The sequence below is a fragment of the Ovis aries genome, chromosome 1 (assembly GCF_016772045.2).
Source record: "Ovis aries strain OAR_USU_Benz2616 breed Rambouillet chromosome 1, ARS-UI_Ramb_v3.0, whole genome shotgun sequence".
NCBI classification, from domain to species: domain Eukaryota; kingdom Metazoa; phylum Chordata; class Mammalia; order Artiodactyla; family Bovidae; genus Ovis; species Ovis aries.
In genome coordinates, this window is record NC_056054.1 from 69,452,822 (window position 1) to 69,668,643 (window position 215,822).

At 37.9% G+C, this 215,822-nt stretch overlaps 3 protein-coding genes and 1 non-coding gene across 21 annotated transcripts; 2 read left to right on the forward strand and 2 right to left on the reverse strand.

Annotated features, from left to right (window-relative positions):
• Positions 1 to 9,500: 9,500 nt before the first annotated feature.
• On the reverse strand, positions 9,501 to 9,608 carry LOC114111182 (U6 spliceosomal RNA). Its single transcript, XR_003587277.1, has one exon. It is a non-coding gene; the product is annotated as a U6 spliceosomal RNA (small nuclear RNA).
• Positions 9,609 to 23,788: 14,180 nt separating this feature from the next.
• C1H1orf146 (chromosome 1 C1orf146 homolog) lies at positions 23,789 to 53,150 on the forward strand. The gene is made up of 6 exons (XM_027972095.3): positions 23,789 to 37,415; positions 42,083 to 42,188; positions 49,538 to 49,631; positions 51,349 to 51,517; positions 51,928 to 52,006; positions 52,953 to 53,150. The coding sequence occupies exons 2-6, from the start codon at positions 42,120 to 42,122 to the stop codon at positions 53,085 to 53,087; spliced, it is 546 nt and encodes a 181-aa protein (XP_027827896.1). The 5' UTR covers positions 23,789 to 37,415; positions 42,083 to 42,119; the 3' UTR covers positions 53,088 to 53,150.
• On the reverse strand, positions 53,148 to 98,780 carry GLMN (glomulin, FKBP associated protein). 2 transcript variants are annotated; one of them, XM_004002193.6, is made up of 19 exons: positions 98,743 to 98,780; positions 97,828 to 97,890; positions 97,290 to 97,415; positions 92,500 to 92,619; positions 87,999 to 88,107; positions 86,686 to 86,926; positions 85,064 to 85,166; positions 77,129 to 77,316; positions 76,672 to 76,725; positions 75,245 to 75,275; positions 75,050 to 75,139; positions 72,721 to 72,762; positions 72,548 to 72,621; positions 71,260 to 71,344; positions 68,012 to 68,118; positions 67,071 to 67,134; positions 55,219 to 55,330; positions 54,116 to 54,198; positions 53,148 to 54,009 (listed from the first exon to the last, which is right to left on the reverse strand). In XM_004002193.6, the coding sequence occupies exons 2-19, from the start codon at positions 97,864 to 97,866 to the stop codon at positions 53,899 to 53,901; spliced, it is 1,779 nt and encodes a 592-aa protein (XP_004002242.1). In that variant the 5' UTR covers positions 97,867 to 97,890; positions 98,743 to 98,780; the 3' UTR covers positions 53,148 to 53,898. The 2 variants fall into 2 exon arrangements, with proteins under 2 accessions (XP_004002242.1, XP_012031602.1); XM_012176212.5 differs by having other exon boundaries at positions 98,694 to 98,780.
• A 119-nt stretch (positions 98,781 to 98,899) lies between these two features.
• Positions 98,900 to 213,907, forward strand: RPAP2 (RNA polymerase II associated protein 2). Of its 17 annotated transcripts, XR_001039614.4 has the most exons (15): positions 98,900 to 98,985; positions 99,704 to 99,749; positions 104,721 to 104,835; positions 110,234 to 110,332; positions 110,536 to 110,601; positions 112,597 to 112,685; positions 126,906 to 126,941; positions 128,798 to 129,722; positions 135,605 to 135,687; positions 138,380 to 138,460; positions 149,776 to 149,844; positions 182,133 to 182,282; positions 205,352 to 205,455; positions 209,239 to 209,292; positions 210,828 to 213,907. XR_001039614.4 is itself a non-coding variant. In XM_012176171.3 (13 exons), the coding sequence occupies exons 1-12, from the start codon at positions 98,913 to 98,915 to the stop codon at positions 182,272 to 182,274; spliced, it is 1,824 nt and encodes a 607-aa protein (XP_012031561.1). In that variant the 5' UTR covers positions 98,900 to 98,912; the 3' UTR covers positions 182,275 to 182,282; positions 209,239 to 213,907. The 17 variants fall into 17 exon arrangements, 9 of the variants coding, with proteins under 9 accessions (XP_012031561.1, XP_012031551.1, XP_012031541.1 ...); XR_006060064.1 differs by having other exon boundaries at positions 209,239 to 213,907; XR_001039615.4 differs by lacking the exon at positions 205,352 to 205,455.
• The last annotated feature ends 1,915 nt before the right edge of the window (positions 213,908 to 215,822 follow it).

The following is a 215,822-nucleotide window of genomic DNA, read 5'->3' on the forward strand; positions in this document are numbered from 1 at the left end:
ATTTGAGACAAAATTTGTCTACAAAATGTTTATCAGAGAGATCCATAAGTGAAAACTGAAAACCAGCTAAACGTCAACAGTAGGAGAAAGGCTAAATTATGATACAACTATATAACACGTTATGCAATGATTACAATTGCTTTCAAAAAATTATGCTTAATGTCAAGAGAAAAGTACAAGAAAAAACCCAAAGTATTTATTTATAAATAAAATATCCAATTTTGTATACTAACAAGTACATAGAAGGGACTAAGTGTTAACAATGATTGTGATTAAGTGGTGATTAACTATTTTTATGTTTTAACTCATATTTTCCATGTTTTCTACAAGGCACAGAGGAATAGGTAGGGTTTTTGTTTGTGTTTAGGTAAGTTGTAGTGGCTAATAGTGCCAAATGCTGTTTGAAATATCAAGGTGCACACTGAGACTGCTGCTGCTGCTGCTAAGTCGCTTCAGTCGTGTCCGACTCTGCGACCCCATAGACAGCAGCCCACCAGGCTCCCCCGTCCCTGGGATTCTCCAGGCAAGAACACGAGTGGGTTGCCATTTCTTTCTCCAATGCATGAAAGTGAAAAGTGAAAGTGAAATTGCTCAGTCATGTCAGACTTAGCGACCCCATAGACTGCAGCCTACTAGGCTCCTCCATCCATGGGATTTTCCAGGCAAGAGTACTGGAGTGGGGTGCCATTGTCCATTGGATTTGGACATGAGGACTTTATTGATAGTTTTTGTCAATTTTCTTTAGAGTAGTAGCAAGTATAGAAACGACTACAGTGGGTTGAAGGGTGAACAGGAAGTAAAGTAGAACTTATCTTTTCAAGGAGCCTAACTGAAAAAGAGACAGTGGTAGCTTGAAGTTACTGTTGTTTTTAAAAGTAATTTTAGCACTTTGAAAATAAGAGGTTGAGAATAATCAATGAATCGGGGGCAATCAAGGAAGAGGCAGGAGGAGGTGGGATCAAACACAAAGAATACTAACTGATACAGGGCATTTCAAGGAACTTGAGGTGTTTAAATAAATAAAGCACTGGATGCATGCGGGACAGCAGTGGAAGACGAAGCTGGGGAAGTACAGGCAGGCCAAGACATGGAGCACCTGAAAGCCATGCCAAGGTCTGTGGGAAAGCCATTTAGGCAAAGACATTAAATATTTAAATATTGTCAAAGGCCGACATAGAACTATTTTCTAAAGATTACTCTAGCTACATGTGTGTGCGCTAAATTGCTTCAGTCGTGTCTGACTCTTTGTGACCCTGTCAGGGGTCTGTCCAGGGGCTTTTCCAGGCAAGAATACTGGAGTAGGTTTCCATGCCTTCCTCTAGGGCAACTTCCCCACCCAGGGAATGAACCATTTTCTCCAGATTCTCCTGTTCTGGAGTACAGGTTTTTTACCACTAGTGCCACCTGCTTTGGAAAAATAGAGAGGAGACCGCAGGAAGGAAGAGTCATGCTCTGCTGTGCTTAGTCACTCAGTTGTGTCTGATTCTTTGCAACCCAGTGAACGGTAGCCCACCTGGCTCCTCTGTCTATGAGGATTCTCCAGGCAAGAATACTGGAGTGGGTTACCATGCCCTCCTCCAGGGGAACCTCTCAACCCAGGAATTGAACCGGGGTTTCCTGCAGTGCAGGTGGATTCTTTACCAGATGAGCTACTAGGGAAGCTCATTGGAATAATTAAGGAGAAAAAGAGGCCCAAACTAAGGAAAAAATGGCCAAGTTGGAAATAAGAGGATGGCTTAAGAGATAATCAGGAGGAATTTTGATAGAATGAACAAGTTCAGTTGAGTTCAGTTTGGTTCGGTCACTCGGTCGTGTTCAACTCTGTGAGCCCATGGACCGCAGCACAGCAGGCCTCCCTGTCCACTATCAACTCCTGGAATTTACAAACTCATGTCCGTAGAATGAACAAGAAGTGGTTACAAATTGAGTGTGAAGACCTGCAAGAAGGGATGAAGGGGACCCCTTTTCATATCCCAGATTTCAAATAGGTAAAAAACGGAAGGCTGATGGTTTGTAGTTGGAAAAAAGATAATTTCAACTTGAATACATCTTATTTGAGATGCAATTGAGATAACCAAGGTATTCAATATGTCTTTCAAAATTCAGAAACCTAACAAACTAGTGGTTACCAGGGAGGGAGAGGAGAGTGGGGAGGGGCAAGATAGGAGTAGAACATTAAGAAGTACAAGCTATTATGTATAAAATAAGCTACAAGGGCTCTTGGAGGAAAACACGGTCACTGCTGCCACAGCGTCCCAAGGCCACCGGCTCCTGCTCCTGACTCACCGCTGTTTGGGCAGCCATGGCTGTTACAGATACTTGCAAGACTCCTGTGGACCCAGAGGTGGCCGTTCACCAGATTAGGATCTGCCTCACCAGCTGCAACTGTGAAGCCTCTGGAGAAGGTATGTCCTGCCCTGATCAGAGGCCTGAAGAAAAGAATCTCAAAAGCGAAGGGATGTGTTCAGATGCCTACCAAGACCCTGAGAATAGCTGCAAGGAAAATTCCTTGTGGTGATGGTTCTAAGACCTCGGGATCATTTCCAGATGAGGATCCACAAGTGACTCATTGACCTGCACAGTCCTTCAAAGGTTGTCAAACAGATCACTTCCATCAGTATTGGATCAGAAATGAGACTGAAGTCACCACTGCAAATGCTTAAATCAATATTTTTAATAAATGAGTAATCAGTTGTTATCCATAATAAGCTACAAGGATACACTATACAGCATGGGAATATAGCCAATATTCTATAATGACTATAAATGGAGTATAATCTTTAAAAATTGTTAATCACTGTATTGTACACCTGTAACTTATATAATATTGTACATCAACTATGAAAAGTGAAAGCGAAAGTTATTCAGTCATGTCTGATTCTTTGCAACCCCATGGCCTATACAGTCCATGGGATTCTCTAGGCCAGAATACTGGAGTGGGTAGCCTTTCCCTTCTCCAGAGGATCTTCCCAACCCAGGGATCAAACTCAGGTCTCCCGCATTGCAGGTGGATTCTTTACCAGCTGAGCCACAAGGGAAGCCTATACATCAACTATACTTCAATAAAAAGAAGAAAAATAAAACATAAAACATATGATACTTTAATATAATCTTGTGATAAAAAAAAGCACATGAGATCCAGAAAAACACATAGAACTCCAAAACAGAAAACATAAAATATGGGGACTTAGGTGGTCCAGTGGCTAAGACTGAGTTTCCAGTGCAGAGAGTCTGGGTTCAAAGCCTGGTCAGGGAGCTAGATCCTACATGCCAAGACTAAAGATCCCGCATACAGATCTCTCATGCTCCCAGCACAGCCAAATAAATAAGATATAAGATTGTTCGTTTGGTTATTTAAACTGTAGAACTAATATATGTCCCAGATATCACAAACAGAATGAAGGGGAAAAAGATAAAATGAGGGGTAATTTTTTCCTTTCAACAAAAGTTACAGGGCAAATGGTTGGTAAATGATCAAAAGATGTTTAACAAGACTCAAGCATCAGAAAAAGAACCATAAAAGTTTTTGAAAATAACTAGATTAATAAGTAATAAATTTGATAATTGAGACTATTATTACTGACTACCCACTAAACATTTTGATTACTTAGGAACTATGAATGAAAACTAATTAGACACTTTGACAACATAAAAAATTATTGGAGTTAATTAGATTTAACTAAGCAATTGAAATAGAGTAGAAAAACAATTCCAAGTATTATACTATACAAGTTTACATTATTGGTCAAATCAGATACCTTGCTTGCAATTCAATCTCACTTCTAATTTTGAAAATCAAGCTAAAATTCTGGGCAGATTACATTAAAATCAATCCAAGAACAGTATGTGGGGTGTATTTTTCATTGTCAATGAGACAAGAAGATCTACTAAGGAGGAAGTGAAAGCATTTTGTTTGGGCTGTTGTGTGTGGCACAAATACTTGAGTCAGTTTGTATTACCACACAGATCTACTTACAGCATACCAGTTTCAAACAGCTATTACTGCCATCATGGATTTAACACCCTTATTTGCTGCTTTTAAATATTTTTTAGAAACAAATAAATTATAAGATCCTTGTTCAACTCCTTTTGCTATAATTTTTTTCTTAAAAATTACTGTTCATTTTAAACTTTATTTGGACATAATGTTGACTTAACAACTTAGAAACAATAATTCAGTCAGTAGACCCTAAAGTTAGTAATACTACTGCTAACTGAAGAAAAATATTACATAGGTAAGAATTCTTAGGGGAAAAAAAATGAGTTTTCTCAAATGCTTCTTTTGGAAAGCTATGACTAGATACCTGACTCATCTGTGGGAGGGATGCTTCATTTGTGTATGAAAATATAAATCATCTCATTTCATCTCATTATCATGTTTCAGTCCCCTTTATGTTAGTCACCAGTAATATGACTGTGTCTTTATCAATTTTTATTGACTATTTACCCTAAGTGAAAAGTTGAAGTATATATAGTTTCTTTCTTTAAGTAATTTGTATCCTAAAAACTTCATAAAGAAAAAAAGTAGGAAAGCAAATTAGGAATATTTACAAGAGATATGACAAAGATTTATCTTCTTAATATATATATCTCATTTATCAATCAGAAGAATGCTAGCAGCCCAATAGAAACCTAGGTTGAAACTAAAAAATAATAATAATAACAAAAGAAGAAATAGATGGTCAATAAAAATACAGGGGTGATATAATGTATTCATTTCCATTCAGTTCAGTCACTCAGTCATGTCCGACTCTTTGTGACCCCATCAATTGCAGCACGCCAGGCCTCCCTGCCCATCACCAACTCCTGGAGTTCACGCAAACTCATGAGCATCGAGTCAGTGATGCCATCCAGCCATCTCATCTTCTGTCATCCCCTTCTCCTCCTGCCCCCAATCCCTCCTAGCATCAGTTGACCAATGAGTCAACTCTTCGCATGAGGTGGCCAAAGTATTGGAGTTTCAGCCTCACCATCAGTCCTTCCAATGAATATTCAGGACTGCTTTCCTTTAGGATGGACTGGTTAGATCTCCTTGCAGTCCAAGGGACTCTCAAGAATCTTCTCCAACAAAACAGTTCAAAACCATCAATTCTTTGGTGCTTAGTTTTCGCTTCCCTGTTGGCTCAGAGGTTAAAGTGTCTGCCTTTAATGCAGGAGACCTGGGTTTGATCCCTGAGTCGGGAAGATCCCCTGGAGAAGGAAATGGCAACCCACTCCAGTATTCTTGCCTGGAGAATCCCATGGACAGAGGAGCCTGGTGAGCTCAGTCCACAGGTCACAAAGTCGCACACAATTGAGCGACTTCACTTTTCTTTATAGTCCAACTCTCACATGCATACATGAGTGCTGGAAAAACCATAGCTTTGACTAAACAGACCTTTGCTGGCAAAGTAATGTCTCTGCTTTTAATATGCTGTCTAGGTTGGTCATAACTTTTCTTCCAAGGAGTAAGCATCTTTTAATTTCATGGCTGCAATCACCATCCGCAGCGATTTTGGAGCCCAAAATATAAAGTCTGTCACTATTTCCACTGTTTCCCCATCTATTTGCATGATGTGATGGGACCAGAAGCCATGATCTTAGTTTCCTGAATGTTGAGTTTTAAGCCAACTTTTTCATTCCCCTCTTTCATTTTCATCAAGAGCCTCTGTAGTTCTTCACTTTCTGCCATAAGGGTGGTGTCATCTGCATATCTGAGGTTATTGATATTTCTCCTGGCAATCTTGATTCCAGTTTGTGCTTCATCCAGCCCAGCATTTCTCATGATGTACTCTGCATATAAGTTAAATAAGCACAGTGACAATATACAGCCTTTACCAATTTGGAACCAGTCTGTTGTTCCATGTCCAGTTCTAACTGTTGCTTCCTGACCTGCATACAGATTTCTCAAGAGGCAAGTGAGGTGGTCTGGTATTCCATCTCTTTCAGAATTTTCCACAGTTTGTTGTGATCCACATAGTCAAAGGCTTTGGCATAGTCAATAAAGCAAAAGTAGATGTTTTTCTGGAATTCTCTTGCTTTTTCAATGATCCAGTGGATGTTGGCAATTTGATCGCTGGTTCCTCTGTCTTCTCTAAATCCATCTTGAACATTTGGAAATTCACCTTTCACATACTGTTGAAGCCTGACTTGGAGAATTTTGAACATTACTTTGCAAGCGTGTGAGATGAGTGCAATTGTGCAGTAGTTTGAGCATTCTTTGGCATTGCCCTTCTTTGGGATTGAAATGAAAACTGACCTTTTCCAGTGTGTGACCACTGCTGTTTCCCAAATTTCCTGGCATATTGAGTGCAGCCTTTTCACAGCATCTTTTAAGATTTGAAATGGCTCAACTGGAATTCCATCACCTCTACTAGCTTTGTTCGTAGTGATGGTTCCTAAGGCCCACTTGACTTTGTGTTCCAGGATGTCTGGCTCTAGGTGAATGATCACACCATCATGATTATCTGGGTCATGAAGATCTTTTTTGTATAGTTCTTCTGTGTATTCTTGCCACCTCTCCTTAATATCTTCTGCTTCTGTTAGGTCCATACATTTCTGTCCTTTATTGTGCCCATCGTTGCATGAAATAATACTAGTTATTATAGAGATATAAAAAATATATTCATCTATTTAATTGTAAAGATGAAATTATGAAACCTAATGTCTAGAGTACAGTGAGATTGGCACTGCATTCGTACATGTTTGTGTAAGTATAACTTGGTGCAAACTTTCTGGAAAGCATTTTGACAACTGGAATAGTGTCTTAAAAAACTTCGTAATTGTTAAATCAGTATCTCACTTTGAGAAATGTAATGAATAATCAGAAATGGTTAAAAATAAGTACATACATGTATATAATATTTTAAAGTCCTAAAACATAGTAATGGATAAGTTATTTTGATATGTTTGGATACTAAGCTACTTTATTAAGTGTCATGTTCAATAAGAATATTTGATGATTTGGGGAATGCTCCCAATAAATGAAGAGGTTAGATATTAATATGTATGTGATCACTAATCTAGAGCCAGACATCTTGGAAAGTGAAGTCAAGTGGGCCTTAGAAAGCATCACTATGAACAAAGCTAGTGGAGGTGATGGCATTCCAGTTGAGCTGTTTCAAATCCTGAAAGATGATGCTATGAAAGTGCTGCCCTCAATATGCCAGCACATTTGGAAAACTCAGCAGTGGCCACAGGACTAGAAAAGGTCAGTTTTCATTCCAATCCCAAAAAAAGGCAATGCCAAAGAATGTTCAAACTACTGCACAATTGCACTCATCTCACATGCTAGTAAAGTAATGCTCAAAATTCTCCAAGCCAGGCTTCAGCAATACGTGAACCGTGAACTCCCTGATGTTCAAGCTGGTTTTAGAAAAGGCAGAGGAACCAGAGATCAAATTGCCAACATCCGCTGGATCACGGAAAAAGCAAGAGCGTTCCAGAAAAACATATATTTCTGCTTTACTGATTATGCCAAAGCCTTTGACTGTGTGGATCACAATAAACTGTGGAAAATTCTTCAAGAGATGGGAATACCAGACCACCTAACCTGCCTCTTGAGAAATCTGTATGCGGGTCAGGAAGCAACAGTTCGAACTGGCCATGGAATAACAGACTGGTTCCAAATAGGAAAAGGAGTACGTCAAGGCTGTATATTGTCACCCTGCTCATTTAACTTAAATGCAGAGTACATCATGAGAAACGCTGGACTGGAAGAAACACAAGCTGGAATCAAGATTGCTGGGAGAAATATCAATAACCTCACATATGCAGATGACACCACCCTTATGGCAGAAAGTGAAGAGGAGCTAAAAGCCTCTTGATGAAAGTGAAAGAGGAGAGTGAAAAGTTGGCTTAAAGCTCAACATTCAGAAAACGAAGATCATGGCATCCGGTCCCATCACTTCATGGGAAATAGATGGGGAAACAGTGTCAGACTTTATTTGTGGGGGCTCCAAAATCACTGCAGATGGTGATTGCAGCCATGAAATTAAAAGACGCTTACTCCTTAGAAGAAAAGTTATGACCAACCTAGATAGTATATTCAAAAGCAGAGACATTACTTTGCCAACAAAGGTCCATCTAGTCAAGGCTATGGTTTTTCCTGTGGTCATGTATGGATGTGAGAGTTGGACTGTGAAGAAGGCTGAGTGCCGAAGAATTGATGCTTTTGAACTGTGGTGTTGGAGAACTCTTGAGAGTCCCTTGGACTGCAAGGAGATCCAACCAATCCATTCTAAAGGAGATCAGCCCTGGGATTTTTTTTGGAAGGAATGATGCTGAAGCTGAAACTCGAGTACTTTGGCCACCTCATGAGAAGAGTTGACTCATTGGAAAAGACTCTGATACTGGGAGGGATTGGGGGCAGGAGGAGAAGGGGACAACCAAGGATGAGATGGCTGGATGGCATCACGGACTCGATGGACGTGAGTCTGAGTGAACTCCGGGAGCTGGTGATGGACAGGGAGGCCTGGCGTGCTGCGATTCATGGGGTCACAAAGAGTTGGACACGACTGAGCGACTGAACTGAACTGAACTGGTATGTAGTATAAAATATTTATGAAAAACACTGCTGTGATAGTCTTATGTATCAATTTGGTTGGGATCTGGTACCCAGTTATTTAATCAAACACTAATCTAGGTGTTGCTGTGAAGGTATTTTATAGGTGTATATAATCTACAACCACTTGGCATTAAGTAGATATTATCTTCAATAATGTGAGTAGACATCACCATTCAATTTAAGGCCTTAAGAACACAAACTCAGATTTCCTGAAGAAGAAGTTTTGTGTTAATATTGAAACATCAACTTCTACCTGAATTTCCATCAGGCCCTACAAATTTTAGACTTGCCAGCCCCCATAATCCTGTGCACCAATTCCTTAAAATAAATCTCTTTGATATATGTGTCCTGTTGGTTCTGTTTCTCTGCACAGTCCTGACCGGTTTAACTGAAAATATCCTATCCTACATGCTAGTTTTCTTTTCCTTCCCGACGGAATCTTGAATTTTGTAGCTGGGCACTTGGCTACTCAGAATGAAGATTAGATTTCCCTGAACCATGTGACAAGGTTCTTACTAATGAGGTATAAATAAAAGTGTTGAGTGATACTTCCTGAAAATCTCTCTAAAGTGGATGGGCTGCTGCTGGTGCTGCTAAGTCACTTTAATCATGTCCGACTCTGTGACCCCATAGACGGCAACCCACCAGGCTCCCCCATCCCTGGGATTCTCCAGGCAAGAACACTGGAGTGGGTTGCCATTTCCTTCTCCAATGCATGAAAGTGAAAAGTCAAAGTGAAGTCACTCAGTCGTTTTTGACTCCTAGCGACCCCATGGACTGCAGCCTATCAGGCTCCTCTGTCCATGGGATTTTCCAGGCAAGAGTACTGGAGTGGGGTGCCATTGCCTTCTCCAAAGTGGATGGGCAGTCCTCTTCTTTCCCTGAAAATTTCTCTAAAGTAGATAGGGATTCTTCTCTTCCTTTCCAGAGTACAAACATATTCTTTTTCTTTTCTAAAAATATGGAACGCTTCATGAATTTGCATGTTATTCTTGTGCAGGATCCATGCTAACCTTCTCTGTTTCATTCCAACTTAGTTCATGTGCAGCCCAAGCAGGGCTCCCAGATGATGCTAGTGGTAAAGAACCCTCCTGCCAAAGCAGAAGTCATTAAGAGATGCAAGTTCGATCCCTGGGTTGAGAGGATTCCCTGGAGGAGGGCATGGCAACCCATCCCAGTATTCTTGCCTAGATAATCCAACGGAGAGAAAAGCCTGGCAGGCTACAATCTATAGGGTCACGAAGAGTCAGACACAACTGAAGCAACTTGGCATGCAAGGGCACAGCCCAAGCAAACATGCACAAATATGTTCTATCAGCCCTTTTTTGTACTAGGAGGATGAGGGCCACACCCTAGAGATGGCAGAGTTGTAACCCAGGTATATGAATACCTCGTGAAACCACTATAGTAAGCCTGGACTACCTAGCTCAAGATTGCTATTACATAAGGGAAGAGAACTTTGTATGTCGAACAGTATTTCTAACTACTGTTCATTTGAATTTTCTCTTACATGCAGGCAAACACAAACCTAATTGATGTACTACATTTGAATACACAACTAAAAAGAAATATGTTAACACATTGTTTGTAGTTAAACACATTGTTTGTAGGATTTGGGGATTTGTTGCTGATTTATATATTTACTCTTCTTTCTGTTTTTTACATTAAATATATATTAATTACTCACATAATAAATTTTCACTAAAAATACTGAAAAAAATAGGAATTATTTTTCCTAACAATTTTTGTAATGATTGTAGATATTGTGAGTGAAACATAAAAAATGGATCTCATTGTGTCTTTAAAAGATAGATGATAGCCTTTAATATTATCATTAAAATTATATACACTGAAAACAAGTCAAATGAGTTGAAAATTAGGAAAAGAACCCATTCATTTCAGTTATTTTCATCAAAGTTATGTACACATTTGAAGAGTGAAATGGTTCTGCAAATTTTAGTAAAAAACAATCAGTCCCCTGCTCTCCTCCTTCCCAAATCCCACTTCCTATAGCAACCACTTTCAATCGTGTGTGTCTTAGTCACTCAGTCCTGTCCCGATTCTTTGCACCCCCATGGACTGTAGCCTGCCAGGTCCCTCTGTCCATGGGATTCTCCAGCAAGAATACTGGAGTGGGTTGCTATTTCCTTCTCCAGGGGACTTTTCTGACCCAGGGGTCAAACCTGGGTCTCCTGCATTGCAGCCAAATTCCTTACCATCTGAGCCACCAGGGAAGGTACACTATTACTTGTTTGCTTCTATTTCCCCAAATAACATGAACCACCCCCACTCCACCCCACCCCAGCTATGACAGAATTGTTATGTTACAAATTGACTTTAAAATTTCAGATATTATTTATTGTCTCACTCCAGAAAAATGAGAATTTGGTTCTCATTTGCCCACACGTATTACCCAACATAGTTGTATAGTAATTTTAGTTGTATCAGAATTTATAATTTACATTATTATAATTATGAAAAAAACCACTTACTGCTAAGTAAGTTAGTAATATTATTACTTTTCCTTCCATTTGGCTTTTTTTTTTCCCCTCTGGAGTTATAGGTTTTTTTCCCTTTGTTGCTCTTGTTGAGAAGTCTGATGCTATTGTAGTTCTTGATTCTTTATAAGTAGTCTGGAGAAGTTTAGGATTCTCTCTTTGTTCTCAGTATTGTAGAATAGTATGTTCCTGTTCTCGATGTGGGTATATTTTAATCTATATATTAATATTGTCCTAAGCATTTGGTGAGCCTTTTCACTTTGGAAACTCACATCCTTCAGTTCTAGAAAAAGTTTCTAAATTAGTTGACACTTTCTTCCTCCTCTGTTTTTTCTGTTCTGTGTTTTTAGAACTTTTAGACATGAGAACATTAAATACATTTTTCTTCATATTAATCTCTCTGTGTTTGTGCTTTACTTCTTGAGGTATTTCCTTGTTTATCTCCCAGTCCTTCCATTCAACTTTTCATTTTTCATTATTGCTATAATACTATATTTTTTATTTTGTTCTTTGAAATTCCTCTTCCTAATAGTATTTTGTTCTGAATCTTTGGATGTAACATTTTCCCTACCTATCTGAAGATATAAATTATCTTTTTACTGGAATATAATTGCTTTACAATGTTGTGCTAGTTTCTGCTATAAATGAAGTGAATCAGCTATGTGTATACATATATCCCTTCCCTCTTGACATGCCCCGCCCCCCCGATTCCACCCATCTAGGTCATCACAGAGCCCCAAGCTGAGTTTCCTGTGCTTATCAGCATGTCCCCACCAGCTATCTGTTTTACACAAGGAAATGTATATCTGTCAATGCTAGTCTCTAAATTCGTTCCACCCTCCTGTTCCCCCACTGTGTCGCTATGTCCATTCTCTACGTCTGCATCTCTGTTATTCTCTGCACAATGAGTTTCTCCAAATTTTCTTTTTTCTATATATCTGTTTCAGTCTCTATTTTTCACATTAGAGAGGTTCCTGGGCTGTTTGCTCATACTGTAGGGACTCAGAAGCTTTTCTGAAAACTATGTGTGAGTGAGTGGGGTTGCTGATGACAGCAAGCCTCTCTGTGGGGTCAGCGATGGGGCTTAATTGTTGTGAAACACCAATGTCAGCATCTTGAGGTCTTTTCACCCAACCTGGTTCAACTCCTCATAGAGCAATTTTCCTATCTCCTGCCTGGAGGAAATGACTTTTGATATGAATATTCTAAGATGTGACTGTAGAAGGGCTGGGGTCTCACTTTCCAGGTGTAAATTTTCTCTTATCCTATTTTCGGCAAACTCCACTTCCAACCTCACCTGTAGTGTCCTGGTCAGAGACCTTCACGTTACCCTGTCCAGAGAAAGAACCTCTGGCTCTGCTGAAGTGAGAGATGTGAGGAGGGCATCTTAGGTTCTAAGTGCTTCTTAAACAGACTTTTAAAAATTCTTCTGAATTTCTGTCATACCTCTAGTACACCAGAACCTCTGGGACAAATGCCTAAGCCTTGGGGATTTCTGAGTCACTTCTTGACTCTCCCCATTGCTGGCCTAGCTTTTAGCTTTCTTGAATTTATTAGGTTAGTTATCATTCCCTTTGTGTCCAGATTCACAAATGTGGTTATCATCCCCTCTACAATTCTTTTTAGTCTTTGCTAATGTATATTTTTATTCTTATTTAAATATCTTAAACATCATTTATAAGATTTAAATGTATTACTTTTGTCATTTTGTTTTAGATTAGTATGGTTTATGGTTCCTTCTTGTTTTTTTTTTTTTTGTCTTTTTCTCTATACGATCAGTTTTTATTTGTTTTTCTCTAGTTTTTGAAACGTCACCACTCTGTTCGTTTTTAATACATTTAATTATTTATTTTGGTTGCACCAGGTGTTCACTGCAGCATGTAGGATCTTTAGTCGCAACATGCAAACTCTTAGCTGTGGCATGTGGGATCTAGTTCCCCACCCAGTGATCAAACTCAGCCCCCCGCCCCAGCCCCCCCGCACTGGGAGTAGGGAATCTTAGCCACTGGACCACCAGGGAAGTCCCTCAATATTCTATTTTTAATTCTCCAATCAGTTAATGTTATTTTCCCTAAAATACTCTTGGACTTCTATTTCTCCAATTTACAAGAATCAAATGTGTAAGTCCACTTCTTTAGTTTCCCCTATTTAAGATAAGGAATTAGTACACCTCTCTCTCCATCACTCTCCTCTGTTATGTCCTTTTCTTCTTTCTCTGATATAGAGATATTTTGAATGTATAGATCCTGATTATCATTCAGAATTTTTACATATCTTTCCTTTTAAGAGTATTTTGACTTGTTTTAGCTCAGCTCCCCAGAAAATAGAAGCTAAGGCAAAGCTTGGGGAATTAATGTTCTGTTGGAGGGTTCAATCCCAGGTAAGCAATAATGAGGGAAAAAGTAAAACAGAGAAGGAAGCGAACAGAGGGTGGCAAATTGTGCTCAGCTTTATGAGAAACAGCTGGCTTCTCGGTTACACAGGACAACTTTGGAGAGGCTAAGGGAAGTTCTGAAGTTTGGAGCAATCAGGGAAGAAGAGTGAGTAATTTATGCGCTCACTCCTCTCTTTTCTCCCATTGCTCAAAATATGCTCAGTGGGGGTTAACTACCCCTCAGTTCTAGATTGTGACAGGGCCCCTACTGGCAGCTACTGGAGCATCCAATGCCTACGTGGATACCACTGGGCCTTACAGCTCCCACTGCAGCATGTACGACAGAGCCCATGACAAAGTTGGCCTGAGAAGGCTGAGCCAGCTGGTGTTGTCAGGAGACCGAATGCAGTTGGAGCAATCAGGGCTTACTACTGAGGGAATGGTGAGAGCCCTTAACAGAGTTGCTTGGGCTGGGAAGCAGAGCACGTGTTGAGCCTTGGGGGACAAGAAGTGGAAAGGATGTTAAGTCGTGCAGAAGTGAATTGCATTACATTTATGTTTAGCCTTGTGTGGCCAATATTTATAATTCTTTAGATTTATATCTTCATTTAACTTGTCTAGTACCTGTTGTCAGTCCTTCTTATCCCTCAGTTGACAGAAAAATAGCATGTAGTAATTAACTTGGTGCAGCAGCAGAGAAGGGCAAGGCTAAGGTGATTTTTTGTTCTTTCTAGGTATCATCTTTTGTTTCCTTCACAGATGTCTGAACTGCTTATTCTATAGCACTGTAATTTAAAAATCGTTGTCAGGCCATGTCTAGATGTAGGTATCCGTCGTTTATTTTTGCAAAAACATTGCTATTCCCCTCTGCATCAATGGGCTTTTTTTCTCATCAGGAAACCGTTCTTCCCATCAGACATTTGATTTTTCTCCCATTTGTTTGGTTTCTTTTTCGTGAATACCAATTATCTTCTCTCTCTTTTCTTGCCTTTATGTGTATCACCTATCTCTGACCTTTCTTTCTTCATCCTGGAGTATTTCAAATAATCCTCATTGTTTATTAAATATTCCACCAAAATCAAGTCTTTTTAAATTTTTAATGGGAGGATAATCGCTTTACATTGTTGATTTATGCCATACAACAATGAAAATCAGTCATAAGTATACATATGTCCCCCACCTCTGAAGCCTCCCTCCCCTGCCATCCCACCACTCTTAGTCATCACAGAGCACCAGCCCGATATCCCTGTGTTATATAGCAACTTCCCATCAGCTACCTATTTTACACATGGTAAAGTATATGTTTCAATGGTATTTTCTCAGTTCGTCCCACCTTCTTCTTCTCCCCAGAATCAAGTCTTTCTTTATTGCCAAGGCGGTTTTTAATTCTGTGGTTGCATATTTTTTGTAGCAGTCCAATCTTCCCTTATTTTATTCATAACTTTCTATTGACTTTCCATTTCAGCCTGTTGCTTATTTCTTTCTTCTCATACTCTGGTTACATATCTACAGAACTAGTATGGTTTTTTGTACTTTCAGGATGTTGTCTCTTAAAGTTTTCTTTTGGATCATGCTTTTCCTCTGAGTCTTTATGATGCCATTTCCTTTCCCTTATTCTGAAATATTTTGCCATAGGCTCCATGTTGATTTTTTTGTCTACTCATAAGTAAAAATCCTTAGACTTAGTGATTATCAGCAGACAAAATATGTATATTTCTCTTAGTCCTGGTCCCTACCCACTTGTATGTATGCCATTTCTTATTTCAATTTCCATGTCTCCTAGGCATTCACCTACTGCTGTTTTGCTCTAGTGACTTTTCCTACCCCACTGTTTGATCATGTTACTCTGAAATGATGGAGCAAGCACATGAAAAATTGCAGTATTCTCAGCCTGACTTCTCTTAGGTTCATCCTCTCTCTGCCGCTACCTACAATGCTATACTAGGTTGGGACACTACATTTCTCAACATGCAGTTCACTCCCTCTTCCCATTCAGCTTTTTTCTTGGAGCTCATCTCTCTGTGATGTAGAACAACAGAAGAAGATAATGAAGGTAGAAGGAGGGAGAGAGAAAGAGGTGATTAATACAATTCCAGCTTCCTCAAATAATGGGGCCTACCAGGTAAAGTGATAACCACAGTATTTTCTAGTTGGTGCAGACCCCCGATCCGAAGGGCAAAGAGACAGATATTACAATTCTTTCATCCTTTTTCAGACAGTATCTGACTTACATGTTAAAACTTGGCTTTGAAGGGAGGCCTAGATAGGAATTTCTTGTTGTTGTTGTTATTTAGTTGCTAAGTGTCTGACTGCTTTGTGGCCCTATAGACTGCAGCCTGCCAGGCTCCTTTGTCCACGGGATTTCGAGGCAAGAATACTAGAGTGGGTTGCTATTTCCTGCTCCAAGGTATCTGGCCAACCCAGGGATCAAACCCGAGTCTCCTGAATCTCCTGCATTGGCAGGCAGATTCTTTACCCCATGAGACACCTGGGAAACACCAGAAATTTCTTTATCCAGCTCATTATTAAACTTAGGAATTTTTATGTTGTCAGACTCACATGTTTACTGGTGTGTTGAGTTTTCATCTTAGCTTTTTTTATATTATGACTGAAGACTGCTGGCTAAAAATAAGAATCTATCAAAATATCTAAACCTAAGTCGCCACTGAATTACACCTGTGCTCAATAATCACATTAAATCAACAGCACCATATGATAGACAGCTGAGAACCAGGAGAGATCTAAGTCAAAGCAGACTAATAGGACCAGTGAGGTTGGTGAATGAAAAATATTTTTCTTAGTGCCTAAACAGAGAATTGAATGTTTTGCTTTTATTATTTAAGTCATACACATTCATACTCAAACTTATTTGGAAATAGAGAAGCTTTTGAAGCCAAACAACCAGGTATTTTTAAAACATCTGATAGTTTCATTAAATTGAGCCTGTTGTTTCCAAAACAATAAATTGTTTAAATCCAATCATTTAAAAATAACAATTATACAGGGTCTGAGAATATAGTACTATGTCAGTTTTTCATATCAAAGAAAAAACTGGTGAAAGTCAGTTTTCTTTCATCTAACAACCTCTACAATTCCCTTTGTGTGTTGGGATGGGGGATATATATATGTTCCCTTTTCATGGGCAACAACATCAAGATCAGAACATCAGAAAAGAAGCAGATAAGACAAAGAACATGCAGTGGAGCCTCAAAAGAAAATGACTGTTCGATATTTGCAATTGACAAAAAGGGAAAAATACTGAAGGACATTATTATTTTAGATCTATCAGAGCATTCAAGCCACTAAATAGATTCAAAGGCTTTGTTGTTACTTCAGAAATGGAGGCATCTCACAGAGAACATTAAACTCTTCTTGCAGTCTCATAACAGGTTGTCACTGTGCAGCTAATGTGGAAATATGGCATTGCAAGGTTTATGAAATATATATTTCTTATTGATTCTATGCTTTCAAGTTGAATTTTACATTTTCAATCCAGGAATCAATAATTTATGGAATTAATTTTTCATTGTAACTTTCTCACAGCTGCTGAAATAGAAATGTCTGACACTAAGCAGGAATATAAATTGAACATATTTCTGTGTGGCATTCTAGGGAGTAGTGAATCGGGAAGTTGAGCTGTTACAGAATTGCCAAATATATTTGTGTATTCAATTTCAGTACATTTGGGCCTGAATCATGAAGACACCTCTAAAAGCGCAACTTAAACAGCTTTATTTGTTCTATAAATGAATGAATTATGGTAATACATAAGCCTCCTGAATAAAAATTCATTAGCAGGATTAACTGTTAAACTTTTATTTCTAGCAAATATCTCAAAAATTAGTTAGCCCTAACCCAGAAGATTAAAGCTTGAAATAAATTAATTCAAGCCTAAAAGTAATAAGGGTAAGAATTTTAATAAAAATAGAGGCCTCCATTGGTACTATTCAACTTACAGCTGCTAACATTCACTGAAATCTGATACGTTAGTATTGAGACATAAGCCCGGTGGGACTTTCTAAGTAAGAGTAAATACTTCAGTATTTGACTATACTTATTCTATACTTTTTAGGGCTTTCCCGGTGGCTCAGATGGTAAAGAATCTGCCTGCAGTGCAGGAGACCTGGGTTTGATTCTTGTGTCAGGAAGTTCCCCTAGAGAAGGGAATGGCAACCCACTCCAGTATTCTTGCCTGGAAAATCTCATAGACAGAGGAGCCTGATGGGGTACAGTCCATGGGGTTGCAAAGAGTTGGACACGACTGAGCAGCTAACACTTTTCATTAGTGCTTAAGAGGTACCAGACATTGTAATAAATGAAAGAGATTCATCAGTGAACAAAAGAGAAAAAAAGTCCTGCTGTTGTGGAGTTTACATTCCAGTGAGAGAACAAATGCTATAAACAATAAACATAGTAAGTACATGCATTACACAGCATGTTATAGGGTGACAAATGCTATTAAAAAAAAAAACAGTCTAAGACAGATCAAGAATGGTTCTAGTTTTAAATGAGCAAATCAGGGTGGGTGGGTTTAACTGGAAAGATGACAGAGCTAAGATTTGAAGGGCAGAGAAAGTGAGTTAAGAATATATGGTTGGCGGTGGGGGTTGGGCGGGGGGCTGACTGAGTGGTAAAGAATCTGCCTGCCAATGCAAGAGACACGGGTTTAATGCCTGGTCTGGAAGATCCCACGTGCTGAGGAGCAACTAAGCCCATGCGCCACAACTATTAAGCCTGTGCTCTAGAGCCCAGAAGCCACAACTGTTGATCCCATGAGCCACAACTACTGAAGCCTGTGTGCCCTAAGGCCTGTGCTCTGCAACAGGAGAAGCACCACCATAAGAAGCCCACACTAGACAGTTAGCCCCGCTCTCTGCAACTAGAGAGAAGTTCACACAGCAATGAAGACCCAGCACTGCCAAAAATTAAATTAAATTATATATATGTAAAAAGAATATGTCTGGGGGGAAAACACTTTAGACAGAAGAGCTGGTGCAAAAGCAGGAGCATGCCTGGTAGGTATGAAGAGCAGGAAGGGAGTCAGTGTGGAACAGAAGAAGCAAGTGAGAGAGAGCGTAGTAGGAACGATAGGGAAACTGGATCACATAGGACCTTGTAGGTCGTCATGAGGACTTTAGCTTTAATTCTGAGAGCTGAGAGCCATTAGAGGGTTTTAAGCAGAGAGAAAACAAAATCCATGTTCTGCTTTAACCGGATTACCCTGGTTGCTATGTTGAAAAATGACTTTAGGGAGCAAGGCATACATAAACATGGAAACCTGTTAGGAGGCTAATGCAATAATCCAGATGAGAGTTGATAGTGGCTCAGACAAGGGAGGTGGTTGGGCTGTGAATATATTAATATTTTGAAAGTACAGGCAAGATTTTCTGATGAGTGAGATGGGGCAAATAAGAGAGAGGCAAGGTATTTAAATCTAACAATAGGGAAAATGTGAGTTATTAACAGAAATGGGGAAGACTAGGGGTAATATAGGTTTGCAGGGGAAATTAGAAGTTGTCTTGATTATGTGAAATTTGAGATGTCTGTTAGTGGAAATCTTAAATAGGCAGTTGTTTATACCAACCTGAAGTTCAGGAGAAAAACTAAAGCTGGAGATAGAAATTTGGGATTCGTTAAGTATGATTACATCTAAAGCCATGAGTTGATGAGATCACTGAGGGAGTGAATAAGTGGACTCTTGAACAATACAAGGGTTAGGGGCACAATCAGAAATCTGTATACAACTTTTGACTCCCCCAAAACTTAACTGCTAAGAGGCCACTGTTAACTAGAAATCTTACCAATAACATGAACAGTTGATTAACATATTATATGTGTGATATGCAATAAAGTAAGCTGGGTCTTCCCTGGTGACTCAGACAATAAAGAACCCGCCTGCATTGCAGGAGACAAGGCCTTGATCCCTGGATTGAGAATATTCCCTGGAGAAGGGAATAGCTACCCAATGCCAGTATTCTTGCCTGAAGAATTCCATGGACAGAGGAGCCTGGCAGGCTACAGTCCATGGGGTGTTAAAGAGTCAGACATGATTGAGCAACTAACACTTTCAAAGTAAGCTAGAGGAAAGAAAATATTAGGAAAAGCATAAGATAAAATACATTTACAGTACTATACAGTATTTATTGGTACCATAAGTTTACACCATTTATTTACAAGATGAATCATGTCAGTACCTATATCAATATTGCCTTTTTTGTTGTTGTCGTTTCAGTGCTTGGGCTCTCTCTCTAGTTGCCCTGAGGCATGTGGGATCTTGCCTCCCCTGTGAAAGAGAGTCATTTCTGACTCTTTGCAACATCATGGACTCCTCTGTCCTTGCCAGGCTCCTCTGTCCATGGTGATTCTCCAGGCAAGAATCCTGGAGTGGGATCCATGCCCTCCTCCAGGGGATCTTCCTAACCCAGGGAACGAACTCAGCTCTCCCTCATTGCAGATGGATTCTTTACTATCCGAGCCACCAGGGAAGCCCATTAGTTCCCCTATCAGGGATCAAACCCACGTTCCCTGCACTGCAAGGTGGATTCTTAAACCACTGGACCACCAGGAAAGTCTTATGTGATACAAAACACTGTAGATGTTATATGTATTACTAACATTAGGCATCAAAATTGAAAAGATAATGTGAAAATAAATTGTTATACAGGTATAACAAGTCATGCATTGATAACAAGGCAGCAATATGATTGCTCTATGGTAGCCTAATGTTTTTGACATGATTACTTCATGGTCGGCCATGGTTCCATGGTGTAATGATGAGCACTCTGGAATCTGAATCCAGCAATCCAAGTTCAAGTCTTGGTGGGACCTTTTTCTTTGGGCCACACCGATAGATTTTGGGGTTTCCCGGGTGGCTCAGTGGTAGAGAATCTGCCTGCCAATGTGGGAGCCACAGGAGATGTGGGTTTGATTCCTGGATAGGGAAAATTCCCTACAGGAGGAAATGGCAACCCACTCTAGTATTCTTGCCTGGGAAATCCCATGGATAGAGGAGCCTAGGGGGCTACAGTCCATGGGGTCACAACAGTTGGACACACTGAGCGACTGAGCATGCACTTCATGGTAGCCTAGCCTATACACTAATGAATGAATCGTTATAAACATTTTATGGCATTCTTATTACAGTCATTATAATACAACACTGGAAACATTGTTACTTAAACACACACACACACACACACACACACACACTTACCTGTGATAATAGGCTGATAATGCAGTTTCTCCAACCACGAGAAAGAGGCATACTATATGGTAATGTAATTCTTTGAAAGCAAAGTTATGGAACAGTAAGAAAACTAACACTATTAATTTTACATTAACTATCACTCTTCTTGGATTTCCTCGGTGGTACAGTGGATGAGAATCCGCCTGCCAGTGCAGGAGACACGGGTTTGATCTTTGGTCTGGGAAGATTCCACATGCCTCGGGCAACTAAAGCCCATGTGGTGTAACTGATGAGCCCATGTATTGCAACTACTGAAGCCCATATGCCTAGAGTCTGTGCTCTGCCACAAGAGAAGCCCCCTCAACGAGAAGCCTGGGCACTGCAACAAAGAGTAACCCTTGCTTTTTGTAAACTAGAGAAAACCTGCGTGTAGCAACAAAAGCCCAGCACAACCAAAAATAAATAAATAAAATATCACTTATGTCTGTGTAAAGATAGACTAGTATTTACATATATTTTATGCGTTCATGACATGCCTAATTTTTTTCTGTATTTCTAGCTTAATGACTTGTGAGTTTCTTCAAATTGTCACAATTCTTCCAAAAATTTTCCAATATTTTTATTGAAAAAAATTTGTGTATAAATGGACCCATGCAGTTCAAGAGTCAACTGGTGAGAGAAGAAACAGATGCAAGGATTGCACCTGGGGTGCTCTCAAGAGTTTGGATATTGAGGAAAAAACAATAAAGGATGTTGCAAAGTGGCCTGTGAGGTTAGAGGAAAACCTTGAAAACTTGGTGTGGGAAAGCCAAGGAAGAACATGTTTCCAAGAGAAGGAAGTGATCAACTGCAACAAATTACACTGATTGACTAAGTAAAATAGTATTGGAAATTGCTGAATTTAGTAAGGATCTTGACAAGGGCAATTTCTGTGGCATGGAGGAAATTTAAAAAGAAGCCTAATCAGTATGCTTGCCTGGAGAGTCCCAGGGGCGGGGGAGCCTGGTGGGCTGATGTCTATGGGGTCGCACTGAGTCGGACACGACTGAAGTGACTTAGCAGCAGCAGCAACCAGTATGTTTAAAAAAGAATGGGAGAAGAGAGGTTAAGGACAGAAATTATAATCCTTTTGAGTTTTACTGTAAGGAGAGCAGAGAAATGGGATGGTTAGTTGGAGCTGGAAATTGGATCAACAGATTTTAAGATGGGCAAAATAACAGCATATTTATTTGCTATCGAGAATGGTCTAGTGTAAAGAAAATTGTTATTGTGCAAGATACAGGATAGAATTGCTGGAACTGTGTTGAGTAAACAAAAGGTGGGGTCTAGTGTCCACCTGGAGAACTGATTTTATATAATAGCATGAATAGTGCATTTAATATAATTGGAGGGAAAGCAAAATTTGTGGGCACAGATGATGAAAGATGAATACATGTGTTTATGTGCTTCCATGGAAGTTCATTTCTGGACAATCTTATTTATCCCATTTAAATAGTAAACAAGATCTACAGCTGAAAGTAAGGATGAAGAAGAGATCTGTAGAGAGGAAAAGGTATGAAACAGTTATCTACAAGAGTGGGAGAATGAATGGACTGGGCAAACAATACAGTTGCCTGATATCATAAGGGAACATTTAAACAATAATGAAAACAGCAGGTAAACCTATTAAGTACTCATGTTTTAAGCACTATTCTAAAAGACTGACATACATCAACCTATGAGCTGGCAGAATTATTATCCTTATGTTAAGATATGAAAACTGAGAAGTCTCATGGCTGAGTAAATGCTGGAGGCATGATATGGAGCCAAGTTGTTTGACTCCACAGACTAGGCTCATTCTTCTATGAAATCACATATTTGTTGATTGATTGAATGAAGGAAAAAAGGATAAAGACAGGAAGAACAATCAATGCCATCTCCATGGTATGTGACTGTCTAAGTCATTTTTGCCACACATGTGACCTAAATGTTGTGTTCCAGATCGTCTAACCGGGTCCATATGTGCAGGAGAGGTAGAGGTAGGGATGTGGTCTATACCTTTGAAAGGGTTAAGCTTGAACCCCAGCTCTTTTATCACTAGCTATAGTTTCAAGGCCAGTAACTACTTCTCTGAGCTCCAGTTTTTTGAAATAACATATCTTTTACAGCCTTTATGGAGAAGATTAATATAATCATTTATGTAAAGCACCTGGTATAGTACCTGGTACAGAGTAGATACTCAATATCATTAGTTTTCTTTTCCCTCCGTATTCTGGTATGTTGCCCAAAAACTTCAGTACCCTCCCCTGCACAGACCCTTCTTTGCATTTGTGAGTTTCCCTATCACAACTGGAGTCCCTACTCTCAACCCAGCTAAGACTCCTTGTAGCATCACAGTTGAAGAGGGAACTGCCATCCTGCACTGCGCCTGCTGAAACCCTCTTCTGTTTAATCTTGGATGTCTCCTCTACTCCTCTGCTATTAGCCTACTCTGAAACGTGAGGACCTTCCAAGTAGAGTGTCCTCCAAACCCTCCTGCCCACACCAGCTGCTGGCTCAACTCCTTGAGTTTGCAAACCCAGGGGGTATGGCTCCAGCCAGGTCTTGACTCCTCTGGTATGTCTTGTCATGTCTTAACTGTCCAAAAGAGGCAGCAAAAGAGTGCATCTAATTTTAATATCATTTATAGAAAACTCCACATTTATTATACAAAATGGCTACCTTATCGTATCACAAGAGTTCCACAGAGGATTTTTTTCCTGGAGCACTTTCTCTCCATTTTTTATAAAGGAAGACACATAAATCATTTCGTACTCTAGCCATTAGGCTCTAGGCAAGTGGTCGTTTTCCTTTTTCTTTGTTTTTGAATTTTTACAATTGTGAGCACCAGTGCCTAATAATTTGCTGAGCTTTATTTAGGTTTGAAACAAGAGTCCCAAGAGGAAATACCCAGGTCTCTATACTTTACATTTACAGCCATTAATGAAACCGTATTTTTTCATAATTTGAATAAATTGGAAGTCACTTTGATTTTATGTTCACAATAGTACTATAAGAATTGAGCCTAAATTTAAGAAATTGTGAAAAACCAGTTCCAGGCAGCTAAATCTAACGTGAAAAATCCCTTGCACACTTCCTCATAGGAGCGCTCTAAACAGGGAGACACGTGGGGAGTTAGTCTGCGGCTGCGCAGAAGCCCTGAAAGCAGAGCCTGAGGAGGCGGCCCAGCGCAAAGAACGCGCCTGGGTCTCCTGCGCCGCCCAAAGGGCTTCTCCTGGAAAGTTCCTGAATCTTGGGAGCAGCGGAGCTGTCACCGACAACGTGCAGATTAGGTGTGTTTGCAAGCTTGGGAATGAGGCTGCTGATAACCTGGTTCTTCTGCCAATGTGGAAAAACCTTGACGTAAAGATCAGCGAACAGATCTTTACCTCAGGGATTTACCTCAGGGATTTGGTGGGCGAGAAAGGATCCTCCGCAGCCTTTTCTTCGTTTGGGAGCTATGTGGAAAAGGGTTTTCTCGGCTTGTTCATGTAGGCTTGGGGAACTGCTTTCTTTTCCAAAGCTCTGACTTCCACCCCATGATTTATATTCTCCTTCGGGGTAATTTCTAATTTCTTCACACCTCCCACTCGCGGGAGATTGGGGAAGGGGAGGGGACGGGCTGGGGAAGATTCTTCTAGAAAGTAGGAAATCGAAGAGGCCGTGAAGATGTGTAGGCCAGTCTCTGTCACTTGACTAGTGAGGAGACTGAGCTGTAAAGCAAGTTACAGTAAAGAGGTTATTGTGCAATGGTAAATTTATTTAAATTTGAAAACTTAGGAAAGACAAAACCATAATGACAAAAGCCCAGAATATTAGGGCTTTGGTCCTGGCATAAGAGGCCATTTGGTCCAACCTTTGATTTTCAGATGAGGAAACAGGCCACCTGGATCAGAAACAAAGGATTTTTTGAAAATTGGTGGCAAAGCAGTAACCAAAGTTTCAGGTTCTTGTTGGTTCCTCTGGCCCCTAAATCCCAGAGGGATGTGAGAATAACATAAGTAGACCTCAGTGAAGGACATTCAGTTGATTGTGTTAACAGAGATAAACACTGAGTGGAAGAACGCTTGTTAAGTAATAGTGACAAGCCTGCTTGCCTCATTCCTCAGTGTTGCTTATTGCGCATGAAAAATATTCTATACATATCCAGCAAAATCCTGCAAGAACACTAAAGGCCCCTTAAAAATTATCTACCCCATTAATCCCTAATTATTTCCCAAAATGTCTGTTTCAGTTTACATTCTAACTACCTATGTGTAAGACTCCTTGTTGCTTCATATCCTTGTCAATTCTTTAATTTTTGTCACTCTTACTGCAGCTGTTCTCAGCAGTTCTATGAGATAATTAAATCTGTAAAACATAATTTAAGAGATTATTTGCTCATGACTAGTACCATTCTAGATGTATAGAAGAAAAGCAAAATCATGATATATCATGGGTATCTTAGGGAGGGCTAGGCAAACTGTGACCCTTGAGCCAAATCTGGCCCTCCACATTTGGAGCCAAGAATAGTTGTGGTTCAAGTGATTGAGGAAAAAAAAAAAAAGAAAAGTAATAGTGACACATGAACATTATATGAAATTCATATCTTAGTGTACATAGTTTTAAGAAATACAGTCACATTCGTTTCCTTATTATCTGTAGCTTCTTTCACGCTGCAGTGGCAGAGTTGAGTCGTTTCAACTGAAATTATATGGCTTACAAAGCCTGAAATATTTACTCTCCAATCTTATACAAAAAAGTTTCCTCACCTTGGTCTAATGGCATTAGAGTTTCATATCCCAGAACCCTAATTAAGAAGGCTCTCATGGGTACAAAATGATACCTCCTTGTCATCTTAATATGCATGTAATTTAACTTTTTGAGTGTGTTATAAGTGAGCTTTTAAAAAGTAGGTAGAATTTTGGCAGGCAGAGATCAGGGTAGTTGTTTCAGATAGAAGAAAATAGTATGGTATGGTAGCGAGGTGAGAAAGTATAAGGTTTCTTTGTTATAGAGGGCAGGATTGACTATATAATTTACATGCCCAGTGTGAAATGAAAACATAGAACCTCTTGGTTAAAAATTCACATTCTCAAGAAAGCAATAGGAGAATAATAGCGATAAACCAAGTATAGAAGCCTTTTAAGTGTGGGCCCTATGAGACTACACAGATTGCATGTCAGTGAAGCTGCCCCTGTTAGTGGGAAGTAATTCTGGAAAGGAAACATGGGGCCAGACTTTGGGAAGAGAAGTTTGAATGCTAGGCTAACAAATTTGGATTTAATTTCTTAAGCTTTAGGAAACCGTTGAAGTTTTCTGGACAGAAGAGTGATCTAGCTATAATTCAAGTTTTAGGAAAATTATTTGAGAAGAGTTTATAGAATAGATCTGAAAGGAGGGTTAGGAGGTAATTAGAGTAGCTCAGGCATGAGGTAATAAACATGGTACTAACTGAAAAAGGAAAAGAGCTAGATCTAGATTTGGACTCATTCACTTTTTTTTTTCATTTATTGTGGAAAGAATACTTAATATAGATCTACCCTCTTAATAAAACTGTAAGTATATATTATAGTGTTGTGTACTCCTAGGTGGCACAATAGTAAAGAATCTTCCTGCCAATGCAGGAGACACAAGGGATGTCAGTTCAGTCCTTGGGTTGGGAAGATCCTCTGGAGTAGGAAATGGCAACCCACTTCAGTATTCTTGCCTGGAAAATTCCATGGACAGAAAAGCCTGGCAGGCTACGGTCCATGGGGTCGCAAATAGCTGAACACGACTGACCAATTGAGCACATACACAGTGTTGTACCGCAGATCTCTTGAGCTTATTCATCCATGGAAGAAAATTACCTGAGTATAATGAAGGCCGTAAGTGATGAGCTCACAGCTAGTAACATGCTCAAAGGTGAAAAAGTGAACATTTTTCCTGTTAAGACCAGGAAGAAGGCAGATATGCCCACCTTCACCATTTCCATTCTGCATAGTACTAGAAGTCCTGGCCAGATCAGTTAGGCAAGAAAAAACTATTAGAACTAATATATCAATTCAGTAAAGTTGCAGAGTACAAAATCCACATATAAAAATCAGTTGCATTTCTGTATACAAACAACAAACTACATGAAAAGGAAATTAGGAAAATAATCCCATTTATAGAAGCACAAAAAGGGTAAAATACTTAGGAATACACTTTACTAAGGAGGTGAAAGACTTGTATACTGAAAACTACAGAACATCAATGAAAGAAATGGAAGAAACAAGTAAATGGAATGATATCTTGCATCCGTGGACTGGAAGACTTAATAACTGTTAACATGTCCAGTCTACCAAAAGTAAACCCATTCATATTCATTCTGTAGGTATATATGCCCTTTGACACCATCCTCTCAGCCTGAATTTCCTAACATGTAAAATTATATAGTCTTTTCCTTTTCACATTTGTTGTTGAAGAACCAACCAAAACTGAAGTTCAGTGCTCAATTTCTTGTGTTCTCTTTTGAGCATTCCTCACATTATAAAATATATACATTTAAATATGTGTATATACACATTCCATATCTAACTGATCTTTTGTTTTGTGATGGTTATGTCTCTATTCTGAGTAGCCTTTAATTTTATTATCAAGTTTGAATCACTTCAGCTTCCTCTCTCTCCCTTTTTCTCTCCAAACTGCCTGTTCTAGAAGGAAAAGCCTGGTTTGTGGATGCCAATTAAATCAAGTAACAAAATGTTTATAAACTATTTACTGTGGACTAGTATGGAGGAAGAACAAAAATTGAAATATCATTAGAAAAGGCTTCATGGAAATGCTGAGACATAATCTAAACTACAGCATAACTATAAGATTTGAACCTTCTAAGGAGTGGAAATAACAGACATGAAATTCTGTTACTTATAAGACATGGACCAGCTTTCCTTTGAGCACCCAAACTTTCTGTCTAAAAAAACAAAAATTACATGTTTAGAAATAAGTCTAATGTACATTGTGCTTTTTGTTTGCCGGTATTTAGCATTTATTGAAGCTTACTATTTAATTATTAATGCAGTACACATTTTAATAATAATTACTACTTATTATGTGCTCTACTGTTTTACATGATTTATGTATAACACATTGATCTTCTTAATAGCCCTGTGGGGCAGGAAATATTATCCTCATTTTAAGGATAAGCAAACTGCAGCATGAAGAAGTTAAGTGATTTTCTCAAGGTCAGATCATTTACCAGTGGTAGGTAAAAGAGCCAAGGATTCAAGTCAGGCAGCCTGGCTCCAGAGGCCACACTTGTAACCTGTACACTGTCTTGCTACTTTACGGTCTGATTTAATCCTCACAGGAATGTTGTAAAAGAGGGCGTAGTCTCTGCATTTTAAATTGGAGACAGCTGAGGGTTAGAGAAGTTAAGTAACTTGCCCAAGGGCATGTCAACTGGTAAGTGACAGAACCAGGATTTGAACCTAGGGTCTTCCCTGGTGGCTCAGTCTGCCTGCAATGCAGGAGACCCAGGGTCAATCCCTGCATCGGGAAAATCCTCTAGAGAAGGAAATGGCAACCCACCCCAGTATTCTTGCTTGGAGAATTGCATGGACAGAGGAGCCTGGTGGGCTACAGTCCATGGGGTCACAAAGAGTTGGACACAACTCAGTGACTAGCACTTTACCTTCACTCCAGCCCCAGAACTTGTGCTCTTGACCATTATGATATATTGCCCTGATAATGACTAAGGCAGTCTTTAAGTAATTTTAAGAAAATAATTACTAATTTCTGGTTGTGCTGCGTCTTCGTTTCTGCCTGGGCTTTTCTCTAGTTTCAGCGAATGGGAACTACTCTCCGTTGCATTGTGTTGTGAGGCATGGGCTTTTCATTGTGGTAACTTCTCTTGTCGCCTAGGCTCTAGGGCACATGGGCTTCAGCAGGTGCAGCTCCCAGACTGCAGAGCACAGGCTCAGTAATTGTGGTGCATGGGCTTAGTTGCTCCACAGCATGTAGTATCTTCCTGGATCAATGATCACATCTGTGTCTCCTACATTGGCAGGTGGATTCTTTACCTGAGTCACTAGGGAAGCCCTATCATAGTCTTTATAAAAATAATCCTAAAACTGCATATTTTAGCCTTTAAAAAATCTAGATGCTCTTGATCCCATTTACTTTGTGTTTTGATTTTATGTTTGAGAATTCCCAGCATCTGTAGCTCCCAAAGCCATACTGGGTAGATCTGCATGCAAGATAAGTTGTGCTCTCTGAGTTTGTCTCAATTTCCAATCCAGAAAGGTATGCCTATTTGGGGTGTTCTTTCCTCCTTTAAGAACACACCTTAGTCCTATCTTTTCCTTACCTCCATGTACATAGAACTATCCTCATCATGGTAATTTCCGTGTTTTAAGAATATGAAAAAAAGCTGCTTCTAACAGGAATTTAGGAGATTCCTGTTTTGATAATTAGATATCTTCAATTTCATACTATTGTAGAAAATCTTACCACTTGAAAAAAGATCCTGTAGAAGCAAAGATTGTTTCCTAGCCATATAAGCAGTACAGGTTATTTTATCCAGAAGTTCAATGTGTTTTTCCTTTTGGAAAATAATTGGCATGTGGTAACTTTGGGGACCTTTTTCAATGACTGTCAAGGTGCTTCATAACGAAAGGTTATTTTTCACTTTTCATAACGAAAGATTAGCTTTGCTTTCTTTGCTTGATTTCAGCTGTCTGACATTAATTTTGGTTTTCATAGCAGCAAGAGTAAGCAACTGGTAATGAAGTAGATAGAATTACTGTAGATTGCAGAGTCCCACCACTGGAAACATTTTGAATAGCTCCAGTGTTGGAACACCTGTGCTTCATTTTTTGACACACAGAATTTGCTAATTGAAAAATGATACTCATTATTATATGTAGCTACATTGTGGTATAATTGATGTGTAATTAATTGTAGTGTATATGATTTTTTGATACATTTATACACCTTTGAAATCATCACCAATCAATATAATGAACCGTAGCCGTCATTCCCCAAAGTTTCCTCCTACTCTTTCTAATTCTTCCTTCTGTCATTATTCCTCCATCATCACCGTTCTGTTTTCTGTCACTGTGAATGTTTGCATTTTCCAAAGCTTTATACAAAGGGAATCATATAGTAATCCTTTTTTTTTTTTGGCTTCTTTCACTCAGCATAATAATTTTTTAGATCCAGGTTGTTGTGTGAATTGGTAGTTTCTTCCTTTACATTGCTGAGTAATACTAGAGTATAGATATATCACAATATCCATTCTTCTGCTGAGGGATATTTGAGTTGTTTTTAGCTGGGGGTATTATGAATAAAGCCTTTGTGTTTACCTCATTGTATAGACGTAGGCTTTCTTTTGCCTTTGTAAAGATACCTAGGAGTGAAATGACTAGATTATATGGTGGGTATATGATTAACTTTTAAAGAAATTGCCAAGATATTTTCCAATCTGATTGTACCATATATTTTATGAATAGCAGTGTATGAAAGAATTCCAGTTTCTCCATATCCTTATCAACACTTGATATTGTTGTTGTTGTTTAGTCACTTAAGTCATGTCTGACTCTCTTGTGACCCCATGGACTGTAGTTTGCCAGGTTCCTCTATCCATGAGATTTCCTAGGCAAGAATACTGGAGTCCGTTACCATTTCCTTCTTCAGGGCATCTTCCTGATCTAGGGATCAAACCCAAGTCTCCTGCTTGGTGGGTGGATTCTTTTCCACTGAGTCACCTGGAAAGCCCTGCCATTTAAATATACGTGAAAGTGAAGTCGCTCAGTCGTGTCCAACTCTTTGCAACCCCATGGACTGTAGCCTACCAGGCTCCTCTGTCCATGGGATTTTCCAGGCAAGAATATTGGAGTGGGTTGCCATTTCCTTCTCCAGGAGATCTTCCCCAACCCAGGGATCGAACCTGCATTGTAGGCAAACGCTTTACTGTCTGAGCCACCAGGGAAGTCTTTTTTAATATAAGGATTAAATATAGGGATAGGGATAAATTAAATATAGGGATAGGGTAAAGATTTCTCAGATATGCAGGGGGTCAAAGTGTATCTCTGTATCTATTGATAAATGTATGTGTCATGCATTCTTTTTTTCAAAAAACAACTAAAGAATGCTTCTGCAAAATGAAAAAATAAATCAAGGGCAACATAGCTCTAACACAGGAGAGAGGAGAAAGGAATTCCCAGGATGACAGCTAATGAATCAGACTGAGATCTCCAATTTATATTGAAGAGGGAAGGCTAGAGTCTACATGAGTGAGAAGAGAGCTCTAGGGGAGAAAAATGTAACTGAGGGAGTATTTGTGTTGGAGCATTTGAAAAAAGTACTGAAAGTCTTGTAAAAGTGATTTATTATTTTGGCTTGGTTAAAGGAGTTGACAGAAGTATATAATGATGGTAATAATACAATATGTCATATTTATGTTTTCCTATGTATTACGCCATTTGATTTTCTTAACTATTCTGAGATAATAGAAAGTCCCGTGTTATTCTTCTTCTTGTTTGTCATTATAGTCCCATGAAAATATTTTCTAAGACACTGAATGATCAGAGTAATAGATAACAAGACTAGATCCCTGGTCCAACTCCTGGTCTTTCTACTACACCATGGGTCTTCTACCAAAAAGTTTGAATGTGTATCTTATATTATTCTCCTAAACTAATTTAATCCATCTCTACACCTCAGATTTAACACATAAGAAAGGCACATGGCAAAAACCTCCCTCTTCATGGCAGTCAACCAGTAACCCCCTTACTTGTCCCCAGTTTGCTGTGACCTTTATTTTACTTCTGATATCTGGACTTACTGTTTGAACTTGCTAAAAGTGCTGGGCACCGTGCTCAGCATTGGGAATACAAAGATGAATAAAACATGGTACCACTCCTTGAGGAGCTTCCAGTCTTTTCATTGAAAATACAGCTATATAAACAAATATAACTATGTTAATGATTGATATAATAAAGATATATTTGGAGTACTATAGTTCTACAAAAGAGGAAGGTCCTAATTGCCTGTAGAAAATAGGAAAAGTACAAACTGCTTATTATTAAAATTACATAGGAATTGTCAAGGAGAGGAGGGGGGTTTCAGTAAAAATATGTAAAGGGATGAGATCTGAAAAACATTTTGTCCAGGACTACAAGTTCTTCAGAATAGCTAGAGTATTTGTAATATGTTGAGGAATGGCAGGACATGAGGCTAAATAGGAAAGAATCTGTATATCTTCAGTTTAGACTTTGTTCTGTAAGCCATGGTGAAATATTGAAGGATTTTTAATTGGGGAGGAATATGATATTTATGGTTTTGAAAGGTAATTCCGAGTATTGCAAAGTCAGTGGAATTGGAAAAATTTGCGACCAGATCAAATGCCCAGTTTAAATCACCAGTGATAATTGAAGGGTAGCAGAAATGCCACCCTAGAATATGCCTATTTGACATAAGGATTATTTTGAGCTAATTATTAAAAAAAAAAAAAAACAGACACAGAAAAAGCTCTGAAAACAGAGTAAAAGTTACCCTTTTGTGAAGGATATTTACATGTATGAAAGAAATCTTTTGTAGGTGTCTTCGTCTCTGTTTCTGGGAAAGTAGGATGATTCTAAATCACAGGAAACTCCTATCAGTGGAAATGGCACCAGCTTAAATCTGCATAACAAAACTTACCTTTGGTACGATGCCTTTCCTAATTGTTGTTCAGTTGATAACTCGTGTCCGACTCAGTGAGTCCATGGATTGTAGCCCACCAGGCTCCTCTGTCCATGGAATTCTCCAGGCAGGAATACTGGAGTGGGTTGCCATTCCCTTCTGCAGGGGATCTTCCTGACCCAGAGATCAAACCATGGTCTCCTGCACTGCAGGCAAATTCTTTACTGTCTGAGCCACCAAGGAGTGAAGTCACTCTGTAGTGTCTGACTCTGCGACCCTGTGGACTGTAGCCTACCAGGCTTCTCAGTCCATGGGATTCTTCAGGCAAGAATGCTGGAGTGGGTTGCCATTTCCTTCTCCAGGGGATCTTCCTGACCCAGGGTCTCCCACATTGCAGACCAACGCTTTACCCTCTAACCCACCAGGGAAGCCCCTTCCATAATTGGCCTCCCCCATGATGTCTTTCTTTTGTCATTAACTGAAGATGGTATTTAAGGTGGTAGCTTGAGCCATCTCAAGGATTTACTCAATTTTTCTGGGTATCTCCCATGTATACGTGAGGTATACGTGTTAATAAAATTCTGTTTGTGTTTCTCTTATCTGTCTTTTATAATAAGGGAGGGTCTAAGCCAAGAACTCAGAAGGGTAGAGGAGAAATTATTTTTCCTTCCCTATATAATTGTCAAATAAAGTATGCCATATCTATACAAAAGAAAGTTACCCAGCCTTTACATATTTTTAAAAATATGTAAGGAAAATGCTAAAAAAAAAAAAAAGTAAGGAAAATGCTTATGACACAATGTTAAATGAAAACACTTGAGTGTTCATAAGTCCTAAACATGAGGAGATATATTCACAGATGCAAAGTCTCAAGTTCCTAAAAATTTTAGTTTTGGGACTTCTCCACTGGTCCACGCTCCCACTGCAAGGGGCGTGGGTTTGATCCCTCTTCAGGGAACTGAGATCTTGCATGCTATGGGGCATGGCCAAAAAAAATGCTTTTTTCCAAAACTGTTTTATAGATAAATGCATTTCTAATTTTAAAAAGTCCCTTTAGTAGGGCTTTTTGTTTTGGGTTTCTTTTTTCATTTTAAATTTAATTTAATGTTAATTCCATGCTGTGTTTTGAACAATACAGATTCTCTATCTGTGGCTCGTCAGATATCCAGTAGTAAAAATTAGCTTTAAGATACACACACTGAACAAAAGAGGTTGAGGGAGCTAAGGAGGGGAAGTGGGGAGCTAAAGGGAGAAGGAAGAAGAAACAAACAACTGAACACATATGAAATCTTTTCCATACCACCTTCAATGCTAACCTGCTTCAGAGGGAGAGCAGAAGTAGGCCGGAGTGAGCAACCAAGGATTGTTGAACTGTTACAAGCACCATGCTTTTCAGCAACATTTCAGCAGAGCTTGAAACACTTTTCACAGCAAACACATTACAACAAACTCCCCAATTTTTAACCAACAGGATTTTTTAAAATAATTGACCTGATGACTGTAAAATTTATAGGGATGAGAAATGACCAAAGGATAGCTACAGCACAACTGAAAAAGAGTTAAGATGGAGAGACTTCCCATAAAGATATCAAGACTTTAAAAAAATCTATGATAATTAGAAAAGTATGACATTGATTTAGGAATAAGCAAACTGAGTAACTGAATAGAATAGAGAACCTAGAAACAGGTCTGTTAATATAGTTATATCATTGTATGACTAAGGTGGTATTATTAATGACCAGGGGGAGAAAGGAGACTGAATAAACAGTACTGGTACAACTAGATAGCCCTATTTTCAAAAAATGAAATTGGATCTCTACTTAAAAATCCAGATGAATAATTAAAGACTTAAATTTGAAAGGCCAAACTAAAAATTTAGAATACAATGAAGGAGAATATTTGACTTTGGAGTAGAGAAGGAAAAGAAACAAAAAAGCACTAATCATAAATTTGAAAAGATTGATAAATTTGACAATATTGAAAATTGTAACGTGTGTATCTGATATTACTGTTAGGACCAAACTGGAGCCAGGACAGGCTCTAAGGGGCAGGCTAGGCCTGAGGTTTAGTCTCTAGGAAAGCTGAGGCACTGGGAACTCCCGCAGGCAGTGTAGCTAGACCAATCAGAAAAATCCCCGTAGCCCCCCGCCTGCACCAGACCCGAGCCAATCCAGATAGGGATGCGAAGTTTAAAAGTCCTGTGCGGGCAAAGGTTTAACCAGTCAGCTATGCTGTTACAGAAACAAAGAACCGTCTATATAAAAGTAGATGTGATTCAGAGCTCAGGGCTCTTGTCGGATTCCACTGTGCTGGATGAGACCTGGGCCCTAACTCGAGCTAGCAATAAACCCCTTTATGCTTTTGCATTGCTGTGGATGTCTTATTCTCTTAGTTTTGGGGACTCGGACTCTGGGCATAACATTTGGGGGCTCGTCCGGGATCCCTTTAACTGGGAAGTATAACACTCTCCCGGCAGAAGGGGTTTCCTCACTAGGAGGAGAGATCTCTGAACACCGGTGTTAATTCTGGTTAAGTCCAGCGTAAGGCCGAGGCCCAGCATCGTGCTGGGGAGGTGGCTGGCTCTGTTTTCTGGTTAAGACCAGCGTAAGGCTGAGGCCTGGCATTGTGCTGGGGAGGCGGCTGGCTCTGTGGATGTCCTGCCAGGCGCAAAACCTATCGTTATTGGTGAAAAAGCCAAGACTGACATTCCTGACCACTTGGGGTACTCAGGGGCCAGCTTGCCTGCCAATGGACCAGACCCTGCGGCCACAACTGGGACCCTTTTGGTCTCCTCCTGACGCGGACAACTGGCCAGAGTGCCCCGACTGGTAAGAAACGAGACTTTATTGATCTCTCTCTCCTTCTCTCTCTCTTTCCTCTCCTTAACCCATCCTATCCTTCCGTTTTTCTAGTCCCCTGGTCCTGGACGCAGAAATCTGGTCGAAGGGCCCTCAGCCTGAGCTGAGGACTGGAGACTTGATTACCTCCTCTTGGCAGAGAACTCGAATTCTGGTTTTGATTTCTGGTAGGGCCAAGTTCCAGTCCTCCCTTCTCTGGAAGCCCAGGGAAAAGTTCCATAACGCCTGGGTGGCAGGAGACGTCTGTAAGGCCACCCCTTTTGCCCTCTCCCACCTCCTCCTCCTCCTTCTTTCAACCTGGCTTCCTTTCCTCCCTTAAAATCTTTGATGTTACGGAAAGGCTTGGTGGGCTACAGTCCACAGGTCACAAACAGTCTGATACAACTGAGCGACTTCACTTTCACTTTCACTTTGATGAGGACTGCCGGGTTTATATGTGTGTGTTTTAACTCTGTGATCTGTGTTGTGATTTTTGATGGCCATTTTGCTTTGTCTGGCCACCATGTGGTTTAGACCTGCTGCCATTTGTTAGAACTTGATTTTCTTTCCCTGTGCCTTGAGACCAGGGCTCTCAGGAACACTTATCTAGACCATCTCTAACTCCTGACACTGAGAGAAAAAAAAAAAAAAAAGACTTGAAGCTAGATCTTGCACTGTGTCTGTCTAAATATGTCTTGGTATGTCTCTGTCTCTGGGTAATATTTTTGAGGTTAATTTGTATATGAGATCTATTTATTTGGCTTAAAAAAGGTAAGTGCTTACAAATCAAGTAATTCTAAATTAAACAATAAATTCCAGGTTTATGTGAACTGAGAAATATTCAGTGTTAAATACCTGATATTAATGTTTGTTTGTTGACCTATTTAATATAGACATGTCTTAGAGTACTTAACGTTAAGTAAAATATTTTCATTGTACCTAGGTTTAATATGAGTTAAATATTATATCTGTTACAAGTTTGTCAACAAGAAAATTACCTCAAGTAAAAAAAAACTTCTAAAAAATGTAAATGAGATATGAGCTTTTATATAAACTCTATTAAGAATAATTATTCTTTAAAAATATCCGTCTAAAATAGTCTCTCCAGATTGGTGTAACTTAAAATCTGACCAAATGTTCTAAACCCTTTCAATTGATCTCTTTGATAAAACTTCCTAAATATAACTCTTTTGAAGTTCTTTTGATCTCTAGCTAACTTTGGGATGTTTCAGAGGGCCCCTGGAACATCCCAAAGAGAGATATTAAACTGTGCTTATTTGGTTGGTTAAATTACATGGAAAAGATTATCAGATGAGTAATAAATCCACTCAGGTTATAATGTATGGTAAAATTACTAATACAGATATCCTAAAAATTATATGGAGTTTTTAACATTCTGATATGTTCTGGTATTTTAATGGAAAACCTGATGACTTCACAAAAGTTAGCAAAAGGACTGAATGAACCAGTGAATATGCTTATAACTTTTATGGTTTCTATCTGAAAAATTATGGGGTTGAATCTTATGTTTTCAGGGAGTAGGGGAAATCTTCCTCTCAAACTAATTATGACAATACTTTGGTAAAATTAAACGTTATAAACAAAACAATTATATTTTCTATCTGACTCCTCCAAAAATTGGAAGTTCTTAGGTTTCCAGTAAGTTTATCAAATGAGTTAAGAAGGTTATCTCACGGATACAAAAATCTCAAGAAATTTTTGAAACCTTAAAAAGGGAAGAATTCACCTAGATATGTTAGGCAAAATCTGTGATAAGCCTTTGGTGTGAGTTTCCCAGCCCTGTTTTATTTTAAAAGTTCAGTCTGAGACTCTATAAATGTTTCAGCAAAATAAAAAGCCTATAATCAATTATGGCTATAGAAATCATCAGACCAAAATCAGTGAGAACAGACCTATTTTGCAAACAAACTAGCCTTAATTTGGTTATATTTAATAAAAATAAGGGTAACTTTAAGGAGAAAAAGATATTTCAAAATGTTAAATACCAGTTTGTTAATGGAGGTCTGCATCTAGTAAGACTCATCTCTTAGATAGTTCTTTGATGTTATGTGATGTTAATGTAAAATTTAGTTGAATTCTTGAAGAACACCCTAAGTTTGTTTCTGAAGCTTATCTCAGTAATCTATCTTTGGATGAAGATCAGATGCATCATGACCTGCAACCAGGACTGGAAAAACACATAATTTAAGGGAATGTCTCCAACATGAATGGAAGGACTTTTTTTTATCAGGAGAAACTACAGTACACCAGGATGAGAAGACGATGACATCAGAGGGAGACAGCTTCCCCGAGATGCTGGACCTGATTCGTATGATCATTTATGTTTTCTTGACTTCTTAGACCTTTGCATATAAGTCAAATGCTTTTCTATCATAGGCCTGATCCTATGCTAGTTTTAAAAATCAATCCAATTGTTGGGTTTGTGGCCAACTACCTGTGTCTAGTTCTGGGTTACCTTGGTAAATTTCTTTACTACCAGACTCTAACTGGTTGGCCCTGAGAAAATTTACTTAAAAATTATAGTCATATTCAGGTCACTATGGTATTACTAGATAGGATCCCCTCACCGGGCCAATTAATAATGCCTGCTCTGACTCTGGCTATAAATTTGAGCTTTTTTCTACTACCCAAGCTCAATCAGAACAAGAAAAGTTTCCACAAAGAAGAGGAAAATCTCCCACAATTATGGGATGGATTTATATAGATAATACCAGGCTACAATAATTTAGGTTTAAAGTCTCCTCTGTTGGAAAAAATAAATAAGTAAATCATACTAAAGATAATCAGTCTAGTAACACTAAAAAACTGGGCTATGTGCCTTATAGATGGTGCCAATATATAATTTCCCTAAAAGATAAAGATTCTACAGGACAGACTAAGTCAGATGACCTGAAGATATACTGGGCTACATCTAATGAAAGTTCTTAATGTAAGTCTTACTTGTGACTTTACTAATACTGCTGGCTATGTTATTTGTATTTTCCCTGTCTTACAAAATTGCTGTTTCTTACACTGTCCAATATGTGTGTGAGGCCTCTAATAGAACAATATATAGTCCCATATGAGATCGATGATGGTAACAGTGTAACTCTAGATATGACAAGAAACAGCAAGAGGAAATATTTTCCTGGACCAAAAAGCTAGTAAGACAGGTGGTCCAGAGAATTTTAGATACTGTTTTATGGTCTAGTCCAGTAACAGCACATTGAGTGGCCTGTTTACCTGAGAATGGACACTCTCGGCACCATGGGATAAAATGGTCATGAAGTGCCCCCCTCATAATCATGGTCAAGTTTATGAGCAAAAGGGGCTCTGCCAACTGAAGACTGACACTCGCCATCTGCATCTACAAAGATTAAATCACGGCCGCTGCAACTGCTGACTTTCAACGCCTCTGAAAGGAGTTCAGGGTGAAAATCAGGAATGAGGCACTCTGTGCTCTGAGAAAAACTGGCAGAACAGGCCTTCAGATAGATCTTTTCAGGAAAAGATTTTATGAGTCCCAATTCTTGCATCTTCTCATACCTAGAGAAACACTGACACCATTGACAGTGAAATCTGCTTTGGCTATTAAGGAAAAGTTTACAATTAAAAGTCAAAATAGAGTAGCTATGGTTCAGATATCCTGGGAAATAACTAGGTGATGCTATGGGTGTACTTTCAGATTAGACCTTGTATTGCTAAACACTTGAGTTTTCTGAGTCGTGTCAGGCTTGGATGCCACCATTTTCAAAACTGTCTGCTGGAAGCTACTAACCTTACTTTTTATAAAACTAGGCAACTGGCTACATGGCTACAAGTCTCCCTGAAGTGCCAGGTCCAGACTGGGTTTCAGACCTATTCTTCTAAAAAGAAATGAGATTAGGATTTTAATCATACAAGACTCAGATCTAAAACTTGGAACTCAGAAATACTTCCGATTCAGTGTCTATACTCCAAGCTGGGGCAGTCCTATGCCCCATTTTGAAAGAAGTTATCACAGTCACAGTTGCCTAGTTCCCTAAAATTAAACCTGAGCGGGACTCTGTGGGGCTCTGAAGTGCAGATCTGTTCTGTGTTCTCCATTTCTTATCTGTAGGATATAGACTTTGTTCAGCCTCCTTGGCCTTCCCTGAATTCCAAAGCATGGATTCAAACAATTGCTAATCAGGGAAGGGAGGGGATACAAAAACAGAAACAATCAAAGGTTGGTACAGCCTCCAGACAGAGTCCTGGTTCCTACTCAAAGAAATATGCATAACAATGTCTTAGAGCCCCCACCTAGGTGGAAGATGGTAACTTCAGACTGAACACAAGATTCCTGGAGCACAGCTCTGTTGCCTCACCACCAACCCATCAGAAGGGGTCACAAAGCCTGCAACCCTCACCCCAAATGTTGCCTTCTGTTTCCGGGGACCAGAGATGACCATCCTGTTAGGTCTCCTGTTTGGCCCTTGTCTATTTCATCTCTGAGAGGGGCCAACTAAATTGCTGTTACTACAAGGGTAGAAGCTGATTTCAGATGTGGAAAACCCCAACTTAGATCAGGTAGAGAGAGACTTCTGCTCTACTAGGCAGGCTACGCCCATGCACAGCAGGAAGAAGTTACAGAAGAAAGAGACCTCTGCCCCAATTCCCAAAAAGTATCTTGAGTATGAAGTCTCTCACGGGGCTTATGTACTGCGTTAGGGGAAAAACGTTGTTTTTATGTAAATCACTCAGGGGTAGTAAACAATCTATGGCCAAAGTAAGGAAAGGGCTAACCCAACGGAAAAGAGAGCGAGAGGCCCAACAGGGATGATTTGAGTCCTGGTTCCAACAGTCCCCATGGTTAACAATGCTGATTTCCACCCTGGTGGGCCCTCTCATAGTGCTACTACTGATTTTCACTCTTGGCCCCTGTATCCTAAATAGACTTATCACATTTGTTAAGGAGTGCATCAGTATAGTCCAGGTACTAGTACTGAGGCAACAGTATCAAGCCCTGCCCCAAAATAAAGAGGAAGATTCCTCTATGTAGCTGAAGACAGGGGGGAATGTTAGGACCAAACTGGAGCCAGGACAGGCTCTAAGGGGCAGGCTAGGCCTGAGGTTTAGTCTCTAGGAAAGCTGAGGCACTGGGAACTCCCGCAGGCAGTGTAGCTAGACCAGTCAGAAAAATCCCCGTAGCCCCCCCGCCTGCACCAGACCCGAGCCAATCCGGATAGGGATGCGAGGTTTAAAAGTCCCGCGCATGTGTACGGTTTAACCAATCAGTTATGCTGTTACAGAAACAAAGAACCGTCTGTATAAAAGTAGATGTGACTCAGAGCTCGGGGCTCTTGTCGGATTCCACTGTGCTGGATGAGACCTGGGCCCTAACTCGAGCTAGCAATAAACCCCTTTATGCTTTTGCATTGCTGTGGACGTCTTATTCTCTCAGTTTTGGGGACTCAGACTCTGAGTGTAACAATTACCATAAAGAAGGGGGAAAGACAAGTACAAACTGGGAGAAAACATAGCTAATAAAGACTGATATCCAGAATATGTAAAGAAATCCTACAAATGAATGAGAAAAGGAAATCTAATAGAAAAATGGGCAAAACACATAAGCTTGTCACAGAAATGTAAATATAGCTTAAGGGTGTTTAGTCTCAATATCAGAAAAGTGCCAAATTCAGACCATAATTCAGTTTGATGCTACTAGCTTTGCAGTAATTTTCACTTTTATTGCCACCCCCCTACCCCAGACATGTGTATCTTCAACTTTAGTGCACTGAACAGAATAACAGAATTCTGTTATTACAACATTTTCTTTTATTATTGGGCTGCTAGTATACTATGCTTTGTTGTTGTGTTATCACTGCCTAGAATGCTTTTTCCCTTAGTGCAGTAGTTCTTAAAATGTGGTCCCCAGACCAGCATCAACAAGTATCACCAGTGTACTTTTTAGAAATGCCCCACCCCTGAACTGTCTTTTAAAGGATGTTTGTATAGTAAATAATTTTAAGTTAGAGATAGTTATGTTATTTGCCTCTAGAGCAGAGGGCAGGTATGCTTGCAGTTGCTTTAAAAAAGGTTGGGGTTTTCTGAGCTCTAACTTGCTTTCTTGTAGTGTAACCCCCTGTGTGTACAGATGGCTTTTGTCTCATCACCCCGTGGGAACTGCCCTTGGGGAACTGCTAGAAGAAAATGGTGATACTCCTGTTGCTGTGAGAAGAAAACTGTCCTTTGTCTCTAATCCAGGAGTCTTATGTCTTTCCCTGTACCCATGAAACTCTTGCAGGTTAACTTCTTAGTTTGCAACTAGGATAAAATTTCAGATCTTTCATAGTCCTTGACACATCTTTCTTCTTTAATGCTCTGAAATGGGAACCATTGCTTGTAATAATTGTTAATGGGAAGCATAATACTGAGTGAGCTTAACATACAAAGTATAATGAGCTTCCCAGGTACTGCTGGAGGTATAGACCCTGCTTGCTAATGCAGGAGATGTAAGAGACGCAGGTTTGATCCCTGGGTCTGAAAGATCCCCAGAGGGCATGGCAATCTACTCCACTATTCTTGCCTGGAGAATCCCATGGACAGAGGAGCCTGATGGGGGTATAGTCTATGAAGTGAAGTGTCAGTCACTCAGTCGTGCCTGACTTTTTGCGACCCCATGGACTGCAGCCCACCAGGCTCCTCTGTCCATGGGATTTTCCAGGCAAGAATACTGGACTGGGCAGCCATTTCCTTCTCCAGGGGATCTTTCTGACCCAGGGACTGGACTCCGGTCTCCTGCACTGCAGGCAAATTCTTTACTGACTGAGCTATAGGGTCGCAAAGAGTCGGACACAACTGAAGAGACTTTAACAAAAACAATGTATAACAAGACAGATACTCTTTTAGTGTCATATTTTGACTGTCAAATATTCTTTAGAATGTCTCCATTACCCTAATTTTATTTCTTTCTGAAATTTACTCATTCATCAAGCAAACATTTCTATGTGTTATTTTTGCTGTTATTTTTCTCAGATTGTTGGCACCACAGAAGCTGATTTGATCCAAAGAGATGGCTGAAAGTGATGGAAAAGAAAAAATAAAATGGACAACCACCATTATTATTAGCTCATCTCTTAAGGTAAAAGAGGCATTTGGGCCATTGATCTTGAATTAAAAATTAAGCTATAGAACAGTATTTTAAAATACCTTTAGCTTGATTATCCAAAGTTGTGTGAATCAGCAACTATATAATCTAAAATGTATTTTAAAGATAAATTAGGAAGATCACTGCATCCATTTTCCTACTTGTCTAAATATCTGAAAGTTGGACATTTTCTTAAGTTTTTCTTTTTTTTTTCTCGCTAAGCCTATTCTAAGAGATGTTAAATGATTCCAGAAACAACAATTCATATGAACATGTATTACTTAAGGTTTTTTGGAGAAGTAAACAACAGGAACTGACCTGTCTAGACTTAGTAGCATTGAGAGGAAACTGTCCCTACAAAAGAAGGGGGAAGGAATGGGAAGTTGAATGCCTGAGGACAATTGATCAGTGTTTTTAACTCTGCAGCTAGCAGGATTATCTAACCCTTTCCTGGATGTTTATCTTATGGATACCACCTAATGTCTAGAATGAGGGGGCAAGAGATGATTCTTCATGGTAAAGAGAGGTTAGAAGACTTTGAATATGACTTTTTTTTAATCTACCCTGTTCTTTCATTGTTGCCTCAAGCTACCCTCTGCTCTGTTGGCTTTAGCCATCTAGCCCCATACCTGTTTTAAAGACAGCCTTAAGTTTCACTGGAATTTTTCATGGTTCTTTTTGTTAGATTTCTGGAATCAGTATTTTTCTCCCATATTTCTCTTGTTTCTTTAGCTTTGTCAGAGTGATTTTAAGAGAGGAAGACAGCAACCAATACTATTTGCCAAAAACAACTGCTTTTATTGTTTTATTTATCTTATTTTATGCTGTTTGTCTCACCTTTTCTGTTTTTGCTTTTTTTTTTTTTGGTCCCTTTTTGTATTATTAATAGTTTCCTTTGCTTTAACTAGCTTTGGAAGTTATAAGCTCTATTTCTGTTTTTTAAGAGTTAGCCTAGAAAATTTAACATACATACTTAGCCCCACAAAGTCCAAAGTAAATAATAATTTTTTATTGTTGTTTTTGTTGTTCAGTCGCTCAGTTGTGTCTGACTCTTTACAACCTCAATGGACTGCAGCATGCCAGGCTCTTCTGTTCTCTGCTGCTGCTAAGTCACTTCAGTCGTGTTCGACTCTGTGCGACCCCACAGATGGCAGTCCACCAGGCTCCCCCGTCCCTGGGATTCTCCAGGCAAGAACACTGGAGTGGGTTGCCATTTCCTTCTCCAACACGTGAAAGTGAAAAGTGAAAGTGACGTTGCTCAGTCGTGTCCGACTCTTTGTGACTCCATGGACTGCAGCCCACCAGGCTCCTCTGTCCATGGGATTTTCCAGGCAAGAGTTCTGTTCTCTGCTACCTCCCAAAGTTTGCTCAAATTCTTGTCCATAGAGTGGGTGATGCTATCTGACCATCTCATCCTCTGTCGCCCCTTCTCTTTCTGCCCTCAATCTTTCTCACCATCAGAATCTTTTCCAATATGTTGGCTGTCTGCATCAGGTAGCCAAAGTATTGAAGCTTTAGCTTCAGCAACAGTCCTTCCAATGAATATACAGGGTTAATTTCCTTTAGGATTGACTAGTTTGATTTCCTTGCAGTCCAAGGGACTCTCAAGAGCCTTCTCTAGTACCATAATTCAAAAGCATTAATACTTCAGTGCTCATCCTTCTTTATGTCCAACTTACATCCATACATGACTACTGGAGAAACCATAGCTTTGACTAAACAGACCTTTGTTGGCAAAGTGATGTCTTTGCTTTTTTAATACACTGTCTAGGTTTGTCAAAGCTTTCCTCCAAGAAGCAAGTGTCTTTTAATTTCATGGCATAGTCATTGCAGTGATTTTGGAGCTTAAGAAAATAAAATCTGTCTCTGCTTCCACTTTTTTCCCTTCTATTTGCCATGAAGTGATGGGACTGGATGCCATGATCTTGTTTTTTTAATGTTGAGTTTTAGGCCAGCTTTTTCAGTCTCCTCTCTCATCCTCATCAAGAGGGTCCTTAGTTCCTCTCACTTTCTGCCATCAGAGTGGTATCATCTCGATATCTGAGGTTGTTGATATTTCTCCTGGCAATCTCGATTCCATCTTGTGGTTCACCCCGCCTGGCATTTGCATGATGTACTGTGCATGGAGGTTAAATAGGATGACATTATACAGCCTTGTCATACTCCTTTCCCAATTAGGAACCAGTCCGTTGTTCCATGTCTGGTTTTAACTGTTGCTTCTTGACCCGCATACAGGTTTCTCAGGAGACAGATAATGTGGTCTGGTACTCCCATCTCTAGTAATTTTCCACAGTTTGTTGTGATCCACACAGTCAGTCTTTAGCAAAGTTAGTGAAGCAGCAGTAGATGTTTTTCTGGAACTCCCTTGCTTTTGCCATGATCCAGCGAACGTTGACAATTTGATCTCTGGTTCTTCTGCCTCTTTGAAATCCATCTTGAAATCCATCTGAAAGTTCTTGGATCACCTACTCCTGAAGCCTAGCTTGAAAGATTTTGAGCATAACCTTGCTAGCATGTGAAATGAGCACACTTGTACGCTATTCTGAACATTCTTTGGCATTACCCTTCTTTGAGATTGGAATGAAAACTGACCACTTCCAGTCCTGTGGCCACTGATGAGTTTTCTAAATTTACTGACATATTGAGTGCAGCACTTTAACAACATCATCTTTTAGGATTTTAAATAGCTCAGCTGGAATTCCATCACTTCCACTAGCTTTGTTTGTATTAATGCTTTTTAAGGCCCATTTGACTTCACACAACTGGTAAAGAATCTGTCTGCAGTGTGGGAGACCTGGGTTGGAAAGATCCCCTGGAGAAGGGAAAGGCCTACTCTGGTATTCTGCCTTAGAGAATTCTGGGGTAGGAAAGAGTCGGACATGAGTGACTTTCACTTTCACTGACTTCACGCTCTAGGATGCCTGCCTTTAGGTGAGTCACCACACCATCGTGATTATCTGGGTTATTAAGACCTTTTTTGTATAGCTCTGTATGTTCTTGCCACCTCTTTTTAATCTCTTCTGCTTCTGTTAGGTCCTTATCATTTCTGTCCTGTATTGTGCCCATCCTTGCTTGAAATGTTCCCTTGATATCCAATTTTCTTGAAGAGATCTTTAATCTTTCCCAATCTTTTATTTTCCTCTCTTTTTGCATTGTTCATTTAAGAAGGCCTTCTTATCTCTCCATGCTATTCTCTGGAATACCACATTCTTTTGGGTGTATTTTTCCCTTTCTCCCTTGCTTTTCACTTTTTTCTTCAGCTATTTGTAAAGCCTCCTCAGACAATCACTTTGCCTTCTTGCATTTCTTTTTCTTTGGAATGGTTTCAGTCACTGCTTCCTGTACAATGTTATGAACCTCTGTCCATAGTCTTCAGGCACTCTGTCTACCAGATCTAAATCTTTGAACCTGTTCATCACCTCCACTGTATAATCATAGGGATTTGATTCAGGTCATATGTGAATGGCGTCGTGCTTTTCCCTACTTTCTTCAATTTAAGCCTGAATTTTGCAATAAGGAGTTTAAGATCTGAGCCACAGTCAGCTCCAGGTCTTGTTTTTTGCTGACTACATAGAGCTTCTCCATCTTTGGCTACAAAAAACATAATCAGTTTGATTTTGGTGTTGATCATCTGGTGATGTCCATGTATAGACTCATCTCGGGTTGCTGGAAAAGGCTGTTTGCTACTTATCTTCCTCTTACATGACAAATAAATCTTAGAACACTAATTCCAATCACCCTCTTCTGTATTGTATTTGTTGTTATCATATAGTTTAATTCTCTCAATTTTTTAACTCCACAAAGCATTATTATTACTTTCTAAAGTTAGTATTTGTTTAGATTTACTCATGTCTTTGTTACTTTCTTTGCTCTTCTTCTTCTGGCTCAAACCTTCTGTTTTGGATCATTTTCCTTTTTATCTGAATAATACATAATTTAGAAATTACCTCAATGAGGACCATCTCTGTCTTCCTTTCAAAATACAGTTGACCCTTGAACAGAGTGGGGGTTATAGGCACTGATTCCTGCACAGTTGAATATTCACCTTTAACTTTACATTTGGCCCATTGTATCAGCAGCTCTGCATATGAGGATTCTGTGAACCTCAGATTGTGTAATATATGTGTTTATTGAAAAAATTCTACATATAAATGGACCCACACAGTTCAAATCCATGTTGTACAAGAATCAACTATATTTTTGTTTCCCCCTTGATCTTGAAAGATATTTTAAAAATGAATTTAACTGAGGTGGGACTTATATACAATAAAATACACATTTAAAGTATAAGCTTAATGAATTTTGACAGATTTGTGTACCTGTGTAACCATCACCCCAATCAAAATATATAGAACATTTTCATCCAGAAAATTGCTTCATGCCTTTTTATAATCAGTCCTTTTCCAGTTCCCTGCCTCAAGCAACTGTTGATCTCATTTATCTCAGATTTATAGTTAGTTTTGCCTGTTGTAGTTGTTCAGTTGCTCAGTCATGTCCAACTCTTTGCAACCCCATCAACTGCAGCATGCCAGGCTCCCTGCCCTTCACTATTTCCCATAGTTTGCTCAGATTCATGTCCACTGATCGGTGACGGTGTCTAACCATCTCATCCTGTGCTGCCCCCTTCTTCTTTTGCCTTCAGTCTTTCCCAGTGAAAAGTGAAAGTTGCTCAGTCATGTCCAACTCCTCGAGACCCCATGGACTGTACAGTCCAGGGAATTCTCCAAGCCAGAATACTGGAGTGGGTAGCAATTCCCTTCTCCAGGTGATCTTCCCCACCCAGGTCTCCTGCACTGCAGGCGGATTCTTTACCAGCTGAGCCACAAGGGAAGCCCAGTCTTTCCCAGCATCAGGGACTTTTCTAGTGAGTCACCTCTTCGCATCAGGTGGCTAAAGTGTTAGAGCTTGTCTCTCCGTCAGTCCTTCCAGTGAATATTCAGGGTTGATTTCCTTTGGGGTTGACTGGTTTGATCTGTTACATCCTTTTATATAATTTCTAATTCTTTGCCCAGATTCTCAATCTTGCCTTTTATCTCCTTGAATATGGTAAATAGCTATTTAAGGCACATGTAACTTTACTGTATGTATGTTCTGTTACTGTTTCTATTACTTGTTGTTTCTCATAGTTCTCTTTTCATGTAATTTTGTCTCTTTATATGTTTATTTTTGATTGTTTGTTGGAATTTGTATTTGAAAAAAAAATGTTTGTAGAAATTATTTGAGGCCTAGAATAGTGTTATATTCCCCTAGAGAAACCTTAATCTGAGAGAAAATTAAACCTTTAAGTCTCTAAGCAGGGTTTCCAGATAAAATATAGGTCACTTAGTTAAACTAAAAAGATTAGGTAAATAATGAATATAGTTTAAGTTCATCCCAAATATTGCATAGGACATACTTATATTAATACTAAAATATCATGTTTATCTGAAATTCAAATTTAACTGGATGTTCTATATTTTTATTTGCTGAGCTGGCCACCCAGCTTCTATTGTATGTAATAAAGGAGCTTACGTCCTGTTCATTTCTGTGATACTTGTTACATTTGAATTGAGAAAATATTCAGATAATTTTCTTTGTTCTGTAGCTGAAATGAGGAGACCTAATTGAGAAGAGTTGCTCTAGGGAGTGCTTCTGCAAGGTGCTTGGGAACACTAGTAATACAGTATCACTTTAATCCAATTTTAGGGATTGAAATGGTTTGAAGCTAGGCTGCAGCCCCTGTGAGAGCTGTTCCACTTTTGTCAAAAGCTCTCTTCAGCCTCTCATCTGTCTCTTCCTGAATTGACAGATGCCCTCAGGGGAGAAAATGGCCTAAATGCCTATCTCTTATCTTTGAATTTCTGTATAGGTCTTGGTCTTGTAATTTTTCACTATCCTGCTAGCTCTCTGATGCATTCAAGCAGGTTTTTAAAAATTTTCCAGCTTTTCTAGATGCCTTCAGCAGGGGAGTTGGCCTAAATTACTTAATCTGCCATCACTGGAAGCAATATATAATTTGAAAACAGCAGAAAACTCATGGGAAGAGTCCTAATTGAACTCTAGGTCAGGATCTGTTTAAGTAGCATAAAATACTCTATCTTTAGGAAGGAATCAAGTATTTGGTACCTAATTCCAACCTGTGTACTTAAAATATACACAGGCAAATATATGATAATAATGAGGCAAAATATAAAATAAATGTAAGGGATTTCTATCTACTTGGAGACTAACAAACTTAGAGTTCTAACCAGTCAGTAAATACTATGAACCACTTACATTTTAATGCTTTGCTAAGTCGCTTCAGTGGTGTCCGACTCTTTACAACCCAATGGACTGTATCCCGCCAGGCTGCTCTGTCCATGGGATTTTCCCGGCAAGAGTACTGGAGTCGGTTGCCATGCCCCTCATCCAGGGGATCTTCCTCCTGTGTCTTCTGCATTGCAGGCAGATAATGAATGCTAAGCCACTGGGGAAGTGCTTTAGGTAATATCTAATTGTTAATAGCTTCTTTTATAAAGATTTGATCATTGAGACGCTAAATGCGGTCTCTCTATAGAGAAAAAAACTTTTTAAAAAAAAAGTAAAAATATTTAGTTCTCCTGGAATTCACTGTGGGTTTGGAAATGAGTTGTGTTACTACAGCTGTTACTTAAGGAAGAAATTAAGAGCAATATGAAAGAGTTAAACTATAAGAGCAAACACAAACTTCTTTTTAAAAAACAACTTAAAGATGGATTCTGACATGCATTAATGAATAAGTAGAAGGTGACGTGTTTCTTAGATGTGGAGTGCTAGATGACTGACAGAACCATGAAGTGCCATACAGAAAACTACAAAGACACAATCAATTCTTCAGTTCATTTGTTTACAGTTACTGTTAGTAAACTTTTCAAATGTTTTAAGCACTTAGGTGAGTTAGAAAATATGTATGAAGACAATAGGACTTTGGGTTTAAATACTAAGCATCTATTTCTAGGCCGCAAATATTTCTAATTTCCTATTTATCCACATAATTATGGGTATGTGAAGAATCCATCTTCAAGTTGCTTTTTAGAAAGAAGTTTGTGTTTGCTCTTATAGTTTAATTCTTTAATATTGTCTTTAGTTTCTTCTCTAAGTAACATAACTAGTACACAACTCATTTCCAAACCCACAGTGTATTTCAGGAGAACTAAATATTTTTAGGTTTTTTTTTTAAAGTTTTTTTCCTCCATAGAGAGAGCACATTTAGTGTCTCAATGATCAAATCTTTAAGTGTACAGTTATAAAAGAAGCTATTAAACTTCATGTTTTTTCATTAGCTTTAATTAACTATTAAAAAGATGTTTTAAATCTGAAAATTTCTGAAAATTTTTTTTTTTAAGAGTTATGAAGTTGCAGCTGCCCTAGAAAACCAAAGCCACAAGGTTCGGTATTCAGATTCAGTAGAAAATGGATCAATTATATTTTCTCTTTCTGGTACAGTATATTTGCTGACTTCTTTAAGTTTGTTAATAAATACGTGCATGTAAATTCTAATTATTCGGTAGTTTAGTAACGAAGTAATAAGCTTAAGGTGTTACTCTTTGGGAAGGGTGAATGTGTAATAAAACTTTGTTACTCCTGCAAAAGCAGTACATATGGCCAATTACAAAATACATTCCTTTTTAGATTACAATTGTTGAACTAAATTTAAATCACTGGAGTCTAGTAGAGGATGGTACAAACTACTTTCTTTGAAACTAACATGAAAGTACAACAAAGCCACCCTCCCTAACAATCAACATTTAAAATATTACTCATATTAATGAAGAGGCTAGCATCATATTGATGAAAATCCATATACAAAAACAATGCAGGATGTAAAGCAATCATCCTTCAATTTAAAAAATTAGGTGGGAAAAAAACAATATAGGAGAACGTTTTTCATGATTTTGTACAAGAGTTTACTGAACATAATATAAAACAAATACTAACTAAAAGAACCAAATGGGGACAAATGTTCCTGAAATCATAAAACCATACAACTGTGAGTCATAGGCAAAGCAATTAGACTAGGATATGAGAAAACTGGGGACATGGGAAGGGGGCAGCTCTACTTGTGCTTGGAAAATGACAGAAGTGATAAGATGTGGAGGTAAAGGATTTTCTAAGAATGGTTATGAATAGACCTGTACTCTAACAGAGATTTTGGAAGACAAGCACTTTCAAAAGCTCCAAGAAATAGACATCCAAGCTGAAAATGGTCCAGCCTCAAATTCATCCTTTCTGGTTGTAGAGAGCCCTCTAGAGAGAAGTAAAATATTTTTGGTAAATACCTACTCTATTGTATGCTTTGGTCACTTTATATACATTCTCTTATTTAATCCTTTTAACAAACTGATAAAAGAACTATTATTATTATTCTAACCTTACAGATGAGGTAATTTAGATTCAGAAAGGTTATATAAATTTTTAGTGTTAAGTTCATTCAATTAGTATAATGACATAGTTATTTACTTCCTGAGATTGTGTCTTCCACTCATTTTTTAAAGAGCTAATCAGATTAAGCTTCTCTTCTGGCCCATTTTTTTGGGAGGTTGGGGGAAGACTGCTACATGGCATGCAGGATCTTAGTTCCCCGACCAGGGATCGAACCTGTGCCCTCTGCAGTGGAAGCACTGAGTCCTAACCAGTGGACTACCAGGGGAGCCTTCGGGAGCATTCTTATACCCTTGATACTGTTTCAGAGACCCTAGATATCTGCTCCTGAGTGTGTTAATTTATATAATGGTTTATGTTATGATACAAAAGATTCTCCAAGGAATAACTAAAAGTTTGCTTAAAACTACTTTTCTTTAGTTGATTTCCAGCTTTTAAAAATTATAACATGAAAAATTAACATGTAACTAAAATTAGGCTTTACATTCATTGTGGATAGTGCCTTAAAGGAAAAAAACGGTTACTGACCCAGAAAGGGTTCTCCCCTTAAATATTTAGATTGTCATCCTTTTGTTACAGAGCACTTCAAAGAACTACCTAATTATTTTGCTGTGTAAGACTTTTGTTATAGTGATTTCCATCTGCTATAGGTTTAGGGCCTGGACACTTATATATATGTTTAACTTATAGTTATTTTTGTTGATTTTACTAAGTTTATAAAAAAATTTTATTAATATGACCAAGTGACATTTTATATTACATTCACCTTTCTTAGGAGTTGCATTTTTATTGATGGATGCTAGAGAATGCTTTATGTCTGCTGAAGAAACATTTCTAGCCAAAATTGAGAAGTTTATTAACATTCACCAAAACAGTTTTTTGGTTCTGTCTGCTGCCCTGCATGGACCTGAAGAATGGAAACTGATGTTCAGGATTCAGCAGAGGTATGGACAGTAACACTACAGACCTGTTTTCCTTAAGTTACTTTATGTACTTCAGTTCTGAATTGTTTCAGGCAAGTGAATTATGTTTTGCCAAAAGATAAACTTTATAATGTTAACCTTTCATTTTTAATACAACACAGGCCAAAGAGCTATTCTATGAATGAGGGTGACAAGTTTCAGAATGCATGCTGATTTATGGAATTCTTCAGGAAGACTAAATCAGAAGTGAACACTTTTTAGTCAATTAAGTTCTGGTTTTAAAGCCATATTAAACCCTCTGTGGAATAAGGCAGGCATGAATGAATAAAAAAATGACAAACAATAAAGGATTTCTGTCTCTTCTTTCCACTTAGGATAACAAATATAAGTCATATGATCTATTTAACTTAAACGATTTTTTTCTCCCCCAGATTCCTGGGTAGTAACTTACGGATACTTCCAGTACACAACACAGTAAATGCTGTTAATCTTATGTGCACCATAGCTAAGGTAAGTCACCTGAGGAAAATGACATACATACATACATACACACTGATAAACTTTGAGATTCTTTACTTCAAAATGCATTCCCTATTCAATGGAACTGACAAATATTGTTTCCCTTAGAGAAGCTGCTATTTCCAAACACATGCAGTTCTTTCCCAAGCCTGAACTTGGCCTCTCAAGTCTTGTCAATTCCAGTAGCAACTATCAGAATCACTCATTCAGGTTAAAAGATCATTTGGTCATATATACATTGTGTTGGCCCTACTGGTTACTTAAATCTTCTTTCAAATTCTCAAGTATAAATATTGGTAGTCATGAACTGTCAGAGTGCAAACATGCTATTTTATAACTTGACTAGTTTCCACTTTTCTTTTCATGCTTGTTCTCCATAAAGTGTGCTCCCAACTCCCATAGGCATAGTTAGGTGTTCCTTACTCTTTTACTTGGAACAGATCCCTGTTGAAGCAATTCTTAATAGTATTCTACTTTTCTGGTTTGCATGTTTGAAATTCCATAAAGACAAAGATCAGGTATTTTTCTATTACTCTAATAACTCATACATAGCACTGATTATGGAGAAGGCAATGGCACCCCACTCCAGTACTCTTGCCTGGAAAATCCCATGGATGGAGGAGCCTGGTAGGCTGCGGTCCATGGGGTCATGAAGAGTCGGACACGACCGAGTGACTTCCCTTTCACTTTTCACTTTCATGCATTGGAGAAGGAAATGGCAACCCACTCCAGTGTTCTTGCCTGGAGAGTCCCAGGGACGGGGGAGCCTGGTGGGCTGCCGTCTATGGGGTTGCACAGAGTCAGACACGACTGAAGTGACATAGCAGCTTAGCAGTACTGATTAATATCTGTTGAATAAGTTAGGTATTTTAAGATGTGACCCTGTAAAAAATACCTTATTTCTTAAATAATGTTGCATGTTTATATCTTCTTCCAGATCACCTCCAAATCATACATAGATAGCATCTGCTACAGAATGGTAACAACTAAAGCTTACATCATTGAGCAAAGTCCTGTGTGGAAAACACTTCAAAAGATAAAACTGAGTGGTGATACATTTAACCCAAATTAGATTATCAACTATAAATGTTCTTTGGGAAGGATATTAAAATAAAATACATATACTTTAAAATGATTTTACTTTCAGAGTTCTGTTAATTCCTTTAATAATGTTCAAAAAATATTGGTACATGTATATAAAACTTAGATTGAACCTTCTTAATGATACAAATTAAGCTGGAAGAACAAATGTTTAATTGCAGGTAAGTACACAGCATTTTCTAATAAGCCCCCTGGGTTAAAGAAAAAGTCATATATACCTTTTTATAATACAAGCCACTATTTCTAAAATTAATCTTCACAGATACTTTTACACTGTAACTACTGCTGGAAAGCTGGTGATAGAGGACTCTGCCTTCTAAGACTCCTGAGGCAGGGGAAAAAAAGGGAAATTAGGAGTAGTACGCAGACTCAGAATTTTTCCCTAAGCTCTTACAGTGCTATGATAGCCAGTTTAACACTAGGAGTTCTAAAATAGCATCTAACTGGAACATGAAGTGTATCAGAATTTTTATAAACTCAAAACTGTATGAATAAAGGTAGTTCCAGTACATTTTATGAAACCATAATATAAAATTACTGATTCGTAGTATTTAACAGTAGTATTTAAAATACACATGGGCATTATTTACCCATATAGATACCTTTTTAAAAGGAAACAATGCTACTGATCCATAATGTGTCATTGCTGAAACAGAGAAGTAAGAGAAGCTACATTTATTTTCAGTGTGTTTTACAGAAAAACTTCTATAAAGGTATTAAATAAACCATAATGAAAAATATAGTGTACTACTAGTTTTTATTTAGAAGATGGAGCTTTCACTTTACCCCATATTTTCCTCAGAGGTAGACTTTGTTTTTGTTTCAATGAGTTCTTCTACTCGAGCCAGAACACTTTCAATCAAATCAAATGTGAAAAGAGCTGAATGTAGGACCTATAATGCCAAGAAAATTAGTTACTAAGGCTGCGTTTAAAACAAAGCAAAGCAAAAAAGAGAAAAGAGTTCAGTTGGACGTAGCTTAGGAAAATTTCATATCTACCTTAAGTTGCATTTCAGGAGGCATATTTGGGATCTCTTCTCTACCTACATTTAGTGAACAATGATCTTTAGACTTCTGGACTTCTATAAGAGAAGGAAAAAAACGTATCACACTTAACCATTATAAACTCAGATATCAATAATAAATTTATAATTTGTTTACTAACTTAAAAAAAATGCCAGTTATTTGTGTAAATTAAGTCTGATGGTTTTAATAGCTAGTTTTGTTGTTGTTTAGTTGCCAAGTCATGTCAGACTCTTGGACTGTAGCCTGCTTGCTAGGTCCTTTGTGGGATTTCCCAGGCAAGAATACTGGAGTGGGTTGCTATTTCCTTCTCCAGGGGATCTTTCTGACCCGGGATTGAACCCATGTCTCCTGCATTGGCAGGCAGATTCTTTACCACTGATCCACCAGGGAAGATTTAATAGCTCAGGGTATGCTAAAAACTGGCTGTGAACAAATAAAAATATCAAAATTCTGTAACATGTGAATTAATGTTTCTTCAGGTGAACAGCATTATTTTGGCATGTACAAGATGAATGAAACTTTTGTCAACATAAAATCAGAATTATAACCTGTCACACTAAGACAAAATTTTTATTTATAGTGATGTCTACACAAATACCACCATAGTTATATGGAAAAGATTACAAGATTATTAGAATAGAACTGCTGTCTTTAAAAAGTAATTTTGGACCTAAGATTCTTTTTTGTAATTTGTACAAATTTAGTAGAGGTCGAGATTTAATAAAGATGTCATGGGGGATGGACCCTGCAATACTGAAAGAAGTGCAATGATATCGAAACAGAAATATTTGTGATACAATTAGTTTCTAATCAGAACTTGAGGTTTTAAACCAGACTGCTCCAGTTTGGTTTAAATATTTTACCCAATTTCAGTATTAACTGGAGTATATATTCACAAAGAATCATTTAAATTATATATAAAAGGTGACTCAGTTGTCATGGTTCCTTGTTGGCTATAAGTTACACAAGTATAAGATAAAGTTCTTTATTAAAGTTCTTTATTTAGAATATAAATGAGTTTTAAAAATCTGACTAATTTTTAGGCTTAACTGGAAATGAAATTTCACATTACCAACCTTGGCTATTCTTAATTTCTGCTTCATAATGTGCTTTTGACATATTGAGTCCTGTATGGAGGGGCTTTAAGAAATTATTCTCAATCTTTTCAAGTTCTGTCCACAAACCAGTCTGTTTGGAAGAATTAATGAAACAATTAGTTATTTCCTTCAAGATTTAATGCCTACTAGTATTAAACATTAAAAGATGCTTACTTCTTGGAAGGAAAGTTACGACCAACCTAAATAGCATATTAAAAAGCAGACACATTACGTTGCCAACAAAGATTCGTCTAGTCAAGGCTATGGTTTTTCCAGTGGTCATGTATGGATGTGAGAGTTGGACTGTGAAGAAAGCTGAGCGCCAAAGAATTGATGCTTTTGAAGTGTGGTGTGGAGAAGACTCTTGAGAGTCCCTTGGACTGCAAGGAGATCCAACCAGTCCATTCTGGAGGAGATCAGTCCTGGGTGTTCATTGGAAGGACTGATGCTGAAGCTGAAACTCTAATACTTTGGCCACCTCATGTGAAGAGTTGACTCATTGGAAACAACCCTGATGCTGGGAGGGATTGGGGGCAGGAGGAGAAGGGGACAACAGAGGATGAGATGGCTGGATGGCATCACTGATTCAACGGATGTGAGTTTGGGTAAACTCCGGGAGTTGGTGATGGACAGGGAGGCCTGGCGTGCTGTGATTCACGGGGTTGCAAAGAGTCAGACACGACTGAGTGACTGAACTGAACTGAGTATTAAACAAGGGCTGAGTGTTGGAGAAACAGAAATGAGTAAGGCATGATCCTTGCCTTTCAAAGTAGAGGTAACTGTTTATTAATACATTCATTACTACATCTAGTTATTGTATGTAAATACCAATCAAAACAAAAACGTACTCATTTAGCATATTCATTATTGTGCCATTTGGACAGCTTCTGGTTTTGATAACTTACAAGTTTTATCCATGAGAAAATTATCTGCAAATAATCCACATAGTCTGAGACATTTCTCTTTCCTTATAAACCATCCCCACAGTGACTATGTTGTAAGTCCCCTTCAACTCCTTATCTTTCAAATGATATCCTTGTCACAGATCTAGTGCCAGAGGATTCTATTCCTTCTCTATTGATGGAAACTTCTAACACAAAGCTGACTTAAGACTTTCTTGGTGATCAATAAAAATGGAAATTTTACCTGCCTGGGACAGCTTAGGATTATTTTGTCATTCGTATTAAAGATTTTTGTTCTAAAAGCATTTCTTCCTATAGGACTAAAAGGGAATCATAAAGTCTTAAGTCTTAGTTTTTCTTTTTTTTTAGGAAGAAAAAGAAAATTCATTGGTATTGCTCAGTTTCCAGTTACTTATTACAAAGGAAAGTAGCTTATCCTTAACTAGAACTGGATCATATGAAAACCTATTGTAATTGAGCTTATTTTGATCCAAGTACTATATAACATTTAACATATACAGCCCTCAAATCTACACATATCTGTGTTGAATAATTTATAATTTCACTATCACATATATCCCTTTAATTTAAATCTGTCCTTTCTCATTATTCCTATATCATAAGGAAAAGTGGAGTTCTTGAGGAACTATCAAGAATCCACAATCTCAAAAATATGCATACTTTTCCACTCACCATCTATGAACTTAACCTGGGGAAGAATTAAAGATGTAATGATTTCACTGCAGATACATTTATAAAAATGTTTAAATAGTGAAAAATTGGAAATAATGAGTTTTTCACATCAGGAGTGGGGTAACTTCCATATCCACACAATGGAACACTATACTGCTGTTAAAATAGTACTCTTCAGTACATACTGGTGAGTAGCTAAAAAAGTGATAAAAAGGCTGCAGTATGACTCCTATATGATCTTTTTTAAAAAAGTATGTTCAGATTTGCTGGTATAAAGCCTAAAAGGGCATACACTGTAATATCAAAAATAAATGGTGAGATTTTATTATTTTCTTTTTGCTTATTTATCCTGATTTTTAAACAATGAACCGGTTTCAGCTGTATGCTTTAAAAAACATTTTTAAACATCCATTAAAATCGTAAGATTTTGTCCTTACATGAAAAACGTGGGTTATGCATTAGCACAGTAGAAACTTCCGAGTATAGTCACACAGGACATCAAGCATGTTACACTACCTATGCACCCACTGCTTTCATTTCTCTTACGTTCCTCCCTCTCTCTCCAGCCTTTTCTTTCACCCTTCTCTACCCCCACAACCACTTTTTAAAACCTGCTTTTCCTTTCCTCTAAGCTTAAAAGTAGAACCCACTGCTACCACCCAATATCACAGATGGCTTTCAAGGCTGCAGGTACCGATGACCCTCTACAGATTAAAACACATTCAAACATAAAGAGTACAGAGAAAACACCTTTATACTCACACTAAGCTTTGTCAAATGCACACATCTTGCCCTATTTACTTAAAAAGACAAATTAGATATGGTTAAAGCCCTCTTTATTCAAGAGTAAGCCATTAACTATGCAAAATTTTCTAAAACTTGAGGTTTTAGTAGTTAATGTATTTATACATCCCAATTTTGCACGTTTAAAAATATATAAATGATATCAAAGCATCCTACTTTAGCTCCCTTTTGTTCAATCCTATGTTTCTGAGGGTTATTTATGTTATAGCGCTAATCTTTTCACTTTAACTGATATACAGGCATCCCACTATACGATTTATCCTAATACTAGTTTTCTTAAATATTTCAAACAGTGCTCACTGAAACTGCTGCATATCTTTTCCTGTATACATGGGATAAGTTTTTCTAAGGTAGCATTTTTCAAAATATTTTTACCATGGCCCACCATAAGAAATATAATTTATATCACAACTCAACACACATTTATGTAGCTGAAACAAATGTTTCACAAAATGTTCTGTTTATAATATCAAATATAATTCTATCAATATTTAAATATAATACAAAAAAACCCCCAAAATAATTCCAAAATAAACATTAAGAACGATGGTGTGCTTGGAGTCACTGACATCTAGTCTGGTATTGAGCCTGGTCCTTTTCTTTCTACACATTTTTTAAGGTCTGGTGTGTTGGGGAAATATTTACATAAACTCTTTTTAGCTATACAGTTCTGAGTTCTGACAAAGATATACAGCAGGATAACCATCACCACTATAAAGACAGTTTCATGACCCCAGAAGTTCCCTTGTGCCCCTTTGTAGTGTGTTTTCTTCCCCTTCCCCCAAAGAGCACTAGTATTTGGTCTACATCCTGTTCCTGGCAAAGAGCTCCTAAAACTCTTGAATTTCCTAAGTGAAGAGTGGTCAAAGTGATTTTGTTATTCATAAGAAGCTCTTTCAGCCGGGAATATAACTGTTGGAAAGCCCCTAATGATGGGGGCTGGTTGTCAGAGGAACTGTGGGATTAGAGGGTTATAACTGTCAACTCCTTTCACCACAAACTCCTGGTAGGAGAGAGGGGCTGGAGATTAAGCTGTCATCAGTGACCAGTGATTTAATCAACCATGCTTATTTAATAAAGCCTCCAAAAACCCAAAAGAATGGGGTTCAGAGAGCTTCCTGGTTGATGAACAGGTCGGGGTGCTGGGAAAGTAGTTTCAAGGGAGGGCATGAAAACTTAGTGCCCCTTCCCACATACCTTGCCTTATGCATCTCTTTCATCTGGCTGTGCTAAGTTATATTCTTTTACGATAAACCAGTGATCTAGTAAGTAAAATGTTCTGAGTTCTGTGAACAACTTTAGCAAATTAATTGAACCTGAGGAGGAGGTTGTGAGAACCTGTTTTAGCCAGTCTGTCAGAAGTCAGATCAATACCTGGACTTGTGATTGGCATCTGAAGAGGGCAGGGAGCTAATATGGGACTGAGCCCTTAGCCTCTGTAATCTGATGCTATCTCCAGGTAGAGTGTCAGAAGGGGACTCAATTGTAGGACATCTATTTGGTGTCAAAAAATTCCTTAATATGGGAAAATCTCTACACATTTGGTAACCAAAAGTACAAAAAACAAGGTTAAGCATTGAGAGTAGAGCAGAAAAACAGGTAGAAAGACAAAATTATTCTAAAATTCAAATGGAGAAGCAGAGGATCTAGAACAGCCAAAAATTTTTTTTAAAGAACAAAGTTGGCACCCTCTCACGTAAGACTTGCTATAAAGCTACAGTAATCAAGATAGTGTGGCGCTGGTGAAAGAAGAGAGGCAGTTCAACGGAGCAGAACAGAATCCAAAACTATACCCATACTTATATGATCTTTTTGATCTTTGACAAAGGTGACAAGACAATTTGAGTACAGCCTTTTCAACAAATACTGCTGGAGTCAAAACAAAACTACCTTAACCCATACTTCACCGTATAAAAATTTACTTGAAGTCAATCATAAATATAAATATAAAAATCTAAACAATAAAACTTCTACTAGAAAATCTGTGATCTTGGGTTGAAACAAAGATTTGTTAGAATCCAAAGAAACATAAATGATTTAAAAGAACAGAACTGATATGCTGGACTTCCTCAAAATCTAACATTTCTGTTCTTTAAAAAATTCTACTAAGATAATGAAAAAATAAGCCACAAACTGGAAGAAAATATAAAAACCATACCTAATAAAAGACTTATGTCCAGAATATAGGAAACTTTCCTTTAAAAAATGTTGGTCTAAGTTGAACAAATTTTCATTCACTCTTAATTAGTAATATAAGTTATTTGAAATCTTATTATCAAAATGATGATAGTTTCCTTCTATAACAGTAATATCTTCTATAACTGACAGATAAGTTTAACATATGAAAAATATACTCATGTTTTCCTGTGGTTCCAATTTTTATGTCTTAGGCATACCAGAAAATCAGGTACATGTCAATTTTGCCACTCAATATTATCTTTGAAAATAACTGTCAAATAAGATTGCTTTCCAACTAGAAAAACATGTATATTATCCTTGAGTTCTTATGCCCTGCATTGAACTTTCCAAAGGAACCATAAATGAACTCTGATATGATACACTGGTCATGCTTAGATCCAATCACTGCAAAAAGTTTCAAGAGTTTGGCTTATCAGTGAACTGCTAAAATTAACAATTTTCACCACTTTTACAATATAGTTATATTCATAGGGATTTCCTTGAATACCAAAATTTTCCAACTGACTTAAAACAACTTGCTAGTGCTTCTGACAATTTAAGAAGATAGTTCTTAAAGCAGCTCATAGTTCTGTTCTATCACTTATCATTGATGTAAACTTTCTATTTTTAGTGACCCATGGTGTGTTTCCAATTCAGTAAATACAGCTAGTCTTTACATGTATATAAACGTTAAGGTGAAAAAATACAATCTCATATTGTTTTGCAAATACCAGATATCAACTTAAGTGCTACACAATTTATGTTTCATCAAGAAGCATCAGAACCTTTGCATCCATGTTTTGCAATATAGATTTTCTAAAACATCATGTTACCATTAAGACATACTTTTAAATAAATCAATAGACACAATCCAACACTGTATATGCTGGAAAAATAAACTTTGCAGGCCAAACTGAGTGATTTTTCTCATTTGCTAAAAAATATGTAATTATATATGCTGATAATGAGACTAGAAGAATGTTAGTAACTTTTCATCTTTCAAACCATTACAGGGCCTCATTCACAAGTTCAGAATGTTGTTTCTAGATGTCTAATTTGGAAGGTTTTTAGCTTTCATTTGCAAGAAAAATTTTATTTTAGACTATCATTTTCATTGGGTATTTACTTTTGATGAAACCATCTTAAATAATCTTAGCTTTAAAGTTATATTCATTTTCTTTAGAATGTAGCTCAAATTAAGGCTAAGTCTACTAATTGTAGGGTCAGTATTTTTCTGAATATTGGCACTATTTACAGTTTCAGATCAACAGTTGAAAGTGAATGTTTCTATATTTTTCACTTATTTTTCTTATTGTCATGAATTTGGAAAAAAGTTTTCTCCCTCAAAGTTCATTCTGAAAATACACAGATTAAAATAATTTGTGACCTTTCACAATTTTACTGATAGGAGGTACAGTTTGCTTTCCATTTAACCACATACTATGTTACTGTAAAATGTAGCCTTTCTGCTAACTGACCATTGAATATGTCATAAGAGATACTGGAAAGCAACATACATCTTATTCCTAGCCAATCTGTCATATCCCCTCCATTTTCAAACCTTGTTCTGTGCAACCGACCACAAAATTTGCTGCAATATCCGTAACTAAGAATCTGTGCAAACAACCTCAATTATACTCTATCTCATTTTGTAAAACTTGCCAGTCTACATCAGTAAATTGATTTAAGGACTCATTAAGATGCCTTAAGACAGAAGGTGCTGAGTTAAAGAGTATCTACTTTGTTTCATCACTGTTCTGTATCCTAAACTATGCTATCTACCTTTTTAACATTTGCCAGTGATGGCTGTGAAACAGTATCTCGCTGCCGTTTTAAGTTACACTTCCATAAACACTACTGATATTGGGAATATTGTCTTGTGGTTATTGGCCATTTGGGTTTCCTCTTCTGTGAGCTGCCTTACAATACCTGTATCCTTTACTTATTTTTCTGATTTGTGGTCTTGATTCTTGCTTTATAGTTTTCTGATTTTAACTATTGGGTGGAGGAAGTATTTTGGTTTGTTTTCTCTTTCTTTTTGTGGCTTTTTCAGTTTGTATGCATTTTCTTTCCTTGAATAGGTTTTAGTTCCAATGTTATTAGTTTTATCAATCTATTCTTTTGCGGTTAGTGCTTCTTTACTTAAGAAAGCCTTCTCTACCCTTAGGTTACACAGTATTCTAAAAATTTCTAAATTCCTTTTCAACGTTAAGTCTTTAATCTATTTGGAATTTTGTTTTGTATACTATATGTGACATAGGCATCTTAATTCCCTTCTCATATGTATGACAAATTATCCATCATCATCTATTGAAGAGTCCCATTCTTCCCCCCTTTTTTTCCCTCATAAAGTTTTACACATATTTACATGTTTTCCTAAGTATCTCATATTTTTTGTTTAATTATAATATTTTCTGGTGGACTAATATTTTTATCATGATTACATACTGAATGTATTAAATACTTTTTCTCTATAACTACTGATATAATCAAGTACTTCTTCTACTTTAACCTATGAAATTACATTACCTTATATTACCAGAATAAATCCAACCGAGTTTGATGACTTATAACAAATTTATTTTGCTGGATCTGGTTTGGTAATATTAGTATCTATATATCTGCTTTCCTGAGTAGCTAAGCTGGTAAAGAATCTGCCTACAATGCAGGAGACCCCAGTTCAATTCCTGGGTCAGGAAGATCTGCTGGAGAAGGGATAGGCTACCCACTCCAGTATTCTTGGGCTTTCCTGGTGGTTCAGCTTGTTAAGAATCTGCCTGCAATGTGGGAGAGCCTGTAATTTCACTGAAGCACACTATCCTAGACTGTTTGGGTATTAAGGTCATACCCTACTAAACATAACATTTAGATACAACTACACTTTTTCCAGTCTTTGGAATGTTTTGTATAAGACTTGAGTATATGTTTTTTGAAATTATGGTAAAAATTATCTGCTCTGTGATTTCTCTTAGTAGATTGTTACAGTTTTGCTAGATTATATGTTCTAACAAACTCCATTTTATTGAAGTCTCAAAATTTATTGGAATGTTTTCATGTAACTTTCTTTTTGTTCTTCAATCTGTGCTGTATTTATACTTCCTTTTTAATTAACATATTGTGTCTTTACCCATTTTTAATATCAATCTAAACAAGTACATATTAGGAATTTCTAAAAACTGAACTATGTAAGATATCCAGGTAATTTTTATTAGACCCATATGCTGAGAAACAGTGATGTAGAATGATGCTGTCCAATGCCAAGGAGGAACTGAATTTTTAATTTAAAAAATTTAAAAATTAATTTAAAATTTAATAGTCACATGTGGCTACCGTCTATTGGATAGTGTAACTCTGCTGCTGCTAACCCTAGCAGGTCTAATAAAGACCCCCTAAGATACAAGACTTCAATAAAAGACTTTAGTTTCTCTCAATGGCAATAATTTAATACACACTCCACAATCTAAAACTTACAGTAAGGTAATAAAATGTGAAACACTTAGGCTAAAGAAAATTTGTGCACACGCAGTTCTGCAGAATTTCACAAATTTTTCATGTGGTGAATAACAGTAATTTTTTTTAGAAACACGTAGGAGTGAAGAAGCTGTGCAAACAAGAATATTTTCTCTCTTTTACATTACGACGGTGTGCATGTGTACTCAGCCGCTCAGCTGTGTCTGACTCTTTGCGACCCCATGGACTGTAACCCACTGGGCTTCTCTGGCATGGAATTTTCCAGGCAAGACTACTTGAGTGGGTTCCCATGCCCTCCTCCAGGGGATCTTCCTGACTCAGGGACTGAACCTGCATCTCCTGCATTGCAGGAGGATTCTTTAAGATTATTAGATTTATGGAAAAAAAAATACAAAGAAAACCATATTTTACTTCAGTGTCTAGAAAAAAGTAACAAGATTTTAAAAAACAGTTATAAGGATAAAAATTTGAAATGTTCACAAGTGTTTACTTTAAAATTTTATACCCAAACAACACACTGGTAAAGTAGTTCTGAGACCATTTCAGTTTTAGAGCTTAACTATACATTTCAAATTTCACTGCAGCTTGTTGCACAAAATAGAAAGGCAGTTTTATACCATAGTGACATTTATTGTGAGGAAAGGGACCTTGCAAAGGACATAGTCAACCATGATACTGAAGAAATAAAAGGAAGGAAATGAATAAGACCCAGTTTTTCCCTTCTAATTTGGGTATCATGTCTTATTTATGAAATAATACTGTAGAACTTTATCACTTGTAATATTAAGGAATGTTATAACCTTAAGTCATTTGGCTCTGCAAATAACACACAAGGTATATGTTTCAATCTTGGAGAAAGAAACAATTTAAATGAGAACCTAAAATGTGGATTATATAGAACTATATGTACGTGGAGGTATGCCAGGTATTTATTGTTCTATCCTAAATGAAAAGCATATACGTGTACATTACGTAATTCAATTTTTTAAAGTTCCTGATAGACACTTCTGGCCTTTACAGTCTTACAATGTTTCTCTTGATCCTACTTTCTACATATTACAATCACAAATTATTTAGGAAAAAAAATAGGTAAGCAGGGATAGGTAAGGAAATGAGTAGATAGAAGGTGAGGGATAAATTATTATAGGCTGTATATTAGAATAAATTACTGTAATTAAACAATTAACACTTATATAAAGATACCTACCAAATAACAGTGAACACTAGTCTAAAAATTAAGTTGGTTTGACCAGTAGAGAGAGTTGGAGTTTCAAGGTCCAAGAAGTTATGTGAAACTGAAGTGTGGGGAAAGTGCTTTTAAATTATTATGCAAAGAGATGAAGAGACATGAAATAGTAAAGTGAGGAAGGGAATGATTTATGAAGAAAGTCAGGTGACAGTAACCCAAAACAGCAGGAAAAGAAATGGATCATTATTCAATTACGAATCACCTTGTTTTATATTTTAATGATCCTGTTCTTAGTTTTTCTGTACACTTTTTTGATTGCTTTTCAGCTTTTCATCTGACTAGTTACCACCACAGCGTATTTAACTCAAAGACAGGTACTAACAGGAGTCCTTTTGAATAAAACTACTTACAATTCAGCATCATTAGAATATCATTTTGTTTCTCCTTTAATCAAATATTTCTAAAAACTCAGAAGCTATTATTTTCTTGTTAACCACAGCAGACAGATATGCCTCTCATTTATATTCATGACCTACTGTGACTGCACTTGGTAGAAATGCTTCCATGATGAATAAGCTGCCTCAGAGATGTTAGGTTACCACCTTGGATTGATTTTTTGTTTTGTTTTTTTGCCAGTTTCCTTGGTATGATAATTCTTATGGTAACCTGCATGGCAATACTATGAAATAGTTGATTCTTAAGAAGAAATTTTAAAAACTTACATAAGAAGGCAGTCTTATAAGCTGGTTATATTCTTTTCTTTACTATATAATATTCAAGCCAAATAAGTGTGAGGTATTATCTGTGGATATCAGAGTAGACATTGCACAATGCTAAAACTGCTCTGCCTTCCCTCTCTTTGCTGCCCCTGTGGTACACTGTGCTCCATACTTACTAATAATAAATCTATCACTCCTAATCAAGAAGATGCTTTCTCACCCTGTCAGACAAATCAGATCATTTCTAGATATGGCCTCTTCCTGACGAAAGTAAAAACTCATACCATACTTTAAGGACACTTTCCGGAAGCCTCAAGGCTTCCACTGCTCCTGAATTGACTACCAAAAAAAAAAAAAAAAAAAAAAGAGGAAGTTCTAGTCACTGCATTTGGTCACGGCTATTTCTGCTTCTTGCTAATTATATGCCCTTGTGCAAGTTATAGATCCTTCCTGTGCTAACATTATCTATGAAAAATAAAAACGAAAGAGCACTGATAGCATAGTGAAGAATATATGATAGCACTTGGACAGGATAGAGTTGCCAGGGGCTAGGGACTGGTGTGGAATGATGACATCAGAATTAACTGGGAGGGGAAAAGGGAGCTTCTTGTGATGTTAGTAATATCCTATATTTGATAAGGATTTGGATAACAGATCTAAGCATTTGTTAAAACTCAGTTAATGTATAATTAAAATTTGGGCATTAGATTTTATGTGAACTCAAAGAAAAACTATACACAAATATTTAACTCTTTTGAATGAAATATGTGCTGAAGTATTTACGGGAAAGTATGATGATGTTTGTAGTTTACCCTGAACTGCATCAAAAAATAAAGAGAGACTGAAGGATGGGGAGAGGATAGAGAGATGGATAAGTGACAACAGCAGAGCAAAATGTCAACAATACAATCTCTGTAGTGCATAAAACAGTGATCACTGTGAAATTCTTTCAACTTGGCTTTATGTTCGAAAAAACGTTAGAAAAAAAAAAAGCATCCTGTTTAGAGTATCCACTAGTCAGTGGTAGCACATAACTAGTTTTGGCTGAAGAACAATGAATGGGAAGTCAAATCACTGAATCTAATAGATTCAGTCAAAAATCTACTGCTACTTCTTCCATAAATGTTTGATCCCAAATCATGATTTACTTAAAAAAAAAAAAAAAAAAAAGGCTCTGGGATTCTTATATAAAACTCAATTACTTTCATTTCATTTATTACTTTCTAAAAAGCTTAATCATGCAGGTAATTCAGGTAGTTACAGTTAATAGGATGACACATCTAGAGAAAGCAACTATTAGAATAGAGTTAAGTAGAAAGAGAAGATAAAAAGCAAATATAATTTTACTGTATGACAAATCTCGCTCAAATAGTTTTCTGCTTATTGAATAACTCTTATGGTGCACTATTTTTAAAAATTTCAACTTCTTACACATTATTCAAAAGGTGCTCTTAACAGATTTAGTGCTGAAAATGCTTCAAATTGTCAAGTCCGATGAGGGGGATATCAGATTATTTTATTTTGTATAGCTCAGCTATAAATCATGAGCTATATAGGTGAAAGTTAATGAACAAGATAAGCAAACATATGTTGAGTTTCGAAAGGTTAGTTAACTTAGGAGCTGCAACTTACCTACGTAACAGAGCTAAGCGATGCTCACAGCAAGAGCACAGAGGCACAACAGGAAAAGGAAAGGGCAGTTGGATGTGAGGTGGTAAGGACTCCTGGGAATTAACTTCAAGTTTAAAGAATAATTGTTGGCACTTATTGCAACTGGGTAAAATATCACTCACTGGCTTAAGCAGGTATTGATAAGAAAATAAAATATTCCTTATGCGTTTGAATAATAGTTTCTTTTTATAAAAATTCACTTACTTGATTGTCTTTTTCATTATCTTTGATAACCAAATACCTTAATAAATTCAACGAAGCCATTATCCTGTTAATTAAAAAAATATGATTTGTTACTTACAGTACGATTTTACATAATCAGCAAATTCAGTGAATAAAGGTTAAGTTAAAACCTTGGGTATATTTCTACAATTATGTTTGGGCATCCAAAACTTTTCCTTTAAAATATTTTATCACACATCTTCTTTCCTTAACATAATTTATTACTCTTGTTCTCCAAGTTCACAAAATTTAATTGTGAAAATTACTATTCTCTTTTTCCCCAAGGGAGACTGATGCTGTTGCTGCTGCTGTTAAGTCGCTTCAGTCGTGTCCGACTCTGTGTGACCCCATAGACGGCAGCCCACCAGGCTCCCCCGTCCCTGGGATTCTCCAGGTAAGAACACTGGAGTGGGTTGCCATTTCCTTCTCCAATTCTCGAAAGTGAAAAGTGAAAGTGAAGTCGCTCAGTCGCTCTTTGCGACCCCATGGACCATAGCCCACCAGGCTCCTCCATCCATGGGATTTTCCAGGCAAGAGTACTGGAGTGAGGTGTCATTGCCTTCTCCACCAAGGAGACTTGTTATCTTTAATGTTTGAAAATACCATCTTTTGCTTCTTGAATTTTAAGATTCCTTTTATACACAACAATTTCTCAACATTCATTCTAGTAATACTAAAAGTAATATTACATATTGTATATGAAAAAAAAGATGTATGTCTTGGAAAACAAAACAATAAAATCCAAACATATAAGCAACTAAACAACAAAAATTACTTAAACATGTAAATATGTAATTCTATAAAGTAACCATTAACTATAAAATCATAGGAAATTATGTTTTATTTTAGTTTAGGTTCCCAAAACAGGGGTTTCACATTTTATTCTGAATTTACTATGTGAACCTTAGTAATGGTCACCTCACCTATCTGAGTTTTGCAGTAGATCTGTTTCAGCACCCTCTGGGAGAACGAGTACCAAATCCAGAAGGGAAATCAGCTGTGGTCCTGTAAACCATTTGTTATGTGTTTTCTGAGAAGCAAAAGAAAACATGAAAAAGGCTTTAAATAACAGGTTGATAAATACATGTGTTTTCCTAGTACCTTGATACTACAAAAACTAGCCATTACACATTTTAAATACATATTTTTAACTTTGATTTCCATTCACTATTTCCAGGCACTTGGAACAAACTCTGCTAGTTTGAGAGCGCTGGTATGCTCTTTCTCTGTTCTCTACATGGAATTACTGAGTATTTACAAAGAGACTTCACAAGTATGCAGCAAAACAAAAAGAAATCATATTATAAGAATTGATACAATTTAAATCTATAGTTAACAAATTTCAAAATCAGAGTAGAAATGGGGGGAAAATATACAATCATACCTCATTTTACTGCCTTTTTTTACATAGTGAAGGCTTGTGGCAACTTTGTGTCAATTAAGTCTATCAGCACCATGTTTCCAACAGCATTTATTCACTCCACATCTGTGTCACATTTTGATAACTCTCCAAAACTTCAAACTTTCATTATTATATATTTAGCAGGGTGATCTGTGATCAGTGATCTTTGATGTTATTATCATTAACTGTTTTGGGGCACCATGAACCATGCTCACAGAAGACAGTGAACTTGAAAAGTGTGTGTGTTTTGACTGCTCCAATGTCTGACTATTCCTCTGTCTCTCCCTCTCCTTGGTCTTCCCTGTTTCCTGAGACACAACAGTCCTGAAATCAGGCCAATTAATAACCCTACAATGTATTCAAGTAAAAGGAAGAGTCATATAAGTCTCATTTTAAATCAAAAGCTAGTACTGATTAAGCTTAGTGAGGAAGCATGTCAAAGGCCAAGCTAGGCCTCTTGTGCCAAAAACAGTTAGCCAAGTTAGCCTAAATGCAAAGGAAAAGTTCTTGAAGGAAATTTAAGAGCTACTCCACTGAACACACAAACAATAAGAAGGTGCAACAGCCTTATTGCTGATACGGAGACAGTTTTAGTGGTCTGGATAGAAGATCAAACCAACCACAACATTCTCTTAAGCCAAAATATAATCTAGAGCAAGGCCCTAACTCGTCCGTTTTATGAAGGCTATGACGTGAGAAAGGTGCGGAAGGAGTTTGAAGCTAGTAGATGTTGGCTCATAAGGTTGAAGGCAAGCAGCCAATTCCAGACCTAACAGTGCAGGGTGAAGCAGCACGTGCAGATATAGAAGCTGCAGTAAGTGATTCAGAAAATCTAGGAAGGTAATTTTGGGCTTCCCTTGTGGCTCAGATGGTAAAAAATCTACCTGCAATGCAGGAGACCTAGGTTCAATCCTTGGGTTGGGAAGATCCCCTAGAGGAGGGCATGGCAACCCATTCTAGAATTCTTGCCTGGAGAATCCCCATGGACAGAGGAGTCTGGCAGACTACTGTCCATGAGGTTGCAAACAGTTGGACACAACTCAGTGACTACGCACAGCACAGAAAGGTAATTAATGAACATAGCTACACTAACCAAAAGATTTTTAATGTAGATGAAAATAGACTTATACTGCAACAAGATGCCACCTAGGCTTTCACAGCTAGAGGAGAAAATGCCTGGCTTCAAAGCTTCGAAGGACAGACCGACTCTCAAGAGTTAATACTTGGTGGCCTGAGGTTGAAACTAATGCTTACTTTTTACTGTTCCAAAAATCATAGGGCCTGTAAGAATCATACCAAATCTACTCTGCCTATGCTATATAAATGGAACAATAAAACCTTGACAGCATATTTGTTTATAACATGGTTTACTGAACACTTTAACCCTACTCTTGAGATCTACTGCTCAGAAGAAAGATTATTTTCAAAATATTACTACTGTTCACTGATAATGTACTTTGTCACTTAAAAGATCTAATGGAGATGTAAAATGAGATTAATGTCCTCATGCCTGCTAATCAAATATCCATTCTGCAGCCCATGGAAAAAGGAGTAATTTCAACTTTAAAGTCTTACTCTTTTAGAAATATATTTCATAAAGTTATTGCTTCAGAGACAGTGATTCTTCTGATGTAACTGAAAACCTTCTGGAATCATTCATGATTCATGAGAAAAGGTCAAAATATCAACATTCACAGGAATTTGGAAGAAACTGATTCCAGCTCTCACAGAGGACTTGGAAGAGTTCAGAACTTCAGTGGAAGGACTTCCCTGGTGGTCCAGTGGTTAAGAATCCACCTTCCGATGCAGAGGACGTAGGTTCAATCCCTAGTCAGAGAACTAAGATCCCACATGTAACAGGGCAACTAAGCCCACATGCCACAATCAAAGAAAACCCACATGCTACAACGAAGGCCCAGGACAGCCAAAATTTTTTTTAAAAAAGGAAGTAACAATAACTGTGGTGGAAACAGCAAGAGAACTAAAATTACAAGTGGAGCCTGAAGATGTAAATGAACTGCTGCAATTCCAATGATAAAATCTGAACAGATGAGGAGCTGTTTCTCCTAGGTTGGCAAAGAAAATTGTGTTTTAAGATGGAATAGATTTCTGATGAAGATGCTATTCAGACTGCTGAAATGACAACAAAGGATTTAGAATATTACACAAAACTTAGTTGATAAAGCAGTGGCAGAGTTTGAGAGGACTGACTTCAATAATCAAAGAACTTCTATTATGGGTAAAATGCTGTAAGACAGCTTCGCATGCTGCAGAGAAATCATTTGTGAAAGAAACAGCCAATCAATCTGGCAACTTTACTGCTGTCTTACTTTAAGAAATAGCCACAGCACCTTGATCAGTAGCCATCAACATTGACCTTCCACTAGGAAAAGGATGACAACTCCCTGAAGGTTCAGATGATGGTTAGCATTTTTAAGAAATACAGTATTTTAAAATTAAGGTATGTACATTGTTTTTTTTTTAGACATAATGCTACTGCACTTAACAGATTAAAATGTAGTCTAATTAACTTTGATATGCACTGGAAAACCAAAAATTTTGTGCGACTTGCTTTACTGAGATTTCTGCTTTATCATGGTGATCTGGAGCCAGACTCATACTATCTCTGAGGTGTGCCTGTACCCTAATATTAGAGATAGAAAAGGTCCATAGCACAAGATTCCACATTAATGTATTCCACAAATGAATAAATAAGTCCTACAAAATAAAAGAATAAACTGATAATTGACACCTTAGTTATGTTCTTACCTTTAATGAAATGTCGATTTGATTTTTGATATTTTGAATAATAAAGGCCTCCACACCTGAGTGATTACTTGTACTCAGTAAGCACCTTTAAAGCAAAATTACAATACATTTGAAATTATCCTGGACTGCATTATAAATTAAATAATGCTAAAGTTTCACAAATTCAAATGGGCCATGTGTTATTTGCAGAAATAGGAAAAAAACAGTGCAGACAACGACAAAGTCACCTGTTATGGCTACTGCCCTCACTAATTGGTAAATTCTATTTTAACTGGGTTCTTCAAAAAGAAATTTCAATTAAACCAAACTTGAATCTTTTTATGCATATAGTTGCAATGATCTAACACGGCAAGAACAGTCACTAGTATAATAGTTTAAAAACTCCCCAAATTATTCCCTGTTTGACTAGTCTGGTTAGATTAACTGAACTGCAAAGAAAGGAAACTCAATCTGATCAACCTAAGAAGAGGGAGTTTTCTGGGTAGGAATACAGGTAGATCAGAATAGGAAAGCTGGTATAAGACCTAAGCATCAAACGGAGATTTCATAAACCTACTGTGATTCTTATCAAACAGAAATGAAGAAAAAAGGAATCAAGAGTGCTAGTATTGGGCAATCCCAAAGAACACTTCTTACTTAGCATGTTAACACTGCCCCAATTAGGTTTTAACTCACTTTTATTACCCAGGTATCAACAAACTAAGGTCTGTAGGCCAAATCCAGCCTACTGCCTATTTTGTTTTATTAGAATACACTGACCCTTACTACAAACAAAGTTGAGCAGTTGTGACAGAGGCTATGTAGCCCATAAAAACTATATTTACTTCTGGCCCTTTAAGAAAATTTGCTGATCTTCAAATCAGAGCTGCTAGAATCTTTTGCTTCTCAAACAGTACTATTAATAAGCTCCACTATAAGTCCATTAATTTCAACTGTGAATAATGGATATTATTGACATATATAAAGTTCTAGCAGAAGTCTTACCAATCTCAGTTTAATCTTTTCAGTCTACTTTAATTTTAGCATATTTCAATTAATTGAACTGAAGTATATATATATGGTTATTTATTATGTAATATTCACATAATATATATTTATATATGTATACATAATTTTTGATTAATTTATCTCTACCTATCAAAGAGAAAGTGAAAGTGAAGTCACTCAGTCGTGTCCGAGAGTGGAATTACATGCAAAACACACCAAAATACAATAATCTTGAATAATTAATGGCATTAATTTGGTTTTCAATGAACCACACATTTCTCAATTAACCTTTGATACATACCTAAATAATGTATATTTGCCTTGTGGATCCAATTTGTTAATATACAGCTGAAGCACAGCTAAACCTTTTCTCCTCTAAAATGGAACAAATAATATTGTTACATAAACTAAAGATTAAATTATTAAAACTTTTCACTGCAACTCATTATTATTTAGTCCCAGATATTTACATACCAATGTCTCAATGGGGCAGAGGGTCATTATTTTGACTAAACCCTGGAAATAAAAAAACAAATTTATTTCAAATATTAGATTATATTGACTACAAAGAAACAACTGTATTATTAATGTATACTAAAAATTCAGAGAAATGAGGATAAGAGATTTAAAGCTGAAGTAATTTTTGCCTTAACCTTTCATTCTACTCTTATGCCCACAGGAAGCTAAGTACAATCCATTTTGTAACTGATATTGAGTGGGTGTTACCAAGTATATAGTTAGAAGCGCATAGTAATTTTCAATTATGTCTAGGGTGGCAAAAGAAATGAACTCAAACATATAGAAATATAATCCACTAATTTAAAATAATCAGACTTATTATATACTAACAGAAGGCAGAAAAACATTTACTTTTGCTTTATAGACTTTGCCAAAGCCTCTGACTGTGTGGATCACAACAACTGTGGAAAATTCTTAAAGAGATGGGAATATGAGAAAACCTGACCTGCCTCCTGAGAAATCTGTATGGAGATCACGAAGCAACACTTAGAACCGGACATGGAACAGCAGACTGGTTCCAAATTGAGAAAGAAGTACGTCAAGGCTGTATATTGTCACCCTGCTTACTTAACTTAAATGCAGAGTACATCACGCAAAATGCCGGGCTGGATGAAGCCCAAGCTAGAATCAAGACTGCCAGGAAAAATATCAATAAGCTCAGATACACAGATGACACCACCCTTATGGCAGAAAGTGAAGAACTAAAGAGCCTCTTGATGAAAATAAAAGAAGAGAGTGAAAAAGTTGGCTTAAAGCTCAATATTCAGAAAACTAAGATCATGGAATCCGGTCCCATCACTTCATGGCAAGTAGATGGGGAAACAATGGAAACAGTGACAGACTTTATTTTCTTGTGCTCCAAAATCACTGCAGATGGTGACTGCAGCCGTGAAATTAAAAAACGCTTGCTCCCTGGAAGAAAACCTATGACAAACCTAGGCAGCATATTAAAAATTAGAGACGTTACTTTGCCAGCAATGGTCCGTCTAGTCGAAGCTATGGTTTTTCCAGTAGTCATGTATGGATGTGAGAGTTGGACTGTAAAGAAAGCTAAGTGCTAAAGAATTGATGCTTTTGAACTATGGTGTTGGAGAAGACTCTTGAGAGTTCCTTGGCCTGCAAGGAGATCCAACCAGTCCATCCTAAAGGAAATCAGTCCTGAATATTCATTGGAAGGATTGATGCTGAAGCTGAAACTCCCATACTCTGGCCACCTGATGCGAAGAACCGACTCACTGGAAAAGACCCTGATGCTGGGAAAGACTGAAGGCAGGAGGAGGAGACAACAGAGGATGAGATGGTTGGATGGCATCACCGATGCAATGGTCATGAGTTTGAGTAGGTTCTAGGAGTTGGCGATGGACAGGGAAACCTGGTGTGCTGCAGTCCATGGGGTCGCAAAGAGTTGGACACAACTGAGCGACCGAACTGAAACTGATTTTTCTATATAAATAATGGAAAAACCAATTTGCTAAATTGACATCTAAGACCTATTTGGCTATGATAGCAAATAACTAATAAACAGGGGCAAAACAAATCACAGGAGAGAAAACAAAACATTTTTGTAGTAATGAATTATATATGCCTTGATATAGTCCTGAGGACCTGAGTTATGATAAAGTAAAGGAGCTTCATTGTGCAAGGTTCCTACAAAACCAAAGTGTTAAAGAAGAAAGCTGTATTTCCCACTGGATGCTATACTGTCAAATATAGTAGCCACTAGCCACATGTAGCTGCTGCTGTTGCTGCCAAGTCACGTCAGTCGTGTCCGACTCTGTGCGACCCCAGAGATGGCAGCCCACCAAGCTCCCCCGTCCCTGGGATTCTCCAGGCAAGAACACTGGAGTGGGTTGCCATTTCCTTCTCCAATGCATGAAAGTAAAAAGTGAAAGTTAAGTCGCTCAGTCTGTCTGACTCTTAGCGACCCCATGGACTGCAGCCTACCAGGCTCCTTTGTCCATGGGATTTTCCAGGCAAGAGTACTGGAGTGGGGTGCCATTGCCTTCTCCTCTAGTTAAGGTTAAATTAAATAAAATTTAGAATTCAGTTCTTTATGTCACACCAGCCACGTTTCAAGTGTTCTATATGGCTAGTGGCTTTCAAACTGTACAGCACAGAAAACAGGATACTTTTACCATTACAGAAAGTTCTACTGGACAGGAAGGTACCAGAGTTTTTGAAGGATATGGAGAAAAAAAGCAGTTAAAGAGTCTGAGAAGAACTTTACTTAAGTTTAGAATAGAAAAGTGGCATTTTTTAAGATTAGGATACATATTTTACTTACCTGAGGTACAGTAAGAAAACTCTTGATTTCTAAGTACTGGTGAAGCAGACTGTTGTCCTCTATTCTCAATAAACCATTCTCCAATAGATCCTACAGATTAAAATATATGCAGAGATACAAATATGGTAACGTCAACAGCTGTATTTGTTAACATGATTGTGTATTTAAATTATAATGGTTGCAAACAAATCTTACCACTCCTTTGGAGAAAACAGACTCCTCTGTTCTGGAAGAGAGTATTAAAATTTATCAACATGGTTTTCTAAATTGCTTTAGAATTATTCTTCACTTTAGGAAAAATAAAGCAAAAATTGAATTTTAAATACTTCAAAAAAGCATATTAAGGAGAAATTCTGTTGAAGAACTTAGTCAAAATTCTTAATCCACCTTTGATCTATCTTTTGATTTGGCTACTGAAAGCAAAATTTACCATGATCAGTCCACTCAGGGCTTATTTCCTGGTATCAGATCAGTAGAATTTCAACACCAAGTGCTAAGCAATAAATTATGCCTGATATAATGCCATGTATTCTAATCGATTAATTGGTTAGCTCTTTTAAATTCTTTATATATATATATAAAGTAATGCTTTCCATTTATTTTTTAAAGGTTTACAATTATTGTTAATTAAATATTTAAGATCCGTGGCAAAAAGTATGATCTTAGGCTCCAGGTTCTTGTTCTAACCATAAAAGGAATTAAAAGTGTTCCGTTTTTTGCCTCAATGACAGTTTGGAAATTTTAAGACTATAGAACTGAATATTAAAATCAATACACATTCTCATTTTATGTATATAACAGAAACTACGTAAAATCATTAACACATACACAATACAGTAAATTTACAGAGTTAGTAACTACTTGTGCCAGGAGACCCTTGGAAATTCCTGCCTTGTAGGCCGAGGCTTTGGACATTTGCCATGTAACAAATCTTCCTTCACCTGGGAAGAGACGGGATTAATAAACTGTCACTAGTATTTCTACAGGACAGCACTAGAAGGCCCTGACTGATCTCAAGAGAGAATTGCAACATGTTATAGAAAAAGAAAACAAAGCATAGAGTTGTGCGAGATTCTTAAATATCTATCTGGGAAAACTGCATACCTGTTACTTGGTAATTTTTTTAAAAAGAGAAAGTTTTTCTTCTTATTGGTGCCTCAAATGAGAAAAGCTATTGAATGATATCACTGTCAATAATCTAAGCTATAAAAGGTAGAGTCAAGACTTCCTTTCTTTTGATGCAGTTCACAGATTGTATCCATGAAGCAAAACCATGGATGAATTTCTTTCTTGACCACCTCTCCTTAGATTGGAATAGGCTGCAGTGGGATAGAGGTATTTTAATTTACCAACTTCTGAAATAAGCAAAGAAACCCTAGAAGCAGATTACTGGAAATCTCCTTAAAAGACAATATTTTAATATTATATTTAGCTTAAAATAAGAAATTTTGTTGTAAACATCCCTTTGGTTCATTTCTGTCTCTTGTGAATACTTGCTTCACTGTTTTATAAAATTGTTAATTAACTAGGGTCTGGCAAAGACAAAGTAGTTTCCCTTGATCTTGACAAGGGCTATTTTAACACTATTATTTAATTCTGAGATGCCACTTAAATAATCTTACCTTTGTAAAAGGACTTCAATATGCCCCATATTAAATTGCAAAAGATATGATGGGCTAAAATAGAAAAAATGTATATATAAAAACATACACATACACATATACTTTTAGAAGCGCATATCCACTCAGGATTACATTAATAATCCAGTTAAAAGATGATGGCAATTTAAACCACCCTACTGGCAACTGGCCCAACAGCTTCAAAACCAAGCTCAGTTTAACACTTTCTGACTCTTGTCCCAGTCATTCCTTATGTCTGTTTCAACGCCTCCCCCACAACCCTTTTCACTACTGATGATTACTGGCTTCAAAAAGATTATAGGCAGTAATACTTAGAATAAAAATAGGTTTTGTTTAAACTTCACTGAAAATGTACTAATACATTAATAAATATATGTTGGACATTAGATAAATGAGCCTGATGCTATTCCTTTTAGGATACATAAACACTAACTCCTACCTTAAGACCATTGGAAGCTGATCAATACTGATGCCCTGTACAAATACTAGATATGCCAGAGAAGCCATAGAGTCTGATAACTGTTTGTCTTCTTCTTCCTCAAATTCAAGATAATCCCAAGTCTTCTTTTTCCTTCCATGATTAAAAATCATTTTGGGAAAAGGGTATCCAATTGCTGACAAAAATCCCTGTGAAATGGATAAAAAACGAAGCTACAGCAGACACTCGACTGTGCCCTCTCCCACCCCATAGTCACATCCTATATAATCCTTTCCTCTTGAGCGTGGGTAGGACCTGTGAGACTTGCTTCTACCCAGCAGACTATGGTAAGATGCCACCCCATGATCAGACTGTGTTCTACAGCAAAAGTGAAGTGATTTTTGCAGATGTACTCAGAGCCCCAAATCAGCTGATGTGATTTAAGAAGGGAGACTATCCTCTGTGAGCCTGACTTAAGAGGAAGAATGGTTTTAAAGAGGATCCAGGCCCTCTTTAGAGTCAGAAACTCACCTCTGCTGGCTTTAAAGAACTAAACTGCCAAGTTATGAGGGGGCCTATTTAGAGGGCTATCTGGCAGGGAACTACAGGCCACTTCTAGAAACTAAAAGTGGTCCCTAGCCAGCAAGAAAATGGAGTGTGTGTGTGCTCAGTAGCTCAGTCATGTCTGACTCTTTGTGACCCCGTAAACTGTGTGGCCCACCAGGCTCCTCTGTCCTTGGAATTTTCTAGGCAAGAAAACCGGAGTAGGTTGCCAAATGGAGACCTCAATCCTGTAGCTTCAAGAAGATGAATTTCTGCCAACAATCTGAAGGAAGTGTGTAGGAAGATGAAACAGTTCTGGAGATAGATGGTGGTGATGATTATACAACATTCACAATGTTAATGTACTCAATGCCACTGAACTATACAGTTAATGGTTAAAATGGTAAATTTTATGTATGTGTGTATTACTCAGTCATGTCCGACTCTTAGTGACCCCATGGACTGTAGCCGGCCAGGCTCCTCTGTCCATGGAATTCTCCAGGCAAGAACACTGGAGTGGGTAGCCATTCCCTTCACCAGGGGAATCTTCCTGACCCCAGGATTGAACCCTGGTCTCCTGCATTGCAGGCAAATTCTTTACCATCTTACCCATCAGGGAATATTTGATAATGAAAAAAATGCTTCAGAGATACCTGAGAACCTAAACATGTGAGACATACAAGTATCATGAAATGCCAGTAGACTAATCAAATGAAGAATACTCTAGTAACAACGCTCTACTGACCACTGTCTGCTGGATATGGACTGGCTAGTAGGCTCTTGTGTTTTAAGAGAAAGAGAAGCATCCCCACATGTGTTAACTGCACAGTTTCATGTTTGTTTTAAGAGGGGAAGGAAAGAGAAAAAGAGAGACTTAAGAATCACAAGATTGCTCCTGTGCCTTTTATTCTATTTCTAATGTGCCAGAAAGCATCTGATCTTCAGTATCCAATGAAATTAACCTGAGTTTTGGCTCTACCACTTATTAGCTGTGAGATACTGGGTTAGTTCCTAACCTCTCCAAAGCCTTAGTTTCCTTATAAGGAAAATGACATAACACCTATGTCAATATTTATTGAGAAAGTTGCACCAAAAAGTTCAAGAAAGTTAAAGGCCACAAGAAACTACTAAACAGAAGTCAAAAGGGAACAACAAAAACAGCTAAATCAGAACGAACACTGATGTTCCACACAATCACTAATTTATTCAATAAGTACTTGAGTGCCAGACACTGGGCCTGATATTGTAGAGAATTAGAAAGCCAAATAAGACTTTTCCAGTCTTTAGGGAGTTAAAATCTGCCTATCCCAGATGGCTCCATTAGTCATTTCAAAACATAAAAATCAACCATGCAAACTCCTCCTCAGTCACAAGAGACTGCTATTCAGCTACCAGATGCTAAATACATATTGATTTTTGAAGCTATACATTCTTATTATAGCTATAAAACAAAAATTGACTATATTCAGATTCCAAATGTCCTCTTAATAATGAAGTTTCATTTCTTTATCCAGCCAATACTAGATGTTGTTGCTTTTTTCCCCACAGAGTAAGGTTAGCCTTTTAAAAAACTGTTATATGTAACCAGATTCTACAGTGCTGCTGTTGATGTTCGGGGTTCACCCGTGTCCCAGTTAGAGCCTTCACTGTCTATCCACGTGTCACTCAGCTGACTTGCTCAGACCCAACACCTGACTCTCTACAATTTCTCATGGCAGTCTTTGCCCTCTCATGAAATGTTCCTATGCTGCAACCCCTGGGGCCTTCAAGCAGTACTCGACCAAAACAACTTGTGCCAGAGGGATGGCTGCGATGCGCCACATTTACCTATTATCCTTCAGAGCTCCTTCTCACTTCATCTCGTGCCCCAATCTCGTCTCTATTTCCTAACTGCTTTGTGCTTCTTCACTGCTGGCTCTCCTTGTAATGCTCCTTCCACTAAGATCTGAGAACCTCTTCCTATTACCCTCAACCTCTTCATAGGATGTTTGTTGTAGCTCAGTGCTCTAATTAAACCTGACTGGTTTCTGGTGGGAGCTGCTCATACTCTCCCATCTCTTACATCGTACAGCCAGTAAAGCAGCAGCAGGGAGGGGTGGTATGGGTAGAGGCTTAGTATTATCTTAGTTCTTCCTGCACTCTCAGGCAAAAGCACATTTTCCTTTGAAGCAGATGTCATACTGCCCTTTATCTGTCCCCATCTCTGTCATATGCTGACTTTCTGGTCATTTCCCCATGTTCACTGAAGGCTGGTATCTGCTCACATGCCTTTTCTCCATCCAGCTCCTGCTATGATCCTGGAGTTGTGCAGATAACTCCTATAGCAGGTCAGCCTCATGGTGTTTCTGACCACTGAATTCTAATGACCTTAATTTCTAATCCATTTTGGCACCAAATTCCATCTTGGATCTCTATCAACATCTGGAGCTATTCCATATTAGATACCTAAACTCCAGCATCTCATTTTCTGACCACAATTTCTTATCTCTCCTACCAACCTACTTATCTACCTCTGACTTCTCTAGTATTATTATGCCTTCATTTTTAACCTACCCATCTGTCCCTCCTTAATCCGCTTCTTCCCATAACCAACCAATGCACTATTATTTGAATTATCTGCACCCTATATTTCCTTTAGCTACGTGTACCCAATAAAATGCCAGCCTTGGAAAGACAGCTACAATTCACCTTTCTACTTCAACACCCAGACAGCTGATACTACTGGAGAAAAACCACACAAATACTTATTTCTACAGCTGTGGTCGCCAACAACAGACCCCAAGTGCTCAGCACTACTGACTAACGCCTTTCTTGGTCTTCTCCCTCTCTTTTCATTCCACTCAATATTCCAAACCTTCATCAGTCTTCTGAAGCCCCCTGTTCAATCCTCATTTCTACCTCCTCATTCTTAAGAAATATGAGGCAAGTGGGTCTGATTCCCTTGATTATAACACTCCATTTCTGCTACAAATTTTCCTACATGCATATCCATTCTACATGTTCTTCCTCTCCAGGTGTCCTTGATCCTGTACCCAGCTGGCTGCTCTCCTCCTGCCACATTACTTCAGTTATTCCATAACACTTTTCTTTTCCCCTCTGACGGTTTCTGCCCCTTTAGCCTATAAATATGCTCAAGCCTCCCTCTCTCTCCCAATTACCTTCATGTCTTCTCTACTGCCTTCTTCCTTACTCATCCAAACTCTTCTAAAGTATAGCTTGTATCAGTGATCTCCTTTGTCTCATTTTTCATGCACTCCTTTATCTACTCAACTGATTTTGGTCTCCCACACTCCACTCAAATTGCTCTTGCTAAGATTATCAATGCCATATACTTCCTAAATCCAGCGGACGCTTTTCAACTCCAACTCTACAGGCTACCTCTGCTGCATTTAACAGCAGCAATCATTTCTTATTCCGGAACTCTACCACTTCAGTTTCTGTGGTATTTTCATCACCGCTTGGACTCTCCTTTCTTGGTCTCTCTGATGGGCTCATTTATGAGCTGGTACCCTACAGGGTAAAGCTGAAAGCCAAGCGCTGAAGAATTGATGATTTTGAACTGTGGAGTTAGAGAAGACTCTTGAGAGTCCCTTGGACTGCAAGGAGATCAAATCAGTCAATCCTAAAGGAAATCAGTCCTGAATGTTCATTGGAAGGACTCATGCTGAAGCTGAAACTCCAACACCGGTCAGCTGATGTGAAGAACTGACTCAATGGAAAAGACCCTGAGGCTGGGAAAGATTGAAGGCAGGAGAAGGGGATGACAGAGGATGAGATGGTTAGATGGCATCACTGACTCAATGGGGGTTGGTAATGGACAGGGAAGCCTGGCGTGCTATAGTCCATGGGGTTGCAAAATGTCAAACATGACTGAGCGACTGAATTGAACTGAACCCTACAGGGTTCAGCCCTGAACTCCTTTCTCACACCAATCCGCCTCTTCAGGCAATCTCATCACACTTATTCAAAATTTGCCCCTTAAAAACCTGCTCTCTGCGGGTATTAGATATATATACATATATATTTTAGAGATAACTGCTAATCTGGTTAGGTGTCATAATAGCATTGTGGTTATATTTTTTAAAAAGCCCTTACCAATTAGAGAAGCATACATAAAGACTCACAGATGAAATGATATATCTAGGGCTTGCAATAAAATACTACAGCAAAAAGGGGGGAAGGGATAAATTGGGAGACTGAGATTGACATATACACACTACTACATATAATATAGATAACTAATAAGAACCTACTATATAGCATAGGAACTCTACTCAATACTCTGTAATGAGCTACAATGGAAAAAATATCTAAAAAATAGTGCATATGTGAATAAGTGATTCACTTTGCTGTATTGTAGAAACTAACACAACACTGTAAATCAACTATACTCCAATAAAAATGTAACACATTAAAAAAAGAATAAACTAACTTTACATTGCTTATCAACTCCAAAAACAATGGGGGGGGGTAGGCTAAATAAAACAAGATCAGTAAAAACGTTAACTGTTAAAGTGAGGCAAGGGGTACATGAGACTATGTTACATTGGTCCCTCTACTTTTATGAATGTCTTTAAATTTCCACAATGAAAAAAAATTTAAAGCACAGAACCCCCTACTCCTTGCTTGTGCATTCTCTATCTTAATTACTGGAACCTTTACCTGTCCTATTATTAAGCAAAATACCTTGTCCGTAACTTCACTTCTTTACTATTCTTCTAAAATTCAGTCTATGACCAAACTTTGCAATTTTATCTACTTAAAAAGTTCTCAAATCTGCCTTCTCTTCTTTCCATTCTCTTATTATTCTCTCTTAACTCTCATCATTCTCACTTAACTCCCAAAAGATACCTAACTGATCTCCCTACTTCCATTCTTATTTCAGTTAAGTTCATCCTCCATTACAGCGGTGAACTCAAAACTGTGATTACATCACTCCCAGCTTTAAGCTTCCAACTTTCATAGCCATCTTCTTAAAATGGGGTACATATATCACAAATGGTGAAGTCTGTACTATTTCTAGAGGTTTATACTGTGCTCTAGCTTCCAACAATGAAGAGGCCCCAGGTTTTTATATAGTCCTGGGAAAATCCATTCCCCCTCCCTCTTTATCACTCATAACCTCTTCACTACTATTTAACTACGTATCTGTTTATATCAGTTACCAATCATCTCTCATCTTAGAATCTAGCTTCTCTAAAGTTCTGGCATCTCCTCTCCTAATTCCCCCATCTCTCCTCAAATTTCAAATTCTGAATACAGAGGGCAGACTATAAGGTATACACGAATTCTGACTAACTAGAGGTGTGGTGCCCCTACCCCCTGAACATGCTGAAGAGTCAACTATCTGTTAGGATCTTTAAAAAAAAAAAGAAAAATATATATATAAATAAAACTATTAAAGGAGAAAAACATCTGGAAGGTGTTGTGAGATAACAGAAAATATATATGGGTTCCTGCTACTGCTTGTTGGCACCGTGTTCCTCTTGTTGTTCACTTGCTAAGTCGTGTCCTAACTCTTTGCAAGCCCATGGGCTGCAGCATGACAAGCTGCCCTCTCCTTCACTATGTCCCAGAGTTTGCCCAAATTCATGTCCACTGAGTCAGTGATGATTAACCATCACATCCTCTCCCACCCTCTTCTTTTGCCTTCAATCTTCTCCAGCATCAGGGTCTTTTCCAATGAGCTGCCACTTCACATTAGATGTCTAAAGTACTGGAGCTTCAGCATCAGCCCTTCCAATGAATATTCAGGGTTTATTTCTTTTAGGATTGACTAGTTTGATCCCCTTGCTGTGGGAAGGACTCTCAAGAGTCTTCTCCAGCACCACAATTCAAAAGCATCAATTCGGTGCTCAGCCTTCTTTATGGTTCAACTCTCACATCCATACATGATTACTGGAAAAACCACAGCTTTGACTGTATGGACCTTTGTCAGCAAAGTGATGTCTTTGCTTTTTAATATGCTGTCTAGGTTTGTCATAGCTTTCCTTCCAAGGAGCAAGTGTCTTTTAATTTCATGGCTACAGTCATTATCAGCAGTGATTTTGAAGCCCAAGAAAATAAAATCTGTCACTGCTTCTACTTTTCCCCCTTCTATAGTGATGGGACTGGATGCCATGATCTCAGTTTTTTGAATGTTGAGTTTTAAACCAACTTCTTCACTCTCCTCTTTTATTTTCATCAAGAGGCTCTTTAGTTCTTCTTCACTTTCTGCCATTGAAGTAGTATTATCTGCATATCTGGAGTTGTTGATATTTCTCCCAGCAATCTTGATTCCAGCCTGTGATTCAGCCAGCCCAGCATTTTGCATGATAGTTCAGGGTTCCTGAAACCCTTATAATTTTCTAAGTGATAAGAGCACTAGGAACATCTGTTCTAACACTGGTGTTTAACCCTGTCCCTGACAAAGTGCTCTAAAACCTCTGTAAATTTCTGTTGTAAGACACTAGAAGCATCTTTTGTTCTAGTAAAGAGACTCTGAGTGGGCACTAAGATGGCTCCTGGGTAGGGGGTGGTAACTAGAAAGAACAAGCCATGATTAGAAGCTTGGACTTTTGAGTACCATCCCCCAGTTCTATAGAAGGGAAGGGACTGGAAATGGAGTTAATGTTTTATCATGTCTAAATGAGGAAGCCTCAATAAAATCCCCAAAATATGAATTTCAGAGAGCTTCCAGGCTAGAGATCACAGTGTCCTGGGATCGTGATGTATTCCAGCATCATGAGACTAGAAGCTCCTGTGCTTGGGACCCTCCCACACCTCGGCCTATGTATCTCTTCATCTGACTGTTCCTCTGCACCCTTTGTCATATCATTTAATAAACTAGTAAAATAAAGCAAAGGTTTCCTCTTAATTCTGTGAGCTGTTGTAGCAAATAATCGAACCCAAAGAGCAGGAGGTCACGGAATCTCCCATTTGTAGCCAATCCAGACAGAAGTTGCAGGTAAACTGGGAACCTAAGACTAGCAATTGGCATCTGAAACAGGGAGCAGTCTCATGGGACTAAGTCCTTAACCTGTGGAATCTGACACTATCTCCAGGTAGTTAAGTGTCAGAATTGAGTTAAACGGTAGGATGCCCAGTTGGTGCTGCAGAATTGTTTCATATGGAGGAAAAAACCCCACACATTTTGTGACCAGAAATGTCAGAAGTGAAATGTTTTGAGTGAATGTAAAGGAAAAACACACAGGAAAACTGCAGAATTTTCCTGTATAGGTGTTAATATTATTTATATCTGGTTATTGAAATTATTGCTATTTATTTTTCATCTTTTTAACTATGTTCTATAAAAAATACATATTGCTTTATTAATATATGTGTCAATTTACATGTCCATGTGCCACAGATGAGAATATAGCAGGTAATATTTTAATTACAGATTTTATAACAAATTAAATTAGATGTACTTACTATTATTTCAGATGCAAAACACTTTAAAGGATCATCTCCAGCTTCTTCAGACTGCTCAAGGAATTGTGCTGTCAGCAAAGGGCATTTCAAGCTTTTCAAACAACTAAAATTTAAGAAATAGGTAACTATCAATACAGCACTTCCTAAGTATAAAATAACTAGTTTTCACATGAAAAATAACATAAATAACATGAAAAATAATAAAAAATAAAATAACCAATAACTCAATGGCCTGTAAAACTGGCGATATAAGATTTTTCTTACTACTAATGGGGAGAGCATAAGAAGACTTTGCTAGACTCACTGTGCAAAGTCACTTTCATGTCTGGACTATACTGACGCATACTGAATATCTGTCTTAGGACAGTGCTAGTGTATATGTAGTTTTCATAAGTTGAAGGAAAATCAGGACAATGCAGTAATTTTTTTCATAGAGCTGTATTTGTTTTATTTAGAAAATCAAACTTTATTCTGTGATTAAGCCCTACCTATTTCTTTAGTTAAAATATATTTTCTTTCTTGAAATAATAAGTTTTATAAATGGTAAAAAAAAAAAAAAAAAAGGTTTAATATCCTAGCCTGACAAGATAGAAAGCTGACAGCAGTTTTAGTCTCCCAAACTTTAAAACAAAAATTATTGGTACATGTAATTCAATATAATCCAGTCTAGCACTCTAGCACTGTCTAACAGAGTCCTGTATATAATTAAAGCCACATATGTAATTAAAAATTTGTTAGCAGTCACACTGAAAAAGTAGTAGGAGAAAGGGAAATTAATTTTAATAATTTATCTTATTAACCCATGTATTAGAAACATTATTTCAATGTTATCCATATAAAAATTATTAAGATATTTTAGGATTTCTTTTAATAACTGGTTGTTGAAATACAGGGAATATTTTACACTGACAGCACTAAATTTGGATTAACCACATGTCAAGTGCTTGACAACAACACACAGTACTCCTATGCACAGCCTATAGTACCCCTGGGGTGAATCTTACTGGGTTCTCTGCTACTGTTTTTGTTATCAAATTGGAATTTCAACTGTCTGGTGCATCTTCTGCTGCTTTCAAAGGGAGAGTAAAACATAATTCCCCTGGAAAAAAACAGATTCTTTAAGCTACAACTATCTATTCTTCCACTGCTATTGTTCACTTACCATGATGAGTAAAGGCAATCTATAAAAGAATATAAGTAAACTAAAAAAATGGATGTTTAATTTTTTTGAAAAGTGAAAGTCACTCTGTTGTGCCCTGCTCTTTGCAACCCCATAGGCTGTGGCCTGCTAGGCTCCTCTGTCCATAGAATTCTCCAGACCAGAATACTGGAGTGGGTAACTGTTCCCTTTTCCAGGGGATCTTCCAACCCAGGGACTGAACCTAGGACTGCTTCACTGCAGGTGGATTCTTTACCATCTGAGCCACATGTGTATATGATACTTAATTTTTTAAAATATCATTAAATGCCCATGTTACATCAACTGAACTCCATATTCTTCCAAAATTCAAATTTTGAAACTAGATTTACTTTCTATCACAAATAAAACAAAGAAACATTTTAAATAACTGAACTATCAAATACTTAAGTTCATTACAAATTGTTCTTAAAAATATACTTACAATTTCAGTATTTCATCTTTTAATTTCTCATTTTCCATTGAGTTTTCCTTGTTATCAATGACACACTCCACAAAAGGTTTAGTGAACTCTATTAAAGCCTTGCAGCACTGACAAAGGCCATAGTCATCTGCCTGTATTTGTTCTTTTGAGTATGGAACAGGAAGGAGAGAGAGCTGACTCCAAAGTGTAGACAATGCTAACCCAACTGAATATGCCTTGTTGTTACGAAGTTTCTGAATCACTAAAACAGAGACCAAGTTGTTACTTGAGGCTGCCTCATGAAGTATACTAAACAATGAAGAATAAGTCCGATAAATGCCAAATTACCACATACAGTTTCCCCCTCCCCATTCTGACAGCTCTGATATCAGGATGGCAGTATTTTTTTTTTCCTTCTTAGGGGTGCATAAAATAATAGAGCATCTTATGATCATGGTGCTTTACAACAGATGCCAGGAAATTTGTTTAGGTATGTTCTTACCAGGTTACATACTTAAAACTTAAAGAAGTACTTCTTTCTGTATTCTTTGGTTGTTATAAGCATAAAATAAGAACAAGTATCTTGTAAACTATAAAGCACTGTAAAAATGAAATGTAGCAGTATTAGATTTTTCTTTCTAGAAGACTTTAAATATTTCAATTGATACAAATCTGCTGGGCATTCACATTTAAAACAAATTTACTCTAGTTTCTGATCCCAGGTCCTTCTGATAGACTGTGTTACACGTTGGTTATAAAATGGTAGTCTCTTCCCATGCATAAATACTATCTGCCTTGGTTGCCAAAGTCGATTACTTACCAGTACTTTTTTTTACTCAGTCATGAAAACTTTTCTTTCCACTTGTTTCATTCTTCAGTAATACCTTTATTATTCCTAATCCCAACCTCCTAAGGCAGAGGCTGAGCAATGCCCTGCCTGATACCATTCTTAATTAAGATACAAGGCTACCACAACAAAATTAGATTGAGCAGTGCAGAACAGCCGAAACATATCCTTTAAATATGTTTACAGGAAAAATTCTAAATATAAGTTGCAGATAGGAAGGTTAGGCAAAAAGTTATAGGTATAACAAAGCACGTGAAAAGGGACATGACATTCAACAAAATATTTACTGGGTACCCACACTGTGCCAGGTATTGCCATCTTTCTATGGGCAGTAGGATTCAAGTTGGCATTGCTATTACTAGTTTAAGCAGAGTACTCAATAATTAGGCATAAACTATACTTTGGTAGACTGTTGACATTTTGGAGTAATGTCAAGGCACTTACACAAATAAAGCAAGGAACACTTAGGTATCAATATACTCATTACCTGTTTGTAACGGCTGAAGTAAAAGAAGAATAATTTGGGATATCTGTTTTCCGGAGGGCTCTTCAATCAGTTCAAGCAAACCCAACAATAATTCCTTTGGATTACATAACTATAAAAATATTCACAATTGAACCTGTTTAATACAAGTTGTATTTAAAGCCACATTATTATTATTTTTAAAAGGCATATTCTGAGATAATATAATTATTTTTGCTTAACAGTAAAACATCTCATAAAAATGTTTTTAAAAAATACACTGGCAAAACCCAGAGTCTGTGACTCTATGAAAGCAAGCAATCAAGGGTCTCCTAATGGACAGCTACATTTAAGAGACTTAAAGTACTGATTAATGGAAAAGTTAGAGAAATAGGGGAAAGGACAGCCTGATCACCAGAGCTGAGGTTTCTATTGAGCTTTGATGTCTATCCTGAAGGCTGACTTCATTTCCCAGAGCTTCCAGCAGGTGGGACCTTTCTATCTCACACTGCCAGGGTGTTTAGATGAGTGCAGAGTCTCTTTTGTCTTTCCTGAAGAAACAAAACTTTGCATTGCTTTCTGACTGGTCTTATCACCTCACTTGCCTTGTTTTTCTGAAAGCTCTCATAGTTAATAACTAAAACCTAGGGAGTTCCTTCTTTCCAAGTATATATTTGTGTTTATTTGCAATGATCTTTAAGTGACTTCTTATAATGTACTTTTCCCTTAGAATTTCTCTCTCTTAACTATCATTTTTGGTTTATAACTCTATTAACCTTTTACTCAGAGCCTCTTTCTAAAGTCATCAGTTACACTTAGTCTATTTCCTACTTCTACATCCACTGTGATCACTAGCATTCTAGGTTTTATTTTTTTGATTTCTTTGTGGTATATTCTTTTGGGGAACATACCACAGAAAAAAGAGGACTGGGATCTGATTTTACTTTCAACATTGCTAAAAGATCAGTGTGGTCATGAACTACCTCTGTAAATTATCTAAAGCATGAATTGTACATCTATATAATAAGCTACGTTAAAAAAAAATACATCTTTTTAGGTTTTTCTTTGAAGATTCTGAATCAGTGGCTCTAAGATAAGGTCAATCTGATCACACAGACCACAGCTTGTCTAACTCAATGAAACTAAGCTATGCCGTGTGGGGCCACCCAAAACGGACGGGTCATGGTGGAGAGGTCTGACAGGATGTGGTCCACCGGAGAAGGGAATGGCAAACCACTTCAGTATTCTTGCCTTCAGAACCCCATGAACAGTATGAAAAGGAAAAAAGATAGGATACTGAAATATGAACTCCCCAGGTCAGTAGATGCCCAATATGCTACAGGAGATCAGTGGAGAAATAACTCCAGAAAGAATGAAGGGATGGAGCCAAAGCAAAAACAACACCCAGCTGTGGATGTGACTGGTGATAGAAGCAAGGTCCAATGCTGTAAAGAGCAATATTGCATAGGAACCTGGAATGTCAGGTCCATGAATCAACGCTAATTGGAAGTGGTCAAACAGGAGATGGCAAGAGTGAATGTTAACATTCTAGGAATCAGCGAACTAAGATGGACTGGAATGGGTGAATTTAACTCAGATGACCATTATATCTACTACTTCAGGCAGGAATCCCTTAGAAGAAATGGAGTAGCCATCATAGTCAACAAAAGAGTCTGAAATGCAGTACTTGGATGCAATCTTGAAAACGACAGAATGATCTCTGTTCGTTTCCAAGGCAAAGCATTCAATATCACAGTAAACCAAGTCTATGGCCTGGCCAGTAACACTGAAGAAGCTGAAGTTGAACGGTTCTATGAAAATCTACAAGACCTTCTAGAACTAACACCCACAAAAGATGTCCTTTTCATTATAGGGGACTGGAATGCAAAAGTAGGAAGTCAAGAAACACCTGGAGTAACAGGCAAATTTGGCCTTGGAGTACAAAAATGAAACAGGGCAAAAGCTAATAGTTTTGTCAAGAGAACGCACTGGTCATAGCAAACACCCTCTTCAAACAACACAAGAGAAGGCTCTACACATGGACATCACCAGATGGTCAACACCAAAATCAGACTGATAATATTCTTTGCAGCCAAAGATGGAGAAGCTCTATACAGTCAGCAAAAACAGAACAGGAGCTGACTGTGGCTCAGATCATGAACTCCTTATTGAAAATTCAGACTTAAACTGAAGAAAGTGGGGAAAACCACTAGACCATTCAGGTATGACCTAAATCAAATCCTTATGATTATACAGTGGAAGTGAGAAATAGATTTAAGGGACTAGATCAGAAAGACAGAGTGCCTGATGAACTATGGACAGAGGTTCGTGACAATGTATAGAAGATCGGGATCAAGACTTTCCCCAAGAAAAATAAATGCAAAAAAGCAAAATGGCTGTCTGAGAAGGCCTTACAAATAGCTGTGGAAAGAAGAGAAGCGAAAAGCAAAGGAGAAAAGGAAAGATACACCCATTTGAATGCAGAGTTCCAAAAGAATAGCAAGGAGAGATAAGAAAGCCTTCCTCACCGATCAGTTCAAAGAAATAGAGGAAAACAACAGAATGGGAAAGACTAGAGATCTCTTTAAGAAAATCAGAGACACCAAGGGAACATTTCATGCAAAGATGGGCTCGATAAAGGACAGAAATGGTACGGACCTAACAGAAGCAGAAGATATTAAGAAGAGGTGGCAAGAATACACAGAAGAACTATACAAAAAAGATCTTCATGACCCAGATAATCACGATGGTGTGATCACTCATCTAGAGCCAGACATTCTGGAATATGAAGTCAAGTGGGCTTTAGGAAGCATCACTATGAACAAAGCTAGTGGAGGTGATGGAATTCCAGGGGAGCTATTTCAAATCCTAAAAGATGATGCTGTGAAAGGGCTGCACTCAATATGCCAGCACATTTGGTTAACTCAGCAGTGGCCACAGGACGGGAAAAGGTCAGTTTTCATTCCAATCCCCAAAAAAGGCAATGCCAAAGAATGCTCTGACTACCGCACAATTGTACTCATCTCACACGCTAGTAAAGTAATACTCAAAATTCTCCAAGCAAGGCTTCAGCAATACATGAACCGTGAACTTCCAGATGTTCAAGATGGTTTTAGAAAAGGCAGAGGAACCAGAGATCAAATTGCCAACATTTGCTGGATCATTGAAAAAGCAAGTGAGTTCCACAAAAACATCTATTTCTGCTTTACTGACTATGCCAAAGCCTTTGACTGTGTGGACCACAATAAACTGGAAAATTCTGAAACAGATAGGAATACCAAACTACCTGACCTGCCTCTTGAGAAGTCTGTATGCAGGTCAGGAAGCAACAGTTAGAACTGGACATGGAACAACAGACTGGTTCCAAATAGGAAAAGGAGTACGTCATAGCTGTATATGGTTATCCTGCTTATTTAACTTATATAGAGTACATCATGAGAAATGCTGGGCTGGATGAAGCACAAGCTGGAATCAAGATTGCCAGGAGAAATATCAATAACCTCAGATATGCTGATGACACCACTCTTATGGCAGAAAGCAAAGAAGAACTAAACAGCCTCTCGATGAAAGTGAAAGAGGAGAGTGAAATAGTCGGCTTAAAGCTCAACATTCAGAAAACTAAGATCATGGCATCCGGTCCCATCACTTCATGGCAAATAGATCAGGAAACAGTGGAAACAGTGTCTGACTATTTTTTGGGGATTCAAAATCACTGCAGATGGTGAATGCAGCCATGAAATTAAAAGACGCTTACTCCTTGGAAGGAAAGTTATGACCAACCTAGACAACATATTAAAAAGCAGAGATATTACTTTGTCAACAAAGGTCCATCTAGTCAAGGCTATGGTTTTCCCAGTGGTCATGTATGGATGTGAGAGTTGGAGTATAAAGAGGAAGAATTGATGCTTTTGAACTGTGGTGTTGGAGAAGATTCTTGAGAGTCCCTTGGACTGCAAGGAGATCCAACCAGTCCATCCAAGGGAAATTGGTCCTGGGTGTTCACTGGAAGGACTGATGTTAAAGCTGAAACTCCAGTATTTTGGCCACCTGATGCAAAGAGCTGAATCATTCCAAAAGACCCTGATGGGCTCAATAAAGGACAGAAATGGTACGGACCTAACAGAAGCAGAAGATTGAAGGAAAGATTGAAGGCAGGAGGAGAAGGGGACAACAGAGGATGAGATGGTTGGATGGCATCACTGACTCAATGGACGTGAGTTTGGGTAAACTCCAGGAGTTGGTGATGGACAGGGAGGCCTGGCGTGCTGCCATTCATGGGCTTGTCGAGTCAGACACAACTGAGCGACTGAACTGAACTGAAAATAAGGTTGGATAATTCTTATATCCGGAAAATTTGTGAAAAATGAAATAGAATTGCCCATCCAATAAATAAGGATGGGCCTCTTCTCCAAAGAGTTCCTCCTGTATTTTCATGTACTAAAAGCTTTCTCACCAAAAACATTAAAGGAAATTATAAAATAGTGCTGCACATTGCAACAAAGTGAATCTAGTGTTGTTAACTTACCTTTACCAATAAATCAAGCAGAAGGAAATGACACTTTCTTTTATCATCTTCCTTCTCAATCCTTAAAAGTGATCGAACAACAGGACCAACAAGGTTCCAGCCCATATTCTTGACAATGACCTGTAAAAACGTTTTCAGAGTAAAGCAAATACTGCCATCTACAGGACTCTCACAGTGATCTCTCTTAACCTGGTGAAGCTTACAATTTCCTCAAAAACAGAAAAGATGAGGCAAGTGTGTCCATGGACATCTCCCCACTGACTTCCTAGGACTGGCAGCTAAGAGATAACAAGTTCTAAAATGGTTTTTAATACTTACACTGAGGAAAGGCAAATGAGTCTTTACTTTTAATCAGGTAAGTTAGTCTTTCCCAGGATTTAAATAGTTCCTCTATTTCCAACAAGAGAGCTAATTTGCTTTATATGAGCAGTACTTAAAATTTTCATGGAGAATTTTGCTCCCAATTCATAAAGAAATCCAGCCAACACTCATGAACCTTTTAAAGTTCACTGGAGAATCTCTAAGTATATTATAATCATGTAACTTCTGTAAATATAAAGGGGATACCACTTCATCAACCTTCTCGTCTACAAACAGCTTCTATTTTCAAAGATATTTCAGAATGCTTATACAACTAAAAGTTTAATTTATAATTAGTTATTCACATTCATTATCAAAACCACTGATTCTCTTTTTTTTCTAAAGCAATTATTTAATTAAAATGTATTATAGGCTGCCAACTGTTTGGAGCAAAGGGAAAGGATTCACCCCAGTTTCTCAACATCTGGCCTCTGGATGACTTAAAAAATAAAAGGAGATATAAGGTTTTATGACTGAGGAACAATTTCTAGAAATTTTCCACTAAGTAGAAAAACTTTTTCAGTCATTTGCTTCTCATCATTAGAACTTGGTGACATGTTTTACTGTAACTGTTCAGCTTATTGAAATCCAATGTAAAATTGAAAATGTTGAGATGTAAAATAAAATGTTGGTGTCGTTTTCTGTCTTAAGGCAGTAAAGTCAGTTTTCTAGCCAATCTCTAGTTTCCCTTCAAGTGTATTGGTTTTCCACTTTCTCCTGGACTATTTTTTAAAGTTTTCTTTCTTAATCTGGCTTTTTCAGAATCAACTTTAATAAAAAGAAATTTCCTACTACCCATTCTAAACTTAGAAATCTAAAAGAACTTTTCAAAGAAAAAAATACAAGCCACCCTAGAGCAAAACCACTGATTTTCAAAACTATTAGCAATATACTGCACTTCTCTGACCTGCATTCTACTTCAACTCATTACTATTTATCAAACATATTTGAAAGGACCCTAGAATACTCTAGGTGCAGGAAGTAAAGAAAAAAACACATCAGATAAGCAATCTATCCTCAGAGGATTCATATTCTAGGTTCACTCAAAAGAAAATACATCTAGAAAGAATACAGATCAGTACACTACTCCCTGCATGAACTCAGTCTTATAAAATAATAAAGGTAGAGGATAAAGTAGAGCAGAATAGTCACTTCCAACCAGGGAAAGTGAGAGAGGCTTCCCAGAACAGAGGATGGTTATGCTAAGGCTTGTTAAAGAAACAGAAGTTTATCAGGCATGAAAGTGAATGTGTTAGTTGCTCAGTAATGTCCAGCTCTTTCTGACCCTGTGGACTGTAGCTCGCCAGGCTCCTCTGTTCATGGGATTCTCTAGGCAAGAATACTAGAGTGGGGTAGCATTTCTTCTCCAGGGGATCTTCCCAACCCAGGGATTGAACCTGGGTCTCCTGCAAGGCAGGCAAATTCTTTTACCATCTGAGCCACCAGGGAAGCCCATCTCTGAGTATAATTAAGAGAAATTCCAGATTTGAATAAAATTTTACATATCTGAGTTGAAATAAGGATTGTGACAACATATCATACAATCATAATCTCAGCTGCAAGTTCCCCAGTAATTATGTAAATAATGAATCATTATGAGGAAGAAGAATACTAACTATCCAGAAGTTACATCTTGTTTAGTTTAATATAAACAACTGTACCAGGTAATAATAATTATTCCCAACCGACAGATGAGAATGCCAAAGTTTAGAGATTACTGAGATGCCTAACGTCTGCTAAAATGTGGCAGAGTTAGGATTTGCATATAAGGCTGTCCCACTCCAAAGCCCACAGTTTTCCCACTGTATTAGTGGCTTCAATGGGGGTGCTTTTGTTCCCAATCAGGGGACATTTGGTAATGCCTGGAGACATTTTGGTTGTCATTACTGGGGTGACAACTGCTACAAAATATCAATAGTACTAATGTTGGAAATCCCTGCACTATAGCATCTTAGGACAAACTACCATTCCTATGACTTTATTTACTTTTTTTTTTCATTCCTATGACTTTAAAAAACACTTTTTTTTTTTGCACAAAGTGGATTAATAGTCTTGATCAATCTTGACTGTCACCTTTCTTAGAAAAGAAATCTAAGGTGTACTTTTAAACTCTGTCTTATCGATATCTGAACCTTTGAATTGAGAAAACCACACATGGGACTTCCCTGGCGGTCCAGGGGCTAAGGCTCTGCACTCCCAATGCAGGCTGGAGGGAGCCCAGGTTTGATCTCTGGTCAGGGAACTAGATCCCACATGCCACACTAAAAAAAAAAAAAAAAAGATTCTACATGCTGTAACCAAGACCCGGCTCAGCCAAAAAATAAACAACCACACTTTACCAAGGTGATTCTCAAGCTATTAAGGTTAAGCCTCACTATGCTCGAGTCTATCACAATCACCTAATCTCTAACAGTCAGACACAAATCTACATCTTAATCTCCTATTTCTCTACTGAGCTCTAAACATTACTTTTCAATTACCTGTTGCATCTTAAACTCAACATTGGTGAACAATGCCAACTTCCTTGTCCTCCATCAAAGGAACTTTCTCCCCTTCTTAAATTGCCTATTTCTGTTCAGTATATATTATCTCCTCAGAGGCTAGAAACCCCATCATCATGTCACCTGTCTCAATCTCACAATCAGTCCTCTCTATTCTACTCTAAAACTTCCTGCAAGTGCTACACAGTGCTATGGAGGTTGACGAAAATAGTTAAGAGCTCTGACACCAGGCTGTACAGATCTAAATGTCAAATGTCACGTAAAAGCTAAGTAACTTGGGGCAAGTCACTAATTTTTCAGTGACACTTTCCTTATCTAGAAAATCCTATCAGAGGATTCAGGAGAGACTCAGTTCAGTTCAGTTGCTCAGTCATGTCTGACTCTTTGCGACCCCATAAATCGCAGCACGCCAGGCCTCCCTGTCCATCACCAACTCCCGGAGCTCTTCACTCAGACTCATGTCCATCGAGTCAGTGATGCCATCCAGCCATCTCATCCTCTGTTGGCCCCTTCTTCTCCTGCCCCCAGTTCCTCCCAGCATCACCGTCTTTTCCAGTGAGTCAACTGTTCACAGGAGGTGGCCAAAGTACTGGAGTTTCAGCTTCAGCATCATTCCCTCCAAAGAAATCCCAGGGCTGATCTCCTTCAGAATGGACTTTTTGGATTTCCTTGCAGTCCAAGGGACTCTCAAGAGTCTTCTCCAACACCATAGTTCAAAAGCATCAATTCTTTGGCACTCAGCCTTCTTCACAGTCCAACTCTCACATCCATACATGACCACTGGAAAACGATAGCCTTGACTAGATGGCCCTTTGTTGGCAGAGTAATGTCTCTGCTTTTCAATATGCTATCTAGGTTGGTGAGTTAAAAGATGTAAAGCACCTAAGAACATCTGGCACATAGTAGATACACAATAAATATTATTAACTTTTATTGATTTTATTATGATTAGCTAAAAGTAAGATACTCTCAAAGGTTCTCCTCTGAGAATGCAATTGGGAAAAACCAAGGAGTTAAAGAAAGCATTATTTTATCTGGGGCTACAGTGGTATTACGAATACATATCAAAAACAAATGTACTAAATAAAACATTCTAATATTTACTAAAAAAATTATAAATAAAAAGAGATAAGCCCTTTGAATTAGTAATAGATTCTATAACAATGTGTGATTAAAAGATTTTAGTAATCTAAATACAATCAAAGTGCCCTGTATGTAATCCTAGGCCAGAATGACTAGAATGTTATAACAAAGAAAAAAATTTTTTTTGGTAGAGCCACATGGCATGCCAGATTTTTGTTCCCTGACCAGGGATGGAACCTGTGCCCCCTGCAGAGGAAGCACCCAGTCTTAACCACTGGACTGCCAGGAAGTCCCTACAAAAACTGTATAAATAAATAGGACTAGAAAGTATGTTCCTTGAAACAAGATGATGTCTTATATAGGAAGTGTGGGACTGGGATGAGTCCAAAGACAAAATTAGGTGGTGTTAATAAACTCCTGTTCCTGATCCCAAGAAGATCCTTTCCCATTGTGCAGAATGATTTCTGAGACAATTATAGCCGGATGATGGATTATATTGGCCAATAAGGTCATCAAGCTCTCCCAAAATATTATTTACATTTTACTTATATTTCAACTGTAACACTTATTCTGGAGAAGCTAAATGATTTAATAGATACACACCATCTGTTTATTCTGCCTCTTTATTGCTAGTTCTTTACATGTTTATATCTTCCACTAGACTGTAAGCACCTTAAAGTATATAACTGATCTTATTTCCTTTTTATTTTCCACAGTTTTCTATAGTGGATATTTAAGTTGATTCTTAAATGTTTGCTGAAAAAACTGAATGGATGAATGATAGTATCATGTGCCTATTCTCTTACTAGTAAAGACTGAAAAAGTACTCAGAAAGATTGTACTTACCTTATTCTTTTCATTCTGAATAATTTCTAATAGCTGATCTATGTGCCCTTCATCTATACATCTTTGGCCTGCCAACTGAAACAGGCCAAAATCTTCCTCTTTAAAGTCTTGCTCTTCTAGGATTTGCTGGCAGAAACAAACAAAAAAACAAGTATGTTTAGGCAAATGGAAATTCAATAACTATTTGATTTTTCTCTAAAAAAAGAAATCTGTTTAAATTCTAGATAAGCTGCACATAATCGTATGTATGAAAATTAGGATTAGGTAAAAAAATACTTCAATAAATCGCCTTGAAATCCACTGTGCCAAAGAAATCTATGATAAGGATCCGTATTAAAAGTGTAAAGATTATTTCCCTAAGTGACATATCCAATCTGTCTTCCTGCCTTCATGCTATTTATTCATAGGTCAAAAAAAGCAAGGATTAAAGAAGATTAACAATTTGAGTGACTGCAGGTAACTAAAAATAATCTGTGCTCTTCCCATATTCTGAAAGGTCATTAAATGTCATTAAAAATAAAAACAAAAAATTACTTACACATCTCTTTATGATGGACTGTAGTTCCTCCACAGCCATTCCTTATTTTTTCCAGTTTTGATGCTGAAATTTATCATATAAATACCCTGTTAACTATCAATAGTAAGTTACTTCATCATGTTACTTCAGTATAAGTTACTTCATTCTTATGAATTATTAATAAATACAATAAAGAAAATGGAAAGTTTTTAAAGCTGAAACTTTTTTTTACTGAAACGTTAGCCTAAGAAATTAAAACAAAAAACAGAAGAACAAAAACCTCTTTTTCGTCCTTTAAGTTTTTTTGGAGCATAATTTTGAAAGATAAATTGAAGGGGAAAGAAAGTCTTTAGTTCATTCCCAAGAGGTAGCACAAATTTACCCTAAGATCTTTTAAAAGACAGTCTTCACCCTCCTCCTCCACCCCTGCGCCCCAAAGGTGGGCCTGAAATCAATTCTAATTATCAGGGAGCCTTTTTCTTTTCTTTTTTTTTTTTAATGTCCCATTTGACAGAAATTGGAATGTAACACTGGAGGGGATGAAAGTTGGGATGCCTTCCACCCCAAGAGTAACAAGCATTACAGACCCGGGCATCTGTCTGTAACAGATGTACTGCGCCCCGCCCCATATAATCAATTGTGATAGTGAAATCACTGTATCGCGCGAAGACAGGCAACAGGCCGCCCTCAGGGCAACACCGCCCGGTTCGCAGGCCCAGTAGTAGAGACGGGGTTCCGCCGGATCCTCACAGCAGCGAATAAAACCCCAGCGCGCGTGCAGGCTGCATCCAAGGGAAGCCATTTCTCCCGGTTCCTGCCTGCGTCGGCCATTGGGCCCCAGACCTCACGGAGGCCTCGACCCCGAAGCCGGGTCCTCCACGGCTCACCTCCCACCGCGGGCCCCGGCCGCCAGGGACCCCGCGTGTATCCACCTACCGCCAGGCCTCTCGCCCGTCTCGCGGCTCTCCTCCGCCGCCGCCACCGCCGCCGCGCTGCTTTCCGGGCCCCTCCCCTCCCAGCCGGCCCCGCCCCGCGCTGCGCGACGGGAGGCGGAGTCTTGGGGGGGAAAGACGCCAAGGTCGGTTCCGACACTGACGACGCATGCCATGGCCGACTGGGTCGGACCGTGCTCTGCGGGCCGCAAAGCCCGGCGTCCCCGCGCCTCCCGAGATGTCCCAGGTAGGAGGAAGGGCCTCTTCCCAAGTTTGGAACTGAGAATTCGGCCCCGACAGAATTCCAGACGGAGGCATGCGGGCGCTCCCGAAAGGCTGCCCCAGGGAAGGAGATCCTCGGGGGCAAGAAGGCCAAGAGCTTTCTACCGCCGAACTCTCGCCTTCTGGGAAAGACCTTCGTCCGAATCCCCAACTCTTGACGCTAGTCTTCCAAGATTTCCCCCCAAATGGGCTGGCTGTGCTCCAGGCTCTAAGGGAAAGGGCAGCAGAGGTCCTGGAGAGCCTACAATCGGGGTCGTCTGAGTGGGCAGGTGACCAGGAGGGCGTTGGAAGGCCGAGTGCTGCTGGCCTTCACCCTAGCACTGGCCGTCCTTGCAGGTGGACTGCCCCTGTGGTGCCCTGGATCTCTTGAGGACCGGAGAGCTAACATTGAGGGGGACGGAGAGAGGTTGCCCCTAGATCGCAGGCTTTCGGGAGTGCTTAATTATGCGACTAGGATAATGAGAAAATTCAGTCTGAAAGAGGTACATTTTAAACAACAAAAATAATTAGCTTGCAAAACCAAATTGGATTCCCTTCTCATTTCATTTGATTTTCACACAGAGTTGGAAGTGAAATGTGTGGAGAAGAAAAGATGGTCTACAGTTTACTGGGGCAAGAATCTGTCCTGTAACCTGGTGTTTGTGTACACTTGACCTACTGTTTTTTGTTTCTTTTAATGGTAGGTACTAAGCAGACAAGTGCCTTGAACCAAGAAGATACTTCTCAAAGGTATGAGAACTACATAGAGAGCTGCTTTCACTTATCTGTTAATCTCATACTAATTGAACCATTTGTAAAAAGTGTAATAGGTGCTACCTCAGGTAAAATTATTTAGAGAGAAGGGGAAGATTTGAGAAGTACTGTAAACCCAAATAGACTGTTATTTCCCCTACTCTTCCATACCTTAAGAAAACCAAGTTGACACTTTTAGATTGCTGGTGAATGTATGACTATCTGTAGAAAAATGTCCTGAATTAGCTAGGAACCTTTTTTTCATCTCTTCAGATACTTTCCTTTTTTGTTCTATATACCAGACTCCAAGAAACTTTTTGTTGTTTTTCTTTGTTTACATCATGTCCATATTTTCAGCAAAAAGTTGTTCTATACTATTCAATGGGCATCTTCTAAAAAGGCAACGTTTATCTCCTAGCACAAAAGGTTCTTAGAATAGATGTCATCCTTGAGGATGATGTAACTGCATATATCTATAAGTTATGATTTTATGAAGTATTGGTTTTAATTTACTCATTCAAGAATTATTTACTGAATGTTAAATATGCTAGATCTGTGTTAGTCCCTGTGGATAAGATTTTTTTTTTATTTTAATTGAACTCTAGTTGATTTATATTAGTTTCAGATGTACAATATAGAGATTAAATATTTTTATAGATTATATTCTAAGTTATTACAAAATAATAACTAAATTTCCCTGTGTTATACAATACTTCCTTATTGCTTATTTATTGTATACATAGTTTGTATCTCTTAATCCCATACCCCACTCTTGCCCCTCCCCCTGCTGTTTCCCCACTGGTAACCACTGGTTTGTCCTCTATATAAGTGATGTCAGAATAATTGTCTTTCTCTGAGTTACTTCACAAAGCATAATATCCTCTAGGGACATCCATGTTGTCGCAGATTGCAGAATTTCATTCTTTTTTATGGCTGAGTAGTATTCCATGGCATGTGTAAACCACATCATCTTTATCCATTTGTCTGTTGATGGACACTTATATTGCTTCTGTATCTTGGCAATTATAAATTATGCTCCTATGAACATTGAGATGCATGTGTCTTTTCAAACTAGTGTTGTAATTTTCTTCACATATATACCCAGGAGTGAAATTGCTGGATCATATGGTAGTTTTTAGTGTTTTAGGGAACCTCTATACTGTTTTCCGTAGTGGGTGCACCAATTTACATCCCCACAAACAGGAGGATTCCCTTTTCTCCACATCCTCCTCAACATTTGTTATTTGTAGACTTAAATGATAGCCTTTTTGACAGATGTGAGGTGATATCTCATTTTGTAGCTTTGATTTGCATTTCTCTGCTGATTCGCGATGTTGAGCATTTTCTCATGTGCCTGTTGGCCATCTCTACATCCTTGGGAAAGTGTCCTGTTTCTTCTGCCCAGTTTTTAATTGGATTGTTTTTTTTTTGATATTGAGTTGTGTGAACTGTTTATATATTTTGGATATTAACCTCTAATTATTCATATCATTTGCAAATATTTTCTCCCCATCAGTAGATTGTCTTTTCATTTTGTTGATGGTTTCCTTTTGTTTGCAAAAGTTTTTAAGTATAATTAGGTCCTTCCTGTTTGTTTATATTTGCTCTTTCCCTTCATCTTGGAAGACATTTTAAAAAATTGCTAAGATTTATGTCAAAGGCTGTTCTGCCTGTGTTCTCTTTTGGGAGTTTTTCAGTTTCAGAGGCCCTGAGGATATGATTTTGAACAGTATAGACACAGTTCCTGTCTAGTAGAACAGAGAAATATCAATTAAATTATCACAAATAAATACATAATTGCAAATGAAAAGGCTGTGATGGAACTAAAAACAAAAGAGGTTGGCAGGAAGGGTGGTATGTGTTCAGGGAAAAGCTTCTCTGAGAAAGTAATAATTAGACTGACTGGAAGGCTAGGTAGGCACTTACCAGACAGAGTAGTGAGGAGAGACTTCCAGCTAGAAGCACCAATATATGTGACAAGAAAAAAAGAAAGAGATATCCAAGGTCATGTGAAGCATTCTGAGCAAAGGAAGAAAGGAGTGTAGGAATAAGTTAGAGGCAGGGTTGCATTCAAACAGTACCAGTAGGCTAGGGTGAGAAATTCAGATTTTCTAAGTGCAAATAAAACTTGAATTTAAAGTAACAGAATTTAAGTTTCAAAAGTGTTAAGGTGTTAGGGATAAAGATCATTTGGGAGTGGAGAAATCAGATGAATTTGAGATCTGTTTTCCTGTGGAGCAGAATGACTATACTTGGCTTTAGAAAATAATACAACAGTAAAGTTTAGTTAATAATGATAATAGTAATTTGCAGGTCTCTTCAACATGGATCTAATTACACGCCTGAGGAGATTATCTTTTATTCTAAGTACTACAATGTGAAGAATATAGATAAGCTGAAACGTATTTCAGGCAGATCACCCAGGATGATCCTTGAGGGTAACCAACTAGGTGTTGAGAGAAGTGATCCTTCATGAATTTATTCCTACTGAAAAATACTTCTACGTTCAATCCAGCTGAATAGTATTAAGCCAGAAATTATAATGAGCTTTGTGAAAATATAAAACAATTCCGTAATTCACACTGAAGTTTTCATTTAAAAATATGTTAACGTGTAATGTATATATTACTATTAAATGAGTTCATGAGTGCTTGAAATTTTTCTCACCTTTAATCCCAGTATGGTAACTATCAACAGATACAATCTGCATAAGCAAAAACTAAGATTATTAAGGACCACTGATGCCCAGAAGTTTGAGTACCACTGCTGTAGACCACACCATGTGTCATGTGGGATAGAAGGGTGCTCTGAGACAGGGCTGTCCATGGGAAACAGCTGTAGATATTCATCAGTTCTGAGGAGTTTGCTGTTCCTGCAGGTTGAGGTAATTAACTCCTTAAATCAGGAACTCCTAATGCACATTCTATTCTGATCTTAGTAAATGACATAGCTTTAATTGGTAAGCAGTGAAATGAGAAAAATAAGGCTTTTCATAAAGCTAAATATTTTCAGTACAAAGAAGTTTGGTACTGCAGAGAAAACTTTTTTTCAGTACAAAGAATATTTAATCTGTGTCCATGTCCTTTTTACATTTTTGATGTAAGATTGGTCTTGATGAAATGGTGGGAGAACAGGTGTTAATTACAAGTTTCTTCTTTGTAGGGAAAGAGCAGATTAACCAAAGTGGTGGTGGTCAGGCTCTCTTGCCCCAGGACATCTCGCTCTGACCCCAGGTTTTGTAAATACATGGTCATGTAACAGCTGAGATAACTTAGAGCACCGCGCACACGCGTCACGATGTACCCACTTGGCCATGGGCCACTTTTGTTCTGTAAACATATATTGGCTCCACCTGAAGAGCTTTTTGGCTGCGTTAGGGCTGTGTCCACTGGGTTAGTCGTGAGAGGAGAGAATACAGTGTATCTGCTGCTACAGCTGTTGTTGCAGTCGGGAGAGAATAAATGGGTCTTCACTTACTATGACTCCTTGAGTTTTCTTCCAGCTTCCCTGCTAACGCCTTGCCTACCCTGGGTTTAGCGAATTCTTGTTTTAATGTCCTTATTTGTCCCTAGCTGGCAGTCTTGTGTCAGTTCTCCAAATTGTTTTTTTGTAAAACATATTGCTCCAGGCAAGAAATTAGATGCTAAAGTCTTCGCAGTCAATAAAGGTAGGGAGAAAAGGTGAGTACATTCTCAGTTCAGTTCAGTCACTGAATCATGTCCGACTCTTTTAGACCCCATGGACTGCAGCACGCTAGGCTTCCCTGTTCATCACCAACTCCCAGAGCTTGCTCAAACCCATGTCCATTGAGTCGGTGATGCCATCCAACCATCTCATCCTCTGATCCCCTTCTCTTCCTGCCTTCAATCTTTCCTAGCATCAAGGTCTTTTCCAATGAGTCCATTCTTCGCATCATGTGGCCGAAGTATTGGAGCTTTATCATCAATCCTTGGAATGAATATTCAGGACTGAGTACATTCTAGGTCCACATATGAGAGCAGTCAAGGTCCATGATGGCAGCAGGGTTGTTCTGGTGGGGGAGTAGAAACTAGTATAGCTAACAAGTCACCAAGATACTTGGTATCTTTGTTCCATGGTACTGGTTCTCAACTCTGTTACACACTAGGTTTATCTGGAGCACTTTTAAGAAAACGCCATTAATTAGAGCCCATCCTCAAAGATTCTTATTTAGTTAGCCTGCAGTGGGACCTGAGCATGGTATCTTTTTTAAAAAAGGTCTCATCAGATGATCTACACTGAGGCGGGAATTGAGGACCACTGTCCTAGGACCATTTTTTGATCAGATAGCCTCTGCTTTTATATGATGCAGGGGGCCTGCAAAGGCTGACAGATTTTCACTGGTGCTTCCTAGATTGTTGTTTTCCAGAAAGAACCATATAGTCATAGCGGTATAGTTATTTAGTAAGACTTTACAACAAAGTAAGTAAATACTTCTTTGCAAGTATGACTCTGTCCTGTTAAACCAGGCTGGCCATTTAGTTAACATTTGAGAATTAGCACAAAGAAATTTGTATTTAAGAGAACAACCAAAATAATATTTTTCCTCTCCATTCCTTTCTGATTTCTAATGATTTCAAGGGAAAAGCCTCCATTTTTAGGTAAAAGCTCAGAGAAATGATAGAGAATGATAAATTATCATTTCAATAATGATAGTTTTATCTGGCAAAAAAGATTTCCTCCTATTTTCTTTTTTGTAGGATACTCTAAATTCTTCCTTGTTCTCTGAGCCCTGGAAATCAAATAATCCTGTTATGACAGACGTCAATAAAAAGTAGTTTGTTTCCCTTTTGAAAAATACTGTATCAAAAGAAACAGCATTTAAAAATATACATTTAACATTAATAGCAAAATAGCACATTGTTAGTGTTTAATTTTAAAATGTAGAAAATGGCTATGCTAAAACTTAAGTAGAATAACTTAAATACCATTTTTTTTTTAAAATTTTAGGAAAGCAGAACTAGAAGCAGCTGTCAGAAAGAAGATTGAGTTTGAGAGAAAAGCTCTACATATTGTGGAACAGCTTTTAGAGGAGAATATTTCAGAAGAATTCCTAAGGGAGTGTGTATGTATTGATAAATTATTACTTCTATAGTATGTTGTTGTTTTGTACAGTGGCTAAGTCAGTCATGTTGGAGGCTTTGCGACCCCATGTACTACAGTACTGCAGGCTTCCCTATCCTTCACTATTTCCTGGAGTTTGCTCAAACTCATGTCCATTGAGTCGATGATACTGTCTAACCAACTCATCCTCTGCCCTCCTCTTTTCGCTTTGCTTCCATCTTTCATAGTGTCAGGGTCTCTCATAATGAATCGGCCCTTCACTTCAGGTGGACAAAGTATTAGAGCTTTAGCATCAGTCCTTCCAGTGAATACTCAGGGTTGATTTCCTTTAGGATTGACTGGTTCATCTCCTTGCAGTCCAGGGGACTCTAGGAGTCTTCTCCAGCACCAGAATTTGGACACATCAATTCTATGACACTCGGCTTTCTTTGTGGTCCAACTCTCACACCCATACATGACTACTGGAAAAACCATAGCTTTGACTATGTATGGACCTTTGTTGGCAGTGTGGTGTCTCTGCTTTTTAATAATACTGTCTAGGTTTGTCATAGCTTTTCTTCCAAGGAGCAAGCATCTGAATTTCATAGCTACAGTCGCCATCTTCAGTGATTTTAGAACCCAAGAAAATAAAATCTGCCACTGTTGCCATTTTTTCTCCTATCTGTCTGCCATGAAGTGATGGGACCGGATGCCATTATCTTAGTTTTTTTAATGTTGAGTTTTAAACCAGCTTTTTCACTCTCCTCCCTCACCCTCATCAAGTGGCTCTTTAGTTCCTCTTTGCTTTCTGCCATTAGGGTGGTATCATCTGCATATCTGAGATTATTGACATTTCTCCCAGCAATCTTGATTCCAACTTGTGATTCATCCAGCCCGGCATTTTGCATGATGTGCTCTGCATATGTTAATTAAGCAGAGTGACAGTACACAGCCTGAACATACTCCTTTCCCAGTTTTGAGCCAGTCCATTGGTTCCATGTTTGGTTCCAACTATTGCTTCTTGACCTGCATACACATGTTTCTCAGGAGGCAGGTGAGGTGGTCTGGTATTCCCATCTCTCAAAGAATTTTCTACAGTTTGTTGTGATCCACACAGTCAAAGGATTTATTGTAGTCAATGCAGCAGAAGTAGATGTTTTTCTGGAATTCTCTTGCCTTTTCTATGATCCAGTGAATGTTGGCAATTTGATCTGTTTCTCTGCCTTTTCTAAACCCAACTTTTACATCTGGAAATTATCAGTTCACGTACTGTTGAAGCCTAGCTTTAAGGATTTTGAGCATTACCTTGCAAGGATGTGAAATAAGCACAATTGTATGTTAGTTTGAATATTCTTTGGCATTGCCCTTGTATAAGATTGGAATTAAAATTGACCTTTTCCAGTCCTGTGGCCACTGCCTAATTTTCCAAATTTGCTGACATATTGAGTGCAGCACTTTAACAGCATCATCTTTTAGGATTTGAAATAGCTGTAATTCTATCACTTCCACTTGCTTTGTTTGTAGTAATGCTTCCTAAGGCCCACTTGACTTCACACTCTAGGATGTCAGGCTCTAGGTAAGTGACCACACCGTCATGATTATCTGGATCGTTAAGACCTTTTTTTATATAGTTCTGTGTATTCTTGCCACCTCTTTTTAACCTTTTCCATTTCTGTTAGGTCTTTGCTGTGTCTCTCCTTTTTTGTGCTCATCTTTGCATGAAATGTTCCCTTGGTATCTCCAATTTTCCTGAAGAGATCTCTAATCTTTCCCATTCTATTGTTTTCCTCTATTTCTTTGCATTGTTCATTTAAGAAAGCTTTCTTATTTGGTATTCTCTGGAACTCTGCATTCAGTTGGGTGTGTCTTTCCCTCTCTCCTTTGCCTTTTGCTTCTCTTCTTTTCTCAACTGTTTGTAAGGCCTCCTCAGACAACCACTTTGCTTTCTTGGCATTTCTTTCTCTTTGGGAGGGTTTTGGTCACTGTCTCCTGTACAGTGTTACAAACCTCAGTCCATAGTTCTTCAGACACCGTTATCAGATCTAATCCGTTGAATCTATTTGTCACTTCCACTGTAGAATCATAAGGGATTTGATTTAGGTCATACCTGAATGGCCGAGTGGTTTTCCCTGCTTTCTTCAATTTAAGTCTGAATTTTGCAATAAGGAGTTCATGATCTGAGCCACAGTCAGCTCCCGGTCTTGTTTTTGCTGACTCTATAGAGCTTATCCACCTTTGGCTGCAAAGAATATCATCCATCTGGTTTCAGTACTGACTATATGGTGATATCCATGTGTAGAGCTGTCTCTTGCGTTTTGGAAGAGGATATTTGCTATAACCAGTGTGTTTTCTTGGCAAAACTCTGTGGGCTTTTGCCTTGCTTCATTTTGTACTACAGGGCCAAACATGCTAGATATTTCAGATATCTCTTGACTTCCTGCTTTTGCATTCCAATCCCCTGTGATGAAAAAGACATAGTTTTCTGGTGTTTTAGAATATCTTGAATGGCACCCCACTCCAGTGCTCTTGCCTGGAAAATCCCATGGATGGAGGAGTCTGGTAGGCTGCAGTCCATGGGGTCGCTAAGAGTCGGACATGACTGAGCGACTTCACTTTCACTTTTCACTTTCATGCATTGGAGAAGGAAATGGCAACCCACTCCAGTGTTCTTGCCTGGAGAATCCCAGGGACGGGGGAGCCTAGTGGGCTGCCGTCTGTGGGGTCACACAGAGTCGGACATGACTGAAGTGACTTAGCATTAGTAGTAGGTCTTCATAGTACATTCAACTTCAGCATCAGTGGTTGGGGCATAGACTTGGGTTACTGTGTTGTTGAATGATTTGTCTTGGAAACAAACCGAGATGATTCTCTCATTTTTGAGATTGCACCCAAGTACTGCATTTCAGACTCTTGTTGACTATGATGGCTACTCCATTTCTTCTAAGGGATTCTTGCCCACCATAGTAAACATAATGGTCATCTGAATTAAATTCACCCATTCCTGTCCATCATCACCTGTCCATGATTCCTAAGATGTCCGTGTTCACTCTTGCCATCTCCTGGTTGACCACATCTAACTTGCCTTGATTCATGTACCTAACATTCCAGGTTCCTTGCAGTTTTGTTCTGTACAGCATTAGACTGTATACCACCAGACACATCCACAGCTATGAGACGTTTCTACCTCGGTCCAGCCTCTTCATTCTTTCTGGAACTGTTTCTCCAGTGATATATTGGACATCTACTGACCTTGGAGGCTCATCTTTCAGTGTCATGCCTTTTTGCCTTTTCATACTGTTCATGGGGTTCTCAAGGCAAGAATGCTGAAGTGGTTTGCCACCAGATTCCCTGGTGGCTTCGACAGTGAAGAAACCGTCTACAATGCAGGAGACCTCAGTTTGATCCCTGGGTAGGGAAGATCCCCTGAAGAAGGAAATGACTACCCACTCCAGTATATTTTCCTGGAGAATCCCATGGACAGAAGAGCCTAGTGGGCTACAGTCCATGGGGTCGCAAAGAATCAGACATGACTGAGAGACTAACACTTTTATAGTATAAAGTCTTTAAATCTGTGTAATGTGAAACTTCCATGCATTATTGAAATCTTTGAATTTGTTGTCAGTCACACGCTATATAATTTGTGCATTTAAAGATAACCAGCTTTTACTATTATGCATTCTTTGCTTTATAATGACTTTAAAATGTACTTGAGAGAGGTAACATGCATATTTTATCCCTTAATAGTAGTTCTTTTAACCAGTCTGCTAATCTCACTTGATTTTCATTGCTTTGCACTGCTGATCACCATGTCATTTTTCATAGGCTGTATGTTTTCCTGTTTTAGTAATAGAAAACCATTATTTCTGCTAATGTAATTTCATTCATTTTGATATTTTAAAAACATGAGTTATAGACCCCCTATGGTTTAATCAACACATAACGAGAATTATCATTTGCATTAAAATTTTTTTTGTTTTCATTAATGGCTTTATTGCATTAAAAACTTGAAATGTATGTTACATCCTCATAATCCTTATGAGAAAAAAGAAATGGAAAATTAAAGCTAGAGCTTTTATTGTAGAAATAATTCTTGGTGTGGCTCAGAGATTTTCCTAAACAAGAGGAATATAAATATAACAATATTTACATTGATATGGATAACTGCATCAGAATCTCCATGTTTGATGACTCTAAAGACAAACCAGAAATGCTGGTTTGTCTCAAGAACTGAGGTTTGCTTGTTTTTTGTTTTTTGTTGAAGTTCCACTAGTTTACAGTGTAATGTTGGTTTCTGGTATACAGCACAGTGTTCAGTTACACGTGTGTGTGTGTGCACATGCATGCCTAGTCACTCAGTCAGGTCTGACTCTGCTATAGTTCCCTGTGCTATACAGTGGGGCCTTGTTGTTTATTTTTTATATAATATATATATCATTTACATCTGTAATTAGCACCCTTTCTAACCACCCACTGGCACTCTTCCCATCATTACTGCTTTCCCCAATTCCATACTCCTTTCCTCTAAGCTGTTGCCTAACCCATGGAGAACACAGCAGACACCTGGATTTTTTCCTCTGCTTCACTCCCTTACTCATCCTGTCATTTAGCTTACTTAGCCTCACTTTTACTCCTCATCAGAAGAGGGGACATTCTTCTTTGCCTTGACCCATCCTTCCACCTATTTGCCAACTTCATCATCATCCTCCTCTTCTGAGACCTTTCTTCATCACTCTCTCTTGTGCCTTTAAACATTCCCCTCTAGCCTACTGACATTGCCAACCCATCATTCTGGGTGGTAGATCTGAGATTATTTGAACAAGAAAATGTCAAAGAAAAATATTTGGTGTTAGCTTATAACTGTCACCTCACTGTTGTGTTTTTTCAGAAGATGAAAGATTTTGCACAAAAATTTGTTCAGGAGTCACAATGACACCTTTAATGTACTTTGTTTATAAGACTGTGCTTTCAGAAATAGGTAAAATTGTATATAATTCTATTTTATTTTTGAGTAACACTTTTAAAAATTAAAAATATACTATTAATATTTTCCTCTGGTATAGCAGTCAGAATAACATCACCTCTTCCTCTTGCCTCAGAATTATTTCATGACTTGTGTAATCTACAAAGATGCATAGTTTACTGTGGCAGAAATTTTGGGGGTTTTATGGGTTTGTGTTTTTTTAAATAATAACTTACATTTTCTAAGTACTTAGAATGTGTCTAGAAGCACTTTTCTAAGTGCTTTTCCTTTATTTTCTGCTCTGATTCTATCAAATCTATGAGATCAGTACATCAAACCTATGAGATAAGTACTTTTATGACCCCTGTGTTTTCATATGAGATCAGTGAGGCCTAAAGAGCTGATAAATAAACTTTTTGAATAATGTGGTGGAGTAAGTGCCCCTCTCATTTCGTTGTAGGGGAAATTCATCACACCTGCTCACTATAGTGATGTTGTGGATGAGCGTTCTATTATCAAACTCTGTGGCTATCCTTTATGTCAGAACAAGCTAGGAATTGTAAGTAACTTTTTTTTCTATAACATGTAGACTTTTAACTTTCATATTTAGCAAAATACCATGTAAAAAGAACAATAAAACTGAGGTCATAAACTAATGATATGGGTTAGCCAGAGATACAATATGTAGATGACTTAATGTTAACCATAAAGTTCATGTTTGTTACTTGAATTCTATCGTACACTGTACTTTCTTTTCTTTAGGTACCAAAACAGAAATATAAAATTTCTACCAAAACTAATAAAGTCTATGATATTACTGAGAGAAAGGTAAGTTTAAAGATTATTAGCAATGTGGGAGTTAATATTTAATATTATACTAAATGGGATTCTAAAAATATCTGTTTAAAATCTTGCCTTCTAGAAAATGACTATGTTAAAAGATTTTCATTTATAAATATTTATAGTGTTAAAAAATTTTTTTGCTTACACTTGAGTTAGTATGTGAACATTTAAAAATTGCATATTGGCATGAATTCAGGTGAGTGAATCATAGAACAGAATAGAGAGCCAGAAACAGACTCATACTACTTATGTGGACACTGAACATAAGACATCAGGAGTGTTTTAGATCAGTGGAGAAAGGATGGGTTTTTTAATAGATTATATAAGCCCAATTATCCATACAGAAAAAATGAAAACTGATAGCTATTAAGAGTGTGTATACAAAGATCAATTTTAGGTAGATTATAACCTAAATGTAAAAAAATATGTTTTTAGAACTTGGGTTGGGGAGAATTTATTAAATAAGATGGAAAATTATAGACCATAGAGGAAAAACTGATAAATTATTCTACATTAAAATAGAAAACATTGTTTATTAGAAGTTTCTAAAACAAGAGTGAAAAGATAAGCTACAAATCAGGAGTTATATTTCTCACATATAACTGACCACAGATTCATACTTCTGGTCAAATAAATATTGATACAACCTTTCTGAGAAACTGTTTGGCAAAATCAAATTTGTTAAAGTCAAATTTACACATTCTTTATGACCATTCTATTCTTTGGTATAAACTCTTTCTTATTTAACCTGTATACACAAGCACATATGTGTATGAATGTTCCTCGTGCTTAGTTGCTCAGACATGTCCGACTCTTTTGCGACCCCATGGACTGTAGTCTGCTGCTTGGCTGCTCAGATGTGTATGACTCTTTTGCGACCCCGTGGACTGTAACCTGCCAGGCTCCTCTGTCCATGGGGTTTTCCAGGCAAGAATACTGGGGTGGGTTGCCATTCATTCTCCAGGGGATCTTCCTGACCCAGGGATGGAACCTGGGGCTCCTGCATTGCAGGCAGATTCTTTACCATCAGAACTACCAGGGAAGCCCATGAATGTTCCTAGTAGGATAAACAAAATACGGTGCATATTCAGTACATAAAATAGAATGTTATTTAGCCTTCCAAAGGAAGGAAATTCTGACACAGCTACAACTGAATGAATTTTGAAAACATTGTTCTAAGTGAGATAAGCCAGTACAAAAGGAAAAATAGTCTATGATTCTACTTATGTAACGTAATTGAGAGTAGTCAAATTTATGGAGACAGAAAGAATGGTTTTTGTCACAGGAGGTAGAAATGGGGAGTTATAGTTTAATCAGTGTGAAGTCTCAGTTTTGTAAGATGAAAAGATTTCTGGAGATGGATGATGGTGATAGTTGCAAAATAGTAAAGAGGTATTTAAAGCCACTGAACTGAACACTTAAAAATGTGTATGATGATGAATTTTGTGTATCATACCACAATTTTTTAAATGTAAAAATTGTAATTAAAAAAGATTCATGTAACATGGTAATGATAACAAAAAGCAACTCATTGTCCTTAAACAGTAACTAAAAGGTAGTAATACTTAGGCAATGGAATGTAATACACAGTGTAAATGCATACGCTATAGCTACATAAATGACTCTGAAAAACATGATGTGGAACAGAATACAAGAATACATAATAATATTCCATTTAGACAAAGTTTAAAGATAGGCAAAACCAAATGTCAGTAGCAAGACTGAAAGAAAGCAAAGGAATGAGTAACAGAGCATTTATGATAGTGGTTATCTCTGGGGAATGTGGAAAGCTATGCGATTGGGGAGGGACACAGAAAAGCCTTCAAAGGTACTAAATCTTATTTCTTAACTTGGGTGGTCGATTCTTGGATTGTGTTTTTCCTGTGAACTGCATATTTATGTTTTATATTCTCTTCTGTACATAAATTGTATTTCACAATAAGAAAAAATAAGTTGCTGGTTTTAAAATGTTCTTTTCAGTGTTTTTGCAGCAATTTTTGTTATAAAGCATCTAAGTTTTTTGAAGCACAAATTCCTAAAAGTCCAGTATGGGTTCGCGAGGAAGAAAGGTAATTTAAATCATTATGTATATATTTGTTCATATATTTCTTTATAGTTTTTGAGATAATGTAAAGAGTAGGTTAGTTTTCTTTGGAATGCATTTGTTATACACATTTTCATTGTGGGGAAATGGTTATATTTCAAACAGAACTTTTAAGGATTTTACGCTTAAAATCAGAAAGTACATACAGATGTCACTTGTTTTCTGTTTCACCTTTAAAAAGAAAATGAACTTTGCTTCCTGCTTTGATGGTTATTTCTGTTAATCCTAATAATAATCCTGGGATGAGAATTTTAAATTTTTTCAGAAGGTGCAGGATTTTAGATCCAACTGAACTTACTTTGTTAGGAAGCTGTATGTGCATGCCATGTGCTAAGTCGCTTCAGTTGTGTCCAACTCTTTGTAACCCCATTGATTGTAGCCTAACAGGCTCCTCCAGCCATGGGATTTTCCAGGCAAGAATTTTGAAGTGGGTTGCCATGCCCTTCTCCAGGGATCTCCCCAACCCAGGGATCAAACCCATGTCTCTGTCCTGCATTGGTAGAAGGTTCTTTACCACTCGTGCCACCTAGAGAACTGTATCTTGCTGTTCTGTTACTAAATCATGTCCGACTTTTTGCAGTGTCATAGACTGCTTCCCTGTCCTTCACTCTCTTCCAGAGTTTGCTCAACGTCCACTGAGTGGGTGATGCTCTCCAACCATCTCATCTTCTGCCACTCTCTTCTTTCGCCTTCAGTCTTTCCCAGCATCAGGGTCTTTTACAACAAATTGGCTCTTCAGATCAGGTGGCCAAAGTATTGGGCTTCAGCATCAGTCTTTCCAATGAATTTTCAGGTTTGATTTCCTTTAGGATTGACCAGTTTAATCTCCTTTGCAGTCCAAGGGACTCTGAGTCTTCTTCAGCACCACAGTTCAAAAGTCCAATTCTGTAGCACTCAGCCTTCTTTATGGTCCAACTCTCACATCTGTACATAACTATGGGAAAAACAATCACTTTGACTAGACAGACCTTTGTTGGCAAAGTGGTGTCTCTGCTTTTTAATATGCTGTCTAGGTTGGACATAGCTTTTCTTCCAAGGAGCGAGTGTCTTTTAATTTCATGGCTGCAGTCACCATCTGCAGTGATTTTGGAGCTCAAGAAAATAAAATCTGCCACTTTTTCCCCATCTCTTTGCCTTGAAGTGATGGGACTGGATGCCATGATCTTTTGTTTTTTGAACGCTGAGTTTTCAGCCAGCTTTTTCACTCTTCACTTTCATCCCCATCAAGAGGCTTTTTAGTTCCTCTACACTTTTTACCATTAGAGTGGTGTCATCTCTATATCTGAAGTTGTTGATATTTCTCCTGTCAGTCTTGATTCCAGCTTGTGATTCATCCATCCTGGCATTTTGCATGATGTACTCTGCATATAAATTAAATAAGCAGAGTGAAAATATACAGCCTAGTCGTACCCCTTTCCCAGTTTGGAACCAGTCAGTTGTCCCCTGTAAGGTTCTAACCATTGCTTCTTGACCCATATACAGGTTTCTCAAGTAAGGTGGTTTGGTATTTCCATCTCGTTAAGAATTTTCCAATTTGTTGTGATCCATACAGTCAAAGGCTTTAGCATAGTCAGTGAATCAGAAGTAGATGTTTTTCTGAAATTGCCTTGCTTTCTCTGTCATCCAAAGGATCTTGGTAATTTGATCTCTGGTTCCTCTGCCTTTCTAAACGTAGCATGTACATCTGAAAGTTCTCAGTTCACCACTGCTGAAGCCTAGCTTGAAGAATTTTGAGCATAACCTTGTTAGCATGCAAAATGAGCACAATTGTATGGTATTTTGAACATTCTTTGGCATTACCCTTTTTTGGGATTGGAGTGAAAACTGACCTTTTCCAGTCGTGTGGCCATTGCTGAGTTTTCCAAATTTGCTGACATACTGAGTGCAACACTTTGACAGCATCATCTTTTAGGATTTAAAATAGCTCAGCTGGAATTCTGTCACCTCCACTAGCCTTGTTTGTAGTAATGCTTTCCAAGACCCACTCAGACTCTAGGTGAGTGACCACTTCATCATGGGTTTTGGGTCATTAAGATCTTTTTTGTGTAGTCATTCTATACATTCTTGCCACCTCTTCTTAATCTCTTCTACTTCTGTTAGGTCCTTACCATTTCTGTCCTTTATCATGCCCATCCTTACGTGAAATGTTCCCTTAGTATCTCTGATTTTCTTGAAGAGATCTCTAGTCTTTCCCATTCTATTTTTTTTTCCCTCTACTTCTTTGCACTGTTCATTTAAGAAGGCTATCTTATCTCTAGAACTCTGCGTTCAGTTGGTTCTTTCTTTCCCTTTCTCCTTTGCTTTTTGCTTCTCTTCTTTTCCTCAGCTATGTGTAATGCCATTCAAATAGCCACTTTGCCTTCTTGTATGTCTTTTTCTTTGGGATGGTTTTGGTCACTGCCTCCTGTACAGTGTTATGAACCTCTGTACATAGTTCTTAACTATGTACTAAGGTTAAAAAGTTCTAATTTATTTAATTAGAACTGATTTATTTAGTTTAACAATTATTTCTAATTTTGTTTTCTAATTTAATTTATTTTATCTTTATTAAAAGTACAATATTTTATAAATTTAAAAAAGCCAATTTAAAGAGTTATTTTTAGCAAAAAAAGTTTATAGACACTCATGGGTTAGTTGCCTTTTGAGAAATGTTTGAACATTTATAACATTTTAGTTGTTGCTGAATTTGAAAGAGAATTCATTACTGAAGGGAAGTTGGCATAATAATGTTAAAGAGGAAACAAAAATTATTGTTATGTATCTATTACAAAGGCTTAAGTTAATGAGATAATGTCTCAAGTAATTCATGTTTGATAGAGAATATTATAGCACAAGGCAGTGTTATTTGAGGTAAAATAAGATATATGCTAAATCTTACTGGATACTCAAGTAGCATCACTACTGTATGTTCAACTAGCATCAGTTGTACTGGTGACAGTAGCTTTGTTTGCAGACACCTTTCCTTGCCGAGCCAATTCTGTGTGGTTTAGAATATGTTGAATATACTACAGTGTGGCCTTTGTTAATTGAATTAAACATTATGGAGACTAAATTGCTCATCATTTCTCTGCCAGCCTGACTTTCTTATTTGGAGATAAAAGATTGTGGCATTGTCCAAAGTTTCTGGAAAGTTATAAGCACCTGTTTAACTATCATTTTTTCTCTCAATATTTCTTCCTAAATTTCTTTCGCGGGAACTGCCATTGCCTCCTCAGTTCTAATGACAGCAACATATTACATTTCCCAGTGTTCAAACTGATGTTTGCTTGAGTTCTTAGCTTTGCTTCCAGAGATCTTTTTTTTGCTTCTTGAAGTTAGTGCTCTCATTTAGTCCATCCGCATATCTACTTCAAAATCGTTTATCAAAGCACCTTTCCTGTTATCTCTGTTTTCTTCAGATATAGTTATTGGTACTTCTTTAACTAATTTTAAAGCGTTCCTTCCTCTAACCTTTTCCCAAAATCTTACCATCCTATCTTCAGAATGCCTACTTCTTTCCCAAAATAAGAAGCTATGTCAATTTATATTTATGGTTCTTGAAATTCTACTTTATATACCCTTTCCCACCTCACTAAAAGATGAAAATGCCCTTGGTTTTTTTAAACTTACCAACTTAATTTACATTTAAAGTGTGTAGGGACTTTCCTGGTTGTCCAGCCGTCTGCGCTTCCATTGCAGGGTGGTGCAGGTTCCATCCCTGGTCTGGGAACTAAGAACCTGCATGCTGCACAGTGTGGCCAAAAAAAAGAAAAAAAGGTAGGTAGGTAGGGTAGTGTACTGCTCAGCAAGATGCACGTGTCTGCTTGTGCACTCACATGTGTGAAAGCCAACCTCTGTGGTTAAGTTAAAATCTCATTGGGATGGCAAAACAAATACACCTGAGTGAAACAAATTTGACTTATTCTAACGGACACCTGTAATGTAAGTCAGTGAGGTTAAAACACTGCATAAGGAAAAGCTTTAAGCAGAGATGAGAAAACAAACTTACAGGAGTAGGTTGGGTATTGGAAGTAGATAGTAAGAACATTAACTCATTTGAAATAAGGGATATATTTGGGAAAAAATAGAAAATAATGATAGATATCAAGGGGCCAAGCTAAGTTTGGTATGTACTCGAGCTGGGGAGCCACTGAACATTTTTGAATAGAATTTAGTCTGGCATTGGTATGCGAGATGAATTAAAGGATCACAATGAAAGAACTGAAAGGATCCTTAGAGATAATTTAATCCAACTTCATTATCACACAAGATCAGAAAGAATAAGTGTATTTCTTAAGCTAGTTATAGATTCTGAACAAAGCTAGGATTCTTTCTTGATTGGAAGTAACCAGTGAGCAATTTATACAATTATCACATTGTACCTAGTGTAACTATAACCCTTATTTATGCATAATAGTTGTCTGAATACCATGTCAGTATTTTTCATAACTGGATGCATCAGTGTTACCTTAATTTCTAAATTCTTAGAGGCAAACATTATGTCAGTTTATTTAATCCACTAGAGGTCACTGTTTTTTCACAAAAAATGTTTGGTATTTTTGTGCGTGCTAATGATCAGAATTCTGGAATTCAGTATTTTCTTAAGCTTGTCTAGATATTATATGTGTAAGCTTTACAGAAATGTATTTTAAAGAAAGTCTGTTCACATAAGTTATGAATGTTACACCCCATAGCATATCTTTTAAAGGCAAAAAATGGCCTTTTTAAAAAAAAGCCAATATTTAGTATTTAATGCAGAGATAGTTTTATTAGTTTTGAATGAGTTGTAATAAATAAGCTATATCACCATAATTGCAAGTTATAATTTTATTAATATTAATTGCTATTTTCATTATAATTTTAAAATAATAAATTTGAAAATCCACTCAAAGAATTAGATATTTTATTGTAATGACTTCCAAAATCTTTTTTTAATTGAAATATAGTTGACATATAGTATTATATATTAGTCTCAGGTGTACTAGTGGTGATTTGATAATTACATACGTTATGGAATGATTACCATGATAAGTCCAGTAACCATCTGTTCCCATACAAAGTTATTACAGTATTACCATATTCCTTATGCTGTACTTTACATCTCCATGGCTTATTTCTTTTAAAATTGGAGGTTTGTACCTCTTAATACCCTTCACCTATTTCATTGATGCACACACCCCTCTCCCTTCTGGCAACCCCTTGTTTGTTCTCTGTATTCATGAACGATTTCCAGAATTTTTTTTTTTACCGTTTCACCTTATCCAACACATACATAGAACTGAACAAAAAGTTTTATGAAATAATTTTTATCCTCACTACATGGAAAGCCTCTGTTACATTTTCTACTGTGTTGCTTTTTTTGAAATGCTGGTAGCACCCTCCTTAACTGGTTGGTCCTGATCTGCAGAGCACTGTTTTGTTGAATCCAGCTTAGGATTTTAGTATTGCTTTACTCTAGGAAAGTCTTATCAGCACTGAATCTCATTTTCCTCATTTGTAAAGTAGAAACTTGCATTTAACTTTAGTTCCCTTTCATTTTAATGCTTTACAGTTCTAAGTCAGTCACTGCTGCTATAGTTGAAAGTTTTCTGGATAAGCAATGTCTCATTTATAAAAATGATGAAAGTTAAAAATACCAGCATAAGCCTAGGGAAATTTGTACTACCTTTTAGGGAAGTCTGTCTCATTTAAGAGTTTAGAATAAAAGTAACTGATTTTTAAATAGTTAGAATTCTTTAGTCCTGTAGAAGGCTGATAAAAGACTGAATTAAAGTTTTTATATTATGAATAAAAACCAAGAATATTTTATAGTATGTCTCAAACAACTTGAAATTTACATATTCAGAGACACCATGATCTTACCATTTGTCAATAAAATGTTAAATTTGACTCAGTTTGGTTTTTCTTACATTGTTGTGAAAACTAATATTAGTCTATCCACCAGATTCTAAAATACTAAAGCCTATATTATCTCCTAAAATTTATCAAATATTATTTTGTACCATAATAAACTCACTTCCTCCTTAATAAAAATGTATTAAGCAGCTTAGGAAGAATTTAGACAAATTCATGAATTCCAGCTCCATATTTCTATTGAGGCTTTGGAATCAGAAAGGGTCTTAGGGTTTGTATTTCCTCGTTTCTGTTATTAAAGTAAAACTATCTGGAGTATGTCTTTAATGTTGTAGAAGCAGCAGTGCTTTACACAGAAAGGCTCCTGATGCCCTGTCAGAGACGAAACATTGACCTAGATGGCCTGGGTCATGACACAGTGTGAGGCTTCTCATGTTGTGAGTTAGAAAATTTTCATACACTTGGTGGCCAGAACCAGACCACATACAGTTTTGTTCCTAAGACAGCATGCTCCTTTAGGTAGTAATACTATATAGTTACATTTATAAATCCTGTGGTTAACTGGAGGCTCTGACAAGTCTTTGAAGGAGGGAAGCTTCTAAAATTGTAATTAAAAAATCAGGAGTTAAAGCTGAGGAGGAAGGACAAATGTTTAGAATTAAAGTTTGATTTAAAGATGAAATTGGGGTAAATGGTTAATGCTGACAGAGCTGAAAGCGCCATCATGTGGCCCAGCGTAGGGGGTTTTCACACATGTTTCTTGGCAATAAACACAGTATAATCTCAGAGGTGCGGAAGCCAAAAACCTCTGCAGAACAACTTCTATAACCTCTTCCTGAACAGTCACCTCTCTTGCTTGGTAGACAGAATAAAAACTTCCTGAAACAGCTTTTAACATATTTGAAAAATTCCCACCACAGGAGGGAATTGCAGTCTGCTCCTTCCGTTGGTTTATTTATAATACACATATTCTAAGTGAAATATACACACACACATCAAGGTCTTTTGGTGTCCTTTTTCTAGTTTTAGACTCACTTTGGTAAAGTTAGTTAATCATCTGATTTATAATTTAGTGAAAATAATATGTTTATGGAGAACCAGCTTGAAAGTATTCTAACATGGTTACTTATTTTTAAAGTTGAAATTATCTCGATTAAATGTCTCAGGACAACATGAAGGGAATGGAAGGTACCTAGATTGAAGAGAAATGATATTTTTAACAAAAAGCTTTTGAATTTCATCTAAAGAGGTAGAAAAGAAAGAGTAATGTGACTTGGTGGCTTGTTTCTAAAACAGCTCATAGCAAAAAAAAAAATAAAGTTTTATATGGAATCTTTTGTTCAATACCTCATTAAACTCAATTTTAGTTTATTTTAGTGTCAGGTACCTCTCTACCTTTCATAGATTGGAAATCTGAGTATTAAGTTTATTCCTTTTAAAGCATCTAGAAACAGTGTTCAACATAGTTTTCTTTACATGAAGTCAGAAAACTGAAACAACAGAAAGGAAAATAATGAAATACATTGAATTCCTATGGGAGGGGTTATGTAAAGATGGTTTCATCACAACTTTGGGGGTTCCTTTTTCTGGCTTTAATTAGAGGCAACATGTTAGAACTTAGACTTTGAAAGACCTAAATTCAAATCTTAGATTTACTGCTTGAGACATGTAGTGATCTTGGGAACCCCCTTAAGGATCGCTTTACCCCTCAGAGCTTCAGTTTCCTCATCTATAAAAATAAAGTTGCGAGTTATGTGAGGATCAAATGGTATAATATATGGAACCACGTAGCAGAAAGTGTGGGAGAATGAAAAAGTCTGGAGATGGATAGTGATAGCTGTGCAATAATGTAAATGTACTTGATACCACTGGACTGTTGCTAAAAACAGTTTAAATGGTCAGTTTTATGTTATATATTTTTTAACCACAATTTTTAAAACATTTACCACATAAAAAGCACTCAGTGTATGCTAATTTCCCCATTCATTAGAGATTGAGTTTTCTTTTAATTCTTAGTGTTTTTCTCAAAAAATATCAAGTCGCAATTCTGGAGATGTCTCATAGGACTACTTAAATTATCTTCATGATTTAGAATAATGTGTACATTTGTATTACCCTTGATTCAGCCATACTTAGACCTTATTCTTATTTGGAACTATTCTGCCTCCAAGATCTTGAAATAAGAGCTTCCCGTCTCTGACCACAACCTCTCTCTCACCTACAGCTGTCACTCCTGAGTGTGCTTTGTGACCTCATTTTGACCTTCTGTCTCTACCTTATCTCTCTTCTTCTAGGGTGGCAGACCCTCATTAAAGTTGTTTTGTCGAGGTCCATGGTCAGCAGTTGTAATATCATCCTCTCAGACAAACCCCAGGTTCTTTCTCCCTTAGCCTTCAGCCATGTCCACCTTCCCAAAATTCAGTCATCTTTTTTTCCTGTTCCTCAAGATTATTGGGTAAAGGTCTTAAATAAGACCATTAGCACTTTAGATAAGCTGTCTCATTTATTTCAGTCCTCAAAACATACTAGGGAAGTGTTGGTACCCATTTTATGGATGGTGAAACTGAGGCTTTAGCGACTCACTCAAGAACGCTTGGCTCATAATATAGATTTGGGACTTAAATCCAGATATCTGGCACCAAAGCCTACACTCCTGGGGCCCTGTTCCAGTTGATTCTGTCTAGTCTCAACAGTGTGCTCACATGTTTATTCTTTCTTAATGACTGTGATACGTTCAGACCTTTTCTCTCCTTAAATGTTGAAGCCCCACATCCCCGACTCCTAGTAGATATAACCTACTACTTAAGTGAAATGATTGAGGACAGCCGCTAGAATCTCCTTCATTATTTTCTTCGTATACTATGTCATTTCTCTGCCTCCTCATTGCTAGTATAGTACCCTGTATGTTACCAATTCTGTTCTCTCACCAAGGCCTTGCTTTATGATTTGTTCCTATTTTCTTCCTCTTTCAAACCCTTCCTTTTATTCTAATTCTTCTTCCTCTACTTTAAAAAGGAAAAAAAAATCTGAAAATTATACTTTAGATTTAGCAGCCCTATGGTAATTTGTGATCTTAGCAAGAGTCATTTTAGTAGAGTAATGCATACAGATGTCAGGAGGTAGAGGGCTGAGCACTGAATAGGAGATAATGGAATTGGAAGTGATAAGTGTAGACTTTCTTTAAAGATGTCTGTCAGTGAAAGGGGAGAGGGTTGTGTGGCTCAAGGACAGAGTTGTTTTCTATGTGTGTGTATATGTGTGTTAGTTTTTCTTTAAGAAATAGGCTAGATTTAACCTTGGTAACTTACCAAAAGAGAAAAAAGAGAGAGGTATGTGGAGATTCAAAAGGGAGGGGATTTATGTATACTGCTGGCTGATTCATGTTGAGGTTTGACAGAAAACAACAAAACTCTGTAAACCAATTATCCTTCAATTAAAAAATAAAAAAATTTTTAAGAAATTAACTGGTCCAGAAATAAAAGGTGGAAAGGAAAAAAAAAAAAAAAAACCTCCCTGTAAAATCCATAGGATTCACCTCAAACGCCTTTATGTATAAACTGTATTGTTCTTTAGAGGCACAGCTGAATCTGAAGCTTGTCATCATTGGCTCAGCAGGAAGTTTTTCTTTCTTCTCTTAATTTCCTGTAGCAACTCATATCTCTCTCATGGTACTTATTATATTTGCTGTTGAATTAGACGATGCAAGAGTGTAGTTCTTGTGAGCCATGCTGGCCGGTTTGATACCTGGGTTTACCACTTACTAGCTGTGTGACTTTCTGCACGCTACTTAGTCTTTCCGTACTCAGTCTTTTTATCTGTAACGTGGGATGATAGTAGTAGCCACATCATTCTCATGAGGATGCTGCTGCTGCGAAGTCGCTTCAGTCGTGTCCAACTCTGTGCGACCCCAAGGACGGCAGCCCACCAGGCTCCCCCGTCCCTGGGATTCTCCAGGCAAGAACGCTAGAGTGGGTTGCCATTTCCTTCTCCAGTGCATGAAAGTGAAAAGTGAAAGTGAAGTCGCTCAGTCGTGTCCGACTCTTAGTGACCCTGTGGACTGCAGCCTACCAGGCTCTTCTGTCCATGGGATTTTCCAGGCAAGAGTACTGGAGTGGGGTGCTATTGCCTTCTCCTCTCATGAGGATGGTTACTTGTAAATCTCTTAGAATGTTTATTTTCCTTCTACTAAATTGTAATGTCCTTAAAAATAGGAACTTATTCTTTGTATTATTTAACATACTCATAAACGTATAATATTTCAGAATTTTATTTTTGGAGGAATTTGTTGAATGATGGAATATACCCTGTATTTACAGGCTAGCCATTTAGTTAGTACAAGAATCTAGTTGAGAATCACTGTGTCTATACACATTTTTTTTCCCTACACTGATACTCAGATCCCGGTGTAGGACCAAATGCCAGACAGCTGCATGGTACTGGACCTTGATAATTTTAGCCTAGAAGACTTGGGCGAGGATGTGGGATAGGAAGAGTGAGAAAACTACAAATGGAAGTGGGAGGAAGTAGTCAACAGGCAATAAAACACTCTGTTGGAGACGTTAGCATATTATTTAGTATGCTAAAAAAGCTCTTAATGGGAGTTATAAATATCCGCTGGAGTAGTCAAGACTTGTCACCATCCAAGCAGTGTCATTTGTTTTCTTTGAGTAACACCAAACCAAGGTAGCTTCTGTGACTAGAGTTTTCATGAGTGGGAAGAAGCAGGGTAAACAGGATAATTTGGATGATTGCAAAAGGACACGCCTTGATTGGCTGAAGGACAAAGGAAAAAATAGATTAAATTTTTATTCTCAGGGAACTCTCTGATTATTGCCTTATTTTGTCTTCTGAATTTTTAATTATTGGTCTTGGGGGAATTTCTGAACTGTAGGGGACTCTCTAGAATAGGAATGTATGCTGATGGGTGGTTCTTAGATGTTTAATGGGAAAGAATGCCTTGATCAGCTAGCAGTGCCTCCCATAACTAAGGAGAGGATTGGCAGTGAATCCATCCTCTGCAGTGCCTTGTATGCTAAACAAAAGATGAATGGATTATCTAGGCAATAGTTACATGATTGATGCTGTGATGTTTAATTATATAGAAAAATACTTGCAAATCTGATGTTTTTGATTGGCAGCCTTTAAATGTCATAACTCAAATGACTTCTGGTTCCATATATCCATTTAGTTTCACTTTTTAAAACAGAAATTCTTTGCACTATTACCTTCATTGCAGCCCTGTTTTTCCTTTTAAATGGAGTTTATGTTAAATGACTTAGTTTCTCTTTAGTGCACATCTGTTTCCTTGTATTTTTTTTTTCTATTAACTGACTGTTTTCTAGAGCAATTTTAGGGTCACAACAAAATGAAGAGGAAGACACAGATTTTCCCATAAAGCCCCTGCCCACACACATGCCTAACTTCCCATACTATCAGTATCCCCCATCAAAGTGAGCATACATAGATGAGCCTACATTGACACATCATTATCACCCACACCCATGGTTTACACTGGGGATCACTCGGTATTGAACAGTTTGGGGTTTGGACAAATGTATAATGACCTGAAGATACCGTTACACTATCATACAGAGTAGTTTTATAGCCCTAAAAATCCTTTGTGTTCTACCTGTTCATCTCCTACTCTCAAACTTCTGTAACCCCTTATCTTTTTACTGTCCCAGTAGTTATACCTTTTCCAGAATGTCATATAGTTGGAGTCCTATATAGTATGTAGCCTTTTCAAACTGGATTCTGTCACTTAACACATTTAATTTTTTCCCTGTTTTTTCATAATTTGATGGCTCTTTCCTTCTTAGCGCTGAATAAAATTTCATTGTCTGAATTTACTATAGAATTTATCCATTTACCTACTGAAGGATATCCTGGTTGCTTCCAAGTTTTGACATATGAATAGAGCTACTGTAAGCATAGCATACAGGTTTTTGTGTAGACATAAGTTTTCAACTCCTTTGGATAAATACCACGGTGTATGATTTCTGGATTGTGTGGTAAACAGTATATTTAGTTTCTGTAAGATGTCTCCAAGATGTCTTCCAAAGTGATTGTACCATTTTGCATTCCCACCAGCAGTGAATGAGAGTTTCTTTTTCTTCACATCCTTACCAGTATTTGATAGTGTTAGTGCTCTGTCTGGATTCTGGCTATACTAATAGCTGTTCAGTAATAGCTCATTATCTTATTTGCACTTCTGGTGTCACATGAGGCAGAGCGTCTTTTCATTAGCTTGTGTGCCATCTGTGTGTCTTCTTTAGGGAGCTCTTTGGTGCATGTCTTAGTCTGTTCAGGCTGGTACAACAAAACGGCATGGACTGGGTAGCTTATAAGCAGGAAGAATTTCTTCTCACAGCTATAGAGATTTTAAATCTGAGATCAGGGTGCCAGTGTGATTGGGTGAGGACCTCTTCTGGGTTGAAGACTTCTGGTTTTGTCCTCATGTGGTAGGATGGGGAGGGATTTCTCTGGCCTCTCTTTTAAAGACACTAATCCCATTGGAGAAAGATTTGCCCCCGTGACCTAATCACTTCCAAAGGGCTCACCTCCTAATACTGTCCCATTGAGTTAGGATTTAACATATGAATTTGGTGATGAGGGGACACAAGCATTCAGACCTTTTGATCTTATTGATGGTCTTGATTTTGGTTATTCTTAAAGATGTATAGTGATGTCTCTTCGTTTTGTTTGTTTTTCCATTATTTTTTAAATTTGCATTTCCCTGATGAACTGTGGTATAGAACATCTTTTCATATACTTATTTATCATCTGTTTATCTTCTTTGGTGAGGTATCTGTTAAGGTCTTGGGCCCGTGTTTTAATTGAGTTTGTTTTCTTGTTGAGTTTTAAGTGTGCTTTGATATTTTAGATAACAGTCTTTTATTAAATTTGTGTTTTGCAAATGTTTTCTCCTAGTCTGTGTCTTCTATTTTTATTATCTTGACAGTATTTTTCACAGAACAGAAACTTTTAATAAAGTCTGACTCATCAATTCTTTTTTCATGGATCATGGCTTTGGTGTGTATCTAGAAAGCCATCTAGGTTTTCTCCTGTGTAATCTTCTAGGAGTTTTACAGTTTTGCATCTTACGTTTAAGTCTGTAATCCATTTTGAGTTAATTTTTGTGAAGAGTATAAGGTCTCTGTCTAGAATAATTTTTTTTGCATGTGGAACATCATTTTTTGAAACTATATTTCTCCATTGTGTTGCCTTTACTCCTTTGTTAAAAATCAATTGACTGTGTCCATGTGGGATGCTTCTGGCCTCTCTGTTTTTTTTCCACTGATCTTTTTGTCTCTTCTTTCACCAGTGCCACACTGCCCTGTCTTGATTACTGTAGCTTTATAGTAAGTCTTGGCGTCAGAAAGTGTCATTCTCCAACTTTGTTCTTCTTCAGTATTGTGTTAACTATTCTGGGTCTTTGCCTCTCCATAAAAACTTCAGGATCAGTTCGTCAATATCCATAAAATAATTTGCTGGGATTTTGATTGGGGTTGCATTGAACTGTAGATCAAGTTAAGAACTGACTCCTTGACAATACTGAATCTGTTGGTAAATATGTAGAATACTGATCCATTTATTTAGTTCTTCTTTGAATATGTAGTTTTTGGAATGTACTTTTTCTGAGTACTTCTGTAGTACTTTACAGAGTTTTCATGTTCCCTTGAACTCATTTGCTATTGTATTTGTTCCTTTTGTACTTGGCTTTGTAAGAACTTTTTCCTCCTGTTTTTGATATCCTTGATGCCTAGCTAAATGTAATTTTGACATTACAAGGCAAAGTTTTTCCTAGAGTTAAACCACCTGACCTGCATACCTCACAACAATGCTGCAGTACAACTGCTTTATCAATTAGGGCAAAAAGTCTGACTGACCATATAAACAAAATACAGGAGAATTATAATAATCTCTGCCCTCAATAAGCTTGTAGTCTAGTTGAGAAACTAGACTTAAAGATATGAAAAGTAAGACATTTAGATAAAATTTCTGTAGTAAGTCATAGAAGAGTACATGATCAATGTGTATTAACTGTAAAGACAATGATGATTAAAATTTAGAGAAGGGAGAGATTTACTTTAACAGGTTAATCAGGGAAACTCATTGGGCTTGTGGAACTTAGTCCAGAAATATGAGAAAATTTTGGATAAAAAAGATTAATCCAGATTTCTTGTGGATGAGTTTTACAATATGTTGTCATTTAATATTTTTTCTTAAACGTTTTTATATGAACTGTTTCCTTTTTGTTATATTTTCTATCCAAAGTGGTTATAATGAACCACTTTCAAGTGTTTGATATATCAGGTGCTTTCAATTTTTTATTCCTGTTTTCTTGTCACAGACATCCTGATTTTCAGCTGCTACAAGAAGGACAAAGGTATGGTTGAATCAGTATCACTTACCTTCTATATATTCATGTTAATAGAAACATTAAGAGTAAACCAGGTGATATGAACTCTTGGACTTCCTGTGGTGGTGCATTATGTAAGTGCCCATTCTAGCCCACACAAAGAAATATTTGCCTTGTACAGCTTTTTTTCTTTTGTGATGGTAAGATGATGTGTTTGATCTGTATGATTTACTGTACAGCTGTTCCTACCAAGGAAGTCTAATTGAACCTGTTGAAATATGACACAAACACAGCTTCCATCTGAAATACTGTGCTTCTTTGTCAAGCAAATTGTGACAATTACATTTGTTGAAAGGTTTTTATAGCCTTATTTTGTAGAATTTCAAAACATTAATGTATCAGTTATTTAATTATTTGAAAGAGTGTTTAAAGCATTAATAGAAATTCCAAGTTGTATTTTTTCCTAAACTTTCCTAGTGACATTGCTTGCCCAGCCATGATCATCTCTCAAAACATACCCTTTTATCTTCCAGAGTAAATTTTCCTGGTTATTAATCACTACGTTAGTTATATGAAATTGAGCACAAGCGAGATACTCTTTAATTATATAAATCTTCAGTTTATGGGTTTGAAATAGTATAGAAAAACATAATTACCTTACAATTCCAAGAGAGAGTGTACATGAAAATTGTTATTCTAAGTTTTTTGAAATTGTACTTTAGTTACAGTAGACAGTTCATGACTGTCTAGGCTAAATTCTAACTTTAAAAATGTTACCTGATACTGAATAAACTTACTATCTTTTTTCTCCATCTCCATCCAGAACCTTGTTTTCAACTCTGCTTGTATTCTTCTTTTATACTTTCCCCAAGCATGCTTTTTTGTTTATTGCTGAATTATTTTATTTCATTTTAAAAACCTTTTTAAAAAATGCAATAGCCAGTTTTGGAGAGCAGTTTACGGAAAAATTGTGTGAAAAGTAGAGAGTTCCTTTATACCCTTTCATGACTCTCCCAGTACTTCTTGACCCAGAATCCTTCCCATCCTGAGCTTTTAAAGTTCTCATTTGTGCATTTGTTTAAGGGTAATTGATCTCCTCCTCCCCTCATCTTTCTCGTTTGTATAGACAACGCTTCTCTTTGCCTTTACTCTTTCATGTTTTTTAATCTTTTGTAAACCTAATCTGAAAATTAAAGTAACATAGTCAAAGGGAAAACTATTGTCTTTAATTATTATCTTTGTATGTTAATTCTGGACTTTCAAGTATCTTTCATTGATTAATGTTGATTTGCCAACTTTTGCTATGACTTTCTTATATTTTTAATTTAATGCAATTTTCTACATAACTATCAGCCAGGATTGGAAAATGCTTAAACATCTTTTTTTAAATATTCAAAATCTGAACAGAGTTCCTACAGTATTTTTTTTTTTTTTTTTTGAGAAACCGGTAATGAATTTATCAAAAGAAACCTTAAAAGAAAAAAAAACAACTATGGATTCATTACAGAAATGGAGTGAGCAAAAATTAAAATAATTCAGTAGTATGACATTAGCGAGTGTTGGTTTGTGAGATTTTATTTGTGCGGGTATGGTTTGATTTTTAGTTTTGTTTTTCTTTTTGCTCAACTCGTAACACTTTTAAAATAATTAAGGAGAAAAGATAAGGGAAGAAGATGGAAAGAGAACTATATCAGATATGTAGAAAAATTACAGAATTATAGCTTTCTTCTGAAATGTGTGTGTGTTTATAGGCCTAGGTAAATATTAGCCTATAAATAAAGCCTTGCCTAGGGAATAAAATTTTTATCTTGAAAGTTACAAAGTATAAATTCTCTGGGACATTTTGTTTCTGTGTTACAGTTTTTCTTTCTTTCTCTCAACAGTGGTCCTTCTGGAGAAGAAATACATTTATGCAGCAAAGCCATTAAAACATCAGATATTGACAATCCTGGCCATTTTGAGAAGCATTATGAATCTAGTTCTTCTAGCACTCATAGTGATAGTAGCAGTGATAATGAGCAAGACTTTGTTTCCTCCGTTCTGCCAGGAAACAGACCAAATGCAACAAGGCCGCAGCTGCACAAAAAAAGCATAATGAAAAAGAAAGCTGGTCAAAAAGTTAACTCTCAGCATGAAAGCAAAGAGCAAACAGTAGTAGATGTCATTGAGCAGTTAGGCAATTGCAGATTAGATAATCAGGAGAAAGCTACTGCTTGTGAACTTCCTTTACAGAATGTAAATACACAGATTTCTTCAAATAGTTCTCTGCAAGAAAAATTAGAAGCTTCAGAAATTTCTGATATTAAATACAGTAGTTCAAAAGTAACTCTTGTAGGCATAAGTAAGAAAAGTGCTGAGCATTTTAAGAGGAAATTTGCCAAATCAAACCAAGTTTCTGGGTCAGCTTCCAGTTCATTGCAGGTGTGCCCTGAAATTGCAAAGGCAAACTTACTTAAAGCCCTGAAAGAGACTTTGATTGAGTGGAAGACAGAAGAAACTTTGAGGTTTTTGTATGGCCAGAATTATGCATCTGTATGTCTAAAATCCTCTTCAACCCCTCTGGTTAAAGAAGAACTTGATGAAGATGATACAAACTCTGACCCAGATAGTCATTCCCCTGCCTTGCAGGAGTTGAACAGCTTGGATGAGTCTTTACCATTTAGAGCCTCAGATACAGCCATTAAACCACTGCCAAGTTATGAGAACTTGAAAAAAGAAACTGAAACATTAAATTTACGGATCAGGGAGTTTTATAGAGGACGGTATGTTTTGAATGAAGAAACCACCAAATCACAGGACTCAGAAGAGGTATGTCTTAATGACAGTTATTTTTTTTTAATATTGATTTATTTGGCTGCACCAGGTCTTAGCTGCGGCATGTGGGATCTTCAGTCTTTGTTGTGGTGTGCAGGGATCTTTTTTTATTAGTTGGCGGCACGCAAACTCGTAGTTGCAGCATGTGAGATCTAGGTCCACCACCAGGGATCAAACCCAGCCCCACTAAATTGGAAGTGTGGAGTCCTAGCCACTGGACCACAAGGGAAGTCCTTTAATGATGGTGATTTTTCCATACTGCAAATACATGGAACAATCACCATAGTAAATCTTGGAGCAGGAAGAAAAGTACTGAAAGAATTTAAGAAAGAAGAGTCCCGTAATCATTTGGTTTAAAATTCCATCTCCAGTATTGACATTGAAAGTGAAAGTCACTCAGTCGTGTCTGACTCTTTGTGACCCCATGGACTATATAGTCCATGGAATTCTCCAGGCCAGAATACTGGAGTGGGTAGCCTTTCCCTTCTCCAGGGGATCTTTCCAACCCAGGGATCCCACATTGCAGGCGGATTCTTTACCAGCTGAGCCACGAGGGAAGCCCGAGAATACTGGAGTGGGTAGCCTATCCCATCTCCAGCAGATCTTCCCAATCCAGAAATCAAACCAGGGTCTCCTGCATTGCAGGCAGATTCTTTACCAACTGAGCTATCAGGGAAGCCCAGTATTAGCGTTGTTATTTTCAAAATAAGTTTGTCCTAGAAAATTTTCGTGAATATTTAACCTTTTTTTGCTAAGGTAGAAATAGCCTAGAATTGTGGGACAAAATTTTCTTTAAAACTTAGTTTTCATAGACTGTCTGTTTTTCTTTGTTGGTGTATATGCTTTCAGATTTCTACATAGGTTGTGTATCTTTGTGTTTTATTTCCAGTGGGACTATGGACATTTATGGGAGTAAATTTGCTAATTGATTAGTGAAATATTTGGTTAATATTTGGAAAGCATGCTCACTTAAAATATGAATGAAAATGACTTAGTAAAGGGGACGTATTGGGAAAATAGAAGACATAGGAGAAAATGGAAAGAGCACATTTGGGTAAACCTAGATTTGATTATCTGCTCTGTCATTTACTACCTGTATGAAAACTTGAGTCTAATTGCTTATCTGTAAATGGGATTATAAATGGCTTCCCTTGCTCAAGTGTTATGAGTTTTAAAAGTAATGAATATAAAGCATTTATCACAGTACCTGACATATAATTGGTACTCAGTTATATGTAAGTAGTTATATGTAGAAAGTGATGTAGGGCACTGAGATTTAACGGGGTAATATTTCGATTATCCTGTTTTGGTTGATGTGTAGTTTGGGAAATGAAGTAATTTGGCATGAAGACAAATAGGTAATAACCTTGTTGGTAGCACAGAAGTTTGTTACTAAAGATTTCTGAGTAAATATGGCTCTAAATTAAACGACACCTTGGAGATTTAAAAAGGAGGTAAAAGTAATAGAGTAAAAAATTTAGAAATTTCTTATATTTATACAGAATGTTACCTACCCCAACAGTATACTTGTATTATTAGACAGCATCCATAAATTTTACATGAAGGTTGGAAAAACATTGATCTCTGTCATTCAGTTATATAGCCTTTTATGCCTATATCATTTTTATGCTTATAAGCCTTAAGAAGGAAAAATTAATCCCTAAATTTGACTGCTTCTGTTTTTAAACCTCTTTCACTGAAGTATAACACAAATTGTAAGTGTACAGCTCATTGCATTATCATAAGTGAATATACACCAATGTAATCGCTACCTAGGCTACAAAATTTGAGTATACCAGAAGCTCCAGTATGTCTCCTACGAATCATTATCTCTTTCCAGAGTTAATGACTATTATAATAGCATAGTTTTCCCAATTTTGAACTATATGTAAATAAATTAACTCTGTATATAATTTATTTCATGCAACATTGTGCTATATGTACTAAATCACTTCAGTCATGTCTAACTCTTTGCAGCCCCATGGACTATAACCCGCCAGGTTCCCCTGTGCATGGGATTCTCCAGGCAAGAACGATGGATTGGTTTGCCATGCCCTTCTCTAGGGATCTTCCCCACCTAGGGATTGAGCCTGCATCTCTTATGTCTCCTGCATTAGCAGGCAGGTTCTCTACCACTAGCGCCACCTGGGAAGCCCTTGGAAATTCCCTGGCAGTCCAGTGGTTGGGACTTGGCGCTTTCACTGCAAGGGCCAGCATTCAATCCCTAGTTGAGGAACTAAGATCCCACAAGCCACACAGTGTAGCCAAAAAAAAACATTATGTATGTTTGTGTTGCATATAGTTGTAATTCATAGTTTTATTGGTGCATGGTATTCCATTATATAAATATACCATAATTTATTAATGTTAATGAGCATTTAGGCTGTTTCCAATTTGGAGCTATTAAGAACTATGCCATTATGAACTTTTCTTGTATATATAGCTCTCTCTTAATGTGTATGCATTTCTGTTGGGTATATATCTAGGACTAGAATTTCTGGGTTATAATGTATACATATATGCAAGTATACTGCTGCTGCTGCTGCTGCTGCTAAGTCGCTTCACTCATGTCCAACTCTGTGCAACCCCATAGACGGCAGCCCAGCAGGCTCCCCCGTCCCTGGGATTCTCCAGGCAAGAACACTGGAGTGGGTTGCCATTTCCTTCTCCAATGCATGAACGTGAAAAGTGAAAGTGAAGTCGCTCAGTCATGTCCGACTCTTAGCAACCTCATGGACTGCAGCCCACCAGGCTCCTCCATCCATGGGGTTTTCCAGGCAAGAGTACTGGAGTGGGGTGTCGTTGCCTTCTCCGTGAACAAGTGCCAAACAGTTTTCCAAAATGGTTCTGCATTGTATTTTCTGCTATCGCTCTATGACAGTTTCCATGATTCTGCATTCTCACCAATACTTGGTATTGTTACTTTTCACCATTCTGATTGTATTGCTTTTAGGTTACAGTACATTTTCCTGATGATTGAGTTGAGCACTGTTGCATCTGCTTATTGGCCATTTGGATAGTTTGTTGGTGAAGTACCCATTCTTGTCCTTTTTTCTATTCATCTGTTGGAATATGGGGTGCTGGGGAGGGAGTTCTTGTTGATTTGTAGGAATTCTGTGTGCAAAATTCAAACCCATTTTTGTGTATTACAAATATCTTCCCCTGAGATTTTCCTTTTCACTTTTATTAACGGTGTCTTGAACCTAGTTTATTAATTGTTCCCTTTAGTGACGACTTTTAAGAAATCTTAGCTTGGATTATTTCATCTTTAGAAGCTTTGTTGTGTTTCCTTTGACATTTAGGTCTGTAATTTATCTGGAATTGATTTTTGTTTCTGGTGGGGAGTATCAGTCAGATTTCTTATTTCTCTCTGGGGAAATGTATGCACATTACAGTTGGAGAAGCACTGTTGATTTTTCTTTTCTTTCTTGTTTGTTTGCTTATTCCATAAGTTACTGAGAAAGATGGGAAAGGTTGGTCAAGATTTCTCATCATAATTATAAGTTGATTATTTTTCCCTTTAGTTTTCTGAATTTTAATACTTTGAGACCATGTTCTTAGGTATAAATGTGAGATTGTTATGTCTTCTTGGTAAATCGAACCACTTAGCATATGGAGTAATTTTTTCTCTACGTTCATTTATTTATTTAATTTTGGTCTTACAAGATCTACTTTGACACTAGCATTCTTTCATTAGTATTTTCAAGGACTGTCTTAAAAAAAAAAAGCCTAGGCTGATAATCTATGTCCTTTGTGTGAAGAATTTAGTCTATTTACATTTAATGTCATAACTGATATATTTAGGTTTAAATCTGACATCTCACTTGTTGCTTTCTACATGTCCCATCTGTTCTGTGTTCTTTCTCTCTTTCTTTGGATCCAGTATCATTATTCCATTTTTCTGTCCTCTGTTAGCTTGTTTTTATACGTTCTTTTACTAATCATTAATTGGTTTCCCTAGATTAAATTTGAATCTGTGTCTTACTAAAATTTAATATAAGTTAATACTTTGCTTCCTGGACAGTTAGTACCTAGAAACTTACATTTACCCACTTGGCTTAACATGTTCATACTGTTGTGCACTTTCATTCTCTCTGTATTTTAAATCCTACAAGATTGTTTATAATCAGTGTTGAGTTGGATTTGCCCAATTAATTACTCTTTTACTGTTCTTTATGTCTTCTGTATCTCTATTCTTTCATCTGGGAACATTCACTGTGGACCTGACGAATATCCTTTTTTTTTCATTAGTGCCAGTTTGCTAATGATGAATCTTCCCAGTTTTATTTATCAGGAAATTATTTTACTTTCACTTTTGAAAGATATTTCCCTGGACGTTAAATTCTAAGTTAGCAGTTATTTTCTTACAGCCCACTAAAAATACATATTCATTGTCTTTTGGCCTCTATTTTTTTCTCTTATTTGAAAAAATACTTTCTTCCTTTAGCTACTTTTAAGATTATTTTTTCCTTTTTGTTCCCTTGATTACCATCAGTTTCTGATTGCTTTGCCTAGATGTGATTTTATTTGTATTTATTATTTTGACTGTTACATACTTAAATCTGTGATTTCTTTGATTAGTTTTGGAATATTCTCGGGTATTACATCTTCAGGTATTGTTTCTGTCCCATTTTCCTTTTCCCCTCTACCTGGTACTCCAGTTGCAGATATGTTAGTCTTTTTCACTGTATCTTCTTTTATCTTCTCCTGCACTTTGCATTACCCCTGGAAGGGAGAGGTGTGTGACTGTGTTTTATTCTGGATATTTTCCAAATGAATGAATATTCTCTCTTCAGTCCTTTCTACTATGTAGTTAAATCTATCCATTGAGTTATTTTAAATACTATTATTTTTCAGTTACTAGGGGTTTCATTTCTTTCTTTTATATAGTTTCCCATTCTCTGCTAAAATTTTCCATCTTGTCATTTTTTAAAATATATTCGGCATAGTAGTCTAAATAAGGCTGATAGTTTCATTACATGGATTTCCTTAAGGGTTGATTTAGGAACTTGTGTTTCAGATTATGGTCATATTGTCCTATTTTATGTGGCAAACATCGTATAATTAAAAATTACAGAGATAACTTGAAACCCAGGCTGATGTTACCTTCCTCTAGAACAGATTTGTGTTTGCTTCTGGCAGATTTGCAGCCGTCCCAAATCACTTTACTCCAGTCAGTGATTAAGGTGATTTGAAGCTGGACTTCAGTCTCTGCAGCAGCGAGTCTGTTTCCTATTCATTCTTATTGGTCTTAAGTTTGGGGAAGGTTGATAGTACCTCTTCCTTTTTGGCATGCCCCAAACTCTGATGCTTAGGTTCTCAGTATCTAAATTGCCTCTTCTAGAATTAGTCAGTGCCTTCTCTGGAATTACTTTCTCCAAAACTTCAGACCATAATTCTTTACTGTCTTATTAGCTTTCTGATGCTTTCAAACAAATGTGGGTTTTTTCCCACATTTGTTCTCTTTTTCAGTTCTCAGCAAGAAGAGTGGTTTGAATTGTCTGCCATTTCTAGAATTGGAGTTTCCCAAAATATATTTATAATATTTGATAATTTTAGTCCTTTAATCTCCCACATTTATATGACATTTAGCATTTTATAAAGTCTTTTTCTATACATTCTCAACATTGAATAAAGAAGGTGTTAGTATCCCTATTATACAGATGAGAAAAGACTCTCAAAAGAGGGCAGATGATCAAGTAAGTTCACACCAGCCTGCTGACTAATTAGATACTCAAATTTAAATCGTCTCCTTCTGAAGTCTGATTTTTAGTCTACCATATATCATAGGTATAAACTTTTGTGTTTTAATGTGTTATCAAAGAAAGAATATAAATTTATGATTTTATTTTGCTTTGTTTAAAAATGTGATTCAGCATGATCGCACCTTTCCACTGATAGATTCAAGTTCTCAGAACCAGATCAGAAAACGCATCGTACTTGAAAAATTGAATAAAGTGTAAGTATGTAATTATCATTCCACTTTTATAGTATCTAAAAATCAATTTGATATTTGTGGGTTTATAAGTTGTAGGTGTAATCCTTGATTTTTTAATTTTGAAAAATAATACGTAAAGTGTACATGGATTTCTTCACCTGAGAAACTTGTATTTTTAAGGTGTTCTACCAAAGCATATTGAAATTTTTTTGTGCTGAAGACAGAGACACATAATAAAGACAAAAGTTGAGATTATGGGAATAGAAAACCAAACTACCTCACTTCCATTCAATAATCCAGTGAAGTCAGGGAAAAAAATATCAGAGCTGGACCCATTTAAATACTGATTTGTGGTAGATGTGTCATCAGTTTCACATGTGAGTAAGATTTTATAAAGGTTGAATGGTTTATTGACTTACTCGGTATATATGCATATTCAGAGAACCATTTCACACTCAGAAGCTTGAGTTTTGCACTTTAGTTTTGAGCTTCCCGTAGTGGAAATTGTTGTTCTTGTAATTAGCCCAGTCATAAATGTCATTTGAAAATTGTAATCTTGGTTTCTTTTTCAAAAGGAGCTTGAAAATCTTTTTTCCAGAGATGTGACGGATGTCTTGAACTTTTCAACTTGCATTTTTTTCTTCAGCAGAAAAGACAGACCAGTCTTTTCATGTATTACTTAAGGTGTTGTGCACATGGAAAAGTCTTAATTCTGTAGTAGTTCAAAAATTAAAAGGCCTGTTCTAGAAGCCATAGTATTTTGAACAGCTTACTTTTCTAAAGTTTACATTTTAAATAAGTGTTTAAATATGATATTTATTGAATGCTTGTTATATGTTAAGACTTCATATATAATCTGTTTTGCCTTTCTTCTGTTCTTCATACTTGTACGTTTGTTTCTGTTAAAATTTAATTTATATAACTATAAGTTACCAGCTGTCTGACTTAGGATAAGAAGGTATCAGTCCTTCATTTTAGTTACATAGGTTTCCAAAGTTGGGATAGATTAACTATGCTAGCATGTAATTAATAGGTAGAGGTTTATGTGAAAATGGTTTTCTAGACTTTTTAGCTAATGAAAGTACCCACTTTTAAATTTAAGACCACACCGCCATGTCACTGAAGGAATTCTGTCCCTTTTGGGTTTTAGCTGTAACAGGAGATCCCAAAAGGAACCTTGCTAAATACCAAGTTATTAATATTAGGGTGACAACTAAATCTGAGAAGAGGTAGAATAACTTAAAGAAGGAGAAGCACAAAGAATACTGAAAACAAAATAATAGTGACATAGGGATTTTTTTTGTTTCATTGTTTATGAAAGCAGTTAATTATTTTTCTCATTATGAAAGTTAACACTTTTATAAAAGTAAGACCTTTTCTGGTTTCTGATTGGAACAAACCAATTATACAAAAAATTTATTTTAGAGAATCAAAGAAAATGAACTATGTGCTGGGTATTAGATGATATTAAGGAACTATTATTGGGTAAATATGATTTTATTATGGTTTTATACAAAAATGCACTTGTATTTAAACACATAAAGAGTAATTTAGGGGTCAAACAAAGGGCATGGTTTACTTGAAGATATCACACAAAAAAAAGGAAAAATGAAGCAAATGGAACAAAATATTGGGAGGTTAAATCTGGGAATAGAAATGAGGGGTTATTGTTTCTCTATTTTGGAACATGTTTTAAACTTATATAATTTTTTTTAAGTAATACATGCTTATTCCAGAAGGGTTAGGCTGTGCAAAATGTTATAATTAGAGAAGTGAAAATCACTGTAATCACAGTAATTACTATTAATATTTTGATGTTCATCCCTGACATATATATGATATATATGATGTGTGTATATTCATTCCCTTTGGTTTCATCTGTTACAGTCTAAACCTAGAGAAAATGACGTGCTTGATATATACTATGTGTGATATACAATTGCATTATAATATGTATGTTTTTATAAAAAATGGGACAACTTCGTGTGCATTTTCCACTTAACATTTATCATGAATATCTTTCCACATTAAAATATGTAGATTTATATTATTTTAAAGGTTTTATTGTTTTATGGTTACATCATAATTTATGTAACCATCTACTGACAAACATTTGTTGCCAGTTTTTCAATACTAAAATACTTCTCCAATAATCGTCTTTTTTTATGTTTGATTATTTCTTTAGGATAAATTTTATATAGTATTGATTAAAATGTTGGGTCAAACAGTGTCTGCATTTAAAATGTTAGTATATATTGTCAAATTGCTCACTAAAAATGTACCAGTTTTTACTTTACCATAAAGATTTAATAAATATTAAATCCACATTCCCATAAGGCTCCATTTGGAGGATTCCTCCAATTCCTCTGGCCTGTGTTCTTTCCATTTGTTTAATATTTGAAAGTGAAAAGGTAGGAAAGAGACAAGAATATAGATAGCAGCCAAAATATTTTTTCATTTCAGTGCCTCTTTCTGTAGCATAGACTACAAAATCGAGTGTGGAGTTACTTTGAAATATTTCTTTGACTTCTCACTAGTTAAACCTGGCTTAACTGTCTCCACCTCAGTATCATGGTTACCTACCTGTGAAATATCCAAACTTAGGCAAGAACCCCCAAAATATATCTATATAATTATATTTTTTAAATGTATCTGCATAATTATATTTTAGTAGAAATTTATTTTTTAAAAGAAATGTAATTTTTATTTTCAGATTGCCTGGACTTTTGGGACCTCTTCAGATTACATTAGGAGATATTTACACACAACTTAAAAATCTTGTCCAAACTTTCAGGTTAGTATTAATACTACGATTTTCCTTCTCAGTTATTTTGACTCTATGTAATTGCCTTGCAGAATCCATAGTAGACTAAGGCATGAAGAAAGTAAATGATTTACCTTCATTGTCTTAAATCTTGATGCACTGTTTTCTCTTCCACTGACAACATTATTTATAGCTTTTGGGGGTTTTGTTTGTTTTATTTTTAAGTTTTTATTGGAATGTAGTTGATTTACAGTGTTGTGTTAGTTTTAGGTGTGCAACAAAGGGAACCAGTTATACATACACCCACTCTCTTTTAGAGTCTTTCCCAGATGGGCCATGATGGAGCGCTGAGCAGGGCTCCCTGTGCTGTGCAGCAGGTCCTCACTGTTAGCTTAGTGTCTGTGTAAGCCCCAGTCTCCCAGTTTGTCCCCCACACTCGCACACTTAGATCTTTTGTTAAACGCAGCCCCCGATTCGCTTAAACTTTGATATGTTTAGCTTTGGATAGTTTATTTATGGAATAATCTAAAATTAAGGAGAATGATATATGAGACACAAAGGTAGCTAGTCAGTAATATCTTGGATTTTACTGAACTAGTAAATAGATATTAAATGACTGGCACTTCTGTGTTCAGCACTGTGGACAATATAGAAGAAGCCTAATACCCCATCCTCGAGGAAGAACTTCTGTGAGAAGACAAGGTGAGCACAGGAAATAGTGCAAAACAGTGGATAATTTAGTTTTGAATAGAGTAGAACAGACTTTGAGTGATAAAGACAGGAAAAGGAAGACTAGAGAGTATCAGTTATGACATGGAACAGTTGGGATTTTTCTACAACTATCAAGGTAAAAATACTCCACCAGGCTAAGATGAGAGTCTCTACTAAGAAGCAATAGAGATAAGCTGCTGCATACATTATGAGTAGAGATGTATACCAGATGTACATTTTGACCCAATGCCAATGACCAAAAATTCAATTAGTTTTTATCTATAGCCAGACAGCACCAAGATAGGATGAACTTCTAGAGTAGAAGAATCATTTCATCCAGAAAATTAACTATTACTATAGTTTATTGCTAACAATAGTAGTTTTGACATGTTCAGTTCAGTTCAGTCACTCAGTTGTGTCCGACTCTTTGCAACCCCATGAACCGAAGGACTCCAGGCCTCCCTATCCATCACCAGCTCCCAGAGTTCACTCAAACCCATGTCCATTGAGTCGATGATGCCATCCAACCATCTCTTCCTCTGTCATCCCCTTCTCTTCCTGCCCTCAATCTTTCCCAGCATCAGGGTCTTTTCAGATGAGTCATCTCTTTGCATCAGGTGGCCAAACTGGTTGAAATGGAGTAAAAATGTTCTTAGAGGCTTGTTTTATCAGTCAGTAGAAGAGTAGAATGCTATGGTAATTTTATGTTGCTTGTGAAAACTTAATTTTATATATAAACAATTTGTAAAATTTTTCAGTTACTTAGCAAAATAGATTGACAGTTAATACAAACATTCAGAAAAATGTTTTCCAATAAATTATTTAATAGGAACTAGGAGGTATGTCTCAAAAATTCTTCATCTTTAACTGTTGAAAAGGATCATTTGTAACACTTTATGATTAAATCTTCAGCCTTCATAGATTTAAGACAATTATAAGTTGTCTTAAGACATTCTTGTGGAGTCTAGAATGCTTATATTTGAAAGTGAATATTCAGGGAATAACAAATCTGAATGATATGATTGTTCTAATTACTGAGATCATTACACCCATGCAATCACAAGATCAGTGATCACACACAGGTTTTTAAATCCCAGAAATGGTGCTCAGTTTGGGCTAGACCTTTGGAATACTGACTAACTGCTTTGTAAAAGGAGGATTTGGGCCAAATACCAAGACCAAAGCCGAACTTCTCTATATTCCTTCTTCATTAAAAGAGAGAGTCTGTGTCATATACCTGTCACAAAGCCATACATCCAAAAGAAGAAGAAAGAAGTGTTTTCAACTGTCTGTAGTGATGAGAACGTTTGAATGCACAATGTGGTTGCACTGAAGTTTAGGATTTGTTCAGGATTTATTAAGGAAGTCAATGTGTTAAGATAGCTTAACGGAGGGAAGATGAAGACCAGGTGTTGCTCTGTTTCATTGATTTTTTAAAGGACTTGGCATTCAGTTTCTTGCAGACAGTATTTAATTACCATTCTGAGCAAACTGGTTAAGACTCATTAGAAAAGATATAAGAATAAAACCTTTAACCTTGAACCACAGATAGGAACTTTGTACTTCATTTTTAACCCCACTCACTCAGAATAAATGAACAAGTGATTCAGTTTATTCTGACTGTATTTTCTAGCTCTGTTTTCCTGTCTAATTGCATGTTTTCTTTTTTTAAAAAAACTATTCTGAGGGTCTCAGAACTTACTTGAAACCCATTGAAAAGAAATGTTTGGCTACAACTCAAGATTGTCACATTATTACTTTCATATGCCCAAGGAATTTAGGTATTTCACATTGGAAACTACTCACTGTCCAGGCTATTTGTTATTTCAGTGTTTTGAAGCAGCCCTGATAATAACATTGAGTTCATGTCAGTCCATGGACTCACTTTGGTAGCTACTATGTGCTGGACTGTGCTTGGCACTTTACGCATGTTACCTGATTTCCAAAAAATAGTTGTGTTATCCTCATTTTATAGGTGAGACATGACAGATTAAGTAATTTCAAATTACACAACTAGTAGTTGGGTTTAGACCCCAAATCTAAGTCAAGAAGAGAGGTCTTAAGTGGTCTTACCACCAAAAAAGAAAATGGTAACTGTATGTGATAGAAATGTTAATTCGCTTGATTGTGGTTGTCATTTCACAATGTATTCGTATATTAAAACATCAAGTTGTGTACCTTAAATATATATAATTATTATATGTCAATTATACCTCAGGAAAGCTAGAAAAAATTTTAAAGAGTTTATTGTTGGTTGTCTTGGTAATTATCAGTATTAAATGTTTTTTTTTTTTTAAGTAATTTCATTTATTACCTCTTTAGACCCCAGGTAAGAACTCTACTTGAAATGGTTGTTACCTGTGAAACTAAACCTCTGTGACATCTAAGCTAGCCAAGACAAGAGGTACAGTGTTCCTTAGTCTAGTAAGAGGTAACCAACAGATTGTAAAAAAGAGGAAACTCGCATGTCATTTTCCTTTTATATTTATAAACTGTTATCACCTTTTTCTGTCATTCTTACTATGTAAATCTTTTCAGGGTACTTTCTGCATTGTTTACACTAAATTAAAATAAAGCCTAGATGAAACAATATGATGTGTGGGAGTTGCTTCATAATTATCAAAGTTAGGGGATGTTGAATAGGGGGTTGTATAGATGAAATATGATTGACCAGGATTTGATAAGTCTCCGTTGTGATGACTATGTGGGAGTTGATTTTATGTTCTATTTTTATATATGTTTGAAATAAATTTCAATTGTAATTTTTTAGAAGTTTCAGGGAAATAAGCCAAAAAACTCCATTTTGATGGTGTGTGCTTAGTCGCTCAGTTGTCTTCGACTTTTTGCGACCCCCTGGACTGTAGCCTGCCAGGCTCTTCTGTCCGTGGGATTCTCCAGGCAAGAATCCTAGAGTGAGTTTCCATGCCCTCCTCAAGGGGAACTTCCCAATCCAGGGATTAAACCCAGGTTTCCTGCATCGCAGGTGGATTCTTTACCATCTGAGCCACCAGGGAAGTCTGTTTTGGTGGAGGGGATGTTATAAAACCTTGTTGTTAAGCTGGTTTTTCCAAATATAAATATTTGGAAAACTCTTTAGTACCTGCATGTCAAAATCTTTTGCTTAAATTGAGTTTGCTCTTTTCAGTAAAATGTCAGTTACTTATAATACAAAGAGACCTCTGGTAAGATAATGCATTTTGGGATCTTCAGATTCTGGCAGGACAGTTTTAACAGATATGTGACTGTAGGCCAAGACTTCTAGGTGAAGTCTCTGAGGAAACACCATATAAATGACAGTGACTAGTGTTGGGAGATCTTTTCAATCAATACTGGCGGTGGGAAAGAGTTGACATAAATAACTGTGTCTTTCTCTTTGAAATAGCAATCAATAATTGGAACTTGTAGAACAATGATTCTTAAGCCAGTTGTGCATCAGAATTACTTGCGCTTTTAACGACAACAGATGCCTGGCTTCCCCCTAGAGACTGAGTTTCATTTGGTTAGGGTTGGGCCCAGACATTAGTATTTTTCAAAAGCCCCCCCAGGTGCTTCTAATGTGCAGCCAGAGTTGAGAGCATGTTAGAACTGAACATAAAGCAGCTTTTTCACCTTTTTGAAGAATCTTTCCCCAGTGAATAGAGCTGTCCTTTCCACTGAACTGCTTCATAGGCATTTATCTGGAATGTTACATTGATTTACCTCTCATAGTGGTTCCATCAGGAGTTACTTGGTAATAATTAACTGTTGTCAGTGTTGAAGCAAGATATTTTCTAAATATGATTTGAATTAAAATTATATTTGACACAAGTCCTTTTTAAATTTCATCAGTAATGACTGAAGGTATTTTTTTTCTAAATCTATTGAATTTCCAATTATATTTTGAAACTATGGTTTTAAAATGTTTCCTTTCAAATATTACTGTTTTAATTTTTGAATTATCACTCAAAATAGTGTTTGTTTAGCATTTGTGCTTGAAATTATTTTGGTTCTGCAAAAGGGAAAAATGTGATAGCAGGTAAAATTTTGCTGTTCTGCTGCTTGAAGTGCTTTGAAGTGAAAGCAAGGACCTTGTTCCTCAGTGCCTGAAACAGTTTAGAGCAGGCATTCAGTAGATTTTTTGTTGACTCAGTAAATACATTCATGAAATCTAAAATTTGTCTTAGCTTTGAGAGATTTGAGTATTACAGAAAAGGAAATTCTATTAATTGCTTTTGCCATTTTATTTTATCCTTCTTTGCTTATCCTTCTTTGGCCTTTTTTGGTTATGTGCTGGATTTTGTTTTAGTTGCTACAGGTGAAACAGTGAACAAAATAAAATTCCTTCTCTCATGGAACTATTTTATGTAAAATTTTGAAGACAATATGTGTGTTATTATTATGTGGTGATACACCCTTTTCCCAGTTCCATCACCTCCTTTTCTCCTCAGAAGCAGGGAAAGAGGGGATGGTACTAAGGAGGGAGGAAGTTGTGATTTTATATAGACTGGTCAGGGAAGACCTCATTAAGAAGATCCTATTTGTATAAAGACCTCAAGGTTGTTAAGGGAACAAGCCATGTTGCTATTGGTGAAAATATATCAGACAGGAGAACAACAGGTAAAAATGCCCTGAGGCAGAAGAAGGCCAAGTATATTCACAGAATATTAAGGATGCTGGTGAGGCTGGAGAAATGAGCGAGGCAACAATACAAAGAGATATGGTTAGAGAAGTAAAGGGCAGGGGTTGGCTGTAGTATAGTTATATAATCCTTGGAACCATGGTCATTCTTTGACTTTTACTCCAAGTGATACGGAGAGCAGTTTGTGGATTCTGAATAGAAAGCTGACATGATCTGACATATTGTGGCAGTATCGCTCTGGCTGCTGACTTGATAATTATAGTAGATGGTCAGAGGCAGGAAGACTATTTAAGATGCTGTTTCTGTAATCTAGGCATAGATTAATAAGTAATAAGTGGAAGTAATAAGTGATCAGATTTAATTTTGAAAATAGAACCATCAGAATTTGAAGACCGATTTTGACATGGGATATGAGGAGAGTCAAAAATTTGGGCATGAGCAACTGGATGGATTCTGAAGGACTGCGTAGCCATTTACTTAGGTGGAGATCCCTGCAAGAAAACCCAGTTTGGAGAGGAAATAAGGAGCTCAGTTTTGGCTATACTAAAATTTTGAGATGCCTGTTAGACATTCAAGTGGAAATGAAGGTAAATCACTAGTCTAAGTCTGGAATTCAAGGAAGAGGTCTAGGCTAGAGATAATAAATTTGAGAGTTGTGAGCAGGTAGTTCTCTAATATTTAAAACTGTGATGTTGGATGTCACCACCAAGGGAATGGGCATATATAGAAGTGAGGAGTGACCCAAGAGCAGAGGCCCTGATGCTGCTGCTGCTACATCGCTTCAGTCATGTCCGACTCTGTGCGACCCCATAGACGGCAGCCCAACAGGCTCCACCGTCCCTGGGATTCTCCAGGCAAGAACACTGGAGTGGGTTGCCATTTCCTTCTCCAAAATTAAAAGGTCTCTGAAGGCATGCCAGGGAGAGGAAGGGGAATCAGGCAAGCAGAAACCAGATGAAGAGTGCCTCCTAAGGAGAAAGGAGTGATCAGCCATGTCAAATGCTTCTTGTAGATTAAGGTGAGAACTGAGAAATGTCCATTGAATTTGGCAACATGGATATCTTTTGTACATTTAATCCTCACAAGAACCCTATGAGGTAGATAGTACTATTGTCCCCAATTTACTAAATTAAGAAAAAAGTTTTACAATCACTGAACATGTCCAAGGTAAAACAGATCTGAATATTGAAACCATATCTGTCAGACTCTTCAGCCACTGTTCTTGCTTTTTTTCCCTTTAATATTTACTTATTTGGCCGAGCCAGGTCTTAGTTGCACTGTGCAGAGTTTTTTTTTAGTTGCAGCATGTGGAATCTTTAATTGTATCCTGTGGGATCTAGTTCCCTGACCAGGGATTGAATCTAGCCCCCTTCATTGGGAGTGTGGAATGTTACCCTGTGGACCACCAAGGGAGTCCCTGTACTTGCTTTTTATATCAAGTAGACTTTTTGGAGACATTTTAATTATGGGAAAAAATTAAGTTAATATAACAAAGATATGCTTATTCACTCAAAATTAATAGATTTTAATATTTTATAAGGTTTGATTGGCATACATTTTAAATAAAATAAGTATAGGTTAATTTATTCAAAAAATTAATTGAACCTCTTCCGTCAGGCATTTGTTCTGGGCATTTGGATTAAATATGTGAAGAACACAAATATTCCTGCCCTCAGTCAAGGTAAAACAGATAATAAACAATAATTATACGTTAGAAGGTGAGAAGTGGTACGAGGATAAAGTAAAATATATAACAGAAAGGGAAGCTAAGAGTGCGGGGCTGGGAGGTAGAGTTACACCTGCTAATGGTATGGCCCAAATAGACCCTACTGCAAAAGTGATGTAAGAAAACTTCAGACGGGTGGAATCACCAGTTCCAAAGACCTAAGACATGAAGTCCTCTTTGTCCTTTTCCCCAGCCCATTCTCCTTTGCTCCCCAGGAGCCATCAATACTCTGAATTTCATATGTATCTTTCCAGTCTTCATTTTATACTTTCAGTACATATATTTATGTCCATAAATATGAGAATCTGTTCTTGATTTGTATAATGTCATTCCATACTTGCTGTGTTTAACTCAAATTACGATGAGCAAAATGTGTAAGTTTAGTTCCTTCATTTTAACAACTATTTAATATTCTATAAAAATGTCACAATTATGTTTCTGTTATAAGCCGTGTCACATCAGATATCTTCATGTACATTTCCTTATGCATAGTGAGAGTTTAAGGTTTATATTGAGAAGTTATTCAGTTTTAGTTTTATTCAGTTCAGTTCAGTCACTCAGTCGTGTCCGACTCTTCGCAACCCCATGAATCGCAGCACGCCAGGCCTCCCTGTCCATCACCAACTCCCAAAGTTCACTCAGACTCACGTCCATCGAGTCAGTGATGCCATCCAGCCATCTCATCCTCTGTCGTCCCCTTCTCCTCCTGCCCCCAATCCCTCCCAGAATCAGAGTCTTTTCCAATGAGTCAACTCTTCACATGAGGTGTCCAAAGTACTGGAGTTTCAGCTTTAGCATCATTCCTTCCAAAGAAATCCCAGGATTGATCTCCTTCAGAATGGACTGGTTGGATCTCCTTGCAGTCCAAGGGACACTCAAGAGTCTTCTCCAACACCACAGTTCAAAAGCATCAATTCTTCGCTGCTCAGCCTTCTTCACAGTCCAACTCTCACATCCATACATGACCACAGAAAAAACCATAGCCTTGACTAAACGGACCTCAGTCGGCAAAGTAATATCTCTGCTTTTGAATATACTATTTAGATTGGTCATAACTTTTGTTCCAAGGAGTAAGCCTCTTTTAATTTCATGGCTGCAATCACCATCTGCAGTGATTTTGGAGCCCCCCAAAATTAAGTCTGACACTGTTTCCACTGTTTCCCCATCTATTTCCCATGAAGTGATGGGACCAGATGCCATGATCTTCATTTTCTAAATGTTGAGCTTTAAGCCAACTTTTTCACTCTCCTCTTTCACTTTCATCAAGAGGCTTTTTAGTTCCTCTTCAGTTTCTTCCATAAGGGTGGTGTCATCTGCATATCTGAAGTTACTGATATTTCTCCCGGCAATCTTGATTCCAGCTTGTGCTTCTTCCAGTCCAGTGTTTCTCATGATGTACTCTGCATATAAGTTAAATAAGCAGGGTGACAATATACAGCCTTGACGTACTCCTTTTCCTATTTGGAACCAGTCTGTTGTTCCATGTCCAGTTCTAACTGTTGCTTCCTGACCCGCATACAGATTTTTCAAGAGGCAGGTCAGGTGGTCTGGTATTCCCATCTCTTTCAGAATTTTCCACAGTTTATTGTGATCCACACAGTCAGAGGCTTTGGCATAGTCAGTAAAGCAGAAATAGATGTTTTTCTGGAACTCTCTTGCTTTTTCCATGATCCAGCGGATGTTGGCAATTTGATCTCTGGTTCCTCTGCCTTTTCTAAAACCATCTTGAACATCAGGGAGTTCACGGTTCACGTATTGCTGAAGCCTGGCTTGGAGAATTTTGAGCATTGCTTTACTAGCATGTGAGATGAGTGCAATTGTGCGGTAGTTTGAGCATTCTTTGGCATTGCCTTTCTTTGGGATTGGAATGAAAACTGACCTTTTCCAGCCCTGTGGTCACTGCTGAGTTTTCTAAATTTGCTGGCATATTGAGTGCAGCACTTTCACAGCATTAGGTATTGCTAAATTGATTGCTCACATCAACAGCATGTTTAAAAGTAAAATTTCTTCGTGTCCTTAAAAGCCCTTAGTATTGTTAATCTTTTATTTTTGCCAAAGTAATGGAGTGAATTACTGTTTTTATATTAATTTCTCAGCTTAATGATGAGATTGAGCTCCTTTTCAGATGTTTACTGGCCATTCCGCTTTCCTCCCTGTAAATTGCCTCCTCAAGTTAATTTATTGGCTGTTTTTTTTTTCCCCCAAAATCAGTTTTAGGTTCATAGCAAAATTGAGAGAAGGGTGCATTTACTTACATCCCCTGTCCCCACGTGTGTGGCCTTCCCCATTAAAACCATCTGCCCCCAGAGTCATACATTTGCTAGAATTGATGCACCTATATCAATGACATCATCATAAGTCAGAGTCTATGGTTCATTCTTGGTGTTGTGCGTTCTATGGGTTTGGACAAATATTGAATGGATAGACGAGTACATGGAGTATCATAGGGTATTTTCACTGGCCTAAACATCCTCCATGTTCTACCTATTCATCTATCCCCCCTTGCCCCACAGTTCCTGGCACTACTCCCTTCCTATTAATATCTCCATTATTTTACTTTTTCTAGAATGTTGTACACTTGGAATCATACAGTCTGTAGCCTTTTCAGACTGACTGTTTTTACTTATATGCATTTGAAATAAATCCGTGTCTTCATAGCTCATTTCTTTTTAGGGATGAGTAATATTCTAGGGTCTGGATGTACCACAGTTTATCAGTTTACCTACTGAAAGATATCTGGGTTGCTTCCCAGTTTTCACAGTTATATAAATAGAGCTGCTGTAGACATCTGTGTGCAGATTTTTGTGTAGACATTAAGTTTTCAACTCGTTTGGGTAAAGAGATACCAAGGAGTTTGATTGGTGGATTGTATGGTGGGAGTATGTTTAGTTTTCAAGAAATAGTAGATTGTCATCCAAAGTTGCTGTGCCATTTTTTTCCCACCAGCAATGAGAGTTCTTAACATCCTTGCCAGCATTTGATTTTGTTGATTATCAGGATTTTGGCAATTCTAAAAGTGTAGTGTATCTCATTGTTTTAATTTCCACCTCCCTGATGACATATGATATAGAGCATCTTTTCATATGCTTATTTGCCTTTTTTTAAATTTTATTTTTAATTAGAGGATAATTGCTTTACACTATTGTGTTGGTTTCTGCCGTATAACAACATGAATCAGCCATAAGTAAACATGTTTCCCCTCCATCTTGTGCTTCCCACCCAAGCCCCCATGTATCTTCTTTATATATATATATATATATATATATATATATATATATATAAAATTTTATATAGTTAGCTATTTTTGGCTGTGCTGGGTCTTACCATGGAGGGAGCACAGGCTCTAGTCACACGGGCTTCACTAGTTGCGGCACAGGACTCAGCAGTTGTGGCTCTCGGGTTTAGAGCGCAGGCTTAGTAGTTGGGGCACACGGGCTTAGTTGCCCCACAGCATATGGAATCTTCTCGGACCAGGGATCAAACCCGTGTCCCATGCATCATTAGGCAGATTCTCATTTCATTGCGCCACCAGGGAAGTCCCTGTACAGGTTTGTTAATGAAGTGTCTCTTGAGGTCTTGGACCCATTTTTTAATTGGGCATTTTGTTTTCTCATTGTTAAGTTTTAAGATTTCTTTGATATTTTGGATAACAATCCTTTATCAGATATTTTTGGCTGCTTTTTATCAGCTTATATCATTTTTTCATTTAGAGTGATCCTTCTAAATGTTTTCTGAGAAATAAGATGACTACAGTGTACTTCATTATCATCAACTGCTAAGTGATAGATTTTACTTCTGATTTTTTAAAAACTTTTCTTGAATAAAGATGCCTAGTCTTAAAATGTGTCAAGTCAACCCTGACTTCTGAAAATTATGGATTATGACATTCCTTAATTGCCTGCTGCAAACCTAGCAAAAGCTGAATTAAAATCAGAAATTGCTTATCTTGTCAGTTTTAATAAAACATTTGATTAGGGAAAAACAAAAGATACGGTTAGGAGGCGTGTCTGTGTTTGTGTGTTTTAATAAACCATTCAGTTTAGTTCCCCATATTGTTCCTATATCCCCATCTTGTCTAACAGTGGTATTGTTATATAAATGTGAGGCTAGAACACTTCCTTCTGAATATCAAGCTACATTATTATACTGTTGACTCTTTTCCATCAAATATAACAAGGATTTAAAAAGTGTCCTTTAACACATGATATCATAAAACTGAGTTTATCTAAAAATAGAAAGTTTATGTATTTAACTGTAACAATCTTTTGGTAAATTTTACCTGTCTTTCAGGTTAACAAATAGAAATATTATACATAAACCTGCAGAGTGGACCTTAATTGCTTTGGTGTTGCTGTCAATGTAAGTACTCTTTCAGATTTTTAAGTCTAAATACTAAATATGAAGAATTTGACTAGGGAAAAACAGTTAATTCATTAGTTCTCTAAACTTCTTTGGGAAATATACCTTTATTTTGCACCAGTTTTCCTTATGATGGAATAACTTTCATGTAAAGTGATACGCTGTATTTTGATAAGCTATTGTCATTCTCTTTATATGTTTTACTATCTTTTATTCTCAGGGCATTTTTTTTTTTCTCAAATATTATTTGTAATCACTTGAAAGAAAAAAACACCCCCATGTGGGATATACTCAGGCTAGTCCGTTAATTTCATTTTTAACAGTGCATTTATTTTATTAATGTTAAATGGCCTCATTATTTTACATCTATATTTTTCCCAGTATAACTAATGCTATTTCATTTTTCATCACCATTCTTATTATTAATACCATCAGAAAAGTTTTGTTTTCAAAATTAATGTAAAATCAAACAGATTTAAAGGAACTAAAGTAGATACTACACAAGCACATATAAAACATTTAATACTCGTTCACCTTTTAAGAAATCACTAGTGGTTTCTAAGGCTGTCTTTCAGTAGAGTTAAAACCATCTAGTAAGTGTAGTGTTTTTCAGCTTGAATTGCAAAAGTCTTCTTTTGAAGACCATTCATTACTGCATTACTGTTATTACTTGCTACTTGTTAGGTCATTGAAGCCCATAGGACATTGAATACTTACTGGACACTCACAGGTCAAGAAGTGTTATGAGCCAGCCTCATAGCATCTTCAGCCCTACATTTCTTTCTTTGATATTACTTTAGTCTGACATATTATTCTGGCTTCACTGTCCCAAGGAAGACTGTGCTGGGAGGCATTTGAGTAGGCTTCACTGAGCCAGCATCTGTGTTGCCCAACGAGATACAACTCACATGATTCATTAAATCAGAACACAGAAAATAACTTTACTTGAATGCCCTGACATAAATTTTTTATCAACCATAAGAACAAATCTTTTGTCATTTTTACTATTCAATGTTCCAGTTGAATTGGTAATTTGTGAAACAGATCTTATTAATTTTTTAGAAAGTTCTTTCCATTTTATGAAATTTGTAAATATTTTGCTCACTGGCAAAAAAAAATCAGTATCTCTGCTCACCCACCATATCCTATGCCTGCTAATAAACCCTCATAGATAACTGTTCAACTGTACTTCTGCAATTCATTACACTAAAGGGGAAGTAACTTTTTTGGTTGACAAGTCAGAGGCCCAAGGCTTAGACGTAATCTCAGAATCTTGCTTTCTAAGCCAGTGACTGGAAGTATTATCTTAATGAGCAGCTGCTTACTGAGGATGCACGTTAGATCCTACTTTTTGTATCAGACTCTTGCCAGATCTTCTCCAAAATGTATAACAAGGAACAAAAAATAATATGGAAAATGAAATTTTAAAACTGCCATCGAAACTTCATATGATTATTTCATATAAAAGTAATTTTATTTTAATAGAAGCACCCACGTTGCCCAAAACACTAAAAGCTTTGCTAGTTCTTTTATGTATTAATACTATTTGCCTTCTCTCGCTTTGGATTTAGTGTAGGGATTTCAAGGGTCACTGACCCATGAAAATAGTAATTTAATCGAAGAAACAAAACTGTGCACATCTTAAGGTGCATATTTCACATTATGCAGTCTAGCTGAAGGTTGTAGCGGTGAACACTTTGCTTTTGTCATTCACCTTGAATTCTCTTTCATTCCTCCCTAAACCCTGCAGTTAGTTAGATCTACCCATCTTTCTCTAGTCTTTGGTACTTTTGAGCCCTTAACAACTAAAAACCTTTCCAGTTAGGGCCCTTTTGGCTTCTTTTAAAATCTTTAGTCACTTGTAGACACGAAGTTAGCTGGTACTTCTTTGTTTTTGCCTTTCAAGTCTTGTTTTCGCCGTTCAAATCTTGTTTTCTGATAATTTTCTCATAACTTTTGCTATAGGCCCTCTTGAACATTCTTTATCTTCCATAACTGAATCTCTTTATTTTTTCGTCATTTGTTCTCTTAAGACTTCTGTCCCCATACTGCTTTATTTCTTACTTCCTCATTTCTCAGCAAATTCCCTTTAGCTTTTCATATTTCTGCCCCCTAGGGAATCTATGGCTCAGTTGATAGCCCTTTTTCTTCTTAGCCTGTCCTTTCATCATCATTTTACAGTAAATATTACCATATGAGATGGGAGTAAAATGAAAATACACAGCCATCATATTAAAACTCATCCCACTGGCTTCTGTAAAGTATAATTATACTTTAATATATATTTGCACTCTTCTTTCCTCCCACTTCCAGTTCACACTTTTTTTATACATAGTGAAGTGAAGTCGCTCAGTCATGTCTGACTCTTTGCGACCCCATGGACTGAGCCTACCAGGCTCCTCCGTCCGTGGGATTTTCCAGGCAAGAGTACTGGAGTGGGGTGCCATTTCCTTCTCCAGGAGATCGTCCCAACCCAGGGATCGAACCCGGGTCTCCCGCATTGCAGGCAGACGCTTTACCGTCTGAGCCACCTTTTATTTATTTTTGGCTGTGCTGGGCATTTGTTGCAGCAGGCTTTTCTCTAGTTGTGGCAGACGGGCTACTCTCTAGTTGCAGCGTGTAGGCTTTTCATTGCAGTGGCTTCTCTTATTGTACAGGCTTAGTAGTTGTGACACTCGGGCTTAGTTGCTCTGTGGCATATGGGATCTTCCTGGATCAGGAACTGAACCCACGTCTCGTGCATTGGCAGGTGGATTGTATACCACTGAATCACCAGGGAAGCCCCACAGTTACTTTTTTGGGAAGACATTATTGTCACTGGGGAAAGAAAAAGCAGGTGTGAGGGCTAGCATTAGATAAACAACCTTAAATCCAGGGGAAATATGGAGACTTCACACATTCCAGGAGGCATGTACATATAAAAAGAAAGAAGGTAAACACATATTTGTAAAATAGTAACTCATCATTCAGTCTTTAATTTATTGCCGCTAAGATTGAGCATAGGCATACATGGGATTTACCTTTTATTCATTTAATTATCCTATGATTCAGAAAATCTTTGCATCTACTCTCAAATTGCCAATGGAATTTTTAAAGTCATTGTAGACATTTCTGAAATTCATATTAAGAAGTGAACTTCTTAGAAATCTTAATAGCTAGGAAGGAGGTCCTGAATGGTAGTTGTAGACACTGAAGATGAAGAATATAGTAAGATAATATGTTTAGTATTATTATAACAATGGTACTATTCTTTGTGAATATTGCAAATTTTTATTATTTCAGCATTAGTTTAATGTATGAAAGCTGTTTTCAAAATTCCTCATGCGAAGCACTTAGAAAAGGATACCTATACACATGTAATTAGTAAATGGCTCAAATCTAACTCTTGATAGAAGGGAAAATCAGCATTTTAAGCAAAACATGATAGTTCAGACAAGAAAACTGGGTCCTGAATTTTCACATCTATTAAGAATAAATAAGGTGTGTCTGTAGCAAACCGTCTTTTCCTGGTAACTTCCCTTGAACTTTCACAAACATTAACATTTTAAAAATTTGAATCACAATGTGTACTTTATCAGTGTGCACTGATGGGAATTTTATACCCATATAATCTCAAAGAAGTTGATGAAATCAAATTGATATTCTTGATCAATTGGTACTCTGTTCATTTAGATTTGTCACTAATTCCATAGTGAGAAATGGAATGGCCAGTATGACTGCAACATTTATTGATATTTATACTATGTATTCAAACCTAAACCATTACCAAAAGCACACCGAAAAACCTTTTAAAGCTTAAGCTGCTGCTGCTGCTAAGTTGCTTCAGTCGTGTCTGACTTGGTGCGACCCCCTAGACAGCAGCCCACCAGGTTCCCCCGTCCCTGGGATCCTCCAGGCAAGAACACTGGAGCAATATACATTTACTTAACAATGAAGGAATTAATATGCCTTTGCTACTCACATTTTTATTTAATACATGTTATAATTAACAAAGTTCTCAAGAACTCCTTACACATTGAAGAACTTACAGTCATGATTAACACTAATATTTTTTTAAATAACTGATTAGAATTGCAATAAAGTAACCCAGTAGTTGGTGTTGTTGCTTAAGCTCTTAGCTATAATAGCTTTGTCTTTGTTGAATTTCAATAGTACTTTATGATTACAGATTATATGTTGAATAATATGAAGTTGAATCTGATTTTCTCACATCAGTATGCTCTAGTAAAGATATTAGGCTCTTTCCACAGTCCTGATGCATGATTTTCATAAAAATGTATGTAAGTATATCGTCTCCCTGGTGGCTCAGAGGTTAAAGCGTCTGCCTCCACTGCGGGAGACCCGGGTTCGATCCCTGGGTCAGGAAGATCCCTTGGAGAAGGAAATGGCAACCCACTCCAGTATTCTTGCCTGGAGAATCCCATGGACTGAGGAGCCTGGTGGGCTGCAGTCCACGGGGTCACAAAGTGTCAAACATGACTGAGTGACTTTACTTACTTACTTGTAAATGTTTTAGTACCTAAATGTGCTATTGTGTAAAACTTGTTAATGTATTTGTATATTTCAGTGTTGTTTATACATCAGATTAGAAAGCACAATAAGTGAAGTCGCTTAGTCATGTCAGACTCTTTGTGACCCCATGGACTGTAGCATGCCAGGCTCCTCCATCCGTAGGATTTTCCAGGCAAGAATTCTGGAGTGGGGTGCCATTTCCTTCTCCAGGGTATCTTCCCAACCCAGGGATCAAACCTGGGTCTCCCACACTGCAGGCAGACTCTTTACTATCTGAGGCAGCACAATAAATTACACTAAAGTGTGCTCGTTTTCTGATGCCTTCTCATAGTGTAGCATATATTGGTTTTTATATTCCTCATATTCTCATCTGTCCTCAGTATAGGGAAACAGAAACTGAAGAATCACTGTTTATCATGGTCATGGTTTTCAGAGTAGTTTCTTTAAGAAGATTTTGACTGCTTTTTGAGATTTTATAGCTGTAGGACACACCCCCTCAGCTCAGTCCTTTTCCTCCTTCCTCTCTTCCCTTTGGTCTTAGTCCTCCCAAGTCTTCTTTGACCTCTGTCATTATACTTGAACCTGTAACATGCAAATGTTAGGAAAGCTGAGAAATCTAGAGAACAGTCCAGACCAAGTCTGGCAGCCAAAAAGATACAGCATAGGAGGCTATGAAGAAACAAATCGATTGGCTTGAATTCCTTTATGTGCAGCACTTGTGCCAGAAGTGGTAATCTGTTTCTTCAGTAACTTCTTGTATCTAAAATGTCATTTTTTCACCAGAGTTTAATGTGGAACCTTTGTAGAAAGACCACTGCTTATGTAATGTGATAATCTATAGCTAACTGTAGCATAGGAGTCAAATGTCTCTTAGTGGATAGCTAGAGAGAGGTGTTATTGTGTTCCATGAGAATGATTTGGTTATCTAATGAAGGAAGAAGTAAGTAAATACTTAGTTGCGTTGTACTGCTTAGAAAGAATGGAGGGTAGAAAGTGACTTGTGGTAGTCTAACATGGATATATGCTATTCCTAGTTTTATGCCCTTGATGTTCTCTAATGGAAAGCTTTCAAGATCATCTCCAAAAATGTCTGCTTTCATTTTATTTATCTGAACTGTCTGTTTCCAGTGAACTGTGGCCCACTTCCTAGACAGAGACCACGCAATAGTTTATTCCCCCTAAAAGCTTTGAGTATTCCCGTCGTTCTGGGAGTAGCATGTAAGTCCTGGGAAATGGTATTTAAATAAGCTCAACTTGACCATGATCACTAAACAAAAGCCTTCACTGGACGTGGGCAGCCACTTTAGGTAACCATCATACAGATAGACACTCAGGAGAGCCACTTCCCTAGGGTACTAGGCATGAACAGAAAGATGTGACTACAGCTTTTTGCTTCAGCAGATTGTTTTTTATAGTGCGCCCATCACTAATTTCCTTAGAGAAATTTGTGAGCACACCATGAAAAATGAAGATATGGTTCCTTAGAAATTTATTGGTTCTCAGAAGTATTCCAAAGCCTTTCTCAATATTCCCAATTTAGTTCTCAGTATTTGAGACCACAATAGCAGATCACTGAAATAATTTTGTTTCCTTATAATTACAGATTTTATATTTAACTGAATTTTATTGAGATATAATTCATATAACAAAATGCACTATTTTAAAATGTACGGTTCCCTGGTTTTTAGTATACTCACTGTTTTGTGAGTGAGTGTGAGTATACAGCAGTGTGCTGTGAGTATACAGCAACTGGCACCACTGTCTCATTCCAGAACACTTCATCATCCCCAGAATTATCTTCATATCCATTACCTTAGTCCCAGTTTTCCCTTCCTCCATCCCCTGGCAATCTAGTCTACTTGCTGTCTCTCTGGATATACCTATTCTGAACATTTCATATGGATAGAATCATGTAATATGTGGCTTTTGTGTCTGGCTTCTCTCTCAATGTATTCTGGGTTCACTTCATGTTGCAGCATGTAATAGCACTCCGTTCCTTTTTATGGCTGAGTAATATTCCATTGTATGGATATACCACATTTTATTTATCCGTTTATCAGTTAATGGACCTCTGGGTTATTTCCATTCTTTGGTTCTTAGGAACATTTGTGTGTAAGTTTTTGTGAGAACATAAGTTTTTGATTCTCTCAGTGGAATTAATGGGTCGTGTGATAACTGTATTTATCTGAGGAACTGCCAGACTGTCTTCCACAATAAGTGCACTGTTTTAAATTTCCATGGGCACTTTGTGAAGACTCCATAGATTAAACTGCCTCATACCCAGTAGCCCCACCAGGCTTATGTTTGTAGTTTTTCAAATTTTAAATATGCTTGTTCTGATTAAATTTAGACCTTCATGGACCTGTAACATCAATTTTTTATGTTCTGGGAATTTCTACTGCATATGCAAAATGAGCCCCTTCACACACACGTCATTGTGAACTTTAAGTAAAGTACCTATTTACTGAGTGTTAAATAATAACTGGATTATTCCTAAGCCCCCTATACATATGGCTGACTTACAAGAAAAATACAATATTTTTTAATTGAAGTAACTTTATCCTCAGCCACCAGGCTGTGTGGGAACCCAGATACTTTCTAAAGGAAAAATAGTACTTCTTTAAATTTTTAACCAAAGCCTACTTTCTTCACTGAATTTTTTTTTCCCTCAGAAGTCCTCAAATTTTTGGCAATTTTATAATGTTGGGTTTTTAATCCATAAGTAGCTAAGAGTCCCCAACCTTGGGCCAGAATACATATTAAAGTCACCAAGGGTCTTCAGCAAAAAGATGTCTCCACAGCCTCCCCTTCCCAAGCAGCACAGTAGCAGCAGTGGGGACAGCTGGTAGCAGGCAGCACTTGGCCCTTACCAGTCACACCTCGACTTGAGAAGTCAGCCTCCCTCCCTACCTGCTCCTGACATCTTCACAGCCTGACTGAGTGCACTGAGAGCATAGCCAGGGGAGGCCAGGAAGCATGAGGCTTAATTAAGGGCACTGTTATCCCAAGCCTTAGGGTTCTGTACTGTAAGAGTGTGATCATCATTGTGGACACTGCTGGTTGGTTCCATTTCTGTCTTAGAGCACTGAAAAAGTTGTAGCCACTATTCTGAGAGAATTGTTTCATAGCAATAATTATGAAGAGAAGTTTTTCTAACACCAAAGCTGCTCTATAGAGCTGTCACAAACAGGATTTAGATATAAAGTTATACTCACAATAGCCCAGCCCTTTAAGCAAACCAACGTGTAATATATCACTACTAAGTGAGCTACAAAGAACTTGTTTCTTTTGAATTAGAAATATAAATGGAAAGCATCCCTGCTTCCTTATTAATAGGTAATCCCAAAGCATTAAATGCAAACATATCAGGACATAAACCATCTGTTAGAAGAAAAACATTTTATTTTATTTGGCTATCATGGTCTTTTATAACAAAGTTTTTATCTCAGTTTTCTAGATAGTAGTTCTGAAATAGAAAGTTCATAATAATATACTTCTTCATGGTATGCTCTTCTTTCAGAAGTCCTTAACAGTAATAGCCTCACATGCCTCTTGGTTTTTCAAATTATGAGACTTTAGATTTGTGCCTTGGATAAAATGAAATTTATGTAAATTATTATTAAGTATTATATTTTTGTAAATGTAATTCCCTCACCCCAAAGACCACCTTTATCTATGCAAGGGTTCTTAAAAACCCTAAGTTCAGTCTCATTCTGGATTATATCTTAATTTTTCCCTTGCATTAGCAGTTCAGCCTTGCACAAGTTTCTTAACTTCATTGTGCATTTTTTTGGTCTTGTTAGTAATAAGAGGGGGACTAAATCCTGGTTAAATTAACTTGGCAGTGTGAATTCAACTATGACATCTTATAAGCAGAAACTGTTTTAATGCAGTATGTCAAAGGCTACTGAAAGAGACAAGATGATTATTTTAGCATAGGAAACAGTGTAACTGCTGAGAGTTATGGCGACACTGTCCAGGTGTTATTGCTTTGTTCGGTATCTTAGTCCTTAAGCTTGGCAAGAAATACATTAATACTGCTAGCCGTTCCTTCTGTGGAAAGATTACAGAGTGCTCATTTAAGTAAATGGGATGAATACCCCCAAGATTCCTTTAGTCTCTGTCTACTGTAGACCTTGCTGACATTATACTGCTCTCCACATCAAAGATGAGGAAGCTACTCTGGATGCTAAAGGGAACAGTGAAGTGATTTAGTACCTCAGCATTATACTAAAGGTGGTGAAGAGCAAAGTAGAATGTGTAAGTTGATTTTTTAAATTTCAAATTGTTTCCGATTCTTTGTTCAGATCACATTTACGGACATTTTAGAATAGAATAGAATAGAATAGAATAATGCCTTTCCCCACCCCCGCTTTCATTGATGAAAAGATCCCAACCGTTCATTGATAGAACTTCTTTGAACTAGGTATCTGTGTTTCATCTCAGATAGTACCATCTGATTGTTAGCTAAAGGATTGATAAGCTACCTTACCTGTTGCCCTGATTTTTAGTCTAAAGAGTTTGTTAGGACTTTTTTTTTTTTCATGTTTTTAATATCGTGCCATAAAAACCAGCATAAGAAGGGCCCACATTATACCAGGAAGGATGAGACTCACACTTTGCTACAGCATCAGAACTGTGAATCTGTGTAGAGGCTGGCGTCTACACAATAATGGAAATGTTTTCAAATGTTAGAAATATGACTTTAAAATGTTTATTGAACAGCTGCTGTCAGTAAGATTGTGAGGAATACAGATTAAACAGAGACAAAGACCCTGCCCTCCAAGACTGCTGAGGAAAGGGGGAGAACTGTATGTTCACAGGTAACGACAGGCAAGAAAGAAACACAGACTCGTGGGACTTGAAAGAAGCAAAATAGCTCTACTAGGAAGATCAAAAAAGATTTCACAGAAGTGGGATTTTTGATGGGCCCCAAAAAGAGAAAGGGTTTCAAGAAATAGAGATGAAAGGTTGAGAGCATTCTAGGAAGTACCTGTATAATGAAAATAGCAGAGAAGAGAACTGGAAAGAGTGGTTGGAAAGTTAGGTGTATTGTAGAGATAGAACCTTTAACGGCAAGGAAACTTATTTTAGTGGACAGTGAAAGTCACTGAAGTTTTGAGTAGAGAGTACCTTCCTGAAGCCAGTGCTTTAGGAAGATCAGTCTTACTGGAGTCGCATCTATCCTGTCTTCCACCTAACACCAGCCCCTCCAAGGCTTCCGCTTGATCTCACTGTGGCTCAGCCTCAGCTTACACCACCCTGCCTTGTTCTCCTCATTCCTGCCACTCCAGCCCCTCTCATCATCTTTCCTCTCGCCATAGGACCCAGGTGGTTCCCTTTATCCAGAATGTTCTTCCCACTCCTATTCCTTTGGTTAATTCCCCCTCATCTCTCAGAAGTTGAAGAAGTGTTCCTTCCTCAAAAAAACGTTTCCTGGACTTCCCTGAGTAGATCAAAACACTTTATAATGGGCCATAACACCATGAACTTATCTTTCATAGCACTTGCCCTGTTTTCAGTTTTATATTGAATTGTATGATTACTTGATTAATATCTGTCTCACTCAACTTGAAGATTTTAGGACTTCACTGGCAGTCCAGTATTAAGACTCCCCACTTCCAATGCAGGGGATGTGTGAGTTAGATCCCTGGTCAGGGAACTGATATCCTACATGCACAGCCAAAAAAAAAAAAAAAAAACTTGAAGATTTTAGGGGCAGGTTCTATGTCTGATTTTATGCACCATTACATGCCCTGCACTTCAGCATCACAGATTTAAAATAAATACCTAACGGTGAATAAAAGAATGAATTATTAGGAAGCAATCATTTCTGACTTTTGGTTGACTCTTTCCTTCCTGCCTCTCAAGTGCTTCCCTTCTGCCTACAACTGCTTATTCATTTTTTAAAGTTTAAAAAACAGAAAAGAAAAAATAAATACCTATCCTTTCTCCATAACCTTGCTGAGCTTCCCAGACTATCGTCCTTTCACTTCCGAACTTGTTAAAGGAGCTAGTCTGCTGTCAGTGATTCCAGTGCTTTTCATTGATCCCTTGCATTCTGGTTCTTGCCCACAGCATTTATGAAATTGATTTTCTCAAGTAGTAACAGCCTAGTTAACCAAAGAACACTGAGTCCGTGAATAAAATGATTACAGTGAAAATGAAACGAGAGACACAGATGAGCTCCAGATACAAAGTTTAGCAATGGAGATAAAGGGGGGACAAACATGATTTCACAAAATTAAGACAGATAACTGGGAAAGATACTGGTTCTTTTAGAGAAGAGAATATGAGGAACTAATTGAAGGAGTTATTAGATTTGATTTAACCTGTTCTCCACGCACTGAGACTATTCCTATTCAGGCATATTTAAGGTGGTGGTTATTGTCCAGTTGTTAAGTCATGTCTGACTTTTTGCAACCCCATGGACTGCAGCATGGCAGGTTTCCCTGTCCTTCACCATCTCCTGGAGTCTGCTCAAACTCATGTCCATTGAGTTGGTGATACCATCCAAACATCCCATCCTCTGTTGTCCCCTTCTCCTCCTGCCTTTAATCTTCCCCTGCATCAGGGTCTTTTCCAGTGAGTTTGCTTTTCGCATCAGGTGGCCAAAGTATTGGAGCCTCAGCATCAGTCCTTCCAGTGAATATTCAAGGTTGATTTCCTTCAGGACTGACTGGTTTGATTTTCTTACAGTCCAAGGGACTGTTAAAAGGCTTCTCCAGCACCAGAATGCAAAAGCATCAGTTCTTTGGCACTCAGCCTTCTCTGTGGTCCATCTCTCACATCCATATATGACTGCTGGAAAAACCATAGCTTTGACTATACAGACCTTTATTAACAAAATGATATCTCTGCTTTTTAATATACTGTCTAGGTTTGTGTAAAATGAAGCAGGGCAAAGGCTAACAGAGTTATGCCAAGAGAACACACTGGTCATAGCAAACACCCTCTTCCAGCAACACAAGAGATGACTCTGTGTAAAGCAATTATCCTTCAATTAAAAAATAAATTTAAAAAAATTTTTAAAAGACGACTCTACACATGGACATCACCAGACAGTCAGTACCAAAATCAGACTGATTATGTACTTTGCAGCCAAAGATGGAGAAGCTCTATACAGTCTGCTGACTGTGGCTCAGATTATGAGTTCCTTATTGCAAAATTCAGGCTTAAATTGAAGAAAGTAGGGAAAACGACCAGACCATTCAGGTATGACCTAAATCAAATCCCCTTACGATTGATTATACAGTGGAGGTGACAAATAGATTCAGGGGACTAGATCTGGTAGTCAGAGTGCCTGAAGAGCTATGGACAGAGGTTCATAACACTGTACAGGAGGCTGTGACCACAGCCATCCCCAAGGAAAAGAAATGCAGAAAGGTGAAATAGCTGTCTGGGGAGGCCTTACAAATAGAAGAGAAGCTAAAGGCAAACGAGAAAGGGAAAGACACACCTCCCAACTGAATGCAGAGTTCTGGAGAATAGCAAGGAGAGATGAGAAAATCTTAAGTGAACAATGCAAAGAAATAGAGGAAAACATTAGAATGGGAAAGACTAGAGGTCTGTTTGAGAAAATTGGAGAGACCAAGGGAGCATTTCATGAAAGATGGGCATAATAAAGGACTGAACTGGCAAGGACCTGACAGAAGCAGAAAAAATTAAAAAGAGGTGGCAAGAATACACAGGAGAACTGTACAAAAAAGGTCTTAATGATCCAGATAACTTTGATGGTTATGGTCACTCACCTAGAGCCAGACATCCTAGAGTGTGAAGTCATGTGGGCCTTAGGAAGCATTACTACAAACAAAGTTAGTGGAAGTGATGGAATTCCAAGCTGAGCTGTTTCAAATCCTAAACGGTGATGCTGTTAACAGTGATGTATTCAATATGCCAGCAAATTTGGAAAACTCAGCAGTGGCCACAGGATTGGAAAAGGTTAGTTTTCATTTCAATCCCAAAGGCAATGCCAAGGAATGTTCAAACTACCACACAGTTATACCCATGTCACATGCCAGTAAGGTTATGCTTGAAATCCTTCAAGCTAGGCTTCAACAGTGGACTGAGAACTTCCTAATCTTCAAGCTAGATTTAGAAGATCAAAGGAACCAGAGACCAAATTGCCAACATCTGTTGGATCATGGGAAAAGCAAGGGAATTCCAGAAAAAAAATCTACTTCTGCTTTGTTGACTACACTAAATAGTCTTTGACTCTCTCAAGTGAAGTCACTCAGTCGGGTCTGACTCTTTGCGGTCTCATGGACTGTATCCTACCAGGATCCTCCATCCATGGAATTTTCCAGGTAAGAGTACTAGAGTGGGTTGCCATTTCCTTCTCCAAGGGATCTTCCCAACCCAGGGATCGAACCCAGGTCTCCTACATTGCAGGCAGACATTTTACCATCTTTGCCACCAGGAAAATCCCTTTGACTATGTAGATCACAACAAACTGGAAAATTAAAGAGACAGGAATACCAGACCACCTTATCTGCCTCCTGATAAACATGTATGCAAGTAAGAAGCAACAATTAGAACCAGACATAGAACAATGGACTGGTTCAAAACTGGGAAAGGAGTACGTAGAGGGTGTATACTGTCACCCTGCTTACTAACTTCTATGCAGAGTACATCATGCGAAATGCCAGGCTGAATGAATCACAAGCTGGAATCAGGATTGCCAGGAGAAATAACAACCTCAGATATGCAAATGATACCAATTCCAATGGCAGAAAGTGAAGAGGAACTAAAGAGCCTCTTGATGAAGGCCAAAGAAGAGTGAAAAAGCCGGCTTAAAACTCAACATTTGAAAAACAAAGATCATGGCATCTGTTCCCATCACTTCATGGCAAATAGATGGGGGGAAAAGAAAACAGTGACACTTTATCTTCTTGGGCTCCAAAATAACTGCAGACAGTGACTGCAGCTGCAAAAATAAAAAGGCACTTGCTCCTTGGAAGGAAAGCTACGACAAACCTAGATAACATATTAAAAAGATTTAGGGTTAAGGCAGTTGAAAAGGTGGACTAGAAGCTACCAAATGGTAAGAGAAATTATAGTCATTATTAAGATGAGTGAGAGGCCTGGTTGAGAGTATTAAATGCAGTGAAACAGAGCTGCATCTATGCCAAGGCTGCTTGAGCAATACAGAAGGGGGAAGACAAATTTTTTGACCACCAGCTGTGTGTAATCATGCTAGATTCTTTACATTATTTCATTTGATCCTCACGATTCAGTGAGGTCAGTGGTGGTGCCCCACTTCCAGAGAAAAGGAAACTAGGAAGACAAGCACTTTGTCCAAGGTCACATCTGGGATTTTGATTTCAAAATATGTGCCCTTTCCACTGCCCAGTGTTCCTTAGAACACTGACAAGGAATCCAAACCAGGTTTGAGGTTCAAGAAAGAGGTAGTAACTCTTTCTTCCTGAAAAATCAAGCAGTTATCCTTTGCTGAACAAAGACAAGGACTGAATAAACACTATGGTTTGGTCAATTGTGGTTGTGGGTGACCTTCCAGGAATCAGTTTACATAGAATGATGATTGAGACCCGATTGCAAGGACTGAACTAGTAGACAGTTGTAGAGATAGATACTAGACACGGCAAACGCTGACCGCTCTTCATGTGGTTGGCACAAGAGGAAAGGGGAGAGGGATTATAATCCAGTAGGATATGGTAAATCTTCAGAACACTTTTCAGAATAATGGAGGCTTGAGCATTTGGCAACAGAGGAGGAGATGTCAGACAGGCAGGATTGGGAGCATTGAAAAAACAATGTAACTGATGAATTCTTACACTGATGAAGTAATAGGCAAATATTACTTTTCCTAGAAAAAGTAATAGGCAAATATAGTTTTGATGACATTCCCAGTTTTTTCATCTTTCCTGCTTTCTTCCACATGTTTCTCCTTGCCTTGAATGTCAGTGTTGTTTGGTAACATTTTGCCTCTTGTACTTAATTTCAGAAGTGAATGAACCAAATCTTGTATATTGCTTCTTCCAAAAACCCATCTTACTATCATTTCATTACTTATTGTAGTTTATTCTTATCCCCCTCCACTACAGGTTAGTGATATGCTTTAGGAAAATTAACTTAGGGCAGCATTTCTAAGTTTGATCTATACAGCCACTGTGTTTAATTCTGGTGTCTAACTTTCTTTTTTCTTTCAATTTTTTGTGCTTTTTTAGCTTCTCTGCCTTCTTGTCTTTTATAATCCACAAGTCAGTCTTAGGGACGTACACACATACTTCACCAAAAAATAAACACAGTTTCTACATAAGAATAAGAGACTTTCCAGTCATCCAAAAATTGTGTTTGGACAATGTATAAACAACACTAAACCAGTAAAGATGACTACAGTAAGTGAGGCAGATTTGAAACTGTTTTCTTACCAAAACAATCTTCATGCTGCTGCTGCTGCTAAGTCGCTTCAGTCATGTCCGACTCTGTGCGACCCCATAGACAGCAGCTCACCAGGCTCCCTGTCCCTGGGATTCTCCAGGCAAGAACACTGGAGTGGGTTGCCATTTCCTTCTCCAAATCTCCACGCAACCAAGCACATTATCTGGATTACTTTTGTCTCCCTAGAGCCAAACACTCAGTCCAGCACTTAGTAAATACTGAGTATTTGTGGAATAAATCAAATGAATGAACAGACAGGGAAAACTTGATTAAATTATTGTTGATATTATGAACTTCAAAACAGAATTGGTAGCACTGGTAAAATTGCACAGGAAAAAATGAAAATAGTTGCTTACTATCATGAGTTAAAAGAAGGACTGTAACCTTTGTCTTGGTAACGATTCATATTTTCCAGGATGAATATTGTCTGATAAGGATGTAAATAGCCTAAAAACAGTTACTCCTTTTAACCAAACCTAGCATAGCTTTTTTGCAAATAGATATTTATAAAACCTTTCAAAAATTAATGAAAAACAAAACTAGACATCTGACTGGGAGATTATCTTTTAACTCATACAGTTATAAAATTAGTAAGCATTTTAATTTTTAATGTCTTTGATTTAAATACTTTATACTTCGAATATTGCTTTTCTCTGATTTGGATGGACTTGGTGTTTCATGTTCTCATATGGACTGATAAATAGAAGAATCGCTTATAGGGCAGTCAGTCACCAAGTATGTAGATACAGCACTAAATCTTTTATTTATCTGATGCATCACAGACACATTTCTGGAGAATTCTTCAAATGTTTTACATGTTGGTATTTGTTCGTTGAATTGGAAGCATTTATCAAATATTAATGGATCTTAATGGAAAAATTCACTCTAGAGGCAGACTCTTCTTTAACTAGTCCTACTGAATATATTTTTATTAACTAGTCTTACAAACTTGCATGAAAATTATAAGGGGAAAAAATTTCATTCCCAGGTGTTTTCAGTGCTTCTTAAATTCAAGAAACCTAATTTCCCGAAGTGTTCTTTTCTCTGTTGTCTTTAAACACTTCCGTTTAGGTTGTGTATTATAGAGACTTAACACCTTTTTAATATTCTTCCTGCCTCTGACTTTTCTCATTCTGATAGTTCTAGTTAACAATAACAGTAAAGTCATATGATTCTTGCAGGCAAAATTAAAATGCTTCTGATTTATTCCTAGTTTAAATATTGGTATTTTTGCAAAGTTTTAGAACAGATTATAAAGGCCAAGGGTAAAAGGCAGATTACTATTTTCTAGTTCTCACTGTTGATACTTGTGTAGTCCCATTTTCTGTGAGCAGTATGAGTTTCTCTTTGTCATGCTGGTACAGCTCGGGTTATCCGTTCAGTTCAGTCACTCAGTTGTGTCTGACTGTTGTGACCCTATGGACTGTAGCATGCCAGGCTTCCCTGTCCATCACCAACTCCTGGAGCTTGTTCAAACTCTTGGCCATCAAGTCAGTAATGCCATCCAGCCATCTCATCCTCTGTCGTCCCCTTCTCCTGCTGCCTTCAGTCTTTTCCAGAGAATCAGTTCTTCACATCGGGTAGCCAGAGTATTGGAGCTTCAGCTTCAGCATCAGTCCCTCCAATGACTCAGTACTGATTTCCTTTAGGATTGACTGGTTTGATCTCCTTGCAGTCCAAGGGACTCTCAGGAGTCTTCTCCAACACCACAGTTCAAAAGCATCAACTTTGGCGCTCAGCTTTCTTTATGGTCCAACTCTCACATCCATACATGACTACTGGAAAAACCATAGCTTTGACTAAACAGACCTTTGTTGGCAAAGTAATGTCTGTTTTTTAAGCTTAGGGTATACTCTGCCTTAAAAGACAAGACATATCAAAATACATAAAGCTTAATACTGAAAATTACATTGGAGCAAAAGTACTCAGGAAACTGCCAACAAAGTGCTTGAACACCCATAATTTCCGTGGAGGTGAAATCATGTTATAGTAACTGAATTGTACAGTTTTATTTACTGATTTTCTTTCTAATGAGTCGTTCAGTTCTCCACGTTACAATGCTGTTTGTCACGTGTGGTTTTTCCATTGCAATGCATGACAAATCAGCTACACTGCAAAAATGTTTCATAAGAATAAAGTAGCTGCCACATATTCCTGTGGTTTCAGTGCAGAGAAGTATGTTGTTCATCCAAAACACTAACTCACACAACTTTTCACATGCTCCAAAATTCCTCAAACTGCCTAAAACTAAATGCCACTAACCCTCTACAGCTCATATTATTGATTGAGAGATACATTAACACATTGAAAGTAGAAATAAAGTTATGTATTCTTTCCCCAAAGGGAAAGAAAATACACATTTGAAAAGTAAAAATCTTTGAGTAATTTTGAAGAATTTTATGAAACTCAGTATCACAGGTTAACAAGAGGAAGTGGAGTTAGCAAATATAGATTTCTATTTGAGAAAACTGATGATAAGAGTAGGAAAGAAATTGAACGGTTACAGTCTGTTTTGGGTAAAATACTGAAGTATGTTTGTAGGGTACAGAGAAGAATTTTAACAAGAGTCTGAAGCTGAGGGCAGAGTTGGGGGGTAGACATAATGGTGGAACGGGGTCCCAGAAGAGACACAAAGAAGTGAAAGTGTTGGTTGCTCAGTCATGTCTGACTCTTTGTGACGCCATGAACTGTAGCCCACCAGGCTCCTCTGTCCATGGAATTCTCCAGACAAGAATACTGGAGTGGTAGCCATTCCCATCTCCAGGGGATCTTCCCGACCCAGGGATCGAACCTAGGTCTTCCGCATTGCAGGCAGATTCTTTACCGTCTGAGCCACCAGGGAAGCTTATATAATAGTGTGCACTAAGTCACTTCAGTTGTGTCCAAATCTTTGCAACCCTGTGGACTGTAGTCCACCAGGCTCCTGTGTCCATGGGATTCTCCAGGCAGGAATACTGAAGTGGACTGCCATGCCCTCCTCCAGGGGATCTTCCTGGCCCAGGAAACAAGCCCTTGTCTCTCATGTCTCCTGCATTGGCAGGTGGGTTCTTTATACCACTAGTGCTGCCTGGGAAGCCCATAATCAAAGAAGTGAGATCATGGTCAAATAGAGAAATACATTATCTTCTGAGGCTGGAAGAAAATAAGAATAAATCCCATGGACAGAGGAGCCTGCAGTCCATGGGCTCACAAAAGAGTTGGACAGGACTTAGTGACTAAACAAGGAGTGTGGCTATAGGTAAGTTTGTAAGTAGAAGGGAGATTTTAAAATCATGACTAAAATTTTATTTTCCAATGAAGTTGATGTTTCTAATGAATATGATGTTGGGTTCTAAAACTAAAGAGATGATGGTTGAGTCGGGTGTGAAAGAAAGTGGTTACAGTCATTGAGAGTATCCAGAAAAGGACCTAACCAAGTGCCAGAGAAAACTGACAAGTAACCCAGAGGAGGCCAGAGATAATGGATTTGTAGTGGTATCAATTTTTGAAGTTCCCTTCCTCCCACACTCCTATCCTCCAGTACTTTTCAGCCATCCTGTTGTAGGTGTGGACAAAGCAAGTATGTAGCACTGATCTCAGGTTGTACTTTTGATGAATAGGAAAGTTAAGACAAGGATGCAAGAGATTCTGAAGTGTGCTGGTGAAAGGTTAGTTCAAGAAATCAGGACAGTTATAATTGGTAACCGGTAAAGGAGACATCTTAGGAATAAAATTGGTTGTCCTAAAGAAATATTTCTTCTGTCCCTCCCCAAAAGTTGTATCTTCAGTTCTGATATCTCACCTAGGTTGCAAACCAAAATTTTATTTGTGGGAAGGGAGATCTCCATTTGGATGGCTCAGATGGTAAAGCATCTGGCTGTAATGCGGGAGGCCTGGGTTCGATCCCTGGGTTGGGAAGATCTCCTGGAGAAGGAAATGGCAACCCACTCCAGTACTCTTGCCTGGAGAATCCCACAGATGGAGGAGCCTGGTAGGCTCCATGGGGTCACAAAGAGTCAGACACGACTGAGCGACTTCACTTTCACTTTCAAAGCAATTCACTCTCTCAAATCTGAGATTTAGGTGATCTCTTCCTAATTACCCAGAATTGAAGTCTGAAATTGGCTTTGGTGCTTCTCTTGCCCTTATCTCCCATATCTAATCAATTGCAGAATCCTTCCTTTGTTTTTCTCCCTTCCCATTGCTACCAACCCACATCAGATTTTCATTACTTGCCTAGACTGCTGCAGTCATAACCTTCTTAAACAGGTCTCTGGCCAAATGTCTCTTCCCTCAAACTAGCCCATCCTTTCTCTAGCTACAGAAATAATCTCACTAAAGCTTAATTCTGATCAGGACAGGCCTTTGTTCAGAAACCTAGTGACACCCCCATTTCCTATCATGTGATTTTGCTTGAGATTCAAAGCCTTCCTAATATAGCCCCAACCTGCTTACCCAGCTTATTTCTCTTTTGTGTCCTTGTGTTCTCTGTTAGCTTGTATCATTGTGGCTTGTGCTGAAAATGCCTTTCCTTTTCATGTTTGCCTCTCCTAGCCTTCAAGACCCACTTCTAATGTCACTACCTTCTTAGAAGTCTTTCTTAACCCCCCAGAGGTACAAATAATATCTTCCTTTTTCAAATTCCTATAGGTGAGACCCTTCTTTTGGACTGTATTATCTTCTGCTTTGGTAGAGATCTGTATAAAGATCTCATTTTCTTTGCTATTCATTTTCTTCCAGCAGTGTAGATAACAAGTATAACAAATGATCAGAACTGCTTAGTTCAGTTCAGTCACTCAGTCGTGTCCAACTCTCTGTGACCCCATGAATCGCAGCACACCAGGCCTCCCTGTCCATCACCAACTCCTGGAGTTCATTCAAACTCATGTCCGTCGAGTCAGTGATGCCATCCAGCCATCTCATCCTCCGTCATCCCCTTCTCCTCCTGTCCCCAATCCCTCCCAGCATCAGAGTCTTTTCCAGTGAGTCAGCTCTTCGCATAAGGTGGCCAAAGTATTGAAGTTTTGACTTGAGCATCAGTCCTTTCCAAAGAACACCCAGGACTGATCTCCTATAGGATGGACTGGTTGGATCTCCTTGCAGTCCAAGGGACTCTCAAGAGTCTTCTCCAACACCACAGTTCAAAAGCATCAATTCTTCAGCACTCAGCTTTCTTCACGGTCCAACTCTCACATCCATACATGACCACTGCAAAACCATAGCCTTGACTAGACAGACCTTTGTGGCAAAGTAATATCTCTGCTTTTGAATATGCTATCTAGGTTGGTCATAACTTGCCTTCCAAGGAGTAAGAGTCTTTTAACTTCATGGCTGCAGTCACCATCTGCAGTGATTTTGGAGCCCCAAAAAATAAAATCTGCCACTGTTTCCCCATCTATTTCCCATGAAGTGATGGGACCAGATGCCATGATCTTTGTTTTCCGAATGTTGAGCTTTAAGCCAAGTTTTTCACTCTCCTCTTTCACTTTCATCAAGAGGCTTTTAGTTCCTCTTCACTTCCTGCCATAAGGGTGGTGTCATCTGCATATCTGAGGTTATTGATATTTCTGCCGGCAATCTTGATTCCAGCTTGTGCTTGGTTCTAAACACTGGTTGTCCATTAGAATCACATAGAAAGTGTTTAAAAATTACTAATACTTGGGAATTCCCTGATGGTAAAGTGGCTAGGACCCCCACACTTTCAATACTGTGGATGTAGGTTTAATCCCTGCTTGGGGAACTAACATCCTGCAAGCCTCATGGTGTAGCCAAAAAAATAAAATAAAAATTACTTTGTATATATATACACACACACACACACACACACACACATATTATATGTATAGAAAGAAAGAAGTCGCTCAGTGGTGTCCAGCTGTTTGCCACCCCATGGACTGTAGCCTGCCAGGCTCCTTCATCCATGGGATTCTCCAGGCAAGAATACTGGAGTGGGTTGCCATTTCCTTCTCCAATGGATCATCCCAACCCAGGGATCAAACCCAGGTCTCCCACATTGCAGGCAGACTCTTTACCATCTGAGCCACCAGGGAATCCCTCTGTGTGTGTGTGTATATAATGTATAATATCTGATTCAAAGATTTTAATTGAATGGTCTAGGATGGAGCCTGGACATATATTTTTAAGTTCCCCAAGTGATTGTAATTTGTACAGACAAAATTGACAACCACTGTCCTAGTGCAGTTATTAGTGTGCTAGATAAAGATATGCTAAAGCAGTTAATTCAGCTGTATCTGCCAGGATTTAGTTGCTTAGAGGCATTTCCTAGGTTTCTTCTAAAGTCTTTAATAGTTAGTGATGTTGGAAGGTGCTTTTTGGCAAAAGGATGAATTAATTAGAAACAATAGAATTGTCTGTTTTCATTAGCGTGTTTTATTTTGTAATGACAGATTTCAAAAATTATTTGAAGAGCATAGACAAGTGGGCCTTTGAAATCATAAAGTCTACTCAGTTCTTAAAATGAATCAGACATGTGAGCTTGTGTGGTATAGTGGTTAGAAGTGTAGACCTGTGGGAGTACTTTTGGGGCTTATTTGCTCATCTCTTACTAACTACGTGACCTTAAGAAAGTCATTTGAGCCTCACTTTGGAGTTAACACTTGGTGTAACTTCACAGAAAGGTGGAAGATCAACAAGTTAGTTTCATAAAGAAAAGTTTCTTTTTAAACTTGGAAATCACTGTAGCTGCTTATGTTTGACTCAGTGGCTGAGATCCTGCCACAGAAGGAATAGCTGGGGAAAAAACTGGCATTCTTCAAGGGAAACTAATTCACCTGCTCTAATTTAGAAAGTCACCCATTTTAAAGTATCTGAATTTTAAACTGAGCTCTGACTGCTTGTCATTTGTTTCCTTGTCAAAACAAGACTAAAACCATGTTTGAAAGTGAAAGAAAGTAAAGTTGCCCAGTCGTGTCCAACCCTTCACGACTCCATGGACTGTAGCCCACCAGGCTTCTCTGTCCATGGGATTTTCCAGGCAAGAATACTGGAGTGGGTTGCCATTTCCTTCTGCAGGGGATCTTTCCCACCCAGGGATTGAACCCAGGTCTCCCACATTGCAGGCAGATGCTTTACCCTCTGAGCCACCAGGGAAGCTCTGGATGTTGTTTTTAAGACATAGTTTACTTAAAAACAACATCCAGAGCAGCTACTTAAAAACAACATCCAGGGCAGCTTAGGGAACTGCCATGAAGGAGTTACCTCTGCACATGGCCCAGTCCATGTTATTTAATGGAAAAAGAAAAGCTCTTCCATAGGCTGACTTTTTTTGTTGTTCTTTCCCTATGCCCCTGGGGCCATTGTGTTACTTCAAGGAGGAGGCTAAGGGTCACAGATTAGACAAATGTTTTTAGAGAAATCAGTGACAGAGTTGAATAATCATCTACCTTCTCCCCAGTAAGAAACACTCAAGGTAGAAAAAGAGTTATGTTAAATATGAGCCCTGAACATACAGATGATATCCTTTTTGAAAGTTTATACTAAAAAAAATGTTTTTAATATCTGAGAGAGATGTTTTGTAAAATGCCTTGGGTTTGTGTGAGCCCTCAAATTTCTGAAAATAGATGACATTTTGACCCATTGGGTTTCTAACTGGTCACAGCTCTCCTTTGTTTCAGTTTTGAGTGTATATTTTCACAGACAGAGGTCATCCTTTATCATTTGTAGAGAAGGAGGGAAAATCCCAACTCATTTTCTTAAAGCAGACATAGTAAGGGTAAAGTGAGAACTGTTGCTGCAGTGCAGGAAGGAGTATCCAGCAAGACACCTCTCTGATAAAAGGTGTCCATTGTTAGCACTGTTCTTAACCAGCGTGACCCTGGATGAATCCTGTACCCTGCCCACCTCAGCTGTCAAAAGGAAACTAGCTGGATAGGTCACATGTGAAGAAACTAAGTGGTATAGCCTCATCAAAGAAGACTGTGCAGTTAGACCTCATGGTTTAGGTTTCTCACTTACTCAGGCCAGTATTAATAAAGATGCCTCATCTGTCCCAAAAGACGTTTGGTTTTGTTTGATTCTAAGCCCCTGAAATGTCAGGTACTGTAATATCTATTCTGTTTGCATTGGTAAAGTAACAGGCATAGTGCTTGTCCATGTAAATATTGAAGGTACTTCCTTTTAACAGAAATATCCCTCTTGCCTTCTCCTTCCCAGCCCTAACTTGTGAAGGATGAGATCAGAGTGTCAGAAATTTTCTTTTAATCCCAGCATTATCTTTTGGCAGTCTCTGCATATTCATCACCTTTATGTGTGGTAATCAGCAGAACAGGTTTCCCTACTGCAACAGAACTCTGTATGAACCTAGTAATTTCTCAAATCTGATAATACAGAAAAGTGGCTTTTCACTTCCTGTCCCTTCCTCCAACCCCAAACCATAGAGAAGCACGCTTTATGGTGACATTTATTCACACAGACATTCTCACAGTGTTTTTTTCACTTAAGATTATACTGAATATGAAGAGTGTTGTTCAGTGTCATTTTACAACAGCCTACCAGCCTGATTCTGCAAGTTTAGGAAACTCTTTAAGAGTTACTGTTTCTTAGTGTTGATGGTCAGGTTAAGGGATGTCTGTGCTATTTCATTTAAGATAAATGCCTGATGTGATCTTCACACGTATCACCCAGATTATTCAGGAAAGGATCAATCAGACCATGCTGCGATTTCTGGTATTGCAAGAGCTGCATCGTATGCTCCCCAGTGGGAATGTGCAGTAAGCGAAGCAATACAGCCACACTGGGAAGGCCATTTAAAATTCCAAGTTAATTACTGGTTTTTAATGCACTACAGGAGATGGATAACCTTGAGTCCCATCAATTGTTTACCTCCACTTGTTCAGTAAACTACAACTTTAATTCTTCATATAGCTTTCTCTGTTGATACAAAACAAACCAGTGACTCACAGTCATAGATAACTTTCTTCTGAGGCTTAATCAAGAGTTTGTATAGCTCTAAATCCTTGGATATGAGGATTTATAAAAAGGCCACTTTTAATTAAAAATCTCCTGTTTCAGTTATCAAACTTTGAAACTCTTCCCAATTCTGTGTATAATAATTCCTGTTAACCAGATGTTGTTTGATAGCTCAGTAATAACAAATAGAGGGTACCTGTCCTAACCTGACTTCAGACTCTCCTTTTGATGTGTAGCATATGTGGAGCAGTCAGCTAAATAAAGGTCTTATCAATAAGATGCAGTTTGACACTTCGCTTTTTTTTTGCTTTTGTTGTCATGCCATTGACCATATGGTAAAGAACTAGTTATAGAAGGCTGCCTTTCTTTTCAGAATAGAGATTTGAATCAGTGGAGTTCTCATGAGAAGTTTCCTGGCTTGTTTGTGATTTATACATTTGCAGATTATGCCATTTTTGTCATTATATTCTCCAACATGAAGACTATTTGTGGTGAACTATCCTTTTCATGTCACGTGTAGAGGTTTTTATTTATCTTTAAAAGTACACAAAGGAAATAAATGGAAACATAAAAATCTTCTGTTTTTACTCATTGCCAGTCACATTTTCTATTGATTATTTTAAAGGTATTTCCTGCATAAAGCACACTGTTAAATACCAACTATGCTATATTACTATTTTATTTAAGTAGAATAGTTATTTGGGCCTAGTTATTGTTTCCTTTGATATTCACTATTGGAAGTTGTTGGACTGGAACAGAGGTTTGAGTCCCTTTGAATTTTATATAATATATTAAATATAATATATACAGATGTATATGCTAATCCTTTGAAGTATTAAAAGCCTGGGGATTCAATTTAACAAAAAAGGGAGAGGATTTGTAAGATTCTGAGGTTTTACTTCAAAGATAACTTAGATGTGAAAGATTTTACATCATGATATCTTTCTCTGAAAATGTATTTTTGTTGTGAAGTAATGAATTTGAACAGTATATTCTGGGGCATTGCATTTTATTAAAATGAGAAGCTAGAATTAGGGATATAGGGAAGAACACCAGTCTGAATAAGGAGCAGTGAGATGGCATCTACTAGGAAATGATGAAAAGACTTGGAATTAATTGAGAACCATTTTCAAGCATATGAAGGAATGACCTTTAAGTGCTGCCTCTCCCTCCCACACACACCCCCCACCACCTCCATATTCTGCAAGGGCCATTTACATTATATATAAGAAACAATGTCCAGCATTTAAAGCATATTAACCATTGCAACATGATCTTGTGTAAAGGGTCCAAATCACTACATTAAGAAATTATCTTGAGTCTGTTTTCTTAGATTTTTTAACTTAATGGGAGGAGACTGAAAGGGAGTATAGCTTTGCAGCTACACTCTGTTACTCTCATTGACCTAAAAAGAGTAAGAACACACCCCATTCAAGAGCAGTAATAACCAACCAGAAATACACAGAAATAATGACCTATATTAGTTGGACTGTAGAAATTCTAAAGTGCTCTTCCTTTTGGCCAAGTGTCATTTTCATATTTAACCTGTGAAGCTAAAGTACTTTTGCTCCAGAGGAAGGTACCAGGCAACCACTTGAGGAACAGCCCCTTGCTCCACAGTTTCCTCTACAGGAATGGAGTGAATTAAAGGTACAAACCAAGCCTGCTCAGTGGCTCTCACTCCTACTCACCCGTGGCCAACACTGAGTTTCAGGACAAATGGAAGTAAGGAGGAGAAGTGGAGAGACAAGTGGTAGATCTTGATTTAATGTTTGGCCCACCTGATGAATTTGAAGCCCATCTCACCTCACTGATAGATACTCTGAAATATTCTAGCAGGAAGATGATACTACTATGTGCAGTCAGGGGGAGGAGTCAAGAACATGTTCCCTCCCTCCCTCCCTCTAAAACTGAAAGGAGGAAAATATTTTGAAGAAAAAATATTTCAGTAAACACAATAAATTCGTAACCTCTTAAGCCATTTCTCCTCACTAAACAAGTAGTTAGTGATCAACCAAAAGCAGTGTCCCCAACACGAAGGACACAGTGAATGCAGTAAATACACAAGTCACTACCCTCATGACATTCACCTTCTTTTGGAGGAGAGAGAGACAGTAAACAAGCAAGCAAATAATAGAGCTAGAAAACAGTAAGGGCTGCAAAGACAAAGTAGGCAGGTAGAGGAGGTAAAAGAGACGATGGGTTTCGGATAGAAAAGGTGACATTTAAACAAAACTGAATTACATGAAGGAGTCCACCATGTAGATATCTGGGGAAAGAGCACCCCCTAGAAAGAACACAGCCAGCTCCTGCTGCTGCTAAGTCACTTCGGTCGTGTCCGACTCTGTGTGACCCCATAGACAGCAGACCACCAGGCTCCCCCGTCCCTGGGATTCTCCAGGCAAGAACACTGGAGTGGGTTGCCATTTCCTTCTCCAGTGCATGAAAGTGAAAAGTGAAAGAGAAGTCACTAAGTCGTGTCCAACTCTTAGCGACCCCATGGACTGCAGCTTACCAGGCTCCTCCACCCATGGGATTTTCCAGGCAAGAGTACTGGAGTGAGGTGCCATTGCCTTCTCCACAGCCAGCTCTTAAGTGAGGACAAACCAAACCTTGGCGTAATTGAGGCAAGTTTGCTCAGCTTGGCTGGAGTGAAATAAATCAGGGAAAGTTCTCTCTCCAGCTGGTAGGTTTTTATGAGATATTTTTGGTTTCGTTAAGCATCTTCCATACTTTAGTGATCCAGGGGGCAGATCTTTCCCAGACCAAATCTTTTTTTTTTTTTTTCAACTTTTTTTTTTTTTTTTTTCTTTTTTTTGCTTTACAATACTGTATTGGTTTTGCCATACATTGACATGAACCAGCCACGGGTGTACATGAGTTCCCAATCCTGGACCCCCCTCCCACCTCCCTAAATCTTAACTATCCTATGGCCAAATGATTGCTTTAGACTTCTCATCTCATGTTAGTTGCTCCCATCATCAGACTTATAGTATATAAAGCATTGTATTAGTGACTGAGTTATTCACTTTAAATTAAAATTGGTGCATATTAATCTTCTAGTATAAGAGTGTGCAAACTTTCTGTGAAGGGCCAGATTATATCTTCATCTTTGCTGGCCCAACTGTCCCAGCTGCTCAGCTCTGCTGTTGGAACAGAAAAGCAGCAGCTATAGAATATATAAGTAAATGGGCATGACTGTTTTTCAATTTTATTTACAAAAGTAACAAGCAGCAGGCCAGATTTGGCCCATAGACCATTGTTTGTCCAGGACCATGTGGCTCAGTGGTAAAAGAATCCACCTGCCAAAGCAGGAGTTGCAGGAGACCCTGGTTAGATCCCTGGGTCCGGAAAATCCCCTGGAGAAGGAAATGGCAATCCACTCCAGTACTCTTGCCTGGAGAACCCCATGGACAAAGAGCCTGGCACCTACCTACAGTCCATAGGGTCACAAAGAGTCACTCACAACTGAGCACGCACACATACGCATGCATCTTGAGGTTCACTGAGAAGTGCTAGTATGGCATAGCAGCAGTTTCAGGTCTGTAATCATTCACCAAATTGTGTATTACTATTGAGGGAACAAGTCTGTGGGGAATACAAAGATGGATGAATACATATCCCAGTTTTCCACCTTTCTGCTTGATGAGAAAAAAATACACAACTATATGTTTTCATATTATTTGAAATATTTATAAGAATATCCATGTGATAGAAATGAGAAATAAAAGGTCCAAAGAAATTTGGTTTCTCCTATAAGTACTTATCAAAGAGAGTGACTTAATCAGATCTATGAGGGAGGATTGTGGTGGCAGTGTGGAGACTGGAATGGAGTGGGAGACCACTTAAGAGGCTGAGGTGGTAGTCCCAGGAGGAGATGATTCATCTGAATTAGACAGTGAGAATGGGGGAAATGAAATGGATTCAAGAAGCACATCAGAGGAGAATCAGGAGGACTTGGTAATTGATTGAACAAAGAACATTAAGGGTTAAGAGTTAAAAGATGACTGAGATTTCTAATACTAGAAGGTTTTGATGAAAATGAGAAGTCAGAATTTCAGGTTTGAACAGAATGTATTTGAGGTACCTTTTGGATATCCAAAGTGTAAAAAAATCCCAAGAGAGAAGTTAAGAGATTTGAATCACTGGTAGTCAGAGCCATGAGATAGGATTTAATGCAGAAGAGGGTCAATATGAAACCTTAGGTAAGACCTGTCATTATTGAAGAAGTTTTTTTGAAGTGAAGTCGCTCAGTCGTGTCTGACTCTCTGCGACCCCACGGACTGTAGCCTACCAGGCTCTTCTGTCCGTGGGATTTTCCAGGCAATACTGGAGTGGATTGCCATTTCCTTCTCCAGGGGATCTTCCCAACCCAGGAATCAAACCCGGGTCTCCCACATTGTAGGCAGACAGACGCTTTACTGTCTGAGGCTGATTTTTTTTTTTTAATGCCAGCAAGAGAGAACATAAAGGTTCAGGAGTAGGAGCAGAACTGAGATAAGAGTACCTGAAAAGCCAAAGAAGGAGAATTCTAGGAAAGGAGGAAGTGAATGAGGACATCAAATACTGCAGTCAACTGGAAAAAGAACTAAGAAGAGGCTGTCAGATGTGGCAATGAAGAGACCATGTAAAGAATAGTTGCAGTGATAAGTCTTTGTTCACTTGTTCTTAGACCTGGTTCTAAGCACACACAGACTATTTGCTTAGTGCTCTGTGCTTGCTGAAGCCGCCTTCCATGGTCACTGCTAACAAAAGCAGATTCTGCACAGAACCCTGTCTCCAAGCTCAATGCACTGCTCCTCTACGTCGGACAGGTCCGCCCACCCGATTCAGCCAATAGTACCTAAGGTGGTGTGTGCCCTAAAAAGAATCCTTGCTTTGTCAATGGCAAAAGCATCTTTGTCAATGGCAACAGCCAACTCTTATCATTGACCAAAACCATAAAGTCTGATAAAAAGTTATGATCTTGTCTCAGATTCATCTGTGCAAACAGGCACAGAGGCCTCTCACTACAGTGATGACATGGAAATCCAGCAGATATCCAGTAAGCAGTCAGTCTGGAAGAGTGCCAGTTGCTATTAAGTAATAAAACATACTGAAGTAGACAAGTCAAGGAATCTAGAAAACAAAGGTTATATATAGCTGTTATTCAACTTTAAATGTAAATTACTTTGGAGATAGAAGCAAATCATAATTCTTTTGAATGAATTAATAAAATTACTGGTCTTCAGGGTTTAGCATCTTCCCTGACATATTATTATGACTTTATAGCTTGTCAAAACCATTCTTTTTCTTTTTTGTGTGTGAGCCTGGTTTCTATGGAAAGAAAAACAATTTTTACATGACTCCCCAAAAGTAATCCACTGGGTTACTAATGGTTAGAGGTACACAGGCACTATTAGAGTATTTATTTCTTTATACCTCAGCTTATTCCAAAAAGGATTTAAGTCAAAAATTTTAGAAAGGTAATACATATTTCTTACTATATTCTGTGTTAGGGACTTGGGGGTAGGGAAGAATCTTTTCAGATAAAGATTAAAAGGACAAGGGAATAAATAAAGGAAATCTCATTGGCTCACTTTCCGGGAGTAAAATTATGCAACAACACTTAAGGCTCAAGTGTTAAGAGAAGTCAGGAAATCCTGGCTCCAGATGCCTAAGGATTGCTATCTATCTGTTTGATGACTTGCTGCAGAAATCCTCAGACCCCAAAACTGCTATTACTGTCTCCTAACAGACACCAGACCTTGTATGATTTCTCCATTAGCATTTCCTTCTGCTGCTAGCTACTTTGTTGTCCTTCTAGTTCTCTAAAGCTGTTAAAACATTCTGTTTCTTCTGCATGTCCGTTGAGGGCACAGTAGTGAAGGGCACAAGTGAAGATTAAATTTATATAGTATTCTATAGCCTACAAAGAATGAAAGCTTGCATATTAGCCAGGAGTATGGGCTTTTTGAGATATATTGCCTGGGTTTCAAAGCTGTGACCTGACACTATCTTTGTGACTTTGGAGAAGGTACTTCCATTTTTTTGTGCCTTTATTTCCTTACTCATAAAATGAGAACAGTATATATTTTTCAGAGTCATTGTGCAGTTAAAAAGAAATAAATCTCCTAGGTAGCACATGTTAAATGTTGTTATCATTATCATAATTGATTTTTTTAAACCTATTTATAGTATCCTTTTGCAATAATAACTTTTAAGGAAGTTAAGTACTATTAGCCCCATTTTATAGATACACCCTAGGGCTTTGATACTCATCTTGTGATAAAACATAACAGATCGCTGCTCAGAGCCATGTTTTTGAGTAGTCTCAAAACAGGTCCAAGCTCATTAAGAAAAGAATGCCTGGTTGCTTAGCTGTATGTGGCATGGGCTCAGGAATGAGATTGCATTGTTGGAAAAGTTTCTCAATAACCCTGATTTTTCTTTATGAAAAAAACTTTTAGGTAAATTTGAATATATCCTTGGAGAAGGGAATGGCAACCCACTCCAGTACTCTTGCCTGGAGAATCCTATGGACAGAGGAGCCTGGTGGGCTACAGTCCATGGGGTCGCAATGAGTTGGATGCGACTGAAGCAACCTAGCATGCATGCACAAACATATCCTATAACTATATAATAATATTAACCTTATAAGTTTGTTAGAGAAGTGTTACTGTTCTCAAAATATTTTCTAACTAGGGTGATTGATAGAACAATTCTCTTACAAACTCTTTCTCTATAACACTTATTATTTGCTGCTTTCATATGAGTACACGGGTTGAAAAATCTAGTAGTCAACCTTTATTTCTAATTTGAGGAAGTTTTAAAACATATTAATGGCACTTTGAGAAGTAATTGAGGGAACTTTGTTTTCATATATGAACCAAACTATATGTTTTCATATAGTCTCCTTGAAAATCAGAGACATTGTTTTGGATATGTCATTACCATTTTTAAAACACACAAAAGCTAGGTTTCTGTGGAGCTGACATCTGATCTGACTGCCCTCACTTCTTGTTTTTAGCCAATGTTATCCCATCCCCAGCACCTTTGGTATTACTGTGGGGAAACAGCAACTTGATACTTTAAATGTTGGCATCAGCTAAGTATGAGAAAAGCCAAAAGAGTTGACTTCTAGGTTCTACTTTCTCCACAGGAAAAGCTGGCCACAACTGCCTGTAAGTTCACCCAAGTGCCCAGCTTGAACTTGGCATTAGAATGCTTGGATAGAAGGATTTCCAAGTATGAACTGCCTTTGGGGAATACCTGCAGACAAGGCTCATTTCTGAAATAGGAGAACCTAGTACTCCATCCACTAGCTATAAATAAATAGAGGAGAGGTGGGTAAGGAAATCAGAAGTTTTCTTGGGTAGCTCTCTGGATTTCACTGGACAGAGTCACCTCATATCTAGTTCTTGCTAAAATACCTTCAGAAATATAGAGAATCTACTCAAAGTCTAGGGCATCTTTGGACAATTCTGACAAATTTTTCCTTTTGTTTCTGCTTTCTGCATGAAATGGCTAAGCAAGGAAGAAATCTGCCTCAGAAAATAACATTTCTCATTCCCATACTCACTACTGTGAAACTCCTCTGCTCTGATTTCTTGAGCTATATTGATTTAAATCAGAGTTATTTTATTTATATTTGATGTGCCCACTGGCAATGGCCAACGTAAAATAAACATCTGTAAGAGCTTTGTGTGGAAAGTGTAGACTGGGTGAAAAAAAGGTTTCCAGAATGTACTTGGAAAAAGGCTCTGTGAAGCATGCTCATGCTCTCTGGAGATACAAAAATTTATGAAAAGGAATGGTTTGCAGTCTTTGTGGTTAGATATTGTTCACCTTTTTAAAAATCATGTTTACTAATCACATTCATGAAAATTACTTCTATAACTATTATATATGTAATCAGTCTTTAGGGATAGTCACTGGAAATGGTTAGAGAAGAAAGCTTTGTTTTCCTTCTGAAGTTTTGTATTAAGTACCTTGTAAGATGCAATTCATCTGTTCAGTATTACAAAAATAAAAATGTTTAAAAAAATAAAAATGATAAGGTTTCATCTAAAGGCAATCTTTTTGTTTATTGTCTATTTTTCAAGTGATACAACCTAAACAGTTGATAGAAATTGTTTTTTAAAGCAACTCTCAGCTCTAAGCTTCTCTACACAGCCTCCTTTCCTCATGTGGAAAGACTTCATTAATGTTCTTTTCTAAGCAGAATTTTAGTAGCTTTTGCTGACATGATGACTAACGTTTCAGATTAAGGCTTTTAAGCTTCTTTCCTTACGTAACAGTATGTTTGGTCTTTCAGTTTTTTCATGAGATTTCTCTTCAGGTTTAGTAGAAGATCTTCTCTCTCTGGATTTTGCTAAATCAGAGAGATTTCATTATCCTCAGAAAAATCCCTTCTGCCATGTTAAAGACTGGAGCCCCTTAGTCCTTCCAGTTTCATGGATATGCATTTAATATTTTTGGTGTTTCAGATTGACCTCAACTCTTGGCATTCAGAAGCTTTCTCAGGAAAATGTGATGTTTACACAGTTCATGACCACCCTGCTTGAAGAATTGCATTTAAAAAATGAAGACCTTGAAAGTTTAACCATCATATTTAGAACCAACTGTTAACCAGAATGGTGCGTTGACTTGTTTTACTTTAGTTTTTTGTTTGTTTTTTTGTTTGTTGCCTGTTTAGATTGTTTTCATATTGGAAATTTAAAAACCAACTAGAGACCCCCATATGTCTTCAGCTTGCTATGGTAGAATACAGTATCCCTGAGTTCCCAGCTGCCCCAGTCATTTCCTGTCTACTCTTGTTACTCCATGCGCCATCTTTTTTGTTATTTTTCCCTTATAGGATACCACAGTTAGTTCTGTTTCTTATAATCCAGGAAACTCCCCACTATCAGCTTCATACTCAAATCTAGACCATCCCACCCTGCATGTCCCATCTGATAAGTTTTTGCCCAGGAAGTATTGGTTTACTTCAACCAAATACTGCAATGATCTTTGAGAATATCCTCACCCTACTTCCCTCTTCAGCCCAGCCAATACCTTAGTCATCTCATGTACTGATAAGCAGGTGAGTTTAAAAGTCTGGCTTTGTTGATTCCTGACCCTGCTCCCAGATACATAGCCCTCTTCTACTATCCCAGATTTTTGACTCTTTTTAAGAACTGCCCGTATGAATGTCCCCTTCTTTAGCCAAAACTTTCTGTCTCTTCTTCCCTTTACTTTCTATTTCACATACTCTCAGGTGCTCAGATAGGTATTAAGTTAATGTTATGATTAAAAGAAATTCATTCTAAACCATGAATGAGATCCCCTTATGGAGCATTTCTTTTTTTTTTTTTTTAAGTTTTCAACTATTTTTTAAAGTATAAAAGCAATACAAGCTTGTCAAAATTAAACAATACAGAACTGCATGTATAATTTTAAAAAGCAAAATTTCCCCCTCACTTCTATTTAGAATCTTGTCTTCTCACAGAGGCACACTACTGATTGATATCATTTTACATTTTGATATTTGAATTTTTGTTAAAAAAAAAAAAAACCTCTATGAAGCAAATCTTTAAATATATGACAGGGATATTTGAGAGGTGTATTTTGGCAGACAAGAAAGAATGCCATTATACTTTTATTGAACCTCCTAGAAAATAGAGCATAAGGACTTAGCACTGTTACTGCCTCCAGACTTACACCTAGAGACCATTTCATGCAACTCTGCTCCCCTGAGAACCCTCTAAAGCAAAGGCTTTTATTTAGGCAGTGAATTCAGCTTGGCTGGTGGAAGCAGCACTTCAAACGCCCTTCTAAGAATAGAGTAAGTTTTGAATTTCGTTTTTTTGTTTTATTGAGCTTCAGGTACAGAATATTGAATTAATCATACCCCTCAATTCATGATATCCTATGTCTATTGGTTGAAAGGTTGCTTTTCCAGAGAGACTAAGAACAAAGTGTGCCTAATCAGATGTCCTTGCAGATGTGCTTTAATGAATATGTATCAATTAAGAACCCTTTTAAATTAGCATATTTAATGCTTGTATATAAACAAATGGTGTTAAAATTTTTTTAAGGATCCAATCCAGGCCCTGGCAATGAAAGTGCTGAGTCCTAACCACTGGACTGACAGAGAATTCCCTAAACAGTAGATGTTTTAAGTGGACTTAATAGTTGCCCTGTGATCATTGTTGTTGTTGTTTTTTTACATTGTTTATTTGTGTAAGTAATTAAAGGTACATCTTTGCCCAGACTTCCTCAGTATTATAAGGGATACTGAATGAATGAGGCCTTATTACATAATTTTCCATATGAGAAATGAAGATGGTTGTGAATGGATAGGTGGAGGGTTTTTTGTTTGTATATTTGTAAACCTTAAGTTCACAAAATTATTTGTGCACAATGTCTTATAGCCTTTTCAAGATTAGATTACTACTAGCTGCTGCTGCTAAGTCGCTTCAGTTGTGTCTGACTCTGTGCGACCCCATAGACGGCAGCCTACCAGACTCCCCCGTCCCTGGGATTCTCCAGGCAAGAACACTGGAGTGGGTTGCCATTTCCTTCTCCAATGCATGAAAGTGAAAAGTGAAAGTGAAGTTGCTCAGTCGTGTCCTAGCTAGTATATGTTAATGTGCTTTCAGTTACAAATAACAGAAAAAAAAAAAAAGCTCAAACTAACTTTTTTTATGATAGTATCTTTTGCTGCTTAACAAATTATTATAAAATTAAGTGGCTTAAAACAACAAACTTCTTTTTTTTAATCTGTTTCTGGGAGTCAGGAATCTGGGCACAATTTAGCTTAGGGCCTCTGCCTCAGTCTCTCATGAGATTGTATTAAAGCTCCCTGACAGGGCTGCAGTGTCATCTGAAGGCTCAAGTAGAGAAAGAGGTCCTTGTAATAAGCTCACTCATGTGGTTATTGGCAGGATTTAGTTCTTCTTGGGCTGAATTTAGGGCCTCAGTTTCTCACTCTTTGTTGTCTATAGAGACCTCTTCCAGTTCCTTGCCATATGGACCACTCTGTAGTGGCCCACAGCCTGACATGTAGCTTCCCTGAGAGTGAGCAAGTGAGAGGCAACGCAAGATGAAAGCCACGGTCCTTTTGCAACTAGTCTCAGAAGTAACATCCATCACTTTTTCTGTATCCTGTGACTAGTTAGAAACTGATCACTAGGTTCGGGCCACATTGAAGGTGAGTGGATTGTATAAGGGAATGAATACCAGAAGGCAGAGGTCACTGGGGGCCATTTTAGAATCTGCTAGAGGTGGCAGAATCATTCAGTAGTTCCCAGCTTTATGGCATATCACACTGTCCTAGTGAGAGTCTTCAACTTTCAACACTAATTCAGGGCACTTCTGAACTAATCCACGTGGCTATGAAATGCTATGAGCTTAACCCAGTAATTCTAGCAAGGAATAGGAGAGAGATTTTCTTATTGACCTAGATCAGGGTCTACTCCTCGAGCCCAGTATGAATTACCCAGACCATTATTGCTACATAATGGGGGGAAGTGGAATGTATATTGGAGAGACAACACAGTTTTCCCCAAAACTGGTAAGAATAGGTGTTTTAGTCAAGTGTCATTTTTCCTTCCCAGGTATATTCCATGAAGACCGAACAGATGAGCTTCCATTCACCATTTCTGGAATTTTAGCCACAATAATTGTATAGCTAGAGCTACTTATTAGTTATCACCAGACAGAGTGACTTCCACAGATAGAGAACCATTATCCCAACAAGGATAACCAAGTCCTTGCATCCTAGGTATAAGACATAGTATTTTTATTTATATGAACATAAAAGTTGAAATAAACTGAAACTTGAATATTTGAGAAAATATAGAGCTGTAATTTTTCAGGATGATACCAGTTGTCTTATCAGTTGACTAGAAAATTGAGACAAGTCCCATTTTAGCCTCATAGTTGAACTCTAGATTCTAAAGAACACAGAAAAGAATGAGGTCAATAAATAGAATTTAAGATAAGGCTTTTTGGTAATCTAGTCTATATTCTTTTAAAGAAGCTTGCTATTCTACAAAGTGGTCCTGAGCAACGTACACCTGAAACAACTTACATAATACTGCATTGGCCATAAAGTTCGTTCAGCTTTTTTGTAAGATGTTACGGTAAACCCCCTTTTTGGCCAACCCAATAGGAAAAAAAGTAAACTGACAAACCAGACTGGGTAAATATTTCCAAATCATATTTGATAAACAACTTATATCCAGATTATATATTCTTAAAACTCAAACGTAAGACAACTGCATTTTTAAGTGGGCAAAAATTTTGAATAGACAGTTCAGCAAAGAAGGTATCCAGTGGCTTAGCTTATGAAAAGATGCTCAGCATCACTAGTCATTAGAGAAATGCAAGTTAAAACCAAAAGCAGGCACTTCTTCATAGCCACTAGCATGGCTATGATAAGGATAAAGATAGTGTTGGTGACAATATGGAGAAACTAGAGCCTTAATACACTGCTGGTAGAAATGTAAAATGACACAGCCACTTTGGAAAATGGTCTTGACAGTTTCTTAAAAAGTTAAGCAGTTTACCATATGATTCAGCAGATTCCATTCAATGTTCCATCCTAAGTGAAGTGAAAACTGTTCACAGAAACTATAGGTGAATGCTTATAACATTATTTATACTAGTGAAAAAGTAGAAACAATCCAAATGACCATCAACTGGTAAATGGTAAATAAAAAATTCATAAAATAGCACACTGATGTATGCTACTACATGGATGAACCTCAAACATGCTAAGCAAAAGAATTCTGACACATAAACCATATAATGTGTGATTCTATTTATAATGACAAAAGAAAACAGATACTACGTTAGTGGTTACATGGGAGTGGGAAGGACTCCCCTGGCTCAGATGGTAAAGAATCTGCCTGCAATGCAAGAGACCTGGGTTTGATCCCTTTTGCACAAACTTCAAAAATAGCTGTACACTTAAAACAGCTGAATGTAATGTATGTAAATTACACCTTAATAAAGCCGTTAGGGTAGAAAGTAAATAGGAACTATAGAGCCTCTTGATGAAAGTGAAAGAGGAGAGTGAAAAAGTTGGCTTAAAGCTCAACATTCAGAAAACGAAGATCATGGCATCTGGTCCCATCACTTCATGGGAAATAGATGGGCAAACAGTGGAAACAGTGGCAGACTTTATTTTGGGGGGCTCCAAAATCACTGCAGATGGTGACTGCAGCCATGAAATTAAAAGAGGCTTACTCCTTGGAACAAAAGTTATGACCAACCTAGATAGCATTTTCAAAAGCAGAGACATTACTTTGCCAACCAAGGTCCGTCTGTCTAGTCAAGGTTATGGTTTTTCCAGTGGTCATGTATGGATGTTGAGGGTTGGACTGTGAAGAAAGCTGAGCACTGAAGAATTGATGCTTTTGAACTGTGGTGTTGGAGAAGATTCCTGAGAGTTCCTTGGACTGCAAGGAAATCCAACCAGTCCATTCTAAAGGAGATCAGCCCTGGGTGTTCTTTGGAAGGCCTAAAGCTGAAACTCCAATACTTTGGCCACCTCATGCAAAGAGTTGACTCATTGGAAAAGACTCTGATGCTGGGAGGGATTGGGGGCAGGAGGAGAAGGGGGCGACAGAGGATGAGATGGCTGGATGGCATCACAGACTCGATGGATGTGAGTTTGAGTGAACTCCAGGAGATGGTGTTGGACAGGGAGGCCTGGCGGGCTGTGATTGATGGGGTCGCAAAGAGTCAGACACGACTGAGCGACTGAACGGAACTGAAAGCCATTAGGGATAATACATGATGTCCATACTATCAAAGCAATCTACAAGTTCAGTGCAATCCATATAAAAATTCCAATGGCATTTTTTCATAGAACTAATAATCTGAAAATCTGTGTTGAATTACAAAAGATCATGAATAGCCAATCAATCTTGAAAAAGAACAAAGCCAGAGACACTATATGTCCTTTCAAACTACATTATAAAGCTGTAGTAATCAAAATTGTGTGGTACTGCCTCAAAAACAGATACATAGGTCAGTGGAACAGAATACATATAAACCCATGCATGTATGGTCAGACATGCATGCATAACACATGAGCCAAGAATATACAATGGGGAAAGGACTCTCTTCAATAAATGGTTTTGGGAAAATTGGGCCACTATCTCACACCTTCAGTTCAGTTCAGTTGCTCAGTTGTGTCCAACTCTTTGCAACCCCATGGACTGCAGGAATGCTAGGCCTCTCTGTCCATCACCAACTCCTGGAGCTTGCTCAGACTCCTGTCCATTGAATCAGTGATGCCATCCAACCATCTCATCCTCTGTCATGCCCTTTTCCTTCCTTCAGTCTTACACCTTGCACAAAGATTAACTCAAAATGTATTAAAGACTTGGACATAAGACATGAAACATAAAACTCTGAGAAGAAAACATAGGCACTGAGCCTCTAAATCACTCTTGACAATATTCTGGATTTGACCAATCAAAAACAAGTGGAAAAAAAAAAAAGTGGGATTACATCAAACTAAAAAGCTTCTGTGCAGCAAAGGAAACCATCAACAAAATGAAAAGGCAGCCTACTGAATGGGAGAAAACATTTGCAAATCATATATCTACTAAGGGGTTAATATCAAAATATATAAAGCCATACAACTTAGTAGCAAAAAAAAAATCATTTTAAAATGGGCAGAAGATCTACAGAGACTTTTTTTTTTAACCAAGAAGGCATACAGATGGCCAACAGGCAGTTGAAAAAATATGCATCACTAATCAGGAAAAGGCAAATCAAAATCATAAAATATCACCTCAGACCTGTTAGAATGGCTGTTATCAAAAAGACAAGTGACAAGTGCAGGCAAGAATGTGGAGAAAAGGGAGCCTCTGTGCACTGTTGGTAGGAATAAAAATTGACCCATATGAGAACAGTATGGAGGTTCCTCAAAAAAATTTAAAATAGAATTGCCATATGATCCAGCAAATCTACTTCTGGCTATTTATCCTCAAAAATGAAAACACGTAATTCAAAAAGATACAGGCACCTCTATGTTCACTGTAGTAGTATAATAGCCAAGATATGGGAACAACCTAAGTGACCAGTGATGGATGAGTGGATAAAGAAGATGTACTGTGTATTTATACAGTGGAATATTGAGCCTTAAAAAAGAAAACCTTGCCATTTGTGACACTATGGATGGAATGTTTGAGCATTATGCTAAGTGAAATAAGTCAAAGACAAATACTGTATGATGTCACAAGTGGAATTTCTTTTTTTTTAAGACTCATAGATGGAATCTATTTTTAAAAACAAAAATAAACTCAAGTACAGAGAACAGACTTTAGTGGTTGCCAGAGGCAGTGTCAGGGGTAGCCGAAATGGGCGAAAGGATCAAAAGGTACAAACTTCCAGTTATAAAATAAAGTCACGAAGATGCAATGTACAGCATGGTGACTATAGTCAATAATACTGTATTACATATTTGAAAGTTGCTAAAAGATCTTTAAATCTCTCATTACAAACATTTATATGGCAATGGATGTTAACTGTGCTTATGTGATTATAATTTTTGTAACATATCAAATCATGTTATACATCTGAAACTGATTTTTTTAATTAAATTTTTATTTTTACTTTATTTTACTTTACTGTATTGGTTTTGCCATACATTGACATGAATCCACCACGGGTGTACATGAGTTCCAAAACATGAACCCCCCTCCCACCTCCCACCCCATATCATCTCTCTGGATCATCCCTGTGCACCAGTTTTTTAAATTATTTATTTATGGTTGCACTGGATTTTCATTGCTGTGCAAGGACTTTCTGTAGTTGCAGTGAGTGGGAGCTACTCTAGTTGTGGTGCTCAGACTTATTGTTACGGCTTTTGTTGCAGAGCTCAGTCTCTGGAGTGCAGGCTCAGTAGTGGTGGCACCCAGGCTTAGTTACTCTTAGGCTTGTGGAATCTTCCTGGACCAGGAATCAAACCTGTGTCCCCTCCATTGTCAGGCGGGTTCTTTTCCACTGCGCTACCAAGGAATTCCCACTGGTGTGATTTTAAATGTCAGTTATACCTCACATGGGCTTCCCAGGTGGCTTGGTAATAAGGAATCCACCTGCCAAGCAGGAGACATGGGTTCAGTCTCTGGGTCAGGAGTATCCACTGGAGAAGGAAATGGCAATCCACTCTAATATTCTTGCCTGGAAAATCCCATGGACAGAGGATCCTGGTGGGCTACAGTCCATGGGGTCTGAGTCAGACACAACTTAGCAACTGAGCATGCATGTATGCATACCTAAGATACTATAATTATATTCCAACAAATTGGACAAAGAAGAAATGGACAAATTTTGAGAAATATACAGCCTTCCAAAACTGAATCAAGAAACAGCAATATGAACAGAACAATCAACAACAAAAAACTTGCAGCAAACTAAAATCCAGGGCCAGACAACTTCACATGGGAATTCTGCCAAACATATAAAGAGGAGCTAATACCTATCCTCAAACTATTCCAAAAACTTGAAGGAGAGGGAACACTCCCAATTTTATTCTATAAGACCACAATTACCCTGATACCAAAACCAGGCAAAGAAACTAAACAAAAGGAAAATTACAGGTCAACATCTCTGATGAATATAGATCTAAAAATCTTCAACAAAATATTAGCAAACTGAATCCAACAATAATATCAAAAGGATCATACTCCATGATCAAGTGGGATTTACCCGGGAGATGCAAGGATTGTTCAATAGCCACAATCATTGTGATATACCACATTAACAAAAAGAAGGATAAAAATCATGTGATCATCTCAAATGATGCAGAGAAACATTTGACAAAATAAAGCATCCATTCATGATAAAACTCTCATCAAAGCTGTTACAGAGTGGGATGGGGAGGGATGTGGGAGGGATGTTCAGGTGGAAGGGGACATAGGTAAACCTATGGCTGACTCATGTTGATATTGGTAGAAACCAATGCAGTACTGTAAAGCAATTATCTTTCAATTAGAAATAAACTTTTTAAAACTGTTACAGAGAGAACACGTCTTAACATAATAAAAGCCATTTGTGACAAACCCACAGCTAATAGCATACTCAACGGTGAAAAGCTGAAAGCTTTTCCTCTTAAATCAAGAATAAGACAAGAATATCTACACTCACCACTTCTATTTAATGTAGTTTTGGAAGTCCTAGCCACAGCAGATAAGAAAAAGAAAGAAAAGGTATCCAGATTGTAAGGATAGAAGTAATATTGTCATTGTTTGTAGATGACATGATACTATATTCAGAAAACCATAAAGTATCCATCAAAAAAGCTATCAGACATGGATTCAGTAAAGTTGCAGGATATAAGGTTAACATACAGAAATCATTTATGATTGCATCAAAAAGAATAAAATACCTAGAAATGACTTAAACAAAAAGGTGAACAAACTATACTCTGAAAATCATAAGATAGTGATGAAGGAAACTGGAGACAAGAATTAATAGTTAAAATGTCCATACTACCCAAGTTAATCTACAAATTTAATTCCTATCAAAATACCCATTACATTTTTCACAGAACTAGAACAAATAATCCTAAAATATATATGGACCCACAGAAGACCCCAAATAGCCAAAGTAATTTTGAGGAAAAAGAACAAAGCTGGAAGTATGCTCCCTGACTTCAGACTATACCACAAAGCTACAGTAGTCAGAACAGTACAGTATTGGCACAAAAACAGACATAGATCAATGGAACAGCATAGAGAGCCCAGGAATAAATCTTGCACCTATAGTCAATTAATCTACAACAAAAAAGGCAAGAACATACAGTGGAGAAAAGACAGGTACTGGGAAAACTGGGCAGTTACATTGTGAAAGAATGAAATCAGAACATTCTATCACATATAAAAAAAAAAAAAGCTCAACATGAATTAAAGTCCTAAATGTAAGACTAGAAACCATAAAGCTTCTTGAAAAAATCATAGGTACTTTTTTACAAGTTGTAACTATTTTTTTTGGATCTGTCTCATAAGGCAAAGGAAACAAAAATAAAAAATGGGATCTAATTTAAAAAAGCTTTGGCACAGGAAAGGAAACCAACAACAAAATGAAAAGACAACTAAATAGGGGGAAATACTTGCAAATCATATAACAGATATTCAGTTAATATCCAAAATATATAGTCATCATACAACTCAATAACAAAAAAAATTTTTAAGATGATCTAATCATTGCACTCATCTCACATGCTAGTAAAGTAATGCTCAAAATTCTCCAAGCTAGGCTTCAGCAATACGTGAACCGTGAACTTCCAGATGCTCAAGCTGGTTTTCGAAAAGGCAGAGGAACCAGAGATCAAATTGCCAACATCCGCTGGATCATGGAAAAAGCAAGAGAGTTCCAGAAAAGCCTCTTTCTGCTTTATTGACTATGCCAAAGCCTTTGACTGTGTGGATCACAATCAACTGTGGAAAATTCTGAAAGAGATGGGAATACAGACCACCTGACCTGCCTCTTGAGAAATCTATATGCAGGTCAGGAAGCAACAGTTCGAACTGGACATGGAACAACAGACTGGTTCCAAATAGGAAAAGGAGGACGTCAAGGCTGTATATTGTCACCCTGCTTATTTAACTTATATGCAGAGTACATCATGAGAAATGCTGGACTGGAAGAAGCACAAGCTGGAATCAAGATTGCCGGGAGAAATATCAATAACCTCAGATATGCAGATGACACCACCCTTATGGCAGAAAGTGAAGAGGAGCTAAAAAGCCTCTTGATGAAAGTGAAAGAGGAGAGTGAAAAAGTTGGCTTAAAGCTCAACATTTAGAAAATGAAGATCATGGCATCTGGTCCCATCACTTCATGGGAAATAGATGGGGAAACAGTGGAAACAGTGTCAGACTTAATTTGGGGGGGCTCCAAAATCACTGCAGATGGTGAATGCAGCCATGAAATTAAAAGAGGCTTACTCCTTGGAAGGAAAGTTACAACCAACCTAGATAACATATTAAAAAGCAGAGACATTACTTTGGCAACAAAGGTCTGTCTAGTCAAGGCTATGATTTTTGCAGTGGTCATGTATGGATGTGAGAGTTGAACTGTGAAGAAAGCTGAGCGCTGAAGAATTGATGCTTTTGAACTGTGGTGTTGGAGAAGACTCCTGAGAGTCCCTTGGACTGCAAGGATATCCAACCAGTCCATTCTAAAGGAGATGAATCCTGGGTCTTCTTTGTTCTTTTTTTTTTTCTCCTGGGTCTTCTTTGGAAAGAATGATGTTAAAGCTGAAACTCCAGTACTTTGGCCACCTCATGCGAAGAGTTGACTCATTGGAAAAGACTCTGATGCTGGGAGGGATTGGGGGCAGGAGGAGAAGGGGACGGCAGAGGATGAGATGGCTGCATGGCATCACTGACTCGATGGACGTGAGTCTGAGTGAACTTTGGGAGTTGGTGATGGACAGGGAGGCCTGGTGTGCTGCAATTCATGGGGTCGCAGAGAGTCAGACACGACTGAGTGACTGAACTGAATCTGAAGAGAGATCTTTACAAAAGAAACAAAGATGGCCAACAGGCACATGAAAAGATACTCAACATCACTAATCACCACAGAAATGCAAAGCAAAACACCATAAGCTATCACCTGCATCTGTCAGAATGGCTATCATCAAAAAGTTTACAAATGATAAATATTGGTGAGGATGTTGTGAAAAGGGAGCCCTTGTACATTGTTGGTAGGAATGTAAATAGATGCAGCCATTAATGGAAAACAGTATGGAGATTCCTCAAAATACTGAAAATAGAAATGCCATGTGATCCAGCAGTTCCACTCCTGAGAATATATATGAACAGAATAAAAACACTAACTTGCTATAAAGATACATGCACCTCAATGTTCATTTCATAGCTGCATTATTTACAATAGCCAGGCAACCTAAGTGCCATCAACGGATAAACAGATAAAAAAGGTATGCTGTGTGTGTATGGATGTATGTGCGTGCGTGCTCAGTTGTGTCATACTCTTTCTGACTCCATGAACTGTAGGCCGCCAGACTCCTCTGTCCATGGAAATTTCCAGGCAAGAATACTGGAGTGGGTTGCCATTTCCTACTCCAGGGGATCTTCTGGATCCAGGAATTGAACCCATGTCTCTTGTGTCTTCTGAATTGCCAGGCAGATTCTTTACCACTGCACTATCTGGGAAGCCCACATATACACACACACACTATGGAATATTCAGTTCAGTTCAGTCACTCAGTCGTGTCCGACTCTTTGCGACCCCATGAATTGCAGCACACCAGGCCTCCCTGTCCATCACCAACTCCCAAAGTTCACTCAGACTCACGTCCATTGAGTCCGTGATGCCATGCAGCCATCTTATCCTCTGTTGTCCCCTTCTCCTCCTGCCCCCAATCCCTCCCAGCATCAGGGTCTTTTCCAATGAGTCAACTCTTCACATAAGGTGGCCAAAGTACTGGAGTTTCAGCTTTAACATCATTCCTTCCAAGGAAATCCCAGGGTTGATCTCTTTCAGAATGGACTGGTTGGATCTCCTTGCAGTCCAAGGGACTCTCAGGAGTCTTCTCCAACACCACAGTTCAAAAGCATCTATTCTTCGGTGCTCAGCCTTCTTCACAGTCCAACTCTCACATCCATACATGACCACTGCAAAACCATAGCCTTGACTAGACAGACCTTTGTTGCCAAAGTAATGTCTCTGCTTTTGAATATACTATCTAGGTTGGTCATAACTTTTGTTCCAAGGAGTAAGAGTCTTTTAACTTCATGGCTGCATTCACCATCTGCAGTGATTTTGGAGCCCCCCAAAATTAAGTCTGACACTTTCTCCACTGTTTCCCCATCTATTTGCCATGAAGTGATGGGACCGGATGCCATGATCTTCGTTTTCTGAATGTTGAGCTTTAAGCCAACTTTTTCACTCTCCTCTTTCACTTTCATCAAGAGGCTTTTAGTTCCTCTTCACTTTCTGCCATAAGGGTGGTGTCATCTGCATATCTGAGGTTATTGATATTTCTCCCTGCAGTCTTGATTCCAGCTTGTGTTTCTTCCAGTCCAGCGTTTCTCATGATGTACTCTGCATATAAGTTAAATAAGCAGGGTGACAGTATACAGCCTTAATGTACTCCTTTTCCTATTTGGAACCAGTCTGAGTTCTAACTGTTGCTTCCTGACCTGCATATAGATTTCTCAAGAGGCAGGTCAGGTGGTCTGGTATTCCCATGGAATATTGTAATGAGTAATATGGAATATTACTCATCCATAAAACAGAATGAAATTCTTCAATTTGCAACAAAGCAGATGGACCTAATAAAGTATTATGCTTGGTGAAATAGAAAGACATTTATCACTTATATGAAGGATCTAAAAAAATAAATGTATATATAACTAGAGAAACAGATTCATGTATACAGAGACAAACTAGTGGTTACCAGTGGGAAGAGGGAAGACAGGAGGGGTAAGGTAAGGGTAGGGGATTAAGAGGTACAAAGTATACCATGTATAAAATAAGGTACAGGGACATATTGCATAGGAAAATATAGCCATTTTATTAACTGTAGTATAATTAATCTATAACAATACTGAATCACTATGTTGTATACCTGAGACCAATATTGTAAATATACTTCAATTAAAAGTAAAGTGAAGTAACATTTCACATTACTAAATAATTTAATTTGCTCTATACTCTTGAGAGTCCCTCGGACTTCAAGGAGATCAAACCAGTCAATCCTAAAGGAAATCAACCATGAATATTCACTGAACACTGTTAAAGCTGAAGCTCCAATACTTTGGCCACTTGATGCAAAGAGCCAACTCATTGGAAAAGACCCTGATACTGGGAAACATTGAAGGCAAAGGAGAAGTGGTAACAGGATGAGATGGTTGGATGGCATCACTGACTTAATGGACATGAATTTGACCAAACTCTGGAAGATAGGGGAGGACAGAGGAGCCTGGCATGCTGCAGTCCATGGGGTTGGAAAGAGTTGAACGTGACTTGGTGACTGAACAACAACATATATTATTTACACGAACTTACTTTATACTCAGCAAAATAATCAATTATGACTCCACTGAAATACTGCAGTTTATTAACACATTTTCTATGCATTTAAAAATGATACTATTTTTATAATTTTGTTAATTCAGATAAACCTAAAATTGCAAAATAAATGTCACACCACAGTTTTTAAAAATTAAAAATAAATTTTGAAAAATCATACATGACAGGGCCCCTCCCTCTAACCTATTAGTGGCAGCTCTCCAGGATAAAGAGAAGCAGCTGCTGTATCCTACTGCTTCCCTCCCTGGGCCCAGAAACACCTGTTTAGTTATCTCCCACACCCTGCAGGTCTAGGGCCTCAGGTGAAGGGCCAGTAGCTCACCAGAAACAGGAACCAAGTGGACTGATGCCCAAATGGACCACTACTGCTTCTGCCATGTTTATGTCAACTTGGGAACACTTGATCAGAACTCAGTTCAGCTCAGAGAGCTATGCTAGATCTTGGTTTTGAAATGTCATTAAAGGAACCAAATGTCATAAAATGAAGATCTTTGGGAAAGTAGTTCTAGAACCAGGGCAGAGAAAATACAAGACAAGTCTGGAGCACCTTATAATACCATAAGGTGAAGTATTAGTTGCTTCAGTCATGTCTGACTCTGCGACCCCATGAAATGTAGCCCACCAGGCTCCTCTGTCCATGAGATTTCCCAGGCAAGCATACTGGAGTGAGTTGCCAGGTCATGTCTGATCTCTACTTACTCAGAGATCCCGGGAAGACTGAAAAAGAAGAGCAAGGCATGTTCAAAAGGCTGTGACTGTGGAGGCATTTCCAAGCGAATGAACTGCTCTCGCTACTGAGCTTACTGGCTAGCCTGAAGGCAGGCTGGTGTCCTCTGTGCCTATTCAGTTGTTGCCTGCAGAACACTGGAGTGCTCAGCCTGCCACTGAAGGCTGGTCTGAAGCTTCCACTTGTCAGGCCACTGAGTGGGTGGGAACAATTACTGGGTGGTCTTAAGCTGTTCTTCCACAGGCTCTTAAACAGAAAACAGAGATAAGGTTGTCAGAAAAGAATCACTTTTGAAACAAATAAATGAATAAAACTATATGTATGGACTTCCGTGGTGTCCAGTGGTTTAGAATCCGCTTTCTAGGGGCTTTCCCGTTGGCTCAGTGGTAAAGAATCTGCCTGCCAATGCAGGAGAAACAGGTTCATTCCCGATCCAGGAAGATCCCACATGCCCCTGAGCAGCTAATTCTGTGTGCTACAGCTACTGAGCCTGTGCCGTAGAGCCTGGGAGCCACAGCTCCTAAAGCCCAGGCTCCACAACAAGAGAAGCCTGCACACCCCGACTGGAGAGTAGCCACAGCTCACCACGACTAGGAAGGATCCTGAGCAGCAACAAAGACTCAGCACTGCCAAAAAGAAATGCTTTAAATTTTTTAAAAAAGAATCTACCTTCTAATGCAGGGGGCGCAGATTCCATTTCTGGCTGGTGAACTAACATCCCACGTGCCACAGGGCAGCTAAGTCCACTTGCCACAACTAGAGAAGCCTGCACACCACAATGAAGACCCAAAACAGCCAGGGAAAAAAACAAACAAACCAACATAGATACTATCCCTTCCAGGAGGTAGAGGTGGATATTCTTAAACTCGGTGACTTGCTCCCAGGGAACAGCGCAGGGAAAGGAAGAGCGCCTTTCCCAGTGATGAAGGCTCGCATCCTCAGTGACGCCATGCGCATGCGTCACCCTGGTACACAGGATGAAAAGGGCTCTTCCCCTCTGTGGCATTCTTCCCCTAAAAACACAACCTCAGTCTAACCACGAGAAAAGACAAATCGAGTTTGGAGGACGTTTCTGCAGGAAATTTTGTGAATACCTCAAGACTGTCATGAAAAACAAGGAAAAGAATGAAATATTGTCACATCCTAGGGGAGCCATGTAAACCAAATGCAGCGTCGTGTCATGGATGAGTCAGAACAGGAAGAGGACATTAATGGAAAAACTGGTGAAATCCAAATAGAGTCTGAAGTTTAGTTAATAGCAATAAACCAAGGCAGTTTCTTAATTTTAACAAATGTATCATGGAAATGGAAATGTAAACAATGCGGGAAATTGGGTAAGGGATAAACAGGAACTCTTTGCTACTTTCTAGAAATCTAAAATTATTATTTCAAAATAAAAAGTTTATTTTTTAAAAAGTACTAACTGGATATGAGAAGGGATGGAAAGATGAGACAGTCACTGCCCTCAGAATCTTCAGCCTGAGTGTGGAAGAGGCAGTTCAGTTCAGTTGCTCAGTCGTGTCTGACTCTTTGCAACCCCATGGACTGCAGCATGCCAGGCCTCCCTGTCCATCACCAACTCCTGGAGTTTACCCAAACTCATGTCCATTGAGTTGGTCATACCATCCAACCATCTCATCCTCTGTCGTCCCCTTCTCCTCCTGCCCTCAATCATGCCCAGCATCAGGGTCTTTCAAATGAGTCAGCTCTTCACATCAGGTGTCATTTTTTAAGACTGCATCCAAGTACTGCATTTCAGACTCTTTTCTTGACTGTGATGGGACAGGCAAGACTACAGTAAATGCGCTGAAGAGGAACATCCATCCTAGCTTGCCTGGGATAGTCCCGAGTATATAACTGTAAGTTCAGCATCATTATTAATTACAAGTACCCTCTTTTATTTCCAAAAGTATTCTGATTTAGACATTAAGTTATATGATATTACCACCTAAAAGGCACAGGGTATGCTGTGGTGGTCAGAGACAGGAGGGGACATTTGTGATGACATGGAAAAATGGATGGGAGTTATGAGGTGAAGAGAAGAGTCACAGAGCTAGGAAGGGATGGAGGATATGGTCCAGGCAGGGGCAGCTTCAAGAAGAAAGTCCCAGAGGTAGGTAAGACCCAGGGTGTGTTCTTCTCAAGACAAAGACATCTGAAATTAGAGGAACCCCTGAGGAAAATGGCACACATGATTAAAAAGAAAGGATCAACTCAAGTTCCGGTTCAGTTCAGTCCAGTCACTCAGTCGTGTCCAACTCTTGGCAACCCCATGGACTGCAGCACACCAGACCTCCCTGTCCATCACCAAATCCCTCAGCCTACTCAAACTCATGTCCATCGCATCGGTGATGCCACCCAACCATCTCATCCTCTGTTGTCCCCTTCTGCTCCTGCCTTCAATCCTTCCCAGCATCAGGGTATTTTCCAACGAGTTGGTTCTTCACATCAGGTGGCCAAAGTATTGGAATTTCAGCTTCAGCATCAGTCATTCCAATGAATATTCAGGACTGATTTCCTTTAGGAGAGACTGGTTGGATCCCCTTGCAGTCCAAGGGACTCTCAAGAGTCTTCTCCAACACCACAGTTCAGAAGCATCAGTTCTTTGGTGCTCAGCTTTCTTTAGTCCAACTCTCACATCCATACATCACTACTGGAAAAACCATAGCTTTGACTAGACAGGACTTTGTTAGTAGAGTAATGTCTCTGCTTTTTAATATGCTGTTTAGGTTGGTCATAGGTTTTCTTCCAAGGAGCAAGCGTCTTAATTTCATGGCTGCAGTCACCATCTGCAGTGATTTTGGAGCCCCCCCCCCCCCAAAAAAAAAGTCTGGCACTGTTTCCACTGTTTCCCCATCTATTTGCCATGAAGTAATGGGACCATGAACTGGACATGGAACAACAGACTGGTTCCAAATAGGAAAAGGAGTATGTCAAGGCTGTATATTGTCACCCTGCTTATTTAACTTCTATGCAGAGTACATTGTGAGAAACGCTGGGCTGGAAGAAGCACAAGCTGGAATCAAGATTGCTGGGAGAAATATCAATAACCTCAAATATGAGGTTGTTTCATGTTCAGTTCTAACTGTTGCTTCTTGACCTGAATACAGATTTCTCAGGAGGCAGTTCAGGTGGTCTGGTATTCCCATCTCTTGAAGAATTTTCCAGTTTATGGTGATCCACACAGTCAAAGGCTTTGGCATAGTCAATAAAGCTGAAATAGATGTTTTTCTGAAACTCTTGCTTTTTTGATGATCCAGCAGATGTTGGCAATTTGATCTCTGGTTCCTCAGCCTTTTCTAAATCCAGCTTGAACATCTGGAATTTTACGGTTCAGGTACTGTTGAAGCCTGGCTTGGAGAATTTTGAGCATTACTTTGCTAGCATGTGAGATGAGTGCAACTGTGCGGTAGTTTGAACATTCTTTGGCATTGCCTTTGTTTGGGATTAGAATGAAAACTGACCTTTTCCAGTCCTGAAGCCACTGCTGAGTTTACCAGATTTGCTGGCATATTGAGTGCAACACTTTCACAGCATCATCTTTCAGGATTTGTAATAGCTCAACTGAAATTCCATCACCTCCACTAGCTTTGTTCGCAGTGATGCTTCCTAAGGCCCACTTGACTTTGCATTCCAGGATGTCTGGCTCTAGGTGAGTAATCATACTATCATAGTTATCTGGGTCACGAAGATCTTTTTTGTATAGTTCTGGGTATTCTTGCCACTTCTGCTTAATAACTTCTGCTTCTGTTAGGTCCACACCATTTCTGTCCTTTACTGTGCTCATCTTTGCATGAAATGTTCCGCTGGTATCTCTAATTTTCTTGAAGACATCTCTAGTCTCACCCATTCTATTGTTTTCCTCTATTTCTTTGCATTGATCACTGAGAAAGGCTTTCTTTTCTCTCCTTGCTATTCTTTGGAACTCTGCATTCAAATGGGTATATCTTTCTTTTGTCCTTTGCCTTTCACTTCTCTTTTCTCAGCTATTTTTTAAGGTCTCATCAGACAACCATTTTGCCTTTTTAATTTGTGTTTATTTTTCTTGGGGATGGTCTTGATCACTGCCTCCTATACAATGTCATGAACCTCTATCCATAGTTCTTCAGGCATTGTCTGTCATATCTAATCCCTTGAGTCTATTTTTCACTTCCACTGTATAATCATAAGAGATTTGATTTAGGTCATACCTGAATGGCCATTCTAAAGGAGTCCTAGGTGTTCTTTGGAAGGAATGATGCTAAAGCTGAAACTCCAGTACTCTGGCCACCTCATGTGAAGAGTTGACTCATTGGAAAAGACTCTGATGCTGGGAGGGATTGGGGGCAGGAGGAGAAGGGGACAACAGAGGATGAGATGGCTGGATGGCATCACTGACTCGATGGACGTGAGTTTGAGTGAACTCCGGGAGTTGGTGATGGACAGGGAGGCCTGACATGCTGCAATTCATGGGGTCGCAAAGAGTCAGACATGACTGAGAGACTGAACTGAAGTGAACTGAATGGCCTAGTGATTTTCCTACTTTCTTCAATTTAAGTCTGAATTTGCCAATAAGCAATTCATGATCTAAGCCGCAGTCAGCTCCTGGTCTTGCTTTTGCTGACTTCTCCATCTTTGGCTGCAAAGAATATAATCAGTCTGATTTTGGTTGACCATCTGGTGATGTCCATGTGTAGTCTTCTCTTGTGTTGTTGGAAGAGGGTGTGTGCTATGACCAGTGCATTCTCTTGGCAAAATTCTATCAGCCTTTGACCTGCTTCGTTTTGTACTCCAAGGCCAAATTTGCCTGTTACTCCAGGTAGCTTGACTTCCTACTTCTGCATTCCAGTTCCCTATAATTAAGAGGACATATTTTTTGGGTGTTAGTCTAGAAGGTCTTGTAGGTCTTCATAAAACCATTCAACTTCAACTTCTTCAGCATTACTGGTCAAGGCATAGACTTGGATTACTGTGATATTGAATGATTTGCCTTGGAAACAAAGAGAGATCATTCTGTCATTTTTGAGATTGCATCTAACTACTGCATTTCAGACTCCTGTTGACTATGATGGCTACTCCATTTCTTCTAAGGGATTCTTGCCCACAGTAGTAGATATAATGGTCATCTGAGTTAAATTCACCCCTTCCAGTCCATTTTAGTTTGCTGATTCCTAAAATGTTGATGTTCACTCTTGCCATCTCCTGTTTGACCACCTCTAATTTGCCTTGATTCATGGAACTAACATTCCAGGTTTCTATGCAATATTGCTCTTTACAGCATCGGACTCTACTTCCATCACCTGTCACATCCACAACTGGGTGTTGTTTTTGCTTTGGCTCCGTCTCTTCATTCCTTCTGGAGTTATTTCTCCACTCTTCTCCAGTAGCATATTGGGCACCTCCCAACCTGGGGAGTTCATCTTTCAGTGTCATATCTTTTTGCTTTTTCATACTGTTCATGGGGTTCTCTAGGCAAGAATACTGAAGTGGTTTGCCATTCCCTTCTGCAGTGGACCATGTTTTGTCAGAACTCTCCACCATGACCCGTCCAGACTAAATGAACTAGAACTTTATTGGGGCAGTAATTTATTTGCAAGCACACAGAAGGGAAAGTGAGCAAACTGCCCTACAAACAAAGAACTTACAAAATTAATTTTCTTAAGAAAGATCCTTTATTTTGCCCTTATATATCTATTTTTTGCCTAACTTTTCCTGTACTCTCTCTAGCCCCTTTGATACACACTGAGTTCCAGCTTACCTAAGCTAATTCTAAAATGTATTGTGAGACTCCTCTAAACACTGGTATTGCCATTTACTAAGCTCTCAACCGATAGGAGATTGAGCAGCTGCTTCCCTAGGCCTTGGGTGTCTGACCCAATCTGTGGTTCAGTCATGTGCTCTGCTGACTCAGAGCACACACTGGTCTTCTCTCCAGAACACTACTCCTTGACCCCATGTGGCATTCTTCATTATTGAAGTGTTACTTCAATAAGGTATAACCCCCAGGTTTTCATATGAACTCTGAATTTCAAAGAACAGAAAGGAATATTTTACAAAATCCCTGTTGCTCTTTCAGGGGAAATTTTTATTCTCAATAGCTTTTACTCTGAAAAGTAAACAGTATGATTCAGTTTCACTTTCTATTTAAGTACTTCAGCAACTAGCCCATACACTGTTATATTCAGGGAATGGTGACTTTTAAAAAAATCTTTTCATTTGAATAATTCCATTCCCTTCGTACACTCAAACACTTAAAATCCTCACTAGACTTAATATATTTAGTGGACTCTCTATAAGGTATTATTTAGCATCTTCTGCTTACGGTCATGTCCAAAAACTAGGTAATCTTCCTCCTCATAAGGGAATAGGATCCATTCTCTATAAAGATTTACCTAAACTCAAGGGAAGTGATACCACTGTGAAGTTTGAAAATCTTCAAGAGTTTCACATTACAAGCCTGGCAGAAAAAGAGGGGGAAGGATGTCTACAAGGCCACCTCTGCTGGGCTGAGGGTGGAGTGAGGAGCAGGGGTGACTTTGACCTGAAATGTGCCTAAGAAGGGCTCAATGAGGTTGAAACAGGCTCCTGGGGGCCTCTGAGGTGGAACTGGATCACAGTACCTTTAGCTGAAAGCAGTGGCACCAAGCTCTTCCCTCTAAATGAGCCTGCCTCGCCTCTGGTGGGCCTATGGAGAAAAGCCTGCTTCAAGGTGCTAATTTTCAGTTTGCTTCCCAGCACCTCTGCAGTCATAACTAAAGCAAAGGAGAATATTGCATGACTTCAGAAGAAAGTCAGCCACCTTGCAACATCTTCAGGAAATTCTGCACTCCCCTAGGGCTTGCAAAACTCCCTGTGTCTTGCAGACCAAAGGCAAGATCTCAGTCGCCTAGCTCTAGTTTGCATAATTAAAGAAAGTGGAAGCTGGTTATTTTCTGGGTGACCCTTGACTCAACCAAGCTCATAGAGCCTATCACAAATATAAGACAGCATAAACTGAAGTGTTGTAGCAGTGAAAACTTTTTATTATTTAGATGGGCAGGAAAAGCCAGGTCCCTGAATGGATACCCATCTGAGCCCTGACCTGCTAGGGTCATACAGCCAAGACAGTGTTCAGTCAACTATGATGTTATTCGAGTTGGCATACAAACAACAATAAAATTTCATATTATAATTTGTAAAACATTTCAGAGAAATAGTGTATTAATATCTTATTATACCACCTATCTCCATATTTTATATGGAAAGTATAGCCAGTGATTTGTTAACTCACTCCCTCCCACATTGTTTTCTTTTCCCTCCCACTCTTTTCTTTTTCCCATTATCCTATTAACGTATTATCCATCTTTGGGGGAAAAAATTAAAACTGAATTTTAAAACTGTATTCAATATGGCCACATGGTAGGGAGAGAGCCCACCTTCAGAAGTCAAGCAACTCTACCTCTTTTCTGTATCAGCCTCCAGATAGATTTCCTTTGCAAGAGTCTTGCAACTCGGGGAAAGGATACGAAAAGCGCCGCTGCTGCTGCTGGTGCTAAGTCGCTTCAGTCGTGTCCAACTTTGTGCAACCCCATAGACAGCAGCCCACCAGCAGCTCCTCTGTCCCTGGGATTCTCCAGGCAAGAATACTGGAGTGGGTTGATAAGCGCTGGGCTGGTCTAAATCCCTGACTATAAGAAAGCACAGACTAAGACCCAGAGTTGACACAAGTTCAAGCCACTTTTAGCAGAGAGATTACTAGAAACCAGGTTTCAAACTCATAGTCTATGGCAACGAAAAAGTTCATTGAGCTTTGAAGAGAGAGACAGGAGCACAAAACAGGACTCTTTCAATCAAAACCCACCTGGGATCAGGGCAGCCACCCTGTCTGGGTGAGCTAAACTGAGATTCCTCCACCTCCGCCCCCACTTCCGTTTTAGAACAAGGGTCACTGCCACAAAGAGAGCTGAACTTATAGACAGGGTTTGGATTTGAGTCAGAACAATTTGGTTTTAAGGCTTAGAAATCTTTGAAGCATCCAGGCTTGGTTAGAGGTTAAAAGATCATGAGGCCACCCAGCAGCCCTTGGTTTTCTAGAGTTTGGGAAAACAGCTCAGTTGCATTAGAAATTTCTCAGGGAAAACCTCTAGGACAGGGAAGGAATATTTACTAAGTGGAAGAAGCATTTGCTGAAGACCTTTCTAACCCATTTCAGAGAGTTTCAACTCAATAAACCAGCAAACACACGTGTCACAACTTTGTTCTTTCTGTGATTAAAGCCTTGAGTTTCTTGTGAAAAGTGAAATGCCAAGAAAGTGAGCTCACTCATGTTGGTGAGAGAAGCAAGGTTCTGGGACATCTAGGTGGGAGGAGTGGGAGAAATAAGTTTGCATTACTATGAGGATCCCAAATTAAAATTCTGGGTTAATTTATTTTTTAGGAGTATATGGTATTAACTGGCTGGATAAATGTCACACTCAGTCTTCAGCTTGTTCAGCTTCATGCCCTGGGATGGGGGTGGGCAGGCCTGACAGCAGCGTGGAGCTTTAGAGTCTCCTCTGAAGCTGTTTACTCACCGCCCATCCCCCAACACACAGGCAGCCTGCATTCCTGAGGAGCACTTTATTTTGTTATAATTAATTTTAATTGGAAGCTCATTACTTTACAATATTGTCATGGTTTTTGCCATACATTGACATGAATCAGCCATGGGTGTACATGTGTCCCCCATCCTGAACCCCCTTTCCTCCTCCCTCCCCATCCCATCACTCAGGGTCATCCCAGTGCACCAGCCCTGAGCGCCCTGTCTCATGCATTGAACCTAGCCTGGCGATCTATTTCACATGTCGTAATATACATGTTTCAATGCTATTCTCTCAAGTCATCCCACTCTCGCCTTCTCCCACAGAGTCCAAAAATCTGTTCTTTACATCTGTGTCTCTTTTGCTGTCTTGCATACAGGGTCATCTGAGGAGCACTTTAAAATCTGCCCAGCAGATGAAAACCTGTGCATGTGAGCGCTTCCACTTACCACATCACTCTGTTTGATGCCTCCCCAATTCTATGTAATTATTTTATATTGTTAAGTTAATCATGTTCCCATTATGGCTTGCAGTTGTAATTATCTTTTATTTTTTGTCTGGCTATTGATTGTGAAAACTGATAAACATCTTTTACTACTGTGATTATGTAACTATTACTCAATACCACTGGTCAAAAGAAAAATAATAGAATTCTGTATCACCAAAACTAGGATTTAACAGAAAAACCTGTAATCACTTTTTAAGACCCAGATGCATATCAGAATTATCTAGAAATTTTCTGAAAAATGCAAATGCCCAGGTATTGGCATTTTTTTCTCCAGAGCACCAGCTATGTTTCTGATGAGTATTTATGTTCAAAAACAACTGGACTATATGATGATCTTTTACTTTTATCTAGTTTGTTTCACTTTTCCTATTTTATATTCAGTGCTCCCAATTCATTCAGTTTATGTTTTCCAATTTCTCCATCTTTTTTTTTCCTTGTTGTTCTTTATCAAGCATAGTAGAAAAGCTTATATATATATGAATATTATAATATATATATTTTAGAAAATTTATGCATTTTTGCCTAACTAAAACTTTATGACATTTTGATTTCACTTGTTTGACTTAATATGAATAGAATGCTAGATTTCTAATTTAAAAATATATATGCAACATATGCTATGTATAGCACTGGGAACTATAGTCAGTATCTTGTAATAGCCTATAATGGAAAATAATTTCAAAAATAATATGTGTATATGTATAACTGAATCACCTTGCTGTGCACCTGAAACATTGTAAGTCAGCTATATTTCAGTGAAATATATATATTAAGAAAAAAAGAAATCTACCCAGGGCTTCAGAACCCTACACACGCATGCATTCACTTAGCATATATTATTGAGCACTCGCCATGGGCCAGGCCTCCCCATCTGTGATTACTCACTGAGTGTGTTCCATGATGCCCCGTGCAGTTTCTCTATGAGGTATGTAGGACTGTACCCTGTTCACTCCCTCACTCCCCTACAGAAACTTGTGGCCTACCTTGGGTTGTGAAACATTCAGTAAACTGTGAGCCTGGAAGGCAAATGGGAAAAGGCTGGGATTTGTGGCCAGGTTGGCCCAGTGGAAATCCTAACACTGGGGCTATTGTCAATAACTAGCTGGTTGATCTTGGGTAGGTGGTTAACTTCTCTGAGCCTCAGCTTATTTGAAAATGGAGAATAATAAAAATACATTCCTTACAGGGTTATTTACTTAAGAGGACTTAAAGACACAGAGATCACCAATATTAGGTAAATACACAGAGGCCACAACATCAGGTAAAAGCTTTTAAGATTCAGCACAATTTTTGTTTTTACTTTCATTTTAATACTTTTCAAAGTAAAGGCTGTACACAATTATAACAGAAACACTTACACAGCACTTACTTTGTACCAGACATTATCCCAAGTATTTTGCATAGATTAAATTAGTTCACTGTAAAAACAACTTCCTGAGGAAAGCACAATTATTATACTAATTTTCAACAAAAGATGTAACTGAGGCACAGAGAGGTTAAGTGATCAAAGTCACACAATCAGTAAGTGGCAGAATGAGGCTTCAAATCATGTTCATATGCATAGTTCAAGAAACTCAAAATATTCTACAAGACGTTTATGAAAAACAGCCACCGTCTGCATTCCCTTCCCTGCCTTTCCCGCTCTATATATTCAACTAACATGCTTATAGAAGATGAGGATGTCTTCTACCACTACTGGAAACCACCACATACCTGACACTCGACGTTTTCCCTCTTCCATCCTTTTAATATCATTTCTAATTAGAGTAATATTCAATGTTTACATTTTTATCATCTCTAATGCTATTACAGGCAGGCCATGCAGTATGGTTTCTCATTCCTCCTTTTACAACTAGTAACTAGAATTCATACTTGTCTTAGTTTTCTTAGTATCTATGCATCTTTCACTAATCCATTACCAAACTCTCCACCCTGTTAATCTCCACTCCTATTTAAACACATCAGAAGTCTATCAATCCCTTGAACGCAACTTTCCCAGAGTCTTTCTGTTCCAATCTGCACAGGATGCCTCTAGTTCTGCTGCACAGCTATCTTAGGCATTCCTTTCATCACCTCTGTAAATACATTTGCTTCTTACTTGGGCTAGGTCACCTGGGTTCTTTAAATTTTGATAAATTCTTTAAATTTTCATTTGTGGTTTTTGTATCCTACTGAAGAAATATTTGCCTACTCCAGAGTTGTGAAATTTTTTCTCTGAAGTTTTCTTCTAGATAAAAGCTTTATAATTTAAGCTTTTATGTTTAGGTCTGGGATCCATTTCTGGTACTTTTTGTGCCTGGTGGAAGGTTAGGGATTGTTTCCATATAGATATCCAGTTGATACAGCATCATTTCCTGAAAGGATTTTGCTTTTCCCCACTGAAATACCTCAGACACTTTGTCAAAAATCGCTGACTACAGAACTTCCCTGGTGGCACAGTGGACCAATGGTACGGTGGTGCCGATGCAGAGGACACAGGTTCGATCCCTGGCCCGGGAAGATTCCACATGCCACAGAGCAACTAAGCCCGTGCACCACAACCACCGAGCCTGAGGGCTGCAACAGCTCCAGCCCACACACCTAGAGCCTGTACTCCTCACCAAGAGAAGCCCACACACCTAGAGCCAGGACTCTGCAACTTGGTGCTCCAGTGAGAAGCCTTCCACACCGCAAAGAAGAGTAGCCCCTGCTCACAGCAACTAAAGAAAGCCCATGTGCGGCAATGAAGTCCTAGCGCAGCCATAAATAAATAAATAATAATTTTTAAAAAAGAAAAGAAAGAAAAAGAGAGCCATCTTTTAAAAAAGTCAATTTACTATACACGTTTGGGTCTGTAACAACTCTCTTATTATCTTCTATTGACCAATATATCTACCCTTATGCCAATACCAAGAATGTCTTGCTAACTGTAACTTTATAGTACGTCTTCAAATTAAGTAGTGTAAGACTTCCTTCTTTGTCCTTTTCAAAACTGTTTTGGCCATTCTAGCTCTTTTGCATTACACTATAAATTTTAGAATCAGCTTGATTATGATTGCATTGAATTTACAGGTTTGGAGAAATAGATGTCTCAGAAATATTAAGTCTTCCAGTTCATGAACATGCCATGCCTCTCCATTTATTTAGGTCTCCTTTACTTTATCTTAGCAGTGTTTCGTAGTTTTTAGTATACAAGTCTCACATAAATCTTGGAAAATATGTCCCTGAATATTTCATGTGTTTTTTTGAAATAATAAACTTTAGCTTTTTGAGCAGTTTTAGATTCATGGCAAAATACAAGTACAGCGAGTTCCCATATACCCCACCCCCACATGCACACAACCGCCCCCATCTGAGTATTCACCCCTACCTAAGTATTTTTTATGTTACTGTAGTGTTAGTCGCTCACTCCTGTCCGACTCTTTACGACCCCACAGACTGTAGCCTGGCAGGCTTCTCTGTACACGCAATTTCCCATGCAAGAATCCAGGAGTGGGTTGCCATTCCCTTCTCCAGGGGATCTTCCCAAGCCAGGTCTCTCACAAGTGGATTCTTTACCACATAAGCCACCAGGGAAGCCCTATGTTATGATAAGTGGTATTTTAAATTTTTCATTTCCAATTATTCATTGCTGGTATAAAGAAAAATAATTTTTATATATTGACTTTGTATCCTATGAACTTTACATTAGTTCTAACAGCTTTTCTATAGAATCAGAATTTTCTACATAATTAACCATGTCATCTGCAAATAATATTATTTTATTTCTTCTTTGCCAGTCTCTATGTCTTGCCTTATCACCCTGGATAGGATCTTCACAACAATATTAAAAAGTAAGTAGTGGGAAAAAAGAGCAGTGGTGGACCTTCCAGGTGGTACAGTAGATAAGAATTTGCCTGTCAGTGCAAGGGACACAGGTTCAGTCCCTGGTCTGGGAAGATTTCATATGCCATGGAGCAACTAAGCCCGAGAACTACAGCTACTGAACCTGCAGGCTGCGACTACTGAAGCCAGTGTCCTAGGGCCCGTGCTTCACAAGAGAAGCCACCACAATGAGAAGCCGTATACCACAATAAAGAGTAGCCCTTGTTCGCCACAACTAGCGAAAGCGCCACGTGCAGCAATGAAGACCCAGCTCAACCAAAAACAAATAAACTATTAAAAAAAAAAAGGAAGAACAGTGGTGAAAGCATTAGATCTTAGAAGGAAAATAGTCTTTCACCATTAAGAATAAAATGTAGGTTTTCATGGAAAACCTTTATCAAGTTGAAGAAGTTCCCTGGTATTCAGTTTACTGGAAGATTTTCATAATGGATGTTGAATTTTGCCAAAAGGCTTTCATGCATATCTATAAAGATATGTTTTCTTTATTTCTGCTAATGTAAATTATACTTATTGATACTTAAATGTTAAATTAACCTTGCATCCCTGGGATAAGTCCTACTGAATCATGACATATTTACCTTTTATTAATAATATATTGCTGTTTAATAGTTTGTTAAAGACTTTTGCCTGTTCCTAAGGCAATGGCACCCCACTCCTGTACTCTTGCCTGGAAAATCCCATGGACAGAGGAGCCTGGTAGGCTACAGTCCATGGGGTCACTAAGAGTCGGACACGACTGAGCGACTTCACTTTCACTTTTCATTTTCATGCATTGGAGAAGGAAATAGCAACCCACTCCAGTGTTCCTGCCTGGAGAATCCCAGGGACGAGGGAGCCTGGTGGGCTGCCTTCTATGGGGTCACAGAGTCGGACATGACTGAAGTGACTTAGCAGCAGCAGCAGCAAGGGACATTGCTTTATAATTTTTTTCTTATAATGTCTTTGTCTGGTTTAATATCAGTCTCATAAAATGAACTGGGAAGTATACTATCCAATTCTATTTTCTGAAAGTTCTTCAGGGCTAAAGGATTGGTATTATCTCTTAAATTTTTGGCAGAATTCACCAATAATGCCATCTGGACCTAGGAGTTTTCTTTGTGAAAACATTTCTTAGTATGAATTTCATCACTTTCATTGATATATGGATATTCAGAAATATTTCTCCTTGAGTCAGTATTGGAAAACTGTCTTCCAAGGAGTTTTTCCATTTCATCTAAACTGTCAAACATATTTGCACAGTTATTCATGATATCTTTTTATTATCCCCTTAATTAACACAGGGTTTTAGTAGTGTTTTCTCTTTTTCTGAAAGATACTGGAAATTTGTCTTTTTTCTTGATCATTCTATGTAGCAACTTGATTTTTTTAAAAAACTGAATTTATTTCATTAATTTTCTTTATTTTTCTGTTTTCTGACTTTTATTATTTCCTTCCTTCCACTCCCTTTGGACTCAAATTGCTTCTTTTCTCCTAATTTCTTAAGGTGAAAGCCTCAGTCACCGATTGGAGAACTTTCTTCTTTTCTAAGCTGTACATATCTACTAAGCTGTATCCCATGAATTCTGAAAAGTTTCTTCATCATCATTCAAAATATTTTAAAATTTCTTTAGTGATTTCTAATTTGATCCTTACATTATTTAAAGATATGCTATTTTTACCAAATATCTGTTAATAATTTTAAATTCCATTCTTATTAGAAAACATACTCTGTATGATTTTAATGTTTTACATTTATTGAGACTTGTTTTATAATTCATAACATGGCATAATGCTGTTGTTGAGTAGAGTATTCTGTAAATGTCAGTTGGATCATGTTGGTTGATAGTATTATTAATATCATCCAAATCCCTACTGATATTGTCAGTTTATCCTATTATTTACTAAAGGAGGAATGTTGAAACCTCTAACAATAATAGTTTGTTAATTTCTTTATCAGTTTTTGTTGCATGTATTTTGAAACTTTGTTATTGGATGTATACACATTTAGAATTGTTGTGTCCTCCTGATGGACTGTACTCTCAACTACTATGAAATGACCTTCTTTATTCCATATGAAATATCTTGTTCTAAGATATCCTTTGCTATTAATATAGTCATGCTAGCTCTTTTCTGATTGGTGTTTGCATGGTATAACTTCCATCCTTTTACTTTTAATCTACCTGTGTATTTATATTTAAGGTAGATTCCCTCTAGGCAGAGCACAGTCGGGTTTTGATTTTTATCCTAACTGGATAAAAGTCTATCTCTGCCTTATAATTGGGGTGTTTAAACCCTTTATATTTGATAACAATAATTAACATGGTTGGGTTTAAGTCTATCATCTTCATATTTGTTTTTTATTTTGTCCTGTTTTCCCTTTTTGCCTGCCTAACTTTATATTAAGTATTTTTAGCACTCCAGTTTATCTCCAGTACTGATTTATCAGCTATAGTTCTGTTTTTCCTTTTTGGTTTGGGGTTTTGTTTTTGCTTTATTTATTTTTTTAGTGAGTGCTCTAGGGTTTGAAATATGCATATTTTATCTATCACATTGCACCTTCAAATAATATCACTTGAAATACAATGCAAAAACCTAATAATAAACTTTATAACTATCATCCCATTCCTTCCATCTGTACTACTATTGTCATACATTTCACATCTATAGATCATCTAAACCCTGGCATGCATATAATTTTTGCTTTAAATAGTCAATTGTATTTTAAATAAAAATTTTAATGACAAGGAAGATAGTCTTTTACATTTACTCACATTCATGCCATTTCAAGTACTCTTCATTCCTTTGTGCAGATCCACATTTCCACCTGATTTTTTTCTTTCTGCCTGAATAACTTAATATTTCTCATACAGCAGCATATTTATAAATTAGTTCAACTTTATTTGTTGGAAAAAAACTATTGTTTTGCCTTCAGTTTTGTTGTTATTGTTGTTTGTTTGGGGTTTTTATTGGCCACACCATGTGGTTTGTAGGATGTTAGTTGCCCAACCAAGGACTGAACTTGGGCCCTGGCCGCAAAAGCACTGAGTCATAACTACTGGACCACCAGGGAACTCCCTTGCCTTCACTTTTGAAGAATGCTTTCACTTATTTCCAAGCTATCATTTTCTTTTAGCGCACTAAAGATGCCATTCTATTGTCTCTCGCTTGCATAGCTGGAGACAATAAGTCTACAGTGACCCTTACCTTTGGTTTTCTGTACATACTGTCTTTCTTCCCTCTAGCTGCTTTTAAGATTTCTCTATTTATCATTGGTTTTCAGCAACTTGATTATGATGGGGTTTGGTGTGAGTTTCAGGGTTTGCAGTTTTATCCTGCTTGGGGTTCACCAAGCTTCTTAGATCACTGTCTTAGCATTTTTATCAAACTTAGAAAGGTTTTCACCATTGTTTCTTAGTATTATTTCTTGGTATTCAGAAAAGATTTAACATTTCTGGAGCTCTTTTTCTGCATAACTGTCTCTTGCATGGAATTCTTCCTCACAACTTTTATCTGCTTCAACCTCCCTGACCTCCAATCTCTGTCCCCTCCAGTCAGTGAGACCACTGTGCTATACTCGCGACGCCCCCCCCCCCCCACCCCGACCCTGCTCCATGATCCAGAATGTACCTCTAGGTAAAAGCCTAGGTGACGACAGAGCTCACTTCATTTGTCTCTCTTCCCTCAGGAATCACAATCCTGTACTACTTCTAGTCCAACATCAGAGAACAGGTATTTCATACTTTTTGTACAGTTTCTGGTTGTTTACAGTGGCAGGGTAAATGTGATCCCTATTATGCCACGATAGATTAAAGCAGAAGTACACTTATCCTTTTTAAAAAATCCATTTACTAACAATTTTGAGGAAGTAGTGGAAAGTAAACATGAGTTCAATCTACCACAGTTAGCTGTAAATTCACTTTAATTTTTAAAATTATAAACAAGACATAATAGTTTTTAAATTAATAATTATCCCAAAGCAGAAGGATAAAAACTGTTTCCAACTTTTCACTGGATAGTCAAAGTATCTATACAGTCTAAATGAGTCATAAGTCATTTTCTTTACTAACTTTCAGAAGGATCTCCTGATTAAAAAGAATTGTGCCCAAAGCTTATTCTGCTTTCTCTCCAAACACAACACTTACCATTAATTATCTAAGCTTAAGCTGGTTATTCAACTTCATGGCAATGTAACTTGTATGATTTTGCTCTAAGAAGTACAATTTTGAACAATATTTTTGTAGTTCTGGTCTCCTCTCTACCTTTACTGACAAAATTAATCAGTTTCCTATACTTACTCTGGAAAATATCATTTGATTTAACAGAGAAGTAACCATACTTTGTTTTAAAATTGTGGGGAGTTCCCTGGTACCTAGTTGTTAGGATTCTGGACTTTCACTGCATTGCCCAGGATCAGTCCCTGGGTGGGTAACTGAGATCCCACAAGCCAAGTGAACTGCCAAAAAAAGAAAAAAATGTTTCAAAGTTTTATGGTTTTGTCCCACCATAGGACAGAGTATCACAAGAAAGAATACCCTTAGGGATCATTACAATAAAATCCAATAAAGTCTACTTTTCAAACATTCAGCACTATTATTTCTTATTTGAACTTCTCATTTTCAGCTGTGATGCCAAGTCAACAGTCCTATAAATTATTTTGTCCTCTAGCTCATAGATTCTTGGTGTATATTCAAACTGTAGCCCTATTCAACATTTACACTTACAGAGTTATTTTGTATTGCACTATTTCATCATTAATTTTACTCTTCAATGAACTACTTTTGTATCATGACAAATTTAATGCAACACAATAGTAACAGTAAAAATACAGGTTTTTACAATTAAGGATTGTAACACTATCCTGACATGAAACACATTATCCCAAATAATCTATAGTTGATAACTGAAATTATCAACCAATGCAGTCCCTGCAGTGAATAAAAAGAAACAATTATTAAGAAGGTAACATGGCAACCCCTCTAGTACTCTTGCCTGGAGAATCCCTTGGACAAAGGAACCTGGCTGGCTATAGTCCATGGGGTCACAGAGTCAAACACCACCAAGCAACTGACACACACACAAAATTGAGGAGATACCTGATGATGCAAGTGTACACTTTATCTACTCTCCCACCTCCTGCAGGAAGCAGCATAGGACAGGCAGCACCTGGGAGGCAGGATGGCTCACCCCCACCCCTCCATCCCTTCTGGAAGTCTTGGGGCCTCAGTGCCTACAACAGCTGGCCTTGGGCAAATAAAAGACTAAGTTGTTTACTGGCAAAAAAAAAGAAGAAGGTAACAGAACTTCCTGCTCACTTCACATTGTAATAAGGTTATGCTCAAAATTCTTCAAGCTAGTCTTCAACAACAGTACATGAACCAAGAACTTCCAGATGTTCAAGCTGGGTTTAGGAAAGGCAGAGGAACCAGAGATCAAATTGCAATTTTTATTGGATCATGGAGAAAGCATGGGAGTTCCAGAAAACATCTACTTCTGCTTCATTGACAATGCTAAAGCCTTTGACTTGTGTAGATCACAACAAACTGTGGAAAATTCAAGAGATGAGAATACTAGACCATCTTACCTGTCTCCTGAGAAACTTGTATGTGGGTCAAGAAGCAACAGTTAGAACTGGATATGGAAAAACTGACTGGTACAAAATTTGGAAAGGAGTACAACAAGGCTGTATATTGTCACCCTGCTTAACTTCTATGCAGTGAACATCATGCCAAGTGCTGGTCTGGATGAATCACAAGCTGGAATCAAGATTTCTGGGAGAAATATCAATAACCTCAGATATGCAGATTACCTCTCTAATGGCAGAAAGCAAGGAGGAACTAAAGAGCCTCCTGTGACAGTGAAAGAGGAAAGTGAAAAGGCGGGTTTAAAGTCAACATTCAAAAGACTAGACATTAAAAAACTAAACATTAAGATGATGGCATCTGTTCCCATCACTTCACAGCAAATAGAAGGGGAAAAAGTGGAAGCCATGATAGATTTTATTCTCTTGGGCTCCCCAGGCACTGCGGACAGTGACGGCAGCCATGAATTAAAAGATGCTTGCTTCCTGGAAGGAAAGCTATGACAAACCTAGAGAGCATATTAAAAGCAGAGACATCACTTTGCTGATAAAGGTCTGTATAGTTGAAGCTATGGATTTTCCAATAGTCAAGTACACATGTGAAAACTGGACCAAAAACAAGGTGGAGCACTGAAGAACTGATGCTCTTGAATTGTGATACTGGAGAAGATGCTTGAGAGTCCCTTCAACAGCAGGGAGATCAAACCAGTCAATCCTAAAGGAAATCTACCCTGAATATTCATTGGAAGGACTGATGCTGAAGCTCCAATACTTTGGCCACCTGAGGCAAACAGCCAACTCACTGGAAAACACTCTGATGCTGGGAAAGATTGAGGGCAGGAGAAGTGGGTGGCAGAGGATGAGATGGTTAGATAGTATCACTGACCCAACGGACATGAATTTGAGCAAACTCAGGGAGAC

Coding starts and splice junctions, on each gene's coding strand:
- C1H1orf146 (XM_027972095.3), top strand. CDS start 42,120: ATGGCTGAAAGTGATGGAAAAGAAAAAATAAAATGGACAACCACCATT. Junction 42,189..49,537: donor TTATTAGCTCATCTCTTAAG/GTAAAAGAGGCA, acceptor TTTTTTTTTAAG/AGTTATGAAGTTGCAGCTGC. Junction 51,518..51,927: donor ATGTTCAGGATTCAGCAGAG/GTATGGACAGTA, acceptor TTTCTCCCCCAG/ATTCCTGGGTAGTAACTTAC.
- GLMN (XM_004002193.6), bottom strand. CDS start 97,866: ATGGCTGTGGAGGAACTACAGTCCATCATAAAGAGATGT. Junction 77,317..85,063: donor GTTTTGCATCTGAAATAATA/GTAAGTACATCT, acceptor TCCATTTCACAG/GGATTTTTGTCAGCAATTGG. Junction 71,345..72,547: donor GGCAAATATACATTATTTAG/GTATGTATCAAA, acceptor TTTGCTTTAAAG/GTGCTTACTGAGTACAAGTA.
- RPAP2 (XM_012176171.3), top strand. CDS start 98,913: ATGGCCGACTGGGTCGGACCGTGCTCTGCGGGCCGCAAAGCCCGGCGT. Junction 112,686..126,905: donor TGGGTTCGCGAGGAAGAAAG/GTAATTTAAATC, acceptor TTCTTGTCACAG/ACATCCTGATTTTCAGCTGC. Junction 149,845..182,132: donor GCTTTGGTGTTGCTGTCAAT/GTAAGTACTCTT, acceptor TTGGTGTTTCAG/ATTGACCTCAACTCTTGGCA.